This window comes from Odontesthes bonariensis, chromosome 6 (genome assembly GCF_027942865.1).
Source record: "Odontesthes bonariensis isolate fOdoBon6 chromosome 6, fOdoBon6.hap1, whole genome shotgun sequence".
Lineage (NCBI taxonomy): Eukaryota > Metazoa > Chordata > Actinopteri > Atheriniformes > Atherinopsidae > Odontesthes > Odontesthes bonariensis.
The window spans coordinates 21,768,908-21,997,186 of NC_134511.1; the positions used below are offsets into that span (position 1 = coordinate 21,768,908).

At 41.1% G+C, this 228,279-nt stretch overlaps 13 protein-coding genes across 22 annotated transcripts; 6 read left to right on the forward strand and 7 right to left on the reverse strand.

Moving 5' to 3' along the window:
• Nucleotides 1-22,815: 22,815 nt before the first annotated feature.
• LOC142382896 (beta-1,3-galactosyl-O-glycosyl-glycoprotein beta-1,6-N-acetylglucosaminyltransferase-like) lies at nt 22,816-29,054 on the reverse strand. Its single transcript, XM_075469027.1, has 5 exons — nt 29,018-29,054; nt 25,429-25,999; nt 25,259-25,349; nt 24,377-24,781; nt 22,816-24,252 (listed from the first exon to the last, which is right to left on the reverse strand). The coding sequence occupies exons 2-5, from the start codon at nt 25,731-25,733 to the stop codon at nt 23,767-23,769; spliced, it is 1,287 nt and encodes a 428-aa protein (XP_075325142.1). The 5' UTR covers nt 25,734-25,999; nt 29,018-29,054; the 3' UTR covers nt 22,816-23,766.
• Nucleotides 29,055-31,192: 2,138 nt separating this feature from the next.
• Nucleotides 31,193-36,409, forward strand: rfk (riboflavin kinase). The gene is made up of 4 exons (XM_075467884.1): nt 31,193-31,757; nt 32,565-32,716; nt 34,538-34,640; nt 34,800-36,409. The coding sequence occupies exons 1-4, from the start codon at nt 31,676-31,678 to the stop codon at nt 34,970-34,972; spliced, it is 510 nt and encodes a 169-aa protein (XP_075323999.1). The 5' UTR covers nt 31,193-31,675; the 3' UTR covers nt 34,973-36,409.
• Nucleotides 36,410-39,311: 2,902 nt separating this feature from the next.
• On the reverse strand, nt 39,312-44,007 carry LOC142382744 (proprotein convertase subtilisin/kexin type 5-like). Its single transcript, XM_075468864.1, has 9 exons — nt 43,999-44,007; nt 43,697-43,868; nt 41,750-41,992; nt 41,420-41,653; nt 41,133-41,313; nt 40,834-41,051; nt 40,466-40,566; nt 40,092-40,296; nt 39,312-39,783 (listed from the first exon to the last, which is right to left on the reverse strand). Exons 1-9 carry the CDS (start codon nt 44,005-44,007, stop codon nt 39,374-39,376), a joined length of 1,773 nt encoding a protein of 590 aa, XP_075324979.1. The 3' UTR covers nt 39,312-39,373.
• Nucleotides 44,008-59,716: 15,709 nt separating this feature from the next.
• On the reverse strand, nt 59,717-121,528 carry pcsk5b (proprotein convertase subtilisin/kexin type 5b). 2 transcript variants are annotated; one of them, XM_075467886.1, is made up of 21 exons: nt 120,851-121,528; nt 115,929-116,033; nt 102,777-102,920; nt 99,496-99,639; nt 98,019-98,095; nt 92,334-92,422; nt 91,387-91,559; nt 88,806-89,018; nt 86,708-86,808; nt 80,776-80,879; nt 78,390-78,507; nt 74,875-75,063; nt 73,499-73,635; nt 72,845-72,976; nt 72,565-72,667; nt 68,550-68,743; nt 66,520-66,604; nt 64,639-64,742; nt 64,378-64,516; nt 61,800-61,915; nt 59,717-60,538 (listed from the first exon to the last, which is right to left on the reverse strand). In XM_075467886.1, exons 1-21 carry the CDS (start codon nt 121,028-121,030, stop codon nt 60,432-60,434), a joined length of 2,754 nt encoding a protein of 917 aa, XP_075324001.1. In that variant the 5' UTR covers nt 121,031-121,528; the 3' UTR covers nt 59,717-60,431. The 2 variants fall into 2 exon arrangements, with proteins under 2 accessions (XP_075324001.1, XP_075324000.1); XM_075467885.1 differs by having other exon boundaries at nt 59,717-60,547.
• Nucleotides 121,529-126,218: 4,690 nt separating this feature from the next.
• On the reverse strand, nt 126,219-140,243 carry LOC142382242 (ubiquitin-associated protein 2-like). 6 transcript variants are annotated; one of them, XM_075467890.1, is made up of 29 exons: nt 140,157-140,243; nt 138,643-138,780; nt 138,304-138,381; nt 138,075-138,185; nt 137,751-137,907; nt 137,497-137,574; nt 136,850-136,913; nt 136,540-136,628; nt 136,264-136,316; nt 135,951-136,012; nt 135,564-135,783; nt 135,197-135,452; nt 134,933-135,070; nt 134,504-134,640; nt 133,952-134,184; nt 133,617-133,857; nt 133,450-133,489; nt 133,108-133,237; nt 132,256-132,313; nt 131,870-132,077; nt 131,568-131,659; nt 131,106-131,153; nt 130,373-130,451; nt 129,855-130,049; nt 129,300-129,470; nt 128,663-128,767; nt 128,183-128,256; nt 127,809-128,000; nt 126,219-127,054 (listed from the first exon to the last, which is right to left on the reverse strand). In XM_075467890.1, exons 2-29 carry the CDS (start codon nt 138,736-138,738, stop codon nt 126,959-126,961), a joined length of 3,501 nt encoding a protein of 1,166 aa, XP_075324005.1. In that variant the 5' UTR covers nt 138,739-138,780; nt 140,157-140,243; the 3' UTR covers nt 126,219-126,958. The 6 variants fall into 6 exon arrangements, with proteins under 6 accessions (XP_075324005.1, XP_075324004.1, XP_075324003.1 ...); XM_075467889.1 differs by having other exon boundaries at nt 130,373-130,454; XM_075467888.1 differs by having other exon boundaries at nt 131,106-131,156.
• A 910-nt stretch (nt 140,244-141,153) lies between these two features.
• On the reverse strand, nt 141,154-149,920 carry LOC142382244 (uncharacterized). The gene is made up of 14 exons (XM_075467893.1): nt 149,675-149,920; nt 148,732-149,589; nt 148,427-148,589; nt 148,203-148,300; nt 147,815-148,033; nt 147,405-147,492; nt 146,824-146,945; nt 146,211-146,316; nt 146,041-146,112; nt 145,845-145,954; nt 143,516-145,626; nt 142,991-143,426; nt 142,793-142,886; nt 141,154-142,675 (listed from the first exon to the last, which is right to left on the reverse strand). Exons 1-14 carry the CDS (start codon nt 149,731-149,733, stop codon nt 142,517-142,519), a joined length of 4,695 nt encoding a protein of 1,564 aa, XP_075324008.1. The 5' UTR covers nt 149,734-149,920; the 3' UTR covers nt 141,154-142,516.
• Nucleotides 149,921-151,330: 1,410 nt separating this feature from the next.
• Nucleotides 151,331-153,744, forward strand: LOC142382897 (Rieske domain-containing protein-like). Of its 2 annotated transcripts, XM_075469028.1 has the most exons (5): nt 151,331-151,380; nt 151,504-151,576; nt 152,115-152,345; nt 152,461-152,495; nt 152,584-153,744. In XM_075469028.1, exons 3-5 carry the CDS (start codon nt 152,141-152,143, stop codon nt 152,872-152,874), a joined length of 531 nt encoding a protein of 176 aa, XP_075325143.1. In that variant the 5' UTR covers nt 151,331-151,380; nt 151,504-151,576; nt 152,115-152,140; the 3' UTR covers nt 152,875-153,744. The 2 variants fall into 2 exon arrangements, with proteins under 2 accessions (XP_075325143.1, XP_075325144.1); XM_075469029.1 differs by having other exon boundaries at nt 151,342-151,576.
• A 235-nt stretch (nt 153,745-153,979) lies between these two features.
• On the forward strand, nt 153,980-158,506 carry gtf2h3 (general transcription factor IIH, polypeptide 3). Of its 2 annotated transcripts, none has more exons than XM_075469030.1 (14): nt 153,980-154,060; nt 154,165-154,263; nt 154,343-154,422; nt 155,185-155,291; nt 155,618-155,760; nt 155,896-155,958; nt 156,584-156,613; nt 156,704-156,732; nt 156,817-156,891; nt 157,013-157,066; nt 157,215-157,283; nt 157,372-157,507; nt 157,637-157,673; nt 158,016-158,506. In XM_075469030.1, the coding sequence occupies exons 2-14, from the start codon at nt 154,254-154,256 to the stop codon at nt 158,083-158,085; spliced, it is 903 nt and encodes a 300-aa protein (XP_075325145.1). In that variant the 5' UTR covers nt 153,980-154,060; nt 154,165-154,253; the 3' UTR covers nt 158,086-158,506. The 2 variants fall into 2 exon arrangements, with proteins under 2 accessions (XP_075325145.1, XP_075325146.1); XM_075469031.1 differs by having other exon boundaries at nt 154,000-154,051.
• Nucleotides 158,507-159,091: 585 nt separating this feature from the next.
• On the reverse strand, nt 159,092-161,704 carry psmd9 (proteasome 26S subunit, non-ATPase 9). Its single transcript, XM_075469032.1, has 6 exons — nt 161,520-161,704; nt 161,336-161,435; nt 160,035-160,228; nt 159,835-159,936; nt 159,592-159,680; nt 159,092-159,312 (listed from the first exon to the last, which is right to left on the reverse strand). Exons 1-6 carry the CDS (start codon nt 161,643-161,645, stop codon nt 159,285-159,287), a joined length of 639 nt encoding a protein of 212 aa, XP_075325147.1. The 5' UTR covers nt 161,646-161,704; the 3' UTR covers nt 159,092-159,284.
• Nucleotides 161,705-164,790: 3,086 nt separating this feature from the next.
• LOC142382901 (rab5 GDP/GTP exchange factor-like) lies at nt 164,791-169,660 on the reverse strand. Its single transcript, XM_075469033.1, has 9 exons — nt 169,426-169,660; nt 168,154-168,338; nt 167,889-168,016; nt 167,119-167,270; nt 166,963-167,032; nt 166,739-166,874; nt 166,551-166,645; nt 165,964-166,220; nt 164,791-165,896 (listed from the first exon to the last, which is right to left on the reverse strand). Exons 2-9 carry the CDS (start codon nt 168,327-168,329, stop codon nt 165,480-165,482), a joined length of 1,431 nt encoding a protein of 476 aa, XP_075325148.1. The 5' UTR covers nt 168,330-168,338; nt 169,426-169,660; the 3' UTR covers nt 164,791-165,479.
• Nucleotides 169,661-171,092: 1,432 nt separating this feature from the next.
• Nucleotides 171,093-180,447, forward strand: cfap251 (cilia and flagella associated protein 251). Its single transcript, XM_075468865.1, has 20 exons — nt 171,093-171,317; nt 171,498-171,638; nt 174,313-174,416; nt 174,510-174,618; nt 174,798-174,878; nt 174,975-175,052; nt 175,141-175,182; nt 175,307-175,527; nt 175,629-175,805; nt 175,909-176,159; nt 176,255-176,406; nt 177,104-177,280; nt 177,391-177,575; nt 177,674-177,788; nt 177,948-178,111; nt 178,208-178,298; nt 179,302-179,448; nt 179,524-179,752; nt 179,904-180,020; nt 180,096-180,447. Exons 1-20 carry the CDS (start codon nt 171,093-171,095, stop codon nt 180,254-180,256), a joined length of 2,967 nt encoding a protein of 988 aa, XP_075324980.1. The 3' UTR covers nt 180,257-180,447.
• A 1,061-nt stretch (nt 180,448-181,508) lies between these two features.
• On the forward strand, nt 181,509-202,212 carry mlxip (MLX interacting protein). 2 transcript variants are annotated; one of them, XM_075467894.1, is made up of 17 exons: nt 181,509-182,108; nt 185,791-185,897; nt 186,103-186,185; nt 186,383-186,472; nt 186,602-186,643; nt 188,083-188,323; nt 188,572-188,661; nt 188,826-188,920; nt 189,790-190,372; nt 190,856-190,965; nt 191,086-191,197; nt 191,292-191,407; nt 191,581-191,688; nt 191,791-191,918; nt 192,005-192,128; nt 198,285-198,414; nt 199,559-202,212. In XM_075467894.1, the coding sequence occupies exons 1-17, from the start codon at nt 181,786-181,788 to the stop codon at nt 199,663-199,665; spliced, it is 2,589 nt and encodes an 862-aa protein (XP_075324009.1). In that variant the 5' UTR covers nt 181,509-181,785; the 3' UTR covers nt 199,666-202,212. The 2 variants fall into 2 exon arrangements, with proteins under 2 accessions (XP_075324009.1, XP_075324010.1); XM_075467895.1 differs by having other exon boundaries at nt 188,152-188,323.
• A 19,045-nt stretch (nt 202,213-221,257) lies between these two features.
• LOC142382746 (leucine-rich repeat-containing protein 43-like) lies at nt 221,258-227,942 on the forward strand. The gene is made up of 12 exons (XM_075468866.1): nt 221,258-221,344; nt 221,481-221,696; nt 221,871-221,981; nt 222,217-222,356; nt 223,056-223,294; nt 223,395-223,558; nt 224,817-224,988; nt 225,362-225,501; nt 225,578-225,658; nt 226,628-226,846; nt 227,444-227,552; nt 227,803-227,942. Exons 1-12 carry the CDS (start codon nt 221,258-221,260, stop codon nt 227,940-227,942), a joined length of 1,818 nt encoding a protein of 605 aa, XP_075324981.1.
• The last annotated feature ends 337 nt before the right edge of the window (nt 227,943-228,279 follow it).

Here is a 228,279-nt window from a genome sequence, read left to right on the forward strand (position 1 = left end):
GCCTTTTAATGTGCAGTTTTAAAGTTGTTTTTTACTCTTTTATGTTTAAATTCCCTGTGAACAAGGAAGTATCTTGTTTTGAAAGGACTTTAGCTCATCATAAAATGTAGCAATTGATGATGTGTAAAAAGTTTTTGTTTTTTTTTACTTTTTTTAACTTTTTCTTTTATTGCAATTAAAGAACAATGACAGAGACATGGTATGACAATAAGGCAAAACAAGGATATAACAATGTAAAGGACAATTTAGATTAGGTTAGGCTACACTAAACAACTAAAAGAAAAACAAACAATAAACAAAACTAGAGGAATACATTAAAGAACATTCAAAAGTCTTTCATTTTTCTTATTATTTACAAACTTAAGAGACTTGAGAAGAGTGGACATTTCTAACATAAAAACATTAAAGAAAGGCTGAAACTCGTTTTGCATTGCAAGTGGATGAAGCTACCGACAGCAATAAAGACAGCTTGCTTGTTGCATACGTCCGCTTTGTGAACAGCGAGTCATTGTGCGAAAATTTGCTGTTTTGCAAATACATAAAAAAAAGAGCCACGGCTGATGAGCTATTTAAGATCATGGACAGTTACTTCGAAGAACACAGTCTTAAATGGGGAAAACTGTGTGGGCTTTCTGATGGCGCACAGACCATGGCGGGGAAAAGAAACGGGCTCCAGGCACTTTTCAAGAGGGTTGCTCCATATGCGCACTGACGCACTGTATCCTTCAGTTCACAGGGAAGCGCTGGCATCAAGACAGATCAGCCCCGAACTAAACGAGGTTTTAACAGAGGTTGTGAGCATTGTAAATTTCATCAAAACCCAAGCTCTGAAAGCGCAACTGTTCTCTGCACTATGTGAAGAGATGGGAGCTAAGCATACATCGGCTCTGAGCATACATCGGTGCTGTTTCACAGCGAAGCAAGATGGCCCTCCAGGGGCAAGTGTTGTCGCGCGTCTTTGAGCTGAGAGTGGCGATTCGAATGTTTTTGGAGGAGGAGCGCATGTATGAGGCTGCAAGCAAATTCAGAGATGAGCAATTTCTGTTGAAGCTGGCCTATCTCAGTGATGTGTTTGGCAAGCTGAATGAACTAAATATTCAGCTTCAAGGCAAAGACAAGCACCTACCTCACCTGACAGACAAGATCACTGCATTCTCCCGAAAGCTCGAGGCATGGGACAGACGCCTCGATCGACAAAGTATAGATCACTTTGAGAACCTGAGTGAAGTTGCTGAAACCACTGATAAAGGAGCCACCACAGTGATCCCGTGTATAAAGCAGCACATCTCTTCCCTGAGAGAACTGTTTCAGAAATACTTCCTGAACAACAGCGCTCAGTATGCTTGGGTTATTGATCCATTCAGTGCAGCAGGTTGTTATTTTGAAATTTTATTGATCATAATCACATAATTTATTGATGTTTTTGTTCAACAGATTTCTTTTATTATCATGTGTTTATTATGCAATGGCAAATAAAGTAATCCTATTTTTATTCAATTTGCAGTACCTGCTGATTTTAGTCATGCTGAAGAGGACCAATTTATAGATGACATCTGACTCCACCCTGAGGCTGAGGTTTACAGCTCATACACTGAGTGGATTCTGGATTGGAGTGGACAGGGAGTATCCACTCATCGGGCAGAGAGCTTTGTGCATCCTTCTTCCCTTTGCCACATCGTATCTCTGCGAGATAGGCTTTTCAGCTGTGGCATCTCTGAAGACAAAATATAGATCTCAGCTCAACACTGAGCATGACTTGAGGGTAGCAGTTACAAGCCTGCAACAATGTTTTGAAACGTTGTGCAGTGTAAAACAGGCTCATTGCAGCCACTAATGCAGGGATACATTTTAGTTGTTTTTTGCACAGAATGCAAATGAAACACATCATTTGACTACTTTTTATTTTTGGTCCAAGTGATGATGACGCAACTGCACTTTTATTTTCTCTTTTTGAACTTTGTGTTATTTGATGTTATTGTTATATAAAATATGACGTTACTTGGTGTTAGTTCAATAAAGTTGAAATGTAATTTGTCAATACTTGTTCAAAGTGGGGAATGACCAAAAAAGTTTGAGAACCACTGACTTAACTGAACTTTTCACTGATGGAACTGAAACATCAACACATGACTCAAAACTTAAGTATATCTGATCAGTTCTTTTCCAAGATCAAGAAATTGCTCGCAAAACTGAACAGCGGCAATGTAAATCTCGCTGCCATAGGACTGGGATGCAGCTCTTGGCTGAACTGCAGCTCTTAAAGCTGTCAGTTGTCCATCGGTCACTGGGCATGCCGTGTGTGGAACGACGACGCTGAAGTGGTCATCACAAAGAAGTCCACTGTTTTCCCACTCAATGTCAGGAATATCCATGCCCTACAAATAGAGAGCATTTTAAATTGTATACAGTAACAGGCACACTTTAAAATACTATGTGTTCTTAGCTTCAAATTCAACAGCTTAAACATGAAAAACAAAAAATGATTCATTCAAATCACATATTTGTATGTACAGCAACGTTTGTTGCTTGTAGCTGTTTGTCAACAGCTGCCATCACTGACTTACAGCAACCACGATATGCTGTCACCAGTTAACACTGTGACGGTTCAATGTACTGTCAGTCTTCATACTCGCTGCCTCAGATCCGAAAGTAAACCATGCTCACATACCGTTAGCTAGTTACTAACGCAGTTTTCACGAACGCGGCGCCACCTCATTAAAAGTTAAGTGTAGATATTATTCAATAAATCCGGTTAATGTGCAACGTGTTGAGTAATATCTATTACTCAATTTTATTAACACAAATGGCAAATAAAGTAAACTCACTCACCGAAGCACCATCACCCGCGTTGGTGGACATGGCTGATCTGTCCCAGAGCAATTGAGAATGAGGAGTCACGTGACTCCGGTCGGCCGGTCGGCCATGTTGGCAGGAGACGCTATTGGTTGCCAGGGGCAACGCCATCAGAACTTAACGGAGGCGCGCCTATATATTCCAGATATGTTCCCGCATTTGTCATTTCGGCAGGACAGAGACGAATACAAAAAAAGAAAGAAAGAAAGCAAAGCAATGCAGAAAGATAAGGCGAAAGAAAAGGGACCTTACAGGGACAAGCTTATAAGCGCAAAGCAGCGGTATTTGGAGAAGCTCTCGAGCATCCAAAATATTGATCCTTACGAGCTCCCTGCAGCAGAATGGCACAGAGACCTGGACCAGTTACCTCTGTGCACATATATGGACATAGTCAATTATCTTGTCTTTGGTGTAAGTTACTACTTACAAGTTAAGACTTGTTTCGTAAACACTAGATTAACGAGATGTTCAATGTACACAAACGTTTCCAATGTTTTGATGTATGCTAAAGCTTATGTTTAGGTATTTAGTTGTCATTTGATTTTAGCCCAACGACACATTTAATTCTCAACGTCTGTACCTCTCGGGAGCTGAAAAAGCAGCTAATTGAATTACTTATTATATGTACCACAGCTTTTTGTCCGCTCATTAAACAAAAAAATAATCGAATTAGCTTAAAGACATGGTTGGTAATCCTGTTCAGAAACACATTTTGTAATACTGGGTGAAATGGTCCATCTATCCTGAGAGAAATCTATACAAGATGTATTTAGAAATGGTGGAGCTTAGAGGAGGGGACACTTTCGAATCTTGCTAGCTCTCTTGCTAGCTCTCTAGGATTACCTACCATAGCTTTAAATAAGTTTTTTGGTTTTTTTTAAATGCTTCCTCACGCGGAGTTCAAAGTTAAGTTTACGCCAAATAAAATCTGGTGTTTAGTACAATCCTGCGTCTCCTCGTCAGGTCAGACACCTGCTCTCCCTGATGCTGCATCCATTTAGGAAACCTAAAAAAAATTATTTCGTTGTTCCTATGTTTCCCAAACGTATTATGTGAGGTACTGGAACAGTTCTTCACACAGCAGTGATTTCCAGGCATGTTCTTGCAATTCCGCACTGTTTAAACTTACTGATTTAAAAACACACGCGTACACTGTAAACGAACGGAGAGAATGGCGTTTTCACGCCAGCATCAGAGAGTCTCTATTATGAGGAGATTGAAAGCTGGCGGCTTTTTCTGGGTGGTACTGCACTCTAGGGGGCGCCAACGAAGCAGTGCAGAGCATGCAGAACTCTCTGGTGATACTATGAGATCCACCTTAGATGCGGCCATTGCTTTGGATAGAATTTTTTATATTTCTTCATTTTAATTTTCCTAAAGGCAGGATAAATTATCCTTTCAAACGGCACTTGGTTTGATTTTTTAGACTCACTAGATTTGTTTAAAATACACATTTATTGTCAGTATTGCATCCCGAGTGACGTCACGCATGTGGCATCACTTTACGGCATGGTCAGTCCTAGTGCTGAGCTAGCAGAGAGGTGTTAGCTCAAATAGTTACAGATTTCAGCACAGCCCTTTTACATACTCTCTGACTAGCCTCTGGTTTAGCTTTGGTTGTTGTTAGCAGCACCAGGTTAGCACTCTGGCGCAGTGGACGAGTGCCGTAAAGCAGCCGGTCGTAATCAGCCGTGCGTTCTTCAGATTCCGTTAGCTAGATGCTAGCGGAGACTGACTCGCAAATGCCAGACCTGTAAGAAAACAGAAAGATAGGACTCCCAGGTTATTGTACTTTCGATATAAATCCACATCCCTCTGTCAGAAATCACAGTAATATTTTCAGGTTTCAGCCGCTAGCGGGGACATTTTTTGAGTTATTAGCGCCAGCCCTATGGCCAATGGTCATTCTGCACTCGCTCGCCAGCGCCCCCAGACAAAATCAACTGAACTGCAGCCAAATTTTTTATAATGGGGCGAATAGGAAGCAGAACGGCTGTCTGTAAAAGGGCTGTGCTAGCATCCTGCCAACATGGCGGATAGGGGCGGGGCTCTGTACTATGACGACAACTCCTCATTCTCAATGGAGTAATACAGTTGCGACACGCTTTGATGTCGCCGCAAGGGCTGTCAGGTGGTTCATGTAAGCCTTCATAGTTCCAAACTTCACAGCACTGTCAGTCAGTTTGAACGGGTTTTAGCGGAACGGAGCGCAAAAACGACAACTTTAACATTTATGACACAATTTTCGGTAAATATTGACCAATAATGTGCATTGATCACTTCACTGACGATGTATTTTATCATCGTTTTTCTTTTTTGGAGCGGCAGAGACACCACTGTCGTAGCTGTCCCCTGCTAGCTACATTGTCCTCCAATCATGCCAGTGGTCCAGCTTACCTTCAGATCAACATCGTTCAACAGAGCATGATATTACTGTCTGTTCCCAGGATTTACTCCTGTTGTCCCAAACACTCCATCTGTAGAAGATGTCATTCAGTCTGTCTGTTCTCTCTGGTGTCAGATGGAAAATGAGCTGAATACATTATTTTAAAGAAGCTTAAAATGACTTTGTGAAAAATGACGACGGATGGTAATCACATTTTCCACAGAAACGCCACTACAGACTTTACCTACACTCGTCTACACTCACAGACACCTCTGACACTCACAAGACCCTCTCATTTGCGCAGTAGCACACACACACACACACACACACAGGCGCACGTAGGCGCACACAGCCGAGACACCTGTTAGGCCGATTTCAGACCAGAGCGTGGCGTGGCGGCAGTGAAACGACGGCAGTCTTACGCCGGTTATCAGGCGGTGTGTTCAACTTGGCTTTTCACACCGGACAGTCCGCGGCCGCGGTAGTTCTGCATTCCCCATTCATTTCAACGGGACACCGCCGGCCGCTGCCATCCAAATTCCGCTCGAGTTCTATTTTCCAAAAGCAGCGCGGGACGGAGGCGTCTCCGCGCCGCTACCGCCCGACTACCGCCGCGTCGGTGTACAAGGACAGATCTGTTTCCATGTATTTTCACCCCCGCCGGTGAAAATCGCTTCCGTTCCGCCACGCTTTGCCGCCCTGGTCTGAAATGGCCCTTAGCTTTACAAACATTCATTCATGGTTTTACCGCGGCTAGCGCGAGATGACACCCACACGCAATTACATGTACACTTTGTTTGAACATTCATTTACTCACCATGTTAGCAAGCAGTGCGGTACCCGTTGTCTTGGCTCCATAATCCACACGCATTACAATAACCCCCACGAGACATTCAAACATTTCGCTCACCTCGCATTGGTGCGTCAACCATCGGGTCCGGGAGGAAACCAGAGCCTCTCGGAACCAAAGTTCTTATACACTGATCTGGCAGTGGAGAGAGCTTTCGGCACCCGGAAGTGGAATGTTTTAACGAAATAATATTGTATCTCTTTATTGCAAACATTTAGGAATGTCAATTTTGTCTGTGTCTATTCTAGTATTTTTAATGTAGGTTTGGGAGTATTGTGATATTTTGTATGGGGATTTAAATGGGTGTTTTAATGCTTTTTGTGACTTTATTTTTCTATTGGTTGATTACTGAACCAATCATCAGTGAGCTGCAGTCTGTGAGCCCTTCAAAAGGGCAGGCCTGTCTCATTCTAGAGAGAGAGGGTGAGGTGAATGCACATGCTTGCTGTGAGGCTGTGTAAAAGAAAGGGCCAGTCCTGACGTGAGCTGGGGGTAGAGAAGCCCCCTTTCTCACAAGTGGTGTCAGAAGTGGGATAGTGGCGCCTCGGAAGATTGGGAAGAAGACGACAGGCAGACGGGTTCAGCCTAAACGGGGCATGGCGTATCGGCGTCTACTCCAAGATGCCGGGGAGGAGGTGAGAGCCGAAGAGGTGGAGGAGCGTGAGGCTGGTGAGACGAACGGAGGAGCCATGGGCGGAGAAGATGGTGTTCCGCAGACAATGGACATGAGCGCGCTGTACGGTCTGCTACAGAAGTCCATACTGGACCAGCAACGTGAGGCGAACAAGCAGGAAATGAGATGGCGCAACGTCCAGATTCAGCTCAACACTGTACACGACGAGCTGGAGAGAGATCGACGAAATGCAAGAGAGGAGCAGCATCAGCAGCCAGATGATGATGACGGGGGTCTACTACAGCTGAGACCTCAACACAACCCAGTAGCGCCACCGCCAGGTTTCCCGGTACCAGCAGTTCCAGCAGCCGTAGCAGCAGCGCCAGCAGCTCCAGCACCATCACAGCCTCCAGCACAGCAAGCAGTACCACACCCTGCAATCGGCCCAGCCGCACTGAATCCTGTTGCCTGGACGAGGGCATCAGTGCCAAAGCTGGAAGAAGGAGATGATATTGAACAATATCTGACAACGTTTGAGAGACTGGCCTTGGCCTACCGGTGGCCGAGGGCAGACTGGGCCATCTACCTGGTCCCATACCTGACGGGTCGGGCCCGAGCGGCGTATGTCGCGATGGACATGAATGAGACCATGGACTACGACAAAGTGAAGGCAGCAATACTCACCAAGTATGAAATCAACGGCGAGACGTACCGGCAGCGGTTCCGGGATCCAGATGTGCGAGCAGAGGAGAACCCTCGGGAACTGTACAACCGCCTGATGGACCTATACAAGAAGTGGGTGAGACCGGCAGGCAAGACTGTGGAGGATATTGGAGAAATCCTCGTGCTTGAGCAGTACCTGCGCACCCTAGCTCCTGAAATCCGGGTCTGGGTTAAGGAGCACAACCCAACCACAGGCCAGCAGGCAGCTGAACTGGTGGAGGCGTTCCTGGCAGCTCGATCGGGTCCGAAGGTGTTCCGGAGCCAGAACTACAACCGACCAGCTGGCAGTGGTAAGTCTGGGGTTTCTGGTGGGGGAGTTGGTCCTAGGGGGTTAGGTCAAGTCAGGCCACCGCACCACACCTACACTTCCCCTTACACCCCATCACCTAGGCCTCCTACAAGCCCCTACACACCACCGCCTAGACACCCGGCACCCACAGCTACCACTCATAGGCCGCCCTTCACATGCCATAACTGTGGTAAACCTAACCACATTGCCAGAGACTGCCCGAGCAGGAAAGCTCAGGGGTCCAGTTTTTGTAATGTCCCTAGAGCTGATGATGTGTTATCCAAAGTGCAAACGATCCCGGTAACTGTAAATGAGAAGCTAACATTTGCCCTGCTTGACACTGGCAGCACACACACCCTTGTCCAGCCACACCTGATCGATAAGTCAGCTGTATTGAGGACAGAGCAGCTTAGAGTGTGTTGTGTGAATGGAGACGAGCATGTGTACCCTGTGGGAGATATTTTTCTTGAGGTTCAGGGGCAAGCTTTTCTTCTGAGGGCAGGCATTGTACAAGGATTACGGTATCCTGTAGTGCTGGGTCAAGATGTCCTCATTTTGCCTGAGCTGGTACTGTCATCAGTGCCTGTTAGCATGGTAGTCACAAGGGCCATGGCTAAGCAGTTTGCTGAGAAGGATGCACAGGAGGAGGCACAGAAGGAAGTGTGTGAGATGTTGCCCTATTGCCAATGTGACATTGATCCCCCTGTTACTAGAATGCCTAAGACACGTAGGCAACGAAGACGTGCTAAACTGCAGGGCACAGCAGATAAGGTTGTCGGCCAGTTGCCAAAACCTGTTGATGAAAGTGATGTGTGGAAGCCTCCCCATAATCTTAATGATCTGCAGAAGAATGATGACTCTTTGAAGGATGCATTTGCTAAAGTGACAGAAATTGATGGTGTGCAAACCGGTGTGGCTAAGGCGCTAACTGGTGAATACTACTTTGTGAGAGATGACTTATTGTACCACCAACCTGAAAATGGCAGTATAGAGCAGGTGGTAGTGCCGAAATGTCTGAGAGAGAGAGTGCTCAGTCTTGGCCATGATATACCCTGGGCGGGGCATTTGGGTACTGTTAAGACCCTTGAAAGAATTGCACAACGCTTTCACTGGCCAGGGCTCTACACTGATGTTCAAAAATACTGTCGCACATGTGCTACCTGTCAACTCACTAGCAAACACAAGGCTAGACCCTTCCCTCTACAACCACTTCCCATCATAGGCGTTCCATTTCAGAGGATAGGGATGGACATTGTAGGACCATTGGAAAGAACCAGGTCAGGGCACAGGTTCATTCTAGTCATGTGTGACTATGCCACACGTTATCCGGAGGCATTCCCCCTTCGGAAGATAACTGCAGGGTCAGTTGCAAGAGCACTGTTACAACTGATATCACGAGTAGGCATACCACATGAAATACTGACAGACCAAGGCACCGCATTCCTGTCCAAGACACTTAGACAAGTGTATAGTTTGCTGGGGATAAAGGGGATACGGACCACTCCCTACCACCCCCAGACTGATGGGCTGGTGGAACGGTACAACCAAACCCTGAAGTCGATGCTGAGAAAGTTTGTGGCGGAGAACGGCAAAGACTGGGACCAGTGGTTGCCATACCTCCTTTTCGCCTATAGGGAGGTACCACAGGCTTCCACTGGTTTCTCCCCATTTGAGTTGCTGTACGGGCGCCAGGTCCGGGGCCCGTTGGATCTACTCCGTGATGCCTGGGTAACACCAAAACCCCAGGAGCCAGACAGTGTGCTCTCCTACGTCCTGCGGATCCAGGAGAAGATGGGGAGGATGGCCAGCTTGGTGGAGGAGAACATGACCAAGGCCCAGCAGACCCAGTCGCAGTGGTACGACCAGAGGGCGAGGTAAAGGAGCTTCGCACCCGGGCAGCAGGTTCTCTTGCTGTTGCCAACGACGGAGAACAAGTTGCTGGCCCGCTGGCAAGGTCCCTACACCGTGACGCATCAGCGGGGGCCGGTGACCTACGAGGTGGAGATGCCGGGACGACGGAAGACCAGGCAGGTCTTTCACATTAACCTGCTTAAGGAGTGGCATGAGCGGGAGGCGCCGCCCAGCCTGCAGCTCCTGGTGCAGGACGTGGAAGGTGATGTGGAGCCGCAAGAGCAGTTCTTCCCTGCAGCAGCCGCACCAACTGACCCCGATGTCTCCCACCTGACAGCTCAGCAAGCAGAGGAGTTGCAGGCCATCATCCCGCCTGGCCTGTTTTCCGAACAGCCTGGGCGCACTTCGTTGGTGGAGCATGACCTCCAGCTTAAAGACTCGAATCCAGTGCGGCAGAGGATGTACCGCATCCCAGAGCGATTGCTTCCCGCTCTGCGGGAGGAGCTGGAGGTCATGAATCAGCTGGGGGTCATTGAGCGGTCCAGCAGCAGCTGGAGCAGCCCGGTGGTGCTGGTCCTAAAGAAGGACGGCAGCATCCGCTTTTGTATTGATTTTAGACACTTGAACTCGCAGTCCACATTTGACGCCTACCCAATGCCCAGACTGGACGACTTGATCGAGGGGCTTGGGAGGGCGTCGTTCATCACGACCCTTGACCTCTGCAGGGGTTATTGGCAGGTGCCGAGGGGGCGAAACAGTACACCGCCTTCCGTACCCCTCAAAGCCTGTACCAATTCACAACCATGCCCTTTGGCCTGCAGGGGGCACCGGCGACCTTCCAAAGACTCATGGACCATGTCCTGGAGGGCATGGGGGGCTTCGCCGCAGCTTACCTTGACGACGTCGTGGTATGGAGCGACACCTGGGAGGAGCACCTCCAACACCTGGCCGAGGTGTTCCGGCGCATCAGCGAGGCGGGCCTGACTGTCCACCCAAAGAAATGTTCCCTGGCTCAGCAGGAGGTTCGTTACCTGGGCCACATCATTGGCAATGGTGTGATCAAGCCACAGAAGGACAAGCTCGAGGCGGTCCAGGACTGCCAGCGACCACGGACCAAGAAGGACGTCCGCTCTTTCCTGGGCCTTGCTGGGTGGTATCGGAGGTTCATTCCGAACTTCGCCACCCGGGCTGCACCCCTCACTGACCTGACTCGCAAGTCGGGGTCGGCAAAGGTGGAGTGGGGGGAGGTGCAGGAGCAGGCCTTCCAGGATCTGAAAGGGGCTCTGCTTTGTGAGCCTGTGCTACAGAGCCCAGACTTTGAACAGAGCTTTACGGTGCAAACGGATGCCTCTGGGGTTGGGCTGGGGGCAGTCCTTCTCCAGGGGGAGGCAGAGCAGCAGAAGCCGGTGGCTTATATTAGCCGTAAGCTTTTCCCCCGAGAAACAAGGTACTCGGTGGTGGAGCTCGAGTGCCTTGCCATGAAATGGGCGCTAGAGACATTCAAGTACTACCTGTTGGGCAGAGACTTTTTACTTGAGACTGACCACAGAGCGTTGCAGTGGCTGGGGAGAATGAAAGACTCTAATGCACGCATTACACGTTGGTTTCTCTCCTTGCAGCCCTTCAGGTTCACAGTGAAATACAGGGCAGGGTCACAAAACCCTGTAGCGGACTTCCTGTCTCGCCACCCGGGTGGCGAGCCAACAGAAGGGGGAGGAAATGTGAAAAATGACGACGGATGGTAATCACATTTTCCACAGAAACGCCACTACAGACTTTACCTACACTCGTCTACACTCACAGACACCTCCGACACTCACAAGACCCTCTAATTTGCGCAGTAGCACACACACACACACACACACACACACACACACACACACAGGCGCACGCAGGCGCACACAGCCGAGACACCTGTTAGCCTTACAAACATTCATTCATGGTTTTACCGCGGCTAGCGCGAGATGACACCCACACGCAATTACATGTACACTTTGTTTGAACATTCATTTACTCACCATGTTAGCAAGCAGCGCGGTACCCGTTGTCTTGGCTCCATAATCCACACGCATTACAATAACCCCCACGAGACATTCAAACATTTCGCTCACCTCGCATTGGTGCGTCAACCATCGGGTCCGGGAGGAAACCAGAGCCTCTCGGAACCAAAGTTCTTATACACTGATCTGGCAGTGGAGAGAGCTTTCGGCACCCGGAAGTGGAATGTTTTAACAAAATAATATTGTATCTCTTTATTGCAAACATTTAGGAATGTCAATTTTGTCTGTGTCTATTCTAGTATTTTTAATGTAGGTTTGGGAGTATTGTGATATTTTGTATGGGGATTTAAATGGGTGTTTTAATGCTTTTTGTGACTTTATTTTTCTGTTGGTTGATTACTGAACCAATCATCAGTGAGCTGCAGTCTGTGAGCCCTTCAAAAGGGCAGGCCTGTCTCATTCTAGAGAGAGAGGGTGAGGTGAATGCACATGCTTGCTGTGAGGCTGTGTAAAAGAAAGGGCCAGTCCTGACGTGAGCTGGGGGTAGAGAAGCCCCCTTTCTCACAGACTTGGAGAGAAAATAGCGCCAAGCGATTGTGAGGTCTGACTTTTTCTGGCAAAATGATTTTGTGATGCAAATGTATTACTCTTTTGAACGCATATTGTTTTGAGAAGCAAAACACTTTATTTATAACTACCTTCATCAACACCAAAACAAGGCTGGAACTCGGCTCACAGGACGCAGCGGGGGATAAGAAAATGTTCATAAATAATATTGCTAGTATGGGATGTCGTACAGATTCATGTCAAAAGAGGCGAACTATCCCCTTAAGGCTTGTTTTACATTTTCCATGATGACATTTTATAATAAAATGTTTTGTTGAAATCTATTTGGTTTTTTTTTTGCACAAGTGACACACTTATTTTATCATTAATATGGTGCTTTAATATGTTCTTTTTACACTGATTTTTTTTTTTTGAAAATAAAAAACATTGAATTTTTTATTTTTTGACAGAGAGGAGAGAAGGAAAAACACTGAATTATTTGAGATGAAGTTTTTTGCATGTCGAATTTAGAAAAACTGAATATTTTTGAGACATTAAATTGCTTTACACTGAATTTATTTTAACATTGAAAAAAAATCAGAGGCAAAAAAAAAAAAATTGCTCAAAATGTGATGGTTTTTAAAATTCAAAGTCTGATTTTGATCCTGTAAAAATTCAATATTAGAAATTCACATTCAAACTGATGGCACAGAAAAACTTCCATACTTGTGGCTATCAGCTGCGGACGCCACTGTCTGCAAGTTGCATGTCTGCATAACATTCTTTAGCTTGTTTAGCACGATCATCAGCTTCTTTTATCCACATCTCCACATGTTGCATATATCCACGATTGTGCATCAACTTAGGCTCAAACCATGAGCTCTGATCCTTTTCTACTTCTTCTTCATATAACAATCGTGTTAAAGCATCATTTGTCTTGCACCATAGAGAGTCTTGATAATCCAAACGTAATTTCTGTTTGACTTTGTTTAGTTTGCATCGTCTTCCATTAGCCGTTCGATCTTGTTAGCTTGGCTAGTTAGATGGCCCAGTTTAGCTTTCCTGGATTGAGTTAATCGATGCACTTTTTCCAAGACAGCCCTCCCTGTCATTTTCGTTTCTCTCTTTCCACAAACTAGCTTCTCATAGCATTCTTCCATAATGTCCAATTGCAAAGAATTAGCGACGTTAGCTTGTTTGCTTACCACGCTGTTCTCTTGTCTACGTTGTCCACGGAAGCAGTCCAGTTTCCACGAGTCTTGTCCTCTCCACAGGCTGATTGCCAATCATGCCACGCCACATTGATGCAGTGATTCATACAAAAGGAGGCCCAACAAAGTATTGAGTTCATAGATATTAACATACTTTTCAGAAGCATGACTGATTTCTGTTTAAGATATCCTTTTTTTTATTGATCTTATGCAGGGTTGCCAACTTTTCCAAAAACCTTGGAGTGAGATTTCAGCGGGTCGGTTCGCAACACGCATCTCAGAAGTTGTTCCACAGTACAGATATATATCTGTGTAGTTACATGTATACATTTTATGAATATGCAATAGTGCAGAGTGTGGGGCCTTCCTCTAGAAAATTTTGCATTTCTTAAATGCAATTTCTTCCATTCTAGTCGCTTTTAGGGTGACTAGTTAGACATGGCAAATCCTAAATCCACATCTCATTCATAGCCTACAGCCTCAGCTGCCCTTCAAAAAACAATGTTGTTTAACAGAGAGAAACTAGTCTATGCTGGTTCAACAAATTTAAAGGCAAAGGTGAGATGGTATATGTAGATAGTTTCATGACATAGTCATAGATCAATTCAGAATTTAACAGAAAATGTACAAAATGACAATGTACACGGTCCCTCTTAAAAATAACTTCATATATACAATATATTACAAATGTCAATATATAAACTCAAATCAGAAATCAAAATATTAATATAAACATTCTGTAACAATTGTGACCATAAAAAAAAATAAAAAAAATAACCATTCATCTGGATTGCTGATCCATTTTTTTGTTTGCCTTTTATTGGTCTGTTTTTTTTTTTCTTTTTGCCTTGGTCTCTTTTTTTTTGCCTTTAATGTCCATATGCAAAGTGTCTCTCTTCAATTTCCAACTCATACAATCCCCTCCAAAAGGCTACTTACCTACCTACCTACCAGACAGGACAGACTATTATTATTATTAATTATGTCCTTCCCCTCAGACTGAACTGGCCGCGCTCACTTGAATCGAATAACACTACATTGCTGTAGTGTATGGAAGCAAATCGTGATCAAAATTCAAATTCAAATGCATTATCATAAATGCTTTTTCATTTTAAGAATGTGGCTGCATTATTTGACTCATAAATAAAATTACTAATCAATCATCCTATTTGCATTTCAATTTTCTTCTTCAAGACTGCTCATTCTTTCACTTAATTCAAATGAAAAGGACAAAGACATTTGAGATTTAATTTTCAAAATACGCCTCAGCAAATAGATACCAAAATTCAATTTGAAATGTAAAAGTTGAAAATTCAAATGCATTTGCAGAAATGCTTTTTCATTTTAAGAATGTGGCTGCATTATTTGACTCATAAATAAAATTACTAATCAATCATCCTATTGCATTTCAATTTTCTTCTTCAAGACTGCACATTCTATGCCATAATCAAAAAGAAAACAAAGCGGACATTGCTTTTTCGTTTTCGTGGTCTGCATGCAAAATACTGCCCACAATTCGATAACGAAAAAGCAATCTGAGCGGCGCAGGAGAGTGACGTCACGTCTGCTGACCGTGCTACCCATCATGTAGGCTACGGTAGGGGGCGGTGTGCACATTTGCTGTACAGTTAGCTGCCCAGGTGGAGTCAAACAATATATCCGATTCTGATGCCCATGACCGGGTTGAACGGAACGGGTCACAGAGAGCTTGGCTGCATACTCTGCCGTCACAGATTCAGAGATTAGTGCAGCAAGGGCTTGCGCGCCGAGGCCATTACTGAGGGAGCAGCCATTAATGAGGCTGAGACAGACGTTGCAAACAGGAGTCGGGGGATTACCTTTCACAGGTAGGATTCAACATTATTATTGGTTGTATTTTGTCAATAGAATATTATTGTACTGTATTTGTGTCTGCTGGCGAAATCGTAGCCAGCAAACGTTAAACTAGGATATGTTTATAGCCGGTGTTATGCCGAGAAGTGCACCCCCTGCTGGTCGTACTTTAAGGAGAGTCTGTGATGGAATGATATGATATAACTACATCATAATTTGTTTATCTAATTGAATTAACGGATGCAAATCTCAACAAGTCCAAATTTGTATATAAAATTAAAATAACCAAATTTTATAGTTTCAGGTTCATTTTTATATCATTTCATCTGGGCTATAATGAGTTGAGATTGTCAATAGTTTACGCGCGCTCCGTGAATGGGAATGCACTTCTCGGCATAACACCTCTGTTCACACAGCTATTAGGCCAACGGAGACTTCATAAATCATATATTCCATAACACAGGCTTAGATTACAACTAACACAAGAATGCAACTTTTGAAATAATGCAAATATTACTGTTATAACATTGACCATCAGATTTTACACAGGTTTATTAATGACGTTTATTATGCCTGTATTATTCACATGTAATTCTTTCATCCTAACAAAAGTATTTACCTCATGTCTCATACCCACTCCACAGATTGTCCGACTGAGAGTTGGTGTTATTCCCTCCATCTTCGGCTTACAGGTTCACCTAATAAGAGTAGGTGTATCATCATAAGGCTATTAGCATTCATAAATTGAAATATTATCAATAACAGGGCGGGGTGAAATACTTATCCCTGTGTGTGTGTGTGTGTGTGTGTATTTTTATATATTTTCATCTTGACTGACACGCCACTGCAGCCACTCACAATGACTCAACCCGTGACGTAGCTCCGAGCTTACCTGACTCCCGCCCTCTGGAGCATGAATGGGCGGCAATAACGCGGCCATAGCGCTGCCCATTCATCCAAAGCCCCACCCAGCGATTAATGATTGGCTCTGATTATTTTCTAATCGGACGAAACACATATGACTCCCAGGCTCCTCAGATGGTTGTGTGAGGAAAGGGAACACCCCCGCGTGTAGTTGGTGAAAGCAGCCAGATGACGTGAGTCAAGTTACCACTTTCTAGCCCTGAAAAACAACGGTGTACTAGTGATTCCATCATGTGGCACAGTGAAGGTGCTGAGAGCTGCAGAGTGGGTGATTCGCCAAGCTTCAGCGAAGCTGTAAAGACGGCGACAGTCACGTACATCATCCGGGAGGACATTGGAACGGAGGATGTTTTTCAGCTTGGGGAACACATTGAGGAGACAAAGTTTGGCATCAACAACCATTATTCCAACTTGTTGTCATTGTTTGGGTCTGTGTTTCTGAAAATAAGGCTCCACCACATTGGCAAACTGACCTCTCTTGACCTGCATAAAAGGGAGCATGAGACAGAAGCTCTGCAAAACACTCCTCTTTCAGGGCTTTTAGCTCATTTTGTTTTGCTTTAGGTTGATACCATTCAAAATATTAAAACTTGTGTATATACAACTACCTTCTTGTACAGTGTTTTTTATATTCTTTATATTTTATTATAGTATTTCTATTTTTCTAGACTGTTAACTCAGAGAGATCCCTGAACAAGTAATGCATGTGTCTTGACTGCGGTTCATGCACAATTGGCAATTTAAAAAACATTGCACCTTGAACCTTGATGCTATGGTCATAACAAAGTTATGCTGTGAAGCCAAAAAAGCAAAAATCAAAGATATTTTCTTACATTGTTTTGGCCTTGTGAAATACTTTATTACAGATTTGATAAAGCTGTTACATAAAAATCATAACAGCTGTATAGTGTCTTTATTCCTCTTCAATGATACAAAGCTTGTAGTACATGATTGGAAAATTCGTTAGGTCAACAGCTTGAATGATCTTCAAGCAGTGTGTATACATACGTACTCATTCATTCGTAGGGCACCATAGGCAATCGTCAAATAAATACACATACAAAACAAACATCCTCTACCTTACACTAGAAATATATATATACACATACATATGTATATAACAAAGCTGGATTCTCATTCCATCCGTTCCAAAGTACAAAATTACGACAAGGCTCGAGCTGCCAAAACAGCGGCAGCTGACAACGGGCATCAGTGTCTTATAAATATAGCCTACTGACCAGTCTATCACACACTGTCATTCTGCTGTTAATGTACGGTACCTGTAGGTGGTGTTCTGGCCCTAGTGTGTGTGTGTGTGTCCCACCAGAAAATGCGCGAGCCCTTGCTGTCATCCTGAGTGGTCACAGATAGGCTCTCTTCAGCTTTTCTGGAAGAACATGTAGTCCTGCCCTTTTCTGGCTAAAATGAAGAAACATAATATTAAAATATTTAAAAATACACACACACACACACACACACACACAGGGATAAGTATTTCACCCCGCCCTGTTATTGATAATATTTCAATTTATGAATGCTAATAGCCTTATGATGATACACCTACTCTTATTAGGTGAACCTGTAAGCCGAAGATGGAGGGAATAACACCAACTCTCAGTCGGACAATCTGTGGGGTGGGTATGAGACATGAGGTAAATACTTTTGTTAGGATGAAAGAATTACATGTGAATAATACAGACATAATAAACATCATTAATAAACATCATTAATAAACCTGTGTAAAATCTGATGGTCAATGTTATAACAGTAATATTTGCATTATTTCAAAAGTTGCATTCTTGTGTTAGTTGTAATCTAAGCCTGTGTTATGGAATATATGATTTATGAAGTCTCCGTTGGCCTAATAGCTGTGCAACAGAGGTGTTATGCCGAGAAGTGCATTCCCATTCACGGAGCGCGCGTAAACTGTTTCAGGTGTGGATTATTGCATTTATCCAAAAAAAAAAAATATTGAGCTGACAATGGTGTTTCATTCGTGCATCTTTTTTCACATCTCTTCATGTAAATTAATAATACGTATACAATTATGATAATCCGACAATTGTAGAGTTTAGAGTATTCCTATTCCAAACTATTTTTATATTATTGGACATATATTCAAAAGTAAGGGCCGTGACTAATACTTTTGTAGTCAACACGAAAGACGGTTGGATACATTTTCTATTAACAATCTAAACTCATTATAGCCCAGATGAAATGATATAAAAATGAACCTGAAACTATGAAATTTGGTTATTTTAATTTTATATACAAATTTGGACTTGTTGAGATTTGCATCCGTTAATTCAATTAGGTAAACAAATTATGATGTAGTTATATCATATCATTCCATCACAAACTCTCCTTAAAGTACGACCAGCAGGGGCTGCACTTCTCGGCATAACACCAGCTATAAACATATCCTAGTTTAACGTTTGCTGGCTACGATTTCGCCAGCAGACACAAATACAGTACAATAATATTCTATTGACAAAATACAACCAATAATGATGTTGAATCCTACCTGTGAAAGGTTATCCCCCGACTCCTGTTCGCAACGTCTGTCTCAGCCTCATTAATGGCTGCTCCCTCAGTAATGGCCGCGGCCAGAAAGTCATGGCCGGTCGTGGCCGCGGCGCGCAAGCCCTTGCTGCACTAACCTCTGAATCTGTGACGGCAGAGTATGCAGCCAAGCTCTCTGTGACCAGTTCCGTTCAACCCGGTCACGGGCATCAGAATCGGATATATTGTTTGACTCCACCTGGGCAGCTAACTGTACAGCAAATGTGCACACCGCCCCCTACCGTAGCCTACATGATGGGTAGCACGGTCAGCAGGCGTGACGTCACTCTCCTGCGCCGCTCAGATTGCTTTTTCGTTATCGAATTGTGGGCAGTATTTTGCATGCAGACCACGAAAACAAAAAAGCAATGTCTTGTCTTTGTTTTCTTTTTGAATATGGCATAGAATGTGCAGTCTTGAAGAAGAAAATTGAAATGCAATAGGATGATTGATTAGTAATTTTATTTATGAGTCTAATAATGCAGCCACATTCTTAAAATGAAAAAGCATTTCTGATAATGCATTTGAATTTTGATCACGATTTGCTTCCATAGTAGAGAGACAGCGCTTGTCAGGTTTTGGTCAGGATGGAGGGAGGGAAGGTAGGACTTCAACGAAAAACAGGGTTTATTAAGCAAAAACAAAGTATCAACATAAAACGCGGCTGAGCCGGAAAAAACGTAGCTGTTTAAAAAACAAAAAGACTAGGCATGGAATAAATACTTAGCTTCACGAGGGGGACGAAGAACGAGAATTAACTCAGGCAGGTCAGGTATGATTGGCAAAGGACTGAGAACTTAAATAGGGAGTGAGAGTGAGTGCAGCTGAGGGAAAAAAAAACACAGGTGAAGTGAGTGGTGAGTGAAACTAATGAACTGGTAAGTGAAGGGAAACTAAAACATGGCAAAACTAACAACTAAACATGGACTAAGAACAAAAACGTGACCTAAAACATGAAACTAAAAACAAGAGTCCATGGGTGTGACAGAGCCCCCCCCCCCTCAAGGGGTGGATCCCAGACAACCCTTAAAAGTCTGAGGGTGGGAGGGAGGGGCTCGAAGCCGGTCAGACGGGGGACCACAAACAGGCATGTGGCTGTGGTACCGGCTTCGGGCTGCAGGAGGCGGTGGTCTGGCGGATGCCCAGACCGCAGACGGCGTGGCAGGAACAGGCGGTGGTCTGGCAGACGCCCAGACCGCAGACGGCGTGGCAGGAACAGGCGGTGGTCTGGCAGACGCACAGACCGCAGACGGCGTGGCAGGAACAGGCGGTGGTCTGGCAGACGCCCAGACCGCAGACGGCGTGGCAGGAACAGGCGGTGGTCTGGCAGACGCACAGACCGCAGACGGCGTGGCAGGAACAGGCGGTGGTCTGGCAGACGCACAGACCGCAGACGGCGTGGCAGGAACAGGCGGTGGTCTGGCAGACGCACAGACCGCAGACGGCGTGGCAGGAACAGGCGGTGGTCTGGCAGACGCACAGACCGCAGACGGCGTGGCAGGAACAGGCGGTGGTCTGGCAGACGCACAGACCGCAGACGGCGTGGCAGGAACAGGCGGTGGTCTGGCAGACGCACAGACCGCAGACGGCGTGGCAGGAACAGGCGGTGGTCTGGCAGACGCACAGACCGCAGACGGCGTGGCAGGAACAGGCGGTGGTCTGGAAGACGCCCAGACCGCAGACGGCGTGGCAGGAACAGGCGGTGGTCTGGCAGACGCCCAGACCGCAGACGGCGTGGCAGGAACAGGCGGTGGTCTGGCAGACGCCCAGACCGCAGACGGCGTGGGAGGAACAGGCGGTGGTCTGGCAGACGCCCAGACCGCAGACGGCGTGGCAGGAACAGGCGGTGGTCTGGCAGACGCACAGACCGCGGACGGCGTGGCAGACATCCCCATTGTCTGGGGGTGGGAGGGAGGGTCTCAAAAAGGTGAGTCCATGGGCCGGGGCCCCATGGGCTCTGAGGTTTTGTCAGGCCCTGTGGCCTCTTTGTCAGGTACCGGGACGAGTTCTTGGTCAGGTAGCGGGTTGGGTTCTTGGTCGGGTACGTGGTCAGGCCCTGCGGCCTCGTGGTCAAGCTGTGGGGCCCCTTGGTCAGGCTCGTGGTCAGGCTGTGGGGCCTCATGGACACTGTGGCTGCTGGACACTGTGGCTGCTGGGTCGCTGGACACTGTGGACTGAGATATTGAAGAGGTGAGGGGGGAGGAGTATAGTGCAGCTACCTGATGTGGCTCCATGCCAAAAATGTCCATCGTTGCAGCGCGCTGCATGGTCCTCACCCTCCCCCAGATGCGAGACAGGTCCACAGGCCAGGTCTGGAGAATTTGCTTGGCTAAAAAGAAATCAATAATGTCATTGGCCACGTCTAATTTCCTCCAGGAGGAGCTGTCCTGCTCCAAGCAGGAACAGAGGTCCTCTGCCAGCCGTAGTGCAGTTTTTAAATCCGCCGCGTCCATTGTAGGCGAGATCATTCTGTCAGGTTTTGGTCAGGATGGAGGGGGGGAAGGTAGGACACGGATGCGGACTTCAACGAAAAACAGGGTTTATTAAGCAAAAACAAAGTATCAACATAAAACGCGGCTGAGCCGGAAAAAACGTAGCTGTGAAAAAACAAACAAAAAGAGTAGGCATGGAATAAATATATAAATACTTAGCTTCACGAGGGGGACGAAGAACGGGAATTAACTCAGGCAGGTCAGGTATGATTGGCAATGATCTCGCAAAGAACACAAAGGACTGAGAACTTAAATAGGGAGTGAGAGTGATTGGAGAGTGAGTGCAGCTGAGGGAAAAAACACAGGGGAAGTGAGCGAAACTAATGAACTGGTAAGTGAAGGAAAACTAAAACATGGCAAAACTAACAACTAAACATGGACTAAGAACAAAAAACGTGACCTAAAACATGAAACTAAAAACAAGAGTCCATGGGTGTAACAGCGCTGCGTTACCAATCAGATTTCGCCTTGGCAGACCGACGTCACTGATGTACCGACTGACGTAATGACAAGCCGTTTCCAGCGAATCAACAATCAGAGAGGGATTAGACTTTCTGCTGTGGTCCAATCATGAGTTTAAGCATTCGGAAATTATAGAACGAGAGTGAAAAAAAAATCAACACAGAAAGGCGTGAGATTTCTTTGTTAAGTGTGAGCGTGACACTAAGCCTGAAAGAGTGAGTGTCACGGCAGATGCGTGAGAGTTGGCAACCCTGTCTTATGTAATATTCAAATTTTCTGAGACACTGAATTTGGGGTTTTATCTGTAAGCCATAATCATCAAAATTACAAGGAAAAATGAGTGACAAAAAAAATATCAACATTTTTCACGATATTCCAATTTTTTTTTTTAACCGTACCTGTACATGACAGACGGAGAAAAGATAAGCAGGTAAGAGAGACAAGGTAGAAGGAGGGTCAGCACCTAAAGCCTCGTTCCACTATGCAGTCCGGTACGGGTCGGTTCGGAACGGTACGGTAGGGGTGTGGTCGCTTTGGGGTTAGCTTGCGTTCCCACTGTACAAAGGGGACCCTTAGGGGTGGGCGGAGTGCGTGCCGAAGCGTAAATAACAAATAACATCCATAATTTCGAACCACCGCCAAGCTTCTTCAGCTTAATGCGACACTGGCTCGTGGTCCGGTTGAAATCACTCTACCATTTTTGCGGCAATCAGCTGGAAAACTTTTTCGTTTCGCACAGCGCCATCGAGCTCCCGCTGCACAGCCTCCTCGCCAACAACAGAGAGCAGAGCCTGGAACCGGTCCTGTGTGCTAGGTACCCCAAGCAGAAGGGTTACAAAAATGGTAACGGGTACCATGGGACCGGTAAGCTTTCGTGGTAGTGGAAACACTGAAATAAGCGAACCGTTCTGAACCGACCCGTACCGGACTGCATAGTGGAAACACGCCAATATTTCAGTGTTTCCACGGCCACGAAAGTGTACCGGTCCCATGGTACCCGATCTGCGGTCTGCAGTCAGGGGTACTTGTTTGTACTGGCATGAAAAAAATCATCCAAGCTTGTTTTTCAAATGTTTGGGGAGTGGCAGCTTCTCTGTTTCACTGTGAAAATATTGCAACATCATGCATAGTTAAACAGGTGTGTGAGATAATAGAAGAAGAATCATAATGAGACAATTTAGTGGGAAGTCATAAGTAAAATACTAAATGTTCACTGATGGTTAAAATATGTTCGTTGGTTGTACCTTGCTTTTATTTGTATTTTCTTATATTTACACTTTTTTGTTGCGTCCACTGTATCAATAGGTTGCAAAATACATACAACTAATTACATAAAAAAATACATTTCCCCCCAAAACAGTCTTTCACCTTTTATTAATGTTAACAGTATCAAAACAAGGGGCAATATAATCATGTATAAAAGCAACTGCTTTCTGTTCACATTGAATAGTTTAAGCACAAAGTTAAACACACCTGAGCCAAAAAATGTTTTGCATTCCATCCATCCATTATCTATACCGCTGAATCCGTCGATCGGGTCGCAGGTGGGCTGGAGCCTATCCCAGCAGTCAATGGGCGAGAGGCGGGGTACACCCTGGACAGGCCGCCAGTCCATCGCAGGGCCACATAGAGACAAACGAGACAAACAACCATGCACGCTCACACTCACTCCTAAGGACAATTTAGAGATGCCAATCAACCTAACATGCATGATTTTTTGGACAGTGGGAGGAAGCCGGAGTACCCGGAGAGAACCCATGCATACACGGGGAGAACATGCAAACTCCACACAGAAAGGCCCCAGCTGGGTGTTGAACCTGGAACCTTCTTGCTGTGAGGCAACGGTGCTAACCACTACACCAACGTGCAGCCCATGTTTTGCATTATAGCTATTTTTTTAATTTAGGGTCAATTACAGAAACTAATAACAAACGACTGTAAGAGACCTGATTAAAAATGTTAATGATACATTTGAATTGTTTCTCTGTTAAGTCCAAAGTATTCACACCTCTGTATTCAGTAACAGAGCCTTTCTTTGCCATCACAGTCTACAGTTCTCTGATTACCTTGTGAAGAATGTGAACACGAAATGCATCTTAAACATTTGAATCATTTGTTGCAAAAGTTATATATTTTGTTCTTTTTGACTTTATGCCAAAATAACTATTCACCTACTGTGACTCATCCAGAGCTTTTTGTCTGAGATATTTCTCTAAGCAGTAGACAGAAATGGGATCACTTTCTACATCAAACTTATTGGCAAAGAGGTGGTCCTGTTCAAGCAGCCATTGCAGGTCTCCAGCACCATATACACATATTGCCCGGACATGGTTGCCTTGACACTCTGGGTATACTGCCTCCAATGAATCCTGTGATCCCTCATGCCACTGCCACTTCACCAGCCGTGCAATGGCATTGATATCTGACACGTCATATTTACGGTTTGGCCGCTTTGAGCCAGGAACACCAGGGATTCGTTGAATGGTAGCCCAGAAGTTCTCATCAGGACTGTAGGTGTCTTTGAACCACTCAATCAGTGTGTGTATTCGGCTGTCTTTCATCACACTGTGGACATATCCTCGGCTAACCACAATGTAGGCATTACCGGACATAATGGGCAGGTTAAAGGGAGCCGGATCCTTTTGCTTTCCTGTATTCTAAGAACATCAAACAGTACATGAGAATGATGGTTATGGTCAGAGCAGTCTGAACATGGAGTTTTATCATGACTGTTCTTGCTACTTCATCAATATAAATGTGTTTATTCTCAAAAAGATGTACCTTGATTTGTCCATCAACAATCTGATGAACATATGACACTCTCCCCTTCTTTCCTGCAGGCATGTTTTCTGACTCCAAACTGTTACCGCCCTTCAGTGAGCGCAGACTCCTTATTATCTCCAAGTTGGTTTTCAGAGGGAAGTCCTGGCCACAAAGGTTGATGAAATATTTCCATTCTGTGCTGATATTGTAGAGATCTGCCATACAGTTAAGGTCAGCTTGGACACGTGGCCAGGCAGCATAGACCACACTGACAGCCTGGCTGACCATGAAGACATTGGGGAAACAGGATGTAATGGCACTGATGGCAGAGTACACCGAGACCTCTGCTTTTCTGTCCACATGGACACAATAAATATTTTGAGGTGCATAGATCGCTCGCAGTAGTCGTTCAAAGTTCTGCACCTGAAAGATTGGAAAAAAAGAAAGAGAATGCAATGATTGCATTTTTCATGTGCACATTTTAAAATATAATTTATTTACTTTAGTGCAAATCCACTGAAACAGTAAAGTATCGCTCTGTAAACAATTCACTGCCAGTTGAAAAAGTAGTCACAACAGAAGCTGCAGATTTTTAATCCTTCCTGTGAAACAAGTTACAAAATCTGCGAGAAATCTTGTATTTCCCACAGCAAAATATTTCATTAGATCCTTGTGACTCTAAGGGCCTGCTTTGAAACTTGAAAAGCCAAGTGGTGTAGCTATATTTCCTAATTCTAATAAGCTCCTTCCCTATATACAATTGTGTGGGATACATTAAACTTTATGTATACAATCTTATGTGGTACCTTTTGTTATTGACAAGAGTAAATTGTTACAATCCAGAGCACAGTTTCTTTTAAGTTTGTTTGCAATTGAATTCAGAATTTAGAATCTGCATACCTTGTGATGCACTACTATAGAATAAGCCAGAGGAAAGTCCTCCTCTTCCTTGCTTAATGGCACTGTTAAGTACTTCTTCAACTTGAAACTCCTGTAAAAATGTTGCATATAAATGCTTTTATAGTTCAAAGTTATTGAATTAAAAAAACAAATGGTCTGAAGCAACACACCTGCAGTCTTGGGTTGCATTATTGTAATATTCATCAGGGATCTGAATACTCTTACGGAAGTCCTTAGTGATGGTGAGTAATTTGGCCTGCTCCAGTGCCTCCTGCTCGCCCTGTAGGATTGCTGAGCAGTTGCACACTTTCTCTGGGCCACCATCATCATCCGTATACTCCAACCAGCTGTACTTGAGGATGAAAACAGGGTGCCAGTCCGTGTTCAGCTGACAGACAAGGAAAATCGTCCACAGTGATCCCAGCGCAACACTGAACTTCAACAACCATCGCAGCCAACGTTTCGGCAACTGCATTGTATAATATTGTATTGTGCAATATTGTGAATTCTGTACTCCAGTACTCCAGCTGCAGTTACTGTAATTCTTTATGTTGCTCTAAAAGTGACTGGTTTAATTGATTTTTCATCTTTCAATGAAAAATCGTATCAAGGCACGTGCTGACATTTTGACTTGTTTTATACATGTCAGACGGAGGCTTTGTCCTGGGGCACTAGTGGAAGGGTTTTCCCATAATTCCACTCATCATGGAGCCAGGCTAGTTATTCCAGAAGTTGTTTTTCCTAAAAACAAGATAGGAGAAACAATTTAAAAATACACACTGCTTTCATGCTGTTATTTAGATCCTGTTGACATGTATTAAATGCTCAGATCTTTTTCAATATTAATCAACTAGAAGAGTTTTTGAGTTTTTGAACATCAAAGAATAATTTCATCTAGTGAAATAATAAAGAAAAATGTTAACATTTGTTTGCCTAACTTTTGGCAGCAGCAGACGCTTCTTGCAACTTTAAGTTGGTGACTTTTTCCTGTCTTCTGTCTGTTTAAGTTTGAAAAAGACAGATTTGGCTCTTTCTGGAGGTTTTCTATGGGTTTTAGTTAACTACTAGCCAGTTTAAAACATTCAGTGGGTTCTGTTTCCTTTTGGGATGTTTGAAATGTGTCTTGGACTGGATAACACACTTTGCACTAAACTTGATCAACCTCTGATTTTATTGCCCACTGATTTATTCAGTATTGGCATAACGACCAACGGCAGCAAAGAAGCTCCACAGCATGATAGGACGTCCACCATATTTTACACAAGGGGTGATGCAAATGTTGCCTTTGCATGCTTGCCTCTTAAAAGCTGTTATCCTTGGCCTCATCCACGGGCCCTACTTGCGTCGGAGCACATTATTCTTCAGAATGAAAGTACCACTTCAGGTCAGCATGAAGCTCTTTAGATAACCTTTGTGGGGCTTTTTTGATGCCCCAGGAGGCAAACACTATTTACAAACAAAACAAACAGCAATCAATATTTCCCAAATATAAAACAAACCTTTGCACCCGGCTTTACAGACTTTAAGTAGTAAGTTTGTTCCTAATGCCACAGTGCGGAAGCAACTGAACACTTGTTTCAGATGGGAAAACGAAACAAAAATGTATTACACCATAAATTTTTATTAATTAATGTACGAAAATAAACTTAGGTATAAAATATACTGAGGTGTAACGCACTTTATTGAGATGCAGATGCACTTTTTACCCTAAAAAAGAAAGAATTGTACAATCTAAAGCAATCTGAATGCAAATCTGTCTTTCTGACGCTGCCAGCAGCTGCTTCGAGAATTTCAAATAAAGAGGTGTTACAACTGAAACTTCACTGACCGCTGTAGGGTTGACAAAGTTGATATATTCCTGGGTGGGGATGGCTACTGATTTCCTGAATCAATTCAATTCCAACTCAGAAGGTTGTGTTTCAATTTGATTTCTGATTCAATTCAAATAATTCACTTTGAGTGCAAATTGGACTTGGCGGCTAAAGAGATTTTCACAAAAGTGGAAGCAAAAGTAAAATTTAAAGAAAAAATGTTTGGTGTTGTCGAGCTTCCCACGGTCGGCATAGTTTCTAGCCTATAAATCTAGACGTCCCTAGCGACCGCAAATTGGCCCTCATTTATCAAGCCGTCGTAGAAAGCATCTTTGATATGAGCGGAGAACTCGTCGTACGCAGAGGCTCAAGTGAGGTTTGGATTTGAGTGCCTTGGAGGAGAGGGTGGCTGGCCTGATCGGAGCTACGTCTTTGCGTATGCGCAGTGTTAAAGCGCCTCTCCTGTACGGCTCATGAGCCACTCATCATTTTCCCGAAAGAGATTCTGCCGGTCCCGGAACACTCTCTCACGCCTGATGCGCGCGTTCAGGTCCTCTAACAAAGCCAGATCTGCCATCGTTTCGCCATTACCGCGCCGCTAGAATCAACTCTTAAATAGGCGGTTGAATAATGAGCCATCACTCTTCCAATTACGGAGTTGTACTTGTTTAATTTTTTTATTTATTTAATTTGCGTTTATGTTTATATTTATGTTGAAGTCAATTAAAACATGGGCCTTCTTTGAAGTGATAAGTCTGTAATTTTAACCTAGAGATTTGTTGCGACTCATGAGGCACGCACTAGTGACGCTGTTGTTTATGTATGCTATTGCAGTCACCGCAAGTCAAAATGGAAAATGCGTACACGGCTTCAGACCTGTCGTGGCGATTTCATCTTTCCTGCGCTCACGATGGATTTGATAAATGCCAACCTTTGCGCAGAAAAGAACGTACACACGACCTACGCATGTTTTTCGTCTTACGCAAGTTTGATAAATGAGGGCCATTGAATTTTGCTGTACGGGTCTGGCTTGCTAGGTGACATAGTTTCCATTTCAGAAATGCTTCGGCACGTTTGCCTTCAGGAGTGATGGTGCCCATCAACAACCGATTGTCATCTTACAGTTACTCATGTAAAACCAGTTAAACCACTTAATAACTTGTAACACCGCAGACGCACCTCCTTTTTGACTTTATGCCAAAATAACTATTCACCTACTGTGACTCCTCCAGAGCTTTTTGTCTGAGATATTTCTCTAAGCAGTAGACAGAAATGGGATCACTGTCTACATCAAACTTATTGGCAAAGAGGTGGTCATGTTCAAGCAGCCATTGCAGGTCTCCAGCACCATATACACATATTGCCCGGATTAGATTAGATTATACTTTATTTATCCCACAACGAGGAAATTCACATGTTACAGCAGCAACAATAGACATGAAACAAGAAATTAAAAAGATAAACATTTTTTTAAAAGAGAAAAAGCAAGTACTCAAAAGTAAGAAAAAAAAACAACAACTTATATATACCTATATATATATATGAAAAGCGCTTTAATTCAACATAGGCTACTTCACCTTTCCGAAGTTTTCGTGGTTAATAAAACTGAAATATGATTATTTTCTCAGTTTCTTTCATTCTTTGATTGATTTGAAAAAAGAGCCCCCATTTTAATCTCTACCTGTTTCTCTTAGTTTTAGAGGTGTGAACATGTGAACTATTTACATTGTAAAAGGGTAATCTCTCTTTATGGAGGATGCCACTGCGGATTAATTGTTTGGTGTCTGAACCAGAAGAAAAAAAAAAGTCACTTGAGAATGCGCCAACATAAGAACATTTTGTTTTATTACGTCTTTCAAAATCTATTAAAATCTGTGGAAACACATTGCGGCATAAATCTGTAAATAACTGCAGAAATTAAACAGCAGAAGATGCAAATGGTTCTTACCTGTGGTAGAGCTGAAATCTTCTGTCGATCTAATTCCATAGACGGTGCAGATTAGGTACAGCAGACTGTGATGTTTACTTCACTAATTCACTTCCTGTTAGTGATTTTCAAATTAATATTTTTCTTTTAACCAATAAAAAATCTGTTGAAAGATTTCATTGAAGGATATAAACATATTTGTATATGCATATGTTTAAAATGCGTTGCCTTTTAATGTGCAGTTTTAAAGTTGTTTTTTACTCTTTTATGTTTAAATTCCCTGTGAACAAGGAAGTATCTTGTTTTGAAAGGACTTTAGCTCATCATAAAATGTAGCAATTGATGATGTGTAAAAAGATTTTGTTTTTTTAACTTTTTTTTATTGCAATTAAAGAACAATGACAGAGACATGGTATGACAATAAGGCAAAACAAGGATATAACAATGTAAAGGACAATTTAGATTAGGTTAGGCTACACTAAACAACTAAAAGAAAAACAAACAATAAACAAAACTAGAGGAATACATTAAAGAACATTCAAAAGTCTTTCATTTTTCTTATTATTTACAAACTTAAGAGACTTGAGAAGAGCGGACATTTCTAACATAAAAACATTAAAGAAAGGCTGATTTTTCTGCCATTTTTGTTTATGAATAAAAAACTTAGCTTGCAAAATATAAAAGTTAACTAAAAATTCAAACGATGGATCTATTGAGTTTTCACAGTAAAAGAAAATATCTTTAAGAGAGAAAACATAATGGCCATGCTGTTGAAAAAGATAAGAACTGAGGTTTGCTAGAAATTGTTTCACTATGTAACAGTCAAAAAATAAATGTACAAGAGTTTCACCTTCTTCATCACAAAAAGAACAATTAAAACTTAAGTCTGTGTGTTTGGAAATATATACATTTGTAGGGTAAATCTTGTGGATAATTTTAAAATTAGTTTATTTTATTTTATTCGTTATACAATATTTATGAGGTAGCAACCAAGCCTTCTTCCAAATGATACCTTGAACTAAAGAATTCCAAAAAAAATTCCCTCTCGGAGTAATTCTGTTTCTTTGCTAAAGAGACTGACGCACATGTTTATTGTCACATTTTTTATCAAATGTATTAATGCCATTCAATATTATTTCTGAATAGGGAGAAGGAGTAGGTAAATGATATGATAAGTGACTTTTAATTAGAAGAGCTAATCCTTGAGGGATTGCTTTGATTACTGTGTTAAATTGACGGAAGGGTAGTACCGTGACAAAAACTGCTCATATGTCAACAAAGTGCCAGAATTATCAAACAATGAAAAAATATTACATATACCATGTTCAAACCACTTAGGGTCAAATAAAGTTTTGTTTCTTACAGTGATGTCAGAATTTTTTCCAGATAAACACTTTATGGGGGGAGAAGGTTATGATGTGTTAAAAGTAAGTAAGTTAAGACTGATGCAACGATGTCAGGGGTTTCAGTTTAGCATCAGTCGAAAGTGGCAACAAAGTCAATATAAGAAGCGTACTCAAGATGTACAGAGAATTTGAGAGGTGCTTCTTGTACATAAACTAATTGTGGTGCTAAAAGCTGAAGAAGCTAGTGGAAGTAATGCAATGTTTTGTGTTTATTCTTCGTTTAGCTCTTATGTTGGTGTCAAGGAGGATTCAGATCAAATAAACCGTGAGTGTATGTATTTGAATATTTTTGTTTTTAAAAAGCAAATGTCTGTGAGCTTGATACCAAAGGGTATCCTGACCGAAAGGGTGGATCTTTTTTCATCACTTTTAGTGCCAAACTTTAACAAAAACAAAGAAGGAAAAAAAAGACTGGCCCAATGCTTTTACTCGCCAGGACAAACAGAGACGTCTTGAAGATTTAATTTAAAGCAAATTCGAATCGAATCAATCATCCATCATATACCGCAAAAAGACAACTAAAAACTTTTTTTTTTTTTTTTTTTTTAACAGAGTATGGACTCATGTAAAAGTGTTATGTTATGAATGTCACCCAAAAAAAAAGAAAGGGAAAAAAAAACAACTGCAAGACTGGACAAAAGCTCAGCATTCATTATGGGGGAAACGCTTGAGTTCTTGGAGTACAAAATCTAAGCTGCGTAGTATTTCTCTTAAACATATCTATGAAAATTTACTTTTTAGGGAGCTATATTTTCCATAACACTGAAGGCAACATAACTCCTTTGGTCACACGGTCAATGACGTCAACCGAGCGTTGCTGACCGTAAAGAGTTAAACACATGCAATATCACCGGCTCTTTCTGAGCTTCATCTTCATCACCATACTACGAGTGGATTTAATCGAAACGGAGACTGCCATCCTCAGAGTATTGTACAACCCAGCTCTCCTGGATTTAAACCCGTTTCAGGGACTGTGTGCTTCTGATTCAGCTAGTTAGCATTGCTAGCGTAGCTGGTGAACTTTCACCATACCTGACTGAGGTTCAACTTTAACCAACTTAAACAAACCAGCACCGCCCACAGGTGAAGCAAACGATAACGCTGGAATCCAATATCACTGAGCAATAAAAGAGACAGACTTCAATCTTGGTAACGGTGTTCGTTGCGTTATTAGCTAGCAGGGTATCTGGTTGAATAGCCGGGGTCCGACTTCCTTGTGTTCGAGGTCATTCTGTCGCTTTCATCTAAGCCAGCTGCTCTTGGGAAACTAGTCATGAAGAGCCTTCCGTATTTCTGTCGAGGAGAGGTTATTCGAGGCTTTGGAAGAGGAAGCAAAGAACTTGGGATTCCCACTGGTAAGAAAATAGTTTAGCCTATATCTCTTTGGGCTTTTCAGTTGGCTAATATGTAACGCAGTGCTTACGCAGACAACGTAAACCCAGTGTACATCGTTTTTCTACCAAACCAGAGCAATATCAAGGAATAAACCATGTGTGAGTATTCTTATCACGACAATCACTTCTTCTCAGGTGACTTATCAGATACTTCGTGGTTGTTCATGCACACTGGATACATGAGCGTTAGCTACACTGGTTACGACACTCTTTCACGTAACGAGGTCTCCGTTATTTCACTGCACTGAATGTGAGTTGCGTAACGGAACTTGCCCTGTTTTCTACCTGGTTTGTCGCTATGTGGATGTTTCCATAAACCTGTTGTAGGTGGACAAAAATGTGCTCTTGGATACTGAATTAGGTAAGCAATTTATGAGCGTCGAATGTAGGGAAAATTGAATTTTGTGACAAACATGCACTCTTAATGTTCGTTATTTCTCTAACATTCAGCCTGAAAATAACTGCGAATGTTTAAGACGTACAATTTCATTTTATCATTGGAATTCTGAGTTCAGGACATATCATATTTGGCTAAGTGACAATGCAGACAACGGGGGAATGAATATTTGTTTGAGGTGGTACAAGCTTTGTTTAATCAGAAGGGAAATAATACCAAAGTATGACATTATATTATTAAAGCTGTCCTGATCTGGAAGTAGTCTGTATCAACTATTGAAAACCATTGTTGGTGGGTCGCTACTCCTTGTTACATGCCCCTGCTTCTTACCTTTCTTTGTACTTCTTCTGACTCTTGTCTCTGTTTTCCAGCCAACTTCCCAGACTCGGTGGTGGACAATCTTCCATCAGATATCAGCACAGGGATCTATTATGGCTGGGCCTGCGTCGGTAACGGTGATCTGTACAAAATGGTGATGAGCATTGGCTGGAACCCTTACTACAAAAATACCAAGAAATCCATGGTAAGTATAAGATAAAAAAAAAAAGTATTCATTCCATTCAGCTCGGTCTGAAAAACGGTGTGCACATTTTAAATATGTTTCCAGTATGTTCGATAGTCCATGGTCTCAAGCTTATTGGAACCCATATATTACATGACTACACATCCGATTATATATGTCAGTTTAAAGCTGCAGTCTGCAGGATTTGTTGTTGTCATACGTAAAGTCCTAATTTTTGGCATTTTAAGAGTTTACATGATCCATCAGAACGATTGAAGTTGAAAACGGTGACCTCCGTAGTCGCAAAATGCAAGAAATGCTTATTTTTTAACCGAAAAATGAAAAGTTATTCAACTTCCTGTCCCGCCCCATCAAAACACATGAGAACTCGTGCACGTCTATGTGCACGCCAGATGCGCTTACACGACTCCTCATTCATCAACTCACCTGTCATTTGCGATCATGGAAGACACAGTAAGTAGACTAGCCTGTAATGAAGTTCAATAGTCTAGATAAATAAGCGTGGGGACGAGCCTACCTTGTATCGCGCGTGCACAATCGGTGATTGACAGGCAGCAGAGCCCAGCTCGTAACCTGATTGGTTACCTTTTACTGGTCCGATCTGCAATTTTGTAAACAAACCTGCTGGCTTTGGAGGGACCTAGCGGGACATATAGGGGACCTAGAGAACTAATTTTTTTTGTATTGGGGTATTTAATGTACTACTTTCAGAATCCCCGGACAGTTCCAGGCATTATGCTTGAAAAAGAGTTGCAGACTGCAGCTTTAACTGAGCATTGGAGTCTTTCTGGACTCTAATGGGAAGAAAGATATTGGAACCATTTTGATTTGATATATTAGATAAAGTTCCTTTTATTTATTAAAAAAACCTCTACTGATCAGAATAAAACCAGGAAAACCCCACAAATCATTAAAAAATGGCCATTTTTGTCTGCGTGTGTCTGAGAGTACTTTGGTCGTCAGCTCCTAATGAACCAACATGAAATCAATGGTTGTATTTATTGCTCATTGAATGCATCGTATAAAGTTGGACTACGGTTAAGTTTTTATCTCGGCTCACCTTTGAACCCCTTTCACTAAACGTGCAGCTAAATATTGTTCAAAGGACAAACTGAAAAGCATACAGACACGAAGAGGTGAAAGCAGCGAGGCGATGTGATGGTGGTAATATGTGTTTGGGGTCATTTTTGCTGGCGCGGTTGAGATTAATTTGTCTCTTTAGCGGGAAGGGCCTCTGCAAATTTACACTTGCAACATGTATCAAGAAATGTGAGGAATGACTGTCTGCAAACAGATTTCTTTTGGACAATGTTGAACCTTTTTTGTTACAAACCACGCTCGGCAGCTGTGCTGTTATCACAGTTGAAGGATGAGGAAGCATCTGTGACAGACAAAACAAGAGCCTTGGAGGTGGCTTAATTTCAAAATTGTATAAGAAATAGGAGCACACTTTGTGCCAAAGCATTGTTTTAAAAAGACTTACTGTCTCAAGTTAAGATTTGAGACACATTTGAAGATACACCACAAACTTGAGGGCAAGTTGAAAAGCCCTTGTGTTCTGTGTGTGTACAAAGAGCAAAGGTTTTTATCCTGCTGTGCAGATTTAATTAGTTTTATAACCATCTCTTTGAATTATTACATGAGTTTCCTATCATGGTTGCTACGCCCACATTTTTCAGCCTCTTAATTTCCTGGTCCCTAACTTCAGATGCCAAAGCTAATCTTTGTACTCTCTGGTTTCATAATACCAGAGAAATGCAGTGAATTCTGGCGTCTGCTGTTCTCTGAGAAAGTTGATGCGAATGCTTTTTTTGGCCCTAGGAGACGCATGTGATTCACAAATTCAAAGAGGACTTTTATGGGGAGATTCTCAGTGTTGTCATGGTGGGCTACATCCGTCCAGAAAGGAGCTACGACTCACTCGGTACGCCTTGCCTTAAAGTTCTTATCTTTCACACCTTCGTATTTTAGTTGGTGTTTGGAGATGTTTTTGCTTTTTTTTTTTTTTTTTTTTTTTTTTTTCCCTCCACGATGCCCACTCTTAAGTTTGTTTTCCTCTGCACATGTTTACCTGTCCTAACAGAGGCTCTCATTGCGGCCATCAACAACGACATTGAGGAGGCCAAGATGAAGCTGGAGCTCCCAGAACATCGCAAACTGAAAGAGGACAACTTCTTCACCAGCACGACCAGCTCGACTTCAGTCACACCCTCTACCACTGCATCCACGTCTCAGACTATTACGAACGGTCACTGACAGCTGGCTGTGACAGCAGCGCTTTGTGCACACACTCACACAGACCAGATGAGCACAGTTGTCTATACACACACACACACACACACACGCAGACACAGACAGGTTGTTTATATGCACAGCCTTATTCTGAAACCTGTCAGCGGGCACAACATGCATATAATCATAAACAGCCAATCTGTTTTGATATATTTTTCTTTTTTCTTTGTCAATGTTCCTGTTTGAAAGAGCTTGCAGGAATTTTTTTTTTCCTTTTTTTGCAGTCAATTATTAGATTACTTTTCTCTTTTTTTGTTTATCTTCACACCTGACTGCCTCTTTGCATCTCATTGGTCCTGCTGAGCATTTTATAAGAGAGAACACTGGTAAATTACAGATTTTTGGCAAGATATCGAACAGAAAAAACAGTTTTGTAATAGCGCACCAAACAGACTGTAAATTCAACTCTGTGAATGCTGTCCTCCTACCTTAAGGGGGTTGAGAGAAGGTTTCAGCATTATTATCTGTAACGTACTGTGGCCTCGAAGTCAAAAAATGTTGTGTAACATTGTCCCCCTGGTTTTCTCATTTTTCACCCCTCTTCTAGAGCCTTATTCATCACTAGCCCTGAAAACCTCTACATTGGACCAGAGATTTTATTTGTGGTTTTGAGGCATTCAAAATAAAACCTAAACGCTTGCTAGATAGGAGAAATTCAATAACTTGCAGCATGGTTATTTATTTAATGAAAGCTAAGGGGGGAAATGTGTTTTGAAAGACAGGCTTTTTCCCCACTGTTTCAGCATATTCATTTGCTGGATTTAAGTGTCTTGACACTTGGTCGTTGATAATCTAAAGAACACAGTAAAGCTGAATAACAAAGCAGGTGCTTCTGCTCGTGGTTTATTCACTCACAGTTCTAGTGACACATTGGTAGATGGTAGTACGAATTAGAAAAAAAAACCACCTCACCAATCCTGTTAGACAACCACAGGCTTTTAATTGCACGAAGAGCAATGTTAGAAAGTTGCTTAGAACTGGAAATTGTTCAACATGTATACGACTCCTAATAACTCTCTCTACAGCAAATATACTACACGTATGTTTTGTTCAGAGGGACTTTCCAAGTTCTTAACAAATATATTCCAAAACAGCTGGCAAAACCCTGAAGGAAGAGTATCTCTTTATAGTGTGTGTATACTTGAGAGATTACATGAAATTGTCAAAGATAAAACTACAAGTCTCAACAGTTATTTGAACCCCCTGTAAAAAATTGTTTTAGGTGATAAAATATTTAAGTCTGCATATGTGATTATTGGATTTTAAGTCTGTTGGATTCATTATTTTTGTTTATTAAAGTGTTAAATAGGCAGCGAAAGATGTGACCGCATTTTCTGAATGTTGACTTAATCATGCAACAGGAGGTGCGATCCTGTTTTTCGGCCGATGGCTTTTCTTCTTCTTCTGCTCTCCGTGTACATTGTTTTCATCACTTTCTTAACCAGCCAAATGAAAGCGGCGTAATCGGATGTGTCGCTTCGTCAAATCTTTCAAAGATTTGAAGAGGGCAGCGCTCGTAACCCTGAAACGTGTTACTTTACCGTGTCACTGCGGTGAGGCTCGTGTTTCCCGGTCCCATTTGTTGGAATAATTCGCTGTAGTTTACACAGGGACCGGGGTTACTGCACACTGACTGAAAGCTCTGTTTTAATCCATCGTGTTTTACATCATTTTATTAAATGAAAAATTTGATCAAATATATTTCAAAATTCATTTTTGATGTTTTTACATGTAAAAAAAAAAAAAAGAAAGAATGTAAATGATGCTTCAGGAAAAATTAACCTTATAGAAAATACTTGTGGCCTTGCTGTTTTGGGACTTTGCATCCACAGTTGAGACTGAATGCAGTTGTTCCTTTTAGCTTCTGCCATGTTGCACAGATGCGAATTATAGTTGATTTATTTCTTATCTTTTTTGAATATATAATTGAGATGATCGTCATCTTCCCTTTGTGCTCCTGAAAGGATCTGTGAAGTTGAACACTGTAAGCAAAACAGATTCCACTGTGTGCGTCGAGACAAGCGAAACAATGAAGTGTATTTTGCGTATTATGTTTCTAATCCAGACACGACAAGTTCTACTGGAAATCAGCTATTTGTAACTGGCAAAGCGAGATTAATGCACGTTTAACATGCACGGCTTAACAAAAAGTTGAAAAAAATATATAGTCATTACATAAAACATTCAGTTGTTCACAAAGGCAGAAATTAAATGCAAACAGTAAGAAAATAGCATAAAAACTACAAAATTATGAACCATCTCAAAGGGTTATAGGCTAGTTTGAAAAAGTGATCAAATAAGTGCAAGTGGCATACAACTTTAAATGATATATTTGAATATATATATATATTGTTTTGAACAACCACTACTAAAATGTTATGTTGTCAAATGAATGAATGGACTTTAAAAAAAAAAAAAGAATAAATAAAAGTATCTCAGACCCATTTATTAACACCCAACACTGACATTTGATTACAGCCTCACAAACTTGAATGTAGCCGCCCGGAGGCTTCTTGGATCCGTCTGCTTTGTTGTAATCGCATCATTTCCTCAAATAAATCAGAAAGCCGTTGGACTGACTAAAGTTCCTACAACCTCAGTGAGCCAAGACATGTTAAAAGGGTCTGATTGTTTCCAGTGTCTTTATCACGGTGGCATAGTCAGGAGAGCAGTCTGAGAACATCTGAAAGGCTTTCGTGAAAAAACTATTTCAGAAGCCACATGAAATTCACCTTAAAGTTCTCGTTTCAGCACTTTTTGACGCCGTGGTTTACTGCTGAGCTGTAAGTAAGAATGGAGAAATAATCTTTTTTAACGGTGGAAATGTGCTCGAAAAACAGGTTGGGGTGTGTTTCACCAGGGAATGGGGTGATGACACTTCACATAACTTTCTGTTCTTGCGAAAGGAATAGGTTGCACAAATCCTCCTTAATTAAGAGTTCACATCTTCGTGTGTGATACACAGTCCAGTTTAATAAAGGTACCAGCAAAATGATGACATTGCAACACTCTGAGCTGCGGTTAAGTCTCGCATTTGATATCATGTTTGTGATTTACAAAGTAAGTAAGAAGCCCAATCAGAGGACCAGTCTGCTTAATCCAACACTAAACCTTTTTATTGTTTGTTGTGAGGCTGAAGGCCATCGGTAAGCTCACGTCCAGCTTGACCTCGCAGCGTTATGTCAGATTTCTCAGATGACTCGGTGACTTTCACAGTGACTTTATTTGCAGACTCTATCTTCTGGGTCAGATATTGTCTGGGCTGTAAAAACTTCTCTTTTCTTTGTCTGTGTCCCTTTCAAATATGTTCATGGATATGTGGCATGCAACAGCAGGGTTGTTTAAAATTTTGTGAATACTATCAAATTTTCTACATTCGAGCAAAGATGCGATGTGGAACACCACTGGATCTTTAGACTTTTTAAAGATTAACAAACACTAAATTTATTTAGACATAGACTAGACTTAGACAAGTCGTTTCTCTACTGAGGAAAGTGGCGTTACATACTGTATCTGAGTGGCAAAAGCTCGTGGGACCTTTGCCTTCAGTAGGAGGAAAATTCAGTGTGACTTGGCAAACCTTTTTTATTCAAAGAACTGAAAACTTCACAAAATGTTCAATTCAAAGAAAAGGTCAATTCAATTTGATCTAAATTAGCTGTATTACGTCGGTGGAGAAAGGAAGCACTGTTGTATATTTGAAACATGGCGGTGGTGGTGCTGTCATGCTTCAGGCATTTTTAGTTTTGTTTTTTTTACGGCATCTGAACTGCATACAAGCGGTTTTACCAAAGCTTAACCAGCTTAACAAGAATAAAGTCAATGTTATAACATGGCCAAGTCAAAGTCCTGATCCAAAAAGGCATGTTGTTGCAGGGCATAAAGTAGGAATTCATTTGAGGAAAGTCACCAACATCGCAGAGTTGTATTTACAACTGCTCAAGAGTTCTTCAGCCAAGGCTCACAATCTGCATCCACCGAGGAACTCTGCTACTCGTTAAATTGAATAATTTTCCTCAATAAAGGTGTATAATTGTGTCTCTTGTTGTATTGGCTTTTCTACAGCTATGACAAAGACTTGTGTGATCATCTGATTAAGTTTCAGGTCACATTCAGTGAGGAACACATTTAACTTGTTAGTTATAGCCAGAATTCCTAGATGAATACAAATCGCCCTGCTTTAACCTAGAAATGTGCTAAAAGTCGGAAGGAAGACAGGTTAAAAAAAAAGGATTCATTAAAGATCAAGCCGGTTTATTACATTGATGTTTGGTTTCCAAACAAGTAATACATTCACAACAAATTCAACTGCAGAAATAGGCGAAGAACTGTGTCCGTCCACTGAAGGTCTTTTTTGTTTTCTTTTCACCTAAATGAGTAGCTCTCATCGTCATACTCTAGCTCCATGTCATCCTCATCCAACAGTCCATACTTAAATTTACGATACACCGTGCCATCTTTTGTCATGTACACAATATCCTCATCATCATCTTCTTCCTCTTTATTTTCACACTCAATTATTTTGTCACCGTACTCCCCAAACATAGAGGTGGTGGCTTGTGGCACCTGTCTTTCACTGGTGTCCAGTTTCTCATACCCTCCCGCTCTGGTTTTGTGAGTCATGGCGGCAGTTTTAGATCGAGCACTGAGGAAGAGGAAGATCCCTCCGCCCAAAGACAGGATGACCACAACACAAACAGTGACAAAGAGCTTAGCCGTGCCGTCCAAATCGTCAGTCGTCACCATCACAAAGTTGACACTGAGCATGCACTCCACTGGGAAGAAGAAAAAGAAGAGCTTACAGTACATTGCTGGGTGTGACCAGCTTATCTTAAATTGTTGTTGATGGATCAGTATGCATGACATCCGTCTTCCTTGATTAATTTTGCACTTCTTATGTGGGGAATTTCATCGGCCAAAAGAAAGCCGATTCAATTCTTTGTACATTCACTTATATTCAACATGTTTCCATGAATAAGTATGCGTACTGTTTTTGTGCACACATACTGGAACTTCCTCAGGAGTTTGCACTAATGAATGTCACAAGAGGTCTTGTTGCACCTTCAGTGTTCATCTTGTTTACCTGTTGATGACTTGCAATCGCAGCACTCCCTGGGTATCGGTTTATCATCGTGCAGGGTCTCATTTCCACAGCAGCTCAAGCAACGGCCATCATCAGACAAGATCTGGCTCGCAGGGCACAGAGTGCAGTCCCTCATGCTGGGACCATGGCAGCCCTCGCAAGACGGGTCGCAAGCTTTGCAATTTGGTTTCTCACTCTCTGAATCCTGGAGCAACAACAGAATACAGATTAGACTGCAGCGCCACACTCTTGTGAGTGAATTTGACCTGCGGATACTTCCCCAAATCTTGACGCGAAGCTGGGATGTTGTTTTTATTTTTTCACGAAGCAAAACACCCTTTTATACATAAAGTAACACAAAAGCTGTCTGTCACCTGTGAGGCAGCATAGAAGCCTACGAAACAAGGGTTGTAACAGATGCCTCTCTTAAAGTCAAAGCCTTCATAACAGGAGAGGCAGGCAAGAGCACCCTCACCTGTTAGGAGAGGGATATAACACAAAGAAGAACGCGTAAACACATGACTGAGCTGGAATTTCTTTCAAACAAAGAAGCACAACAACTGAATCAAAAAGCCCAGCCGAAGTACATCTTATGACGGGTATGTTGCCCTGTCTTTGCCCCCTATCTTTATAATCAACATGTGTTAACTTCTCACCACATCTCATATCCCAAAAATACAAAAAAGCTGGGTAAATAATAATAATAATAATACTACAGAAAGCCACAACGGGCTTCTTTTACCGCTGCAGGTCTTGCAGGTAGGGTGACACTTGTGACAGGTGGTAGACCTCCTGCCTTTGTAGTAGCCTGGAGGGCAGCTCTTCAGGCACTGGCCCCACTGCCCCAGGTAGACGTAGCCCTCCCGGCAACTCAGGCAGTTTCTGTTACTACTACCTGAACACTGGCTGCAGGAGGGGTCACATCGCTCACAGACCATGGTGGCCATGTTGCCAAAGTGACTAAAAGAGAGGAAGAACAATTGATAGGTGTCAGTAGACTAGTGGGAAGGCTTTCGTTCAGTCTGTCGCGTGTCCTCTAACCTCTCTGAGCAGGTTTCAACACAGCTGCTGCCCAGCTTGAAAAATCCAGGTTTACAGGTGACGCACTGCACGCTATGATGACCAACACAGGACTGACAGCTTAGGTGGCAGCGCTCACACACACGCCCATCCTTGTCCTCAGCATAGTAACCCACAGGACACTCTTTCACACAGGTGATGTCTGATGGACACACACACACACACAAAGTCGAGAACTTTAAAGTTAAAAAGATTGGAAGCACACCTGAATGAGCACAAACTACAACTCTGGCATTTTGAGGACTCACTCAGCAGGAAGCGTGGCTCCTTGCAGCTGAGGCAGAGGTCTTTTCCAGGCCCAGAGCAGCGATTGCAGAGTGCGTGGCACTGTTGGCATTCCCCATTCTGATTCACGTATGTGTCCGGGGCGCACTGACTGTACCACGCACAGTGTCCGCTGGCGTCTTTCCGTCTGTTGGTATCACAGCTGAGGCAGTTTGAGGGCCCGTGTCCTGAGCAGGTCAGACATGACTTGTCACAGTCTGCGAAAAAATGAGAAGGCATTTTTTTTTGTAAACACATTACAGGTGCATTAATATCATGAGTATTACTGTGAGATCAGTTTTGGAGTTCCACACCTCTGCATTCATTGGTGTTCTTTTCATAGAACGTGTTGTTTGGACACTCAGACAGACACTCTCCGTTGTAACGCACAGCTTTCGGGTTGTGACACACTTCACAGTCATCAATGTCCGGTCCGTCACACGAGGCACAATCAGCGTGACACCGCACACACTCCTGTTGCTTCTCACTGGCAAAGTATCCAGTGGGACAATCATCCACACATTTATCCTCATGGAGGAAGTAGTATTCCGAACACTCTGGGAGATAGAAGAAAAGAATATGCAAGATAATAAAGGAGAGGTTGTGTTTGTCACATTGTACTGAAATCTAGGCTCTTAATCAAAATTTTCAATAGCACCACAGGACTTTTCAAGATTTTATTAATTTAAGGTGTTTTATCATCTAACCCACACTGAGTCTCAGCTGACTCAGTGTGGGCTTTTATTTGTGTTTCGTTTATTTTACTGTCGAGAAAATACAACAATTTTTGGTTTAAGTTAAAAATAAAGTCTGTTTATAAATGATGTATGCCTACCATCTTGCTTTTCATAATATGCATGTACTTGGTCTACAGGACCGGTTTGGCATATATGATTGAGACTATTGTCATATACAAGCAACTCACTCTTTTTTCTTAAACTCTAAAGTTCCACTGCTCAAAAGCTGAAATTTGATCTGTTATCGCACTGAAAAGGAAAATTTCTGCATAATGCAGTAAAATCTATGTAATCATTTAGCTTTTTGTCCAGACATTTTTTGTCATTTTCAGGCACTTGGAAAGAAAATCTCTAAAATACACATTTTTATGTTTATTTTGTTACATGAAACATGCAGTTGACGGTTGGAAAAATGCTTCCATACGTCAGTTCTCCGTAAACCTGTAAAGAGGATTTTCTATTGAAATCTGTCAATAAGAGATAAAAAAAAAAATTCTAGTTCACACACTTTGTGTTTCAGAAACTAGAAATCAACTCACAGATGAGTACGCTTCCTGATACCTGCCAGGTTAAACTTTGACCCTGTTCACCGGCCGTGTCTCACTTTAACTGAATATTTTCCCCATAATATTTTCCAAGCAAGACAAATTTATGAAACAAATTTCATGGATAAATATAAACGTTTTTGAAAAAAAAAATAAAGAGTTGGGAATTACAATTAATTTTCATAAATTCACTATTCAAAGGCAAATCAAAATAGCATCGGAAAAGACATTTTCAAAACAAAATATGTTAAAGTGAAGACATGAGCAAACAAAGGTCCAGCGGGAGCTAATACCAGGAGATGGCAGTATAATGACCAAAACGATCTCACCTTGTTGGGTTTAAGGAGGGAAATAGGTTGGGCTAACAAGAAACAGCCCATAACCTCTTACTGGTTTGTTTTTCTTATCCAGGATTCACTTCTGGAACACGATGCAGCCAAGAAGAACGATTTCAATTTGTCTCGGTGTTAATCATTTCTAAACTGCTCAAAGCAATCCTGTCCATTGAGCTAATCAGTTGACGTTTTATCAAGTCAAACAATCTTCCAATTCCCAGAAGCTAAGCACTAAAGCCTTGTGCATTATATGAAACCCAATCATTATGATATTCAATATGACTAAAATACACAAAAAGGTGTCACTACTGAAACTACTCTAATCCTAACAAATGATGGTTTTATATATTCTGTATTCATGTTAATCATTTCTGCAGTGTTTTTGCTGTGGTTCCTACAACCGCAACCCCCCCCCCCCTTCTGCTGTTAAATTTAGGCTGAACCACTCGCAGAGCAGGGAGCAGAGAGGGATCTCGCTGTCCTTGCTGATTATCTCTCTTGCGCATCTCCTCTTCATGTTCCTCCTCTCTTCAGCCAGCCACTTCAATTCTAAATTAAATCACATTTCCAGTCTGCATCTCTTTAATCTTCCTCCTCACATTCTCCATCATTCTACCCCTCACTACTCTTCTGAGTGCACTTACTCTTACACAGGCCATCCTCGCTGCACTTGCTACAGTGATCTGAGCAGCGATGGCATTCTGTGTTGCTGGCATAATAGCCCTCTGGACATTGGGACTTGCAGGAGTGGTCCAGCAGCAGCAACGGTTTCTCACAGCTCAGACAGTGGGAGGGACTTTCCTTGCAGGATCCACACTCCGGGGCACACGGTTCGCATACATCATCTCGTGGGAACCCTCTTTGAATGAGGAAGAGAGGGGTGTCAGTGCTAATGCATGGCGTGTGTTTATGTACAAATCAAGAAATGAGACAACACGAGAAGCACCTCTGACATTCAACCACACACGCTCCCTCTTGCAGATAAAGTCCTTGGCCACACTGCTGACAGACTTGGGCCTCCTGACATGCGATACACCCCTTCAAGCAGTCCTCACACTTGCCAGATGTCTTGCTGCCAAATGTACCAGATGGACAGTGAGACACACAAGTCTGATGAGCAGTCAAAAATCGACCTAAAGGGGGGGAGAAAAAAAGAATCTTAACAGCGTTTCAAGAAAAAAAAAATAGCTGGATAAAAAGGTTGTCAGCAGATAATATCTCGGCTGCCGTGTGAAGGTTTGTCTTTCCTTTGAAGCATGTCATGACATGCAATCAAGGTAGATGCTGATCTTTATCGCCCTTACACACACCGCCACCTGATAAAACTATTTGTGCTGTGAAGGAATTTTTTCCAGTAGCTTATGACAAGACTAAACCTTTCCTAGTTTCCAAGGCACTCCAACACAACCTATAGATGGAATAAGCGTACCTGTGTGGCAGCTGCTGCAGTTCTCCTTCCCTGCAGCAAAGCACGTCTCACAGGATGAGTGACACAGCTCACATTCATCCTGACCTACAGGAAAAATACAACAGAAAACAGCACAAACCACTATGTCAGGAACTACATAACAGGAAGGAGGAAACAAAAAGAGAAGCATCAGAGGAAGAGAATACAGACTCAACAATGTGTTATTGTGTACATATATATTTCATGGCAACATGTCTGAATGGACAGCTGGATTCACATTCTCATTTCAGTTTATCGTTAAGAGAAGAAAGTACAGGGTCAGCTCCACAATTTCAAAATCAGAGACATGCTTCAGTTAATCAAATGCCTTTGTGTACAAATCAAAACAGAAGGTCAGTGTTGATAGCATTCATTACCGAAGTAAAATTAACATGTGCCATACTGTTTCTGAAGTGTTTCTCAGGACAAGCTTCCCGCTGTGTGCCCTCTAAGCACTCCCCGTTTTTCAGAGTGACTCCATCTTCGCAGGTGTCACAATCATCATATTGTGGTCCTCCGCAGCTGCGACAGTTGCGGTGACAAGGCTCACACTCCTGACTCTCCTTGTCCACAAAGAAACCTTCCATACAATGATCCACACACTCTCCATCTGGGCAGACAAAAAAGTACCACTATTTCCTCTGTACGCATTCTAAAATTATATATATTTTCTTTAATGAAAGATGTATTTTTGCTTCTCTGAAACCAACAAGTGGAGGCTTTTATTCTGATGCACTTAAAATACATAAAACGATACTATCTGAAAACCTTACTAACACAGTGAAACTTCTCTTTCTGGTAATGTTACAACACCTAAAGGTACAGTGCTCCATCCCTGCAAACATATCTGAAGAATACTGAATCCCCTATTCTTGCACACAGGTCAACTATCTAATATTTCAAGCACAGTTTACACATATAAACATTAAAAATGTTACCAAAGACATAGAATCCATCAATACACCAGTGGCACTGGGACTGGTCACAGATTTCACAATGTTTATCTTCACATGGAGCACAAACCATGGTGAGGTTCACACTGTAGGTCCGATCTGGACAAGACTTATGACAGTCAGTGTCTAACCTGAGGAACAGAAAGAGTAGCATCAATATGAGGACACACTGTTGGTGTTTGGGGCCGTGATTCAACCAATCAGTCATCTAAAGAGACTTACTGATAGTACCCGTCTTCACATTCAAGGCAAACTGTTCGCTGCTCCTGATCTTCCGAATCCTCTGTGGTGACAAGCAAAGAGTAAAAACAAAAAAAGAAAAGAAAAGACATTAAAAAAACTTTAAGAAAAAAAAAAAAAAATTAAGAAAAAAACATTAACACATGTGAATTGTGTTTGAATATTAATTGCTGCAAGTTTTCAAATGTAAACCTGTGGGGTCATCATCATTCTACTGCTGCCATTTGTTATGGTCAGTGGCTTCTGTAATGTTTAAGATCTTCTGGTTTCTTTAGATAAGTCTTAAGTTTCTTATGCTGAGTGTTTGTTTGCTGCGTGTAGTCCATGTTAAGCCTTTTACTTGTGTTCATCAGCCATATCTTAAAGAATCATGATTTATAGACCACCTGTTACAGAAGTGCAAAATGAAAATTTTGTTCACTACAATTCCCCGAGTCCACCTGTGAACCTGCATGGGGGTCCTCACCGGAACATAATCACCAGATTTTAGGCACCATAAGTATGCAGCACTTACAGTTTTTTTCTGAAGCCAGTTTCTTTTAACACCAGCAGGAGGCACTCTGAGTTTACTGTCGACACGCTTAGATCATTCATCAGTTGTATGTGTAAAAATCAGAAGAAAAAAACTAAGAAATCAACTCTAGAATCCCTCAAACAAATGAGAGAGTCACAGAATCTGTAACATCTTCATGTGTGTGTGCTGTTTGCTCTCATTGCCCTCCAGGCTTACGTTTGCTCAATACATAACCAAGTCAAATGTGAGAGATAGTTTAAGGTATTTCTTTTTGTTCTTTTCTATTTTTCCTTTCATAGATCAACTAAAAATCCCAGTGGTTACTAATAACTAATTCAGGTGAGTGTGAGACTGTTTTTGTACACACACCAAAAGAAGGAAGCTAATTAATTCCTGCTGTCAATCAAAGCCATCCAAGTGGTAACTGAAGAAAAGCCACGCTGTCATCCCCTTGTCCAACGTTGTCAAAACATCTCCAAGGACAGAGAAAGCAAGCAGTGTGGCAAAGAAAAAGAAATAAAGGATTAGACAGGAGGGAGAGAAGGTAAAAGATGGCTGAAAAAGGCGCATTTGCAGGATTCCCTTTGGGACATTCATCCTCTCCAGAAAAGCCTCCACTGACCCCCACACCCCATTCCTCTTGCTGTCTCCTTCCAGCACCCACAACTTAACGCTGCACTGGTTTGCGCTTCAGTGCAGTCGACAAGCCACTACCTGTGAAAGCAATTACTCATACAGAGAGGGACTGGAAGGAAGGAAAGGTGGGAGGAACAGAGGTATAGAAGAAGAGAGCTCAAGTGAGGAGCCGGAAATCATGCCTCCAGGCTGTGTCTATGAGAGAGAAAATAGTGCCCGCATAAATATTAACTGTGCAAGCCAGAGGAGGGGGAATTCAGCTGCCATTCACATACCAAAGTATTCACTCGTGGACTGTGCAAAAAAATGTGCCTAAATATGGCTAGACATCCCAGGATTTACGGGACACATATAACATGCTCGCACGTAATCACACTTTCAAGATTCGGTTACATTAAAAGTAAAGTTGAACATAGTCAAAAGTGGCAATGGGTGAACTCATCACCCAAAATCATCCCTTCAGATAAATAAATTGACATCCAGCGAGTTGTTTATCCATAAATAGGTCACAGATATGGGGAAAAAAGAACAGTTACGTGGATATGAATAATAAAAATGAAAGCAGAGCTGCACTCCCTCAGACCTGCTGCACTGCAGGTGAGATGAGCTTAACAGCCTCAAAGTAAAGAAGCTCTACTTGTACTGCTTTTATCAAGGGCCAAACATCTCAGAAAGATCTGCTCAAGCTTCTATATAAAAGAGTAAACAAATCAAAATTGCACTGTATTATTTGTGCGCTCTTTAACAGAAAAGGTGACCTACGAGAATTCAGCAACAGTCACCAACGGTATGAAAAAAAACCCCCCACATATTTTAAAAGGGTGAAAAAAGTAAAGTATAATCTTCACGTGTGTCAGGTGTTGGGTTTCCACATGCAGCCAGAACACCTTCACTTCTACTTGGCTTTAAAAAAAGGCCCAACCGATGACCCCTGCAGAGCTGCTGAATCTCATTATGAGGGTGGTCATGGTTTCAGGTTTTTCATTTGGCATCCTTATGTATGCCCTGAAACACAACACATGAGCCAAGGATGAGAGGACCTGGATAAAATATTACATTCCTTGTGAAATACATCATTTGGAGTCGAGGGCTATGCAAGACATGTAGATCACTGCCATTCCTGAAATTACGCAGAATGAGAAACATGACTAATCAATGCAAAGTTGGAATGTTTTCAAATGTCTAGCCAGTGATGAAGAATTATACTAAAGTATGTTGGTAGGATTAAAGGGCAAACAACTAATGGTGAGTTAAAAGAAGTGTTTATCTTAATTTGTGGGAGATGATGGAACTTACAAGAAGCTGGCGTACTTTATCACAGATTGTCAGGCTGGTGAATTTAATGATAAGATCTCATAAAGCAGCTCCTTGCACACTGACGCACACAGCCTATTTAATAACTTCTAGGCTCCTAATCTTGCAGGCTTAATCTAAATTGTACTGTGGAAATGTAATAATTTCAGAGCATTAATTCTGTGGAGTTGATAAACAACCTGTTCTTTTTTTTTTTTGGTCGTGCGTCTTAATCCTAAAAAAACATTAGGTCCCAATTCTGGTTTGAGACCGATATTCTAAAACACATCGAAAGAAAAGTGAGGACCTGCCAAAAACAACCAAGAATCCTGCTCATTTTTTCACAGAAAGCTTTCAGCCACATGATGACACCTAGAATAAGCATGCAAACAAACATATCAGACGCTGGCCTCAGACACTCCACCGTTTCTTCCTTATTTTAGCCTGTCGCATCATGTCAGAAGGCCAATCACCTCAAATCTCTCATCTGCTGACTTGTTTAGTGTGCAGAATTGTGTCTGGGTGGCAGGGAGGCTGTGCTCTGAGCAAGAGTGAAGAAAGATATTCCAGCCAGAATGCATAATGACATAATAACAGCCCATCTCAACCTCAGACTGGTTCAGTTCACAATAACAACTTTCAATGGTATGCAATAATCATCCCTGAGAGGAGGAAGTCTTTTTCGTCTCCATGTGGCTTGAAATGAGGCTGAGATGTTAAAGCACGTAGAATCAGATTTAGGGGCGACTTGTGCTGTGTGGTTTATTAACATTTTGCAATGGAAAAGCCAAAGCTTGTTTTTCTGTATACGTCTCAGTCTTTGCTAACTGCAGAACAACAGCCTTACATTTTCAAAAAAAAAGGAAGTTCAGTTTGAGTTTGGATATGCGTCTGCAGTAACAGAGCGTGTGGTGCAGCGTCATTCGTGAATGCATCTCACAGCTACACTGTCCAACACATTTAACGAAATGTTTGATTACAAGCTGTTGTAACCTTCATATATGTATATGTATATATATATATATATATATATATGAAGGGAAGGTTGTTTTTTTTTCTTCATTTCTTAGTTAATGAGAGAGGTAGATCCAATTAAAACAGAGATGTGTTCCACTTACTGCGTTTGCATTTCTCACAGCCCTCATCACAGGGGAGACAGTCTTCCTTTTCTGCATCTGAAACCTCACCTAATGAAGGATAAAGCTGTTGATTAGTGATCAGTGAAAAGTGCTTGAATATAGGTTAATTAACACTGACAGCTGTTGAATTAAAAGTGAATTTAAGAAAATAAAGTAAAGAAATAAGTACCTACAGCTTCTATACCATGAGGAACAATTTTGGTTAGAAGAGAAGACAATAGAGGAGACAAAAAGAGAAGAGAAGAGAACAACAAATGACCTCCATCCTCCATCCTCCACATCACAAATTGCAAGCTCTCTGTGGGACCTGTTGAAACTTGCCCACCACTAATGACAAAAATTTGGTCTTATTCCACAGTCTGAACGCTTTATTTTCTCATGAGCAAACTGTCATCATTGCTCATCATCTCTGTCTCATATTCACAGGCAGAAGAAGCTCCAGCTCCCTTCTTTATCTCATACAGTCTCAAATAAGAACATCTCACTCAAAACATTCCAGCTCTCTCTCTAAATCCTCCTTTGGCCAACATTCAAATTTGAGCTTATGCTTTGAGATACAGTGCAATGTGTTCATCTTTCAGGATGTGTCCAAGGAAAAAAAGAAACGATTAAAAACAGAAAGTAGGAGTAAGAAGACATCTGCACCAGGCAGCGATAGGTAGATGTCAACCTCATGCCTGACTGCATTCATTTGGCTCGATATCATTTTCCTTTCAAAATATATTTTTCCGTTGCTTGCATTATTCAGAAAATAAAACTGACACCATGCAAGTAAAGTGCCCAATTTATTGTAGTATTGTTGTTATATTAAATACACTTTAAAGCCATCTTGGATGGCTTACACCCCATTGAGAACTTAATTCATATATAAATGAATGGTGCTTAAACAAAAGCTTAAAAAACCTTAACAGATAAAGAAACTGAAGGAGTTACTGAATATTGTGCCTATATAATTGTTACACTAACTCTAAAGGAAGAGATTAAACAACTAGGCCATGGGATTTTGTCTTTTTGTCATTTTGATTCCTTTATAATTACATTGAATTATTATTATTGTATTACTTAAAAGGTTGAGAGGAGGATGACTACAGGGAACTGGCTGACCTCATCTTGAACAAGATAAAGGATGATTGGGGATTTTAGGAGAATTGGGAATACACCGAGGAGTATTTTCACCCAGGGTGAAGAAGTGGAGTTGGTAGAGGTCAACAGATAGGTGGATGTTCACTTGGACAGTAGATTGGACTGAAAATGCAACACTCAGACTCACCTTTATGTTGGTGCAGAGCTGAATTTATATTTTTCAAAAGCTTAGGTCCTTCTGCTTATCTTTCGAAAGTCTGTGCAAAAAGATATTGCAAACAATTTCTTCTATAAGTCTGTGGTGATCGTCTTTAGGTGGCTTCTTCGACTCCGCTGCAGTGAGGACAGGTATAAGAGGGGATCACGGCACACTGCAGCAGCCTTATATAATGACCCACTCAGTGCTAGCAGGTGGACTGCAGCATGCAGTATGATAATGTTTCTGTCTTTTATTTAGATTTTTGATTTTGGTTTTGGGTAGGTAATACATTTTTCTCACCCAATCTATAGGGTTGAAGATTATTATCAAAAGTTCAACATTTTGGAGAAAACGAACTCTTAAGAACAGGATGTGCCTGAAAATTGTGCACACCGTGTAGATGAGATCCATATTGATCTATACAAACTAAAACTCAAACTGGTGACCTCTGTGGAAATCATCCCTCTGCTGCCGCAGAACAGAAATCGGTCATTTCCTACCATCTTCAGTAAATGGCAATGTGACTTTAACAGCAACCCTCACCTTTTTTGCACTCCAGTGGGATGCAGTGGCCATTTCTCAGCTTGTGCTGTGGGCTGCAGTGGAGACAGTGATCAGCCGCAGCACAGATGATGCAGTCTGTAGGACAGCGTTCACACCGCATCCTCGCAGAGTGGAAGAACCCCTCAGGACAGACTTCCCGACACTGATTCTGAAAGAGGTATCTGGCCACACCAAACCTATCTAGGTGGGAAAAACAAAATACAAAAGAGAGCTATTAAACCAAGACGAGAGTGCTGATGCACAACACAGGTATGCAGACGGACAGGGACTCGTATGGAAGGCTTAAGACCAAACATTGTGACAATGGGTTTTATAATGCCTCTGTCTGGATGGCATACAGCAAAAACATCCGACACAATCACTCACGTGTGTGCTGGCACCAATGCAATGCGACTTACAAACGAACTGTAGGATACATATCTATAGTGGGGAAATGTCTAAAAGGAGAAACGACTATTAAGATGTCAATGTAGAAGCCAAGAATGGCCATAAAAATTGTATCAATAGATCATTTTTGCACTTAATTGTGAAATTTAAACACCATTGGATAGTTAGAAAGAACGAAACCAGCTGGATCAATATGTGCCCTTTGATTCAAGTTTTAAATTTAAAAAACCCCCACGTTTCTGTTTTCTTTGTTTCCTTCTTTTCAGTTCAGGGTCTCTGTGTCAGTGATTTGAAAAGAAGAGTTTGAATTTAATTAAATCCGATACAAGCTTCTTTTTTTCGTTTGTACAAACTTTTCGATACATACTGGAAATTCAACGAAAGAGAACTTCGACATCTTAAACTGAAATAAACGGTTTTCCAAAACGAATAGTTTTGTTGCATTAAATGCTCTGTTGTGATTGCATTTCACAGCCGGGGATTCGGTTTCTGATTAAACTCAGGCCTCCGTGTGTATCGTTGCTTCCACAGGAATGAAACAGAAAGATCTATAATATTGTGTGCGACTTTAATTTCATACCTGCCTGGAGTTGTGTGTGTGTGAGTCAGTATTCTGATGCTGTCATGCTCTTTGATTGACCATCTCTTTTTTTGTTATTTCATCTGAGTTTGTTCCCTGTCATGCTCCCGTCTTCACTTTTTCCTTTTGAGTGACAGACGGAGAGCAAAGCGTTACTATCAAAGGTTAGTATCAAGAATTGCCTGCTCAGTATGTGGCGGCACCTTCTGCACGTATATGTGTGTGTGAGAGAGACGGGCTGAGATAAGAGAGGTTGTTTTGAGAAAGAAACAGCACAGAGAGAGATAGATAGAGAGTCTGTTCACGCTATTATTGTTATGTCTCATTGAGCCTCAGACAGAGCTGCAATTAAATGGAACCACATTTGCACACAGAGTTTGACAAACTTTCCAGCTAATTGAAAGTGTGTGTGCACAAATGAAGGTGTGTGTGAGAAGAGAAAATCTGGTGTTAATTTTCTCTTGGCTGTCTGGTATCTGCAAATGTGTGTGTAGGTAGGAGTGTAACAGTATATCCCCAGTGTAAATACTCTCATTCCTACAGCCATAATACTGTCTGTAACCGTGTGATAAACACAGTCGTTCTTGACATTAACAGGCCGATATTTCTTCAGCTGTGATCCAGTAATGACGTCAGAGCTTTATAATAATACGAGGGTGTTTTATGAGGGTGTGCATCTTTGTTTAAGAAGATAAAAGAGGTCATCGCACACAGACACAGTTTGTCCTTTAACTGAGATAAAATGAGATGTTGGATAAAATCTTGAGATGTTCAGGGATCTCTAGATCAGGATGCAACATGCGAGTGAATAATTCCTCTTTTCAACACATCTAGCAACAGTTCATAGCTGAATTACTGCTTAATTAGATCCAATTACTTTCAGAAGATGGATTGGTGGTGTCTGACACAAATGAGCCTTAGCTTGATCCAAGAGCATGATTTCATTTCATTACAGTTACAGCTACATAAATGATTTTTTAAGAGAACACCAGTGAACCTCTGCAAAAAGCTACCTGTGTCAGTTCAAACACAGAGAGAGTTCCTGTTTTATGAGCTAGGGGAGAAAAAAAAAAGGGAAACTCCATGCTCTGTAACTGGGGCAGCTGGCTGGCATACCTGTGTCACAGCTGGTGCACTGGTCAGGTCCCTCATCAGTACACGCCTGGCAGGTGTGGTGACAGAGGTTGCATTGCCCTCCCATAGCATAACGACCAGTTTGGCAGTGGATAACACAGAGTCCTTCATCAAACAACCTGCAGGGTGCGATTCACAATTGATGAGCACAATCAGATTGAGCTGCTGCATCTGATGTACATAGCACCGTATAGAACAACAAATTTGATTCATCTACCTAAATTAACAAGATTTTGCAAAAGCTGGACCTCTGCGTGGATTAAGAGCCCAATTTATACCAAATGTAATCAGATGCAGTGTTACTTTACATCTTTTGAATGTGCAGCGCAGATGGAAAGTTTTCAAACCCTCTCAAAAGTTCCACATTTTCTTTTGTTTGAGGCAAAAGTGGATTCAGATTGTTTTTCTCCCTCGTTCATTTACACGCAACAGTGCAAAAAGACAAAGCAAGAGCAGATTCTCGAGTGTTTTGTAAATTCTTTAAATAGAAAAACGGAAATGCCCCTTTTGGCAAACCTTTCTCTTGGCAGAATCCTTAAAGGTCAATCAGGTTGTACGGGGAGCATTAGTACTCAACCATCTTCAGGTCTCCCCAACAATGCCCTGCTGGGTTTAAAATCTGGTCACACAGGGACCTTCACAGAGTTTTTCTCAAGTTTCTCCTGTGTTTTCGTGGTGGGATGCTTGAATTGCTCTCTTTTCTCATTAATCTTCCAGACCTTGTTGTCGAGTGTATGGAGGACGGTGTCCCGGAGGTGTCTAGTTCCTTGTTCTCGTCTGAGAATTATGGCCAAGTAGTTCAATCTTTGTTTCATCAGGGCAATGCTTCTCATCGCCTCAGAATCGTTTAGATGTCTTTTGGCAAATTCCCAGCAGGTTTTTATAAGCCTTTAGTGAATAATAGCTTCTGTCTACCACCACCATAAAGACTTGGTTGACTTTCTCCGTTTCCACAAAAGAACTTGCATTTGTAGTGACCATTACCTTGTTTTCTGTCCGACCAGATTACTAAGCTTGGCTAGGAACCCAGACATAAGAAATCTGTTTCAGGGCGATTCAGGTCACTGTGCTTTTGGGCTCCTTAAAACACTGAAGAAATGGCCCGGTATCCTTCCCAGAGAAGTTGCCTTGACTTATCTGGTCTAACACACTGACAAATCTATCAATCTCATGGTTTGGTTTTCACTCAGAAATACATCATCAACTGTTACATTAACAGATCGTATCTAACCAAATTCAATCAAGCACTGATGGTCTCTGAGAACTGTGTCCAGATCGACAGGGTACAAAAAAAAAAACAAAAAAAAAAAACACAACCTTTTTAAAATCAATTTGATGTGGAAAACATTCAATCTGCTCAGTAGATGCTCGCATGTCAGTGGTGGTCACCTCGTTGCAGGGCAGCTGGTGCAGTCCTCACTCTCTGGACCTGTGCACTGCAGACAGGTAGCATCACACAGGTGGCACTTTCTTGATTTACTCAGGTACTCTCCTGCTGACAGAGAGCCACACTGAATAACACTGCATTATACCTGCTGCATACTTTTTGTGTGGTAGCATTTTGGTCGCTTCATGCCTTTTTAATTTGTTTACCAGGTTGGCTTTCTTTGTGCTCATTCTTTTTAATCTACTTGAGTGATCCGATTTGATGCTATGATGTAGCTCAGTTGAACCAATCAGCCAACACACTGTTTTCACTTTAATAACAGGCCCACCTCATTGTCCTCTGGTTTCTGACACCTCCTGCAAAATAAAGACTAAAGCTTTCATCTGTCTTGTCATCATGTTCGGCGCAAATCAATTTCACAGATCAAAAATCCCTTTTGAAACTATCACTCAGACGGACTTATTGAGTTTTTTAAATTTATCTATTTTCCATTATGAGTTCTAAGATAAAGGTTGATGAAATAGATTATCATCATTTTGAGACCAGAAATGATCTTTGACAAGCACAAAATAAAAAAAAACTACATTCTTACGTAGACTTAAATTGATGATAATTTGGTAACTCACTGCAGAAAGTTTTGTTCGTCATGGCTTTTTGTGTCGTTAGCCATTTCACTTTACATTTCTGGGGTTTCCCTTCATCTTACAAAGAAATGCAGTTGATATAAACTTTATGCTACCCTGGGGCGGTGGGTGGCGTAGTGGGTACAGCAGACGCCCCATGTACAGAGGCTAAAATCCTCGCTGCAGCTGGCCCCCGTTCGAATCCCGCATCGGACGGCCCTTTGCTGCATGTTATTCCCCCTCTCTCTGCTTCCTGTCTCTCTCCACTGTCCATACAATAAAGGCATAAAAAGCCCCCCCAAAAAAAGAAAATTAAAACAAAACTGCTACCCTTAAATGTGTTTGTTTGGTTTTCTGTTTCTCTAGGGCATTGGAGTCATTTTAGGACAGGTAGAGGACAAATGGTTAAGAATTTAGCAATAAACAAAATCATCTAGACTGAAACCACAAGAGGCATTTTCTTCTGATGATTAGTTTTTGTGACCAGATAATGGCGGCATCAGCAGGCCTCTGAAGAAGAAGCAAATTGGAGCAGAAATCGGCAGGCTCATCCACCACCTTTCCTCGAGCTCCATGGTCACATCCTCCACTGCTGAAAATGCTGAAATGTGCGTGGGCAGTCTGGAAATTGAGTTTTGGATGCCAGAAATCTCCACACCTGGCGGAGTAATTGTTGAGTCACTGCACTGATTGAAAGCATTATCACACTCCAGGTGTATTTGTAATTTTTCATTCCACACTATGTAGCAGTGTGCAATGTACTCATTGCTCGTGTATCAAAACAATCCTGTTCGCCAAATTCGTTTTTCTCTTTCAGGAGTGGGTAAACTCTGCTCCTACAGAAAATTAATTTGACCCATCTTATCCATTGCGGAGAGAGAATTGAGTTTCCAAAAGTATCTTCAACCTTCAGCTTTACACTTGGCTGCATTGAAACAGCCATAACAAAAGAGGCATAAACATTGTCTACTATCCCACTTTGGTATTAGACAAAGGTGACAGACACTGGTTCAAGCCTAAGGATGAAGCTGTGTGTGTGTGTGTGTGTGTGTGTGGAAGAGCATCCTTCAAGGCAGCGGCGAGGTTGTCTGTGCTCTCTGGCTTTCTGTGAAAAGCTCAATTGTTTCTTTGAAAAACAAAAGAGCTTCTTTGTGTACAAACACAACAGGCAGTGGCTTCCCATTCAGCCGAGCTCTGCTGAAACCATTCAAACAGCCCCCGAATAAACGCCGTCACTCTTCCTCACACACACAGATTGTCTCCCCTCCTCTCACGCTAACAAACAAACGGCGAGCCAAGCTCTCGGGGGACAGAAAGCCGCACAACTTCACTCAGCAGAAATAGACACTTTGGACTCGCACTGCCAGACGGAGCAAAGAAGAAAGAGAGGCTGTCACTCAGGGGAGTAAAACTTTTCCTCCGTTATAGACTACCCTGACCTTGTGACGATATGACAGTCTCTGTCAAGGAAGATAATTGTGTTGCCAGGTATCCCACTGACACCACCCACTCTTAATTCCGAATCCCAGTTTCCTGAACCCTCCTCCTCCTGAACCCTGCTCATCCCTGGTCCAAGCAGAAAAAGAACAACTTCATTCGGCCCTGCAGGTCATCTGGATAACATCATCCACCTGGTTTATCTACTACTGTGCACCTATTAACTGACATCAGATATCCTTTATCAATCTTTATTGTACTCGCTGTGCAGGAGGTGAAGAAAGTTTCCTCATTGGCTGCCCTCACTTTGAATGAAACTACATATAAAAAAGTGGAGGCTGATTACAGCTGGAATTGTCATCTGAGAGAGATCAAGCAACAACAAAAGAAACATCCTAATGGAATGTAGAGAGGACTGAAATCAACATTTGTCTGCACAGGGAAGATTAGTTTCAACATTAAAAAAGTTTGCTTGATGAATTTGAAAAAAATGCTTGTTTTAAAGATAAAGTTGATCAGAAACTAAAGGTTTCTTAATACATTACCTCTGTCTTGCAACTACACAGCACCCCACGCCTCTCTAAACACGCGACCCCAGAGGTTGTGCTGTGGTAGATTCCAGAGAGTGGCCGTTAGGAGCACATTGCTCTATCTATAATCCTCATTTTTGGGGAAGTTAGAAGCCCAGGTCAGCGTATTTGGTTTCATGTCCACTGAGCTGTTCTTATTTAGTTTTAGCATGAGGGCGAGCCACAACAATGTTTTGGATCATAAGAGAGCAGCATCCACATGAATGCAAAGAGCCAGAGTTTCTCAGCAGAACATTGCTACGAAAGAAGATGATCAGTATTCTTCACGTCACCTGTCGATTGTTTGAATGTAAAAAGATTTATACATTTATTTATCCATTATGTTCAATGTCTCTAACAAAGTTTCTTGTATATTTAGAAAATTAAAAAAAATGTATTTAAACTTCTATAAATTTTTTTTTTAAAAACATTAAGGAATTATCTCACCTGTTCCCACTTCAGATATGATGTTAATGATTTGTTGAAACCATTTACATTATTTCTGCAGCTTATGGCAATTAAACTTGTAGCTGAAAAACTTAAAGGAGGGTCCAGAGAATAAATTCTAAATTCACCTTCATCCAATCCCCATCATGAATGTGAACTAGCTTGGATAATTAATGAAGTTCACTGCTGTAATGAGGCGGCAACAAGTAGCATGGCTGATCTGTTTTTATCTGCTACCTTACTGAGTGCACACGCTGTATCCCCTTAAAGTGCTCTGCCTTGGGGGACTTTCATTTAATAAATGCTGAAAACTGAACTTGTGAAAAAACACAACTGAGCCAACCTGATATGGAAAGTGGGAAAGTGATCAACAAAATGCTATTGGTTAAATCAATTCTAATTAACACAGCGTAAATGTGTTCAATTAGAACTAAAGAAGCAAAAAAAACATGAACAGATTAAACATTTTAATAAGAACATTTAAGTAAAAAAAAAAAAAAAAAAAAAAAAAAAAAAAAAGATCTTCAAAACTAGGACTTTGAGTAACATTAATAATGCATTGTCACAGATATGTCACAAGTACACAATAAAAAACACTTTTTATATGAGGGGGTGCGCGCGTGTGTGTGTACTACAGCACACAGATGCAAGTCATCTTAAACAATGACCAAGATTAAGTTTTAGTTAACCAAAACAGGGGATTTATCCATCTTTATTACAAATCATCATCATGAACCATAAACAGTTGACAGTACAACAATTTATCTAATACTGTAAATGCTTAAGCTGCAGGCATGAAAACCCACCACAAAATATATGTCTTAAACTTTTTCTTTTTTCTTTCCTTTTCCCTGCTCTTTATCAGAAGCCAGCACCTCGAGAGTCACGTGTGAGCTACATCAAGTAAAGTTCAGAGACGTGCAGGAGGAGAACGCATGCATCTGAAGTCTCTTGGCCCGTTTGCGCAAAACAGTTTTCTGGCTCAACGCGATTTGAAATTTTTCTGACGCAGCTCCTACTTCCACAGTGGGGCTGTCGGTTCACCTGCAGCTTTTAACGACTAGAATGTAAATACGAGAAGAAAAAGAATAGAAATCAACCGCCTTGTGTACGTTTTCCCAATTTAGCTTGAGTGTTTTTTTTTCCTAAATCTGAATTTTGACCGTAGTCCCCCTTTCTGAAATAATAATAATCCAAAAAAATATATATTTTTAATTGTTACAGCTCTGGCATCAGTTTGCTGTCTGCCTGCCTGCTCGTCAGCGATCTTTAGCGGCAGATGAAACACAACAGAACGTTTTCTGTGCCAGCTGTTGACATTCTGTGTCCGAGATGTAGAGGAGCACTTTAGCTGATGTGCGTTGTCATCATAATGGAATGACAAGAGCGGAACTTTCTAAAACTATTTTATTTGAGCACAGTAACATGTAGGGATGCACCGATACAGATAAAATACCATTACTGGACAAAGTTCCCTTCTGCGGGCTTAGACATGGCATGTGGAAAATCAAACCAACAAATAAAAGAATTTCTGATCCCTGTAACAAGTCTGAGTTATACTTCAGTTTCTTTATCCAACAAAATAAAAAGAGAGGCTTTCAACTGTTGAGTCACTGCGATAGAGCGAGCCAATGCTCGGGTTTGGGCCAAAGTTTCATATCAAGAATCTTCATCGTGTGTGAAATGTTGACAGCGGTACATCCCCAGTACCACAAATTCATTAGAACGCTTACTGCAAAGTTTCCCTCACTGCAGAAAGCTCTGGGAGGAATGACTATCGACTTGTCTTGTAGTACCTCTTGAATGAATCAATGCTGTCTGGGCTTACATCAAGAATTAATGGCATTCTGCTAGACACACGAATAAACACAAACACACACTATTCAGAGGGCCGGTTCATGTTTTAAGGAAATGAAATGAGGTGATTCTGGTCAGTAACGTGCAACGTGTCTTGGCAGATGGTGACAATGTAGCATCTGTAACTTCAAAATGGTGCCTGATTTATGTGTCTGTGTTCATTTTTATAAGTGCATGTGTGTGTGTGTGTGTGTGTATCTATATATATATATATATATATATATATGCATGCATCTGTGTGCTGCATGTGTGGTATACATAAAAGTGGGAATTTGTCCTCTCTCACCCAAAAAGCCAAAGTCAGCCCAGACACGCATTATTTTCACATTACTGAGCTTCTTCTTTTCTTTTTTTTTCTACTTTGACGTATATTTACAGGCAGAAATCCATGGCCTTTCCTACTGTATGTTCACTTTCCATCTGTTTATGGTTAACACTGGAAAGAGAGGAGGAAGAGGAGCCAAAACAAAAATGCACACAGACGTATTCAGAGATTCACAGGCTGAGTGGCTTCTGTTTTTAGCTATGCTTCATACACTGGCAACAAAAAAGAAGGTTCAATTATTTTGGCATCAATGCTTTGGTCACAAAATATCGACACTTTTATTCTTTTGTTTGTTTTCACGTTTGTTTTCATTTGCTCATTTGTTCTTGAAGTAAGTCCCAGTCGTTTAACACCCTGACCACGTGTGTGTGTCCCAGTACAGAAAAAAGGTAGGTTTGTTGTAGTCCTGTCATCGCACCTCCGATGCAGTCCTTTTAAGAGGCACAGATTCTCTTATAAATTATGTGACTGTGAATACGCGGGCAGGGGGTTGGAGAAGGAGGGGTGCCCCCTGTGCCCCCACGTCTCCCCCCACACTCCCTTTTTGCCCAGTGACTGCATGCCGTCACCCTTTTTGTGAGCACGTTCTGCAGCACAGTTGCTGCAGCACTCTCCTCTGGCAAAGATTGTTCTTTTTAACAAGCACGCAGAAACTGCCTTCTGCCCAAGATTCTTCATTTGCTTTCCACAGACCAGGAAGAAGAGAGTTTGAAAGAGGGGAAGGAGGGAAACACCCGCACACAAACACACACACACACATATTCAAGGAGGAACCATTAGCAATGTTTGAATGACAGGTAGAGCCACGTGATTGGTCGGGAGAAGGTTCAGGTAACAGGAAGAGTTTTTTTTTATCCAATCACAGGTGATGTTCATCGTGGTGAAAAGTAATCGTAGTCCAGCGAAGTGATTGCATCCATGTCAGGAAAAAGGGGAAAACAGGAAGAAAAAAACAGACAGAGAGAGGGAGAGGGAAAAAAACAAATGTCACACAATTAGTAAATGTATGATTTTTATTTTTTTAAATCAATCCATAACTTGGTGTCATTTTGCAACATAAAAAAAAGCTTATAGTGGACCACCAGTCTGTACAATCTATAAGCCAATTATTATATTCATCATTAACACTTAAAACAGCAGTTCACTTGAACTGCCAATATAACCATCAGCAAAGACAGGAGACAGACTGATGGTGCGCTTTAAGCAAAGTCATTATCAACAGAAAGGTCACACAGCAAACACGTTATCTTCTCAGAGCTTTATCTCGTCACATGGCCATGGGTTTATATAAACTACAAGGTCTCAGCTAAAGCAGCAAACGAGCACAATTTTGGAGGATAAAAAAAACAAAACAAAGACCAGAACACGAAGCACAGACAAAAGAAAAACGAAGCGAAAGGACAAAGCAGAAGATAGCTCTAAGAGAATATAAATGCAATAAGAGAAAGGAGATGTCATCAAGAGTCCGTTCAGCCTATGCGGAGTCGCAAAGAAGAGAGAAAACAAACCAGGGAAATAGTGGTTTCATGTTAGAATTCCACACAAGGAATGCGTGAGTGTGTATTCCCAGAAAGATTTAGTATTTTAGTAATATGCAGAACATGAAGAAGTGCTACACTGTAGACAGGGAGCACAAAAGCAAGGACAGGCTGCCATCCCGGTTAAAAGCAACAGTGAGCAGTTTAATTCAGGGTGTCAGTGCAAAGCTAGAAATAATTCACACAATTTTTTTTTTTTTTTTTTTTTTTTAAAGGCCACAAGGTAACTCTTTGCTTTACTGAACAAAAGTACTGTTGCATTTATTTTTCTCTGCATTTCTGCAGTCTGATTTCAGCACCATTTAGCATCCAACCTTTTAGCCTCTTATTTTAAAAACACGCTTCCCTGCACTGATGCTAATCATCACAACGATCGAAGAAATCTGACAACTCACCATCTTTGCAGATGGTGCTCACCACGCAGGCTCCTGCCTCCAGATTGTAGCCACTGACACAGTTGCTGCAGTTTCTTTCTCCGGGCCCCGAGCACTCGGAGCAGCTCGCGTCACACCTGTGAAAAGGTGGCATGGAGAATTACCTGCAGCAACCTTTTGATCACATGTGGATGAACCACAGCACTACAAACAGATAAACAAAGCAAATCGCATTTTGGCGTAACAAACATGTTTAGACTTTATTACTACTGCAACACTTAGTCTGTGGGTCTAAAAGCAGATTTCAATACGTTACAGTAATATCTCTTTCTATTTAAAGAACGACAGTATCATCATCTTTCTCTCTTATGAATAGAACCTACATTTGTATGTTGATTATTCTGTTCCGTGGTGTGCACCACATAAACTCTGAAAGTGTGTAAATATAACTGAGACCACTGTTAGAAACGAGTAAAAATCTACATGAAACAAAGTTCTCTATTCAAATTATAGTTAATTTCTTAGACTCTCAGTCGTATGTAAAACACTGATCACCAACAAAGACGATAAGACTCTTGAGTAAAGAAGAAAGGGGACATTTTGAACCCAGTCCTTTTTTTTTTTTTTTTTTTCCTTCCCCCCCAACAAAAACTAGATGAGAAAATACCTCTGGGTAACGTATCACATCCATCTTCCTGCCAGTGGGAAAATAAGGAAAAGCTTTCATAAAAACTGATCTAATATCAGACACAAGTTGGGAGTTGACACCGAATGAAGGAATCAAGAAGAGTAAAGGGTCAAGTGAGCAATAAACATTTCAAGGTGGAAGAGTGAAATCTCAGGCCGGCAATAAGAGAAGCAGACAAGATGTCCGACTCTGTGGAGGAGTTTGACTGTGAAGGAAGACAAACCAGTCATCAAACCACCGGTATAATTAACATGTTTACATGTTATTTTCTTCACTTTTTCCTCTAGTCCAGGTTAGCATTAGTGAGGAGTGAGGCAACTGAACTGTCTGTGGGAAAAGCTCAAGAACAACAGCAATGAGTGCAGTTGTTGTTCCGTGTTCAACTTTCATGCATTCAGTGAAAGCTCCAACTGACACAGAAAACGCACATTGTATGTTTTGGGCCAATAGTCAAAAGTGACTCATTTTATATGCACGCCAATAATCAACGATTATTCTGAAAATGACTATCAGAATCTGATACTGATTATGGAGAACAGCATATACCGCTTGGATGGTCTCCATTCTTATTCCAAATGTGGCATTTTCAGACAAAGACATGAGGTATATTTTGGTTATGATCCGAGTTCTACAATAAATATTTACACATCAATACAGGGTGTTCAGAATACCCATCTCATTTGAGGATTTTACATTAATTTGCAACACACAGTCCATTGTCTGTTTTCAGTCAGCTCTCTCTGTGAAAACATGGGGAGGAGATGGGAGCTCGGAAGAAAAGGCCCCATTTCGGTTTGGAGGGAGAAACACAATTACTTCCAAACAGTATGAAAGACTTTGATATCATCTGGTTCTGGGATAGTTGTTATAATTACTTTAAGGGTGTTGCCGGTGAGTGCACATCATGAGAGGCTTTGAAGTTAATCAGAGAATGCATGGCTGCATGCAAACAGGTGTACTGGAGGAGTATTAACTTTCACTGGCCATGTATACAGCTCAAAAGAAATATTGCTTTTAACAGAATAAGGGCAAACAAGGTAATATTCTGTATATGTGCAGTCCTAAGTGACTAATTCTTATACAATGCTGAATTATTCCTGATTCAGCCTCAAATCTAAATTTAAGCATCACGTAACAAACTTGATTTGATGGGAGATACTGGTGTGCAATGGTGTCATATTTGCACCAAACGTTGCGTGTTTAATCAAACGTGGGTATTCCTGCTAAAAGAAACCAGTTGAATCCTTTCCCACTTCCAGTAGAAGTGTGTTTACCCTCGGTGCTCTGAGAGCGATAACTTACCATTCCTTTATACCGCTACGTTCCAAGGGAACAAGCCTGTAACTATGATAACATGAAGTTATGGCATTCCACTTTATCATGCAGGCTGTGCTGGATCATACTTTCCGATAATCACAACTCTCTGAGATAATTAGGCCAGTTTATTATTTTTGACTGAAGACGGACATCAGCCCGACACAGCGGGATGGAGTGTGAGCTGCCGGCTGTCTTCTAGACAGATATAAATCTAGCAATCTCTTCTTTTTCACCACAAGCTGTTGCTGTCAGTTTCAGAGCTTCCATGTGAAACATTAAAGTGGGTAAATGTGTTTCTGTAAAGAAAAGGTGAGTCGTGTCCACTCTCGTCGGCCTGACCTCGGCATCCTCAGTGAAAAGTAGCATGAACATCCAGGTGTGGTGTTCCCACTGAGCCAGAGCCAACAAAAACCCTGGACTACTGTAGGGTCATTTAACGTGGGACCGAATAGCGATTAAACACTTTCACATTTCACTAAAAACTCCAGCTGTTTTCTTGAACAGGGCTTTTTGCTTGAACCTCATTCTCGTGGGCAAAGTAGTTTCCCCTTTTGAGTGCGTTGTATAGAGGTGCGTGGAGGCATGCTGACTCACTTCTTACAGGACCTCTGGACCTGTCCACTGTCGGAGGTCTGCTCTGACAGGTAGTAGCCAGCGCTGCATGTTGACACACATCGCCAGTCCTCAAGTAAGTAGCTCTCTGCGCACTTAGTGCACGCCTCTATGCCTGTCCCTGAAAAAACACATGAAAATGCACTTTTGTAAGAGCTCTTAATATCGTCAGCAAAAATGTCCTCAGAGCACTGATTACATCTAGTCATGCCTGGGGAGTGGGAGTTTGTTGTGAAATCATACCTGCGCAGGTGGCACAGGCCCGATGACAAGCCTCACAAGTCCTTCTGTGGCCGTTGTAATAAGTCCCTGAGTCACATGTCATCTGACACTTGTTCCCTTGAAGACTGGAAAGTGGCGAGAGACAAAATTCACATTTATCCTTCTCCCTTCACAATTCGAGCAAAAGATTCAGATTTTGAACAACAGTTTCGACAAAAGAAAAGAACAAAAACACCTGCAGAACCAGTAATATTGTCCCCCGGGTGGTGTATATAACAAGAGACTGCCTTTTGGTTCACAATTTGACTAAAATGCAGGAAACATATTAGTCTGTGAAACTTACTGTTGTTTTGACACAGAACAAGTGATTTTGGAGGTGCCAGATGTAGGGGACAGAAGTTAGTTAGGAAGCAAGTTTGAAGGTTATAAAGTCAGTTCTGTGAAGTCACAGTGAGGACAGGTTGGTGAGCATGCTGCACTGAGCTGAAAAACAGCTGGTCTGCGTTAGCTTAAGTTTCCCAGAAACGATCTGGTCCCCTCTTCCTCCTTGGCTCCTAACTGAGCATTAATGCTAGACTAAATGGGAGAGGGAAGGCTGAGCGTGAGTGTATGTCTGTACTAGTGAGTGAAAATGTGTCTTACTGTGATCTTGAAGGCGTTCAGAGGAAATTATGGCCTTCAAGTGTCCCCACCTCCACCTCTGGCTAAACTGAACGCTTAAAGTTGAGTTCAAGATGGCTGTTTGTTTCAAACACTTCAAGTGTTTCCTTCAAGAACTATCAGGAATACCCACATTTTAAATGCCCTATTCTTTCTCAGGTAAAGTGTAGTGGAAGTGGCCAAAGATTCAGGGTATAGATTGGAGATTCCTGGAAGCAACGATTACAACCAACAACACATCCATTTAACATGTGCGCATGTGAGTATATGCATGAACAAAGCAGTCTGTAGGATTTCCATGTCTGAATTGGCTGTTCTAAATAATTACACTTAAAGCTGCAGTCTGCAACTCTTTTTCAAGCATGATGCCTGGAACTGTCCGGGGATTCTGAAAGTAGTACATTAAATACCCCAATACAAAAAAAAATGAGTTCTCTAGGTCCCCTATATGTCCCACTAGGTCCCTCCAAAGCCAGCAGGTTTGTTTATAAAATTGCAGACCGGACCGGTAAAAGGTAACCAATCAGGTTTACGAGCTGGGCTCTGCTGCCTGTCAATCACCGATTGTGCACGCGCGATACAAGGTAGGCTCGTCCCCACGCTTATTTATCTGGACTATTGAACTTCATTACGGGCTAGTCTACTTACTGTGTCTTCCATGATCGCAAATGACAGGTGAGTTGATGAATGAGGAGTCGTGTAGGCGCATCTGGCGTGCACGTCTACGTGCACGAGTTCTCATGTGTTTTGATGGGGCGGGACAGGAAGTTGAATAACTTTTTATTTTTCGGTTAAAAAATAAGCATTTCTTGCATTTTGCGACTACGGAGGTCACCGTTTTCAACTTCAAGCGTTCTGATAGATCATGTAAACTCTTAAAATGCCAAAAAGTAGGACTTTACGTATGACAACAACAAATCTTGCAGACTGCAGCTTTAATAATGGAACCAAAAGGCTGCCGTCACAATGATCACGTAATCTAGCAGTCTTTCTTGTTGTAGTGGCATGTACACACAAAAGGGGGGGGGGACACACACAATTGAATGAAAAGTTTTAAACCATCTCACCTCCACAAAGCATGGAGTGGGTGTAAATGCAATGATTTCAGTCAGAAAAGTGCAACAGGATTTTCCCGCCAGTCAACCTTAAGCAGGTACATCAAGCCGCTACCAAAACAATAAAATCATCAATACTTTAAACTCACTGACTGGTAAGGCTTGCTCAACATGGTTCCCAGCTTACCTCATCCCAGGTTTACATTCTATGCAGATGTTGGCGGCTGTACACTTCTTACAGTTCTCTTGACATCTCCTGCAAATGTTGGAATCTGGAAGACACGCAGAGAGTCCATCACACACGGTGGCTAACGTTTTCAGTTTAATAAAAAGGTTTTCAATGATTTGTACATTGTTGTGTTTTTAAATCGCATTCATCACAGCGACCCAACTTCATTTGGAAACTGGGTTATAGATGAATATTTCAGAAGGCAGACTAAAAGCAATGACACACTTTTATACAGTGCACTTGGACACTGTTGCCCTCAGCAGCAACGATAACTGCCAAAAATATGTGGATTTTGTCATTGCTCCTCGGAAGCCAAAGGGTTGGTGGTGATTAGAAATGAATAATGTTGTTTCTACATTTCCAAAAAGGACTACTTTTGTATTAAAACTACCTTTCAGATTTTGTTTGGTATTGTTAATACAATCTGAAAAAAGAGGAGGAGATGGAAAGTATAGAGTATAGAATATGGACCGGCCAAGAACCGACATCCATGATCATTAAAAGGTGCTTTGTGGGTGACAAATGGAGGTCAAAATTAGCAACAATTTCAAATCAGCTGATATCTATGATCAAAGCACTTGGCAAAGTTTCTACTTTTATCTATTCTATGATCAATATTTTTGGACTTTAGACAATCGGTTTCAGAAAAGAACCATTATGAATAGAAAGCCGTCGGCTCAGGGAAACTGATGGAAACTAAGCATAAAATAATAAAGAGAGCAACCAAATAATGCCAAAACTATCAACCGAATCCACGTAGAGAATATCTTTTGTGGGGATTTCAGGAAATATCAACTCTGTTTACGTGTCAAACGTAACACTTGATTCAGTTGACACTGTACATTAGATTCATCCTCTTGACATTTGCTTTGTTTTGCTCCAAGACTGATAAAAAGAAAATAAAGTAGTTTGCTCATCTTAAAAAGCACCCAAAGATCAGCTGTGCACACGTGGCCATTTCAAAGGGGATAAATATCCACTACATCTTGGCCACTTGAAATATTATGAGTGAGCTTGGATTGGACCACTTCAGATCTGCCGCCAGACTCTGCCAGGATTTGCACTAACTTGGCTGAAAACATGTACATGTAATTAGAAGATATACATGGTTTCAGTCTATGCTTCTCATTCCCGATTCGCTTTCATCCTGACTTGCATGCAGTATATCTTTGAACACAAGTCAAACACAAAAGTCCACACATCGAGTATATATGGTCTGTGGAAACCACCGCACAACTCTGTTTATTATAAGCCCGGGTGGGTAACAAAGAGAAAACATGACAAATTATCTTTAACGCAATCCAAAGACAGTCTTCTTGCCGTTTTATCTCAGGTTTCATTTCACTTTAATTTGGGGAGGGAAAACAAAACAAAACAGCTTAGCAGCACAGACTTTTCAGTTCAGCAAGTGCACGAAAATAAACAAGAGGCTAGACATTACATCAAGGATACAATGGCATCATTCTGGGGCAGTGAGTGAGAGCACTTTTGCTGATTTTTTTTTTCTTTTTTTTTTGTAGAGCAGGTGGCAGACAGATGTTCGTAAAAGTTCAGTCTGCCTCCCAATTTGTGGATAACCTTCTCCACCTTGAGTTGATTTCACCATACTCTTATCTTAGGGACCTAAGCCTTGATAATTTGATCGATGGACAGCAAAGTAACAAAAGACCTGCCGGGACAATCAAGACAGTCATTATCCATTATCTCTTTGATGGGGTTGGTCGATGGGAGCAATTTGCTGCAGCATCCCCACAACTGTTAAGTTTAATTGCGCTTGATGAGAAGTGGTGTTTGCTGCAATTTAAGAAACAAACAAACAAAAAAAAAAAAAAAAAAAAAAAAAAAAAAAAGAGAGAGTCAGAAAATAACCAAAGCTGTGACCCAAGAAGCAGTGAAAGAAAACCAAGTGTCTGGAAATTCTCGACTGCATCATGTGCCAGTCAAGCCTGCGTAGACCGCAGAGCACCGTGGGCAGAAGGGAAACTCACCATTATCAAGGTAGAAGCCATCGGCACAGTTGGCAACGCATGTGTTGGAGCCCTCGTTCAGGTGGAAACCGGTCCTGCACGTGGTGCACTGGTCGCTACGACTACCAACACAGGTCTCACACAAGGAGGAGCACTTCTTACAGCGCTTCCTATCGTCACGGAAAAAGCCGCTGGGGCACTCAGACACACACATCCTGGAGTGAGAGGTGATGATGAGGAAAGGAGGAAGAGCGGGTAAGAAAGAAAAGTGGAAACACAGTATACATAGAGGTAATTTCTGGTTGTTTTCCTGGCCTCTAATGATTTTTACCCCTTTAATGCCCTGATCTACTGTCTGGTAGAACACGTTTGTCACTGAATTAACTGCATTCTATCAAAAATATGCGCAAGTCTGCCTGAGAAATATCCTCTACTTGGTTAAGCTATGCACCATAAAGTTTTACCATAAACTGATAAAACAATAAAACAAAACATGAATTCCTGATTATTACCGTTGCACCAAAAGTGCCAGGAAAATCTTTTCCATTGCTTTTTTCCCCTCACAGAGGACATCACACAAGGTCAATGTCATGTTTAAAGTCTCACACTGTGCCGTATGTATTATGGACGTAATACTGTTGTAAACATAAGCCCTAGCCTCATTAAATGGAAGCAGAAACAACCATAGTTGTTATAGCAATATCGCTTAATGAGTTGAGATACACAGATGCAGAGGTAGACGGGGCTGAGCTCTTTGCGTGCAGGCCAACATCTGCTCGATAACTTCACAACCCCTCGTCACTTCCACATTTCAGCCTGAGGCTCCCTTCCTAAGGTAAAAAAGACCTCCAAAATCCTCAAGAGCACAACACACACACACACTCTTTAAGCTTCATTCGCACACTACAGGAGTTTCTGCCAAGAAACACATATGGCACTTGTGAGATGCATAATCCATGTGTGAAAGAACACATTATCATGCGTTTGTCCTGAAACTCAAACACCTGCTTTCTCTGCTATGCTGATATGATTCATTCATCAGTATAGTAAAATATCTAAATGTGAACATGAAACTATTTCCTCTGAACCACTCTGTCAGCACAAACTTATGACCAAAGTTGGTTAAATCAAATTGGAACGTTTTGGGTTTTTTTGGCCATCCTTTCTAATAGATTATCGATAGATCTTTGTCACCAAATTTATCACCAAGATATGGGGATCCCATAACTTTAAAGGGGCAACACAGTCAGACAATGACAGTAACAAATCTGGGTACCCAAAAAAGAGGCGGTTGGAAATGTAAACCTCCTTGTAATTGCCATACTGCACACCGACAGGAAAAGATCTACGCTTGTTTTGTGCACGCATTAAACCAATTTATTCAAATGCACATGGAAGCAAATTCACCACCCATGCACAAAATGAGTTACTAAGTTAAAACGATTGAATTAGGAGTTAGGTTTGAAGTTTAAGTCTTGTTTCCAACTGTCCAGGCGCTGACAGTCCATGACAAAAACACCTTTGAAGTTCCAAAGACCCACACACCTTTTGCTGAGTGCAGACCATCAAACAACTCATAGTGTTGTAATTATCTGAACATTACGCACCACTGCCACCCCTCCCCCTTCCTTCCACCACTCCCACAATCTTCATCCATCAATCGCTCCCTGTGGAGGCAGAAAAGGGCAACGCACCTCTAAAGTGCACTAATGATAAGCTGCAGCTAAGCTTGCACGTTCTCATGCACCTGCATCAGTCTGCCTTTTATGAGCACAGAGACAAGCCGACACAAAGGCAATTACTACAGACTTTGATCCTAATGGGATCCTAAGGGTGCACACAAGTGTGCGCAGATGCACATTTCCATTCACACACGCTCACAAACTGCGACTTATATAGTAAAGAGCGAAAAGAGACAAATTCAATATGACTGAGAGGAAACATCATCCCTGTCAAAAGACTGTCATGGTGAAAGTGATCAGCTAAGAATTCTAGCCAACAAAGCAGAAAAGGTATGTGTAAACATTTTACAAGTGTTGGAAATGCAAGACTGATGAGATGACAAATTAATATTTTGCAATATTTTTTTTTTAAGAGACTCATTTGTTTGTTTTTCACAGTGAAAATGTAAACAATGGGCTCAGGTGGTCACAAATAAATGCATATAAATGACTTTTTTTTGTAAATAATTGGTATTTAGGTATCGTCGTCATGAAATGTTCATTTTGCTACGTATGTGTGTGTAAGTCGTCTGCAGCGACAACAGGCACTGGGCCAATATGAAATAACCAATATGTGTTTTTCAGTAAATTGGCAAACAATCGTGAAAAGAAATCATTTAGAAGTTTGATTTGGTAAGTCAGCTTGTAGACGAGCCAGAGATAAATCTAAAGTAGAAATGAAACCCCATATAACCACGAGGATGATGTTTGTCCAGCGTTACATATGGATGACTGCAGCTGATGCACGTGTGCTAGAATAAAGCTCCACTCAAAGCTTCAACTGAGTCTCCTCTTATTCTGTGAAGAAGGTATCATTTCAAAGAATTGTGCTTTCAGATACTTATCTATACTAAAAATAAATGTTTGACTCAATATTAATTTGGACCGACAGTCCGCTTCCACAACAACTTCTGAGCCCCGCTGCAGGCAGCCATGCAGCTCCCCTCACAAGAGTTCACAGCTAAGATCTGGCTGCTGTTGTAGCATAAAACTAATTTTCCCTTTAAAAAAACAAACAAAAAAAAAAAACAGTAATTTTTCTTGTACATCGTCTAAGACAGAGTACTTCATCAATAATGAAGTCAAGATGAAAAGTTTTGCATTGAAGCCGATGAAAGGGGTTGATTATTTAAAGTTTACAACTTTTCCAAGGTGGTCAGAGGCCCTGTTTCTTAAAAAGATTCTATACCTCTTAGTTATTTTTGTTGAAGATGGTACGGAGTAATGAGTGTTTTCTTTGATATCGGTGTAGAATTTAAAATTCTGGTAAAACGTTGAGAATTGCGTCAAAGCCTACAAAGCGGTCAAAGCTTTGAGAAGAAAGCAAAGTCCTTTAGAGTCGTGTTTCTTTAGTCTTTAAGTGTAATTACCAATACAGGCATTCATATCAAGCCGAGGCCCAGAAAACCAAGAAAACACTTTGAAAGAACTTCTCAACAAATTGGTAGAAAAGCAAAAACCTCTCCTTAGCAACAAGACACCTCCAGGAAGATTTAATAGGCGACCTACAATATCCTTTATCCCCAGCACAAAGTTCCGCAACAGCTTTGCTAATGCATATCTATACTATCAGTCCTGATCTCGTTAAAAATCCACAGTGAGAGAAGGAATGTTTCAAGACAACACAAGAAAACTTCTCCACCTGTTAAACATGGGAGTGGATGAGTCATGCTTTGGGTTTGTGTGCAGCCAGTGGTATAAAGAACGTTTCACTGACTCAGGTAACGATACAGTAAAAGGAAAAGTGGATTCAATGAAACACTTCCAATTTGTGCAAGCAAACACGACATCAGATGCCACTCCAAGTCTGCTGATTCTTAAATTCAGTCACGTTAAGTCGGCGGCTTAAAAGAACTCTCTTTGATTAAGATTTTGGGAGCATTTTCTCAGTTTCTTTTTTTAACAGAACAAGAAGAACATCACGTCAGAAAAAGTCATTAGAAAACAGAAAACGGGTCAACAGAACAACATCACTATTCAAGAATAAAAGATTCATCATCATGTACTTTACAAATCTATAAACAATTTCCCAAAATCCAGAATTGTCCACTTAATTTCAGTCACAATTTTGCTAAATAGATTAAAACATTCACTCGGTTATTTCCTGACATCTTTCTGTTGATATTGATTCATCTGTCTATGTGTGCATTATTTGTTTTAGCTATGACTCTTTATTGTTCCACCATTTCCGTTCAAAGAACCTGTAGATGTGTAAAAGATAGCAGGTGAAAATCCTTGTAAAAATACTCACCACTTAGAAATACTGGGGAAAGAAATTAAACAATGTCACCAATTATATCATAAAGAAATCTGACCTAGTGTTGTTTTTGAACTTGAGGAAGTAGTGGAGGCAGTTAATGCAGTGGTGGGGTCCGGGGCCCTCACACCCGTTCTCATTGCATTCAGAGTCACAGGGGCCTGGAGAGACGCACAGAAAGAAACGCTTCAGTGGTAAATCTCTAAATTACAGCCGTACTGTATAATATGGCCTCAGCAGTAAAAAAAAAAAAAAAAACTATTCAAAACCACATGTTTCAATGCCCCTATCTGCCACGGTGACCGATAGTTTGCAAAGCTGCTACTGTGCACACTTACCGTTGTACTCCTCCGCGAACTCCTCATCAATGGTCGGCAGCATGCCTGAAAAGCGAGTCTTATCAATGTGCTGAGGCGAGTACGGGTGGACAGAGGTGCCGTACAGAACCAGGGACCACTCCTTCAGTTTGCCTAAGAAAGCAGAATCCTTTTAAAAATCCTCCCATACGCAAACATATTTCAGTTAACGGCGAGATTTCCATTTTATTTGCATGTTGAGCCACTTTGACACTTGAGTTTTATCAGGCACATATTTACTCAGGCACAGTTCTTCAAACTGACTATCACAGCCGAACAGCTGAATTTGTGGAAAGTGAGCGTCAGCTATTTAAAAGCTGATTATATCATGCGACAGGTTTAATGATACCCAACAGAAAACTAAGCAAGTTACATGGAATTATAGTGACTGATGTAACTGCCACTCTTGATTTGAGACTTTAAATTAGTGGGTTATTTTAGTCGTTAAGTTGATTGCCTCCAGAGCCACATGTGTGCCCGTGCTGGTAGTACACTGCAGTCTGCCAAAATCTTTAGTCTGTTTAGCTGCTCTTTGTTCATTTAAATAAATCTGCATCCTGAAAAATAAATACCAGAAATACCAGTGGGTATGGTGACTACTAGATACTCTTAACGGAAGAATTGCTGAGTTATTACCTGGGACTTTCTGACTGCGAAGTTGAGAAGGTGAGTCGTAGATCTCTAGGACCCAGTCGCCCGTCGCCTTCTCCCCCCAGCAGTGAGTGGTCATAAACTCCCAGTTCTTAAAGCCCTCCATGGAGTGATCAAACAACCTGTGCATCAAATACACACCCACGTACAAAAACACATGCACACACACAAGTCACACAGTTATATCTGATTAGGGATCAACTTTAGAACTGTAAATACCAGAACAATCAATCATTGCCACTCTGTGAAAGACCATTACAGTCTATAATAAATAGTAGACAAACACTGTATAGGACTGCTGTTTACTTGAAGTTTTACTTGGGAAAATTAAAGACCGGAAAGAGAAAAATTTAATTGTTAGAAAATTTTACTGGACATTAACAACATAGGTATTTAGAATACTACATTCATTTATCAGCAATGAAGATGAGGATCGTAAAATCTGAGCCACCAATAATGAGATTAAATAGGTTCTCCATTGTAGATGGCAACTCTGATCATGCATCATGGCAAAATCAAGGGTCACAGGTCACTACGATGGAGCCGGTGTGTGCGAGAAGGAGAGGAGAGATGTGGCCCACAGAGCGCTTTTAATGTCGTCTCTGCTGGACAGATCATTTTAATAACAGAAAAAGGCGTAAAATTGCCAAGAAAAAGGTGTCTTCAAGCTGACAAGTATCAGTGTAAACTTCTCTCCAAGTGTAAAAACAGCAGGTCCCACCTCAGAGCCCCTTCACAATTTGATTACACATTAGATTTGTAGTTCTCAGACTGGGGTGTCTGCCCTCTCTGGCTGGTCACAGCGTCAAAAGTACGCAGGGCATGAGAAACCAAGGGGGAGAATCATTGGTAAAACTAAGATATATGAATATGTGGAGGGAATGTTATTCATTCGATTTTTAATGAAGTGTTTGCTCATGCTATCACAGTAGCACTGATTTAACTCAGACTCAACTTATATCGTGAACGTGGATATATTCAATGTCTATGATAGGAGAGATAGGTCAGAATTAGTAGATGGAGAATGTTTTGGCTCAGTTCCATGTCATATTTAAGTTGACATTATACACCATCCAGTCGCCACGTGCTTTTGAAATTTTGAAGGGTTGTTGCTCAAATAAGAATAGATATGCTCTTACTATTCTTGCTTAATATCCAACTACACAAGTTAGTAATCTCTCAATCAATAAGGACCTCTGCTCTCAACTGATAACACTCCACAGGTTTGACTGTGGCAATATAGTCATTATATAAAACCCAACAATTACCTTCACAAAGGAAAAAAATCTATTTCATTCTTTTAACATGTTTTGACCTTAAGGGTAGAAACTGAGTTTAACTACAGAATTATAGTTCTGTACCTGTTGGCAAGCAGCTGAGACTTGGTCCCTGAGGGTGAAGTCAGGTTGATTGACAGGTCTCCACGCCGAGGGTGTGTAATAGTAATACGCACGACCACGTGCTCCAGATAGATCACATGGTTGTTGGAGTTGTCGGTGCATCCGGTTGCCTTGTACACGGACCGAACCACATGCTCCGGACGGATGGTTCTGCATGACAGGACAGCGGTAAATGAAGCCGTTAGGATGATGAGAAAAGGCATGCTAAAACTGAATCTAGCCGCGGTTTATTATTCATGAGAGCTCGATGAGTCGATGCATAATATGGAGCACATTTTCTCTAAGTGAAATCCCCTTAAGACTGACAGTTTATTATGAGACAAGGTTCACTCACAACCAACTCCACTTACAAAGAGTTGAGAGACCAGATGTGCAGACATAGTGGTATTAACTGAAGACACTTAATTAGGCCATCATTAGGGTTTAGCTGGTTAATCTCACCTCAGCCATTATATACCTGACCTGTACCCGAGATCTGAGGGCTGTGGCTGTCTCACTCCACTGAGACATTCAGCTCTCTCTGCTCTTGAAAAAGTGACTGACATACAACTCAACATCAATCCTCTATCCATCTTAAAGCAATCCCATGCACTTCTTTTCAAACACAGGACATGTTAAAAAAAAAAAAAAAAAAAAAGTTCACGGTAAAACTTTTCCACTTCTTGCCAAAGACGCTGATAAGAAAGACAAAGATCATTATTTGCTCCGTCTGCTATGCACAGCTCAGCAGCAGAAAGACCTCTGAACAGCCAACACAAACATCTAATGGCCCCTTGAATAACATCTGTGGAATGATCTAATACAATAGCAACAAAACACCAAAAAACAGGGACCGTTCCAGAAAAGGAAACAATGAAAATCATCTAGCCAGCAAAAAGAGTCACATGGTGCTGCTGCACAGCAACTGCACACGAACCCACTGCATTAACTGGATTGAATGCCAAGTTTACTCAGTGGAAACTACAACAGAGTGGGTGTATTACACAAGCTGGCAAATTGACTTTTAAATGCTTACTATTATCATTTATGCCAGTGACGTGCTATTTTATCATGTATTAGAGACCATCTCTGAAATTCCCAGTTGTCAAGGTGACAATCACAGTGATGATGTTTTAGTGACAAAGTGGCACAGCACAGATGTTTATCTTCCAGGCGGTAATTATGCTGCGGTAACGATAAATAGTTGCCATCTTCAGTTGTATAAAGACAGTATGTATTCACACTAGCTTGATAGATTACTAGAAACAAAGAGCAACACGGTGGCTTATTTGATCACAACAAATGTTCTCTTTTGTTACTCTGACCATGTACACTGTTGATCAATTACAAGTAATGACCTGAATGGGTTTAGTGAAAGGCTATTATAGTGAAACTAATAACTTCCACTTACAAATGTTGCTTGAATCACCAAATCGGTCTTATAATTACGAGGTCAGCCATTTAGTATGAAAGGAGCAACAGTGATTTGTTATTCAAAGCAGCACATAGTGATCTGTCCTTTTCATGAGCGCCCACACTAAAACAATCCATACTAATTTATCCATCTGCCTTTCATCTCAGGTCATCTTTCAATTTAAAGCCTGGTCAGCCAATTGAGGGGACAATGGGTTAATGTAAGCAATTTAGAATAAAAGCTGGAAAAAGGAAAACATTAACACAAAGAGTCATGATGGAATGAGTCTTTGTGGACGACTGTCCTGGGAGACTAAAGCTGATATAACAGCTTTGGCCTCTATTACACAGCTCAGATAACTGAACCGTATGCAGGAGATCGAGCAGAGCAGATGCACAGCTGATTACCACCAGCCTGACTGCACACGGATCATGCACTTTTCCTGGTTCATTCTCCAAGTGGACTGCAGAGATCAGCTGCAGAGAGGCATTACCAAACATAGTTAGAAGGGCCAGCTAGAGGGGGTGAGGGAACACAGTCGTGAGGTGACGTGTAGATTAACTGTGTGTGAGCAGTTACACCAGAAGCACGGAGTACTTTGTATACAGTACATGCTTCCAGGAGATGTGCCAGCAAAAAAAGTGTACTTTTCTCCAAAAAAAACTGCTCAATGTAAAAACACAGACGCACATCAATAAACACAAATTAACGGTCTACTAAGGTTTGGTTGACAGTAAAACATTGTTTAAGACTTTTTGGGGGAGACTGAAAGTAAGGTTTTAAACTTTTATACATTTCATGTTTGTTTTGCCTTTTCCTCCCTGGAGCCTTTCATTTAAACGGATAGAAGTCTTATTCTCTTTAAAAACAATTTACTTAGGAAAGAAGCAACGAGAATAAAAAAAAAAATGGCAGTGTTGTCTTATTCATATCATACATTACACGAGCACAGAGGCCTAAGGACAGCTGCATCTGACACAAGCCAGACTTTACATAAGCCTCATATGGACCGACTTGTGCACTGGAGCAGAACAGACAGAATGACACTGATAATGCTGCAGTTGCTGGCCACTGAGCCTTCGACTGAAAGCAAACCAGTTCAGGGCCCAAGTTCAGCCAGCCTAATACAGAGTAGCGCTAAGGCTTCCAGCTGCATCAAGAACAACAAGCTGTGAAGCCCTGGCTCTCGGTGTAAGAGTGTGTGTGTGTGTGTGTGTGTGTGTGTGTGTGTGCGCGCAAAGTAAAAGTCTTATGTGAGAATGAGAGCCACCCTGCCAGAACTAATGCTTGGCCCCTATCAAGGTACAGCTTGCACAACCACACTCTAAAACACATGCCAGTGCAAAACATCAGGGACAGAAAAAAGAAAAAAAAGAAATACAGTACAACTGAGAGAGAGAGGGGGAACAGACTGAAACAAAGAAACATGGGTATGGACCAGTGAAACAGACATTTCCCATTCAACATGCAACCACACTTGCTGGTTAAACTTGTACAGCAGATTTATGTGAATCAGAGAACATATACTACAGTTAGGCACGCTTATTCTATGAGGACAGACCAGTCCGTGTGACTTGTATGACCCCTTCAGTTCAACTTATCAGTATATGAGTGCACCTGTTCTCAGGTGTGACTGTAACTCACCTTCATGGGTAAACCTGGGTGAGATGCAAATGACATTTCAGGCAAGAAAATTGCTTCCAGCGATGTAATAGTAGTTCAAAGAAGGCAATTTATCTCGGTGCAAAGTGAGGCCAACTCAATGATTCTCCAAATCTAGTGTGGAAGAACTTAACTGGCCTTAACAGAGCCCTGACCTCAGCTTTATTGGTCATCTCTGGGATGGACGGGAACAGAGACTACAAGACTTGTCTTGTGCCTAAATGGGAGCAAAAGTCTCCACCAAAGTCTTCCTTGAAGTGTGTAGTAGCGGACGAGTGCCAAAAGTTTTTGTATTGAGATGTGCAGCATTCGCATCGAGGCACGATGTCAGCAGATCTATCCTAAAACAGACTTTACGCACATTTTTGACTCGCGTGTCAGAAAGTCGGATAGCTTGTTTGAGCTTGTGCCTGTGTTGTACCTGATTTGTCGGTCAGCGCTCTCCACGCAGATGTGCTGAGCTGGGACTTGCTTCCATCCCTCTGCCTCCTTCACCATCGCCTCAGCGTCCATCAAGCCAAAGCCGTACAGGTGGCTGACTGCAGAAACGGTCAAACAGTGGAAAGTCACAACTGATCAGACCACTCCTTTGCTGACTCAACTGTTTTGCAGACCAATGAGGATTTACCGTTGTTAGAGCTCTGGGACAGATTGTGAAATTTGCTGACTAAACTCACGTCGATCGATCATGTGAATGAAAGGGTCGGGTTAAGCATTGGTGCGATTCCAGCACAATTCCAGGCTCAAAATGTTTCTTTATGAGGAAAACTCCAGATCGAGTTGTTCTTCTTAAACAGATTCTTTATTATGCGTACAATGAAATTACTCCGAAAACTTAACTCTCCACTATGAAAAATATAGTTTGGAAACCATACAACTTATCTTATGGGTACAGCTAATAAACGATGAATTCTTTTCATACTTCTCCACCCCCTTTCTCTGCTTTGTCACTTGGAAGATCTCCAGGTACACTGAGCCTGCAGCCTGGCTGACCCTTAGTTTTCACTCTCTTGGTTTCTCTCCAACTCACACTCACAACACACACACGCATTTATAACACACTCAAAGTTACAAAATAGCACCCACCACATGGACCCTGACAGATGGCAGCTGGCGGCGCAGTAGTTAGAAAGCAAGAACTAAACATTTTTGGAAACAGCTCATCACCCCTCCTCTGTATGGAATGATAGGAGTGCCACAAAAAAGAATAAATCTGTAAAAGAATAAGAAAATAAATGAGGAAATATATACAGAAATATATCAATAAATGTGGAAAGAAAGACAAATACCTAAAAGAATAAATATGGAAATATATTTTAAAAAGAAAAAGACGAAACATAAAAGAATTAAAGTATTTTCATTTTCACATTTATTTGTTCATTTTCCTTTATATATACACATTCAAATCTTTTTTTTAGATAAATATTTTTATCCCTCCTTTACTTTCAAATATGTCATTTACTTATTCCTTTATATTTCCTCATTATTTTCCATTTTGCTCTTCTTTTCTTTCTTTTTTTTTTTTAAATACATTTCTCATTGCTTTTTCGTTAAATAACTCCAGTTAGTCTTTCCTTTTTTCATCGGGCTTTATACTCTGGGCCAGTCAGGTTTGAGCCACAGTTGCCTCGTCCACAGAGCCAATAGGGTTTGAGCACGAGCGCAATCATGTTGAATCGGACTAATTAATCTGTCACCATTTCACCTTGACAGTATATCAAAATCCATTTATGACCACATTTGAAGTGAGAGATCAACAGTACCGTTACCAAATAATTCGGCCATTAGATTATTTTACAAAAACAGTAAGTTGTACTGTAAAAGTTAACATTTATTTCTCACCTCAAACAATTATCAAATAGATTTTGTTTGATAAATGAGGGAGAGATTAATTGGTCTTCTCATGCAAAAACTCCTAAAAAAGAAAAGGGGTTTAGTGCTCGATCAAACCCGATTGGCTGACAAGACGAGGCAGAGGCCGACTGTGACTCGAACCCGATTGGCTCAGAGTGAAAGCTTGATGGAAAAAGTTCAAACTAACTCGAAATGAAGCAATGAGCAATTAAAATCAATCCAAATGGAAAAGAAAAATTAAACTAAAGGGATAAATATAAATGAAAAACATGATTTAAAAAAGAAAAAAAAACATGGAAAGAAAATAGAGCAACTCGCATTTAAGAAATAGAGATTTCATGTCTAAAAATTAAAACAAATCAATGAATAAATGAACAACCAATAAATGAACAAATAACTGAAAATAGATGAAAACGCTTTTCAATGTTCTTTTGTCTTTTGCCGTCTTAATATTTCCACATCCATTTTTTCCTTTGTCTTTTTATTTCCTCATTCATTTCTGTATAGATTTCTTCGTTTGTTTTCACATCTTTTTTAAGATGTGTTCCTTTTTTTGTGGCAATCCTAGGATTCCATTTGCCGGACTAAAGAGAAAATGATGCAACCAAACTCCTCTGAAGCTTTTCTACCCAGACTTGTCTTAAATATGACTAAATACGGATACGTTCATTTCTGTGACGCCGTCCACATAAATGAACTAAAAGTAATGACTTTTCACGTCCAGCTGATTAGTTCTGTTGTGTCGCACTGGAATTATGGTATGAGCATATACATGCTTGGATGCAACATCGTGAGTTTTTCTGCTTTTGTTTCAAGGTTTACGTCACCTGCAGCCTTTGCAGGACCATCTGCGTCCACTGACAATAGATCTTTGAGTTATGTGTTGTGTCAAGTAGTGTGTGTGTGTGCGTGTGTGTGTGCGTGTGTGTGTGTGTGTGTGTGTGTGTGTGTACCGTTGTAACCAGCAGCATTAGTCTTCCAGTCAGGAGCACTAAGGTGTCCAGCTCTAGAAGTCTTTACAATGATGTGTTGGACATCTCTCCAAGTTAGAAGAGCACTAAAAGAGGAAACAGACACAGAAGTTTGCTCAACCATACATCATCATCTTATTTATAATATTATATATAATATATCTAGCAAGTGTAGGAATGAATAATGTTGTATGAACTAGGCGGATGAGTGACACTGTGCATAAATCCACATTCATACAGCACAATGTAGCGCAGGGGGATGATGCAGATGAGATGGTTATGTATAATTCATTGTGTTGTGAAAGAATGAGCAGAGCCTGGTGTGTGGATGTGTGTGATAGTCAACACAGTATTACAGGCAACGCTTTTTCTCTAAAAGAGCTGTATGAGGGTGAGTGAATGTGGCTTGTAGGGTAAAAGCACATTGAGTGGTAAGCTAGACTAGAAAATACAGTCCATTTGCCAAATAACATGAAGATGTAAACCTAAAGTGTAATAAGGACAGTAGGAACATTAACTAGCAGACATAGCTTTGTTAATGGGAGTAAATCTAGACAGGAAAGAGAAAAACAGAGGAATAGAAGGGGCAGGGGATTAAAAACACAGCAAAGGCAGGGACAAAGGATGAAATGTAAAATAATGTAAAACAATGAAATACTGTAGGTAGAAGATCACTCAGATGAAAATTACAGAAGGCATAAATAAGAGAATATGGATGCGCGTTCATCCACTCTTAGTTTCTCAGATCTCACGTGAGATCCATTTCAAGATGGCAGCCATGTGTCTTTTGATGTCCCAACATTACATTAAAAGGAAAAACCAGGAAGAAGTGGGTCACCAAGTTTCCTGGGATTCCCTTCCATCTCATATGTTGGCCAGATGCTCCGTTCCCTCCCCTGGTGTCACTGCCTCTAGAATTGGCAATACTCTAAAGCGTCTGAACAAAAAGTTATTTTCTAGGTTTGTAATCCAACAACTGGGTTTCGCAATCTAAGAAATGACACAGGTATAGTATGAGGGGGAGACAGGGAGCAACAGGCCATTGCCTGTTGAGTTGTGTGCAAAGGGGGCAGGTATGTTTAAAATCGTGAACATCTGGAGGATTGTGGGGGGGTGGGCTCTGCCCGTCACACATTTAGCTGCAGACTTTCACAGAATGTAGTCAAAAGCAGCTTTTGTGCATGCTCTTTATTCTGTAATGTTCAGACAGATTTACAGTACAGACCAAAAGTTTGGACACACCTTCTCATTCAATGAGTTTCCTTTCTTTTCATGACTATTGACTTTGTAGATTCACACTGAAGGCATCAAAACTATGAATTAACACATGTGGAAATATGTACTTAACAAAAAAGTGTGAAACAACTGAAAATACACCTTATATTCTAGTTTCTTCAAAGTAGCCACCTTTTGCTTTGGTTACTGCTTCGCACACTCTCTGCATTCTCTTGATGAGCTTCAAGAGATAGTCACCTGAAACGGTTTTCACTTTACAGGTGTGCCCTGTCAGGTTTAATAAGTGGGATTTCTTGCCTTATAAATGGGGTTGGGACCATCAGTTGTGTTGTGCAGGAGTCAGATGGATACACAGCTGATAGTCCTACTGAATTGACTGTTAGAATTTGTATTATGGCAAGAAAAAAGCAGCTAAGTAAAGAAAAACGAGTGGCCATCATTACTTTAAGAAATTAAGGTCAGTCAGTCCGAAAAATTGGGAAAACTTTGCGAAAACCCAAGTGCAGTCGCAAAAACCATCAAGCGCTACAAAGAAACTGGCTCACATGAGGACCACCCCAGGAAAGGAAGACCAAGAGTCACCTCTGCTGCTGAGGATAAGTTCATCCGAGTCACCAGCCTCAGAAATCGCAGGTTAACAGCAGCTCAGATTAGAGACCATGTCAATGCCACACAGAGTTCTAGCAGCAGACACATCTCTAGAACAACTGTTAAGAGGAGACTGTGTGAATCAGGCCTTCATGGTAGAATAGCTGCTAGGAAACCACTCCGAAGGACAGGCAACAAGCAGAAGAGACTTGTTTGGGCTAAAGAACACAAGGAATGGACATTTCCAGTGGAAATCTGTGCTTTGGTCTGATGAGTCCAAATTTGAGATCTTTGAAAAAATGCCAAGAGTGTGCGAAGCAGTAACCAAAGCAAAAGGTGGCTACTTTGAAGAACCTATAATATAAGACATATTTTCAGTTGTTTCACACTTTTTTGTTAAGTATATAATTCCACATGTGTTAATTCATAGTTTTGATGCCTTCAGTGTGAATCTGCAATCTTCATAGTCATGAAAATAAAGGAAACTCTTTGAATGAGAAGGTGTGTCCAAACTTTTGGTCTGTACTGTATGTGCAGCAGTGGAAAAATACTTAGTAATGTCAACTCAGGTTTGTTAAGTACGAGAGAGATTTAAGTTTTGATGCTGAGAATCACTTGATTATAAGGATATTTGAGGCCAGCAATATTTAGAGCGCGGGGATTTAGTCATTACCCAGTCAAGCTGCATGATCCCATTCTGATTAGTCCACAAGACATTTGTGAAACGGTTCACAAATCATGAATGCAGTTAACTGCCGTTCACCTGTCCTATGTGTTAAAGATTGGTGTGAGGTCTCCATGGCTCTGAAAATGTGTCAGTTTTATTTGTTTTTGGACAGAACTTATTCGATATGTTAAAGGCCATCCATGAGTCTCTCATGTTGCAAAGATGATTGAGAATAACAAAAATGCTTGATAATGCTTAATAACAGATGTCACTTTTGTAGAAAAGTAATGAGAGAGACGTCAGTGTTTCCCGCAGGAAATTGCTTAGTCAAGGTGGTGAGCCGTCGGCCGGGACCAGGGGTTTTGCGCGGATAGCGTTCCGTCGGGTGGCGGGGGTATTTGGAATGGGACGGGGGCTGTTAGCGCAATAACGAAGCTGTTTAAGAGCTGTAACACTTTTTTATTTACATTATTAACTATTTACATTAACAACCAGTAGGTGTCACAATTCAATGTTATCAATGCTGTCTTTTAACGTCTGAGCCTGGCAAAGCATTATTACTTCGGTTTAAAAAAAAAAAAAGAAAAATTCTTTTTTTTTGGGAACGTTGGCAAGGCAGCAGTGCGAGTTTGCTAAGGCGGCCGCCTTAACTATAATGCGCTGCAGGAAATACTGGACGTAATCAGCTGATCGGTAAAGCTTTTTAGGATTTTCCTGATACATGGATTTGCTCCTGCTCAAAGCGGTGGTTGAAAATAAGGGAATCTAATAAATGAACGACTTGTCACTTAAAGAAAACCCAATACATCGTAGTAGCACTACAATGCTCTGAATGCACCAGTAGCTGAACAGGCTGTTCTCAGTCCAAAATTCACTAAAGCTCTCAATGAGCCCACACTTATCATTGCCAACATCTTAAACATAAACAGCTTTTTAAAAAAAATCAAGTAAATAGAAATAAAGGATAGTAGCGCAGATCAGTCCTGTGAGAAGTCAGAATAATTAATGTTCACATCAATATTAATAGGCTTAGCTGCCACTGTGTAATTATGGCTCCATTAAAGTTTTATGGTCATTAATTAAAAGTGGCTTTGGCATCGTTATGTAGGCCATGACCGCCTTCCCATAAACAAACCAATACTAATTAATGGAGAAGCTCACAGAAAGGGGAAAAACCAGAAGCAAATAAGAAGTCTAATATAAGTTTCTCTGCACTTCTCTCAAGTGTAATTATGGATGAAAACACCCGGGAGTAATCTGGAGGGAGAAGGCAGAGAGCAGAGAGGAGAAAATGAGATTTCATCTCCACTTCCCATAAATTCAATCCAGTAACAGCAGATTATCCTCTAACCTGTCATTTTGTGAGTATACATTTTTACTCTAAAATCCGTGCAGTTTTAATTCTAAAGCAGACAAACAAAGAAAAAACGTTTATATTTGTTTTGCCTTGATAAGACCCTCCGAGTAGGACAGGTTTATATGACAGGTTGCTCCTCTCACTTTCTTGTTTGTTTCTACTAAATTTCTCAAGGAAGTCTTCGACGTCTTAGCTAATTCACTTTTCCATTTCTACAGACACAAGGAAAGATTCTTTAAAAAAGATCCAAAAGCTTGGCGCGCTTAATCATCAATCACTTAAACAACATCTTAAACTTGGCAAAGAATTAACATAGTACACCAGTGTTCCAAAGTACTCTCAGGTCAAGAGAAACCCAACATGACAGATAGTTTAGTAAAGTCCAGTTTAAGGGTATCGTGTCATGTTTATCGCAGAAAGTTTGCTCGCCCTCATTTACCTGATAAGAGCAGATGTTATCAGTACTGTGCCAGCTTGTCTAAACTGTTTCCCTGCCCCTCTTTCATCCTGTCCTCTTTGACTGCACGTGCACACAGGCAAGAAACTGAATGAAATGACTAAAAGAAAGAAGAGAGTTTGCCTTGGAGGAGTAAGCAAGGAGCACTGTGACAGTGGTGGAGGCACAGCAAGAATGGCAGAGCCAGCGGAAGTGGATGACTAGAAAGCAGGCAGGCAAGCATGTGTGATAATCTTGTTGAGGAAACAGGCTTATGTGCCCAGTACTGCCTGGAAACCGAGAATTTGGATTTGATTATCCAGGCTAATCGATGTGACCTCGGCTATCTGAGCTGCTCAACATGTGATGGGCCTAATTCAGTCTCTGTACCTGCTGTGAAATCCTTGATTTTTATTAAAAATGAAGCCACTTTGCAGATTTCACAGAAAAGCTGGCGAGCAACTGTCGTACCCCATAAAAGAAATTAAAAAAAAAAAAGAGGCAACAACAGCGTCTTGAAGGGATGGGGACAGGACACTAAAACATAGTGGAAAAATAACTTGCTTTCAAGACTTTTCTTACATTTTCCTCTCATTTCAAGAGCGAAATGCTGCCCTGCCCAAACACACCCTTTCTAAATCAATCAAGGTTTTAATTTTCTTTCAATCTTCAAAAGGGAACTGCCATGTCCAAAAAAGTGCAAAAAATAGTGGTCATGATATCCCATTACTTTCCCACAGTAATATAGCATAGAAATGACAACCATCTGCTTTTATCACAGTCTGGGTGTTCCTGAATACGAAACTACTCTTGGAAATTGTCGTTTCATGAGCATTTATTCATATTCTAAATTAATCAATTACTTTCAGTGTTACTGAAGTCGAGGCGTTTCTCAAAGCTGAAACCTTGTGCCAAATAAAGGCCACACGGCAGAACACCACATCAACCAAGTGTGTGCAGTAAACAGCAGAAATGCAAATGTATTTTACACCTGCCTCGGGATATACCGCAGCAAGTTAACTCTGTTTACAATACACACACACTGCTGCCAAACATGGTTGTCTCTACACAATAGAGACAAAATTTTTTGCCACTGTAGAGGTGTGATGACAAACCACAACCTGAGAAGCAGCCATTGTTTACTGAAAGAAGGTCTCTGCATAATCTGCCTCTACTTCAAAACAATCCCAAAGACCTGTTTAAAACCCAAGGACGTCAAACTGTTGATCATCGACAAGCTTCCCACTGCCTGCGTCGGTCTGGGTGAGAATAACAGGTAAATATTAACAGCTGCTAATTTCTTTTGCTGAGCTTTCTGCCTTCATCACTTGTACCCAGATATAGAATCAAACTGTATTTGTGCCACTCAACCCTTGTGTATCAAAGCTGAGCTTTAACACTGCATCCTAACCATCTGTGCTAAGGGAGCGCAACCTTCAGATCAGTACAAATCTCTGCACAAATTTTGCAACTCCTCCAAACAGATAAAGGCATTCCTGCAATTATGACTATGAGAAGAAAAAAAAAAAAGTCTCACGTGTCCCCATCATGGGCAGAGTATAAAAGAGCATTAGAGGTTAAGCAAGGTGCAAAGGGATGAAGTGACGGGATGAGGTTAAGTGGATCTTACTTTGCCTCCAAGGCCAGAGCAATGATGGCAGCAGCCATGGGAGCTGAGGCTGATGTCCCCGTGTGACTGTCTGTACACCGGTGTCTGAGATCTGTTGTTATCTGTCAACAGAGAGGAAGGACAGGGTCAGAGAGATGCACAGGAAACACAGGAATGATAGGGAGGCCTCACAGATACAGGAGAAAAAGAAAAAGTTCAATAACATCAGAAGTGCAGGGAGCCAGCAGCGACTACAGGACCTGAGGAGAGAGACTGAAGTCATGAGGATCAGGAAGATTTAAACACACCTGAAGCTCCTGAAACACACATTCCAGCTTTGATTTGCTGCTGTGCACAAGATAACACATAGTTATGTCCACACACACAAAAAGCATAACGCTCTCTCCAAGGCATCAGTTTATTCCAAAAGAGAAACAAAGAGCACAGTGTATTAGGCAATAAGGGGCAATAAATCAAGTTATTAAAGAGGTGTATGTTCGCTTTGATTGTACGGACTTTAATCACCCAACTAGCTTGACAGCTTGACAGTCAGTCAGCCAAGAAAAGCTTGGCCAACTTCCAGCCTGAACCCTCATCAAAGGACCTTTTCTGCACAGAAAAGTTCGAAGGATTATCTAAAGACACACACACACACTCACACAGAGAGGATCTGTAATGATTTTGTAAGAAATTAAATTGGTCCAAAAGTATCAAAGTAGACAGGCCAGTATGTGCTGCAGCAGACAGCCCGAACTTCTGATATATGAGGTTCTATTGTTAATTGTGCTAAGTTGTGGGTGAATTGTAAAGAAAGTGTGTGTGTGTGTGTGTGCCAGTCTGTAGCATCAATATGAGGAATGTAGCAAGACACTGGCAGACAAGTTAGCTAAAAGTGGCCAACCATCCCCGTTCATCCCAGTAGGTCATGGGAGAGATGTGGTCAATTTGAGTCACGGTCACCACGCTAGACCCCCAAGCAAGTACAAACACACAAAAGGCCAAGTTAACGCCAAGTTGTGTCATGCTGCACTCTAAACTAAAATTACACACTGTGTGTGCAAACCTACAAAGAGACCCACATTTGCAAGCACGTTTCTCACACATTTGTTACTGAAAAACTACAATCAAAGTTGTATCTGTTGTGTTTTTTGCTGCAATCTAAATGAAATCATGTCTTGGCTGCTTACCTCGAATGACTGTATTTGAATTATTACTTAAACACAATGCTTTGGTGCCGGGCTAGGACAAGAGCCAGTTTAGAGCTAGTTCAACTTTAGATCTAGGAAGCGGTTGACTTACCACAGAAAGAGAGCCATTCTGAGCAACATCATTATGTCACTTTAAATGTCTCTTCCAATACATGTCTGAACCTCCCTCTGGTGTATTGTGAATTTCTCTATTGCACTGCAGCACAGAGGGACAGTTCATCTCCACTGATCAAAGTGTCCGTCTCATTTTTCTTACAAACTGATATCTTATCTTCATCAGTTAAGTTGATAAACAACAAATGATGTTTGTGTCTGTGAATGTTCCTTGCAGAGCAGGCGAGCTTTTCCAAATGCTGAACGGCATTTATGATCACGCTGCAAACAAGATTTCTGCACACTGTTTAAAGCAAGATCAAGAAACACTAGCTGGTAATATTTAAGAGAAAAAAAAGCACATACAATTTGTAACCAAAAAAAAAGGCTGCAAACATGGTTTATAAATTGAAAACCACTGTCTTTTATGCTGCTGCAAAAGGAAAATGAGCTTACACTGCTGCTTCGATCTCACATCCATCTTCAAACTCAATGGTGTTTTTAAAAGTATTAGTTGGTCCGATTGGTGTTCATAACCCTGAAATCCCTTAACCCACTACCCCTGATGTGCCGTTCATTGTTCTAGACAATCAATGAGTTGGTGCAGTTGTGGCCCCAGGTTTTTTTTGTTTGTTTGTGTGTATGCTGGAGCCAGAGCTTTGCAAGTCAAAACAGAAAGAATTGCTTCTAAATTAGGCACTGGTTCCAAACCAGCTTTGGAAATACCTTGGTGGAAAAGGTCCAACGCATGTGTATTAAGACCCAGTTCTCAAAGTCTACACACACACACACACAAACAAAGACACTTCACTTCTTACGATCTTTCGGTCGTAGTTCTCCCCGCTGCTGTACGTCGTGGTCAGTGTGGACGAGCATTCTTCCAGGTACCAGGGCTTGCGTCCACTCTCAGCTGTGCTGGAGATGGAGATGGTGTAGATGGAATTGGTGTAGCCGTCACAGGAGCAGTGATCTCTGCTGCGCCCGCCGTTGCCTGAAGCCCATACAAAGATAGAGCCACGGCCCTTTCTCCCCTGACAGGAAAAGAAGCAAAGAGGTTAAGATTTCCTCAGTACTTGAGGGTAATTGCTGCTGAAAAAATGCTGTATAGTCTTGATTTTTTTTTTAAGATCTTTTGATGTCTAGCAGAAAGGTTGTTACAGAATTTGGTTCGGGTATTTTTAAATAATAATATCCAAGTTCAGTAATCATGTTTAACCCTTAGGAGTCTAATATAAATGTCAGAGGACCGATAATAAGCTCTGTAAATCTCATGTCTTTTACACACACAATAAAAAAAAGCAATATAAATTTGTTAAAAAATTATTTCTATGCATTCAATTTCTGAAAGATCAATAAAACATGCGACAGACTCCTAAGAGATGTCGGAGATGTTAGTGAGGTGGGGTTTTTTTGTTACATGTTGGGTTAAGGGAGGTGAATTTCAGTCTCTTTTCCCTCTACTGCAGCAGAGGTGGAAAGTTCCTTTATTGACTGAAATATGGCTTCAAAATAAGGATACTTTCTGTTCAAATTGTGATAAACTGTCAAAATCATGCATGTTCAGCTCAAAAGTGATGTTTGACTTCAGCTTGAACTTTCTCAAAAAATCTGTTTCTGTTACATTTGTTGTAAATCTAAAAGTTGAAAATGACAATCTCTTTGTTTGCTAGAAAGACAGAAGAGTTTTGCATATATTGTGCGTAGTATTCAGTAGGTTTTCAGAACACTCCAGTTGTATTCAGAAGATCTTAAAAAAAATAATAATAATAAATTAAATAAAATGCAGCCTCCATTATTTTTTGGACGTTCAACACCATTTCAAACCCACTTGCTCGGGTAGAAACAGTGCAACCAGATCTGGCTAAACTTAATATGATCTAAACACCGGACCTAGTGGAAGAAAACGGAAGGTGTCACAGCTTTGGTGAGGACCGACTGTCTCATGAAGGTAAAGTTTAGCCAGAAGTCAGCGGAAAAGACACTTGACAAGCCGACTGACACTGTGATTCACAGCGCTTGTCATGACACACAGACCCAACATACACATGCAAGTACAGGGCAATAAAAGGTAGGATTGAGCTTTTCAAAAGAAAGGCTTCTGTAAGGAAGTAATAGGTGCATGAGCCCTTCTGAGTGAGAGGAGGATTATACTGGAGCAAATACTGACAAATGGGAGTGACGAAGAGTTACGAAAAGAAAGAGGGGAACAAAGACTGGAGGAGGAAGAATAAAGGAAAGGAGAGAGACGAAACGCAACATGAAACAGAGAGGACGGCAAACAACAATGCACGACAATACCAATTACTCGACTGTTTTTTCAGAGACTCCATAACAATATCCAGGATTCAAGAAAAAGAGTAAAACAAAATGTTTGATTAATCAATGATCAAAACAAACTTAAGTGCTGAAAAATAAAGTAAAAACTGCACTGAACCAACATTTAGAGTTATTGCTTGTTCTTTTCTTCTCTTATGAGTAAAGCTGCATAAATAGACAGCCGTCTTTAAACACATAAAGACGGGTATATAAGAAAGCATGTGAAAACTATCACACAAACAAGGTAAACTTGTTTAAAACCAACATGCTGCAGCACAATCCACAGCCGTCAGCCTTACCGCTAACACCTCCGCTCCTGATAAAGTGTCTCTTCATGGTGCCACACGTTACTTTACCAGGTACGCCATCGCCACTCAACTTCACAGAGACAGACACAGCAGTGTGGGGAGATGTAAGCACATCCTAATGCCCAACTCAGTTGGACAGATGTCTCCCTAACCTATGTCATAGTTAACCAGCATATCCGGAGGAAACAGGGACACTTCTCTACTCACACCAGGAACGTGTCAGTTTTTGTTTTCCTCTTTTATCCATTTCGTATCGTGCCTTTTCTTTTCTTGTCTTGCAGTCTTAAGCCAGAAAATTTGGAGGTTTGTGTTAGCCCCGACCGCCACCCTTGATTGCCCCGTCTCACTGCTTCAAAGTTCTACATTTGTTTCACCAAATGGAAATCAGCTGCAGCCAACTTTGTAAATGTGTAGATCAAGGCTTATGAGATGCAACCAGTAAATGACTTCACCCCTCTTGACCTTTGCTATGGCTTTTCCGCTCCACTCAGCCAACATCCCAACACCAGCTTGTCGCTATGCAAAATAGGTGATGAATATGTAAATGAATACATGCTAATACAGCAGGGCTGCTCTCTAATGTTGGGATGAGCTTCAAAGGTGGAAATGGACAGAAAAGAATCTGCCGTGTGAGCACTGGCACAAAACAAATCTGTTTGGAGTGTGTGCTTATATCTGTTCTTTCCGTAGGAATACAAATGTCAGAGTCTTGGTTGTGAAATGAAGCACAAGTTCATTTGCACATATCTCTGCATGTACAAGTGAATGTGCCCACCGTGCGGATGCCGTTTTCAAAGGCCTGCCTGGCCAGAGATGCTGGTCCATCAACAGTCTTTCCGTCGTCATCAGGTCCCCAGCTGGCGCTGTAGATGTCGATGTGCTGCGGGTTGAGGCTCAGAGACCTGGCCTCCACCATGTCTGTTACATCTCCATCCAGCATACGCACACCTGAACACAGAAATAAGGCACGCACAAAATCCAGTTTAATAAATCTTCCAGGTATTGTCACTAAATCTGCCAATAAGATTTAGTATGCAGCCACTGGAACTTCACCATAATTACTACAATAAATTCAAAATGGACAGGCTTGTCAGATATCTCTAAGTCAGTAATCTTACCTTGAAAAACATCAATATTAATGCAAGAAACACAAAATAGGAAGATATACAAATACATGTGTGTTATTTCTCTGTAAATATGTATGTTCATGTAACAAATCTAATCAGATAATCTTATTAATCTCATTTCTGACCGACTAATTAATGGAAACGACTGAACTAGTAACTCCTACAGTGAGGGCATTTAGTGGTTCTGTCGGGCTGCAAAAGCGGCATTATATTATAGGTTGTCTTGAGTGATCAGCTTTACTCTGCGAGTGATGTCCATTTGGATAACAATGCCCGCATTCACGGTAATAGAGGGGAATGATTTGCTGAGTATGAACATCTGAGAGAGAATTTGGAGCAACTTTAGACGGTTTTACATCCCTCAAAAAAAAAAAATAGAGTTTGAGAGACTTAATGAATCAGTGTTGAGACACACTGAAGCTGCTTTTGAGCCGGGTGTTCAGGAGTCCCTTTTAGAGGCAAATTGTAGGTCACAGTCATTTTATCACCCTATCATATTATAAAGGCTTAACCATTCTGACGTACACAAGCCTCAGCTGAACCAACATTAATATGTCAAAAATAGTTAACAAATACAAATAAAATCATCACTCACCTCCTATTCTGGCATTATAGGCAATTCCCACAATGCAGTGCGAGTTGTTTGCAGATGCAGCAACTTCCCCCGCACATCGTGTACCGTGTCTGAGGAAAGGGCAGGAATGAAGGGGCTTAATACACAAATCTAAACACACTCAGACTGTATGTGAGTTGGAGAATGTAACAAACAAGGCTGCACAAGCAGAGGTGCACAGACAACTTAAAACATAAACATGCTACTTGTAAAATAGAATTTCTGGACACGAACAAATAAATACATTTTTCCGACAGATGTGTACATTACTGTTAAAGCGGTTGCAAACAAAATGGCTGAAGTGTAACAGGTGAAGCAAACACTACAAGTCCAAAGTGGGCAGCGGGTACAGCAATGTACTGCTCCAAAAAACAACAACAAGAAAATTGTGTCTAAAAGGAATGAGTCAGACGCCCGATATTTCCTAAACAATTAAAAATACACACAGACACACACGCGACAGGGTAACATTCCACCAGTGGTGACAATCGGCCCGGGTCAGCGACCAGCGCAAACAAACATAGCATGTTTGTGTCCGCCGCCTGCTCATAAACACCACTTTCTGGATCTGCACAAACACACTCAAACACACATGCGCCTCCAGCAGAGAACATCTGTATCAACCCCCCCCCCCCCCCCCGGAAACATCTCTAACCACTGCCATGGAAACCCAGCATCTAGCTTTAGAAACCCACGGGAAAGACCAGTAGACTTACAGTCCAGGGAAGCACTGAGACTAAAGAAAGTCTGTGTCACAGTGACCTGATTATCTCAAGATAACATTATTTCAACAGCTTCAATAACAGATATAAAAAAAAGAAAAGAAATACTCACTATCTTCACTTAGCACATGTTGTAACAAATCATTTCAAACAGCAAGCATAGTAGTCCACTATTTTGCACAGTATAAAAAGTAAAAGCACAGAAACATGAACCTTTAGATTTGAACATTTTCTTGAAACCATCTTTCCACTCACCTTAATTCTATTTCAAATTCAGATACTGAGTAGTCCAGGTTTAGATGTGGATGCAGGAAAGGTGGCAGCTGAATTATGAGCTATTTAGATATTCTACAGACATGAACATAGACAAATCTACAACATTTTGACAAATATAGTGTATGAGAAAATTTCAAATGAAATGGAACTGCATTAGATGTATGCTGGAAACATTAATATACCATATAAGAATCCACCCTTTGGATGACCCTGCCTGAACTATTTCTGACCAATGAGCCTCAGCTTTACTTTCGGTGCTTACTGGTGACACTTTGACCTGAGTTAACCAATAAAGGAGTGAAAAGAAGCCGATTATTTCCTTTTTCACAAAGGTGAAGATAACAGTTTGTGCGAGAAAAAAGTCATAAAAGTCAGAACATATTTAGGGTTTGACTTGATCATTTGATAGGACCACCGTCCTCGTCTCTGTATATATGCAGGGGAGTGAAACTGAGTGATTGACTAAAGTACTGCCAATACTGATACGCTCAGTCGTCTGACAAAAGAAACAGAAAATTACTTGAATAAGAGCAGCTTTACTGGGAATTCGGTTGTGCACTTTGACTTATTTGACTCTAGTCGTGTGCATACGTGCAGACCTATTAAAACCCAACAGTACCACTCCTACTAATGCACTAGACCAGGTTAAAGAAACTTCATTTTGTACGTTTTCGGTCAGACTAACAAGCATTTTAGAAGTCTGGTTTTGATCCGACTATACAATCCTTTTTTTTTTTCCCCACCTCATGTTAAGAGAAGAAGAAAAAGAAACACCATGTATAGGACTCTAAAGAGTTTCAAGCCAAATTAGAGACATTTGGAGTGATGGTTTCAGCTACCATATGCTGCATATTGACACAAGTTCCATTTTCAATGGACAGCAGGGACCATAGTGAAGTTCACTGAGAATGTAGGGCATCAATTTGTTTGTAGGGCACAAGACGAAGCACCTTTGGAAAAGAATTCCCTGTGGTCAGCAATGAGTTCTACTCTAAATCTTGCTGAAAAACTTTGCAGATTTGAAACATGTTGTTTTAAAGGGAATTCAGCGATCTTTTATGTTCCTGAACACCTAGATGTTGAGGAGATGTGCAACAAGCTTCTAGGCGGCATTAAAAAAACGATTCAGAGGCCGTCACTATTGCCAAAAGTACTGCAGCTGAATGCAAGCCTATAATCATGTCCAAAGCGTCATTTTTATTTCACCATCATGCAAGTTATGTTATTAAAAAAAAAATGTTTTATGAAGATTTGATCTTTTCAAATGCAATACTTCTATATATATATGTAAAAATATAGAAACCTTCCTTTACTCTGAACCAAAAATACCATCAAACAACCGAAGCTTTGAAGGTTGAAGTAAAACATTAAAATGTTGAGAGCCAGTGATAGGCCCCTTCATCAAAGTTAATGAGCCAAACCGCTGGCTGCCTCTTTGAAAATGCTTCAACAGTCACCTCTCCATTCATTTCACTTCAGTAATCCATAAAATTGTCTGTCTGGCCATCTTTCCAGTCTTGCATTTGCCTGTATTTTCCATTTTCTTCACATCTGTGTTACAGTTACTCATGGATCTCTGCGAACAACCAGAACCATATAGGATGTGTCTGCTGGAGAACAGCGAGAAGCAAAAATTCAACAGATCCAGTCAGATAAAACTCCCCTTTAACTCTGTGGCATGCATCAGATTTATTTGTTGGTTCTTTGTCAAACTGGTTTGACGTAGTCTCAGATGTTTTTTTTTTTTAAACAAAATGGATTTGAACAATAAACAAACCTTATTTTTGAAGTTTTCTTAAACAAAACAAGAACTTAAATATGTTGATTCACATTACAAATACAAAGAAAATTCATTTCAGTGTATTAACTGACCAATTTTATTGAATCTTTAAAAAAAAAAAAGTAAGGAAAACACTGTGTTTGCCATTGTGTTACATGAACCTTCCTTTTAATCCCAGCTGTAAATATTTAGTTGTTGAAGTTTTGCAAGAGGATTCTGAGTGTATTCTTGTGGAAGTCAAAGCTATCGGAGAGATGCTTTCGCATCTCTGCATTTATCCATTTTATTAGTAGTCTGCAGCCTGTTTTCCTCTTGCCTTTTGTCCAACCAGCTGCTCCTCAGCATCTTCACACATTCATTAAAGCATATATTAAAGCACACCAACAGAAGCCAAGGGACAAACGCTTCTGTCGCACAGTTAACAACAGCTAACATCGGTAGTTTCAGCAGTGGGTGAGGAACATGCCGCTTCAACCAGCTGAGGCAAAATGCTCCACACATCAGATGCCTAAAAGAAACGACTTAAGAAAACATACTAAGAAAACAAAGCTGCAGCTAAGTGTAACCAAATCTGGTGTGGGAGAATAACAGCAACTGAAATCGTTCTTAGCGGCAGTGCACGACACAGGTGAGGACAGAGCTGGTGAATGATCAGCTGTCTGGACCACGGCAAAAACAAAACATCAACCTAAATTACAGGTTTTCTCCACAGGCTTTCTGTGGTGCAAGTTTGTCTATTAAATTCTTCAGGTTCAGGCAGTGGACCTTCGCTGTGCCTTGTCTTTTTTTTATTTATCTCCTTTATACATTTTTCTGAAACCCATTTTTGTCGAACTTCGTATTTTTATCAACCATCCAATTTTTTTATTTTTTTTTAAACTTCAAATCATCCTTTAATCCTTGTTTGACTTCATTTGAAATGGCAACATACATATGAACTAATTCATTTTGTTGTGGTATTTGTTATAAGTGTTACATTGCTAGAGATTTCTAAATCTCAAATGAATGAACATCATCAGACATTAACATCATGATGCAGAAAGCTCGTCTCAGGGAAGGCTTTGGATGCTCTAGCAGCTATGATTCTGCACACACAAATGCAGCAAAGCTAAAAATTCAACTCTTTCTTGCCTTATCGAGGATGGGCCACATTGACATAGATGGATGTTTTGGCAAGACTTGAGTTGCATTCACACGACACTGAACACCACCTGAAATGTACAAGAGATGTTTCTGGAGCGTTTGGCATGTGAGAACACAAATGTCGGAAAGATTCACTCAGGGCTTCTCGAGGAGTTTCCACCCAGCCCCCTAGTGAAGTCTTCCGAACATCAGTGGGTTAGACAATGTGTGAACATGTCAGCAAATATTCTGGAGCATTTGCTGACACTATGCGAGTGAGCGCATATGTCCTGGTTATGGTTCGTCTTTCTCGCTGACCTGTAAGCTGTTTTCTGCTTGCTCGCCTCTATTGTGGATACACATGGACAATTAGCACTCAAATTAACAACAAATTGCCTGCAATTTGTCCTGAAAACCTCCAGTGTTCATGTGTGAAAGTGGTTTTATAGAACTTCCCAACCTTTCTGAAAATGATGGTTTGTAATATAGGTAGTAGAATGAATTTTGGGGATAAAAGTCTAGATTTCTCCAACATGCACTCATTGGCAGAGGCACTGGGTAATACCTATGGCCTACCAGATCTATCTGAGGTCCACTGCTCAAAATCATAGTCACAGAGTCCCTAAACGCAACAGAGGCAACAGTGGCAGGTCACAGTGAAAATCGATCTATTTGAACATAACAAGATTTTGTTTCCTTCCAACTCTATAGGACACACACACACGGACACACACACACACACACGCACACACACACACACACACACACACACACAAAAAGGCTTTTGCTCATTTTTTTGGGGAAAGCCAGACAATCTGTTGAGACTATTTTAAAGTTAAAAGATACAGGAAGACAGATTAAAGACAGATGGTGCATCGAAAAGTCTTCTTTCAGAGAGCTGTATCGGAGATCGAAATAGGGATAGTTTCCTCCTGCTCCCTTTCAAATCACGCCTCTTGTATAAACAGTCAACATTTATACCCAGAAGAGTTATGCTGCAGCTATACAACACAATTATCCAGATGAAGTCAGCTTATTCCTCAGATAACTGTGTGACTATATGCTTCTCGTCATCCTCTCAGGAATTATGGCCAACATCGACTTTCCAGCCACCTCATAAACTTTTCACATTCATTTAGCTCCCACTAATGTGACCACAGAAGAAGATGGCTTACACTGAAAAAAAAATTTAAAAAAAAAATCTGTTGTTTGTTATGGAAATCCAAGAAGTTAAAAAGTACACCAGATGTCTGTCCACACCTATAACCTCATAGTAACGTATGAAATCAACCCTAAAAAGGCAACTAGCTCATTAAGCTACATCTGTGCCTCATGTCTCTTTAAGACAATGCATTACCAGCAGGGACTGAGCCACTGCCACGGCACTTGGGTTGCTGCAGCCAAACACACACTCAAAAATCATTCACTGAGCCAAAGCCATGCTGGCACAAGACAAGTGCATGGACAAGCTTTCTCTCCCCCCTCCTCTCTTGCAAACACATGCATGATCTTCCAAACAGAAAAACCACAGCCTAGCCACAAATGTCACAATCAAATTCACTAATGTGACTCATCGCACCCACAACAAAGTCAGGACAAACATACAAGCATGAAGCACAGAGCTTCTGGTAAAAATCTATTTGAGAAACACTGTGATGAAGCACTTGGTGAATGCAACAAAAGCAGTAGCTACATTCTTAGATTTTACGAAAAGCCATCGTAACAGTTAAAATTATACAGATTTTCCTTCTTTTTTTTTTTCCTTACTTGTTTTCGTTGGTTGCGTCATATCGAGGCATGGGATCTGGGTCGTTGCTGTTGACATCATAGCTTGCTTGAGGGTCCTAGAGGTTAAATCAAATATATCCAACCTTAAAAGAGCTCGTAATAACGATCAGAGAGAGAAAATGGCAGGTTAACGGATAAATTCATAAGAAAAATAGGTCTAACGTGACCCCAAACAGCTACAAATTAAAAATACTAAAAGGGGACAGTAATAACATGGATCAGCTGATTACAACTGGACACTGAGAAAGCTTGGGTTCTGGCATACATGCAGATGTTACTCACACACTAACGTATTTATCCACCCGAACACTGTTTCAGACCAAGCAGGCCCACTTCCCTCCCCCATGTAATGTCACCGTCCTCGTCCAGCAGTGCAATCACACCACAAAAACTGCTCAAAAAATGGTCCAAAGAGCACAACAAGGAGGCAAAGGCATTAATCCTGCCTACACCCCAACCGGATGAGCCTTATCCACGAGCCCATACAGTAACCAAGAGGACCAAAGGAATCTGCTGCCAACATCCCAGAGGGAGACCGCTGGAAACTCCCTGGGGGTTTATTTTCATGTGCTGATGGGTCAGAGTTCTTTTGGTGGCAACGAGGAAGACCTACAGGATACTAGGCAGGTTGCTTTAATTTTGTGGCTGATTGTTGTAAGATCGTCAAAAAGCTTACATAGACAGGCAGTTCGCATTAGCATTACTCACAAACGGTTTTGTAAATCGAATGCAATCAAAACCAATTGAATCTGCTGTTCCATGCAGCCTTCTAAACAAATTTTAGAATTTTAGAGGCATTTAAAGTTGCTGATAACCGCAGAGAGGCGCTGTCAAACAGGGTGTGAATCGTTTTATCTGTATGGTTGATTAATGGCCTTATCTGCTGCCTGGTGGGTAAAAATGTTACCTTGTCTATTTAACCTTGTCCTGAGAGGTAGAAATACCTCAGAATGCACACAAATGTGTACGCACTGGACTCACACAGGTTTGAGGAAGCCTCCCACAGAAATTAAATCCACGATGCAAGATTATCAGATCTAACCAACCACCAAAGTCATCATCTAGCTCACTAATGGAGTTCTGTAACATATATCTCCGACTTTCTCCAATAGGACTATTATGTATAAAATAAAGACTTAAATTTTTTTTTCTTGTAGAGAATTCAAGAATTATTTTGGTGCCTTTTTTGTCCACTTATTTATAGACAGACTGTGATTGTGGAAAACATATGACATATATGACGCAGTTAATAGTGAATAAACGATACTCACCTCTGCTAACACTCACAAACGAACATATACAGAGATTTTATTTGAACTCATATTCCAAGCCAAATCTTGCGCACAGACACCGGTACCGACAAAGATTAACGCTTTCATTTCCCTGACAACACCCGACGCGTGCGCTCGCACACACACACACACACACACACACACACACACACACACACACTCACGTAGTTATGAAAAAGGTCTGGGTGGTTCCTCTCAATGCCGTCATCTAGTATGGTCACCACCACATCTTTACCCGTGTAGCCCCTCTTCCAAGCCCCCATGATGTTCATGTCCGACTGGCAGTTATTGACATCACCGTTACAGTGCTGCAGAGGCAGAAGCAGAGAAGAGAGAGGACAACATTTGAGGAAGGGGGTTTTGCAGATGCGCAGTGTTAGTTTCTGAGAGTACCCACATTAGCTGACAGCTTTCGTTGCGCAGTCTGACATAAAACAAGGCCAAACATGATCATGTCAGGCCTACGTTTTCACAAAAATCGCAGCTTACTTTGGAAAAGGAAAAAATGTGTGAGGAAATACGGGCCGTCAGTCTATCGAAGGATCTTTCACCTCATCTGTAATGTGAGTGAAGGATCCTACTGTTTTCAAACATTTCTGACATGATAAAAACAGTATTTATCAATTAGTTTTGTCAGATGTAAATTTTAGGTCTGTACGGTCAGGCTGTTTTCCAGCCAACATAGAAGTGGATTTTTTTTCTTTTAATTTCATGATTTAAAGAAAAGAGTGATCCTAAATACATCAAGTTATGGCGCAAAAACAAGTGGCAAAAGGTTTAACACACTTTCCTTTTTTACCCTGTGACCTCCTTAAATCCATCAGCACTTAGTCATAAACTCTAAGGCTCTGTTTACATTAATTCATTTCACCATTTCTTCGCGTCGGCGTCTTGCAAACTATTTACATTTACACACAAACGGGGATCGGCTGATTCGCTAGTCACATGACTAATCAGCCCTTGCTTTATTATTTATTATGCTTTATTATTTATTCTTCGGCGACAACAACTTGGTCCACGAAATTGTCCCACCATGCACTGCTTCTTCCCGGTCTAACCCAAAAGCGGCGCTCCATGTACGGCTTGCGTTGCTGCAGTGGCTGGGTTCTCATCATAAAAGCTTGTTGAATCTGGCGCCTCCTGCCACGTATTGTTGTGCACAGCGTACTACCAGCAGTAGGACATGGAGCAGGCTCCCATGCTGATCGTGGTTGTCCATGATTTCCATATTCTTCTCGGTGACACGAATAGAAAGGAAATGTGTAACTGAAGTGAAGCAGCCTGTTTGTTTTTAGTTTCCCAGCACTCAAGTCACATGACCAACGATACCAGCCTAGCGAATCAGGGAGGAGTACGTCCGCAGTAGCTAGAGCTCAGCACTGCGGATCCTCGTTTCTCCCCGTTTACAACTGCTAAAATCAGCATCGTATGCGAATGCTTACTTGGGCTCCGGCGTCTTTGAATCCTTCCACCTATGAAGTCGTATTCCAGTATTTTAATGTAAATGGACAGTGCATCCGCGATAGAAACGATATAGAAACAGATTAGTATAAATGGCACCCAACACAGCTGGCTCTCAACCAATCACAACAGGTTATTTTGTTGTCCCACAGTTTATCCAGTTGGGTTATTAAATGCTAGCCTGATTAACATAGACTTTCAAATCTCTTCGAGATTCTGGTCTGACCAAGACCATAACGAATACGATTCGAAATGGCCTGGTCAACCCGCCTCCCTCGGGTTGCTACTGGTTGTGGCCAGAAAAGGCTGTGCCTAAGCTTAAGCCAATCACACCACTCTTTCCTCTGACGTATGATTTAGCTACCAGCGGGGCTAACTGGTAGATTAAACTCTTACCAAAGCCAGTAGGGAGCAAGCCAGGCGAAAACGTCTTTCCTGTCAAGAAACGATTCAAGGGCTGTTCTTTGCTCGATTTTTAACGAGAATCTCCCGTCGAACACTTTCATTACAGCATCTACAGCAGTGTCAAAAGCTTGATGCTGCTCCATGTTGATATTGAATGAAGCGCTTCCGTGTACAATCCATGGGTTGAGTGGCAGTTCAACCACGTCACTACCTTGAACCCGCCTTGGTTGGCGCTGCTCAAAGTTGATTGCTTCCCGACAAAGTGGGTGGAGTTCCCATTTTTTCGGGAACTCGAATCCACCTGAATGAGCAGTTGGCCTGAGTAAGTGTAGCAGAGCCGAAGGTGTTGCGTCACTGCGAGGGCGGAGCCTGGGTAATTAAATGCCCCCTTTATGCTCTCAACACACTTCTTCGACCTCTTCGAATGGGGAGTCGCAAAAATGGTCTCAGTCTCAGAAATATGTGGAACAATCTGAGGTGTTGGCTGCTCTTGTTGGTGCTTTAGCTTTGCTCTGGTTTTTAAAAAAAGACCAAAGTCAAAGAGGACAAAGATCTGGATCATGGAGTGAATCTGCAGAGCGCATTGGCTATGTTGTTGCATGCATAATCGAAATAGAGATGTCGCACAATTTTCCAGCATCTTAAGTCTGAGCTGGCAATTCAATATCTTTCACTCCAAATGTAACTCAAAGGTATTGTATGTCCCACAAGCTTTTATCTACTTAAAAGTGATATTAAATTCCATAATTGTCAACTGATGATAAACCTCTTCACCTACTTCACTTCCTAAACCAGAATCATTTTAGTCAGTCGGTTCTGACAAACTTCAGTGTGATTCAAGTATTAAAACTCACACTCGTGTGTAATCACTGTGTCCATACAATCGATGTAAAGAGATTAAATCTGTGCTCTTAAATAAGTCTCTAATTCTAGAATAAGATTTTTTTTAAAGGTGTAAATGAACCAACACGCAGAGCTGAGTTCAGTGGTCCACTAAAGCAACTTTGTTGAACATGATCAGAGGAAACCTGAAAACATGCACAGTTCGAGGAGTTCCATCCTGAGGCTTGAAACAGGGGGAAAAACAAACTCTGGTCAAAGTATCAGGAGTTATCTGTATTAAGTTAACAATTGACTGAGCTAAGACACTCAACCGCACATACACACACACACACACACACACCAAAGCGTAAACTAAATGAGCAGTGATCTGATGGTTTATGCAAACAGATGTGATAACTCTAAAAAGCCAGCATTGATTTCATGTGTGTGAGCTGTTTCTAAATGCACAAACATGAACACTTGTGTGGACTTTTCTGTCACAAAGACTTGAAAATAAACACAAAATGTCTAATGACCTTAACGTAACACCTTCCAAACCATCGGACGGCAAACGTTTCATCACTATGGTAACTTGACTCTTACTCAGAGAAAACACAAACAAATCCCTCAGCTCCACTGACAGAGCGGTAATCAGGGCCATGTCATGACCTCAGCAGACCTTTGATCCACACGGTGGATAAATGTTGGCAGCATGCAATCCTCTGAGAGGAACAGCCAGAATTGACGGTGTACTTACAATGTACCACATACTGCTCCACTTGGCATCATTATAGAATATGTTGTTTTGGCTGTGGGCGGGGCTTGTCAGGGAAAGAGGTGGTGCTGGTTTGTAATCTCTCTTGATCCTCCTCTTCACCACCTGCTGTTGTATCCACTCCACCTGAAACAAACACACATAGGACGGGGTGCATCAGAAGCTGGGGTGGCTTTAAAAAAAAAACAACAACACAGAGTTAAAAAAGAAAGAAAAGACAGAGGCTGAAAAGAACTTGATTTTATTGACACTAAAGAGGAACTGAAACGTAAAGTTTTGTTGTGGAAGCCTTCCTATCGTCTTGAACTAATACGTTCACAAAATGTATCCTTTTTTTTTTTTTTTTTTTTCCCCCCCATCTGTTAAAATGACCCCTGATGCATTCAGCCAACAAAGGTTTTGCTGTGGACTCATCAGTACATTTCTCCCCATTTCCAGACAGACAAACACACACATGCATATATGCACCAAAGACCTAAATGTCTCCCAGGTAACATCAATCTCTCAGATGTTATGGGCTCGCTTCGAGGTGCGATGCATTCCTTGGCAGGAACCTCTCCCCAGTTTTAGACGGAATTTTCCGATTTCAAAATCAGCAACGCTGGATCTGAACAAGACAGCTGGACCCACTTGCTTGGCCCTGGTCGACTCCTTTTCAAGCCTTTTCTGTGTGTTTAGTCTCGCAGACTTCGCCTTTCTTAAAAGACTCCATTATGAGTTCACATGCACAAACGATGACCACACTGCAACTGAAATACTACCGGACACATAACCCAAGCAGGAGAGAAGCAGCTTGGGACGTACACATTTCTGTAAAAAAAGTATTTAAGTGAGCACCAAAAACAGGACTTTAAGGTTACAGCTTGTGCAAATTATTATGGGATTTTATCCTTTTATTTTAGGTGCAGCACAAGTTCAACTGTAATATGTTCTGGAGCTACAGATTATTTACACAGTATCCTCAAAAGAGTGAAATCCCTTTGAGATGCTCACTGCATCATCTAGTGTGAACTAAAGGTCTCCAGCGTGCACATGAAGTACTGACAAAGAGACTAAACTCAAAAGAAAATCGATAAAATCATTTTCACGCTGCGTGGTGTTTTTTGTTTGCCAGCTCCAGAAAAGCCTAGAGCTTATTGAACGAAGTCCCTCGATAAAGACAAAGCATTTTTTTTCCACATCAATAAAGCTTCAGCGGGACTGAGAGGAGAAGAGAGAGGGGGGGGGGGGTAGCTGACATGATGACTGAGGAGTGATTATCTGGTCTCATGCACTGAAACAATCTGCCATGATCTCCGGAGAGTTGGAGCGCGAGGCAACAAGACAAGATAAGATGAGAGGAGGGGAGGCGATAAAGAGTTGAAGAGTACGAGTCCCAGGGGTCGATAAAAGAAGGCTGAGCTGGAAGAGGAGGGATGTTAAAACAAAAAGCAAGAGAGACTAAAAGATAGCAAGAGAAGGCAGGATAATTGATTTTAGAAATGGAATTACCTTCATAACACAGATAAGATGACTCATATTGATTATGAAGGAGGGAAAGAGAGAATTAAAAAAAAAAAAAAAAAAAACACTTGTATAGGTGATGTAATTTAGTAACTGTTGGAAGCTCCCATGTAAGACTGCAAGAAGATGGGGAGAAAAAGAAAGAAAAAGAAATCCAGGGGAGGGAGAAATGTAAAGAGTGGAGAGCCAGTAAAAGCCTGATGCTCCTCTCGTCTGCCAAGGTCTCAGCTCATTTCACTTAAACATCTTAGGCAGAACTATCAGCTTCAAAGTGACCGTTTACACACGCCATTAGCTTCAAAATAACACTGTCATCAGGAATTGTGCGTGAATGTATCTGCTCAAAAGTACTGGTGTGTCATTACAATTTGCATAGATTAGCGTAGCAACAACCACAATCTTTGATAAGCAATATAACTTATCTGCTCTTCTCCGTAAATTGGCACTCCCAAAGTGGTCCGATGGAAAATTAAGTACTGCTCTCCCATCAGCACAAATCCTCTCCTACTGCCATTCATTTTCCAGCAGACTGACTTCACAAATGGCAGAAAATGTAAAGAATTTCATAGAATTTTTGCTTTAGTGGCTGAAGACAAGAAGGGATCAAACTCACAACCTGAATGTATCAACTGGACTCCAGAGCCTTTTTAGAAAATAAACTGAATCTCTGTAGCTGACAGTGAACATAAGTTTGGTCCCAATGAGGAAGATTTGCTGAGTTTCCCAAAAATTAAACAAGAACTATCCAGAATCCGGAAGATTTATTTTCGAACCGAAACAACGTCAGCAGCGATCATCAATGTGCTGATCGAGTTCTGAGGCCAAAAGAAAATTACTCAAGTAAAAGGTGAGAATATGTATATATATAAAAAAAAATAATAATAATAAAAAAAAGGTCCAAAGGTTTCAGTGGAAATGTGGGTGACTATTGGTGGAGTTAACATTATTTCGAAGTAACTCTCCTGGTATTTACACAGAGAGCTACTTCAAATTTACAGTGAGAGCAGCTGATAATTTACTTCTATTGATTTTCTCAGCAGCAAAGGCCTTTTCAAAGAGACAGGGTCCACCAAAGTCTAGTTATTACAAAGAAAAGATTACAGAAAGAAAACTGCCTGGATGTCTGTGCTAATTACTCACAAGAATGTGGCACACTTACAAACACATTCTAAACTAAACTATCAAAAATTATGTAATCAAAACTTATCTTAACCTGTTTATTCTTAGAAACTCACAGCATCATAACATCACAAAACCATCATTTGTTTCCAGTAGCTGCTCAACAGACTTAAGCTAACAGACACACACTGTGATGAAGAGGGATACTGGTCCATTAGTGTTTCTGGAATGTCTTTATTAAACTGTCCTCTTCATATCGTGCACCACACTGTCTCTCAGTCAGGTTTCAGAAGACTTGACCATTCCAAGACATTCATTTTCTTCATTTTCAAGCACTCTGCAGCTGATTGTATGTGCTTTGGAATATCATCTTGTTGCATCATCCCACCTCTGCTAGGCTTCATTTTGTGGACGGCTGCCATGACTCTCTCCTGTAACCATCCCGTGTTGCTGCCTGACACACCAAAGTTCTCCCGAACCAGGATATTTTCTCCAACCTGGTCCACAACTAAGAGGAGATTCTAATGGGAAGAGCAGCAACACCAACTGAATTTCTTCCACGAGTGGACTGCACTGGATCTTAGGAAATGCCCTTTGTGGTTTTATCCTTCTTCCAATAACAGCAGTAACCAGACAACATGACTTTTTTTTTTTTTTTTAAGATCATGGGGGGGGTTAACCTCTGCAACCCACACTTTGCCTGTCCGTTCTCTATTTCAAACACCTGTCTCCAAGCAGCTTTTGAAGTCATTAAAACAGATGTTTACTTACATTTTCCAGCCCATAATGTAAATGATTACTCGGTTTGTTCAATAACAGTTTTCAGCAGGTCTGAAAAGTACAACTCTTTGTGTGTTATTAGTTTAGTCAGATCTAGTTTTTCTAGAATTGTGCCTCAGATGACGGTGAGACCAGAATTCAAGAGTAAGCTCCACAGAAATGTTGGTCATTTTAAAGAAAATGTTTCCTTGGATGTAAGCAAGAGTGAACTGAATAAATGTCCATGTGTTTAACTCTACCTTGTTCTTCGTTATGGCAAATTTTTAATACCCCAAAGTTCACATTATTTTCACATTTTAAGTGATTCTCTGCTTTTCGTCTTCTTCCCTCTTCTGTGGTTACACACTTGGTCCTGCATTTCTTTACTTGGATTAAAGTGAATTAAAAAGAAAAGAAAAAAAAATACGCGTACACACGTTTGTCCTCTCTTTGCAGGACAACCAGACAAAGACGATAGTATTCAATCGTTTTTCTATAGCCATCAGGGACAGTGTGATCCTTTGTTGTTGCTGCTAAGAATCCCTCGCTGATAACAGCCTGTAGTTATCCACATCTATTGTATCACATATGCCAGAGCCAATCCAAACAAAGACAATATTGCCTTTCACTATTGCCCGTAAAACTTGCCCATATATCAATGCCATTGTTTCAGTGCCAATTCTTGGCTGGCTCTGAGGCATCACAATCTATTCAATTAATTTAACTCCAACTTGGTGGAGAAGAAGAATGATCTGCTAAGCACCTGTACTTCTTCAGCCCTCTTTTTTTTTCTTCTCTTCTCCCAGCACAATTCCCTCTGTTATCTTATTAGTTCAACCTTTCTCATCTCTCTCTCTCATTTACACCGTCTCGCCGTCATCTTATTTTTGCACTTCTAATCTGCAGATGCCCATTCCTCTCTCGGATGGCCCGTCTTTCCCTCCCAATCCCACTCCGACCCTGGTCCTCCCTCCCCCTCTCTCGCATTTGCTCTCTGTGTAAGGGTTTGCAGGTGGCTCTTGCTGGCTGGGTCAGTAACCAGGGAAAACTGGGGAAGAGTTCACTTCATCAGAACAAATTGATCCACTGTCACTGCTGCTTTTGTGACGATGTTTGAGCTGCAGGCAAAAAATGTAAGCTGGGAGTTTGAAAGACGGGCCAAAGACCAGTGAGCTGAGTGCTCACATAAACCTTTGGCCTGACAGCAGAAGCCACTTTTAGCACTTTCTGAGGTATATTTTGAGAAACTCTACTCAGAACTGGAAGATTGCGTGAGCGGTAGAGCTGTGCTGATCAGACGTAGGTGGTTGCACTATTTAAAGTTAATCTGTTAAACAAATTCAAGGCAAAAACAGACTCTGAAGTCATTAGCATTACATATAACATTACATAAGCATTCTGGCTTAATGGAAATCTAAACCTGGAACTGTGTGGAGTCTCATTGTAACTAGGTGTATGTAAATGATCTAAAATGTCCATACAGGTACACAAGCTCTGTCTGTGTGGTGTTCTTGATGCCACGAATGTGATGTCTGCAAACTTATGAGCACATCCCAGCAGTTGCCAACCACACTTGGCTGGCAGTTTTCCTTCTCGCATCTAGATAAATAACTTCAAGTAAACTAGTGTCTAGCTATGTGAAATAGGCTGGAATTAACATGCTCCTGCGGCAAAACAACAGAGCATCACAGACAGACAGCTGCAAAGGCGCTCAACAGTTGCATCCCTCTGCTAATCTCTGCACAGACTTCAAAAGGACATCATAAAAGGAGAAACAGCCACTGCAGTGCTGTAATCACTGTTTACAGTCAACTTCAAATTGTTGGAAAGAGATTTCAGACAAAGCAAAGTAAGAACACTTGAGCTCATTTCACACCAAAAACTAAAGCACACCAACTAGAGCTACACCAAAAAAACTTTTTTTTTTTTTTAAATAAACTGTGGCTGTTCAAACACTTACAGTCATACATTAGTACACATGTGCAAGGTGCAGGCCGAGTGCTGCCTGAGACACGGGAACAGGTTCATATTATTGTGATTGATGATCTGCTTGGATTTCTCTGCTCATTGGAGGCTTAGCCAAGCCCTGAAATCTTTTACCATCGTCAAGTTATAAGACAAATATAAAATGTAATACAACAGTCATGGTTTGTGGAGCTCATATCTTTGACCCCCCACTTTTTCCTGCCAATAGAACAAAAATCACCTTCTGGTTCTCCTTTTTAATTTGACTTAAAAGCTAAATTCCCAGTGTTGCTGTGGAGTTGGGCTTTGCCATTAAATCCACGACATTCATGTCAATAGATGCTAAATCCAAGTCAAATACAAGAAGTGAAACCCTTCAAGTTAACCTGTTGGTGTCAATAAATTACGAGCCAGTGAATTATAGAAGAAATGGTCACAAAAGGGCACAAGTCAATTCTACCAGTGAGAAACTACATGGAAATAAGGCATAAGCCTAGGAAAGTATCATGATTATTTCAAATAATGGCAATAATATGATTATGTAACAACTGTGACGAGCCATTTATGGTACATCTAATAAATTTTGTGATTTATTTTCTTTTTCTTTTAAATCAAAGACCATTAATAAAAGATGGCTGCATGTATCAATAGGTCAGCCCTGTTTTATGAACTGCCATTGGGATGCCTCAAGTTTGCTTTTTTGCTGTCACCATCTTGCTCTTTTTGAATCCAGAAGTGACTACATTTGGACGAGATGGTGGCAGTGCAGAGTGATACTAGATAGAAACAGTAGTTTCTGATGTCATTACTTTCAGAAGGACAAACCGCTCAGAATGTGTGAATCTAGTTGACTGACCATTTAGATACACAGAGCAATTTCTAAAAAAAAAAAAAAAAAAAACTTTAGTTTCAGTGAACTGGATATAATTTAGGACAAATTTAGGAGAAATAATGCCATATCAACAGTGCCCAGAGACATTTATCCTTTAGATTTACGGCCATTCATTTGGCAATTAGTTTTACTTATAATATATATATAATATATATATAATATAATTAGTTTCCCCATCACTGCTGTCAGTAGCCAGTCCTCATCCGGTCTTTCGGTTAAGTCTAGTGATTCGGGCTGCTGCAGAGGTCAGTGTGTTTTCCTGCCTGGGTTGGTCAAAGATCATCATCACAGAAGAGTAACACATTCCAAATTCTTTCAAACCAAATGTTAGGCTACATTATCTATCAAGAGAGATGGATTTTTGAAAAGACACAACTAACCCTAACCCTGCAAAACAAGCCCAGCCACTGTAACGAAACAGGGCCACACACCCGACTTAAAGCTGAAGCTGCCCAATGGTGTGTGCAGATACGTTGGCCTCCCAAACCTGCCACAAATTCAGCTCAGGGTATACCTAGCAGCTCCCCGGGAGAAAGAGACAGGTGAACAAAGTGTCACAACTTTGTCTATTTGCTAATATTTTCATTTAAAACAAAAAAAACATTAAGAAAGCAAAAAGCTCATCCATCTGTTGCAAGATATTAAAGTGCATTGCTTATTCCTTTTTCCTATTATTATCAGGATTTTTAAAATATTGCATTATTAATTTCCAAGATGTTATGCAGGGAAGAGGGAAGAAAGAATGGTTAAAGGTAAGGTCCAGGTCTGGTTTTATTCAATCTTTAGTCATTATTTTTGGGCACTACAAAAGACCTTGTGAAAAAGACTGTATGTGACAGTTCAAAGTAGTTTTATTCATCTTTATTACTCAAAAAGAAAATGACTTGCAGAATGGAAGCAATTCTTGTTGTTTTAAATTCAGAATCTAACCATATTTATTTATTTTATCATGATTTGAAGTGAAGTGGTGGGCTTTGTGTCATTGTTGCTATATGGAAAACGAAGCTTGTGATAACATGAATTTAGCTAAACCTGTGGGGAGGATTGAGAACCATTTCATGTTTCTACCCCAGCAGCTCAGTAGTGCCGTAACTTTTCAAATTAAGGTAAGAAATTAGTCTTAAGACGTCTAAATTACATTGATCGATTAACGACATAATCCAATAGTTTGTCTTCAAGTCAAAGACATAATGAATTCCCTGTGGGTCCTGATCTGTCAAAGGCTAAAAACACAAAAACACAATAGTACGGAGACCATAAAATATCTCATCTCAAGTAGTATTGCAGTAAAAATACTCATAGCTGGAGGCTCTATATTCCTAGTAAAACCACAGCGAATGAAGAAAGCATATTAAAGGAACTCAGTCATCCATTTCCAAGTGAAAGATGCTATCCTGACTACTGTCTGCATCCTAACAAGTATTCTCCTTATACTTGTGAGGCACAAAGTGTTTAATAAAGTTTTGAGTTGCCGAAATAGACGTAGTTTGCATGTGTTTCTCTTGTGTTACTCCAATTCTCCTTCAAAAAAGAACAGTTAAAATGAAGACAGACTCTTTCCAGGTGAATGACCTTTAACCCAGGCTGGAAAAAGAAACGGCCTTTGACCAACAAGGAGGTGATGGTGCAATTTGGCGGGTGCCATAAAGTGGTAATCTGTGCTGAGCTGCATCACCATAGTAACATCCGTTCCAATAAGCACTGCGGATGGCAGGGTGCGCCTTTCATGCCATCGCTACACCCCTCTGACTCACTCACACACAAAACATACATGGCTGTCATTACAAAAACCTGACTGCAAAACATCATCAGCATTATGCCAAACTGGCAGTCATGTTGAGTTCAAACCCATAGACTGACCAGCAGATTATGCTGAAACGATAGCAACTGACGGCTCAATTTCTCCTCTGTTTTCCTCTTTCATGATTTGGTTTCCCCAATTCATCTTTTCCTTCCTTCACCCTCTTTCTGTCGTAACAGCTCATTTTCTGTTTTCTCTCATTTAACCTCCTCTCTGATCCATTCTTCTAAAATCTCTCGGTCTCTCCGCCAGCTGGCATCAGGACACAAACCTTCCACCACAACGGCACGGTGTTAGGCCCAAGACGGTAAGAGAACCAGAGAAACAGGGAGGGAGATGAGACAACAGGTGAAAAAATCATGAGTGGATCAGAGAAAAATGAACAAACAGCTCATGTAGATCAAAATAAGTGGATAACACAAGGTGGCAGGTGCTGTCGTTTTCTTTTCAAGCTAATTTCTACCGGTTTAATCCTCTTTTTTTAAGAATCACACCAGTGCATCGTTACCATTCTTCACCATTTATTTATTCAACTAAACTGGTAAACTGGTTCATCAAAGACAGACAGAAACAAAGATGGAAAAATACGGTAAAGATAAAGAGAACAAGGTTTTCATTCATCGAGAATATGAAGCCATCTACTTTAGAATTCTAACCCTGACATGACTGAAGAAGTGTTTTGAAAATGTATGCAAAATGCGTTTCCATTGAACATACACAAAGTTTGATTAAGCAAGGCCTCTACTGAGTTTTGGTGAGTCAGACTTCCTTTAATTACAATTCCTGGTGGAATGATGAGAAAAGCACAGTGAGCACATATTAATATAAACCAGGGCCACTGCTAGCCATTTCATTGGCCAAAGCACAACTGCTTTGTGGACCCAACCAAAAGTAGATTAATTCCATATTTGCAAGTGCAATTGGCTTCATTTCCAAAATAGCTGATTTTACAATAACAATGTCGCCAAACATTAAATCAATAGATTAAATTGATAAATAAAAACCCTGTACAATGACTCCTACATAAATAACAGAAGAACTGCACTAACTTTAGAAACATAGTCTATTCAAGTAAGATTGCTAACTAATATTGAAAGATAGCGCAGTGACCATGAAGAACTGCATTAATTTATCCATTGCCCGACACCTGCACAAAGTAAAATAAGTAGCTAGCTAGCATTAATTACTTACAAATAACAGTATACTGAAGTCTGAACTTGGCTAGGACATAGCAAACTACAGTTTTCATTGTGTTAACGGTAGCTAATGTTACCAGGTTATGTGAGCATAGGCATGCATAGAAGAGATAACTGTTACAAAGTTCCTCGTATTTAACAAGTGACATTTCAAATGTGGGCTTACCTGCAAGCGATGCACAAGCACCATCTCGCTGTCTCTTCTTTTTTGTCTTTTCCGCCCCCGATTTTTGATGCCTTCTCGAGGCCATGTCCAAACACAGTTGTTTGTCAAACTCGAATTTGAGCCATAATCAAACAGAACAGACCCCAAGGGGATTGGAGAGGGGGTGCAGGCTACAATTCAATAAAATGTGGCAACCGTTCTCTTCATTGGTTGGAGGCTCGAGTCTGAAACACAGCCTGATCTGATTGATTCATGTTGACTTGCCATATAGCAGATTAGTTTCTCTCAAACAATAATAATGCAGAGGTTGATTCATAACCCAGGGGCCTGGCGGGTTTGGCTGGTTTAGTGAAGGCTTGTAGAAAATATCACAGGTTCAGACGTGTCAAGTCAAAAACTAACAATGCAGAGTTCTGACAAACTTATACCTTACAGAATCATTGCATGTGATAGGCTGTGTTGACTTCCACCTCAATCTGTCTCAGCAGTGCTCATCTGCCTCAATTAGAAAATACAAGGCCACACAGTCCAACTCAAAAATGGCCCCACTTGTGAACTAAAATTGTTAAATGAGAAATATCAGTTGTGTTGAATGAGTTCTGCAACAGTACTTCTGATTTGGGTCAGGTTTGGGTGGTTTGTTTAATCATCTTTTTGCAGGTTGGGTGGAGCATACAAGGTACGGCTATTGAATAAAACCCTGAGCCACGCATCACTAAGGCACAGGCACTCTGTCAACATCCAGATATCTTGTGCAGTCTGTGGGGTGAAATGAATTTTTCAACAGAGCACCACCCAAGTGAACAGGAATAAACTTTGCTGAATGTTACTGGCTGCCTTTTGAATCAACCTGCAGGAGCAGGCTGGACAAAAACCCCCACACACACACACACACACACACACACACACACACACACACACACACACACACACAGACCTGACAGCAAAATAGTGGTGGTGTCCAAGTGAAAAGTATTGTTTTTGGTTACGCTGGTTACCGTAAGTGTAACAAAGTCCTTGTGACAAAGAACGCAATAGAAAATCCTTTAAAACTTTGCCCGTCCAAACATATATGGGCTGTAGTTTCAACTGCTCCCATCTAGCGCAGATATGTTTTTGATGACCACAGTGCACTTGGTAGGCTACTATGAATTATTATGGCAATAATGCATGTTTTTGGAAGAAAATTCACTTTGGTGAGGACTTTTGCATCATTTCCTGACTTGACGCACTCTCCAATCTCACATGGTGGCTCACTCTAACCTAACATGGTTCTAACTGAAGCGACTAATGTCTCAATGACTTGTTGTTTTAACAGACAGATGAAGCTATTAATGTTACATATCCCATGTCTGGCTCTGAAAAGAACAATATAAGATTTTCCTGAATTGTGATCCAATATGTCTATTTAACAGTTTCTTTCTGGAACAATGCTGCATTATTATACCTGCCCTACCATGCACATGTGGAGTTACAAAAGAACATTTTAAATAGCTATATGTATACATTGATAAATTCTGTTTTTCATTACACCCAATGGCCGGTCATGAAAACCTAAAACAATACATTGACAGTTGAAAATGAATCCAGCAATAAGGACTTTTGATCATTTGCCCCCTATTATTACCTGTTATTAGCATAGTCTGATTAATAACTCACGTTCACATTATTTGCATATTTGCACCCTTTGCATTTGTAATGTTTGCATCCATCCAAAGTCTCAATTATATTCATATCCATCAGAACACAGAGCATTAAGGCCTGAACATAGATGTCCACGTTGGTGAATTACAAGTACAGGTCTACATGTCAGGGCATTGTGCTGCCACTTGTGTCAGTCTAATAAATGCAATGAGCAATCGGAGCGGCTCTTAGTTCTGTTGGCATTGTTGTTGATCCTTTGGCTTTGTTCTACTGTGAAAAAAACAGAATTCAAAGTGGAGAAAGTTCTGCTTTGTGACTGAGCGAAACCAACTGTTAAGATAAAGATTTTCTAATGCAGCTGATGCCATTGTTTTCCCTCTGCGTTTCTGTGTTTAGCTCCTCCCGGATCACGCTGATTTTCAACTAATACCCAATCAAAAAATGTGTACCTTCATTTAGGGATTTTATGCATTGTTGGCTTTTTGGTTGACTGCACATCTGTTCTTCTGCATTAGAAAAGAGGCATTTGCGATGGCTGAGAGTAACGCAGACGGCTACATCCCTGAAGGTACAACACAGCTCAAGCGCCCTGTTTTCACTTATGTGTGTGTTGGGTCCATAATAAACATCTTATAATAAACGGATTATGTCTTCAACATTAGCAAATGCCCTCCTTTTTTCTGAGAACTTCTGCGTCTTATTCAGCCAACATTGGTATTTACATAATACTGTATATGGATCATCTTTACTTCAGCAATGGAGGCCCATCCCATTCATTTTTCTGGAATATGCGGATGTAATTACCATGACAGAATGACAGTTATAATTCATGGGGAGAAGCAAGTTAAAAGAGGCATCCGTTGTCATTTTTAGTAGCAAAAATCATTGGGAAAGGTTTTATGAACCATTATGCATGCACGTGTTACACAGACTCCTATTATCTAAATACCAATGTTGGCTAAAGGAAGTTTTCAGTTGACTGTGATGGAAAACACAGTGTTCTGTTTGACCGTAAAGCTTGTATTTTGTTAGCCTTATTGCTAAACTTCCTGGCACATTGTGTCGCATCTCCTCCAAAATGAAAATATTTCAACATCTGCACATCTATCAAAGATTATGATGGCTTTATAGGAATGAATCAACTTTTGGTTGACTTGCATACGAACACACATGTAGAAACAAGGCGTCAAGAGCATTCGGGCTCCTCTCTTGCCCAAAAAGTGTCTTCTTTTTACAGCAGCCTTACTGTTCTGCACTGAGCTCAGTTGGCGCAGGAGACGTCAAGTCTTAGGACAGAAAAAAAAAAAGCAGCCCAACCTATAAAATGAAGGCCAACAGAAATGACAGTGTAGGGTGGCTCACAATTAGTAGACTTGGCTACTCTGGAGCTTAGGTCATGCATTGTAAAGCACCAATGTGCGTCATATAAAATGCAATTAACGTGTATTTATGTCTACATATTGCTACTAAGATCAGCCTATTCCACACTGCTTAATTCAATGATTGTTTATTCTGAATATGACAATCAGGTTAATGCAATCAGAAGAATCCGTTTACATGGCAGTGTCTTAATCAGGGTGAAGCGTCAGTTGGGTTAATATCAGAATATTGCTGTGCGTGACGACACAGTCAATAGCCAAGCCTGTAGCTAATACACAGAATATATAGGTTAATATTGTATTTACAAGGAGTGCCTGATTAAATAATCAACAGTTATCAAAACACTGTCAGAAATATCCTCCTCCGTGTGTATACAGGACTATTTGCGGCCAATTATCTTCACTAAAAAGCAAGCATACACAATCGAGACATTAGCAATTGCTCTAGTGAGAAAAGCCCGGCAGTCTGCCAAAAACATGGTTTCTGAAAAGAATCGTCACATATCTTTGGTTTGATGAAACCATCTTAACTCAAGGTCCACCTGGTACTTTACAACGATTGAGTTTGGTGACATGATATCATCATTCGTTCGGAGGTCACCTGATAGCCACGGAGTCATCTCCACCACAACTGAGCCACTCCATCTAGACATGAATACCATGAAACATAAATGAACGGTAGCTCCGCAAAGCAGTACAACAGGGCTCACCTTGGGCTCCATTGAGATGAAACTATGGCGACCACGGCTGGACAACGTTGATCTCTTGATAGTCCGACTATGGAAGAAGTGATAGTGGTCTTTGAGATCCCCAATCTGCAAAACACAAATGCAGACTTAGTTATATATGTCACCATCATTGCTTAAACCGTTTTCAGTCCTCTGGCTTTAACAATATCGTAAAGATGTTTTTAATGGTACTTTCTTTTTTTTCTTTTTTTTTTCAAAATACCGGTCTTTCTGCAGGTTTTTTTTAATGGATTTTTGTTGTCTCGTGATCTTCTGTCTCTTCATGTAATCCCAAACTGGCTCCATGATGTAAAGACTGGGGCTCTGTGGGGGGCACAGCATTTACTGCAGGACTCTTTGTCCTTGATCCTGAGGATAAACATTCATTACTTTTTATAACTTTATGGCTGCATGTTTTGTTGGCATGCTGTAGAATGAAAGTGGTACCGATCAGGTGCCTTCGGGATGATTTAATGTGCTGAACAGGAGGCCAAAGCTCCACAGTGTTGAAACTTTTTCTTGGTACTGTATAACCAAACATGGGGTCCTGGAGTTTGTGAGTGAGCTCCACAAGTTAAGTACTTGATAAGTACCTTAAAAATGCTTTCATAAAAAGCTACTTTTTTTTATGTTATGGCATTTTTTACTTTGTATTTTTCACATTAAAGTTTTTAGCATTATTTGAGATTATTACAAATGAACTTGGGGATCAGACAGACAATGGAAGACAAGCCAAACTAAAATAGATGAAGCGACATAAAAACACAAAGACACACTGAAAGTCAGACAAATGTATGGACACACAATCAGAAAAGGGCTGAGTGACATTGAATGAGGACAAAGGATACACAGGCAGACAATTATAGACAGACGGCAAGCTGCTGGATGCTGATTACTTTTAATAATTGATAAGGGGCCCTCTGATGATCAAACTATCATGGCTGCCAAGGGTACTATGGTGTGTCACTGATCCGTGGCTGAAATCCACCACCACAGGGCCCATTAGATCAGCTTTCAGCTCATGTCCATGCAAGCATTCTGCTCCTTACGGACTGATAAAACGGGAAACAAGCAAGGGCCAATAAATTCACATTTACAACCTTTAGCACAGTTCAGCATGTTCTCACCTCCTCGTTTTTAATCCTCAACAACAGGACCAATGGAGCTTGAGTTGTAATTGCATTGACGACACCATGCGATCACAGGCAACAGTATGTGATCCTAGCACAAAAAAAACCCAAAGAGAATCACAACTTCGGCATGAACTTTGGTTTTTGGATTGGACTGGATGGCGTGGTGACTGAGCGGGACAAAACACCACTATCACATCCGTGATTCATGATTTCTGTTGTTTCATAGACTTTTTCACTGAATTAATTAGATTTCAGTGTCACAATCATGTTAAGAACTGAACACAAACTACAGGTTATGGTTGGAATCTGATTATTGAGTTCTGTCCAAATTATAAAAACAAAAACAGGACAGAGACAAACATGTCACAAGAAGATGAGTGATATCACACACACACACACACACACACACACACACACATTAACCCTGCCAGATTCTGCCTATGCAACGCAAAAAAATCCCATGTGTCAACAGAAATGTGAATGGATTGCAAAATGTGTTTTCCAACATCTTGTCATACTGCGCAAATGCCACAGCCCTGCAACAGCTGCTGGGTTAAAATGACATGAAGGAAGCGCAAAACACAACAGCAAAGCACACGATATCCTATCACGAAATGTGACATTTCACACAACAGCGACACAGAAGCAAAACAAGGGACGCACGGATATATCAGCCTCTCATCGGTATCGGACAACATTCAGCTTGTTGACTGCAATCAGCCTATCAGCTAATAGGATAACATCAACCAATGCTGATGGCTGATATCTATATCATGTATCCTCGTTGTGTTGCATGGACTTCCCCCTGAATCTGACCTGATATATTTACATTTGATTTTGTTGGGCACAAATGTGTTGAGCCACATAAGCGCTAAAAAGCAATGAGTCTATTGTGGTTTTACAAGCTAAAGGTGTCCCTATACTGTTTGAAAGAGGACAAATCTTTTCTTACAAAAGCTTATGATAAAGGGCTTTTGATACACTTGTACGAATTCAACTGTGCTCCTTCAAACAGAGCGTGACGACAGATTGGAATACTTTTAAACCGTTCCTTCATCTATTTTTTTGGAAAGCACACTTCTCTATTTCTGTATTATTAAAACTATCAGCATTCATTCTCACGTGTCAGACAAATTATGACTTCCAACAGTGGTATTGGCCACATTACTTCATCCCACAGCAAAAAAAAAACAAAAACAAAAAGAACACAACATTTTAGAAAACCAAATTTCTTCATTTTTCAGTTTCTGTGTTCTGCCTCCGTAACCCCCAGGACTCCATAATAACCCAACTAGCCAAGAATCTAAATAAAAGTCTAAGCTCCAAACCAAAAAGCATGAGGTGAAATAGAGGTTTTGTAGGACTTTTCAAACACGGGATGAAAATGATTAGTATGAGTGAGACGTTTGGGGAAATGGGACTCCTTGGTGCTTGAGCCTTGAAAACTCTCCAATAACAATTCCCAAGCAGGGTCGATGCCTTCAACAAATGATGCAGGAACAGTACAAACAGTACAAATAATCTCTTGAAATGTTATTGATCCAAGCGCCTCCTGCCGCTCGCCCCCCCCCTCTATAGCTTTCAGTGGCCCCACATCCTCCTCCTCCTCCATCTCACCAATTTGCTCAGATATCTGGAGCCTTGTCAGCTGATTTAGACTCAATTTGGGCCACTGTCTTAGTCTGGGAAGGGGGCTCTATGGTTAAGAGGATTACCCAGAATTCCCCAACGAGGTGCTCTCTTACTCCATGCCAACTCTTTTCATCCATCCGTCCATCCATCCTTTCTTTCACTCCCTCATTCTACCATCTCTCAGTGTGTGCTTATCTTTGTCCGATTTCCTCTCTCCAACACTGTCAAGAAGACTATATTGTCCCTCGGCCACATTCTTTCCCTTCCCATCCCCCCATTTTTTCCTTCTTTAACTGCTTTGCTTCCCCTTAAGAATTAAAACCACGCTCAGCATTCATATCATATTATTTTTTGTATCATTTGTCATGATCAGTCAAATCTTTAACAGTCAAGAGAAGTTTAACACTTGTACATCAAGGTGTGAAAAAAAACAATAAAAACAACAACACAAAGTGAGCTCGCTTGAATAGTTCAGTTTCATTCTTCATACATAGTGTTGCAATGATAAAGAGGGAGGGGGTTAATGACAAGGATGTCAGAGTTCACATTAGGAAACCAGAGTGTGCTGTTATCACTCCCATGGGAGAGGCTTTCGGCTGACCCCACAACCAGGAAGTGAAGTAAAACTCTTGTCTATGAGGTGTCAAAGTCCAATGAACGCTCCATATTGAGATGGAAATTAGGGCGAATGGTGGGGGTTGGGGACGACACTCCACTCCACTGGGGAATTCCTATGGGGGTGTAGTATGGAAAGGGGGTTACTCCACACATTAGTTGCTGTCAAAGAGGGGGGATAAACGAGGCCATTAAGGCCTGCTCTCTTGGGAGTATGGTGGGTGGGCAGGCTGGATAAGGTGGAGAGGGAGGGGCAGGGAGGGGGGTTCAATAGCTGTTGACTAGGCTACCCCACAACAACCTGTCAGAATGCCCCCCTCTGTTCCCTGCTGTCTGCACGTCGAACGCTGGCAAGTGCAGGCACGAACTGCCCGTGTGTATCGGTTGTATTGGAGTATGTGTGCGGTCCATATTTGTGTGGCCTGTTACTTTTGTCCACACAGAACACGTTGTTGTCAGACTTTGTAAAAACGTATGTCCAAGTAACCGGAAACTACTCCTCGCTGACCTGTGCAGATTCCTACCCATTCATAAAATTTGATGATGTGAAAAAAATAATAATAATAAATTGGAAAATCTCACACTTTTTACATAAGATATATATTTTTTTTTAACAAATGTGTTTGGGCTGCAGGCAGAGTCCTGTTGCTGAGCATGGCTGAGAGTCAAGGCTAATGAACATGGTAGAGACTACTGAGGCACATAAACTACATATGTATACAAATATTGCTCACTTTTATAACTACTTTCACATCATTTCAAATTCCCAGGTGAAGAACAACCCTGCTTATACAATTTGGCAATACTGGCTAAATGCAAGGGTGCTTAACCTCAAGTCCAAGCAGAGTCCTGTTTTTAAGCAGCTGATAAAGGAAGAAGTGCAACACATTGTCTTGGTCCTTAAAATATTAAAACACACATATGTCGCCTCGTCTTCCGGTGAAGTGCTAAGCTGCGAGGCAAGACATGACTTATCTGGGAGTATTTCTGAATCAGACGGTCCCACTAATGCCAGCTATACTGTGGAACTGAAGAGGGAACAACATTCCTTATCACTCTTAACGCACACCAGAAGAATGGCACGTGTTATATAAGCAGAATCTGTTGCGTTGTGGACGTTTAGATGTCACTTCCAACATCCTAAACCAAACAGCACTGGCTGGTCTCACTTCTGTGCCCACGGAAAGCAGACAGCTGTGGCCGTGAGGCTGAAAAGGGAGTCCACCGTGTGTCAAACAGATCTGTGCAAATGCAGAGAGGAAGGCACCTGTTGTGCCATCCTGCTCCACCGTCTTTGTTCCCTGCAGCTTTTCTCTCCTCGTCCGAGGGTCAGAGTGCCGCTCAAGGAGTAACGAGAGGGTTCGTGGCTCGGGCTTGGTGGCTCAGACCTGTGAGGTCAACGTTTTTGTCGACCGGTGAAAGGTAACAAATCACAATGCTATGCCCCGCACGTAAGAGTTGATGAAAACACGAGAGCACAAAAGGAATTAGAAGCAACTTTAACCGGAGAAATAGGCCACCTACCTGTCCCATGTTCCTATAGCCATATTTTTCCGCTATCCGGTCGGCCACCTCGGGTCCCCCGGGTATCCTGACTGCCCAGTGGTTGGTGTAAATCCGAGCTTCGCACGGCGGGGACGCAAAGCCAAGACTGAGCGCGAGGACGCAGAGCAAGCTTCTTCTCCAAGCGGCGTTGTGGACCATCTTCCCCCCACTTTTAACCAGACTCTTCTCCTCCTCCTCAGCCGACCAGGCAAACAACCAAACTTCTCTTCTCGCCGAGCACGACTCTCATAGAAACACAAATATCCGGGCAACCAAAAAAAAAAAAAAAAATGGGGAAAAAATGAAAAATAAGAAAAGAAAAGAAAAGAAAAAACCCTGAGAGAGGGGGGCAGAGAGGTGAGGAATAAAGCCCCGAAGAGGAAAAATACACCTTATCTCCAAACCTCTGCTTTCCACATGGGAGAGTTGGAAGTTCGTCTGCCCTCTCTCTGCTCCTCTCTCCCTCTTTTTTTTCCACGGAGGACGAGAAGGAAGTGTGCGTGTCCGTGAGCCGTGCGTATTCGCGCGCGAGTTCGTATGTGTGTGCGCGCGCGCGGAGCTCCTCAAAGCTGATTTCTCTTCTCCACCAACAACTCGGATGTTGGTCGCTCAGCTCATCGGGCTTTCATGTGGCGAAATGGCTACAGCGCCTCCCCACAAATAACTAGCTGACACTCTGGAGAGTAGAAACAACTAAAGCCGCGGGGTTTCCCTGCCGAACTCCGCTGGGTCTTAAAGGCACTCTGTTTGGATCCACCGCTCACGCGCCAGACACAGCTCAGGGAGGGGTCAAACCGGGGGCCACAGAGCCACGTTGGGGCCAGCTTCGAGGACTTCCTCCAAGAGGGCCACCGGGGAAAAAAGTCAAGAATTCTACACTTTCGAGCTGGCTGGAAATTATCCACCTAAAACTATTTTTGGATTGACTTTTTATTGTTGCTGTAGCTGTCAAGTGGACTTAAAAGACACTGTGACCCACAGAGGGGTTTGAGAAACATTCAGTGCGAATGTGTAAAAGGGCCCCCACACGTCCAGTGGCGGACCAAGACATCCAGACACAACCACAACCATGCAAATGTGATCTGAGGATGCTCATTGTCTCTGTTTGTTTTGCAGTTGCTTTTAATCATTTTGCTCCTTTTAGTGGTTGTTCTTGTTGTAGTATATGGGTCACGTTGCACCTTAAATGATCATGTCTTTATGTCTCTGTGTTGTTTTGTGATCCAGCTTTTCACATTTCGTGTCTCATTTTGGTCAGTTTAGCGTCTCATTGCGGCCACGTTGTCACTTTGAGGCCATTCTATGCTTTTTTTAGCGTCTCCTTTGGGTTGTTTTGTATCCCTCTCTTGAAAATGTAACATGCTCATGTTTGTGTTACTGTATCCACAGTACAACAGATATCCGAGGTGACAGTAACGCTGAGAGATTATCTTTGCTGTGTGCTTATTTTTTTTCCATCAACCACACATGACATGCGTTCACAACGCAGGTGACAGAACAGACATGTTGAGATGGTTACTTCCTGGCCTGCTACACTGTTGAGAACGTAGAGAGTTTGCTTTAAAATGACTTTTGCAAGTTTTCAGGGAATGACTGAGAGATATACATGTTTACCCGGGTGTTACATTTAAAGCTGATTCGAACCAGGTTTGCCACTGGTGTTTTTCCCATACATTTCATTCTAAAAGAAAAGCAGTTATCAAATGCATGCATTACATTTTGGTCACTGCCGCGCTCGCTGTTGAATGCAACCTTTGTCAGTCTCCTGGGCAATATTGACACAGACATACCAATGTAAACTTTGAATAAACTATGACCTTCCACTTCCATCATCATCATCATCCAATGGAAAACATCAGCTGACATGAATAGAAATATCTTTCCAGGAAATGAGACAAAACATGCTTCCTATTATCCCAGGTGTGTTAATGACTGTCATACTGTAACAGATAACTGTATGTCTCGGTTACGCGCCAGCGACTGCCAATTAAGCGGTCTGCCCTCTTACACTAGCTTTACTGCATATTTGCCCTCAATCAGTGAGGCTCTACATGTCATGCCCCCCATCGCAGCACAGGTCACAGCTGACTAAATGCTGTCATTATGGAATGTGCCTGGTTTTATCCGCCGCTGAGGCTTTCATTCAAGGCCTTTGTTGATTGATGGCTTTTTGTTTTGCAGCAATTTTCCGGGGATGTCTCTGTGCACAGCAAAAACTCTGTTCTGCATGGGACACAAGTGAAAATCAGCATAATTGCACTAATTGCAGACAGTTTCTTGCTGAATGGACCCGCTGTCACTTTTCACAACAAGCATCGGGATAAGAGCATCCCATGGTCCCCGAAATGGAGATGAAAGGGACTAAATAAAAGAAGCATCCAGTTATAGTTCCCTATTCAGCTGGATGGAAAGGTTTGTGATTTAAAGACAAAAAAAAAAGGAAAGGGGGGGGGGGGGGGGGGGGGCAAAACAGAGCAGAAATGTATTTTGGTATAAAATCAAGCACCCAGATCACGGGGCTCCCTTAAGCGCCAGGGCCCCCAGTTTCCATTCAGGTCTTAACTGTTGCGATATCCCGTGTGACAGCTCCACAGCTTCCCGTGTTTCTCAAGGGAGTGAACTGAGTGAACCCCAACAAAACGTCTTTGTCAACATCTGAGAACAGAGTGGTCACAAGTGTCAACAAACACTGAGGGGCATTCCTGTGCCTCTTCACTGAAATAACAGAGTAAATCGTGTTTTTAGTCCAGACAACATTTGAGGGAACTTACTACACAGTTACACAACTTCCATGACACATGACAATGGAAGGCCCCAATGAGAAAACGCAGCCAACCAGCTTCATTCACCAAGGACACGGCTAATTTGTTCATTCAGTATCAAGCACAGCACTTGGAGGGAGGAACCTCCCACATGATTTTCTTGTTTCATTAGGACAGGCTTGCTACCAAATATGTGAGCTATCCCTTTGCACGATTGCTTATAAACACCTCACTCATTTCTTCACATCTCTGTCATGACTTCTTGCTCCTGTTTATTGCCAGCTTGCCATTTCTTTTCCCTGAGCCAGTTTTTACTCTTCTCTCTTCATGGCATGGACCTTTCTGTTCCCTTGGTTTCTTTTTCTTTTTCTTTTAAAGACCCACCAATCTGGTATCTGTATCTCTGTGGGTGGCCTTACAAGGGGAATCTTGGGGTTGGCCTTTCAACTTCACTTTGACCTTCGACCTTGTTGCAGTAGGTTCTGCACTTAATCCACAATAGCACCTGCCACTCACTGACTTTCTGTCCTCCCTGTTCTGCATCATATCCTCCCATAAAGCATCCATCCCTTCGTCCTCCCCTTTGTCGGCAACATTCCAGGGTTATATAGGCTTTTCTGGGGGTTCACACACTCGACATTCAGTGAAGACAAATGTTAAAAAGGAACAACGGAGAGAGGGCTACAGCCAAATGAAACATTGTAATTCTAAAAGTACTGTCAATTCCAGTTTTCTCTGTACTCAGTACAGCTATGGGCCACCAAAATAAATCACAGAAAACGAGAAAAATGCTATGAGAAAAGTTTTCGATTATTAAATATAATCATCTCAATGTATTCTCACACAGCAGACTGTCATGCAGTCATTTCTCTACGTTTATGCTGAGTTTGCTAATATGTCTTCAGTCAGCTTGTGTCCCAGATATGAGCAGCATATCTAATAATCAGTCCGTTTATCTTCCAAATATGATTATTTGTATATTCCTGGGGAATAATAACCCACTTGGTCTGGGCTCCTGTGTCAGAAGGTGGGGACCCATTCAAGAACTTTAACAGCAACAGCTATATACTGCCACCTGGTGGTGACCAGTGAGACTACACAACAAAGACCACATGATTAGAGGACTGTAACACTGTCGGCATTCCAACACCCTTGAATTTCATTAAGAACATGCATAAGACCTGATGGACTGACGCCTGTCATATGGTCAGTACTGTGTCATTACAACACAATATACATGTAAATCATACAGATGAAAAGTTTTCTCAGTCTTCGGGATGTCTGGCCAGCAGACCGTGAACATTTATTGTCCCGCCTCCCCCCTTCTCTTTCAATCCTCCATGTTCCATTGTGACAAATGGGGCCATGAAATTAAAAACAGAGGATGACCTCATAGTTTAACCTAAAAGAAGCATTGCATTGTCTTTCCTCGTTGTTCTGCTTGACTATACTTACTCCTCATTGCACTGGAAAAAATGCCCCTGCAAAAATAAGTAAAAAAACAAATAAAAGACGTTTTTGCTTGAAATAAGCAAAAAAATCTGCCAATGGAACTAGTGAAAATCGGCTTGTCAAGATTTCTTGAAATAAAATGCGATATTTAGGACTTTTGAGTTAAAAGTGATCTTGAAATTAGCTTAAAAACCTCTTCAAATAAAAAAAAAAAAGCTTGTTTCATATATGTGACTCAAAACAATTTGTTTTCAAGACTTTTTCACTTAACAAGATATTCCAGATGTATTGTATTAAAACAAGTCCCTATATATGGCTGAAATGGTACTTGTTAGGCAGTTGTGTCATATCAAGTGTAATGAGATACTCAATGAGACAAATATACTTGGTAAGATTTTGATTTTTTCCAGTGTGAATGTGGCAGAATGAAGTCCTCCATGACAAACGCCAGCTTTTCCTGTCACACATTTCAATCTTTATTACTTTGGCTCTGTAACAGGCTTTGATTACTAGCAACGTGTTTAATAGGAGGCGTCTTATGATGAATTCCCTGTAATCGGTCATCTGTGTCTCACTCAAGCTGGGCCGCCATATGGCCCACTGGCCCCGAAGACTACTGCAGAGCAGTTATTCCAGTCACTTTAGAAAAGAGCTTTGATTGAATTTCAGGACATTTGTACTTTTGAGAATAGATTAATTTTACATCCCACCAAAGCCAGCCATATGAAAGAAAAGTTTTTTGGTTTTTTTTAACCTACAATTCTCTAGGAAAGCCCCAAAGATAATCTGTTAAAGTTGAAGTCATGATCACTAAATGATAGCAAGCAGATTGCTGGGCAAAAGCTCCACTGAACTCCGCTTTGTAACAGCAGAGAAACAAGATTTTATTCGGGGCTACTTTCATCACACATCTTTACAAGTGCATTTTTAAAGTTTTCTTTAACATACCTAGTCAATAACAATTGACACGCCATGATAAACACCTCAAAATATTGCTCAAGACTGCTTCTAAGAATTCTAAATGGACGAATGAAGATAAACAGTATGTTATTTTCCATCTTTCTGAACATCCTGAACATCATAACTGAATAACTAGTACCCTTTTGAGATAAAATACCAAAAAGAAACACAGATAAATTGCAGTTCCAACTGCTCAGAACTTTATTTCAAGAGAAATGAGGGTTAAAATTAAATTATAATATAAAATTTAGATGGGCAGGTCTGTTTTTTTTTTTTTTAAAAAGGGAAAGTGTTGACACAGGGAGAGTAGGCAGCTTCCAGAGGGGAAGGAGAGGCCAGAGGGGAAAGACGGGAAGCTACAAAAATGGGTTTAACAGGGACGAGCTTGGCCACTCAGGGAGTCAATGTATAAAAAGAAAAAAAAGGAGACAGATGCAGTTAGTCATTATAAACCCCACCCCATCTGAAGTGTCCTCATATGCAATCAGTGCTGCTGCGCTCTCCTTTTCCTGGTTTCTTCCAGGACGTGATCACGTATCCCCATTGCTCCCTTTCATCATCGATGTAATCTCAATCTGTCTTAATGTAACATCTTTTCCTGCAGTTTTGAAAAAAGTAAACAAAAAGTCCTTCAAAAATAAAATGCAGCAACCACATTTCAAGTTCTACTATTACATATACAGTATATATATATTTATATATATAAATACATACATAAATATCTTACATGTACAACCAATTTTGAAAAGGGGGGGAGGGGGAGAGAACTCAAAAGACTTATGAGGACAGGGGCGGGGCAGGTTGCTCATTGTGAGGATAGTGTCTTTCTGTTTGCCGTTTTGTTTTAGCTCTACACACGCGCACATACAGCCTTTTTTTGGGGTGGGGTGGGGGTGGGGGTAGTAAGCATTCCTCAATTTGCCCAGTATGGGGAGCTGCCGTAGTTGGACTTGCTGCCTTGGGTTTTCTGCTGCATACCACTGGACTGACTGCGCTGTCCGGGACCACCCTGCCAAGAAGTAGAGGTGTATTCAGTGCATGTTTATGACAAGCTACTTAAGAGATTCAATTCATTTCACATTCTTACTACAATCTTTTTACAAGCATGGAACTTTTCCCAAGAACCTTATCACAAGCATTTGTTAGTAAAGCCAAAATCTCTGCACAGACGTGGTCTTTAGGTTACTTTAATGGTGGTTTTGTCAGATGATGCAGAGGTTATAAAATCAGAGTTTTATTAGAACAGAGGGACATAATTTCTTATGCATTTAGCTATCTGACAAAATAAACAAAAACACATGTGAACGAGAGCAGCTTTGTTGAGAATTTGGCTGTAACAATGTACACGTTTTAACAAACAATGTAAAAAGAAGAAACTTTGGAGCAAGTGTGGAATTAGTTGAGTGTTTGCATGCAGAAGTAATTTAACATCCTACCACATTATGTTGCTGTGTTAGTCTGGCTTTGAGAGCTTGGATTTCGTGTAATTTCAGTTGGACTCGTATGTTAACCTGCATTTTAAAAGTCCAGTTTTGGTTGGACAAACAATAAATTGTGCTTTGTTAACACGCTGGATAAGAGGGCAAACAAAATTCGAGCGTATTTGGTCAACAAAATCAAAACTAACTTTAATACTGTAAGCATGCAGGCAAGAAGACACTGACACCATCATCAAGCAGAAAAGGTAGACAAATGTTCTCACAGGTGACATTTTGAAACAGAGTGAGCAGAATGTGACGCACGCTAAATCAGTTTGTGTTTACCTGCCCATCCTGAGTGAGATGATGGTGCAGCAGCTGGGAGTGCGGTTGTTGGTGTGGAGGCAGGATGTGCAGGAAGGGAGCAGGAGCATAGCCAGGTGCACCTCCAGGGTTCAGGGGTCCCGTTCCTCCCAGTGCTGATGGCAGGCTGAAGGGAGGTGGTGTCCCTGTGTGGAAGCCCTGCTTGTCAAATGACTGGGGAGAACCAAAAGAAGGAAACTGTAATGAGCATATATGTATGGTAGATTTTACAAATAAAGAGCATGATAAGCATCTGAATTCAACTGAAATTTCATGTGTAAACTTTTCTTTATCCAACCTGAATTTGAAACTTCAGTTGGCCACAACCACCACTACTACAACAATAAGTAAAACACCTGTGTTTTGCTGTAGATGGAACCTCCCATGTCAGGTACTCCTCCACTGGTGCCCGATCCTGATAATCCTGGGGCTAAGGAGAGAATGAAGAGGAGAGAGAAAAAGAAAAGTTGGAATTTAAGAAACAAGGAAGGACAGCAAACTAGTAAAACATTAGGAGGACGATCAGGCGGTTTATAGTGATGAAATACTAACTGCTACTCCAATACTGATGAGTGATTCTTTAACATTTAATGTATCTTTCCAGTGTTAGTAGGATGAGGCCAGCCAGTAGGAAGAGGCATATAAATTGAGGGGGTGCAGAGGCATTTTACTCACTTCTTCCACCATTCGTTTGGCATGTAGCGCTCCATGCCCACATGGAAGCACAATAACACACATGCATATACACACCGATCTCCAGCGGACTATCAAGAGTCCCACCCTCCCACCCACTTTGTGTGCGTGTTGATGAATGTATGCACTTGTGTTGTGTGTACCTTTCCCCGGGCCGCTACCCGCTGACTTGGCCTGTGACTGGGCAGAGCCTCCGTACCCCGCCTTATTGTATTCCCCACCATGGGCTTGAGACAGGTCATCAAAGGCTGAAGGAGGAGGAAGAGCACAGAACAGAAGAGGAGCCAGAATGAGGAGAGGATGGGGGAAAGCAGATGATAAACAGATTTGGTGAAGAAAAGAGTAGGGAAAGGGGTTGGAAGAGACGACAGGAGCAGGGGGAGAGAGGCAGTAAAGTAACACTAAGCTGTGTCCAACCTCAGCAGGTTTTAGCTTTGCATGCAGGACAAGCAAAAAAAAAAACAAAAAAAAAAAAAACAACCTCACACCAAAACACAAACCCAACTCAACAAACATGCTGGAGTGCGTCTCCCATTTTTTTTAATTACATTTTTTAAATTAAAACAATCTTAACACTAATTTCCGCCCAGGTCTACATAAAGTCTAGGTTGCTTTCATTTAAAATAGAAAAGTTTGTCAGTAGAATTAGCCCAACATCTGGATTAAAAACTAGTTCACGGTTTATTTAGAATTGATCCGACTGAAGATATGGTGCAGCGTTAACTCCCTTAAAAAATAAGATCAGTCCGAAAGAGCCATGTCATTTGGTCCGGGTTTTACCTGTTCCATATGTGTGTTGTCCGTAGCTGGGCTGATGCTGTTGGTGGTATTGATTGGAGGGGTTGGCCAGGCCCACTGCAGGCTGCTTGGCTGAAGCTGGAGGCACAAAGACTGTGGGACCATACTGGAAGGCTGAGGGAACCCCAGGCATGCCAGCGTAGTACGGCAGACCTGCGAGGTCGTGAATAGTGATGAAAAGTCGTAAGTAAAAAAATCAAGCAAAACGATCTTAAGATACAATACTGAGACTGGCAGAAATACATTAAAACCGTCTATTCAAACGTGTTCTGTGCATCCATTACCTATCACTCAAAAAAATAAAATAAAAGATCTGCATAAAAGTTTTTCTTTCTCCAAGCTTAGCCTGAGGCTTCACCTACATACAACTGTTACCAGTGTTTTCATGCTTTTAGTGCTCCAACAAATTTCAACAGAGTCCATATCCACAAACAAGGAGAAGGTAAAGTGGGGCTGTGATTTGAATTTAGTGTAAAAGCTATGGGTACTGATGAATAAATTGTGTTACGATTTAACGCAAACTTTGCTTTTCCTTACCCGTGTATCCGTAGCCAGGGGGTAGAGGAGGGTTGAGGAAAGCTTGGTTCTGTGTCTGTTGACCCTGGTTCTGACCCTGTCCTTGTGACCCTGCCTGCTGTGCCTGTTGGGGCTGCGACTGCACACCTGTTGTAGACAGGCTGGTCGAGGGAGCTGGGGGTGAGGAGTCATTCCTGCCAAACTTTGTGGCCTCTCCTGGACAGAAAAATTAGTGACAGCAAAAGTGTGACCGAACATGGAGAAATGAAAGAATTTCAAGTCTTTGCCATTAAGGTGTAACATGAAAATGTGGAAAAGGGGCCGCCAAATTAACAAATGAAGGAGCTGTGCCACATTTCTTGAAAAATCTGTATTATTTTCATAACTATGTAAACATACTTAAGAACAAATATGACTTGTATAACACATAACGAGATAGGAACAAATATGTCATTTATAAAATGGAAAAGACTTGTGTAGTCGTTCAGTGTGAATGTAATTTAACACCATCTCAAAACGCCTTTTTTAGTATTATTTACCAGTATAAGGGTTATTTGCCAGGCCATCTCTTCCAGGCATAGGAGCCGTAGCGCCAGGGAATGTTACACCATAGTAGTCCTGCTTAGAAAGAGAAAAATAATCAAAATAATATACGCAGCCCTGTATGGTTTACTTGTTTTTCACTGTCCAAAGATAAAATTGTTCTGGTACCATTCGTTTAAACTTCCCTTTCATGGAAAATTCCACTGTTCCAAAGGCAGCAGTATATCCCACGTTAAGAAAAAACAGAGGCATCTATTGAATGTTCCACCGATGGTCCATGTGCACAAGTTTCAAAGTTGGCCCTCAGTAGACTTATATCATTGGTCTTGCTCGGATTACGGCTTTATTTTGATTAAATTAAGTTACAGCTCATTTGATACTTTAATATGGCTGCAAGGGATAATCACTTTATCGAGTATAAAATTTTGATTCAGAGTAAATTATTAGGGATATTTGAACATGGTGATATCCTGCCAGAGTGCAACCAGCAAAGTAAAAAAAAGTTGCTCTACTTGGTCAGATGTAGATACAAAACTACCCTGTTTGCACATGTTATACAAACGATCTGGAAAACTTAGCCCACTTTACAAAATATGTGTGGATGTCATTTTATTGCGTCTTTCAGTGCGCCCGACGTGAAACTGCCCTAAAGCTCATTGTTGGTGACAGCGACTCAACCGTAAAACTGATCAGTTGGGTGCACGTCTATAACAAACAGAAGAGACTCACCAGAGGGAGGCGAGATTGCAGCATTTGCAAGTCTTCGTATCCATATATCTGCTATTGAAAGGAAGAAAAGAGCCGGTGATTATCCAATAACATGTCAGAGTCTTTAATAAATCTCAGTGAAAGTCGGAAGACCAAGAAACAGTTCAGCATAAACACTCATTTATCACTAAAGTGCCTCCAGATGACATTTGTTGTGATTTGGTGCAACATAAATAAACTGCATTGAATTAAAACTTCAGGTCATTTAATCTAATCTTAATAAATCATTTAAGCAAAAACAACAACAACAACCACCACCATCATCATCCTTTTACAAAGCAAATTTCTGGGTACTTTATATAATAAAGAAACCCAGCAATAATAATTAAAAAAAACTATTCTCTGAATAGAGCACTTGAGTGTACACATTTCTTTCCCTTTATACTAAGAAGTAAATACATTTTTAGCAAAGCACATACTTACCGGGTAAGCAGGGAGCAAGCCACCAGGACCCATAATGTACTGGTTGGCCAGGAGAGGTGGCACTCCTTGGGCCAAGTTAGGAGGAGCTTTACCTGAGGACAATTATAAACACAAGGGTAACCACCTTATTGCTTACATTTAAATGGATTGAGAATTACGTGTATGTTTCGATCGGTCTTTGAAAGTCTACATTTAATGCAAACTTTAGTTCACAAAACAAGGACTTTTATGTCAAGATAGTCATTGTTATTTAAAGAATCCTCTTTAAGTCCATTTCTGTGCGAAGATGATCATGACTGTACCGGAAGTGTTGGCGAGAAGAGGTGCTGCGCGGCTGCCTGCAGCTGTGAGGGTGGCGTTTGTGCCGTTTGGAGTTAGTCCAGGCACTCCAGATTGGTGCAGGCCATTGATGGCTGGGCTATTGACAGTCGGGGGAGCACTGGGATTGACAACTTGACCTGACGATGATGAAAAGGCATGCAGGTTGCTGCTGCTCTCCTCGTTACTTATCTGATGGAACAAAAACATAGGCAGAAGGGGGATGTGAAGTACGGATATCTTTAGAAATGTGACACGCCAGGCCTGAATTAACTTAACTGCCAAGTCCAAAGAAAAAAAATAAAATAAAATAAAAAAAAAAATGGCAGAATGACGTCAAACTCTTGTCAATGCGTGTACACAAACTTACCGTGAGGGCAGAACTTGTGGCAAGAGCTGATCCAGAGGACTGAGTAGTGCTCACATGACTGCAAAGAAAGTAAAGTCATTCCGTCAGCCTGCTTAAATTTGATGAAGCCACAAATTTCAACTAGCAAAGGAAGAATAATTAGGAAGATTAGATAATCAGAGAAAATCATGCCCACAAAACAGAATTGTGATACACTGCTACTAATCTTTTGTTGGACAATTTTAAGCTATAATCACAGCAGATGAGATGAGACAATAAGGCCTAAACATAACACTGTCTTGTACAGTAAACCCAATCATACCATGATGGGTGCCACACTTCATCCACTGTTCCTCCTACGCTGATGCACCCCTTGGAAAAGGTACAACTGGACTAAGACCACATGACCTTTCTGCATGGTTTCTGAGTCAAATCTTTAATTTCTTTGCTTTGATTCTACACACTCAAGTTATCCCTGATCCAAGATCATTCAAGATTTTCTACAGACCACATTTTTGCCTTGAAAATGATGGTCCACTGAACCTTTCCTAAACCAATCTTATTAATATAAGCAATCTCCTTCAATATTTTCTTTTTACCTGATGCAGATCAATTATTTGATTGGAAACAGAGTAACAACTTTTCCACACAGGCAGGATGCATCTTCCAACATGGTTCTTTAAGGAATAGGAAGCCACTGACGGCATTAGTTGAGGTTAAATAACTTTGTGAGCCAAAACATGAATTGCTGCTCTACGTTTTTAAACAGGAGTTTCTTATCCATTTAGTTAGTTAAATCCAGGTGTTGCCAGGCAGTTGATGTTACAATTATTTTCAAGTTAAATGCCATTGTATGCTTGAATCACCTCTTACCTGCTGAGTAAAGGGATAGGTGTCGAGTGGGAAGGTGTAACTGCAGGGGAAGCGACGTGATGGCCTGAACCACTCTCACTTGTCATAACAGGAGACTCCGTTTTTACTGTTCTAGATGATGATGATGTAACTGGTTTAAAAGAAAAAGAGAGATATTGGTTTGAGGAGCATTCTTGTGTGTTCAAGTTAAATGAGCCCGTGAGAAGAAATCCAAGCGGGGAAACTTGTTTCGCTGAGAGGTTTCTCTCCAGTTCCAACCACAAATTTAGCAATCTCTATTAAATTACAATTTATTCAATTCAACTGAAGCTCTTTAGAACCAACAATGGTCAAAGTACTCACTTTCCTGTGTGCTCTGTGTCTTCATGGCGCTGTAGCCATTCTGCAAAAAGAAATGTTCATCGTCTCAATTTTACCATTAAGAATCATTTCGGCTTTGAAGTTGTAAAAATCTTTCCTTTGCCATTCAGAAGTTTCAACCATACAGAGAGAAAAGGGTTTATCCCCACCGTCAGAGGTGCATTAGCAGCTGACGGAACTTCTTTGCTCTGAGAGAAGCCAAGATGGGGTGGCATGGACCTGGAGCCGCTGTTCTCCACGCGATTGGCTGTAGTAGGGACATTAGAGGAGGGTGGTGCTGCTGCACTGGGAAGACCAAGGGAAGGGGATGGAGTAGCACTGGGTAAGCCCAAAGACGGTGAAGGGAAATTGGGATCCGATACACCCGATGGTAAGCTGCTCATGTGTTCACTGTTCACAGGGCCAAGAGAAAAAATGCTCCTGGTTTACCATGCACATTTCCCACGGTCAACCTGTACCTGACACACCAATTCAAAACACATACCTCACTGCTCCTGGCTTGGAGAATTTGCTGCTCTGTGACTGCTGCATGGGAACAGCAGTAGGAACAGAGATGGCCCCTGGGGGCAAAGAAGGGGTGTGTTCCCTGGTCGACTCGGTTTGTGACATGTCCGCTGTTCCACTACCAGTTTCAGACCCAAAGTCGAGAGCTCCAAACTGAACATTCAGACCCGATACATCTGCTGAGCCTGGCATTTCCACAGCTGATGATGGAATCTGAGGCAGACGTAAAAACTCATAAGAGGGCAAACAGGCAGCAATCACATTCGTGCTTATATACTGAGAGGGTAGAGGGGCTGCATTGTATTCTGAGCTCTTTATGATTGTTGAATAAACATCATAAGTTCTGCAGAGTTTACAGCATTTTGGAAACTTCTTGACTGGGGTGGCTTTCTGTATATTGTACTAGCCAAAAGTAAATGACTTTCATGTTATATCCTACTTTGAAAATAATATTACTCTTCTACCATTTCTGCATGGAGTTTATTGCATATTATGACTCATTAAAAAAGGTCTAAATATCACCAGAACTTACCTTTGAGGGAGGAGGTACTCTGCGTCTCTGTGGCTTTAACTGCCGCTGAGGAGGCTCAGTTATCGGAGGCTCATGGCCTGACAGCTTGGCTCCAGGAGAAGCTCCATCTCTTACAGAAGGGACAAAGGACTCATGGCCTGAAATTTAAAGCAAAGTGTTTAATTATAATGCCATTAAAAGTCACTGCACCAGCATCAAACAACTGTAAGAGGAACACACGAAAAAGATGGTGCTACAGCCAACTGTCTGCACAGATTCTGGTCAAGACTGTTTGAACAACTCATTTTATTAGTCGAAAAGGAATAATAACAACACAATAATGGTATTTTTCCTAAATGTGAATAGAGTCAATATAAATAAAGTTTAGAAAATGTCAAATGATATTTTCAGGCCTTACAAGCACAGTATGGCGTTGATCTGAAGTCCTACCTGGTGGTGTGGGAGCCTGGGGTGCATGGGACTGAGACAGGCCCAGAGGCTCCATGGTAGGAAGGATAGAGGACTGTTGCTGCCTCTGAGCCAGCTGGCTGAGCACTGCTGATGGCTCTGGCTGAAGCTTAGCTTCCACTGAAGAAAATGGGGGGGGGTTAGCATAAATACTTTTGCCTTTGAGTGTACAATGGATAAGAGTCGATAGATGTGTCCAAAAATGTTCTGCGTTACATTTTCTTATTCATTCAGAGATGAGCTTACCGTGTTGGGATGTAACAGGGCCAGTCTCAACTCTCTGAGGCTTGGTGTCAACAGAAGGTGAGGGTGCAGGAACTGGACTTTGCATTTGAGGTGGCCCTGCATCTTTGGAAACACTGCTGTTGCTGGTGGTTGCCAACGTCTGAGTGGTTCTCTGACCAAGTCGAGGCCCATTGAGTTGCTCTGATGTCCGAATGTCAAGCGCTGGTGTCTGCTTAGGTGCATTCAAGGAACCAAAACCAGAACCTATGACTGAGGACTGGGAGAATAACAAGGGCAAAAGACAAACTGAGAAAAATCATAAAGTCAGTGTCGTGCATTAAAATACTGGTTATTTTATAAGTTAAAGTATGTATGAGGTTGTGAATACCAAGGCAGCATGTGCATAGGTGGTGCTAGCAGAGGCTGCATGTGCGTAGCTGTTGGCTGTGGCATGTGCGTAGCTGTGTGTTGCAGTGCGTCCATTGTGGTGGGAATTAGTGAACACTAGGCCTTGCCCCAAATCCCCCGCAGAGGGGCCATCGACTATCACTCCCAAGTCAGGGTCCATAGAACCTCCTGTCTTTGGCAGTAGGCTGGCCAGGTCCGCACTAAGAAGCAGGAAACAAGAGTGGGAGGTAAAAATGTAGAAATGAGGCTTGGGAAGAAGGGTGCAAAAGGACATTATGGTATGGTTGAATAAAGTGCGATTCCCCAGAAATAAGCCTATTTTATGCATTTTCTCAAGTTGACTAAAACTTTGGGGAAGATGGCTTACTTGTGTCCAGGTGTGATGTGGTTTGTTGGAGCAGAGGCAGTGAATACTTTGGTCTCAGACAACTGTAAAATAACACCAAACACAGTAATCTAATTAATATTGGTGTATATTCTGTACTAACTAGTAAAGTAGCATCACAACTTGCACAACTGTTATACAATATATTTTCCCCATAGCATTTATTCAGCCACAGTCTTTGGCAATTAGGCAGGCAACAGCATAGTTAAAATGAAATGATGAAACGAAATTTGTGTGGAGTTTCACAGTGTAGTATTTCAAATTCCTTTGAGATAAGTCAGAGGTGCTGCCTTACATCCTCATTCCACTCCTCTGAAGTCCAGTCTTCCAGATTGCCTCCCCATGTTCCTTAGAAAACAAAAGCAGTCAAGTCAGTGTAGCCATGTTCATACTGATTCTTAATGTGTAGATGGTTTGGTTTCACACCTAGTAGTCTGAATATTGAAAATCTATGCTACCAAACAATGATCTAATTATTACTTTAGATTTAGAAATGAAGCTAAAGCAAATGGGGAGCAGGAACTGCTCTCAAAGTATGGCGTCTTATTTTATGATGCAGTATTTTATTTACCAGTTCCCTCAGCAGTTTCGTTGCCATCTCCTTCCCAATTCTCCTGTCGGGTTCCAGAGTTAGCGTTGTAGTCAGCAGGATTGAAGGTGCTGAAAGGGGAGACAGGAGTGGACAACAGGGGAAGTGGAAATAGATGTAGAGAAGGTGAGCAAACATACTTACACAGTCATAAATGTTTTTTCTTTCCATTAGGAGAATCAGAAATTAGATTTTTCCACATGTCTGTTTTTAAGATATGTGCTTGTAATCAACATCACTACCCCCCCAGATTATTTCAGGCATAACATTCACACCTAGCACATGTTCTTACCCCATTCCCTGTGAGGAGAACCTGTTACCAGCAGCTGCTCTTCCTCTGCCACGACCCCCTACCCCTGAAGGCACAAAGAAAACAACCAGATGACCATTGCTAAATGGCACCCTTCAGCCCCAACTCCTGATTAAGTGCTTTTAAGAGAGTATCAAACTCCAGATAGTGGAAAGATGTTTGTTACTAAACTGTTTCAGTAAAGTCAGTTTTTAACTACAGGTAGAGACACCCCGTCATGATCGAGGAAGATAAAAGACACGTCATAGATTTAAATAATCCCAAAAATGTTAATGGCCAAAGAAACATCATGAACTCAAATCTTTTTAACTCAGTTTTAAGGGACATTGCAAGTTATTCTAAAGCCAGGCCACAAAAGGTCTGCATGGTGTGTATTTCACAGGTCCTGAGGGACTCTGAACACCAACAAGACACAAATATATACATCACCAGCAACGTCAAATCATGAAAAATAACATCTAAGCCTTACTGGATAACAAAGGCACAACAGTCTTTTGGTAAAAAAAAAAAAAAAAAAATGTAACTGGTTTCTGCAGTCGTCGCTTTTGAAAAAACACCTTAATTAAATGCAACTTCGCAACCAGATGCATTTTCTAAACCTTTAAGATGTGTTGTAGTTCGATGCTCACCTCTGCCACGCCCTCTGCGCCCACGGTCTGTCCCCCTCTCTCCAGGAGCCACCTCAAACCCATTTTCCTCTGACCGACCTAAAATCCAAAAGGAAACAAAGTGAGAAGGAAAATAAGGTCAACTAAAACTCAGAATTAATACAAAACTGGTTGAGAATCCCCAAAATAGCATTATAAAGTCACGGATGCAGCATTTAACTGACCGAACACAAAGACACACATAAGAAAGGTTATTCACATGTTTGCATTCTTACCTTCACGCCCTCGACTGATGCCTCTACCCCTCCTGGTGGATCCCCCACGACCGCGACTGGCCTCTCTCTCTCCTTTCTTCTCCCTGGTCTCCTTTATCTCGGATGGACCTCCCTCTTTCCCAAGGCTACGCTTCTTCCCCACAGTCTCCCAGGAGTTCTGAAAAGGTAACAAGAAGTGAAGTGGGCACTCCAGAATGCATTTATGCTGCGATCAAAGAATGCACGATTCACTATCATTTTGATCTTTGACAAAAACAGAAAAAGGAAATATTAGTACAAGTTGAACTATATGAAGATGGATTGTCTTTGTGTGTACACACTTACTGTGTCAGAGGTGCTCTCAAGCATAAAATTTATGGCTCTGTTTACATCTTCATTGCAGTCATGGAGGGCAACCATGCACTCATCTTGAGTCTTCCCAGTTACCTCAATCAACTGAGCATATAAAACACAACGAAGAGGTTACAACAAGTGACATTATGAAGGTCTGTTTTGAAATTCTAGGAATATATGATACTCAAAATGGCTTTTTTAAAAATCTGCATGCACCAACCTGTTTGACCTTGTCTTCAAAGTCGGCATCGTTTTTGTCATAGATCATTTGGGCTAAACGAATCTGTTCTGCTGTGGCCTGGTGAACAGAAGGAGCTCAGTAAGAAACAAGATGACAGAAACGTATGGTTCCTTGCTGCTTTTTCTTTTTAATTAAAAAAATACATTGCACCACATCCTATGGGGTCTTATTTATTTACTTAAATATAATCAGATACAATGGTTCTCAACAGTATACATCACATTCTTTGGATGTTTTACCTCAATGTCATAATTATGACTATGGAACAATAGTTAAGAAAAAGGGCATTCCTTTCACAATACATTGGTAATACCTCACCTGTATCTGTTTCTGTGGCTGTGTTGTTTGTGTGGTGGTGGGCAGCATCTTGTCCCGAGTCCCCCGGGCTTGATTGCTGACCACTGAAGTCATCATATACAGTATATACAAAACAATGTATGTACAAAATAGAAAAATCTGGAGAAAAATAAAGAGGAGACAAGGGCAAAGAGGAATTATTGTCAACCTGTGAGATTGTCACATTACATTAATTGTGTCCAAAATGCTGTGTTGGACAAGTGTGCACTGCTAGAGCTGTACGATGAATATAAACAGGCTAAGACTACCTCTTATATACCATGTAAGACTATAACCCCCATCTGTCGCCCCCACATCCCTGGTTAAATTTAGCCTGCCAAGAGGGTACTGTCCGGGTGTCATTTTACAGCTCTCTCTCACTTTCCCACACAAAAACAAAGTCAGTATGCTCCAGCGTATCTAACTAATAACATAAACACTCTTTCACCTATCTACTACGAGAGGATATCTTGGATATCTATTTTATGAAAAGCCCTGCCTAAAACATGAGCACACACATCATACCAGCTTACAGTGGGAATCGAAAGTGTAAACCTAACCAGGGTTATATCACATACAGTAACATGTTATTATACAACGACACTACTAATTGAATACTTGTAAGTATAGGGCACAAAATGAGATACATAGAATTATCTGTCACAACTGTGTGACAATTTAAGTTTACAGACAGAAAAAAACGTCGTTAGACTGTGAATCATGGTTGGCGTAAATTGTGACGTTTTTTTATTTACAAGTCTTTCTCAACCGACTTTCATTTTAATGCAATCACCAATTAAACTCTCACTTAGATTAAAAAAAAATGTTCGATCGATAAATAGAGACACGGGCGAACGTTCACTTTAGGTCACCTAGCTCAGGATAGCCGCAGCCTGGCTAATCGCTCGCCTTTGTTCCGTGTGCGAATCGCAAAAGACATTAAAATCCCCCAAATTATGGGGAAGGAAATAAATACCGTAACTTTAAAATGTATCAATCGGTCAGACTATTAGATCTTTATTTGTCAAGAATTGGCGAGACAGGAAGAGAAAATAAACAAATGTGTCAAGTGCGTCTACCTCTTTGTGTAGACCAGAAGAAAAGCTAACGTTAGCATCAAGCTAACTACTTAAACGGAAATAACATAGTCGCGGGTTTAGTTATCATTTACAACGGGCAGTACCCTTCCTCGAGGAACTGAATGTGGGTTATACAATTTGTCGAAATACAACTGGCCAAGACAAGTTATTAGCAACTACATGCCAACTGCCCGGCATGTGAACGGCCCGTCTACATACAATGCAGCACTCACAGTGTTGATACGACGCTGGCTAGTTAGCGAAATAGTTAGCTAACAAGAGAACAGGACGAATGATGTTCAAGAATCGGTCAACTGACCTCCTCAGAAAAGTAAAAGAATTCTACGAACAGGCGTTTAGTTTTTTAGACAACTTTTTAACACTATTCACACAAAAGCTCTGAGGCATATGTTTTACCTGCTAACACGCTTCGCTCAGCCAGCAGGCAGCAGCAGCAGCAGCAGATGCTGTCACGTGACTCACCGCGCCGTTGTTCAACGTTGTGAAGCCGATGCTTCCAACCAGAATCCACCGAGCAGGTCACATGGTCCAACGCCGCGCCCCGACGTACGCGTGCATGTTTGGGAGCCTGCTCATGTGTTTCTCAGTTTGGCAGACAACAGGTGATTTTTTTTTCTGTATTTCTGCATCTGCAGATTTTCAAACATATGAAATTAAAAGAAAAAAATTAAACTGAAGAGCCAACTGGCTTCTCTGGATTTAACAGCCATTTCTGAGGGAAAATGTCCCTAAGCAGCATCTCGACAGAAAGTAGCACTAAAACAATACAACGACCCAGAGCGCACAATTTTTCCCTGCCAAATAAGGGTTAAATTAGGCCTCAACTGACCTCAATCCACCAGCTTTGGAAGAACGTGGGGTAAGCTGTTTATGTTAGGAAACACACAAAACTCCGGATTTTAGGCAGTTTAGTACAGAAGAATGAGCTGAAATTCCTCCAAGGTGATGCATAGGACTGCTTCATACTGGAAAGACCCTGCTGTGCAAGCACAGGGGGGGTCACAACAGAAAATGAAGGCAGGGGTTTACATATTTCTGTCATTCGCAGATGGCAGGTAATATATGCAATTATTTTCCTGAATGAAAAAAAAATTTAATGTATGTTAAATTAGAATTTCTTTATCCTTTTTTAGGATATAGCCTGATGATGACATAGGTTTCACAACATTTATGTAGAATTACAGAAATTTCTAATGGTCTACAAATTTAGCTTAAGTCAAATGTTTGTACAGATCTAATGTCTGAGATGAGACCACACATAAATTATATGGGTTGTTTTGTGTCTAGAAGAAGAGTAAAATAAACCATCTGAAAATCCTTTTGGTATAGATAAGCTTTCTCTTGTTTTAATTTTTTACACATTCGGTTGTTCTGTGTAATACTTTGAGGTCTGTAGCTTACATCTGCCAAAGCAGCAAATAACTATATATACTGTCTTTCCATTGAAATCACATGCATGATGAAAATAATTTTTTACAATCAATACATCAATTTTCTATATCTACTTAATCCAATTCAGGGTTGCGGAGGGGGCTGGAGCCTTTGGACGAGAGGGTGCACCCTGGACAGGTTGCCAGTCCATCACAGAGACAAAACAGACAAATAAACATACACTCTCACTCTCATAACCCTCTGTCATTTACTCCAGGGTTCAATTTAGAATCAACAGTGAACTCAAAATGCTTGTTTTTGGATGGTGAAAAAGGAACCCAGAGTACTCGGAGAGACCCCATTTAGGCACAGGGGAGAACTTGCAAACTCCATACAGAAAGGACCCACTTGGGATTCAAACCAGGAACCTTCTTGTTGTGAGGCTACAGTGCTAATCACCACTCTACTGTACAGCCAAAATGATGTGATCATCAAGCAAATTCCATTCAAATGTAAACCATTAAATCTGATCATGCAGCATCAATGTAGCATCAGTGTTGCATCAATGACTTCAGTTAAAACTTTACTTAAAACTGGAAAGAAAAATCTAACAATATTTCAAGCTTACCACTTGAAAAGTAAACATCTCTGTCAGAACCAGAACTCAAGTTTCTGCTGTGTCTTTGGTTCGACGGGGAGGTTCACTGTTGAACAGAAGACCAATGATGCGAGGGTGTCTATCCACTCAAGGGACAAGACTATAACCAAATAAAAAGATGATGCTACAAAATGACAGCTAAATCCTTTCCATGGGATTTTAATGAAAAAAGCAACCAAGTCAACCAAGAAAAAAACAATACAAAAAAAGACTCAATCCAAGACTGAAAATATATTTTTCCATAAATAACATCTATTCTAGTTTCACATAAGTGTAATAAACATTCACATGAGCTTCATAAATTATGTTCCAACTAACTAAATGTGTACCATTTCATGACACATTGTAAAGTCTGTGAATCAGTAAACAAACAGCACAACTCCAAATCTGAACACAAAAAGGAAACACATAAATAAACATAACATTGCACATGCTTCTCCATTTAGACTCTTCCAAATATGTTCTTTTCACAGTTAGACAACATATTTGTTGTATAATGTATCCCCACCTTTCCTGTCTGTGTCTTGAAAACCTGTGGATTGCAATTGGTATGATGTAACACTAATCAAGTAACACATGTCCAATAAAATAGTTACTTAAATGTAAAAAAAACATACATAATCATGGTCTGATACTGTAGTTAGTGTGGTCGGTGAAACTTAAACAGAATGACTTCCCATAACTGCACCTAAAATTGCATGTGTTCTTTCTTTAAAATGTGTTCAATTCACATTATTGGATCATGATCATTATCTCCTCTTTGGGTTTGAGGGTTCATGGCTTGAATGGGCTTTAGATATGGCTGCAGCTGAGCTCTCATGCTATGCACACATCTTGCTTTTCTTTCCACGATCTCCGCCAGCTTGCGGACATATTCTTCAAATGCCTAGAAGGGGAGACAACGAGAGGACGGTTAGTCTAAGTTCATTCAAATACAAAGTTCATTGAAAGAAACCAGAAGATCTCAATCGAGCTAAGAATTGTGTATGTGATTTAGTTTAACCATGTCACGTTGATGGCACAGAAGCTTCCCCTCTTTGTGACATAAAGCCTCCATCTCTTTTAGCTGCTCCAAGTGGGCCTCGGTGATGCAACACCTTATGTTAGATTGAGATAAAGTACTATTATGAATAGTATGAATCAAATTTTTATTTATACTGGATGACTGTTTTCACTAAATACTGAAAATGTTCGCACTTACTTGGCCTGGTCTAAGTCATCTATGGAAAGCAGATGGACTGTGGGTTTGATTTGCCGATTGCTATGTCTTCCTCGGCTGCTTATCTCTTGAGGATTCTTTGGTCTGGGGGAAATCTTTGAGTTGCTGGAATAGTTTGAAAGGATTATGTTCAAGTGGGCAGAGGAGCTTTCTGATTGTTGTGTTGTAATGGAGGATGGAGGTTTTTCGTGCTTATTATTGGCATATTGTGGTAGATTGCATAAAGCAGGTGAGCTAGTGCTCATGTTGTGCTGGATAGAGGGTGACCTGGCTGGAGTGTGCAGTGAAGCGCATGCAGAGGTTTTTGTTGGAGATGCAGTTGCTTTGTTGTCAAGAGTTGGTGTATGGTTTTTCTGGTTGTCCTCTGGGTCTTGGTGGGAAGCAAGCATAAACCCAGAGATGGGAGGTCTGTTCTTAACTGGACAAGATAAACAGCTGTTAACTTAAGCTACTTATGATTGCACTGATACACACACACACAAACAAACAGACAGAACTCACACTTACCTTTTCCACAGAATTTGCTTTTGGTGTTTATTCGGCGCCCAGCGTGATCAGTATCTTTCACAGTGTTATAAGCAGCGGGGTTGAAGGTCCTTTCCTGTGGCAACTCCAAAAAAGACAGGCAAAATTCTGCATCATCATCTTCCGCAAATTTCTCCACCATCTTCACACAGGAGCGACCTTCTTTTCCAGTTTCCCTTTCGTTATCGTCTCCCCTCTCACTTTCAGCTGGATAAAGTGAGGTGTTACTGGTGTTCCTTTGGAGAAACGAGGCTGTAGCAGGCCATTGGTCCACTTGAAGCAGGGAAATGCTGAGCGGGTCCATGACGGAGCTAAAAGATTCCACACAAGTTTCCTCTTGAGGTAGAACTAATTTTTTCACATTGATATCTGGATTGTTTTGTGTCTGAGAGTAAACAGGATCTTCTGATTGTTTGTTAAGGGTCTTCACAGGTACTGTTCTTCCAGTCTGTGTCATGATAGTAGTGAGAGGTAATGTAGAAAAGCATAGTGCCTTCTTAGGGCCGTCTGATGATGCTGTCTTTGGAGTATTTTGTAAAGGTAACGTACGGATGTTGGCATTAAATCTTGGATACTTTGATTCGGGAGAAGCCTCACTAGGTTTATTTGGGGTCATGAGTGAGTTGATATGTTCAAATGGTGGGGAGAGGGGCCTTTCTGCAGGAGCTCGCTGACGATGCGACTCAAAAGGAAGATGGCTAAAGAGACTGCTGCTGTCATTGCTACTGTGGGAAGACTCTAAACTGTAGCAGTCAGTTGCTTCTCTCTGCCCAGTACTCCTCACTCCATCATCAGGGATATCTGAGGCATCTGGTCCTTCCACGACCACTTCTTTTCTTTCTTCTGAATAACAGCTATAAGACAATTGTGACTCTACAACTGTTGGATTTGGACATATCATCCTATTTGCAGACTCCATCTCTGTCGCTACCGCCCGGTGGCACCTCCTCTCTCGCCCATCAACTGGCTTCCTATCTTCTTTCCTAACTCTTGCTTCATCTGTTGCCTCAAGCGACCTCCTCCTCCCGCTTTTGCACCTGTCTTGCCGAGAGCTTGTCTCCATTCTTTCAAGAGAAACCTTCCAGTCTTCACCAGCACCACCACACTTGCGATGAGCTTCCGCATTGTTTTTGTTACTGGAGTTTGTAGAGGTTTTAGTTTGCATGTGAGTCTCACCTCTGGGAGAGTGCATCTGCTCTCTATTACAATCAACCATCCCAACCCTGGTTTTATTAGGATCTGAAATGTCTTCCAAACCATGATACAGATGGCTAGAGAGTAAGTGGTGACAGGAGTGTGGAAGGGCGAATAGAGAATCCTGAGTGGAGGAAGAGAAAGATGGGAGTGTAGAAGATGAGAGGGGGTGGATAGATGAAGAAGCTGATGAGGGCATAAACTGCTGCAGCTGGTGATGATACAGTCTAAGATGCCTTTTCCTCTCTTTATCATCAACTTTATCCAAATACCTTTCTCTCTGCCTCGCTACTTCACAACTTGTGTTTCTACTGCTTTCCACTTTTTGTCTTGGTTCAATCCATTCAGTTTCCTCTCCTCTTCCCTCTTTCATCCTGCGCTGCCTGTTTTCTTTTTCTCTGTGGTTAAATCCAGATTCCCTCTTAGCAAAAGCTAAGAGACCCCCACTAGCTTCTTCCTGTTTTTTCTGCTCATCATTTTGTTGTCCCAACACCAACACTGTCCTGGTACTTTCTTCTCTAACATAAGGACTATGAGTCCTTCCATACCTACTCCCTTCTCTTTCATCTGCTCCTTTATTCTCACAACTGGTACCACTCAGACAACCTCTAACTGGTGTTAGATGTTTAAGTCCAATCCCTTTTCTGCCCAATGCCTGTGTTTCTTCTTCACATACACTGCTCTTGGGTGTTGAGCAGAGAAATGTTGCCCCTGTGTGTAAACTTGTTGTAGGTGTACTGGGACCAAAAGCCCTGCTTTGTTTCCTTAACTTTGGCTTTTTAGGAGTGCCAACACCACTACTGCAACTGCTGTTGATGGACATATGAAGTTTAGGGGAGGGTACAATCTTGCTTCCTCTTCTTCCTCTTGGTCCTCCTTGTCCCTTCAGCTCCTTCACCCTGTGAAAAATAAGTATGTATACCATATCAAATAGCACTGAGGGATCTCTGCCACCGGAAAACAATGGAATGAGAGCAATATCAAATTAGAAACAAAGTTTCATCATATTCAATAATGTAAAGCAGGATTGGAGGTCTCTTCACTCAATGAAAAATACGTTGAATATTTACAGCAACTAACCTAATTCTTCCCATTATATCTTCTCACACACACTTACCGATCTGCATATCTCAATGTATTGAGAGTGTGTTCGGTTGCTGGGTGACCAGGAGAAATGTTGGCAATCATGCATGTCATTGAGTCACCAAGAAATGAGTCTTTCAAAACCTTGAATGAGAGTAAAGTAGTTCAATATGAAAACACATTGTTATTGAGCATGATATTTGGCATGCTTGTATCGTCAGTATTTCTACCTGCGTAAGTTTGCTTTGTCGGAAAGGTGTGTGAGATTCCTCTTTATCGAGAGAACGGATGCATTCTTTGAGCTGAATAGAAAAGAAATTGATGAAGAAAAATAAAACATATTTTGGAAATTCTTTGTGTGGGATCTGTGAGCGTGTAAGGATGTCTTTGTTTAGCTTACAGCCAACAGACTTTGGTTGATCTCAGCTGCCTCCATACGACTCTGCCTGTTTGGTTCTTTGGCATCGGATGCCCTCTCACTTCCTGCCAGGTCCACAAACCACATTCTGCACACATACGCACAAACATGGACCTCCTCAACATGGACACAAATAATCCATAGTTTCCATCAGGAAATCTATAAACTATAAACTGAAAATATAACTGGAAGGGCAGTAGTAGGCACTTGAAAGGCAATGCAGAACTCTCATGATCTGACCAGTTATTAGGCTAAGTGCAATGTTACTTGTTGCACCTTTGAACAAGTGCTCAAATGTAGTAATTGCTTTGTGCTTTCTTAAAACGCTGTCTCCTAGAATCTTATCTGGTTTTCAAAAATCCAACAGAGCGAAACTATCTTTAAACTCACTTTAAACTCACCTTGATCCATACTTAGTGGCACCTTATTTAGGAAAATGACATATTGCTACGTTGAGAAAGGCAACACTTTTCTCTATGCTCTCCTTCTCTACCAACTTTTATGACAATCCCTCAAATTTTTGCAAAAACCTTTTGAGAGTTCAAACAAACCCTAAACTCCCAGTTGGATATAATAAAATATTCTTGTCTCTCACCTTCCAACTACCTGCTGGTTTGCATCTCTAAGCTGAATCTGAAGCAAGGCATGGGAACGAGAGGAGAGTGGATTCACGCCACTCATCCCTTGTGTTCGTTCTGCTGTGCCCTGTGAAATCACCTTGCAAAGGCAAAAAGGAACACAGGTGATTGGAGAGAAAAGTGAGAGATTGACGTTCCCAGAGAGAGTGCAAGTAGTTGCTACTTCAAACACAGAAAAATTAGAATAACATTTAAAGTGTCAAAGGTATTTAAAAGTCATCGGTGCTTCTGTGAGGATATGAGCACACATTTGAACATAGAATAGATCTGGTGACCATGGCTGCATGTCCTCTCTTTTCCCTTGTTTTATGTCTACTTTCATATTGTTCTTTATAATAAACTAACATCAGTTACTTTTCATCTACTGACATCATTTTGATAGTTAAACTGAATTTCTCTTTTTTGTTAAGGAGGATCTACAATTTTGGAATCAAAGTCCCTGTAATAATGTGTTCTACATGTTGTGGTGCTAATCAGTGCTCACAATCTGCACAATGTAGCATGTGAATGAGACAGTTTTTATAATAACAGGGCAAACCTCCAGCAGCAAGCTGACTGAGTCCACTCTGACATCACGCAGCCCTGAAATGTGAACCACTTTCTGTCCATCCTCTCTGGCAAATAACCTTCACAAGGAAGAGATAAGAAAAAAGAGATTAAGAGAAGTAAATCCAGCTTCATCATAATTTGTTAATAAGAATAGTGGAGATCCTGGTTATGTGGACATTACTGAGCATCAATCATTCCAATGGGAAATTTTGAGCTTAAATGTACGCTCACGTTTATGTTCTTTTAAATTTAAGGTAGACTTCAGTGAATAAAGAGGTACAGAATAAATCTAGCAAATGGTGGTTATCGATTAAGTCAGGTCATTTATTTTTCTATTCAAAACAAAATCCTTCATATTGTTAATATTATATTCTTCAACTGTTGAAAAACACGACTGACCTTTTCCTGTGGTCCAATAGGTCATAGAGCTGACCACAGTAGATCTCAAAGAAACTGACATAAACGAGTGGTGATGGGTGCACGTGTGTGGTGGACAGGTGTGCAAATATGTCCCGAACTGCCAAAGCATACAACCCAGGTCTCCCAGGAGATGAGCCCAACATGGTGTGAGTCTTCCCTGCACCTGTCTGTCCATATGCAAAGCAGGTGGCCTTGCCTCTGTGGACACAGATAATGCAAATAAAGGTAGATTGGGAACCGGAAGATAGAAACACACAGCTAAAGAGCATGCACTTACACTTCATACTGATTCATTTGGAATTTAAAAATATCATACGGTGACAATGCACACGCTTCCATAATAATCTCCAAATCAGGGCAAACCTACCCACTGAGCATGTGTTGCACCAGAGGATACGCTGTTCTTAGATACACCTCTTCATTGGAGCTCTCCTCCCCAAAAACCTGATCAAAGTAGAACTTGTGCTGCAGCACAAAAGAACAAGCGAAAAGGTACAGTATGAAATAAACATAACCAGCACACTAATATTATTCTGATCTGACAAAGTCATCATAGCCCTTAGCCCTTCCCTTAGTATTCCAGTACTCTACCTGTAGTATATACTGTGTGAGATCCACAGCTTCCTTGCTTTCACGGACAATTACACATTCTTCCCCTGAAGCTGTCACAACATCCGTTTCTCCTCCTCTGCTCTCTGCGTGTGTCAAAGGTCTTTTCCTCACACACACGCTAATCCGCTGCCCATCCACCTGCCTAGTACGCACACATGCACAAATGAAGAAAAAAAAATCTCATCTCAAAATTCTATGCAAACTGTTCTTAAGTTTTATTTCTTTCTGAATGTCTTTCATGTTAAATGAATGTTCGGGAAAAGATGCAACCCAATGCAACCCACTTTTTGTTTGGAGCATGCGTAGAACTCAGTGGCAGTCCGTAGTTGTAGCCAGCTGTTCCCTTTGCTTCATAAACAGGCGTGGACTTAGCCATGTCTGTGCAGCGGATTTTCTTCTTGGAAATTCTTTTTGTGTCTTTGTGTCCAAACGGTTTGTTGTTAAATGTCTTTGATGTCAGTGTTTCAGGACAAAATTTTGGACAGTTCTCATGGTTTGGTGGCAATCCGGCATAAGAGTTGAACATGCAATTTCCTCCTCTGATATCTTGCTTGCTATTTTGGCCAGCATGAAAATCCCACAGACAACTACTGGTATGTACATCTAGCTCATAGCTGCTGCTCTCTCTGCAGCCACATGCCACAACATTTCTCCTGTGAGGTTGTAGCTGCACCTGTGTGGTAGATCCTATTTTCTCGACTGGCTTCCCGTTTCTTTTGTGACTTTCATAGACATGACCGGTGCCCACAGGATGAGAAAATAGCCTCTGATGATCATCAATGGTGTCATCACTGAAGTCAAGACATCTTCGAACATATGATGGTCTAACACAACTGGATAAATCTGGACCACAAATAGCAGCTCCATTTTCATCCTGATCCTCATTCACGTCTTCATCAGGATTTCTGTAATCATCAGGACTGAAACTACCTTCCACTGCAGCATAATACTCATCACCTCCATTATAATCATAGTCATTACCATCATCATAATTTAGGTTCTTCAGGTCGATAGTTTTGACCAATTGGACCAGATGGAAAAGGCGCATCCTGTCCTCCATAGAGCTGATTCCCAGGAGGAAGTAGTCCTCCATGTTCAAAGCTGAAAGTTGGGCTGCACGGCAAACACCCACCAAGGTAAACCTAAGGGACAGAGAAAGTGGAAGACAAATAGTCTTGCTAAAGAATATGGGGAAAGTGTGAGTTTTGATGCCCTGTGTATTCTTACCTTGCATAGTGACGCTGAAGCCCAGCCGCTTTCAGACACTCGTACAGGCAAACTGTCATTTCCTCCACTGGCTTTTTCCCTCTCTTTTGTCCTTTACATCACGCCACCTACCTTTGGAGAGACATGTGTGTCACTTTAGTCTCTGCATCAGTTGCTTACAAAAAAACAAACCATGGAAGACGTCATTGCAGTGTAATTGTAAGCTAGTGTAAGTCTATGATGACATGCCAACCTTACACAGGAAACAAGTCAAAACAGCTACAAACTGCAGGCCACTCCACCAACATAAGACAGCATGTTCTGTCTAGTGATTTCTGTCAGAGAACTATAACCAATAGCTGCTCACTGTGTCATGACTATCCCCCTGCTCTGTTGATGGTAAGCAAAGCATGGGGAACCAGTATGATGCTGAAATCTGACACTAGAGCTTGATGGAGTCAGGGCAGCACCTTGCAGTCGTCACACATTTCTCCATAGTTGCAAAAAGGATAAATATAGAAAACACCGGCAAGCAACTGTTGACTTCTACTGTAAATTGGTCAGCAGCTGCAACAGCCCTGCCATATGGCAAAACAGAGACTCTCTTCAAGATTGTCCCACTCAGAGCAACAACCTTGCAGGCCACAGTACTTATAGCAAATCCATGCTGGGATATCATACCCTGCCTCTGTAACTGTTCATTCAGCAAAATTAAAATATTTAAGTTAAATTTATAGCTGCAGGTAGTGTCATACAGATAATAGTCCAGTTTTGTTCACACCATCGCTAAAATCACACTACACATTTTATACTTACTGTTGACTTACGGATGACTGTTAAATAATTTATTTTTCCAAGGTTTGAAAATATTTTTTTTTTAAAGTACTCACTCCTGAGTTTTTAGCTGCCAAAGACAACCGAGACAGCGCGTGGTGTAACTGACAAGGCATTAATCTTTTATGAAGTTGGTATCCTGAGTAGTATTTCCGTATACAGCATGTGTCTCCATGACAACGAAAACTTGTTGGGAGCGCACTCTTTTGCCGCTGCGCGCGTGAGCTCAGGTTCTGTGCAGACAGCTCCGTCAGAAATTAAGAGTTATCAGACATATCAGACCATTTCAGAGAGACAGACAGTCAAATAATGCTACGGTCAGCTTTACAGAGAGAGATAATCCGTCAGAGGGCTTAATGCCCACCAACCAACCCACTAAGACAAAAAGCCTCCTCAGTCTAAACCACCCAACTGGCTTTATTGCAAACTGAACGGACAGCTGAAAGACTACTTGTTCACAAATAGTTTATACTACATAGGTCTATGCTCTAAACATTTTGATTGGATAATACTGAAAGAAAGAAAGAAAGAAAGAAAGAAAGAAAGAAAGAAAGAAAGAAAGAAAGAAAGAAAGAAAGAAAGAAAGATATGATATCACAGGTATATAAAGGGATATACAGGTATAACAATTAACTAAATACCATATTATCCATTCATTATCAATAGCTGTGTTTTTATAGTAAACCATCTGTGACTAATTAGCGTGTAGCCATATGAAAACGCTTGAAATTTAGCATCAGTCTAACACTGGCGAGAAGAGATGAAAAGCAAATAAATTAGGCAGAAGGCCATTTAATCTGGGTTATCAGAGCGTTCCGCGTTTCACTGAGGACACAATTGGATGTAACACACAACAACGTCTCTTCTTCCTGAAACTCACTCAACTCAAACAGGTTTCTTGGAACTTCGAATTTATTTTGTTTTAACTTTTTGTCACACGATACGTTTCCAAATCATTTAGCGATCCTGTTTGTTAGGGTTTACCCACCAGCGCCTCTCTATGTGTGTAATTTCAGAGATATAAATTGCGTGTAACCAGTTCGAAGACCACAAGAGCTATCCCCAGAGAGCTGCTGTCATGACAACCAGGTAAAGGACGTAGAGTCACAGTCATTGACTGCTGAAAACGTAGGTTAATTAAATGTTAGGGTGGGGTTGGTGAAAACATTGACTGAGGAGGGAAAAATATAGATTTCAAGATATTAAACCGTACTATATGAGCAAGGGCGTGGGGCTGGTTCTCAGAACATTTTCTCTTTCTCTTTCTGTCACTAACTTCAGACTTTTTGATTTAATGAATATCTATGCAGAGTGCCATCTTTTCAATGAAAGATCTTCAAAAATCAGTGCAGCCTTTCCATCAGTGTATAACCAAACATTTAACACTGGCAACTCCCTTATTTAACCAATACTTTATGTCATGTTTTGCTTTTCCTTCTCTGCGTGAATTCCTAATATAGATCCATGCCTGAAATAAGCCACGCTCTAATGAGGAATTGAAAGGAAATTAGCTGAGGTGGACAAACTCAATGTGTCGTATTTAGTCCTCCACCGTATCTGCTTTGCTATTTATCATGTTTTCAAAAAGTAAACTTTCCTTTCTGAATCTAACCTGATTTATCACCAGGAAATCTGCTCTTAGAACTGATCAGCATGTCTGCTGAAGAAGAGGTTTCACAGACAACCTCCTCTCCATCGTCGCCTCCTCCCTCCTCCTCCTCTCCTACTTTGTACTTCATCGGAAAGAAGGAGGACATTGTCAAGGCTGGACGTGTGACCAAGTCGGTGAACGGGTGCAGAGATGTGCTGGTATTGCACCACCAGGGACAGTTTCATGCAATGGACATGCGCTGCTACCGTAAGCTCTTGGTTTGTGGGTGTTGTTTGTGTCGACATGACCGTTTTAGATGACCTCATTAAATAATTGAAATACAGCTGTATGTAAAACAAAGTGTTTTTTTTTTCATTAACAGATTCAGGGGGTGCTTTACAGAATGGAGACATTGAGGTAAATTTACTGATATTTCTTTGCTTGAGCGTGTATAGATTTAATAGATATATTTAACCCGTATATATGGTCGTTATGTCCCCATTAGGAGTTTAATGGACGGCTGTGCATTGTTTGTCCATGGCACAAGTACAAGATCACACTAGCAGAAGGTGAAGGACTTTACCAGGCTGTGGACAACCCCACGGCCAAACCATTGAAGACTCAGTGGCGCTCCAAGGGCGTCAAACAAAGGATTCATAAAGTCACTGAGGTCGACGGGGATGTATTTTTAACCCTGAATGACTCCAGCGAGACCATCGAATCAGACGTCTACCAAACTGACAAATACAGGACTGTCTTGCTTAAAGCTCAACAAAAAACGAAATCCCCAAAATAGGGAGATGATAAAGGATTATTTGATTATGTAACAACAACAAAAAGTGCCTTGATGCTTTAAGTTGCGTTCAGGAAGTGTTATTTGTCTTTTACTAAGAAAAATACACTTAATTTCAAAATGATGACTGAGATGAGGACAAAAAGAAAAAATGGGACATCTATTGGCGTAGGAGGCACTGAAATTCTTTTCGTTTTAAAAAGAAAGTATGTTGTATTTCAGGATAAGAAGATTAAGATTTAATATTGGCCAGAGGTTGCAGGATATGCCTTTTTTTGGTCTGATTAACTGCATCTAGAGAAACTATGAATTAAGTGACCCTCTTCTAATGTTCACCCTTGCAGTTAAATTTCATTCGTCTCATACAATCTTTTCTAAACCTTATTGATTATTATAAGCCCTTAGTATAGCTGCAACTGCAAAGGTATCGCTGAATGTTGTTCATTAACCAAATTAATAACGGTTCTAAAGAATTTACAGCCGAAAGAAAGTACCATAAATTTCTTTAACTGTGTCCTAAGTCCTTTTGAAGGCCTTTGGAGAGAGCTGAAGTCTTCCATTTTGAAAAGGACTCCTGCAAACTTGAATATACAAGCTTAAATACATATTAATTACCAGCACCTGGGTCCAAGATTCCTCTTCATGTACAAAGGAAACATTTAGAGGATGTCACTGTTGCAAAAGTTTTCCAGACAAATATTTGTGAAGAACTGTGTCATGGGTACATTCTGCGTTTGTTTGTTTTTTATTTTACTTGAAGTACATATTAAACTATTCTGATTACACAAGGTTGGCTCACTTTAATTTATTCATGGAGAAAAAATTTAAATCCCGTACTTTACACCATGAGGATGGAAAGGGTCTGTAAGATTAAAATTGCAGGATGTGTTTGTCAGCAAAAGTACTTAAGTTAGATAATTTGAGAGCATGTTTTCTAATAATACCTCACTTTATGTGCACTAATGGTTTGAATGTTTTTTTTCTCTTTTATCTGTTATGGTATAACTATATCTGGTCATATTACTTCGCGAAATATTTGATCCACGTGTGGCTTTGGTGCGCTAAAGCCAAACAATCGGTAGGTGGCAGCAGCGCGCTACACGTTTTAATATGAAAGGCAGAAGAAGATGTCTTATGTCGCACACTGGTGACGCAATATGTTCATCGCCTTCTTTGCTTTGTACTAGAAGTGAATATATATTTAACTAAATTTAATTATTTTTACAGTCATACTTGTCCTATTTTTACATATATATATTTCAAACGCTCTATGGTTGTTGTGCATATTTTCAGACTGAAGATGGAGGCCAACAGAGAATAAAGCTGGAGGAACAGCAGATATCACTTTCTGCCTCCTGGATTTGCACAAGATCAATACTGCGATGGCATCAGGTATGTCCTGCTTAACTTGGTTCACAATTATTTATTTTGCTGCAAATAAGTTTGTCTATAGTATTCATATTGTTTGCAGACGATGAAATTAATCTGCTGGTGATCGTCGTGGATGTAAATCCGATATGGTGGGGTCAGCAAGCTCAGCGTGAGCCAGAGGTATTATTATATTTATTATATCATTATATCAAGTCCCACTAATCAATTACGATCTGATCGTGCTGTCTTTGAATGTGGCAGAGGTGGGGAAACATTACTTTATTAAACACTATATATATATATATATATATATATATATATATATATATGTGTATATGTGTGTGTGTGTGTGTGTGTGTGTGTGTGTGTGTGTGTGTGTATTAAAAAAGGCTTCAGAAATAAGGAGAGAAATCAAAACATAAAAAGCATTAGTTCTCAGATCATTTCTGCTGTTTCATTACATTCATGTTTTTAAGTGAGATGTATGGAAATCATATTAATCATGTCAGAAGTCTAAATTATACATTTAGAAATAATGAAAAAACAGAAACTGTTTTACCTTTAACACTCTAATGATTATAAAAATGTTATTGTCGTTTACTTTTCACACAAACAAGAGCTATGAAGTATGATTGTCTTTTCCTGTTCATTACATGCCACTGTTAGTTCAGTTGTCAATACTGATTTAACATTCAAATACACAAAGATGTTTAATCTGTGATAAAGGAAGCACTGGCAAGTCTTACTAAAGGCCCCTGAGGATGCGGTATCTCATAAAACAGACCCTTGTAGACCCCTAGATATTGAGGTTAAACTAAAGGAAAATTCAAATTAAAGCTCTGGTCTTTAAAGGACACTCTCTAAGAGTACAATTTAAATTATCTTCTTGAATGTGACTGAAAAAACCCCAAAACAAAACATTGTCCCCTTGTCGTTTTCCAGTTCACATTATCCAAGTGTATGAATGCAGTCATGGTGATGGGAAACGCCCACATGGCTATGACCAGGACAAATAAGCTGGCTGTCATCGCCAGCCACGGCCAAGACAGGTAACTTCACAGAACAACTTGCAGTGATGAACCGTACGTTTAGTCTGCTTCTCTTGGTATAGATCTATGATGATCTTCATTAGTCTTACGGTTGAACTGTTTTAGACATAAAATGTTGTATAGTTTTTATTCAATTCAATTTAAAGTTAAAAAGACGAAATACAGTTTGTGTTGTAGAATTTTGCCTCTTTTTTTTTCATCTTTCTTATATTTTAAATGCAGGACTTTTACTCAGTCAAGCATTTTTTGGTTTGTGACATTGTGCACTTTTACTGAAGCGCTGACTGGCTCCATTCACCGCTCATATTAACATCTCTTCTACTCAGTCACTTCCTGTATCCTGGTAAGAATTGGCAAGGTGGGGACTGTGGTGGGGATGATGCGTCCTCCAGCAGGGATGGAAAATATGAACTCCTGTCTGTCGCCAACAACCTGATTGCTGAAGAGATCAAGAATGTCATGTCAAAAAGTAGGTACATAAATGGGAATCTGAAGCAGTAGAAACACTGTATATATTTATTGAGAAAAAAAAAAAAGTTTTATTTTCAAATGTTACAATGTTAGTGACTTCTTTAAATCTGCTGGGCTTTTCATTTTCTTACAGCTGAAGTGACGGGTAATTTGACTGATACTCCGCTGGCTGGTTCCCTTGCCAAAGCGCTTTGCTGTATCCTTTCGGGCCAGTCCCTGGCCGCATCATATGCTGAGGTGTCTTGGCAAGGCACAATGCACATTTACATGACACTAGAAAAAAAAGTAAATGATTGTTAGTCCAACCAAAACCAAATCCCAGATAGCCCAATTGTGGTTTGAATCACTCCTTTTCGATTTAACAGTCAAGTGTAAGTGTATGTTAATAAAGCTGAACTCCCGTTGATCCCCCACAGAGAAAGCTAGAAGCAGCAGACACCACAGCTCAGAACATCATACATCCTTCAGTCAGTAATTTAATTCCCCTCCTGTGTATGTAAACTGCTGCAGTGACGGTGATCCAGGTAAATGTCAAACTGCGTATGTAACCATGGTGAATGACTTCAGAGTTTCCTCTATTTTCAATGGAACACCTTGTAGGGAACCTCAACCACCTCTGCTATGTTAGTAGTTGAATTAGAGACATTGAATGGAGTTTTAAGGACCGCTAAAGCATTATAAGCAGTATGACCATGTAGGTGATATTTCAGTCTGGCGTCTCTTCTTAATTTGCTGTCTTTTTGTCTCGTTATTTTTTCTGTTTAAAGCAATGATTCAGGCTGAGCTATTCAGCGAATTTCCCTTACAGCTGGAATATTCAGATATCAACAGGGTCTCAAAAGAGCTGGAAGGTAATATTTTTCACAAATAACACTACCTTTCGCTGAGTTGTTTTAGCATTCCTCACAGTAAGTTTTGTGTTATCTTTTTTTTTTTTTTAGTTGGACAGGACATAAAATCGAGAATCTTGGTAAGCTTTAAAACAACTTCATGACTGCTTTTCTTTTCTTCACCTGACTTTGAGCTCATCCTGTGTATCAATTGTGATGGACAGGTGATCAAAGCAGCCGATGACTGCGCCCTCCAGTACATGAACTTCATGAACGTGATTTTTGCTGCACAAAAGCAGGTAAGAACTTTTATTTATTAAAATTTTTACCCCTTTGTTCTAAATGTTGTCTCTCAGTTATTGTTTTTTTTTTTTTTTTTTTTTTTAATTAAAAAAAAAAAACTCACCATCTCGAAAACAGAACATCCTGATAGATGCCTGCGTGCTGGACTCAGACTCTGGGCTCCTTCAGCAGGTACATTTTTTCAGCTTTGTTAACACGTTTGAAGTTCTGCAGTTTGGCAGCATTTAAAGAGTGATAGCGACTTCTAAAACTCTGAATACAGATAAAGATAGCAGTTTTCACCCGTTTGTGGTGTGGTGATGTGTTTTTTTTTTTTTAGGCTTGTGATATAACTGGAGGTTTGTACCTGAAGATACCTCAGAAAGTGGCCATGGCACAATATCTTTTGGTGAGAATAGATTATGTTTGGACACGTTTCGAAGAATATGGAAGGTGTTGCTAAATGTAAAGACACTGGCTTTGCTTCTTGTGAACAGTGGGTGTTTCTTCCCGACTCTGAGCAGCGGTCGCAGCTGGTGCTGCCACCGCCTGCACATGTGGACTACAGAGCTGCGTGCTTCTGCCACCGCAACCTCATTGAAATTGGTTATGTGTGCTCAGTCTGTCTGTCAAGTGAGTGTAATTCACAGCGACAAGAAACAAATGCATCACAATGATCTTAGTATAGTATTATTTGTAAGATATACAGCATGTTTGTTGTAGTGACGCTTCTCCCCCCTCCCCCCCATCTTCTCTTTCAAGTATTTTGCAACTTCAGCCCCATTTGTACAACATGCGAGTAAGTCTGTTTTTCTCTCAAAGTTACCAGATCTTCAAGCAAAAGTGTTGCTAGTATATCTATATATATCTATATATATATATATATATATATATCTATATATATATATATATATATATATATATATATATATATATATATATATATATATATATATATATATATATATACATATATATATATACACACACACACACACACACACACACACACATATTTGAATTTCCCCCAATGGGGGATGAATAAAGTCTTTTTCTATTTCCATTTCTATTCTATTCTATAACGCTGTGATCTAAAATCAATTTTGTTCGCATTAATATGATTTATAATCTTTCTTTTTAGGACGGCCTTTAAAATCCAACTACCACAGATGGTCAAGCCCAAAAAGAAGAAACTCAAACTACCTGCTTGATTTATTTATTTTTTTTTCCTGATGTAAATATAGTTTTCCTTTGTGCCACGCAGACGCAAATAAAATTATTTTGTTAGTACAGATTTGTAACAACACTTTGGCTTGCCTGCAAGGCGGCGGAGTCATCTGAACACAACTGTGACCTGATGAGCATTTCTTCATTGCGCAGCAATAATTTACCTGAGAAACTTGGTTGAAAATGAAATCTGCTAAATATTTTACTGTAAAACATCCATTCGGACGTTTGTCCGAAATTTCTAACATTTGTCCACAAGTCTCAGAAGTTTACAAGTCAGTAGATGTTGTGTAGAGATACCTAAATGTTATAAGTCAAAGCTTTTGTAAAGAAAAGAAACAAAAAAAACAATCTGGGATATTTTGGTAATGACTTTTTTTTTTTTTATACATAGAAAATAAATCCTATTATGTTCTTATAAATGTTGTTGGCTTCTTTTTTTTTTTACTTACTCTTCGTGGTGTGAATTAGGTAACACACAGTAAGTAGCAGTTCAGACTCTTCATCTCTCCTTCACTGAAACAGTCAATTCTTCAATGCACTGAAGTAGAAACATTTTACTGAATAAAGCACAGCAAATTGTTTGAAACCAGTAAAGAGTGCGTTCGTCCAACAAATCTTGACAAATTTGAACTGCATGTGGGAGAAACCCATGGGAATAGTTTATTAATATACCAAGATTCCCTCATCTACTCCTGAATTTTTGATTAACTCTTTCCCCAAGAGTTAAAAGTAAGCTCTCACTGATTGATGATAGTGATTAATAAGTGTTCAGTCATTCCTTTTCAGCATCTGTTCATCACTTCTGATCACTGAACCGTCGATCTCAAACCAAAGTAATCGCATGCACACAAGATGGAAGTTAAAGGAGGAGGCAAATTGCGCTGGTATTTAATGCGTCTGTTAGACCCCCCCCCCCCCCCCCCCCCCCGGAGAGAAAAACCCTCTGCGGCCCATTTCTTTGAAATTGATTCCAGTATGACATGTTGATCAGAGATGCTGTAATCCTTTATTTTCATACATCCAATTCTTGCGACTGCACTCATATCAAGCAAAGGTTTAAGGTTGTCATTAAGGCAGTGAAAAATGAAAATAGAGATTTTTGCAGTATATACAAAGTCATTGGGAAACCACTGAAGAAAGATAAGTGGAGAAAGAGGTTCCAAAATTTGAATCCTGTGGATTATCGCTGGACTGGAACAATGTTGCATCTGAAAGAGGTAGAAAAAAAAAAAAAGATTTATGACATAAATGGCCAATTAAAAACCAAAAGACAATAAAAACCTCAAATTATCTTACAGATTCAAAGTGTGAGGACTGTAGGAGCTGATTTTACCCGTATTATTGAATAGCTAAGTAAAACGTGAATTGTGTCAAATGAACCTTTGCCACATTTCTTTTTATTTCGTGTTTTTGTTTTGTTTTTTCTAAATATCAGATCATGGACTCTAAGTCCACATGTGGCTGTGGTTGTGTCCCTGTGTACTAACCCCAGCAGACCTCTGCCTGCCCATCGCTGTGGAGTCAGGCTCATCTGAGCTTTCTGGCCAGCCCTGATCACTGAGACACGTAATGGTTTCTGTAAAAGAACAAGATGCCGCAGATTACTCAACATAATAAGCGTGGAGCCCACATTCAGCTGCAGTGTCAGTAATACTTGAGTTATTTCATGAAAGATACACAACAAAACTCTACCTTCTAAAATAAATCTACCAAAATAGATTTAAACTTACTCCTTCACTATGTTGCACCACAGAAGCAATATTCTGGAGGTTCTGAAAGTTCTCCGTGTTCACAGATCCAAACTCAATGACTTCATCGCCAACTCTGAGCCCCTTTAAAGCAAACAACCAATCAGAGCAACAAAGTGACGTTTCGTAAAACAGCTCTTATAGTTCATCTAAAACACAAAAGCACAGTTAACATCACCCACAGCTCCAGAGGCAGGCGAGCCTTCTGTCACAGCGTCCACTCGTGCAAAGGGACGAGGCAAGGCGACCTGCCGCTCCATCGCCTCCTCCTGGGCTTCCATCTCATCCTGTTCTCGCTTGGCTTTCTCGCGAGCATGCAGCTTGTGCAGGGCTTCCTCTATGTCTGCCATGATAGCCTTGTGATCATTTTGCAGGCCTAAAAGAATTTATTTTTAAAAATGGAAGGGAATTCAAATGATAAAACAGAACATCTCCCTGTTTATAAACAGAGAAATCGACAGTTATAGTATTAAAAGATTATTTACAGGACAGAATACTTATCTGCGGATACCACGGCATTTGATTATTGGTTTAGGAAGTCAAGATATTATAACCTGACTCACGTCATCTGGCTGTGTTCACCAACTACACGCGGAGGCGTTCCCTTAGAGGGCGGGAGTCAGGTAAAATATATTATATTTAGGCGGTATTTTAGGTTCATTTAAGGTATGGCAGGACTTTATTCATTCTGAAGTAAATTATTGTTCCAGATGTTTAAGAAGTAACAAAAAACACACCCGTGTCACCCAAAATCAAATACAACACTTTTCAAATTAAATTAAATTGAAAATTTGAAAAATGGGAAATAAACAAGACTGGAATGGATCAGTGTGGAAATAATACTGCACCTAAGGCTGAAGATCATGTTGGCAATGAACATGGGCATTAATGAAACTGAAAAGTAATTTAACATATTATGATGTCCAGAACTTACAAGTGTGAAATGTTTTAGCTGTACCGTCTACACAGCAAGTCTTAGAGCCTCGTTATTTATGTCAATTTTGTCCATCCATCGTGTCAAAAGTGTCAAATATCAAAAAGGTTTGGACTTTTGGTTAAAACATGAAATTGGAAGAGTCATCCATGGCTCTGAGATTTTTATGATGGACTGTGTTTTTTTTTTGTTGTTGTTGTTGTTGTTTTTTTAAGGTAAACGAGTTGTCATTAGGGCGAGAAAATGATCAAAACGTAGGAACAACTATTTTAACTTACCCGACATTGATGTACCAACATATCAGCTGGTACAGTAATGTGACAATAGCATTTTGCCAGTTCTGTAGTGTACTTTCACATACATATTTACATAAGAAATATATGTCGGAAAACATGGAAACAATCTACCACCGTTCAAAAACAACCTGCAGTCAAATCACAAAAGCCATTACAGAATCGCTTTAAACAGCAGATGTTTGCCAAACTTGATTAGCTCCGACGGTTTTTACTCCGGTCTCTTGGAAAACTCTCGAAACATACCGCAACTCACATGAAATATTGTGCCTCGCTGTCCTGATCTGGTACAAATTAATATCTGCTCGTGGGAAACCTTCACCGTCGACTAAGGGACCTTCAACTCCGACACCCTGCTGTAAACAACAAAATAAATACATGTTTGGTAGGTACGATGTATAAGAACCTCGTTAACTTTGTGCTGCATGTACACAACTTACATCTTCTAAGACGTCGTAATAAGCTTTTATCTGCTCTTCGATTTCATCTTTCTTTTTTATGAGGAGTGTAACATCGTCCATTGTTATTTCAGAGTCTCCAGAGCTGTTTCCCCCTGTCATCTTCATGGCTACGGCTACGTTCCTGCATCCACAACACTTCCTGTGTTCGTTCTTCTTCTGCTGTCCTTTTTGCGGCAGTGTTGCGCTTTACTGCCCCAAGTGTCCAAATACTGAAGCTACCAACAAAGCGGTTTTAGAACCGCCGAGAAATGTTTCCCAAGAAATGTATCCAAGGAATTTTTGCTGCTTTCTTTAACTTGTTGAGCAAATGAGTTGCAATCAACACAGTAACCTATTTAGTCTATCATTGTAGCACTAGTATTAAGATACTAATGAAAATACTCTATTGCGAGTATTGCAATTTAGAAATTCGAAAAGGATGAAACGTTATTCAATGCTTTGGAAATAAAATGCATTATAATGTAGTGAAAACAAAATTATTAATCAGAGCTTAAAAATGCCCCTTATGATTGTTCAGTCACGTATTGTTTTATTAAATTTGACCTTTCGTGTAAATATTGACTATTTTGTACTTAATGTTTGTGGACATTTCTATCTCATTGTTTGGTTTTTAATCTTTTTACACTTTTAAATAATAAGAAATTACACCACAATTATCCAAAGTGACACTTCCCTGAGGCTTGTTTAGTTTAACAGTTCAAATATCTAAATGATTTGAAATGCATTAAACATATTAACATAGTTAAAATGAAAAGACATTTTACATTTCTGAAGACTGGAATATTAAATTCTTAATACATGAGAAGTTGCTTTACAAATCAGCAAAACTATTCCATTAACTATCTGATTGTTTAAACAACTACTTGTTTCAGTTATACCTGTACAAACTGTTTGGTAGTTTAATTTCTAATAAAACATATTCTACTAGTTTTTGGTTATGGTTTATGTGTAAATATCTCATCAGATACTGAAGCTCAACTACAATATATATAGTATGTATACACTCTATCTATCTATCTATCTATCTATACATATATATATATATATATATATATATATATATATATATATATATATATATATATATATATATATATAAAATATTGATGCATTCATACCCCAGATCATGAAAACTGTTCACTTGAGTGAACACAGAAATAATCTGTTTGAAGAGTTTCAGTCAGGATTCAGAGTGCATCATAACACAGAAACTGCACTGCTGAAAGTTACCAATGATCTCCTCTTAGCCTCCGATAGCGGACTTGTGTCTGTGCTTGTCCTGTTGGATCTCAGTGCTGCATTTGATACGGTCGATCACAGTATCTTATTAAAGAGACTTGAACATGTTATTGGGATTAAAGGAACTGCATTAGGCTGATTTAAGTCATATTTATCTGATAGATTTCAGTTTGTTCTTGTAAATGAAGAATCTTCCTCACACACCAGAGTAAGTCATGGAGTTCCTCAGGGTTCTGTGCTTGGACCGATTCTTTTCACTTTATACATGCTTCCATTAGGTAATATTATTAGACAGCATGGCATAAATTTCCATTGCTATGCTGATGATACCCAGTTGTACTTATCTATAAAACCAGATGAACCCAATAGGTTGGTCAGATTACAAGCATGTCTTAAAGACATAAAGACCTGGATGACTCAGAACTGTCTGCTTCTAAATTCAGACAAAACTGAAGTCGTTATCTTTGGACCTGAGCGCTTCAGGGAGAGATTGTCTAGCTTATATAGTTACTCTAGATGGTATTTCATTGGCTTCTAGTACTACAGTGAGGAACCTTGGAGTTATTTTTGACCAGAACTTATCATTTGACTCGCATATAAAACAGGTTTCGAGGACTGCCTTCTTTCATCTTCGTAATGTTGTTAAAATCAGGAACATCCTGTCTCAGAGTGATGCAGAAAACTACTGTAATTCTTTATTATTGGGCTGTCCCACATATTCTCTGAAAAGCCTTCAGCTGATCCAAAATGCTGCAGCCAGAGTTCTGATGAGAACTAACAGGAGAGATCATATTTCTCCAGTTTTAGCTTCTCTTCATTGGCTCCCTGTTAAATTCAGAATAGAATTTAAGATTCTTCTCCTTACATATAAAGCTCTTAATGACCGAGCTCCATCATATCTTAAAGATCTCATTGTAAGATATTTTCCTAACAGAGCACTTCGTTCCCAAACTGCAGGTTTACTTGAGGTTCCCAGAGTTTCTAAAAGTAGAATGGGAGGCAAAGCCTTCAGTTATAAGGCCCCTCTCTTGTGGAATAAGCTGCCAGTAAATGTCCGGGAAGCAGACACCCTTTCCACTTTTAAGACCAGGCTTAAAACTTTCCTTTTTGATAAAGCTTATAGTTAGGGATGGCTCAGGTGATCCTGAAATTCAATTCAATTCATTTTTATTTATATAGCGCCAAATACAACAAATGTCATCTCAAGGCACTTAGATAGTAAGTCCAATTCAAGCCAATTGGAATTCAATTAATTAATAATAATCATAATTCATAAAATAATCCAATTCGTTCATTTAGAGCCAATTCAAAAACGATTTCCTTGCTAAGAAAACCAACAGATTACACTGAAAACTTTTTGTTTTTCGGTCCAATCTCCCATACATCCCATAGTTAAGCTGCTATAGGCCTAGACTGCTGGGGGAGCTCATCTGTCACACCTTTCCTCACCTTCCTCTCTTTATGTATGTGTGACATTATTGTGGTCATTAACTCGTGTTTCCCTGTTCCAACAGATATCCTTTGAATGGTGTTACAGTGCCGCCGCCACCGCGGCCCTCCCTCCTCCCCCCCTTTCTGTCTTCTCAAACCCCAGCTGGTCGAGGCGGATGGCCACCCTTCCTGAGTCTGGTTCTGCCAGAGGTTTCTTCCTGTTAAAAGGGAGTCGTTTCTCTCCACAGTCGCCCCAGGCACGCTCAGGACGGGAGATTGGACCGAAAAAGAAAAAAGTTTCAGTGCAATCTGTTGGTTTCCTTAGCTAGGAAATTGTTTTTGAATTGGCTCTATATGAACGAATTGGATTATTTAATGAGTAATTATGATTACAATTAATTGAATTCCAATTGGCTTGAATTGGATTTTATTATCTAAGTGCTTTGAGATGACATTTGTTGTATTTGGCGCTATATAAATAAAAATGAATTGAATTGAGCATTCAACTGTTAACATACTAGTCGGCAAAATGTTAGCGATTTCTGTTCAAAAGTTAAATAAAAAAAAAAACAAAAGCACGTCGTAATAAATCATATAATTCACCTTTAATACATTACTTGATACAATTAGTGGTCAAAGAGTTTGACACTTTAATTATCTTCAGAAATCTTTAAACAGCTGTAAACAAGTTTTATATCCGATCACAGATGGGAAAAAAACTGTGTTGTATCAAACTGTAAAGGCAACATTTTCATAAGTTGCACAGCTCTGACATAAACATACCCCCTCACTTGTAGTGCTCAACAACATTTCACATTTTACTTTGTTTTTGTATTTCACATAAGTCCCCTTTATAGGCACATTGGTATATACTATTAGAAAATATTTTATGTAATTAGCACCCTTTAAGTGTTAGGTTATATCTCTCAGCGCTGTGCTCCCTGAGTGCTTAACGTTACTTCTGATCACCCGAGTTACTAAACAGGAATGTGTTTTTCATTACTTTTATTTAATATCCTTCATCCTGAAACAACTATAAATCATTTTTAACTGATTTGACTCATTAAAACTTTAGTGCGGTGAGAGACTACATGCCAAAAGTTTCCTTCAGAAAGTTTTCCTTCATTTCCAACTAGCTAATAAAGCCCCTCTTTTGGCAGTTGAAACATGTGCAAATATGTCATTGGAATATAAATCTGACCTGTCCTGAAGCCTACATGTGTTAGTGCTGGTGATTAAGTACCACATTAGGAGACTCCACTAACAAAGCTAACAGTCTGTATCTTCTGGGGATGAGTGTCCATCATTAAGCAACAGCATCGACGGCTCTTCATCAACCTCCAGCTGGGAAGCATCTTGAGCTGAAGATGAAACAACCTGCGAGACCTCAGCTTGTGCCGTTATGTTCTTCTGTACCCTGTCGAAATGGGTTGTTGCCTCATCCAGCTGTGAATGAACTGCTTGGACCCAGTTCTGTAACTGTGCACTGAGGGAATCTACTCCTTGGTGTAGCTTCTCTTGCCTGCCCTGTAGCTCTTCCAACAGATGCTGTGTGTCACTGGCAACCTGCTGCCTCTTAGTTAACACACCAGGCGCACGCTGACCCCGCATGTAGCCCTCAAATTCTTCTGGACTGAGGTTGAGCGCCGGTCCATCCAGCTTTTCAATGAAGGCCACTGCACAAGACTGAATTGGGGGACAATTTAGCTTTACCCTTAGGTAATCAACAGACACATGAATGCCTCCAACTTACCAAGTTTGTGAAGTAGTAGCCGCTCTCTCCGGCCATTAGACTGTGAGGGAGGCCAAAACGAATCATGTATTGCATGTTGGAGTGGAGGCGAGGGGGATTGGCCTTCAGCACCACATACACCAAACCTGACAGGAAGTCATCAGCATTGGCAGGCTCACTGTTGGAGGTCGAGAGCGCTTCGAAGACGTGCTGACTGCATTTGGACACACATGTTAGCTTGTCCTGTGGCGCTCGTTTGGCATCCATTTCAATTATGGCTGTTTAAAAAAAAAAAAAAAAAAAAAAAGTATATACATATAAATATTTCAGACCATTTAAAAATATTTCCATTTTTGAGAAGTACATCTTTAGCTCCTGAGCTTGATTTTAAAGGGCCTCGTTTCAGGGAAATCTGCTACAATTTCATACAGAAAATGATATCAGAGACCATTTTAATGTCTGTCAGTTAACACACTGACTGCAAACAGCTGTCATGGCTCTGTCCACATGTGACAAAACCTGCCTTCCTGCACCTCTGAAAAATAGGGAGAAATGAGGGAGTAATGAGTCACTCACTCAAATAAGTGAGTGATGAGGTTTTAAATCACCTGTTATAGCAGGCAGGAAGGGGTCGCCTGTGACTGGAGTCTTTTCATCTGGAAAAGGTACACTCAGCATTTGCGGAGTGACCCAGTTTAAGGAGCTACAAAGTAAAGACATCGGAGACAAACGGGATTTCGGATTAGTGGTTAGGATTAGAGGTAACATGGTGATTCGAATTTACAATTAGAATTACCGGATTCGTCTCTGTAGAGCCAGATCCTTCTGTTCATCATCGCAGCTGTCATGGCAGAAAACCCATTTGTGGAGACGTGTCATTATCAGCTTCTCCACGTGTTCCATTATCTGAGTGACCTGAGCTTCAGGAAAACCTGGAAACAAAAGGGGAAACTCAAAAGTCCCTTTTCTGGTGTTTTCGAAACGAGCAGGCAGGAATGTGCTGATCTCATCTGTACTGACTTTTAAAATATTCAGCAAAAGACTGGTAGAAATCCTGCACAAGGTCCGACTGCTTCTGTACCGGCAGATCCTGTGAAGATGACGGGAATCTGGGATCAGGATTGGACTCATCAAAGAGAAGTGATGTGAAGTGTGATCATTTATGCAGATAGTTACATGGTAGGCCTCCATCGTGTTGAGGAAAGCTGTACAGCGAGACTGTAAACGCTGAGAGGACGGGCTTCGCAGTATCTTTAGGAAACCAGGGAAGTCCCCAGGTTCAAGGTTCTGGTAGGCTTTTAACACATTTGCATGGCTCTCAGAGGACTCTAAGGGGCACAAGCGTGGATTTTATTACAGATAAATAAACTGAGTAAGACGTTTGCTGGCAAAAGTACACAAAGACAGTCACCTTCAACCTCCAGCAGCACAACCTATAGGTTGGATTTGTTCTGTAAAACTACACACATAAGAGTCTATATATTCAACAAACAATGAAGGAAGAGCACATTTTGTTATTACACAACTGCAATGAGAAATCATGTGCTGAGGGGGCATCTGGTGATTCCAGTTACTGTCTCATGAAGCAGTTCTGATAAAGTAGGTATTTTATGGCAGAGAGAAAAATCAAGCTGCTTTTGTCATCTGACTTTTATGGTTCTTGAGACAGGCCTCAGGACAGTTTTCTGGCTTCCTTTTCAGGACAACATTTGCTTTTCTTGCAGTAACTATGTCTCAAAGTTGTGCATAAGGCTTTTCATCAGTGTCTTGGCCAAATATATCTTTGATATCTAACTTTTCTTTTCCTCAGGGAAACAAACTTGCATCTGAGCCAAACATGGTACTGGTTGTGTCTAGATGACACAGGGGCAAAAAACAAAAACCCACTTCTGATTCAATGGGGCTGGCAGCGAGGATGTCAAAATATCCAAAATGTCCAGTCCTACCTTGAGGTTTTGGTGGCGATGCGCTGCCCCAGAAGAGTCTCCTCACGGTGTTAATTCGATGACCTTTCTCAATATTTTTCTTCTCTTCAAATTTGGAGAATGTGGGAGGTGCTCCATCACTGCTCGGCCTACAAGGAGTTGCGGTTTTAGACGTTCAATCCCAGACCAATTTTCAACGGAAAGCACTTAAGCCCTTCTATCTTTGATCCAGAATACACCTGACAACTTCAAGGTAAAGCAGCAAAAAAATGTCACTCAAGTCTACCTGGTGTCTTGTCTTGGGGATCCTTCTGGACGTGATTTCTCTCTCCAGCACTTGGAGCAGAAGCCTTGCCACGCAGGGTTTCCGTAGTACCCGCAGGAGTTCTTGCAGAGCAGCTGCTCCTTAGAAACTCTGATTCCTCTTTGTTTGTCGGTCCACATTGTAGTGCTTGCTCTCATCCACCTCAGCTGTTGGACATAACATTTAACCCATTAAGAGAGCCATTTGGAGCTAGTTGAACCTTTTTGTGTTGAATATTTAAGACAGTCTGAAAACCAATTCTCAAATCTGCTTCCAAGTTTCTGGAAAATATAGAAACGGCATCAACGACGATCTGACCTCTTACTGACGACTTTCAAAAACATAAACATCAAAACATAATATTTACAGCAAAAGAAGATGATGGATTTTTTTTAACAGAATTTGGGTGTGGCTGCTGTTTCAGGAACGCATCAGGAAACTTACAGACTCCGTAAATGGAAGGCCCAAGGTGGTCTGAAAGGCCAAAAGTATCACTTAATTGCAATTAAAAGGATAAACAAACAAGTCTGTAGACATTACTGCTCTAATGCTTTTGTCTAATAATTTTGCACAGATTCGCAAAATAATACCCCAAGAGAATGACAAAAACTTACATTTTTTCTTTGTTGAACAGGTTAGGAGTTTAAAATATTTTTTCTGTTGACACTACATTTGTTCTACAGGCTAAATCAATCACGTGGTGGGCAGTTTTCTTAGTAATTGTGCACACATTTGTACTTGGGTCTATTCACCTGCGTTTAGAGAGTAAAGTTTACTCTGCTATTGTGCCTGTAAGATATCAAGCTGTTCATATATTATCCACAGATTAAAATGATCCACCTTAAAAACCTTCCTAAAGAGTGGTGCTTTTTGGGTGTGATACCACAAAAGAGGAAAAATCTGCCCAAGTTGGTTTCATTTCAGATATTGACAAACTGTGCTTATACTAAAATTGTAAATGGCTTTCCATAGGGAGGAAATGGCCTCTTTTCATCAAATATGTCTCAACAAGAAAACCATATTAGAGCTGGATAGACCGTCAACTGTTCTCTCTCGTTACATTTCTCGTTAAAGGCAAAGTAAACCTCAGGTTATGAGGGTTGGTGTTAGCTGTTAGCTAATCTCCGTAAAGTCGAAGCGGCTGACCGTAAGCTGAGAGAGTTGGAGACAAGAACCGCCGGCTAATACCAAGAGACCATTCAATCTCTATATCAGTCATTAAAAAGCTTCCTCGCATAATTACATCCTCCTCACCTGTCAGTCAGCAAGCGGATGAAATCATTACAGACGTTAGCTGCTTTCTTATCGGAGCGTTTCTTCACTCTCTGGTCATAAACTCTTCATACTTGGTTATGAAAGCTACAGCCCGTCAGAGCTCACGACGAAACAAAGAAGCAAGAAACACCGAAAGCAAAAGGAATCTAGATATCAAGAAAAAGTTTACTCCATAAAACGCAGTAAGAAGTTCTGCCGCTTCCCCGAACCCTCTGCAACCGGAAATACGTAATAAGTTAGCCCATAGACATAGAACACATAGACGTTCTATGTCTATGAGTTAGCCCTGAGACATTTCCACACCGAATCAACCTTTCAGCGCAAAAGTATGTGTGTTGAAAGTGTTACTTATTAACTGCTTCAAAATGCCAAAATCGCCTCACAAGTTTCCTTCCCAGTACAAACAAGGCCCTTTTCATACATAGTATCCTAAATCATTTAACCATAATTAGAGTTATAACTTGCTAATATTTAGAAAATGTTATTCTGAATGTCTTTACCGGAAATTATTGTATGCTAATACACGAAACTTGATGTTGATGAGCTATGAAATGTACAAACACAGACACTAGCAATATATTTATTGCCCTTCTTCAATTTGATACAACTGTATTGCGTGTATTGTGCTAAATTTGTAAAAAAAATACATTTGTTACCTTTTACAAACTAATGTATCCTGTTTACAGTTTATGGGTCAGAATACCTGAGTTTCATTGAACTCTAGAGGTTACAATTGGAAACTGCAAATTGAAATTGTATTTGTCAAGTTGACGTCTGATAGCACAGACTAAAACACAATAAAGTCACAAATTTGAATTAAATAGATGCTGCTGCAGCTCAATTAACCGACCGTTGTCATTTACTGATTTTGGAGAACTGAACAACTAAACTACGAGTTGTCATGCAAATTAAATACTCTGAGAACATACACTCTATCAAAAAATAAAGTTACCCCTACCATCATTACCAGCAAAACAGACTATTTTTGCTTTCATCTACATTACACACAAATCCTATAAAGACTTAATTGGCAAAAAAACAAAAACAAACAGAAGGATAAAGCCTGATCAAAAAACAAACTTAAATTAGCATTAAAGACAAAAGTCTTAACAGTGTTTTCAGACAAAGGAATATAAACCAGTAGACTCCTGACATTTGTATTTCGAAAATCCTGGCCAGTAGTCAGTTAAGTACTCCACTGTGTTGTTTATTTTGTTCTTCTATGGTTTGCTTTAAAAACAAACAAACAAACAAACAAACAAAACATTCACAGCCTTCAACTGCAGCAGTAAATCAAACTTTTAATTTGAAAGGACTTACCGGAAAACTCTACATTTGCTTTATTAGGTGCGCTGCTTTCTTCCTGTGTCTCTCACCGGTTACTAGGCAACGAAACGCTAAGCGCAACTGTAACAGTCCCAAAAAACTAAAGAAGTCAAAACCAGACAGACGGTTTCTGAGCATTAAGCTTATAAAATATGTTGTTAATGCTCAACAGAAGTGTTTCAGTAGATTTTTATTCCCGTTCATTCATAGCTTAAAGTTACATTAATAAAATTGACTTAAGTTGACAACAACTACTTAACCTTTTGAGTAGAAAACAACTTCCTCAGCTTCATACAACGGGGGAGAAAACTCTAGACATCATGTCAGGTGCTAAACCCAAGGAAAAGAAGCCGTCCACGAGCTACAAAACCGAAAGCCAGAAATGTGCTGGACGAACGCAGGACAACCAGTCAGCAGAGCTGGATGAAGGAAAGGCTGAAACAAAGCCTGACAACCTGAAGATAACTGGGCATTCTCAAGTCTACACTGCAACTAAAGAGAGTCTTTTCTCAAAGAAGGCAGCTGATACCAGAAACCATGCACTGGTAAGTATGCCCTCTTTAATGTAAATAGTTGTTCAAATATGTATAAAATTCACACAATTCTTTTTGCACTGTACTTCTGTCATTACTGTCAATGACAGCATTGCATTTCCTAAGATAAAAGTGTAGTTAAACACCTTAATTAGCGATTTCATGATGATATTTCAAATTTCTCTCATCCAGTCTCTAGAGTGGGTCTCGGGAATGAATCCGGCTCTCCCTGTTTTCTGTCTGCAAGACCATGATCGGCTGGTAGTCCTTTACGCTGGAGCTCACGTTGGGATAATATATAATCACACCTCAAACTCCCAGCATATACTCCAGGTAAAAAATAATTTAATGTTCAGCAACTTGAGGAATATTAGACAGTTTCCATCATATTATGCAAGTATCATGAGCTGCTAATGATACTATACAGTGGGGTCTGAAATGCAAAGATTAGGTCAATAAGGTCAATTTGGAAGTAATTGGATATTCGAGGATTTGGAAAAAAAATGTAAAACATAAGAAGCTCTGACATGTGAAATAAAGAATGCACAATGAAAGTTATCCAAATATATCAATAAATATCGATTAATCACATTATAATTTCCTGGAATTTCATCCCAAACATGACTTTTTTAAAAATCATTTCCACACTTAGTGGATCCCTCAGTGTTGTCACATTTTAGACCTGTTTCCAATCTGCCCTTTCTTTCTAAGATTTTAGAAAAAGTTGTTTTTATACAATTACAGTCCTTTCTTGAGGATAACTCTGTTTTTGAGAAATTCCAATCTGGGTTCAGGTCTCGTCACAGCACTGAGTCTGCACTGTTAAAGGTGCACAACGATATTGCTCTGTCTGTGGATGCCAAGTGCCCTGTTATCTTAGTTCTGCTTGATCTCACAGCAGCCTTTGACACGGTGGACCATGCAGTCCTCCTGTCACGTCTAAGTAATTATGTTGGCGTCCACGGCACTGCATTGAAGCGTTTGCGTCTTACTTGTTCAGGAGAACCTTATGGTTATGGTTGGTGACCTTTCCTCTTCCAGTGCTCCTCTCTCCTGTGGAGTCCCTCAAGGATCTATTCTTGGCCCTATCCTCTTCTCATTGTACATGCTACCACTTGGGTCAATTATAGCCAGGCACAACCTTTCTTTCCACTGTTATGCAGATGATTTACAAATTTATCTACCATTGAAGCCAAATAGTAACAGTGCACAATGTTCTTTGTTTAATTGTGTCGCTGATATTAAGCAGCGGTTGGCCCAAAATTTTCTTCATTTAAATGATGACAAAACTGAATGCATTGTGTTTGGGGATACTGTGACGGCTGGCTTTGGCACCTTGTCTTCAAAGCTTAGGTCAACCGTCAGAAATCTGGGAGTGACCTTTGACAGTCATCTGAGGCTGGACAAACAAATTAACAATGTTGTCAGGACTAGTTTTTTCCAGTTACATCTCCTGGCCAAAGTTAAAATGGTTTTAAGTCGTCATGACCTTGAGAAAGCCATCCATGCCCTAATAACTTCAAGGTTAGACTATTGCAATGCACTTTATGTTGGCGTCTCCCAGTCTTCTCTCAGTCGCCTTCAACTTGTGCAAAACGCTGCTGCCCGACTTTTAACCAACACCAACAGACGTGCGCACATCACTCCAGTTCTTAACTCCCTCCATTGGCTTCCTGTCCTTTATAGAATTGATTTTAAACTTTTAATGTTTGTTTTTAAAGCTCTTAACGGCCTCGCCCCATCATATTTATCTGAGCTTTTAACAGTCCGAAATCCTGGTAGAGCTCTTAGGTCAACAATTAAATTTTTGCTGGAAGTGCCCAGGTCAAAATACACACACTGGGGTGACCGAACCTTTTCTGTCACTGCCCCCCAGGCTCTGGAATAAGCTCCCCGTCGAGCTGCGTCCTGGGCCTATTCAAATCTAGGCTAAAAACCTACTTATTTAGGATTGCTTTTAATACCCAGTAGTGTGATGACACTTTTATCTCATTTTATCTTATTTGATTTTGTTGTAATTTATTGCTTTCACTGTTCTTTTATAGTTTTATTTGTTTTTACTTATTCCTCTCTTTATTTATTACCTACTGTAAAGCACTTTGGTACATTGTAATGATTGTTTGCAAAGGGCTGTATAAATAAAATACATTTACATTTACATTTACTTAACATTTAGTAAATATGCATGAGCTTCCAGCAGCACATTGCTTGCTATGTGGCACTGTGATAGTGATAAATGTGGATACAGTAGATCAATACTTTAAGCTTTGTTCAATGAGAGGTATAAAAGCTATTTTATCACTGATGTTTAACAAGGATGAAAGATTCTGATGAACTAAAGAAAATCGTGTCAAATGATTATTATTATTGATCTCACTGGGAAAGTAGCATCATTAAACTCCCCCGAGACACTTGTTGTGAGCTAATACATGTGAACATTTTACAGTGGAAAAAGGTTTATTTTACTGATGAATCCATGTCAGAGATCTGTGGCAGTAACAGAGAGGTGAATAGAAGGAGTGGAGCTAGAAATATTTAAGTGTGGGAGAGGAGGTTTTGCTTCCTTATCTGTGCTGAAGTAGCTCAGTTGGGAGAGCACTAGACTGAAGAACTAAAAGTTCCTAGTTTGATCCTGGCTTTCAGCAGTGTGGAAGTGGATATTCCACACATTTTTTTAAAATCAATAAATATCTATCGATCCATCTACTTGGGCTGCAGTCTAATGATCCCACAGCACAACTCAAAGCTGGTGAGCTAACAGTCAGCTCTCAGGATAACAGTCTGGTCCCTTTGGATTAATAAAATTTAAAAACAAACTTCTGGGATCCATCCAGCTCGAGCGTTGTTGTCATCTAAGAAAAATCACAATTACAAAATGAGTTTTTTTTCCTTTTTATTTCTGATGAAAAGCATTTGGATCCGGCTTGACATTTTCTATTAACAAAACTCTTCATGCTACAGTCCTCATTTTGAATATCCCACTGTGTGCACCCCTCAATGTTTTCAGGGTCACTCCCACCCCATCTCGTGTATGTGTGTGAGTGAAGACAAACGCTGGATTGCAACGGCAGATTGTGAGAGCATGGTGATCATATGGGACTCCTACTCTGGGTAGCTCTTGGTTCTACATACATTAAAGTGTTTGTGTAAAGACTTTTTACTTTTTATTTGGTGATAACACTGTTTGTGCTAAAAATCCACCAGTATTCCTGTGCAGACATTTTTTGATTGCCACCCAGCTGGAGCTGTCATTGTGATGGCATTTTCAAGCGATGCAAAACATCTGGTAACCCTCGGGAGTGAAGAAGTCCAGGTGAGTATGACAACATGACTAAATACATTTACTATACAATTCATTAAAGATCGCACAGACTGCTTTAGTCAAGATTATGAGATGCATTATTTTGAAACTTTAGGATTCTTATATCTTATAGAATTTGACATAACAAATCAGCACGTCCAGCTGTTAACCTTGTATGACTATTTTTCCAGCAACTGTGCATTTGGGATTGGACCATTGAGGCACGAAAACCCTTCAGCAGCACCAAACTCAATCCTAGACATGGTTTTCAAGTCAGTGGTCTCTGTTTTTTCTTTAACATTTGAATATCTTGGCATTGGTGAGGCTACTGAGGGGGTCCAGTGTTCAAATGTTGAACTGTTTTACAGGATTACATCCTTTTTAAACCAAACGATAGTACTCAGCTTCTCAGTGGCAGTAAAAGTCATGTGTTATTCTACAGCAGGGTAAGGCCAGCAGTTCTTTCTTTAATATAAAAACACAACACAGCTGTGAGGTATAAGTTTATTGATTAATTAGCTAGTCTCCTTTCAGGCTAAGGGAAGTCTGCAATACTTTGCGCTCAAGCTCAAGAAGGTAGATATGAGCAAAATCTTCTTGAATATGTGTGTATTTTTTATGGAGCCGAGTGTTTTAAAGACTTTTCCTCTCTTCTTTGCAGTTCAGTTATGCGACCACACGTGCAACTGTATGTACTCAGCCTTCTCCTGACCCGTCTAGGACTGTCAACATTGCTGACGTGTCCCTCAGTCGGTCTGTGTTTCACTGGAGAAAGCCTCAGATCCTCTCAGCCACCATGGGCTGCCTCGTGGTGTGGGATGTCAAGGAAGACTTAGTAGAAAACCAGTGCCTGCCATCTGAAAGAATCAAGATAATCCAGCTTCAGGAACACCCGATCACAGTTCTAACCGTAGCTGATGGGTAACCAGAGCCAGAAATATTCATAGTGGTGGCCGATTGAGTTGCTGATTCTAGATACATGTATTTACTTCATTACCTGTTTGTGTCTTCTGATCTCACAGCTGTATCGTAACTGGAGATACGCGTGGCCATGTCTACTTCTATGATGAAATGTTCAGAATTCTCACTTGTTACACTGACCTCAACCTGGATGCCATTGTCTCAATTTCATTTTCCAAAGAGTGTTCGGAGGGGTGTCTTAGTGACTTCTCTCTGGACGCCAACCCGTTAATAATCAGGTATGAAGCAATCTGAAGTATCTGGAACCAAACTTTCTTTTTTTCTTTAGCAAATGAAAAAAATCCAGAGGCAAGTTTTAGCCCGACCTCTCTTTTTCTGCAGGAACTTTGTAGTGTCCACAATCACTTCCAAAGTCATGCATATGAATACACAGAGTGGTATCCCTCAGACCCTCCTGGATGAGGATTATGAACCTATCCATGCACTGGCATGCCACCCCAGTCAGCCAGCTGTGGCCATGGGCAACCAACGAGGCATTTTAAAAGTGTGGGACTATTACAGCAAAGCAGTCATTGTCAGCAGGTCCTTTGAGACAGAGCGGGACATCCAGTGTGTCAGTTTTGACTCTGAAGGTGAACCAGTCTGCTCGATGAATGGTGCACCTTATGAAAAGTGTTTCTCTGTTACTGTATGAATTTGTCATTACTATCTTTTTGTCTCAAAACAGGACTTTACCTAGCAGTTGGTTTTGGCAGTGGAGCTGTTCACATACTAAATTCTTGCACTTTGGAAAGTAATCCAGAGGAATGTTTCCATCACACTGCAGACAGCATTCATCTCATCACCTTCTCCTCAGACTCACAGTACCTTGCCACTGCGGTGAGCACATCTTTGAGATATGTCTGAACTTTGCCAGTTCAGACTTGGTGGTTCTGGACTCAAATTTGTGTTATGGCATTGATCTGTTGTTAAAGCTGTGCGTACAGAGGAAAATACAACTTTAGATTTTATTTTTCAATACTTTAAAAGGAAGTTTTGTTTATTTTTAAGAGGGGTTGTGTGTCTTAGAGTATCAGGGGAGGAATTTTTGACTGGGAAACTCAGCTAAAAGCTAATCAAAAGGGGGTTAAAGAAGAGTGAATTATCACCACATATAGCGATTCAAACTAGAAAATTCCATATAGGTTTATACAAAGACTATAAATACTGAATTTCACATGGCATCTATTTTGCATCTTACTGTTGTTGACATTATCACCTTTTTCTCAACCAAAGAACACCTGTGTTTCTCCACCTGCCTAACATATCCTGCCACTGACACAAAAATTCAGCTGGTTTAATCCCAAAATACCAAGAGAGAGTAGAAATTAACAAAATTCTTGGGGAACGTCTTTGCAAAAGTAATGCCCTGCAGTAAGCTATCAAACAAACCTTCTACGTCTCCTGACTGACTGACTCAGCTGATCCCATACATTGGACATGTAACGCTGTTTCCCAATAAAAGTACCCCATTATCTATTCAATCTTTGAGAATCTAAAGCCTGTCATTAACTTTTGTACCCACCTTCATTGTTAGGACACTGGCCAAGCAGTGACAGTGTTCCGCTTGCAGAAAAATAAAGACTCTTTGCCTTGCTGGATGTACCTGGGCAGATATGGCTCTCACTATAAGCCCATCACAGACCTTCTTTTTGGGGTCCATCTGGACAGCACTCAGCCAAGACTGCTGTCTCTAGGAATGGATCGCAGACTGGTTAGTTCAATTTATGCATTCCGCTGTTTTGTAATACAGTTTTCACTGCAATGCCTTTTTTTTTGTAACTCAACTCTTTTTCGTATACCGTATGTGCAACCGAATAACAGGTGGAGTATGACCTGGAAAAGAGTGTTGTGAACCAGGTTCTCGTCCTAAGCTCAGAGAGTATTGAGCAAAGTGCTGTGCCACTGTGCATGGCTTGGTATCCTCCTCTCACAACAGAGCAGTTTCTTCTCATTGCGTCAGACCAATACAAGATGAAGCTTTTCAACAGCACAACCAAGATGTGCAGGTCTGCAAAATACTTAAACAACATCAGGTTAATGGCTATTACCTAATATAATTGGGAAAGAATATCAAATATGTGTATTATATGATCTGCAAAAACAGAAAGACTGTCCTTGGTCCAACATACGGCTCTCCCATTAAGCAAATGGTGGTTCTTCCCAAGTCTAAAGAACCTGCGATAAGCTCATATCACCTCTCATACATCACAGAGGACAAGGTCAGTGCTGGACCTTGTTTGTAACAGTATTTTATTGCTTTGCATACTTCATTTTGTTGATAGTGTTTCATAAAATTCAAAATGGGACTTTGATTTAGTCAAAAATGTTTTGATTCCCATTTTTTATTCTACCATTAAGAGAACTTGTATGTCCGGTAGGTTGGTCTCCAGATTTTGCCCTTAGATGGGAACCCCTATAAGTCCAATGCTTTGATCTGCCATCCGACGGGTGTGTCTGCTCTCGCCTGCTCCTACGACGGGCGATTTGTTTTTACTGCAGGAGGATCTGACTGCTGCGTCCTCTCGTGGGAAATTAACTTGAAGTGAGATTTAAAAGTAAAAACCTGGGAACAGGAGTAAATTCATAAGCAGTGCTTTGGTGTTCTCTGAATTTGGTCCTGTTTTTGTTCTTTATACAGTATGATGGAGGCAGCGGCTGCCATGGGTGGAAAGGACATGGTGCCTTTTTACAGTCTCATAGATGGAGGAAGGGACGGAAAGTTTTTCAGGGTAAGTTAAAGTTTTTTCTCGTTCCCTACTATCGCTTAGCAGATAAACAAACAACCACCTATGTGCAGTACTGTTATGGTTATCATGTTAGCTTTACAGTTTGGAATTTAATTGGTTCCATAGACATTTTTGCACATGATTTTGCTTATATGTTATTTTTCTTAATGTTTTTATTTTTTTAGCATGCAGCTCAGTAACCATCTGCTGAAGAAGCATGTTTTCTCTACACTGTTAATTTGTACCTGGGTATATAACTGTAGTGCCATATGGTTGATCTGATTCTTCCACAACTTTTTATTAATTATCCTTTCAAATAGTTACAATGGTGGCTGTGGCTCTGGAAGTAGAGCGGTCATCCACCAGTCCAACAATCTGTGTTTGAGTCGCTGACTTCTCCGGTACGCAAGTTAAGGTGTGCTTGGGCAAGATCCTGAACCCCACATTATGCCCCTGATGTACTCTTCAGGATGTGTGAGGATGTGAATAGAGACAGATAAGCACTCTTTGTAAAGAATGGGAATAGCTGTGTTTGTTAATAGGTGGATATGGCTTGTTGTGTAAAGTGCTCGGATTGGTCAGTAGACAAAAAAAGCACAATGCTGATGTAGCCACTTTATTTGTTCTAACAGAGGAGACAACAGGTTAGCTCTGACAATTGCACTTTTGTTCTTATTACGAAAAGCTTTGGTGATTATTTTTGTTGCTGTAAGTGATTAACTGTCACTGAGATGTGAACGCTATAGACAACTGGAAAAGTGATTTTCCTGACTATTTTGTTCATTGGCTGCTTGAGGGAAGGAATGCAGAAATTAACATTCAAACATATATGAGCTGTTGGAGAGTAATGCTCATGTTCAGACATACACTATATTAAACTTCTAGATTGTATAAGTTCACTAGGTAAAGCTATACGTGGATATATCCCTCTGACTATGACTTTTAGACCATTTCTGATGACATTTTATGTACAGCTTCTCAGTCTTTTGATCTTATGTGTCTTTAGGAGATAGAAGATTTTTTCTACTACTCCTTAATCCATCATTATGGCACTGACTTGATGAGGAAACATCGACAGGTGCCTACCAGAGTTCCCCTGTCAGAGGTTCCCTCTCTAATGTGCGCACTTGGCTGCTTTCCCACTGCACAAGAGGTAAGATTATCAAAGCAGTAAAGCAGTTAGACTCATCTGAACTGTGTTAACAGTTCAATACGTTATTTTCACCAGATTGAAGACATGCAAAATGAGGTCAAATTCAGCAAGTACCTCGACACTGGAAAATACGTGACCGACATTGATCTGGATGAGTTTATCAGGCTGTATGTCAACCACCGGCCAGCCTTTGGCATCTCTAGCAATGAGCTTGTCCAAGCTTTTCACGCCCTTGGTCGCAGTAACAGTGCAGGACAGCATGTTCTGCTGAGACATGAGCTGCTGGAACTTCTGCAGGTTCGAGGTACACCACAGGCTCCTGAGTCATCAGGACATTAGTATGCATGGTCTCACTTGTATTATTGTGACATTTGTTGAGAAAAAAAAGCTCCCCTCACTGGCGTTTCATTGTCAGCATTGCATGTCTAATAATAATTTCTATATATTACTGACAGGAGAGCACATGACAGAGGAAGAGGTGGCAGAGTGCTTTGCTACACTTCTAGACCTCAATGACGAGGAAGAGGAAGGAAGGCCACTTTGTGAGCATGCCAAATATGATAAAACATCAAATAAAATCTAATTCTCAGTGAATGGGCTGACAAATCACATAATCCAAATCTTAATTGTTTGATGTGTGTACACAGGTGAAGATTCAGAATATTCACTGGAGGATGCGATCCCTGAGGAGATATCTATGGAGACATTTACAGGCCACATCCTGGGCTTACCGTCCTACTCAGAGCCGAGTGTCCGGTCTCCCCCTCCAGAGGGATTAAAGCCAAAACCTGCCAGTTCGCCAATGTGAAGCTGTACAATGACAAGAAATGAAATCTGTTTACTTATGACATCCTTCGCATTGCATGTCATAACTGAGTTCCCAAAAGTTGTATTTTGTGTGACCTTTTAGAATATAATGAGATTTAAATATGTATGGTGTTTTATTAGATGAAAAAATTGATTGGGTCAGATTTCTTTGAAATGTGGTCAGTTACTGAAGTTATAGGACAATATTTGTAATTAGTAACATCATCCACTGGACTGCAAAAGAATGTCATTAACCCTGAATATTTCACATTTAATGTCAAAGATTGAAAAATATTACCTATGATTAAAAACACTTACTTGAAAAACAGATGCAGCCACACAGTGTTGAGTAGCTAAAATGAATAGTTTATCTTTAAACATCTCAAAATATTTTGAATGCAAATAAAATGCTTTTTTGTATATTCAGTTTTTACAACTGGTTAAATAAAGTTACCTTTAACTTCAAAATGTGTGTAGTTTTCAATATGGGGATGCCTCTTTTTTTCTGTATAATATTTAGATGCCGATGCTTTTATTTATTATCTTTATTTAAAGGCCACAAAAAAAGACTTTGCAACTGTAACCCAAGAGGAACATTTACTCACAATCGTTTTGATGTCAGTGTTTATTAAAAGGAATGAAAACTCTTTTAATGAAAAATTAGCCTTGATAAAAAGAAAATGAAAATAATTATGTCAACATCAAGTAAACTAGCAAGCAATTTAGAAATAGTGAAATCAAATTACCACAATAAAACCATGCTGTTGTTAATGTCTATAGGTGATCATAGTTGTTTTCTTTGCTCATTTGTATCAATTTCTTCATATTTTCAAAGTGTAATTGAAATGTAATCAAGTAATTATGTACATAATGCTTTGATGATCGATAGACATTGTTGTCACATGCCATCTAAGCTGATTAGTAAGCTATTACTTGTGACCTTGGTGCCTCTGTTGAATGTAAGAGTCAGTACTACCCAGTCCTGCAGATGAAGCAAATGTCTCACTTAATTATTGGGATATTCTATCATTTACTTCTCGCCTATATAAAAGATTGGTAGGAGTAGTTGTATGAATTTGTTTTCACGTAAGTTACAAGGGAAATATCTCTTAAATGTTTAAGTTAGAGAATCCCTACAGCAGGTATGTCTTGGGGCACCGTCTCCTCAGTTTATTTTAGGCTCCTTTGTGGGTGGGGCTCTGACTCTGGCCAATCAGAAACGTTTAGAAAAAGGAACTTCCTGCTTCAGACACAGGGGAGCAGCTTTTTTGTCAGCTGGTCATTGGGGCTTGTAGCTACGTCAACAATCTATCAAGATAACAACAAGTTAACTTGGGCCGCTAATGGCCAAGAGCAAACTTTTAACATGGTTGGACTGAGGACTCTGACTTCATGGCACGAAGTTGGCAAACTTTAACAGCCGGACTCAAAACGCCTCTCTCAGCGCCGCATGCAAGCCTCACGAAAGGAAGAGTTTTATTGTCCTAGCTTGCTGGCTAACGTTAGCTATTTGTCTGGAGAGTTACCGACATGGCTACCAGGGAGATGTCTCTACGGCACACTTACCGACGCACGCCGGCCAGCATAAAGCAGGAGCAGGACGACGACTCGGACGCAGAGGATACGAACCTGGGGCTGCGGAGGGCAGACGGACTGGAGTCTCAGATCATCCACAGCGGACACTTCATGGTGTCGTCGCCGCACAGCGAGCACCCCCCGAAGAAGGGCTACGACTTCGACACTGTCAACAAACAGACCTGTCAAACGTATCATTTTGGCAAGGCGAGCACGTCGCACTTCTCCATTGACGCTTCCCTGACTAAACTATTCGAGTGCATGACCCTTGCCTACAGGTGAGTTATAACACATTTCATTACTGTGCATTCACATGAGAACACCACTTTCATTTTGAACCCTCGTTTCAACGTTGAGCTCGTCTCGGTCAGACATGTGACTGTGGGTACAGTTAAATTGCAGTCACGAGTCTCTCTCTTTTTCTAACTTCCTGCTCGATCTGTCATTTCTTGTGGTCAGTTTATAGTATGCAAGTATCACCAACAAAATGTAGCCAACCTGCAAAGAAAAAAAAAACTCCTTTGTTCGCATGTGACATGATGCATGGCTTTATCAGACTGTGTATTTGTGGAGCTTGTTTTAAACAGCTGCTGTTGTGTGGCAAATTTGTTTTTGAGGTGTCCATTTTAGGGGCCCCAGCATAAGGGATCTATTTAGGGAAAATTGTTGTTGGAAACAAAATTCTGATTTGTATCCATATTCGATGTATTGAATACAGATAGATTACCCATTTTGGGACACAAACAGTTAAATTTAAGCAAGCTCGGGAGTATCAGAATGGAGCCAAAATAAGCAGCAAGTAGAGCTTCAACATGCTCTGGCAAAGGTAGGACATTTGCTCTCTCATGACAAATTAAGTAATTGAGGGAGCTGAATAAACACTGGAGGGTACAGATACAGCCCCGCTTTGTCAGTTAAATAAGACCGTTATCCTGACATGATATGAATGACATAATGTTTTTGCTGAGCTGCCAGTTACTGAGCAACTTTTTTTTGCATCTCATCATTCACACAGCTTCACTTTTGCAGCCCCAGTTCCCAAAAAGTTGGGACGTGGTGGAAAATGTCAGTTCGAAAAAGAATGCAATGATAATGAAAGCCCATGGACCAATATTTTATTCTTAACAGTGGAAAGTGTGGCATTTTCTTATTTCAAGAGAATGTTGCATCTTGAATTTGATGCCAGAAACACGTCTCAAAACAGTTGGGACAGGGCCATGTGCGCCAGTGTGTATCATCCACTCCTCTTTTAAAGGATAAGACCGGTTTTTTGACATTGGGCCCTTGATTTCACATTATAACATGATGTTCTACTCACCCCTGCTTGTTGTTGGTCATTTGGAGCTGTTCCGAAGATATTCGCGAGGCGTCTGGCTGCTCTCTTGAGATATTCGGCCATGAAACAGTTTCCTATGGGCAAGTTTATACAGGTACAAACTATGCTGTTTATAATTTATTAATTACTGTACACTAGCACTGATAACGTGGAGGTGCGTCGCTTACTTAAAAAAATCCGGGTTACTAATTTTGAATTTTAGCCGAATGAATAAATAGGCAGCAGGTCTGTGGGCTGTCTGTGGTAGTAGCACGACGATGACGTCAGTAACACCCACTTTACGACAAAAATTCAAAATTACAGTAACCCGGATTTTTTTAAGTAAGCGACGCACCTCCACGTTATCAGTGCTAGTGTAGAGTAATTAATAAATTATAAACAGCATAGTTTGTGCCTGTATAAACTTGCCCATAGGAAACCGTTTCATGGCCGAATATCTCAAGAGAGCAGCCAGACGCCTCTCGAATATCTTCGGAACAGCTCCAAATGACCAACAACAAGCAGGGGTGAGTAGAACATCATGTTATAATGTGAAATCAAGGGCCCAATGTCAAAAAACCGGTCTTATCCTTTAACAGCAGTCTGTAAACAGTCTGTAAACTTGGCGCTGGTAACAACCTGGACGGCTCCTCTCCTCTTTAGTCCGGACGACACGGCACAAAAAAAAAAATAGATAAATACATTTCAAGCGTAGATTTGTCCAACCCGAGAGCAGTTTTTCCAGTCTGTCTCAGTCCATAATAGATGAGCTTTGGTCCAGAAAAGACGGCAGTGTTTCAGGATCATGTTCACATGTGGCTTCTTCTTTTCATTATAGAGCTTTAACCTGCATTTGTGGATGGCACGGTGAACTTTGTTCACAGGCCGTTATTTCTGGGAGTGTCTCTGTGGCCCATGCAGTGATATAAATTTGTGTGAGAATCGTTCCTTTTTTTTAATAGTCGGTCCAAAGATCATGGGCATCCAGTATTGATTTAGTGTCTCCAGGTTCTGCAAATCTTTTGATGATAGTAGATTAAGACTGTTGACGATGGAATATTCAAAGTCTTTTCAATTTTACTTTTAAGGAACATTATTTTGAAATTGCTCCACAGTTACAGTTTTTCTTAGATTGCGTATGCTCTGCCATCCTTATTTCTGAGAGACCCAGCCTCTCTAAATGGCTGTTTTTCTAATCACATCACTGACCTGTTGCCAGCTAACCTCATTAGTTTCCCCAGTCGTTTCCTTTTAATACCACTTACTTGTCCTGGATTTTGCCCCCTCGTTCCATCTTCTTTGAGACATGTTTCTGCCATCAAATTCAAGATGTGGTCACATTTTTCATGAAACCGTACAATTTCTCACTTTCAAGAGTTTTTTTTTTTTTCTTCTTTCAACAGTTTTCTGTGTTATTTTGAGAATAAGATGAGGGATCATGAGATCTGATATTCATTATAGTTTTTTTTGTTTGTTTTTTTAAACTATTTTACACTTTGTCAACTTTTTGGGAATTGGGAATGAGATGCATGCACACAGGCATGAAAACGTTCACTGAGTGGCAGCGCTTGTGTGAATTGTGATGGTCAGAATTTGCACGGTTACAAGCAAACAACACTTTATATTATTTGAAGGAACTCAGCTGATTTTTGGCACACACACACACTTGGTAAATGATCACAAAATGGGAAAAAGAAGTCCAATAAAAACTTGTTAAATCAAACTAAAGCAGTTTGACCCTACAGTTAAAGAAGAGCGATCACATGATGATCAAATACATCTAACATCACAAACGGGGTTGAGCTAATCAATATTTTCTTCACCGCTCAAGCTGCTAATATTTTTTTCCATCAGTCGTGATATTGTCAAGCCTGAAACATGTCAGATAACAGTGTAAAATTCCCAGAGCCCAAGTTTATATTCTCAAATTGCCCGTTTCATCCAGTGGAGAATCCAAAACCCGACAATATTAAATAAAGCAGATAAATAAGAAGCAAGTGGAGGTAAGAAGTTTTGCTTGATAAATTACATGGACAGCTACATCAGACCGGTCATCGCAGCTCTGTTGATGTCAGTTTGTCACCATCTGTGGCAAAAATCTCCGAACAAATGTTTTTCATAATGTAGCTCATGATTCTGAAAAGTTTTAACTGAACCCAGAATAATGAAAGTAGTGAAGATGATGTAAAAGTGGTGTAATGATTGATTTATTAACAAAGCTGTAGTAGACATTAGCAGGTAGTAAGAGTTGGGGGGAGGGGGGAAAGGTAAGGTTCAAGTTACTCAAGTTTCTCTATTTACAGCTGTGGTGTCGATGCTGGCATGCTGCTCTGAGGATTCCCTCTGACTTCGCACCAAATTGAACTCACTGGGAGGACTATTAATAGAGCAGTTTCTGTTCTGTTGTTGTCATTCATCCTATAAAAAGATCTGAGTGTTTATATCAGTAGAAAAAAACTTTTCCACGTGACAAGAGCATTGCTGAACCTCAAAAGTGAAGCGTCTTCCTTTCTTGTTAGTGCACCAATGCACAATTCTTTCAGAGTCAGTACATGCTGAGATGTTGGTGACTTGCTCAAGCACATTAGCTTGTGTCCCCCATCACTCTCGAAACAATTCCACTGTTGGTCTTCTTGTCTTTGCAGTGGTAAGTTGGTGTCTCCCAAATGGAAAAACTTCAAAGGTCTGAAGCTGCTCTGGAGAGACAAGATCCGCCTCAACAACGCCATATGGAGAGCCTGGTATATGCAATGTAAGAGTTCTACATTTATCTTGGATTTGGTATCCAGAGAGTTTGGGCTGTTTTGTTTTAGTATTTTAATGAGAACTGACGGCACTTCTTTGAGTCTTCATGCAGTTAATGCAGTTGTTTCTGTGAGATGCCAAACATTTTAACTGTAAATGTGACTTGTGTGTCCTCATGTGGGAGTGAATTAAGCTGTTTTCTCTACCTTCAGATGTGGAGAAAAGGGAGAATCCTGTGTGTCACTTTGTAACGCCCCTGGACGGAAATATAGACTCTGATGTCCGTTCTGCAGAGGTAAAGATAGAAAACAGTCGTCTGTATGAGCTATGAGCTGTATGAACCAACATTAAAAAAGAATTTGTTGTTTTTCGAGACTCAAATCAACCTGCCAATCACTTTTTGTCCATGTTCCTGAAAGAATGACTTTAGTTTCCCTTGCTGCTTCCTTCCTTAGTGTGAACTTAGTTCCTGTCTCTGTCTTTTTTTTGCAGGCCATTGCCACAGAGGGGAAAGGCTGGAAAAGAAGAATTGAAATTGTCATAAGAGAATACCACAAGTGGAGAACATACTTTAAGAAAAGGGTAAAGTCTTCTATAAATATTCTAACATTTGTCAGGGGAATACTGGGCATTTTTTGGCCCTAACTTTTTCCTTTCTTTTATTTTTGCTTCTAAACATGGTTCATCTAATGTGGGGCTCTCTCTTTATAGCTGCAGAAGCACAAGGATGAGGACCTCTCAAGCTTACTTAAGGTATGCAAAACTGCATTATGCTCATCTCACCAGAGTGCCAATACTATTCATTTCTGGTCATAGGAAGCAGCATCTATTTAGTCAGATGTTAAAAGTGAATGAATAATCCCATGCTAACCCAGTTCCCCTCAAATTATTTATGTACTTTATAAGTCATAATCAGTGACTATGCAAACAAAGTACATTTGACTGCTTGCACTTGTTATTTGCCAACAGTCATTATATTATATAGCCCTTTTCAGACATGACCTGATTAACATTAAAGGCTTTACCAGGCTGTTAAAACTACAACATTCAGACATTGGTCACTTTTCCGTCAATGCCCCTCAACCTTCATTCAGAACTGCCCGTAAAAGCGGCAGCTGAATATACCACATGTGTAAGATCAAAACGGTGTCACAGCTGTATGTCAGATGAGAAACTCTCATGCCAACATGTTGATTTGCAACAAACGCTCAGCATTGTGTTAAACATAACGGCAGTGGGTGGGAGCCCTTTACAGGTGATTCCCATCCAAGTTAAAAAAAAAATCCACATGTCAGCTCGATTGGTGCTCTGAATTAAATCAAAAAAAATTTAGCGCCATCCAGGCTCATCTTGAGGCAAATTTACACCTGACACTTTCAATAGTTGTCCAGTTAACGCAAAGCAGTGGATGTCTGAAAGGGGCTTATATGTAAATGTTCCAGCACTCTACTAACGTTTCACGCACTCGGTAGAGTAAGGAAGCTTTTGCAGACAATGTTATATATGCATGTCAGTTTCATGTAAAACGGCTCAGCATCAAGTCATTTATTTATGTATCTTCCTCCCTTCACAACTTTACCACAGTTCTGTGGATTTAAGTCACATCATACAAATGCAGTTTTGTTTCAAATGCATAACGTTTTTAGATTTTCGAAAAGCTTCTGATCCTTTTTCTGCTTGAAAACTCGGGCATTGCATGATATTCTGAACATGATTACAGAAATACTTTATTTTGAAAGTGTTTATGCAGACATGTTCATGTCCAGCATCCACAGCGATCATTTGATATCTGGATTTAAAACAATTTTGTTTTAAAACTGCTTTAAAGTGAAACTGTTTTATTGTTGATTGAACTTTCTACAGCTTCTACATCTGTTGCAGGGTCCTTTGTTTATGTTGTTATAGAATATATTTATTTATGATTACAGCTACGTTTATGGGATTGTTAAGTTGCTCAATGATTGAAAAATAAATTTGGGTGCAGTCAAATGTTTCGCTGTTATGTGATGGATAAAGATTTAAACACTTAAAGTGTTTTAAAACCTTTACACAGTATGTCACATGTAGTTATGGAAGTATTTATCAGATCAATCCATGAATTGTGTTAATGCCACTGCTTTTTTGGCTGTGCTCAACACTGCATGCCTGTGTGACATTAACTGGCTTGGTCATTGCATTTTGAATACTCAAAGGGACCAGAGGAGCAGTTATTGCTGTTTGGGGAAGTCTCTCCAGACATGCTCCGTGTCTCCTTTTATCAGGATGAAGAGGCTGCTGCACGCCGTGTTAGTCGACGGTATAATGAAACGCCCGCCCCCATGGAGATGGACCCCCTCTTTGACATGGATGTTCTGATGTCTGAGTTTTCAGACACATTGTTCTCTACGCTGGCCTCTCATCAACCCATTGCCTGGCCCAATCCAAGGGAAATTGGTGAGAAATGCATGAGGTTTCTTTTGTATGACCTGTATTATCCCATATGTTTAGTACTTTGTAAGTACTTTAGTACTTACATTTAGATTTGAGCTAAAATCCTATTTTTGGCTTTGCTCATAGTCTTTTCTACATTTGAGTTTGTTATGAAACCTCCCTGAATGATGCAGCTTCTGAACGTGAGTGTTGGCTTGAGGTTGAATCTTTTTTTCCCCTGCTCGCCCTTCCTCTGCCTCCACCCTCCACAGCTCATGCAGGGAACGCAGACATGATCCAGCCGGGACTGATCCCCTTACAACCCAACCTCGACTTCATGGACTCCTTTGATCCACTTCAAGGTAGCAGTAAGCACCACCCATAACCAAAGTAGCAGTTCACTCAGACTAATAGTGCACACTGTACAGGAATCAAGCCCACATATTCTGAGCAGTTGGCTTAGCCTAACACAAAAGGTAGTGTGGTTTTTACTAACCTCTAGCTAACATAGAGACTCTTGTTCCAGACTTATTTCACAGCCTCCGTCAGCCCGCCTTCCCCTCTGTTTCCCCCACTGCATCATCTGTCACCCCTCTACCCAGCAGCAGCTCTCAGTCCCAGGTAAACGCCGTAAAGGCTCAGCCCGTAACACACTCCACCATGACACTTTGTGCAAGGACAGAGTTTATTCCTTAAATCGATTTAAGATTTATGCTCAACTTTGCAGGACTTCTTGAATGTAATCTGTGTTAATATCGTTACACACATGACAAAATAATGGTAAATTTTATTTATAACAAGCTAAATATTTGGGGTCTCTGTCATGCTTTCCTCCTCCTTTCCTTCCTGAAAGTACTTCATTCAGATATCATTTGCAACTGACATTTGCACGAAGGAGAAAAAGGAATAAACATCCTGATTATTTTTTTTTTTGTTACCACTATGATAAAAGTATCATGGCATTCCTATCCGCAGTACCTCTGATCTCTCTGTCATTATCTCCACAAATACTGAAAAGTGTCTATATTTGTATGAGGTGTTCTCTTCCTCCTCCTCTTCAGTTTTCTTACGTCACATTATTTTTGCAGTATTCTCTATTTAAGTTTTGGCGCTTTTTGATTCTCCCGAAAGAGTTGGTATATAAAAATTATTTTAAAAAAAGAAATGCTAATGAAACCCGATTCAGAATGTTTTGTCCATATTTTGTGAGAGTCTCCCGTCACTACCTTCCCCTGCTACACCAGTCACTTCAAGAAAGACTAAAATTTACTGAAATGCTGCTCAGTCACAGCTGTTGATATTAATTTGCAGGGTCAGGCTCTACCACTGAGTAAGGCAACCAGCTTACTGTCATAACCTTAACCAGCACCAGTCGGAGAGTTTCCAACTAACATGAACATAAATGTAACTGCGTCTCTTCTGTTCCTTTTAGACTTTTGAAAAAAGTTCTCAATGTATTTGTTTCCTTTCCTTTTTTCACCCCCCACCAGGTCCAGTTAATGTCCTCCTTGCAGCTTTCAGCAAACCAAATCAGCCCCGCTGGCCCCCTGCCCATCCCCTCTGCCATAGCCAGTCAGACCAGTCAAGCAGGTGGTGGAGCTAATTATGTACAGAACTATATGCCCCTGTTTTCTGGCCAGGTGGAGCCCGGCAATCAGTCAGTAGTTACCTCTGTATCTCAGCCGTTATCCCACGATCCTCTGGTACAGTGCCTTCAAGGTCAGAACCTGGGCTCTGCAGCACCCATGGTTCCCGCACCTTTGGACAACACCTCGGGGCTGGAAGAGACTGTAGCTCCCTCTGTGATTACACACACAGCCCCTTCAACCGTCACACCCAGCGACACAGCCACCACCTTCAGCCACATCTCGGACTATAGCTCTATATCCACACAATCGCAGCCCCCTCCGTCCCAACTTCAAGCGCTGGCACCAGTCCCTGCCGCTTCCCTTCAGCACCCTCCGGCTTTCGCCCTGCCTCGCCCTTTTCAGTCAAACAGTGCCAACAAAGTCCGCTCGGTGCAAAGAATTGCCCCTGCAAACACACTTCCTTCTTCCCACCTCATCCTTACAGGTCTGTGGTTTCTTATCAACGTGCTCTATTTTGTGTTTGATTGTCGATTTGGGAGTAGAAATGTATCACTTTAACTTGGTACCATAAGATGGCGCCCAAACCTTTCCATTTCAGTCAAATTCGTTTACTGTGATGACGTAACACACGCATATGTAGATGCATTTTGTCCCGGAAGCAAGCTGTGCAGTGTTCGAATATTTTAACGAGTAGAGAAAAGATGATACCTCCAAAGTCACACATGTATTAATGTTTCTTTACCAAAACAAAACAGTTGCTTGCATGCCAAACCTTTATTTTTGAAAGAATTTGCAAGATTCCCTTTCTAGATGTTTGAAAATGTGCATGTACTATTTAGTCTTAAACCTATTTAAGGTTGCATTTCTCACAGAGCTTACTTTTTTATGTAAATGAAAAACCATTATGTCAAAAATGGTAACTCAGTTATTCTTATTTTTATGTGTGACTACACATGTGTTCCCACAGCACCTTTCTCAGGCCATGCCAATGCTGTGATTGTTACACCCACACCCCTGAAAGCGGATGTGGTCCCTGCTAATACCAACGTGGTCATCGCTCCCTCTCATCTCGGAGCAGTATGGTTTCATTTTTATCTTTCCTTTTAGTCAGGCAAGATTGAAATTCGCCTCTCTGAAAACAGTGACGGCTACATGGTGGTTCATGCCTCATATTTGGCATCTCTTCCCGTATCTCAGGCCCCTGGTTTTCACGTTTTACCTCAGACGCAGAAGTCTCCCCAGCCAATTGTCCCTAAAGAGAAGTCGTATTCTTCTGGCCGCAAAAATGAGAAAGCTTCCTCTGGTGTCGGTGAGAATTCCCTCAGACGACAAAGCTCCTGAAGACTCCAAGCCAGCCACTGCTTAAAAAGCACTCATGTTTTGTTTTGTTTTTTTCTTTTCAGTTCACAGTCAGCCTGGATCCAGTCGAAGATCGCCTTGTGCGTTAGATCAAGTTCCCAGTCCCCAGTCAATAATCAGCGGCACCAGTACACCTTTGGTGAAGAATGAGCACAATCAGGTTTGTGTTTGTGTGTTCAGGGTCTCTTCAGCTTTTACAGGTTGGGCTGATTCATGAAAGAAAATGAAATGCCACTCTTTTGCATCAGTTTCCCTTTTTCCTCTGTAATATATGAAACACTTAGTAATACCATTTTTCTTTTTTTTCATATTTTCACTGCTTTCGTGTGACAGAGCCGGAGGACAACGCACATATCTGCTGAACAAAAGAGACGATCAAACATAAATATTGGCTTTAAGACACTCTGTAACCTGGTTCCCACTCTAAAGTCACAATCAAATGTAAGTTTAGAAGTCAAATCTGACAGAACAGATTCTGAGCGTATACAGTGTACACTTGTAGTAATTTTTTGTGCTATCATTTGTTAACTTTGTGTCTTTTAGATAACTAATGCAGTGACGCTACAGAAGACTGTGGAGCACATTGGGAAGCTTCAGCAGGAGAGGCAGCAGATACAGGAAGAAGTCAGGAGACTACGGGAGGAGATTGAGGAGCTCAACACTTCCATTAAGTATGTTAAAACATTGCATGCATCCCACCCCTTTGACCATGACATTTAACCATCACTTTCTGTCTCCTCTCACTGCTTAACAACAGCTTGTGTCAGGAACAGCTGCCCGCGACAGGTGTGCCTATGAGACGGAATCGCTTAGACCACATGCAAGAGAAGTTCAGTGAATACGTAAAGAGCCGTACACTTCAGAACTGGAAGTTCTGGATTGTATCCTTTAATTTAATCAATTTTACACACTGTGCTGCTTATTGATAATCAGGAGTAATGTGAGATTCTTATGTGTCATCACTCTTGAGGAAATCCAAGATATAGTTAGTTTATTCTATAGACCAACAATCCTTGTTAGAATGTGAACAGCTATACATTATTATATAAGGTAGAGTAATAATATAGTCTGTCTATTCTCATATCAAGTAAAGTCAACCAACAAAGAATTTCCTTTTTTAATTAAATTTTTTATCTGAGTGCTGCTGCATCCTTTGCAACCATCTCCACAAACATGAGGAAGTCCATCACCGGTATTTCTGTAGCCATCATAGACACGCCCCCATGTGTTTTTATCACTTCACAGCTTTAGTGAAAGATGGAACATATAATAAGTGATGTGGCTGCACATGGTGGTGTGGTGGTTAGCACTGTCGCCTCACAGCAAGAGGGTTCCAGGTTCAATTCCTGGCTGGGAATTTGCATGTTCTCCCCGTGAATGCGTGGGTTCTCTACGGGTACTCCGGCTTCCTCCAACCATACAAAAACATGCATGTTAGGAGCCCCGGGGAAGAAAAACAAAGAAACAAACCAGGGTAGGGGATGCTCTTCAGCCTTGGCTGGCAAGTCGCTTACGAGAGGGAAAACTTAGACAAGAAAACGAAAGTTACGTATGTAACTATGGTTCAATGAATCCCAGATGACCCCCAGAGGGCGGTGCTGAAAGCACTGAATGTCCCCTTCGCGCATGCGCCTTTCGAGTAGTAATACCAACGAGTCACATCTGTGACATGTCGGATGATCAATCAGAGGCTATATAGCCTGACGTCATCCGGGGCTCTGTTCCTACAGAATCTTCTCGCGGAATGCAAGGATTCTGAGTGACAGAGAAGCTCTGGCGGTCATCCGGGATTCATAGAACCATAGTTACGTACGTAACTTTCGTTCTATTTCATCCCTACTGACCGCCAGAGGGTGGTGCTGAAAGCACTGAATGACTAATACCAGCAATGTCACAAGGAATCCAGAGCAAAGACCTCATTAAAAAGGCTCACAGGGCCCCCGCCGCAGAACCTGATCCAGAAGATGAAGGGTAGGCCACATTAACCCTGTAAAATCTGGTGAATGTGCTCGGGGAAGCCCATGATGCAGCAGCACATATTGCTTCCATCAGAACCCCTCAAGGCTTCCCAAGAAGCAGAGACGCTCCTGGTAGAGTGCGCCTTCACACCAACGAGTGGGGAGCAGCGTCCCGCAGCGTAGGCGTGGCAGATGACATCCATGATCCAATGGGAGAGGCATTGCTTGGAAAGAGGACAACCTAACCTAGGGCCTCCATAACACAAGAACAGTTGGTCAGAGCATCGTATAGCAGCAGTGGCTGCAATGTATGCCTCCAGTGCCCTCACTGGGAACAACAACTGAGACCCATCGGCAGTTCCCTCTGACACAGGCTGAAATTGTGCCAATCTCAATGGCCGGTTGCAATGAGAACGAGATAACACTTTAGGCAGGAGTGCAGTGTCTGGCCACAAGGTAACACCAGAGCCATCAGTACCCCATCTGAAACAGGAAGGGCTGACAGAAAGAGCATGTAGCTCGCTGACCCTCTTAGAGAAGACAATAGCCAACAAAAAGGCAGTCTTACATGATAGCCACCTGAGGTCTGCCTGCGCCAAAGGCTCGAATGGAGAGTGGCACAGAGCTTCAAGAACCAAGGGCAGATCCCAAACTGGTGCCCGTGGAACCATCGGCGGGTGCAACCTACGAGCACCACGCAAAAAAAGATAAACTAGAATATGGCTCCCCATGGTACAGCCCTCAAAGCCAGCATGATTAGATGATATCGCCGCTACATACACCTTAAGTGTTGAAGGAGAGCGGCCCTCTCAAGAAGAGACTGGAGAAACTCCAGGATAGTGGACACTGCACAGGTGAGTGGATCATCATTGCGGGCAGAACACCACTGGGAAAACAGCCGCCACCTGTCTTCACATCACTGGCGAGTCGAGGGTGCCCAGGCACTCAAAAGGGTGCATCTACCGGGACCCAAATATCCTGTCAGCAGCTGCTCAAGCCGTCCAGCGGCCACACCCACAGTCGGAGGCGTTGAGGACTGGGGTGCCATAACAGTCCCAACTGAGACAGCAAATCCCTTCTGATCGGAAAACACCACGGGATGCCGTGACAGACTCTGCCGGAGCGGGAACCATGGCCCAGCTGGCCAACACGGAGCCCCTAGCAACCTCTTGTGGCTCTCTTCGGCAACCCTCCGAAGAGTAGGCCAAATCAGAGACAGGGGTGAAAAAGCATATAGGAGGACCCTTGGCCAAGGATGAGCCAATGCGTCCTGGCCCAGTGCACCTGATGCTAGTGGTGCAACGGATCATCATTGATCCGTTCGGATCAATTATTTCGGTTCGGCACACACATGATCCGCGGATTGCTTTATGAAAAAAAAAAATTGTGCGCATGTTCAGTCCTCACACAGCCGTTACCATTCCTGCTAGTTTCCAGGGACAGAGCTACTTTCCACGCTCTGGGTAAAAGTCTACAACAGTTCCCTCTTCAATAAGCAAACAGTCCTATGGCTCGTTTGTAATTTATTGTCCTCAGCGTAAAACATGTAGAACAGTGGGCATGGAAAATAAAAGTAGGCTAGACTTCGGTACAGACTTTGCAGCGACATCACCCCGGTGTTTCACTGACAGGAGTGAAACCGAAAGCGGGTGAACAACCGCTCATCACCGCGGCATTTAGGCAGCCCCTTCCTTCACAATCTGACCGGGCTAAAGCGATCACAAACGCTATCGGTGTGTTTTTATGTTGCACTTTAAGTTGTTTTTCTTTGATTATGTTGAAAAGAAGATGTTAATTGTGCACTTTAAGTTGATTTTATAGATTTCAATTTAATAATTTAAAAGTGTTAATAAACAAAAAGACAAAACATGTTTATTTGTCTTTTTTTTTTTTTTTTTTTTTTGCTGATCCGAAAAATGATCCGATCCGTGACTCTGATCCGAGGAACGATCCGAACCGTGAGATTTTTGATCCGTTGCACCCCTACCTGATGCCCCCGTAAGGGAATACCATTGAGGACACTCCTCTGTGGCGAAAAGATCTACCTCTGCCCGACCAAAGAGGTCCCAGATCCTGAGCACTACGTCGCTGGGACAACTCTTCCGGAGCAGTCGCCTGGCGGGAAAGAGAGTCTGCGACGTGTTTGTGCCGCCCTGGTAAGTACACTGCCTGCAGGGTGGACAGGCGAGGAGAGGCCCATTCCAGGAGATCTCTGGACACTTCCAGAAGCTGCGCTGACCTGGTGCCACCTTGATGGTTGAGGTGGTAGACCGCAGAGGCGTTGCCTGACCGAATCAGAACATGTTTCCCCTTCAGGTGGGCAAAAGGTGTCTGAGAGCCAGATGCACAGCACGCAGCTCCAGTACATTTATGTGTTAGGGCACTGAGACAGCAGACCTAAGGCCACAACCTGAAAGACTGACGTCAGTTTGCCCAGCAGCCGCAGGAAGGCGACGTAAGGAAACTGCCGCCCAGCCTGAATCGACCTACCCACCGGAGTATATCGTTCACCCTTTGAGCAGATGGGTAAGCCCTCATGGAAGGTGAATCTGGAGACACCCCAAGAAAAGTGGTTGTCTGAGATGGGGTCAGGCAGCTCTTCTCCAAGTTGGCCTGGAGGCCCAACTGGGACACATGACCAAGCAGATGACTCGTATCGCGAGAAGCATGCACTCGGGATGGGGCGCAGAAGCCAATCGTCGAGGTATGGAAGAACCTTCATTCCGCAGGCCCGCAGAGGAGAAAGGTCTGCTTTTACACTCCGAGTGAACACCCTCGGGGAGAGAGAGAGAGAGGCCAAACGGGAGCACCGTAGAAAAACGGCGATGCTCTGCCGCAAGAGGTACATTAAAGTACGCATCCGTCAGGGAATGTTGAGGGAAACCACTTGTCCTTCGTAACAGTCTGAAGAACCTCTGCCATCGTGAGCATGTGAAAGGGCAACACCTTTAGATATCGATTCAGTCCCCTGAGACCCAAAATAGTAGCCCCTGGGTTGCTGCAGAGGATCCATTGTCTCGATTGCACCCTTGGCCAGGAGGGCAGAAAGCTCCTGGTCCAGTGCTTGAGCTTACACCGGGTCGGTGATTATGGTCACCCTGATCCGGCGTGACATGAGAGGCCGCCGTCGGAATTGTAGCCGGTAACCAGAGGTAAGGGTGGTAACCAACCATGGATCCCCAGCATGAGCAGCCCAATAACTGAGCTGCTGATGGGGAAAAATATCCGACGGTTGGCCTGGTGGCCTCACCGTCTGTCCCCATGGCCCTTGATGGGGCGGCGGCCAGAGTTTGTGGCACATCGCGATGCAGAGCCTCATCTGGTGACACAATTAGTGTGGCCACATCAGGTTCAACCGCAGGCATACGATCCAAGCCTGCTTTAACCGACTCATGCATAGCTGCCAACACGCGACCATCTGTGGAGAGGCGTGAAAGGCTCTAGGGTTCCGCCAACAAGCGTGTAACTCAGAGACAGAAGGGAGAAGGGGCCCGTCTGCGCCTGAAAAAGGCAATTCCAGGAGCGGACTCCTCCACCTGCGGGACGTCCAACTGCAGTTGCCTCAATGCCATATGCATGATGTCCCGCATAGAGCTGCCACTCGACCCACCAGCTGCACTCTGAGACGAAGAGAGTGAGCCATTCTCTGCCCGAGATGACTGCGCCCCTTCCTCACTCCTAAAGTGAGGGGTAGAGGCACCCAAAGACAACACGTCCACCTCCGAAGCCAACTCAGGCATGGGTGGAGAAGAGAATCCAACCAGCGAAGGATCCAGCTGGCGTGCCTGAAAAAGGGATTTCACTTCTGCCAATTCTGAAGACAAACGCTCGACTCTTCTTAGGAGGAGCCACAAAGACTGTGGTCTCATTCCGGCGCTTCGAGCGCCTAGGGAGGGCCACCTGCCCAGAAGGTGGAAGGTCATTGGCTAAAATTGGGAGAGGGGGCGAGACGCTACCATCACCAATTAAAGCAATCAAACTCAGATGCTACCACAGGTAGCTTAATGCAAAATAAGAGTGAGAGGTCAGCCAAAATCGGGAGAGGGGCCGAGACGCAACCGTCACCAATTAAAGCAACCAAACTCAGATGCTACCACAGGTAGCTCAATTCAAAACTGAATAATCAGCTGGCTGAAATCGGGAGAGGGGGCGAGACGCCACCGTCACAAATTAAAGCGAAACAACAACCGTAGAGAGGCTAGTAGGTAGCCAAGCTCCAGCGTGTGTATCACAACACTAACCAGAAGCTGTGAGTCGGGAGGGGAGGCGCAAACACCACCATCACCAACACACAGAAGTACCTTGACCGAAGATTAACCCGTCGCAGCCCCTAGGAGGGCGAAATATCGCTGCTCCAGCCAACAGGCAGTAGGGCGTCAAACGACGGTGAAATGACCATGGCATCACTGATGCCATGCAAGCGAACCGCACGCGAGAAGAAAAAGGAACAGATCGCCGGATGACGTCAGGCTATATAGCCTCTGATTGATCATCCGACATGTCATAGGTGTGACTCTGTTGGTATTACTACTCGAACGGCGCATGCGCGAAGGGGACATTCGCCGAAGACGGATTTACTGGGCCCCTGGCACGTAACGGCAGTACAACGCAACTACGTCATCGACTAACGAGACAACAACATCAGTGATGTTGCCTGTTGTCATCGGGTCTTTGGGACATCAAACACTGTTTCAGAGGAGATCTACAAAGTAGTGTCTGTGTTCTCTGAGCAGCCTCTGTGTGGTTACTGTTTCCACTTCTAGCCCTTTTTTGCTCTGCTGCCCAAACCTTGAACACTTCTCATGTGGAAGTCAATGACCAGGCTAAGACTGGCTGGCTACTGACTGTCACTAAAGGACTTAAATAATTTACATACAGTTCTTTTGCATATTTTATTAATTCATAAAGTCTGATAGGTTATAAAAAAAAATTTTTATACCACAAAATCAGGCAGGAAGCAGTAAAACAAAGGCCACAAACACACAAATTTGAGTTTTTGATACTGAGCCATCAGATCGAGTAGGGCTGGATACATTTCACTCTCTTCTTCGGTTTGTCCTTTACTTTAATGCATTCTAGTTCAGCATCATTATCAAGCCTCTCTTTGAGTCATTCAATGGGATGGTGTCGACTACAAGCAGAGCAGAGCTGTATCAGACTACGCTGCAGTGGCTCGAACGTCATTGCTCCCTGCCTGCACTCAGACCCAGTAAGTGAAAAACACACGCACACATTCATGAAGATGTTATCAGCCCATCTGCTCCATGTGAGTAACATAAAAGTTCAGCAAGTTGTGGATCATTTGCTGGCGTGATGGAAGGTCTTTACCAAGTCTGGGTGTCTTCATTTCAGATATTCTGTCACATCTGTTACTATCTCTGTTTGCATTTTCCTACATGTCCAGTAACCGTGGCAAGACAGGAAATTTCACAGTGCCTATTATGTTTTCTAGATATAGATTTAATCACTTTAGTCACGATGATCACGCTTTACAAGAACTCATGCTTTTTCACCTCCCACCTGGTCACAATAGTCAAGTTTATTTTTGCAGTTTGTGATAAGAATCAAGTGCATCACTCCCTCTTAAAATTCCTTGACTAATGGGGCTCCCCTCTCAAATTCAAATATTCAAATCTGCCAAAAGGTCAAGAAGAGTCGGTATGAAATTATTTTTTTTACCTTTTTTTATTTTTGTAGGACCGTTGGATCGTCCCGTGTCATTTAGTTTAGATATTAATCACATTTGTACACTGTTTCAGTGACCACAGAGTTTTCTAACATGAGTTACAATAAGTAGAAATGTAATTTTGTTGCAATGGACTTCTACCTTCTGTATTTTCAAAGTGGATTGCTGACATGTTTTATTTTCTATGGTCTTTGAAACGGATTCAAATCAATCAAATAATGCGTGTTACTTAAAAACCGTTCACAACTTTACAGAAATTGATTTGAAAGTTGTCCTTCCTCTCTACAGAGAATTGTAGTTCTTCTGCTCATTGTTTTACACCCCACAGCTCCACTGTGTCGTCTCACTGTTTATAGCGAGCCTGCTTTCAGTTAGAGGAGGAAGCTGTTTTCAGATAAAGGAGAAAAAGAAACGATAAACATAAATGTGCCCTCACACGCTGTCTTCCACCCTGCTCTGCTGCAAGCGAGGGCCTTAGAAAAAGGGTGGTGGTGATTGAGAGCATTAAAGATTTTATGGAAAAGATTGTAACCTGCTTAACTGCAGCTCCAGGAATCTAGCAGTGACATATACACCAAAACAGTCTTCTTCAAAATGCTGTGTCAGGTGATGGTTACTAATGGTGTTTTACTGTTTTTTTTTGTTTGTTTGTTTGTTTGTTTTCCAGTGGTGCTGAGTACACTCCGTCAGCTGAGCACAACCACGTCCATTCTAAGTGACCCTTCCCGGCTTCCTGAAGAAGCCATTCAGGCTGTCACACACGCAGATGTGTAGTCACGCTTTCAGGAAGAGTCGAGGTCACCCAAAAGCCACCTGAGTTTGTTTGCGTCTCTTGTTTTCCTGTAAGACATTCATCAAGGTCTTCCTCTGATCCAAAAAGTCCCAGAGAAATCAATGAATCGACAGATGTTTCCTGGGACTGGATTGATTTTTAATCAGAATGTAGGACATTTGTACATTTGGTCTCTTGTACGTTGATTGATGGAATGATGCAGTAACTACTACAGCCTTCACCTACTTGAGGTGATGATCCTCGAAATACTTTGTTGGAAGCCGGTACTTGTGGTTTATTTCTTGAACAACATCATAGATTTTTTTTTTTTTTTTTTTTTAAAAAGAAAAAAAGGGACATACTCTGTGAATGTTAATTGCGTTGTCACTGAGAATCGTAGCATTAAGGATATAATGCATTTTCACCAGGAGATGAGATCAATGTGCAATTATTCTTGTGCAAGATGAACGTTTAGTTTCTCCAGAGGCTCTCCAAGAAAGACCTCGCAGCAGAATGTAGGAGATCACCCAAGACCCGGTTGCTCGTGGGCCGGTCTGTGCCTAATCAGCACAACATGAGTGAGAGTTTCTTTAGTTTTCCATCCCTCACTTACTCAGGTGAATGTTACATTACCAGTTAACACTAGAGGTTTCCTGGTGGTTCTCCGTCCACGCCAGACTTCTGCCTTTTGCGCATTCTGCCCATTTCTAACAAGTCTGACTGCAAATTACACAAAGTTAGCAGTTATCTTCGTTATGTTGCGCACATGGACTTGTACAGGGGCATGTCACCGCATGATGGAGTGTTATTATTGACAGCCCTCATAGGGATCATAACTGACAGTACAAAGCTGTGCAGGTTATACTTTTATGTTCTATATTTACATGTACAGTGTTGTAGGATCTCCTCTTCAGAAGGGGTCTTTTCTGTTCTTTGTTGGTCACTCAGGGCTACACTATTGTCTGAGACTATTGTCCATCTGAACACATCAGGTGAGGATGCTTTTCAGCAGGAAGACTCATTGTTTATAAGGGTACAGTTTGCTTTACATGGATTGATTACCCATGTTTGTTTTTTTTCCTGCCCTTGGTTACACCATCGTGTTGACAACAGACACAGAAGAAGAAGAATACTCTTCCAAGTGGAAAAACGCAGCACTAAAGGGCTAACCTAAAGCCATATCCTAGAGGTGTTTACCCATCCAAACAATTCGTTTGTTTCTTCACAGACATAATATCTGGTGGATTGCACTGCTCTGTTGACAGCTTGAGAGTAAACGCCACACAGATGTAGCCATCACATCTGGCGTACGTCAGCTGCTTCGTCAAAGTGTCCATACCTGTAATCCCTGTGGGCTGATATGTCTTTTATGTTTTTTTGTTTGTTTGTTTTGTGGCTCAGAACTCCTCAGGCCGATATGGATTTTAAGACACACTTTTCTTTTTTTTTCTTAGCAAAACTTGACTTTACAGTTGAAAAAAGCAGTCTTTTTTATGAACATGCAGCTTTTTAGGGTGTCGTCTTTTATTGAGGATTGCAGGTGTCTTAAATGTTTTGTTTGTTGTTTATTTTGTTCCACCAGGTAATGTACCTGTTAAATGGATAAAGCACAAAGCAGAGATCAAAATTCTTTTTTTCTTAATTATTTGTTTATTTTCTTCTCTTTTTTTACAGTGTGCAACTTTGCATCACATTTAGTGTTGCAAGTAAAATATTAAAAGTTCCCATGAAACGGTGAGCAGTGTGCCCTTAGTTTCTGCAAACTTGCGGAAAGCGGAACCTAAAGGCCTCTTCTGATTGGTTAGTTTCAGTGGTCTGAGGGACCACCTGATCACCTGCATTGGTTCAACTAAAATGCATCATTGCAGAAGGTGTTTGAATCATGCACATGCAAAATGAATCATCAATATTTAATATTTCCATGAAATGGGTAATAGTTTTAAGTACCAATACAAACTTAAGGAAACTACAGTTTTATGATTTTCAGGGCAGATGTGAGTGTATCCGGGACACATTTTTTAAAATTTAAAAAAAAACACAACATTGATTTCACGGGAACTTTAAAAGCGTGCTTGCACCCTGAAAGAATTTATTGGGGTTTTGTTTTTGTTTGTTTTTTAGAAAAAAGAAATGCTCCTCTGAAAGCAGCTATTGTTGCTTGTAAATGATTATTTTCTTTGTTGTGATCGTTTCCTCCTTCTGTTTACGAATAGAAGCACAAAGAGGCAACAGTGTTCCCCTTTAGCTCAGTTTGAATTTTATTGGGCCTTTTCCCTCCCACATCCAGGTTGGGTTTCCCCATTTTTGTTCGCCATTTCTGTGAAGGAGCCTTGGCTTTATTCACGGTGTACAGTGTATCTCTGCAGATTGGATCTGCACTTGTTGTTTCTCCCAATATTTCTGTATGGTATTTTGTTTAAAGAAACAAAACAAAACAAAAACAACGTTTTTTCTTATGCTGTGTATGAGTGTTCTCTGGGTTCTCCGATGCAATGTGTTAAGATGCCTTAAATGATTATGTATCACAATAAAAACACAAGAAAATTAAATTTACAAGCTCATTGTTTTATATTCTGGATTTATAAATATTCAACTTCAAATTAAAATCCAATGTTTAGTGCATTTAAAATAAAAACAAAAAAAACTTTCAGTACAAATACTTTCTCATTCTGAAAAACAGCTACAAAAAACCCAACTAACTCAATAACTTAAAACCGTCAAAAAATAAATACAACACTACTGAAATCGGATCTTTGAATTACTAAGCCGTTTGTCCACAAGCTGCAGCAGACACTTGGCATACACGTAATCATAGAAGTCCTGCTCAAAGGTGGGCAGCTTGCAAGTCACGGGGACAGTCTGGTTGCACTGCTGCTGCTCCACAGCCTGAAGGTACTGGCTGCTTGTATCCAGGTGCTCTGACAGCTCCGGGATGCGCTTGGAGAGCGCCTGCATGTAGCAGCGGAACGAGGAGAGGTGATGAGCTGTGAGGGGCTGCTGCTCCGGCAAGAGCTGCTCCGTCACGTTTAGGGACGCGCAGGCTATGTTGGGTAACAGTCGAGGGTCAGACTGCAGGAGACGAACAGCGAGAAGTAGAGGAAATAAATGTTAATTGAGAGGTAATTGAGATGTTATGTTTCTTATTTATCTGCTTCATGTGACTACTTTTTAATGGGAACAATCTCACAATCGTTGATTTAAACTGAAGCACAGAAATCTTGCCTTTACTTTAAAGTCGGGTAAATCAGCAGATAAGCACGTTTGAAGATATTTGTGTTTAAAAATGATACGATTATTAAATTATTGTGCACAGTTTCTGTCGCTTAAACTCAAGAACACTTGTTTCTGTGTTCCTGGAGAAATTGTTAAACTGATGTAGATATAACATTCCTTACGCCAATGAAGGCACCATTAAGCAACAGTATTCTGACGGCAATCATTTCATTTGAAGTGCAAGTGCACTTTTTTTCACAGTTACTAACAGTTTAGGTACTTAATTCAAATTGCGGCTGCTGCTCTTGAAATAACTGTAAAAATAAATTCAATGCATGAAAAAGTTTGCAATGCATTCAATTGGGTTTCTTTAAGCCCCAAAAACCCTTACGAGATGGTCCAGCACCCTCCGTATCTCCACCAGAGTCATGTTGATGGTTGCGCTCGAGGCCGCATCCCTTGCTCCGCTCTCCACAGGCCTGCAGGGTGCTTGCGTAATGAGCAGGCACAGGAAGATAAGGACGCTAGCAGTAACTTGAAAAAGTAAACAAAAGAGGTTAATCAGATTTGAAAGCGAACATATGTTCATATAACATATGAGCTGCAGCCACAACCGGAGAGTTTCAAGGTTGCGCAACTTTTCCCGCCGATTACTGAGTATTGATGGGCTGCCTGGTTTAAACAAAAAAAAAAAAAGACGCAGTGGGAGAGTGAAGCGCACTGAAAGATGCTTACCACCGCGGAAAACCATGACTTCAGGAGGGTTCAGTCAACAGCAAGCTCTGCTCTGATGTGACACTTTCTGTTCCCCATCTTTTGAGGGTCACTTTTATTATCACTCATTAGATAAAAATCAGCATCTTAATACTTTCCTGTGCTGTCATAGGAATAACCGCAAGTGTAGGATTCAATTTACTTTATGGGGTTTCCCTGTTTGGAGTCTGTTGAGTAAAAACTACTGAGATTAATCTATTTCAACTTAATAATGATTCATTAATTCATAATTCATAATTCTTATTAATTATATTCACAGATTCTCAGTTTATTTCTATAGCGCCAAATTACAGCAAATGTCATCTCAAGGTACTTAAATAATATAGTCCAATTCAAGCCAATTGGAGTTCATTTCATTGTAATCATAATTAATTTAAAAATAAATCCAATTCATTCATATAGAGCCAATTCAAAATCTATTTCCTAGCTAAGAAAACCAACAGATTGTACCGAAACTTCTCTTCGGTCCAATCTCCCGTCCTGAGCCTGTCTGACGCGACTGTGGAGAGGAACGACTCCCTTTCAACAGGAAGAAACCTCTGACAGAACCAGACTCAGGAAGGGCGGCCATCCGCCTCGACCAGCTGGGGTTTGAGAAGACAGAAAAGAGGGAACAACAAACACTGTAACACCAGTTAAAGGATACCTGTTGGAACAGGGAAACATGAGTTAATGTTCACAGTAATGTCACATAATATCATTTGAGAAATTAAACAGGGGAAAAAGAGAGTAAAGTGAGGAAAGGTGTGACAGGTGAAGCCCCCCAGCAGTCTAGGCCCACAGCAGCTTAACTATGGGATGTTTCAGGATCACCTGAGCTATCCCTAACTAAGTTTTATCAAAAAGGAAAGTTTTAAGCCTGGTCTTAAAAGTGGAAAGGGTGTCTGCTTCCCGGACATTTACTGGCAGCTTCTTCCACAAGAGAGGGGCCTGATAACTGAAGGCTCTGCCTCCCATTCTACTTTTAGAAACTCTGGGAACCACAAGTAAACCTGCAGTTTGGGAGCGAATATCTTATGAGATCTTTAAGATGATGGAACTCGGTCATTAAGAGCTTTATATGTGAGGAGAAGAATCCTAAATCCTATTCTGAATTTAACAGGGAGCCAATGAAGACAAGCTAAAATTGGAGAAATATGATCTCTCTTGTTAGTTCTCATCAGAACTCTCAGTTCAGAGTCATCCAGGTCTTTATGTCTTTAAGACGTGCTTGTAGCCTGACCAACCTACTGTTTTCATCATAGCAATGGAAATTTATGCCATGGTGTATAATAATGTTACCTAATGGAATCATGTATAAAGTAAAAAGAATCGGTCCAAGCACAGAACCCTGAGGAACTCCATGACTTACTCTGGTGTGTGAGGAAGATTCTTCATTTACAAGAACAAACTGAAATCTTTCAGATAAACATGACTTAAACCAGCCTAATGCAGTTCCTTTAATCCCAGTAACATGTTCAAGTATCAAATGCAGCACTGAGATCCAACAGGACAAGCACAGACATAAGTCTGCTATCGGAGGCTAAGAGGAGATCATTGGTAACTTTACAGCCCTCATAGGGATCATAACTGACAGTACAAAGCTGTGCAGGTTATACTTTTATGTTCTATATTTACATGTACAGTGTTGTAGGATCTCCTCTTCAGAAGGGGTCTTTTCTGTTCTTTGTTGGTCACTCAGGGCTACACTATTGTCTGAGACTATAGTCCATCTGAACACATCAGGTGAGGGTGCTTTTCAGCAGGAAGATTCATTGTTTATAAGGGTACAGTTTGCTTTACATGGATTGATTACCCATGTTTGTTTTTTTTCCTGCCCTTGGTTACACCATCATGTTAACAACAGACACAGAAGAAGAAGAATACTCTTCCAAGTGGAAAAACGCAGCACTAAAGGGCTAACCTAAAGCAATATCCAAGAGATGTTTACCCATCCAAACAACTCATTTGTTTCTTCACAGACATAATATCTGGTGGATTGCACTGCTCTGTTGACAGCTTGAGAGTAAACGCCACACAGATGTAGCCATCACATCTGGCGTACGTCAGCTGCTTCGTCAAAGTGTCCATACCTGTAATCCCTGTGGGCTGATATGTCTTTTATGTTTTTTTGTTTGTTTGTTTTGTGGCTCAGAACTCCTCAGGCCGATATGGATTTTAAGACACATTTTTCTTTTTTTTTCTTTGCAAAACTTGACTTTACAGTTGAAAAAAGCAGTCTTTTTTATGAACATGCAGCTTTTTAGGGTGTCGTCTTTTATTGAGGATTGCAGGTGTCTTAAATGTTTTGTTTGTTGTTTATTTTGTTCCACCAGGTAATGTACCTGTTAAATGGATAAAGCACAAAGCAGAGATCAAAATTCTTTTTTTCTTAATTATTTGTTTATTTTCTTCTTTTTTTTTACAGTGCGCAACTTTGCATCACATTTAGTGTTGCAAGTAAAATATTAAAAGTTCCCATGAAACGGTGAGCAGTGTGCCCTTAGTTTCTGCAAACTTGCGGAAAGCGGAACCTAAAGGCCTCTTCTGATTGGTTAGTTTCAGTGGTCTGAGGGACCACCTGATCACCTGCATTGGTTCAACTAAAATGCATCATTGCAGAAGGTGTTTGAATCATGCACATGCAAAATGAATCATCAATATTTAATATTTCCATGAAATGGGTAATAGTTTTAAGTACCAATACAAACTTAAGGAAACTACAGTTTTATGATTTTCAGGGCAGATGTGAGTGTATCCGGGACACATTTTTTAAAATTTAAAAAAAAACACAACATTGATTTCACGGGAACTTTAAAAGCGTGCTTGCACCCTGAAAGAATTTATTGGGGTTTTGTTTTTGTTTGTTTTTTAGAAAAAAGAAATGCTCCTCTGAAAGCAGCTATTGTTGCTTGTAAATGATTATTTTCTTTGTTGTGATCGTTTCCTCCTTCTGTTTACGAATAGAAGCACAAAGAGGCAACAGTGTTCCCCTTTAGCTCGGTTTGAATTTTATTGGGCCTTTTCCCTCCCACATCCAGGTTGGGTTTCCCCATTTTTGTTCGCCATTTCTGTGAAGGAGCCTTGGCTTTATTCACGGTGTACAGTGTATCTCTGCAGATTGGATCTGCACTTGTTGTTTCTCCCAATATTTCTGTATGGTATTTTGTTTAAAGAAACAAAACAAAACAAAAACAACGTTTTTTCTTATGCTGTGTATGAGTGTTCTCTGGGTTCTCCAATGCAATGTGTTAAGATGCCTTAAATGATTATGTATCACAATAAAAACACAAGAAAATTCAACTTACAAGCTCATTGTTTTATATTCTGGATTTATAAATATTCAACTTCAAATTAATATCCAATGTTTAGTGCATTTAAAATAAAAACAAAAAAAAAACTTTCAGTACAAATACTTTCTCATTCTGAAAAACAGCTACAAAAAACCCAACTAACTCAATAACTTAAAACCGTCAAAAAATAAATACAACACTACTGAAATCGGATCTTTGAATTACTAAGCCGTTTGTCCACAAGCTGCAGCAGACACTTGGCATACGCGTAATCATAGAAGTCCTGCTCAAAGGTGGGCAGCTTGCAAGTCACGGGGACAGTCTGGTTGCACTGCTGCTGCTCCACAGCCTGAAGGTACTGGCTGCTTGTATCCAGGTGCTCTGACAGCTCCGGGATGCGCTTGGAGAGCGCCTGCATGTAGCAGCGGAACGAGGAGAGGTGATGAGCTGTGAGGGGCTGCTGCTCCGGCAAGAGCTGCTCCGTCACGTTCAGGGACGCGCAGGCTATGTTGGGTAACATTCGAGGGTCAGACTGCAGGAGACGAACAGTGAGAAGTAGAGGAAATAAATGTTAATTGAGAGGTAATTGAGATGTTATGTTTCTTATTTATCTGCTTCATGTGACTACTTTTTAATGGGAACAATCTCACAATCGTTGATTTAAACTGAAGCACAGAAATCTTGCCTTTACTTTAAAGTCGGGTAAATCAGCAGATAAGCACGTTTGAAGATATTTGTATTTAAAAATGATACGATTATTAAATTATTGCGCACAGTTTCTGTCGCTTAAACTCAAGAACGCTTGTTTCTGTGTTCCTGGAGAAATTGTTAAACTGATGTAGATATAACATTCCTTACGCCAATGAAGCTACCATTAAGCAACAGTATTCTGACGGCAATCATTTCATTTGAAGTGCAAGTGCACTTTTTTTCACAGTTACTAACAGTTTAGGTACTTAAATCAAATTGCAGCTGCTGCTCTTGAAATAACTGTAAAAATAAATTCAATGCATGAAAAAGTTTGCAATGCATTTAATTGGGTTTGTTTAAGCCCCAAAAACCCTTACGAGATGGTCCAGCACCCTCCGTATCTCCACCAGAGTCATGTTGATGGTTGCGCTCGAGGCCGCATCCCTTGCTCCGCTCTCCACAGGCCTGCAGGGTGCTTGCGTAATGAGCAGGCACAGGAAGATAAGGACGCTAGCAGTAACTTGAAAAAGTAAACAAAAGAGGTTAATCAGATTTGAAAGCGAACATATGTTCATATAACATATGAGCTGCAGCCACAACCGGAGAGTTTCAAGGTTGCGCAACTTTTCCCGCCGATTACTGAGTATTGATGGGCTGCCTGGTTTAAAAAAAAAAAAAAAGACGCAGTGGGAGAGTGAAGCGCACTGAAAGATGCTTACCACCGCGGAAAACCATGACTTCAGGAGGGTTCAGTCAACAGCAAGCTCTGCTCTGATGTGACACTTTCTGTCCCCCATCTTTTGAGGGTCACTTTTATTATCACTCATTAGATAAAAATCAGCATCTTAATACTTTCCTGTGCTGTCATAGGAATAACCGCAAGTGTAGGATTCAATTTACTTTATGGGGTTTCCCTGTTTGGAGTCTGTTGAGTAAAAACTACTGAGATTAATCTATTTCAACTTAATAATGATTCATTAATTCATAATTCATAATTCTTATTAATTATATTCACAGATTCTCAGTTTATTTAAATAGCGCCAAATTACAACAAATGTCATCTCAAGGTACTTAAATAATATAGTCCAATTCAAGCCAATTGGAGTTCAATTCATTGTAATCATAATTAATTTCAAAATAAATCCAATTCATTCATATAGGCTAGAGCCAATTCAAAAACTATTTCCTAGTTAAGGAAACCAACAGATTGCACCGAAGCTTATTCTCTTCGGTCCAATCTCCCGTCCTGAGCCTGTCTGAGGCGACTGTGGAGAGGAACGACTCCCTTTCAACAGGAAGAAACCTCTGACAGAACCAGACTCAGGAAGGGCGGCCATCCGCCTCGACCAGCTGGGGTTTGAGAAGACAGAAAAGAGGGAACAACAAACACTGTAACACCAGTTAAAGGATACCTGTTGGAACAGGGAAACATGAGTTAATGTTCACAGTAATGTCACATAATATCATTTGAGAAATTAAACAGGGGAAAAAGAGAGTAAAGTGAGGAAAGGTGTGACAGGTGAAGCCCCCCAGCAGTCTAGGCCCACAGCAGCTTAACTATGGGATGTTTCAGGATCACCTGAGCTATCCCTAACTAAGTTTTATCAAAAAGGAAAGTTTTAAGCCTGGTCTTAAAAGTGGAAAGGGTGTCTGCTTCCCGGACATTTACTGGCAGCTTCTTCCACAAGAGAGGGGCCTGATAACTGAAGGCTCTGCCTCCCATTCTACTTTTAGAAACTCTGGGAACCACAAGTAAACCTGCAGTTTGGGAGCGAATATCTTATGAGATCTTTAAGATGATGGAACTCGGTCATTGAGAGCTTTATATGTGAGGAGAAGAATCCTAAATCCTATTCTGAATTTAACAGGGAGCCAATGAAGACAAGCTAAAACTGGAGAAATATGATCTCTCTTGTTAGTTCTCATCAGAACTCTCAGTTCAGAGTCATCCTGGGGTCCGTTTCACGTAGCAGGTTCAACCAACTCTGAGTCTATTCCTGATCTCTGAGTTGATCTACTCTGAGATAGAAAACTCTGAGTTTTCGGTTCCAGAAACTCTGATTTGAGTGAGGTTAATCAACTCTGAGTAAGTTTTACCTTGAGTTTAGCGCGTGCACCACAACTTTAAAAAGCTAGCATCAATGGAGCCCCGATTCGACGAGTCACCACGGCAACGGGGAAGAGGCGGGGCTACGTTTTTCACCAACCTCGAATTGGAAATCTAAAGGCTGATTCTTACTCGGCGCAACCTCGCTCTTAAGGCTGATTCTTACTCGGCGCAACCTCGCTCTTACTAGCTGGTCGCAAATGGCGCAAACGGTCACGTGACCCAAAATTCCGCCACGCCCCCCGTCGCAAGCTAGAAAATCCTCGCGTGGCGCAAGGGCGCGCACACAACTTTTTTTCTGACTTCGCGCGCGCTCAACCGGAAACAGCTGACCAAAAAAAAGAAAAAATGAACACTGCAGAGACCGCGGTGACCGAGAGGATGCGCCTCTACAAACATCTGTACGACACGTCTATGAAGTTACACTGGGACAACGTTTGACAAAGTTCGTCTTGTTGCAAAGGACGAACATTCCACCTTCTCTTCTGTTTTTGCCGCAGCCGCTTAGCTCTGAGATACATATACAGTTCTACACCCAGAGTAAATTCATTCAGCATTAGATGTGCCAGCCTCTGCTGACGTGACACCACAGGTGGCATTGTGTATGCTTTCTTCGTGTGCTTTTCAGCTTGTTTCCTCAACAGTGACGCCCGCTGGTCTGGAGAGAACTGCAAATGTGACGCATACTCGGAGCAAACTGCGCTTATGAGCTGAAGGAACTGTGAAGGGGCTGGCGCTTTCGATGACATCATTAATGGTTCTCGAGCCAGAACAGTTGCGCGTTTGCGCCGAGTAAGAATCAGGCTTCAGGCTTTAATGCGCTCATACGGCGAGTTTCAATACGTTTTTAGAAATAAGTGCACCGCTGCAGCAGTGTAAGTTTAAATGTAGTCCTTTGCAATCACAATAATATTACAGGGGAAACTGCTTGAATGGTAGCCCATTCATTTATTTCATTTAGGTGCAATCCCGCAGGGGAGAAGCGCTCTTGGCAGCAGTTTAAAGCTATGGTAGGTAATCCTAGAGAGCTAGCAAGAGAGCTAGCAAGATTCGAAAGTGTCCACTCCTCTAAGCTCCACCCCCCCCTCCCCATTCCATCAGTGCTTCATCCAAAGCCGGTAGAACCGCGTGCGCACATGGAGCAGGGAGCCGGCAGAGGGGGGCATAGGCAGAAAGCAGAGACATCTGATTGGTTTTTTGTAGGCGACCAATCCGAGATCAGCGGGACGCTGATCTCGGATTGGTCAGCTTTTTCTCAGTCCTGCAGCTGCCTCAGAGGTCTGATTATTTTCGTCCCTTTTTCTAAATACATCTTGTATAGATTTCTCTCAGGATAGACGGACCATTTCACCCAGTATTACAAAATGTGTTTCTGAACAGGATTACCAACCATGTCTTTAAGATGAAATATAAAAACATTGTTCAAACAGGTGAGACCTCAGCATGGAGGCACCTCATTTTGATCATGTTTTACACTGTAAAATAAATATTAAGTGGCTATTTGACTGTGCAGTTATTTTATTCCCAACATAATGCTGTTTTCACACACATAAACTATGTCTTCTCATCTATACCATCCATCCATCCATTATCTATACACCGCTGAATCCGTCAGTCGGGTCGCGGGGGGGCTGGAGCCTATCCCAGCGGTCAATGGGCAAGAGGCGGGGTACACCCTGGACAGGCCGCCAGTCCATCACAGGGCCACATAGAGACAAACGAGACAAACAACCATACACACTCACAGTCACTCCGAAGGACAATTTAGAGTCATCATCTATATCATGTTCTGTTAAATAATTAAGCCTATTTAAACTAACACAGACTTCTACGGAGCCAACAGAAAGAAGGCAGATGCCCGTAAAACGGGTGGTGGCCACCACCTCTAACGGGAGGCCAGTGGCTGAGGGAATCCACCCCCAAGACACGAGTGCCTTTATAAAATATAATAGGCCTATATATGTCTTTTTTAAGCCTATTCATACAAATATTTATTTGTCTTTTATGTCTTTTTTTTCTTTTGCCCCAACACATTCTGATGGTGCCGCTCAAAAAGATAATTGTCTGTAAATGCAAAAATCTATGCGCGGTCTGAAAACCGACTCCGACGAATTTTTATTTCTCTGCGCAATAATGCTGCACCTTCATCCACGGGATCGTTCTCAAAAGGACATATTCGTGAAAAATGTCGCCTCCTACTGTGCCTAATGGACTTATAGAAGTAGAAGAAGTCGCTCTGCTGACTGAATGAATGAGGAAATCAAATGTCGTGTGTGGCTGAAAGAGGGCGGAGACAGAAAGAAACTCAAGGTTTCTTGAATAAAACCTGGTCCCGACCAGGTTAGGTTCAGAGAGTCTGTTACTCCGGTAACTGACCGTGAGGTTAAGTTACCTCTCTTTGTGAAACAGGCTAGAGTTACCCCTCTTTCTCGGGGTTGAGTTACCTCCCTTTGTGAAACGGAAAATTCAGGGTTTCCCTCATTTCAGGGTTAACCTACTCAGAGTTTTCACTAAACCTGCTACGTGAAACGGACCTCAGGTCTTTATGTCTTTAAGACGTGCTTGTAGCCTGACCAACCTACTGTTTTCATCATAGCAATGGAAATTTATGCCATGGTGTATAATAATGTTACCTAATGGAATCATGTATAAAGTAAAAAGAATCGGTCCAAGCACAGAACCCTGAGGAACTCCATGACTTACTCTGGTGTGTGAGGAAGATTCTTCATTTACAAGAACAAACTGAAATCTTTCAGATAAATATGACTTAAACCAGCCTAATGCAGTTCCTTTAATCCCAGTAACATGTTCAAGTATCAAATGGAGCACTGAGATCCAACAGGACAAGCACAGACATAAGTCTGCTATCCGAGGCTAAGAGGAGATCATTGGTAACTTTCACCAGTGCTGTTTCTGTGCTATGATGCACTCTGAATCCTGACTGAAACTCTTGAAACAGATTATTTCTATGTAAATGATCACAAAGTTGAGCTGCAACTATTTTTTCAAGAACTTTAGACACAAAAGGGAGATTGGATATAGGTCAATAATGAGCTAACACTTCTGAGTCAAGAGTAGGTTTTTTTAAGTAAAGGTTTAATTACAGCAACCTTAAAAGGCTGAGGTACATATCCTACCAACAAAGACAGATTGGTCAAATCCAATACGGAAGTGTCAATTAAGGGGGAAACCTCCTTGAACAGTCTGGTTGGGATTGGGTCTACAACACAAGTTGATGGTTTAGAAGAGACTATTGCTGTTGTTAGCTCAGAGAGATCAACTGGACAGAAACCGTCTAAATACAAATCAAGTTCTAAAGACACCTCCTGTCACGCCTCTGCAAGGAACCCAAACTGACACCAACTGACAAAGAACAAGTTTTATTGTTAAAGGATGGTGAGGGAAGGAGGGGCTCTGGTCCAAGGGGGTATGGGTTGGAGAGGGGTCCAAGGGAGAATAGCTGCAGGTAGTTTGAGGGAATGGCTGGGGTGGCAGGCGAGCTGGCAGGCTGGATGGTTAGCTGGTTGGCAGACAGACTGGCGGGCTGACGGGCAGGAACACAGGTAGATCCGGAACTGCACAAAGCAGATTATAATTAGCAACAGATATTGAACTAAACTGTGCTTGGCTTTATGTCACTTCGACAAACCGTGAGGTAGTCTGGCTACAGTGCTGAAAAGAAACCTGGGATTATTCTTATTCTCTTCTATCAATGATGAATAATAAGCAGTTCTAGCTTCACGAAAGGCTTTCTTATACGTTATGAAACTATCTTTCCAGACTATTTGAGACTCTTCTAAATTAGAGGAATGCCACCTTCTCTCCAGCTTTCTTGCAGCCTGCTTTGTCCAAGGGGGGCAACATTGTCCAGTGATGTATGCATTAAAACTATAGTGCTGTCAACAAGAGAGTCAAGTGTTGCTGGAGTAAAATTTAGGTAGCCGTCGTCTGTCATATCTGCACATGGCAGTGAAGAAAAGGATGATGGAATTAACTCTTTAAATCTGGTTACAGCATTCTTTGATAGACACCTTCAATATGTACATTTTTTCTCAGAAACTGTATAGTCAAGTAATGTAAACTCAAAAGTTATCTAAAAATGGTCAGATAAGACCGGGTTATGAGGGAACACTGTTAACTGTTCACTCTCAATGCCGTAAGTCAGCACAAGATCAAGGGTGTGATTAAAGGGACACTATGTAATAAATTGAGTCATTTATTAGCTCAAATCAACATATTCATTCATAAGTTAGTCCTCATTGGTGTAAAATGATCTCTGTCAAAAATCTCACTTATCCTCCCGAGTGAAGAATAACTTGTCTGTATCTACATAGAGCAGGTAAGCTCTATGGAGACTGCCATGTCCTTCTGGTCTATGAAAAACGACGAAGTGCCGAGCGGGACATAAAGCACTTCGAATCGCGATTTCCCCACCAGGCCTATAAGCCAAATGGCTTATTACAGCCGCTAATCCTAAATAGATTTTATTCCTTGGCACATATGTCTTTGTGTTCATTAGCTTTCTTTTTGTAAGTGCATCATCTTCTTCTTTTTATTATTATTCCTATGCTCCCCCTGGCTATCTTCTTTTTGGCGTTATGCTCACATTTGTAAACTGTTATTTTGTTGATTTACTAATAAAATTAAAAAAAAAAAAAAAAAAAAATGCTAAATAGATTTTATTCTATAATGGACAACCACAGTCACCCTCTGTGTTTGCCAGCCAGAGAAGCCTGTTCAGCTACAGGTTCTGCGCCATCCCCTGCAGGACAGACAGGCTACGGAGGTCCTTTGTCCCCAGGGCAATCCAGCTATCCAACACCACACAGAAAGAGACTGCCATAGGTGATTGGACTGCATAATCCCCCCCCCCTCCCCAATAATCAGGAACAAATTCTCTGCACTAGGACTCTGCGCTTTTTCACTAGGACAATAGACACATACTGTGTGTGTGTGTGTGTGTGTGTGTGTGTGTGTGTGTGTGTGTGTGTGTGTGAGAGAGAGATCTGCCGTTTTGCTGAATGTATGGAAGAGCTATATGGTTGATATATGTGTAATGATGTGTGTATTGCCTTGTGTATTTTCTATTGATGTATGTTTGCTACTGGACACCTTAATTTCCCTCTGGATTAATAAATGATACTCTACTCTCTACTCTATGTCCTACTTTGCCCGGACTTCCAGTGTAGCCTAACTCCTGGCCAATTCCCACCTTCTCCACTCTTACAGCATAAGATGCCATCACTCACTTACCATGTAATACGCTGAACTACCCTAACTTCCGAATCAGTGTATTGAATGAAGCGCTGTAGCCTACACTATAAACAAATATGCTTTGCTCTTTGCTAATGGCAGTTATGTATGTATACATGTCAGCGGACAAGCTTCACCCTTATTCCAGGGATTTATTATGTTTTGTCTTACAGCCTTGTATGATTCGGAATAAGAATATGTTGAGAAATGGATGAAACAAAGTGTCCCTGACATAAAATAACAGAGTTCCACTAATTTTTCTTATTCATGTTCAAGTTCATGTTGTTCCTTCATTTAGCTAATACTACTACTGCTTTGATTACCCACTGAAGCCTCTTCCTGTCTGCCTCAGTGCAGGTCCCAGCGGGCTCTCAATACAAGGTCTTCAGCAGTTTGGTGTCTAGATTGTTCAATCTGGACAATGTGGTGGTCCTCCTCACTGTTGGGCCCATGCCAGGATTGCTGGAGATTACAGTAAAATACACCCTGACATAGCCTACAGTTAAGAGTGAACATGTCAGACCCTGTAATGTGACCTTGCATTTTGCTCCTTTGAAGCCAAAATGTTGCAGGTGTGCGGACAAAGTGGAGTAAACAAAGTAAACAAAATATTAATAAAGACATGTGGGGGGGGTGTCTCTCTTCTTTTTCAGCTCCCGCTGTATCTCTAGCTCACTTTATACTGTATAATGTACCTGTCACATCTATCTGAAACTGATCCTTCCATTTGAGTTTTTGATTTTTCTGTTGTTGCTCCCAGCTTGTTGTTGTTGTCGTCGTTTTATTATTCTTTCTAGTCTTGTCTTTGTATGTCTGCTTATTGAAAAAATTAAACACATTTAAAAAACAACAACTCACTGTTGTCTATATTCATAGACAGCCTCACTTTCAATATAACACACGCACTCGCATTCTATAATTGCCATCAGAAAATTATATGAAAACAATATAAAACATCTTTTAAGAAAAAAAAAGACGGTTGTTTTTGTTTAAGGTTTGTAGATGCAATGTTCAGCTAGAAATGAAAGGCTAGCCTCATCTTTTGTCATATTTGGCTGTGGTCACTTTTTTTAAGCGTATTATAATTTTATATAGGCTATCACGTTCTCCCAAACAACCAGCTGTTGTAGTTTCACTTAACTAAAATAAATGCAGCCTACTACCTACAATGGGTGTATAAAAAGCGGAAAATATGTTTGATATTAAATTAGCACGCTAATTTTATTTTGGCGTTACTTCCGCTTCCGGTCTGCCTGCCGTCACGTTCGAACGTAAGAAACGAAAAATGAAAAAAGTAATTTCCAAAAACCAAATTTGGGTCGTTATTTGATTTTGGTTTTTTCGTTTTTCGTTTTTTTATGAAATCAACAAAATCCGTTTTTTTTGCCGTTTTTTCGTTTTTGGTTTAAAACGAAAAAAGGAAAAAGGACAGCTACTTCCGTTTTTCGTTTTTTCGTTTTGACAGAAAAACGGATTATACTTTAGTACCCGGACCCTACTTCCGTTTTTCGTTTTTTCGTTTTGACAGAAAAACGGATTATACTTTAGTACCCGGATCCTTCTTGAATCTTGACACATTCCGCTTGCCGTAGTTCAAGAAGTTGCAGCGCACATTTGAAAACGTGAGGCGCTAGAGAGCAAATTCATTCAACTTTGCAAAATAAAATTGCACCACTAGATGGGGGAAGAAATTACATAATGTCCCTTTAAGGCAGTGAGTAGGTCGATGAACACTCTGAGAAAATCTAATATAGAATTAAAGTTAATATTTAGGCTGTCATTTCCAACATCTACATGAATGTTAAAGTCACCCATTACAACGACTTTATCTGTACTTAGCACTAACTGGGATAAAAACTCTGAGAATTCAGACAGAAACTCAGAATAAGGGCCAGGTGGACGATACACAACAACAAACACAAGAGGTTTCTGGGATTTCCACTTTGCGTGGGAAAAACTGAGAATCAGAGATTCAAAAGAGCTAAAGCTAATCTTGGTCTAGGACTGATTAGTAACCCTGATCTGAAGATAGCTGCCACTCCTCCTCCTCTGTCTGTGATTCGAGGAACATGAACATTTAAATTGTCAGAGGGAGTTGCTTCATTAATGCTAACATGATCCTCCTGCTGCAGCCAGGTTTCTGTAAGACAAAATATATCAATATGATGATCACAAATCAACTCATTCACTAACAGAGACTTCGGAAGGAGGGATCTAATATTCAGCAAACCACATTTAATAGTGTGACGTTTTTGTTCAGTTAAAGTTTTTGTTTTTATTTATTTTTTTGCACAAGAGGATTTGCTCCTTTTGTGTTTATTGATTAGGGGGGTAGCAGCAGGTCAGAAGTCGCAGAGAAGTGTGTAAGACTACAACTCTGAGTCCTGGTCTCAACCCTGGGTTGTCATGTTTTTGGATGACACATGGCAAACCTAGTAGTAGAAAAGGGGTTTTAATGTTGTGTTATATTTCCTGAATTACTGGATTAAAAGGGAATTTATTGAAGAGTGGCGTGGACGAGCCTGTGCCAACAAATCTTGCAGTCCAATTTCCTGTTTTTAATCTGACATGTGTGTCTTTATTTCTTAGAGCAGGGTGTCAAACTCAAATACACAACAGGCCAAAAAAAAAAAAAAGCCACACTTAATATTTATTGAAAAAATGTCTACAATTGAGGAAGATTTTCCTTCTCTTCAGAAATAAGGATGAACCTTTTCATACTTAAATTTTGATTAAGGTTGAATCTGGAACAAGTAAAGCTTAATACTATAAACACATGTGAAATCAAATGTCAAATAAAAGACACATCTTTCTTAAATATTTAAAAAAAAAAAGAATCTTATGCCTTTTATTCTATTTGTAGCCTTCTGAGTTAAATTTCAGTGGTTACCTTTTTTCACAGGCTAACGATAATGATAATAGCCTAATAATAAGTTTTTGTGAACAGATGTTCTGCTTCCCACCTGTCTAGAAAGCTCCAGTTTTCCACCTTTCGTTAGGCCTTTTTTGGGATGTCAACAGAGGAGTGGGCGATTGTTAGTCCCAGTTGATGCGCCAACGCACCAGCAGAGCATTCTGGGATTTCTAGCGGTATTAGCGGTGTATGCGCAGTCTACCGGCAGGCCAGCTCTAGGAGACATTTGATATTATCTCGCAGGCCAAAAATAATTACACTGCAGGCCAGATTTGGCCCGCAGGCCTGAGTTTGACATCTATCTCTTAGTGGGAAAAAACAACTTTGAACTGAGGAGGTGGAATTGAAGAAACCTTTTTTGGATGAGGGGTGAAACGTCTTCACAAACCAAGAAAAGAAGTTCAGTTGCCTTTATTCAAGGATTAGTGTGACCTGAATCACTGAGAATCTCCATCAACAACATACAGCTCAAGACTTGGTTTTAAAGTTAATTTTAGACTCAGGTTTGGGTCATCGGGGACAGGGTTTGACATTCATTGATTGTGGTTTAAGTGTTGGAGTGAACGGTGTCCATCAAAAGTAAAGACACCTTGCATTGTGTTTGTGTGTGTGTGTGTGTGTGTGTGTGTGTGTGTGAAATCAAAGATGGCACATTGCAGAATGAAAAGCTGTCTGGTTTGAAGTGATCATTTTATTTTTGCAGTTGTAAATCTTATGCCACTCATGTAAAGGCTACAGCATTCAGTCAGAATAGAAATAGTCATAAATCTAGAGACTCTGCCAAGCGGACGAATAAATACATAAATTAATGCAAAAATGAACTACCATGCTGTTGTCCCAAGTGCACTGATGATTACACGTGTCGGGATTTCATCTTTGTGAAAGCTTCCATCCATTTTCTGGCAAAGTGAATCATTTGGAAGCCAGCTACTTTCTTAGCAAATTCATTTGGAATTGTTAACTCTCTATGGCATCTTGTTGTGTCAACAGGTACATTGTGACATGTTTTTAAGGAAATTTGAAATTTCCTTGCATCCTCGTTAATCTCAGACTGGTTCAGAAACTTCAGGATGCCCGGCAGGTGGTTTTTGAGGTAGTCATTGATGGCACACATGGAGTCTTGGATCTCTTCTGTGGTGTTTCCCACAGGAAAAGTTATTCCATCAAGTGTCTCAATACATCCTAGCACTTGAGTTTTTGTCTTGTTTTCCCAGTATTGCTCGCATTCTTTCGGTTCGTCTTTTTTGAAAACGTGTTCGATCTGTAGAGGAAGAGTAAGAATTAATCAAAAAGACAGTGCTGAAGGCAACAAATTATGGATTCAAATGTTTCTTCTAACTACAGTGAGGATATAGTGTGTCTTTATTTTGTGGAGCATTAGTCTTTTTTTTTTTTAACCCCAACACACACATTACACGAAGTTACAGTATGCTTACTTACATATTTATTTTCTGCTCTCTTTAGGTTGCTCAAAGCTGGCTTAAAGTGGTTGCAGGAGGCCATAGAGACCGAGGAGATGTTCATCATTGTGAGGATGAAAAACAGGAGCCCTGCAATCATTTAAACGTAAAAGATATGATGCTGTCGTCTGCATAGAAAGTCTAATACATTCATACTGAAAACTAGCTGGGAATAAAAATGTCCAAATCAAAATCTAAGATTATTCCACAAAACAAGAGCGTGTAGTTTTAAGGAAGTAAAAAGTTGGTAAAGATATTCTACAAATTTCATGGTACTCTTATTCTTTCAGAACAATTATCAATAGAAACTGTTTGGCTAAGTCATGTAACAATGAATCAAAACCAGCTTACCTTTACACAGACACATGGTTGGATTGTTTCTCTCTGCTGTTGACTATAATGCTCCTGAACTGCCACATACTGCTTATATAGCCTATTGTAAGGTGGAATTGGTTTTTGATCTTGCCTGCAAGTTGATGAGTGACGCCTTTTGTGGCATTATCACCTGCAAATCTATTTTTCTGCGTACCGTAGCTGTTTGAGGGCACTGCTCACCACAATGGTTTATCTCATGGAAGAGACGCAAGCTGCCACAGACTTTTCTAAGATATTTGATAGCTAAACTCAAACTAGACAAGTTGTAAGCCCCCAAACTTTAAAGTCAGACATCCAAACAGATTGTGGAGATGTTCAACAAGTCGTTGTTGCAGTGCTTGCATGCACTTGGAATGTGTCAATTGTTTTGAATCATAGTGCTTTCTAATTTTCCTCCCTTATCATTCAGTCAACATGCCATGCAAGCTTATCCTGCTTATTGGTTAGTAAAAGGAAAAATAATTGGCTCTGGTACGGCTCCAGTCTAATTTAACCCAACTTTAGTTGTTTTAAAACACCAAGTTGCCAATTTTATGCCCATCGTCCACAAATATCCCTGTTTCTGTAAACCCATGAAAACTATAGAATTGCCCAAATTTTGGCTTTCAAATCATATTTTAAAAAACTGCACCCAATATGATAATGAATTTCCTAGAAAGACAAATCCCCTAATAAAGGTAGTGGTTTCTGTTCCTTCTACCTCCATCTCAATATACTTCATTTAGATAACACGTAATATAGGAGCTTTCCATTTCCACTGAAGTCATAAATGGCAACCAGAGATACAATTTAAGACTCTGAGAGACTCACTCAGTCTCTCAGCCCCAACAATGTCTCAAAAATTAGCATGCCTACCATGTAAAATTGTCAGTCTGAAGCTCTTCACAGATTTAAAACTTGAAAGTCCGAATCCTGAGCAGTATGACCTTCAAAGCATTGTTTCCAAATAAGTTGAGACAATGTAAAAAAAAAAAAAAAAGTGGGTGTGAATAGTATGGTGGAAGGTTTCAGTGAATCTGAGGAGAATTAAGTTGTGTTGTGATGTAGTACCCAAATGCAACACGCAATGTGTGTGCATTGTGCATGGAGCAGACGAATTAAGTTACGAAGGCAAAATCCAATGAAATTCACAGTCAAAAACACCCAAAGAGCCACGGAAACATGACTCAGTAGTTAAAAAGAGAATCTGAAAATGACAAGTGAAAACAGGTGAACATTGATACTTCCATGCGGAACAGTGGGGGCAGGTGTGCTGATAAGGAACAGTTGTGAAAAGTTGCAATCTACACTAAGGTTGGAAAGCATCCTAGAGTTGTCTGTCTCCGACGCTCTGAGGGCGTACCTGTTTCACAGTCACACCTACCTAACTTAAAGCAAGGTTCCTGGAGCCAGCTGTTGCCATGCAACAAGCAAAAGTTTGTAAACAAGCACCAGTCCACAGTCAGGCTGACAATGGATTCACTGGCTTATATACTGTAGCAACTGTGTGCCTTTACTGTGTGGCATATATAGTCATAGTATATTTTGTCAGCAGGTATGAGCTCAAAAACACTTTCTGCTGTGTTAGAGAAGAAGATTCGCCGTCTTTGTCTGAATGACTTCCCCTGTGGAAATGGCGCATGGGTGAGTTTTCAGATCTGTCTTCAGGATTAGCTTAGAAAAAAAAACATGTCTGTGCATCAACTCAAAGTGCTCACATCACTGTGTGCGATACATTTTTTTTGATAACACAAATAAATACATTGATTCTTTTTATCAGAGGAACACCAAAGACAGCGCAGAGGGATTAGATACAGAGTCCACTGATAATCTTCTGGATCTGATAAACTGTCCTCAATCACCTTGGTATCAACCTGAGGAATCATGGAGCCCTCAAGCTTCGGCCCTAAGACGACTGGCGGTGCTCACACCGAAGCGCCTGCACACAGACTTCATTTATGACTACTTTACAACTCTTCGTATCCTGGATACAGGCGTGAGTATAGAAGATTTCATTTTAACATCCAAATGCTGAAAACTAATTTCACTCTGTGTGACCAGAGTCCAACCTTTTTTAGCTCAAACTGTGGGCATCTGCTATTAAAATCTGCAAAACTAAGACGGACGGGTTCTTGATGATTGGTTTTAAAGGTGCATCTATTGCATTCAGGTATCAGTCATTGACAACGGTCTGCTGAAGTTCTCAAAGCTGGAGGAACTGGTGCTGAGTGCCAATCTAATTTCAGAAATCCCTGTGGAGTACCTTCCCAAAACCTTAAAGGTAGGTCATGGTCCTGTAGCAGCGTGATGCAGCATTTCTCTGCAGCTTATGAGACTACATGCAGTTTCAGCAGTTTCCACAATTTTCAATCGCATCAAAAGTGACGAAAGAGTTGCTGTGGCACTGTTGCTTAATACGAGTCTGATTGGGCAACTTATCTGATTTTTTTTTTCCGCCGGATGTTGCAATACAATGGTAAGTAACTGATTAAGACTTCTTCTTTTTTTTTTTGAAGATTTTGGAGCTACGTGCAAACCAGTTGTCTTCTTTGAACAGCCTCACAAGCAGTCCGCCTCCTCGGTTGCAGTACCTCGGCCTCGGCTCAAACAGTCTGAGTTCGCATGAAGATGTCTCTCATCTTACGGGACAACACTGGTGAAGTTACACACACACAAAGGCAGGAGATGTCTGGCTTTTAAAGAGCTAAGTCACAGTCGGGTCAAATGAGAATTTAAGTTTAATTGTTGGCTTTTCAATTACATGTAAGGTCAGACAGTGACGTGACATCATGTCTGGATGTGTTCCTGTAGGGGTTGTTTTGTTCTCTCTTTGTTTTTGTAGCGTTGTACGATCTCACTGTAAGTCATGGGGTGAACTGGCATATTTAAGAATAGAAAAACATCGCACCATAGATTGGAAGTCTGAAGTCTTGAAGGTTTTACTCAGTAACAAATGGCAATGTCAGACTGTTAAACCAAATAATAGCAAAGTAAAAAGTCAAAAAGGACACGACAAGAGTAACAAAGGTGTCGTAGTTGGGATTTAAAACATGAAACAAGTTACTGGTAGGAAATTATTGGCCAATTTCTTCAGTAAGTTGAACTATTTAACTGCTGAATGTCCTGTTAATAGCAAAAAAAAATACAAAACCCCCATATGATGATAAATGACGCAATGTTTACATCCCAAGCAGTGTGGATATCTCATTTTCTTTGTATCATTTTGGTTAATTTTGTATGTATTTCTTTACATATAGCATTCCTCTGGTTGTTGTCTCATACTGTCTTTTTCTCTTGTCTTGTCTCACGGTCCCTTTTGTCTTTAAAGCCATTTTGTATCTCCTGTAAAACTCAGGCCACAGCTGGTGGGTCTGGACCTCAGCGACTGTGAGTTTCAGGACCAGCAGAAACTACTGAAGGCCTTGCGCACCCTCCCATGCCTCAAGACACTGGCGCTGGAGGGAAACCCCATCACCCTTGCACCTGCGTATCCAGGCTTCACTGTGGACAGCCTCCCACAGCTTGCTTGCCTGGACGGCTCACGGATCTTCCCTGATGAGAGGCATAATTTCAGGGGCTTGGCCAACATGAGTGGTAAGTGTGGACTATGAAGGTGGTTCTGTTCACCCCCAGCTGTGTTATTTCATTCATATGAAGTGTGTTTATCATGTCAGGATAATTTCTATTTGCACAGATATGATAGTGGATGTGGCATCAGCCACAGTGAGTGTGGGCAAACTGAGGGGGATCCCAGACCCACTGATGAGTGCGAATGGAAACGCATCTGACTTCCCAGTTGTCACCTACGGATATTTCATCACATACGAGTTCCTCAGTCAGCATACACCCGATGACATGGTGATGTATCCTGCCCACAATTTTTGCTGCGTCATGCATATCTGCAATTTCAACCCAGTCCCCCAATTGAAAAATTAAATTTGTTTCATTGTTACCATGTTTTATGTGGCAAATTTCATGGGATTTTACTTTGGAAATACATTTTTTTCAAGAATCACAATTTTGTCCCCCCTAAAAAATATTTGTTTTTATATTGTTAAAGCAAAGCACATAAAGTTCACACAACTGTCTTAAAACAATACTCAAATACAAAAATAAGCTGCAGTTCTTTCATTATTCTTTGTTAAAAAAAAATCCCACTACCAAACAAGTTGAATTTTTTCAATACAAAGGTTTTTATTTGGGGAAAAAATGTGCTTTTCATTTGTGTCTCTCAGGTGTATGAATCTGCATTTTAGTTGCAGCTTAACTTTAGAGCTCGTCTTTACACAAGCTGTCTCTCAGTGCTCAGTGACTCATAAGAAAGAGATTTCTTTATAGATTATATGCAGTGGAATTAACAATCGTTGCACCTGATAACTATTTCCTTGTAGGTATGTAACCGCCTTGCCACAATCTTCGTCAGGCATCATCACCTCAGTACTGGCCAAAGCTTCGACTAGAAATCTATTAACACTAAATTGTTACGTTACAATATTTCCATACATGACCCAGACCAACAGATATATTTGGGTCTAAGCTGAGCCTGTGTTGGCACTTAAGGCTCAGTAATGGTCCATATTTGTCACTCAGTCACAATAAACTACAAAATGCAAAACTGTGTAACAGAGCATAATCACTCATTTTTAATTTTTTTTAAAAGGATAAATAAAACAACGAATTGGCCTAAAGTAGAATACTTTGTCACAGACACTGATGTGCTAAGCTTTCCATCAAAGACAAGTGTGCTATTTTTATGAGGTGGCATTACTGAAAATTACTCAAATGAATTGGGCTGATTTGAATTGAACTGGATTCTAATTGGGTTATAATGGATTTAATCTAATTGGATTTAATTGAACTTATGACTTGTTTATTCTAAGTCAAAGGTGACTGAGATTCCATATGTTGTGAAATAGGGCTGTAAGTATAATATTTGATTGTTTTGAATAGAACTAATGCAGTTATAGCATTAGCACGTAACCATAAAGGTGTACTTTGCAAAGGTATACTTCAACAAAAATGTGAAAAATGCTGAGTTTTCAATTGGCAGTGCAACCGCACGGGCATTGTATAAACTAGATATTCATCTTGAATTCTCTTCTGGTGTCGTTCACAGAAACTTGACAGTGAGTCCAAACTTGACACAGCATCCACAGCACAAGTGACAGAGGACAGCGACAATGACTCTGACCTACGATCAAACAGCAACTGTGAAAGAGAGACGTCCACAACAGACACGGGCGTAATGGTGGCCAATGCTGAGAAAAGCTGCTGTGATAATGTACACTGTAAGAATACTTATTAAACTCGAGCTGGACAGGTTTTTCCGGCCTCCAGGCACATGGATTAATACACAGAAAGGGATCGAGCTCACGTAGCTGTTTAAAAACGGAGATGGAAAACTTGCAGACTGTCAGTAAGAGGGTAGTAGGAAAGAAATACTCTCACTATGATGTTTCCAGTAAAGCAACGGATAAGTTTTTTTCTTATCAACATCTGAAATTTACTCACGTTTTTTTATAGTCTGGTGGAGAGTTGTAGATGACGCGGCTGATCATTTATAATTATCAGTTGTAAATGTCAATATTTGCCAATCTTAATCACTGACTTGTCATGTAAATATAAGACCATGACTAATCCCCCCCCCCCCATTTTTTTCAGTGTCACCACACAGCACATCAAAACGGATATGGTCAGAGTGTGTGGACTTCAGTGACACACAAACATATCTTGTTAGTTCTCTGGAAGACTTAAAGAAATTCCTCAATCATGGTCTTTATCTCAGGCTAGAGGAGGAAAAGGTACATCAAATAGGGTCCAGGGGTGGTTTTAAACGTGAAATGTGTCAGAACTAACATTTGGACTTTGGCATTTTAGGTCCTGTCATGGCCTGCAGCCTCCGAAGACGTCCCAGTGGCAAAACCAGGCCGAACAATGAAAGGCGGAAAGGGCAAAGAAGTGAGTTTCTCATTTAAGTTCCCCAAAATAACTGCAGACACCTCATGAGTTCACAATTCTGCTGATTAGCTATTCAGGAAATCCTGAACTGCTTGTCAGTTAACAAACCTCATGCTGCAGAAACACAGTCTGTCAGTGTGTACCTGAAGGACACAATATGACGTTGGAAGAGCCAGATAAACGGGCTGCATACACTGATTTTGATCATTTTTTGGGGCTTTTTTGTAACTAAGGCACTTATTTAGTACGGTGGTGTGGTGGTTAGCAACGTCGCCTCACAGCAAGAAGACCTTCAAGAGGACAGGTTCAACTCCTGGCTCGGGCCTTTCTGTGTGGAGTTTGCATGTTCTCCCCGTGCATGCGTGGGTTCTCTCCGGGTACTCCGGCTTCCTCCCACCGTCCAAAAACATGCATGTTAGGTTAATTGGTGTCTCTAAAATTGTCCCCAGGAGTGAGTGTGTGTGTGGTTGTTCGTCTCATTTGTCTCTGTGTGGCCCTGTGATGGACTGGCAAACTGTCCAGGGTGTACCCCGCCTCCCGCCCGATGACTGCTGGGATAGGCTCCAGCCCCCCCGCGACCCGACCGACAGATTAAGCGGGTATAGAAAATGGATGGAAGTCACTTCTTTACTTAGTCACTATAGATGATTGCAGCCACGTTTAATGATTTAGTTTAAGGATGGCTGCTCCCAGCTGCAAAGGAAAATTTGTACCCTGATGAACGTATAAGTTCAATTAAAATGATAAGGTTTATATCGTGGTCCAGACTGAATAAGTGTCACTGGTTTGAAAGTCTTACATACGTGTAAATCTTTTAATCTTTATCTTTGTCTTTTTTTCTAGTTTTCGAGTCTAGAGAACAGCTCAACAAAAACATTATGATTAAACAAAGAGCCACGAAGCTTTCTGCTCAGATTCTAGAAATGGATCCAAATGTGATTGAATTGAATGTCACAATATCTTCTTCAGTGTCCGGTCAAATCGGCTTCCACCAAAGACAAGTCTAAAGACAAAAAGACAAAGAGTGTACCAGAACTGATTTACGACGCCCCCATCAAAAGAGTTCTTGGTTCTGCGCATGTCCCCCTGCAAAGCCTGCTCAAAGGAGGTCAGAAGGTCAATGTCATCTGTGACTTTGGTCCCCTGCGCATAGACTCTGAGGTGGAGGCTTTGCAAACACCTGAAAAAGTAAGTTTAAATGCAACAGAACTGGAGCTTGAAACAACACAGGTTCATAGTTGGGACTTGACTTGGGACATATTCTGTGCCACAGTCAGGTTCATATTTATGTTTTTTTTTTTCCTGAACCTGTACATTTATTCTGCAGACAGACAGACATCGTGACACAGAACGTACAATGTAGATAAAACATGAACCAGCCGATCTACTAAAACATGTTAAACATTCCCAATAATTACAATATAATGCTTTGAATAGTGCTTTGAATCCACAATTCAGGACACTTAAGATAGAAAAAGATCAGTCAGTAACATAAATTAAAAATTCAGACAGCTAACCTCTTGAGTTTGACCAGAATAAGACCAAAGTTTGGACAGGGATGAATTAATATGTGAGGAGAGAAGTGAATGTGTTTGTGTAAAATATAGCCGTTACAACTCGCTCGGTTCAGTGATAGCAGCAGGAACAAAGCTGTTTTTCTGACTCTTTTGTCCTATGCCTTGAGACTAAAAACCTCTGTCCAGAGAGAGGATGCAGGATTACGAGTTGTGAAACAGAGACAAGCACCTATGTGACGCGTGTGGTATGTCTTTCACACATTTGAAGGATTTGGGAATGAAAAAAAAGGAGAAGAAGAAGATGGAGGACCAGGACAAGGAACCAAAACAGAGAGGAGGCAGCGGTGCAACACAGAAGGATACAGCATCTTCAAAAGGTTAACCAGACAAACAATAAGAGTTCTCAGGTGTTGAATAAAAACAGTGATATGCGTTTTAAAATGGCGCCAGACTGCAACATTTTGAGAATCAGAGCTGCTGCGGGGGGATAATGAGGAGTCACTTTCAGGTTATCCTCATTACAAAGTACTAATGATTTGTGTTTAAAGGAATGTTAGAGGTGGAAACAGTTATTTGGTGTGCTTCAGGTCATTAGTATATGTGTTTATTTGATGCCGTGCATGGCAGGTAAAAGAAAAGGAAGTAAGCAACGAGACGTGGATATCACCACAGACAGCTCTGAACCTGGCCAGCTGATCACGGTGGAGCTGAGTGTGGAGCTGGAGAAATGGCAGTCGGCATCTGAGGCGCGCCTTCTTAAAACTTGATCCATCGGGCTTCAGTTTAAGGCCGACTGTGATAGCCATGCAGCTGTATTAAACATGTGTACAACCATTTATTGCTTAAATGTCTACATGAGTGTTTACTATAAACTTTTATCAAGCTGCAGTAATTATTCAGTATTACATGCAAAAGAGCTGCTTCTGAGTGGGTCGGAAAAGAGTATCCCAGAACCTTAAAGTAGATATACATAGAAAACATGAGATAAAAATGAATGAGTGATTGTTTACACCATCTGGAGGCAGGTATTTCAGATTACTGTCTAAATGTAAAAGTGTCCAATAGTATGTTCTTATCACAAACACCTTAGAGCCTCCCTCTGTA

Bases quoted from the DNA above. Each gene is read 5' to 3' on its own strand.
- mlxip (XM_075467894.1), top strand. From the start codon at position 181,786: ATGGCTACCAGGGAGATGTCTCTACGGCACACTTACCGACGCACGCCG. The intron at 182,109-185,790 runs GTGAGTTATAAC...TTGTCTTTGCAG, and splicing joins TGCATGACCCTTGCCTACAG to TGGTAAGTTGGTGTCTCCCA. The intron at 188,662-188,825 runs GTAGCAGTAAGC...CTCTTGTTCCAG, and splicing joins CTCCTTTGATCCACTTCAAG to ACTTATTTCACAGCCTCCGT.
- LOC142382897 (XM_075469028.1), top strand. From the start codon at position 152,141: ATGTCTGCTGAAGAAGAGGTTTCACAGACAACCTCCTCTCCATCGTCG. The intron at 152,346-152,460 runs GTAAGCTCTTGG...TTTCATTAACAG, and splicing joins AATGGACATGCGCTGCTACC to ATTCAGGGGGTGCTTTACAG. The intron at 152,496-152,583 runs GTAAATTTACTG...TGTCCCCATTAG, and splicing joins TACAGAATGGAGACATTGAG to GAGTTTAATGGACGGCTGTG.
- cfap251 (XM_075468865.1), top strand. From the start codon at position 171,093: ATGTCAGGTGCTAAACCCAAGGAAAAGAAGCCGTCCACGAGCTACAAA. The intron at 176,160-176,254 runs GTGAACCAGTCT...GTCTCAAAACAG, and splicing joins TGTCAGTTTTGACTCTGAAG to GACTTTACCTAGCAGTTGGT. The intron at 177,281-177,390 runs GTTAGTTCAATT...ACCGAATAACAG, and splicing joins TAGGAATGGATCGCAGACTG to GTGGAGTATGACCTGGAAAA.
- psmd9 (XM_075469032.1), bottom strand. From the start codon at position 161,645: ATGAAGATGACAGGGGGAAACAGCTCTGGAGACTCTGAAATAACAATG. The intron at 160,229-161,335 runs GTGAGTTGCGGT...AAATTCTTTTAG, and splicing joins AGCGAGGCACAATATTTCAT to GCCTGCAAAATGATCACAAG. The intron at 159,681-159,834 runs GTAAGTTTAAAT...GTTCTTTTACAG, and splicing joins TGGTGCAACATAGTGAAGGA to AAACCATTACGTGTCTCAGT.
- LOC142382746 (XM_075468866.1), top strand. From the start codon at position 221,258: ATGAGCTCAAAAACACTTTCTGCTGTGTTAGAGAAGAAGATTCGCCGT. The intron at 221,982-222,216 runs GTAGGTCATGGT...TTTTTTTTGAAG, and splicing joins ACCTTCCCAAAACCTTAAAG to ATTTTGGAGCTACGTGCAAA. The intron at 222,357-223,055 runs GTGAAGTTACAC...TGTAAAACTCAG, and splicing joins CATCTTACGGGACAACACTG to GCCACAGCTGGTGGGTCTGG.
- rfk (XM_075467884.1), top strand. From the start codon at position 31,676: ATGAAGAGCCTTCCGTATTTCTGTCGAGGAGAGGTTATTCGAGGCTTT. The intron at 32,717-34,537 runs GTAAGTATAAGA...TTTTGGCCCTAG, and splicing joins AAAATACCAAGAAATCCATG to GAGACGCATGTGATTCACAA. The intron at 34,641-34,799 runs GTACGCCTTGCC...CTGTCCTAACAG, and splicing joins AAGGAGCTACGACTCACTCG to AGGCTCTCATTGCGGCCATC.
- LOC142382896 (XM_075469027.1), bottom strand. From the start codon at position 25,733: ATGCAGTTGCCGAAACGTTGGCTGCGATGGTTGTTGAAGTTCAGTGTT. The intron at 25,350-25,428 runs GTGTGTTGCTTC...ACATTTTTACAG, and splicing joins AATGCAACCCAAGACTGCAG to GAGTTTCAAGTTGAAGAAGT. The intron at 24,253-24,376 runs GTACATCTTTTT...TGATGTTCTTAG, and splicing joins TTGTTGATGGACAAATCAAG to AATACAGGAAAGCAAAAGGA.
- LOC142382744 (XM_075468864.1), bottom strand. The intron at 40,567-40,833 runs GTAAAAGAAGCC...CTCTCCTAACAG, and splicing joins TACCTGCAAGACCTGCAGCG to GTGAGGGTGCTCTTGCCTGC. The intron at 39,784-40,091 runs GTAAACAAGATG...TCTTCTTCCCAG, and splicing joins CGATTGCAAGTCATCAACAG to TGGAGTGCATGCTCAGTGTC.
- pcsk5b (XM_075467885.1), bottom strand. From the start codon at position 121,030: ATGGTCCACAACGCCGCTTGGAGAAGAAGCTTGCTCTGCGTCCTCGCG. The intron at 72,977-73,498 runs GTAATAACTCAG...CTGCTTTCTTAG, and splicing joins TCGCAGTCAGAAAGTCCCAG to GCAAACTGAAGGAGTGGTCC. The intron at 72,668-72,844 runs GTAAGTGTGCAC...GCGTCTCTCCAG, and splicing joins GTTCGCGGAGGAGTACAACG to GCCCCTGTGACTCTGAATGC.
- LOC142382242 (XM_075467887.1), bottom strand. From the start codon at position 138,738: ATGATGACTTCAGTGGTCAGCAATCAAGCCCGGGGGACTCGGGACAAG. The intron at 136,629-136,849 runs GTAAGAACATGT...CTCCCCTTTCAG, and splicing joins TTCTCCTCACAGGGAATGGG to CACCTTCAATCCTGCTGACT. The intron at 132,314-133,107 runs GTAAGAGGTGAT...CTTTCTTTGCAG, and splicing joins CCTATCCCTTTACTCAGCAG to TCATGTGAGCACTACTCAGT.
- LOC142382244 (XM_075467893.1), bottom strand. From the start codon at position 149,733: ATGACAGTTTGCCTGTACGAGTGTCTGAAAGCGGCTGGGCTTCAGCGT. The intron at 146,946-147,404 runs GTTTGCCCTGTT...TGCCTTTGCAAG, and splicing joins CAGTCAGCTTGCTGCTGGAG to GTGATTTCACAGGGCACAGC. The intron at 146,317-146,823 runs GTGAGAGACAAG...GTATGTGTGCAG, and splicing joins AACCAGCAGGTAGTTGGAAG to AATGTGGTTTGTGGACCTGG.
- LOC142382901 (XM_075469033.1), bottom strand. From the start codon at position 168,329: ATGAGAGCAAGCACTACAATGTGGACCGACAAACAAAGAGGAATCAGA. The intron at 167,271-167,888 runs GTAGGACTGGAC...TGTGCCCCTTAG, and splicing joins ATCGCCACCAAAACCTCAAG to AGTCCTCTGAGAGCCATGCA. The intron at 166,221-166,550 runs GTGATTTAAAAC...TTTTTTAAACAG, and splicing joins CTTCCTGCCTGCTATAACAG to CCATAATTGAAATGGATGCC.
- gtf2h3 (XM_075469030.1), top strand. The intron at 157,067-157,214 runs GTACATTTTTTC...TTTTTTTTTTAG, and splicing joins ACTCTGGGCTCCTTCAGCAG to GCTTGTGATATAACTGGAGG. The intron at 157,508-157,636 runs GTGAGTGTAATT...TTCTCTTTCAAG, and splicing joins GTGCTCAGTCTGTCTGTCAA to TATTTTGCAACTTCAGCCCC.